This window comes from Schistocerca gregaria, chromosome 1, assembly GCF_023897955.1.
Source record: "Schistocerca gregaria isolate iqSchGreg1 chromosome 1, iqSchGreg1.2, whole genome shotgun sequence".
Classification (NCBI taxonomy): Eukaryota; Metazoa; Arthropoda; class Insecta; order Orthoptera; family Acrididae; genus Schistocerca; species Schistocerca gregaria.
This window is the reverse complement of record NC_064920.1, coordinates 262,292,554-262,580,911: the sequence shown is the minus strand read 5'-3', so window position 1 is coordinate 262,580,911 and position 288,358 is coordinate 262,292,554. Positions and strand designations below refer to the sequence as shown.

The window sequence follows — 288,358 nt, the reverse complement described above, 5'->3', positions numbered from 1 at the left end:
GTCCGGAGAACTGGAAGCAGCAAATTTTTTTCAGCTAGCGAACTATGCATTAGACGTCCTGAATGCATGAAGATTCAGCGACAAGAATATGTTATCCTGTGGTTATGGGATACACATGGATGTTCAGGAAAGAATATTAAGGGAACTGTACATGTTTGCTGAAAAAATGCACATAGGCAGTACAAATCTGTTGATAACTTTTATTATGTCTTGACCACATTTTTATTTTTCCAACAACCTTACACGTTTCGACTTTATGTCATTTTCAAAGGCTACAAAATACAACACAAAACTGGTATCAGAAGAAAATATTATACATTTCACCATTGATAAGAGACATAGAGACATATTACAATGACAAGAATATGGCCATTACCATTACCATTACCATTGCTTTGTCATTTATATAAAATTGTTCATTAGATACATTGTACACATCAACATTCTTGATTATGAGACAAGTGCAAACTGCTACCAAGGGAAAACTTTTGGAAGCCAAGTGGACTAACTGCTAAGTGGTGCTGGTTATGTGGTAAACATTGCAGTTTGTTTCTGTTTACAACCACAGTTTTCATCATTAAATTGTATAAAACAATTTTATCAGTAAACATGGAAACCACATTACAATGTTTTCCACAAAGAAGGAGGAAATTAGTGTTTAACGACCCGTCGACAACGAGGTCATTAGAGACGGAGCGCAAGCTCGGGTGAGGGAAGGATGGGGAAGGAAATCGGCCATGCCCTTTCAAAGGAACCATCCGGCAATTGCCTGAATCGATTTAGGGAAATCACGGAAAACCTAAATCAGGATGGCCGGAGAGGGGATTGAACCGTCGTCTTCCCGAATGCGAGTCCAGTGTGCTAACCACTGCGCCACTTCGCACGGTTTTCCACAAAGAGATTACTTTATTAAATAATGTGTAACAGATAATTTTTTAACTAATACATTGGACAAATGCACTGATTGGTGCTGGATCCTACTGTCTGTTAACTAACAAGTCTTCTGCCTTTTTTTTTTACAGCACATAAATTACTATCATCAGTAATAATCCATAAAAATTTAATAAAAGTCAAAATTATAGAGATTACTAGAGGGTTGGATTGGTATTGGGTAAGGCTGGCACACTTCAGATAATTTACATGATATCTTCTGTGGTTGTTTGACCATAAAACTGTTTCCTGTGAGTAACAAACATTATGCCATTTATCACCACTACACAGTATTCTTTTTGTGATGAATGACATACAATTCTGTATTTTACCCCCAAGACTGTACACCTTTGTGTGGCTTCATCCTGTGTTTTGTTTTGTGTGCAAGATGAGTAAAAGTTTAATTATTTACTACATATTTAGTGTCATATGTGCAGATTTCAATCTGTATATTGAGCAAGCAGTAAAGGAAACAAAAGAAAAATTCGGGGTAGGTATTAAAATCCATGGAGAAGAAATAAAAACTTTGAGGTTCGCCGATGACATCGTAATTCTGTCAGAGACAGCAAAGGACTTGGAAGACCAGTTGAATGGAATGGATAGTGTATTGAAAGGAGGATATAAGATGAACATCAACAAAAGCAAAACGAGGATAATGGAATGTAGTCGAATTAAGTCGGGGGCTGCTGAGGGAATTAGATTAGGATATGAGACACTTAAAGTAGTAAAGGAGTTTTGCTATTTTGGGAGCAAAATAACTGATGATGGTCGAAGTAGAGAGGATATAAAATGTAGACTGGCAATGGGAAAGAAAGCATTTATGAAGAAGAGAAATTTGTTAACATCGAGTATAGATTTAAGTGTCAGGAAGTCATTTCTGAAAGTATCTGTATGGAGTGTAGCCATGTATGGAAGTGAAACATGGACGATAAATAGTTTGGACAAGAAGAGAATAGAAGCTTTCGAAATGTGGTGCTACAGAAGAATGCTGAAGATTAAATGGGTAGATCACATAACTAACGAGGAAGTATTGAATAGGATTGGGGAGAAGAGAATTTTGTGGCACAACTTGACCAGAAGAAGGGATCAGTTGGTAGGACATGTTCTGAGGCATCAAGGGATCACCAATTTAGTATTGGAGGGCAGTGTGGAGGGTAAAAATCGTAGAGGGAGACCAACAGATGAATACACTAAGCAGATTCAGAAGGATGTGGGTTGCAGTAGGTACTGGGAGATGAAGAAACTTGCACAGGATAGAGTAGCATGGAGAGCTGCATCAAATCAATCTCAGGACTGAAGACCACAACAACAACATGTGCAGATTGATCATACGCCGAGAGTATTCACAAGTGGTCACTCAACACTTGACGCTGCATGACACAAACTAAAAACTTTTGACAACAGTGCTATTATAGCTCTTTCACAATGCTTTCACATTATTTTATTTGTTATTTTATAAATATTTGTAGTTACAGTATTACAAACAGCTTTACAGGATTTTTAATATGTCAAAATTAATGCTGTGTACCCATATCCTCCCCCCTTCTTTAACTGTGCCATGGTGATCCACAATGTTTGTTATTCACAGAAAACAGTTTCATGGTCATACAACTGCAGAAGATCTCATGTATGTTATTTTAAGTGTGTCAACTGTAACCAAATCCCTTCCAACCCTCTAGTAATCTCTATAATTTTAACTTTTATTAAATATTTATGAATTTTTACTGACGATAGTAATTTCTGTACCATAAGTTGTAAAAAATAAATAAATGAAAATACTAGTTAGTTAGAAGACATTTAGCCCCAGCACCAATCAGCTTCTGCTTCCAATGTATGAATTTAAAAAAAGAATCAGTTACACATTATTTTGTAAAGTGATACCTTTTTGTAAAATATTGTAAAATGGATTCCACATTTACTGATGAAATTGTTTTATATGATGTAATAATGGAAATTATGGTTGTAAACAAAAACAAATTACTGCCTGTACCACTTACCCAGTGCCCCTATTGTTTAGTCCACTTGGCTTCCAAAAATTTTCCCTTGGTTGTAGTTTGCAATTGTCTCATGATTGAGAATGTTGACGTGATACAATGTATCTAATGAACAATTTTACATGACTGACAGATCACTGCTAAGCTAGGAAGTCATATTGTTGTCATTGTAATATGTCTCTTATTAATAGTGAAATGTATCATATTTTCATATTTTATGATACCAGTTTCATGTTGTATTTTGTAGCCTTTGAAAATGACAAATTCGAAATGCGTTAAGGTTGTTGGAAAAATAAAAATTTGGTCAAGAAATAAGAAAAGTTATCAGAAGTGCATCCAAATGGCTGCATTGTCTCACAGCATTTTCATGCAAACTGCAGCAGTACAAATCATTTGCTCCCATTCCGGAAAGTCATCATGACGACAGTCCAGTCATTATTTGAACTGTATTCAGACCTTCAGCCAGTGCAGATGAGATGTATTCTAATTGTATGATTGAACCATGACACACTGGAAAATTGTTTCTTGCAGATAAGAGGATTTGGTCATTTCCACTTGAACCCTTCTCCAACAGAAGTGAAACATTGATTATGGCTGCTACTCTTATCTCTATCAAATGAAACTTCCATAGAGGCAGTTGGCGGTGATGGACTTTTGACGTCACATCTGTTCAGAAGAATTTTGCTCAGCATGAATGAACCACTGGAAACAGGAGATGGTGAAACAGAACTGAAAGATATTAACTTTCCTCTTCTACCTGCATGGGAAGATTCAGCTGTCAGCAAGGGACCTGACTCATTTTTTTCTTTTTCCCTCAACAGAATGATTTTGATACCTGGCTGCATACATTGCATATCATGAAAAGAAGTATGACGACACACTGGGAACGTCGTCTGGAGATATTTTAAGTACTTCTGCAACAGATGCGGAATATTTTGGCTGGATTGAAGTCCTATCTCACAGTGGGCTTACAGTTCCGACAAGTGACCAGCTACATAAAGTGTCACAATTTGAACTTCTTTTTAATGAATTTAAAGGTTTAGAAAGTATTTTGAAGGAAAAAAATATAGTAAAAACAACCTGTGCTACAGTGCAAGCTAAATATGCTGATTTTTCACAAGAAATCATCAAACTGTATGTTAGAATAAGACTTTTCATTCACATGTGCTTCCTCAATATGTAGCTGAAAGTGCAAAAGGCAGCAGCAGCACAAAATCGAAAATCCCGGCAGGCGCTCTTCATCCTCTACTAAAATATAAATGTAATTTTATGAGAACTTAATGCAGTTATAAATAGTTATTTGTGCTTAAGAGCTGCTGCTGCATCAGCCGGTGCTTTGCTTTGTACCTATTGTGGTGTCAATGTGCCAAATAATCGCAGTCCATTTTGCTTCAGGCCCAAACTTCTTTTTAATAACTTTGTCACAAATGAGTGCTTGGCTACTTTGTAAGTTGTATTATTGTTGTCCATTCAATGTGTTCACTGTTGTGCGCAATCTGTACTTCATCGTATCTTACATTGGCTCTATAAAGTACTATTTTCCATAAACTGTGTTTGCTATAGCTATAACAAACTGGTGAAGAGCAAGGGTTATGTTTTCTCCACACGTTAGTGACCGTGCTAAGTCACCTGACAAACTTCTTGATGGAAGAAATACTCGTCACCGGTGGTCCAGGGGTAGCAGCTTTAATTAGTAATTAATTAATCTCAGTCCCGGGTTCGAAACTTGCAAACCACTTAAATTTTGATTAATAACCAGCATTGGTGGGTGAAGACTTAAGGCATAAGAAGTCACCCTCATTCTTCCAATGGCCTTGTCAAAGAGGATGGAGGAGTGGACAGAGGTTCAGTGCACTCTCTTGTACTTGGGGTGGGAAACTGCCCCTAAGGGCAGAAGAGTCAGCAGTGATCAATGACATGAGCATGCAGAAGCCAATAGAAATCACTGCATTAAAGAGACATAACAGGTATCAACCAGACATGTGGCCTGTAAGTAAAAAAGTGTCATGGCGATCTCTCCATTGGCAAAAGATTCCGGAATAGTCCCCCATTTGGATATCCAGGAAAGGACTGCCAAAGGGGAGGTGACCATGAGAAAAAAACTGAATAACCTACGAAAGGATAACATTCTATGAGTCAGGGTGAAGCTTGAACATGGCAGGGAAACTAGAAAATCTGCAAAGGGAAAAGCAATGGCTCGGCCTAGATATAGACACATCAAAAAAAGTTCTGCATCATCTCGGTTCCCAGAACTCCTGAAGATAGACGTTGACCATGGATATTGTATTGCAGACGCAGTCCCTCTGAATGTTCAGAGGTATCACTAAACCTGCCCAAAGATGTAAACAACCATGCATGAGCAGTGCCTATTAGATGGAGGGAGTCCGATAGCCAATCAGTTCCAGTCATTCCACCAGGAAGGAGGTACACGGGTCACGTTGTCTGTAGAATGGACTGCTCAGGATTAGAATCATGTTCTCTTCACCGATGAGTGTTGCATATGCCTTCAACCAGACAATCGTCAGAGACGTGTTTGGAGTAAACCCGGTCAGGCCGAATGCCTCAGACACGCTGTCCAGCGAATGCAGCAAAGTGGAGGTTCCATGCTGTTTGGAGGTGGCATTACGTGGGGCCGAGGTATGCTGTTGGTGGTGATGGAAGGCGCTGTAATGGCTGCACGATAAGTGAATGACATCCTCTGACCGATGGTGCAACAATATAGCCAGTATATTGGTGAGGCATTCATCTTCATGGATGACAATGTGTGCCCCCATCATACACACATCCTTCAGGATAATGACATCACTTGACTAGAGTGGCCAGCATGTTTTCCAGACATGAACCCTATCGGACATGCCTGGGATGGATTGAAAAAGGCTGTTTATGGAAGATGTGATCCGCCAACCACTCTGAGGGATCTATACTGAATCACTGTTGAGGAGTGGGACAATCTGGACCAACAGTGCCTTAATGAACTTGTGGATAGTATGCCAGGACGAATATAGGCATGCATCAATGCAAGAGGATGTGCTACTGGGTATTAGAGGTACCAGTGTGTACAGAAATCTGGACCACCACCTCTGAAGGTGGTATAACATGCAATGTGTGGTTTTCATGAGCAATAAAAAGGGCGAAAATGATTTTTAAGTTGGTCTCTATTCCAATTTTCTGTACAGGTTCCGGAACTCTCTAAACTTAGGTGATGAAAAACTTTTTTTGATGTGTGTAGTAGGGGGTCAGTGAAGTGAAATGGAAAGAAGACAAGGATTTCTGGTCAGATGAGTATAGGGTAATATCAACAGCAGCAGAAAAAGGTATAATGGGCGTATGGTTCGATATGAATAGGGAGGTGGGGCAGAGAGTGTTTTACTGTGAACAGTTCAGTGATAGGGTTGCTCTTATCAGAATTTACAGGAAACCAACACCAGCAATGACGGTTCAGGTATACATGCCAACGCCGCATGCCAAAGATGAAGAGGTGGAGAAAGTATTTAAGGATAAACAGGTAATTCAATAAGTAAAGGGAGATGAAAATCTAATAGTCATGAGGGACTGGAATGTAGTTGTAGGGGAAGGAGTAGAAGAAAAGATTACAGGAGAACATGGGACTGGGACAAGGAATGAGAGAGGAGAAAGACTAATTGAGTTCTGTAATACATTTCAGCTAGTAATAGCAGGTGTTCTGGTCCCCAATTGCAAGAGGAGGAGGTCTACTTGGAAAAGGCCGGGAGATACGGGAAGATTTCAATTAGATTACATCATGGTCAGACAGAGATTCCGAAATCAGATACTGGATTGTAAGGCGTACCCAGGAGCAGACATAGACTCAGATCACAATATAGTAGTGATGAAGAGTAGGCTGAAGTTTAAGAGATTAGTCAGGAAGAAGCAATACGCAAACAAGTGTGATATGGAAGTACTAAGGAAAGACGAGATCTGTTTGAAGTTCTCTAAGGCTATAGATACAGCAATAAGGATTAGTTCAGTAGGAAGTACTGCTGAAGAGGAACGCACATCTCTAAAAAAAGGGCAGTCAGAGAAGTTGGAAAGGAAAGAATAGGCACAAAGACTCTAACTGCGAAGAAATCATGGGTAATGTAAGAAATACTTCAGTTGATCAATGAAGGAAGGAAGCACAAAAATGTTCAGGGAAATTCAGGAATAGAGAAATACAAGTCCATGAGGAATGAAATAAACAGGAAGTGCATGGAAGCTAAAATGAAATGGCTGCATGAAAAATGTGAAGAAAATGGAAAAAAAAGCTTGTTGGAAGGACTGACTCAGCATATAGGACAGTCAAAACAACCACTGGTGAAATTGAAAACAAGGGTGGAACCATTAAGAGTGTAACAGGAACTCCACTGTTAAATGCATATTAGAGAGTATATAGGCGGGAACAGTACACTAAATGTGACTGTCCAGCAGGGACACGACTTCCTCAAATCCTGCCCTGAAATGAGATCCTCCCCACTCCACCAAGAGTGTCTTTCTGCCGTCCACATAACCTTCATAACCTCTTGGTTCATCCCTATGAAATCCCCAAACCACCTTCCCTACCCTCTGGCTCCTACCCTTGTAACCGCCGCCCCCGGTGTAAAACCTGTCCTATGCACTCTCCCACCACCACCTACTCCAGTCCTGTAACCAGGAAGGTGTACACGAACAAAGGCAGAGCCATGTGTGAAAGCACCCATGTGATTTACCAACTGACATGCCTACACTGTGAAGCCTTCTTTGTGGAAATGAGCAGCAACAAACTGTCCATTCACATGAACTGACACAGGCAGACAGTGTTCGTTGGTAATGAGGATCGCCTTGTGGCTTAACATGCCTTGGTGCACGGCCAGCACATTTTGGCACAGTGTTACACTGTCCGGGTTATCTGGATACTTCCCACTGACACCAACCTATCTGAACTCCGGAGATGGGAACTTGCCCTTCAATATATTTTCTCTTCCCGTTACCCACCAGGCCTCAACCTCTGCTAATTTCAAGTTGCCGCCCCTCGTACCTCACCTGTCATTCAACAACATCTTTGCCTCTGGACTGACATCTCTGCCCAACCTCTTTGCATTTACACATGTCAGTCTGTGTCTGTATATGTGCGGGTGTGTGTGTGTGTGTGTGTGTGTGTGTGTGTGTGTGTGTGTGCCATCTTACTTTCTCTTTTTGTTTGTGCAATTAGTTTCACTCTGTGTTCACCTTCCCTTTCTACTGTAATCTACCATACAATTTTATCCTGCCTATATATACTCAATAATATGTATTTTATTTAGAACCCATAACCAAAAAAAATTTTTTTCCGCTTTCAACACTAATGCTGCTATAAAATCCACAGTTCCCAGTTTACAAACATTTCTCATGTAACCTTGTGAATACTATTTCACAGCTTCAGTTCCTTTCACCTATTAAACAACCATGTCGGCTAGTTCTAACAACTTTCGCTTTATTTCCATTCCCTTTTTTCCCACATCACCAATCATTTTTTAGCAGCGTCCAACAGGTTTTAACATTATTATTTCTGTGCCAAACAAATGTTAGCCTCATTTTCATAATCTGTCATCACATAACCAGTCCTTTTAATACATTTACACACAGTTGTTTCAAAATTTTCCCAAATTTCTCCACCCTTTAACGTGTTTTGGAGGCAACACAACCACCAAACCTTTGTGCACATTGTTGTTTACCAACCTAAGTTCACCACAGGATCAACATAGCTCAGCTTTTACCAACACTTTTTCACACCAGAAGTCCAGTTGCTTTCTAGTTCACCTTTATCTCTCCTCATAGATTTTTATTTTCTTTTTCATTTCAGCCTCATGTTACACTTTCCACATTCTAAATACCATGTCACCCTCACAACATCCCCACAACGACCCCATTAAGTTTTATTTACATTCCCTCCGCAAACATGCCTTTGCCCTAGCCAGATTACACTCCCATATTTTATTTACTCAGGCTTGTCTGACATTTGGCATTACTCCAAAGGCCTCACACTTAAAAGTTCCCATCTCTGGCGGTAACCCTTCTTTCCATAAGTTCCTATACCAGTTCCAAAATGAACAATCCATATCCCTCACCCGCCTAATCCTTCACCTACACATCAACTCAGCCAATGAACACACCCGTCATCTCCTATCCCTAATCAAAGTCCTCAATCTTTCCTCTCCCACATCCACACCGGCTGTTCAGAGCATACTCCTACAGGCCAACCGCAAATTAGAACAGCATGCCACCATCTACCTTAAAAAACTATCCAGTCTCCTGCTTTCCCACCTCCGGAATGGCAAGTCACTCACCCTCCACAAGCTTTCCAACAAACCTCAACCTCATCTCATTGCACACAGGCCTAGTCTCTCCCATCTACTCAATCTTCCACTTCCAGCTCCACTCCCCCCAAAACCTCAAAATTCTAATTAACACAATCTGGAACCACAACACCCCAATTCAGTAGTTAACCTTTCTTCCAAACATCTCTCCCAATCTGAAACCTCTGTCCTATCCAAAGCCCTCACCTTCAGGCCTACTCCCAGATTCAACCAAACAGCCCTCGTCAAAGATTTACTGTCCTACACTCGTAGTCTCTGCTGGAAATATCACTTTGCCATGAAGAAAAATAATCCTAATACTACTCCTAATGATCCAACTCCCCAAGACACTATCCAAATTGAACCCTGCCTGGAACAGTTCTGTTCTCCATCACAGCGGGACCCACCTCCTCTTCCTCAAAATCACACTCTCCAAACCTTGCAGCCCCTCTCAATCTTACTTGAAAAACCTCAATCCTACCCCCAAAATCACTACAGCTGAAGCCCAGGCTATCCGTGATCTGAAGACTGATTGATCCATCGTCATTCTTCCAGCTGACAAGGGTTCCATGACCGTGGTACTTGATGGTCAGTAGTATGTGGCTGAGGGACTGCGTCAGCTTTCAGACAACACTACATACAAAGTTTGCCAAGGTAATCCCATTACTCATGTCCAGGTGGAGCTTCAAGGAATCCTCAGAACCTTAGGCCCCCTACAAAACCTTTCACCTGACTCCATCAACATCCTTACCCACCGACACCCCACACCCCTACCTTCTACCTACTTCCTAAAATTCACAAACCTGAACATCCCAGCTGTTCCATTGTTGTTGGTTACCACGCCCCCACAGAACGTATCTCTGCCTATGTAGATCAACACGTTCAACCCATTACATGCAGTCTCCCATCCTTCATCAAAGACACCAACCACTTTCTCGAACGCCTGGAATCCTTACCCAATCTGTTACCCCCACAAACCATCCTTGTAGCCATTGATGCCACTTCCTTATACACAAATATCCTGCACATCCAGGGCCTCGCTGTGATGGAGCAATTCCTTTCATGCCGATCACCTGCTACCCTACCTAAAACCCCTTTCCTCATTACCATAGCCAGCCAGCTTCATCCTAACCCACAACTTCTTCACTTTTGAAGGCCAGACATACCAACAATTAAAGGGAGCAGCCATGGGTACCAGGATGGCCCCCTCGTACACCAACCTATTTATGGGTCACTTAGAGGAAGCCTTCTTGGTTACCAAAGCCTGCCAACCCAAAGTTCGGTACAGATTTATTGATGACATCTTCATGATCTGGACTCACAGTGAAGAAGAACTCCAGAATTTCCTCTCCAACCTCAACTCCTTTGGTTCCATCAGATTCACTTGGTCCTACTCCAAATGCCATGCCACTTTCCTCGATGTTGACCTCCATCTGTCCAATGGCCAGCTTCACACATCCGTCCACATCAAACCCACTAACAAGCAACAGTACCTCCATTATGACAGCTGCCACCCATTCCATATCAAATGATCCCTTCCCTACAGCTTAGGTCTTCATGGCAAATGAATCTGCTCCAGTCCTAAAGCACTGAACCATTATACCAATAACCTGAAAACAGCTTTTGCATCCCGCAACTACCCTCCTGACCTGGTATGGAAGCAAATAGCTAGAGCCATTTCCTCATCCCCTCAAACCCAGAACCTCCCACAGAATAACCCCAAAAGTGCCACACTTCTGACAGGATACTTTCTGGGACTGGATCAGACTCTAAATTGGCTCTCCAGCAGGGATACGACTTCCTCAAATCCTACCCTGAAATAAGATCCATCCTTTATGAAATCCTCCCCACTCCACCAAGAGTGTCTTTCCGCCATCCACCTAACCTTCGTAACCTCTTGGTTTATCCCTATGAAATCCCAAACCACCTTCCCTACCCTCTGGCTCCTACCCTTGTAACTGCCCCTGGTGTAAGACCTGTCCCATGCACTCTCCCACCACCACCTACTCCAGTCCTGTATCCCGGAGGGTGTACATGATCAAAGGCACAGACACGCGTGAAAGCATCCACGTGATTTACCAACTGACATGCCTACACTGTGAAGCCTTCTATGCGGGAATGACCAGCAACAAACTGTCCATTCACATGAATTGACACAGGCAGACAGTGTTTGTTGGTAATGAAGATCACCCCGTGGCTAAACATGCCTTGATGCATGGCCAGCACATCTTAGCACAGTGTTACACCATCTGGGTTATCTGGATACTTCCCACTGACACCAACCTATCAGAACTCCGGAGATGGGAACTTGCCCTTCAATATATTTTCTATTCCCGTTACCCACCAGGCCTCAACCTCTGCTAATTTCAAGTTGCCGCCCCTCGTACCTCACCTGTCATTCAACAACATCTTTGCCTCTGTACTTCTCCCTTGACTGACATCTCTGCCCAACCTCTTTGCATTTACATATGCCTGTGTCTGTATACAGGGTGTTTCAAAAATGACCGGTATATTTGAAACAGCAATAAAAACTAAACGAGCAGCGATAGAAATACACCGTTTGTTGCAATATGCTTGGGACAACAGTACATTTTCAGGCGGACAAACTTTCGAAATTACAGTAGTTACAATTTTCAACAACAGATGGCGCTGCGGTCTGGGAAACTCTATAGTACGATATTTTCCACATATCCACCATGCATAGCAATAATATGGCATAGTCTCTGAATGAAATTACCCGAAACCTTTGACAACGTGTCTGGCGGAATGGCTTCACATGCAGATGAGATGTACTGCTTCAACTGTTCAATTGTTTCTGGATTCTGGCGGTACACCTGGTCTTTCAAGTGTCCCCACAGAAAGAAGTCACAAGGGTTCATGTCTGGCGAATAGGGAGGCCAATCCACGCTGCCTCCTGTATGTTTCGGATAGCCCAAAGCAATCACACGATCATCGAAATATTCATTCAGGAAATTAAAGACGTCGGCCGTGCGATGTGGCCAGGCACCATCTTGCATAAACCACGAGGTGTTCGCAGTGTCGTCTAAGGCAGTTTGTACCGCCACAAATTCATGAAGAATGTCCAGATAGCGTGATGCAGTAATCGTTTCGGATCTGAAAAATGGGCCAATGATTCCTTTGGAAGAAATGGCGGCCCAGACCAGTACTTTTTGAGGATGCAGGGACGATGGGACTGCAACATGGGGCTTTTCGGTTCCCCATATGCGCCAGTTCTGTTTATTGACGAAGCCGTCCAGGTAAAAATAAGCTTCGTCAGTAAACCAAATGCTGCCCACATGCATATCGCCGTCATCAATCCTGTGCACTATATCGTTAGCGAATGTCTCTCGTGCAGCAGTGGTAGCGGTGCTGAGGGGTTGCCGCGTTTGAATTTTGTATGGATAGAGGTGTAAACTCTGGCGCATGAGACGATACGTGGACGTTGGCGTCATTTGGACCGCAGCTGCAACACGGCGAAAGGAAACCCGAGGCCGCTGTTGGATCACCTGCTGCACTAGCTGCGCGTTGCCCTCTGTGGTTGCCGTACGCGGTCGCCCTACCTTTCCAGCACGTTCATCCGTCACGTTCCCAGTCCGTTGAAATTTTTCAAACAGATCCTTTATTGTATCACTTTTCGGTCCTTTGGTTACATTAAACCTCCGTTGAAAACTTCGTCTTGTTGCAACAACACTGTGTTCTAGGCGGTGGAATTCCAACACCAGAAAAATCCTCTGTTCTAAGGAATAAACCATGTTGTCCACAGCACACTTGCACGTTGTGAACAGCACACACTTACAGCAGAAAGACGACGTACAGAATGGCGTACCCACAGACTGCGTTGTCTTCTATATCTTTCACATTACTTGCAGTGCCATCTGTTGTTGAAAATTGTAACTACTGTAATTTCGAAAGTTTGTCCGCCTGAAAATGTACTGTTGTCCCAAGCATATTGCAACAAACGGTGTATTTCTATCGCGCTCATTTAGTTTTTATTGCCGTTTCAAATATACCGGTCATTTTTGAAACACCCTGTATGTGCGGATGGATATGTGTGTGGGTGTGAGTGTATACCTGTCCTTATTTTCCCCCTAAGGTAAGTCTTTCCACTCCCGGGATTGGAATGACTCCTTACCCTCTCCCTTAAAACCCACATCCTTTCGTCTTTTCCTCTCCTTCCCTCTTTCATGATAAAGCAACCTTGGGTTGCGAAAGCTTGAAATTTGTATGTGTGTTTGTGTGTTTTTTATTGTGTCTATCAACAACCAATGCTTTCTTGTTTGGTAAGTTACAGCATCTTTGTTTATAACTTCTGCACAATTTTAGTGCAGTAATGTGTTCATTGTAAATGTGTGTGTGTGTGTGTGTGTGTGTGTGTGTGTGTGTGTGTGTGTGTGTGTGTGTGTAAGAACAATCTAACTTCTGCACCATTTCAGTGCAGAGTATTGTAAATAAGTATTATAATAGTTGTATGGCACGTTTATTACCTTACAAAAAAAATGAGGCACGTTACTTTTCCGTCAGTGCAGCCATCACCATTTCCAGCATATGATGAACTGGCTGAAGATTGAGGCTCCTCAGAGACACATTTCTGCCAACATTTCCAGCTTTTTCACGTGTGCGATGCAAACCTGTGTAGAGCTTTCTTTCTTTCCTCGCTTTTGCCACACATGTATCAATTATTGTGCTAACTTGCACCTTTGCAGGAACTGACCACCTTATCACTTGATGAAATGTGCATGCTTCTCTCAACCTATTACTGTGACAGAACACATGTCATTGCGATGTGAGTTGAATTTTACCACTGTCAGAAATGCCAGAAACCAATATTACAAAGCCTGGGCTGCAGAATTACATGGGTTTAACCAACACTGTAAATTTGTCACTAGTACCCATCACGAATCCTACACTGATTGCATGGTGTGTGATGGTGTTATTCATCTGGGCCCAGAGAGGGAAGCCTGCGAAAAAGCACTTCAGTGTGAGAATCTGATGTTAACAGATGGGGCTCGATATAGCACAGCCCTTTGAAGTGTCACAAGCTGCAGGCAATCAGATTGGGCAAGGTATTGGAAGCTACTATACCAAAACCTGTTACACACACTGCAAGTGTTCAGAACAAGGGGAAGGTGTTGCAGTAGTACAATCTTCGCTTTGCATGGTGCAGCATTGGTAATGGCCAGGCTGTGACACAACAGCGACCGTGTGCCACCCTTCCATCTTGCCTGTACTGCTTTGTCCAAAACAAGTGTGTTGCATGCCCTAAATGTTAGGCTGTTTTCAATAATTGTTGAGAGAAAGGCCACAATGCACCAGTGTATAACTCCTCTTCAAACATAGTAGACACAGTAGTACCGATGGACGTAAACTGTATCTCTACAGTGACTGTCCCCCTGAACAAAATTTTTATTGACTTGTGTGTGTTTAATAAGCCACTAAAAATGCACGTGGATACAAAGCTCCAATGATTTTAGTACATACATGAATGTAAATGGACTTGGGCTCCTCTCCGCTCATGCAGGTTTCACAGAAGTTGGTTAGCTGTAATGAACAGTAGATTCTGATTTTAGGTCAGTTCTCTGCCTCCTGTATCTTACAAAACTGTTGTGGATCATTTCCATACCAAAGGCCTTTCTGGGTTACATGCATTTGACGCATTCCATTTATCCACTGCCAATGAAGTAAATGTAGTGTCAGATCAAGTTGTGTGTCAGTAACCGGGGACTCTCTGCTCTGAGTTTTCGTTGCTGTTTTCCCTGGGCTCGGCTGTGCTACCAGTTTTCAGACCCACATTATCCTCATATTTTTTCAGGCGTGGCAGGTTCCTGTTGCATTGCACAACTCTGTCAACATTGAATTAGAGCATTTGACAATGTTTGATGTCATTTGGTCTATTCCTTTCAGTGAATGGGCTAAACCACTGGTCATTGTTAAGAAGCTGATGGGTATGCTTTGCCTCCCTGGTGATTTAAACAATTAATGCACAGTCCTTGATAGATACATACCCTTTGTCCCACCCAGGTGAGTTTCTTTAAAAATTATCAGGTGGTCACTAATTTTCAACACTGATTTGTTGGAAGTGTACCTCCAGCTCCTCTTTGAAGAACCCGCTAGGTGTCTTCTTGTTGTCAATAAACCTTTCAGCCTGTACGAATATCACTAGCATGTCTGCAGTTTTTCAGCATTATTTTTTAGAATAGCTGACAGACTCTGTGCCTGGCTGCATCAGATCCCTTGATGATATCACTGTTTTGGGTTTTTCCACCAGAAACCACCTTAACAATTTCCAACCATTGTTCTCTGTTCTGCAGTCTGTGAGTCTCAAGTACAATCTTGCCAATTCCAAATTTTTTCAGCCATCAATTGAATAGCTAGGTTTCTGGCACAGGAGGCTGTTGCATCACCATATTGACACATTTGCAGCTTTGCCACAGCCGACCTCCAGTAAGGAACTGCAGGTACTTATAGGTAAAGTAGCATACTACAAAATGTTTTTACTGGACACATCCATTGTTGCTCTGCCCCTGCACATGTTTTTGTGTAAAAATGTCCCCCCCCCCCTCCCCCAGCTTGTGGCTGAGGGTTCGCTTTGCTTAAATCAATGCTTCAATCTGCCCCATATCTGAGCCCTTCCTAAATCAGTATTGGCTCACTATAGTGAATGCCTATTTCAAGTTTCCCTATGTGGCACTACTATTTCAGCCCTGTCTAAGATTTCTGCAATTGAGGGACTTCCGTATATTGGGGTTACCGATAACAGCTCCCAGTTTGTTTCCCAAAAATTAGCATATTTTTGCAGTCTAGTAGTGTTTGCAGTCTCATAGCTCTCCCTTTTCATTCCTAATCTAGTGGTGAGGCTGAACCTAATTTGGACTTTTAAATCTCAGACACAGAAGTATGTATCTGTCATGTCCCCTGAAGTTGCTTTAGACCAGTGTTTGAATTCCTAAGGTTTCACTCCAGTGGGGGACAAGAGGCCAGCAGAGCTGTACATGGATGCAAACTATGGCCCCTGCTTCACCTGCTGCATCCAACACTGCGACGACCAGCATTGCTGGCTCCGCGACGGTTCTAGCCAGGTGGATCTGCCTGGCCTTGAGGTTTTTGCTGGAGGCTGAAATGGGTTCCTGCCATTACTGAGTGTCAACGGGGCCGTTGCCTGTGCACTGTTTGCACATATGACGGGCAGGTGTCCCATCACTTCAGCCAGCTATGGCTGCACATGGTAGGGTCTGCATCAGAGGGGCTACTGCTCCCCCCCCCCCCCCCCTCCCTCACAAAACTGCTGATGCCTGAACCTGTGTTGTAAATGGTCTAATTCACGCTGCAGTATGGGTTTCTGCCTGGTGGATCAGTGTCTGAGGTCCCTGCCTCTATCCCCACTCCTTGACTGCCATCACCAGTGCAGCCCCTGCTGCACCTGACGCTGCCACCATCACCTCCGTTGCTGGGCTCTGTGTGGATGTCGCCTCTGACACCCCCTGATGATGCCTCTGGCACCGATTACTGACCTGACAAGGATGTTGCTATCAAGACGCTGTCCCCGGTCCTGCTCTACAGTCCCTCACAAGAGGGGGATGGCACGCTAAACCAACCCCTCCTTACTTCCGCCTGTACTCGCTGGTCACTGCCTGCCACATGCTGCAGCAGCCACTGTCGTTGGGGCATGAAATGGATGTCAGTGCTGTCATTGGAATTTTCCGTAACTTGTAACCTCAGTGCCTTGTGATATCAGTGCTTTTTTTCAGGGTAACAGTACTTTTTCGGTCCAGTTCTTCTTTCTGTACTCTGTATTTTTCTGTATCAAGTATTTTTCTCTGCATAATGTTTTTATTTATGTATGTGGTCTTCCTACCTCCTAGAAGGGAGGAGTGCTGTAACTTCACTCACAATGTGCACAATTTCAGAGGTCATGTGTCCACACAGTTCATAGGCCCACTTATAGAGGCCGCCAGGGTAGGCCGCCTGGCATGCTCTGGTGAGCCACCAAGGAAACAGTATTATTTAAGTGACTGCAAATGAGTGCTCGGCATATTCTGTAACCTGTATTTCTGTTTCCATTCAATGTGTTAAATACCCTGTACAACCTGTACTTCATTGTATCATAATGTTGGCTCTATAAAGTACTATGTTGCATAAATTGAGTTTGTTCTATCTGTAATAAACCACACACACTGCAATAACTACTGCAGAATATCATTGCTGTCTAATCTGATAAATCTGATTACTTGAATTCTTGCAAATTATGCTACGCCTTTAGTGGAGGAATTACTACTGTACAGCCAGTGTGGCTTCAGGCCTTATAAAGGAACCACAAATGTGATAATCACAGCTGATCAGCTTTAGGAAAACGGCACGGAAAAAACAGACCTTTTTACATTGCCTTTCTTTACATTACCTTTATTGACCTTACCAAGGCATTTGACTACATAAACTGTGAAGCTGTATGGAAGATTTTAGCTCTGCAGGGTCTTCCACAGAAATTTATTTCTCTACACTGATATGAGCAGCTGTCACTGGTGACGACTCTATTGGTAAGCCCCTCCACAACAATACCAGAGTTCAGCAAGGATGTGTGCCTGCCCCCACGTTATTTCCCTTGTATGTTGCCACTACCATACAGCTAGTCAAAGATGATCTTCCTCCATGAATAATGTTAACTTACAGAATGGATGGGAAACTATTTAACCCTGTGGTGGGCATGTGTCAGTGTACAGTACCACCAACTTAGTTTTCTTTCAGTAATCAAGTTAGCACACTGAGCACACAACAATGGTGCTAGATATGCTTCTTTGGATTAGTGAAGCACCATTTTTCACTGCTGCAGCACTATCATACCCATCACAACAGCTGTGACTGATATGTGAGGTGGACAATTACAATGAGATGGCATCATGTGCCACACATGCCCAGTAATGTAAGTAAATGTAGTGTATCCACTATTGGTTGTTTCGAAGATCAGAAGCTACATTTTACAAAACCACTGCAGGTGAATGATTATTTAGTTATTCCCACTCTCTCTCTCTCTCTCTCTCTCTCTCTCTCTCTCTCTCTCTCTCTCTCTCTCTCTCTCTCTCACACACACACACACACACACACACAAATTGGGAATTTTTACTAGAAGAAACTGAGTGCATTATTCTATAATATCTATAAATCCATCTTTAGACTGGATGGTTGAGGGACTTTGGTGGTTCAATATACAATGTCAAATCAACAACATTTTCAGTTCTCTATATTTTAAATTTTATTTTACTTGTGCTACCAGTTTTGGCATTTCACTACAATCTCTTCTTTCATCAATTACAGACTGCCGATGAAGTAAGGGATCATGTTGTTAAAATTTTTTTCTAAGTATACCAGATACTGAATGCTGGTCCCTATTTCAACTGCACATGAAGTTACATGAAGTTGGATTCTTCCTACACATTGGTTAGAGGGCCTGAATATGGCACAGTGAAACACTGAAACTGCTCTCATAGATAAAATAAAATCTGAAATACAGATGACTATAGGTGTTCTTGATTTGATGTTCTTCTGTAATCATCTGACAAAGAGAATTATAGTGATTTCCTTGATGGTGATTCCAAAGGAGAAACAATTGAGGCTGCAGATCATTCCAGTGAATCTAAACAATTATGCAATGATGGGAATGAAGTACACAAAATACCAACTGATGACTGCAGTTTTTATGCTGGTAAGGACAAGGAAACTTTACAGATAAATAATCTGTTAGTGGTCCCACAGAAAACAAAATCTAATAATATAATTAAGATCTTATCTGGCCCAAAACACAATGCTAGGCAAACTAAAACTGAAAGTTTTCTCAATTGTTTTGATCCTGAGATAGCTAATTCTGTTGCAAACACCCAAAAGGTAAATAAATAACAAGATATCCTCTGTCAAACAATGGAAAATCCAGGGTGGAAAGTAATAATATTATGAAAAGGTTGGTTGCTACTCACTATGTAGTGGAGATGCTGATACACGGATAGGAATAACAAAAAGAGTGTCAAGGCAATCGGGTAGTGGCGGTAAGGCTATCCCCAGCCTCCTGCCCTTCATCTAAGCTCCCAACTGCACCTAGCTGCCCTCACCTCCCTCCACCTTGTCCCACTATGCTCCCACAAGCAGCACCTCTCCACCTCAGCCTCCTCCTTACCCACACCACCCAGTTGCATCATCTGCTGTCGTTCACAGTGTGACCTCAGCAGCCAGAGATTGTGGTCATGTGTATGTGATTTCTGTGTGTGTATTTTTTGCCTACTTCTGACTAAGGCCTTGTTGGTTGAAAGCTCACTTTCTGACAGTCTTTTTGTTATGCCTACCTGTGACTCAGCTTCTCTGCTATATGGTGAGTAGCAATTATCCTTTTCATAATACAAGGGACCATCTGTTAGTTATATGAGGAATAGTGATTGTAGAAATACTTATGCTTCCGAAATAATAGCTCTTTCAGGAGCAGTGTTTCTCACTGCTGTACAAACAGGAGAACACATAAATGTGGGCATCAAATGGAACAGGAATGATTTTATGAGGGCAGCATTTAGCTACAAGCACTTTCTATTTTTGCTTTGGTCAATAAGGTTTGATGATACTTCAACAAGAAATGAACAATTTGAAACTGACAAACTTTCAGCAATCTGTAGCCTCCTATCTGCAGTTTTGAACAACTGCAAAAATAACTACAGCCTTGGGGAATTCACGACAATGGACGAAATGCTTGTCCCATTACACGGGTGTTGTGCTTTTGTGCAGTACATGGCCAGTAAGTATGCTGAGTGGGACTTGAAGTTTTATGCACTGTGTGACAACATGACATTTTACACTTGTAATTTTGCAGTATACTATGGCAGACACAATCCTGGACCATATCTTGCTTCTCACCAGGCTATGGATGTTGTGAAGAGATTAGCTGAACCAATCAAGGGCACTCACAGGAGTAACTATAGACAACTATTATAGTAGTTATCCTTTAGCACAGCATGTTCTAGGAAATTTGCTAATCTTCACTGGGACACTCAAAATGTACAGGAAGGAAATTCCTCCAGAACTTATGCCAAACAGGTTGTGAGAAATTGGAAACTATCTTTTTGGATTCAATGCACAAAATCGATGAAACAGACATTACTACACACAAGTCTGCTGTAAATTTGGACAACAACACAACCAAAGATGGAGTAGGTATTATTGATTAGAGGTGTACATCCTACTCCACACAAAGGACAACAAGAAGACAGCCCCTGTCCTTTTTTTCAGTTTCCTGGATGTTGCTGGTATGAATTCCCAAAGTGTTATTCTTCACAAACAATCTAGAAAAAAGGTTCATAAAAAAGAATGTACCTTACAAACCTGATCTTGGTTCTAATGGAGAGTTATTTGAAAGAACTCTCTACCCTACCAAGGAATACCCAAAGATTTCTGTCAGCATATCATTCAATCCTCATAAGTAAGGAAGAGGTCATTAGAAGGTGAGGGAGGTGACATCATTGTCGTGGTAAGAGAAATAATGGAAGTACTGTGACTTGAAATAGTTACACAAGATTTGTTTGAAAGCACTGCCACAACACTTACATGTGATGATTTCAGACCTTCTCCAGAGGAAGAAAGTGTGTGATTCTTGAAATGTGTTTGAGATTTTTTTTCTTTTTAGAATTGGCTGTCTTGTTCTTCATTATGTATATAGTATTTCCATTTCTATTGATTATTTTTGTGATACTTGCTTCAGTAATGGCCTATAATAGCACTGTAATCTATGGTTACATTTATAGTACACTGGCTTTAGTAATGGCCTATAATAGCACTGTAATCTATGGTTACATTTATAGTACACTGAGGTGACAGAAGTAATGGAACGGCGATAAGCACATATACAGATGGTAGTAGTAGCACATATGCAAGGTAAGAAAGGGCAGTGCGCTGGTGGAGACGTCATTTGTACTTAGGTGATTAATGTGAAGAGGTTTCCAACGTGATTACAGGCACACAACATGAATTAACAGACTTTAAATGCAGAACAGTACTTGGAGCTAGATGATGGGAAATTCCATTTCAGAATCATTAGGGAATTCGATATTCTGAGATTCCCAGTGTCAACAGTCCTTGCTTTTAGAATGTTCAGGTTAATCCTGTAGCAGGCACGCTGAAGGTAGTTATGTCAGCAATATGTTCAGTGCTCTCTAACTTTAAATACCATTAAACAGACAGTTTCTATTTTTTTTTGTTGGCAGAATTAATGAATGGGATCATAAACAATAAATAAGATCACTCTTATTTCCAATAGATAAGAGGGTCTGTATACGATTAAATATGATTCAATAAATCAAAATCTGGATGTGCCAATTAAAATTATTACAGAATGTGACAGACAAGTTTCCAGGAAATTTCCTTAGCATTACTTTAATAACATACACTGAGGTGACAAAAGTCATTGGATACCTCCTAATATTGTGTTGGAGCCCCTTTTGCCTGGCATAGTGCAGGAACTCGATGTAGCATGGACTCAACAAGTTGTTGGAAGCCCCCTGCAGAAAAATGGTGCCATGCTGAATACTTCACTCCTTTTGTGCCATGGAATGGCTTAGTGATGGCGAGTGTAAGGCACTTCACTTTTGAGTGTTATATTTATGGGTGTTAATGTAGTTTTCAAACTTTGATTGACTGTTGACAATAAACTTCATAAGAGGATTAAAAGTATTGAGAGGCTGTATGAGATGGAACCATAAAGTTTTAACTAACACCTTGAAAAAAAAATAATAATAGCAATTAATTGTTTGTTCAAATTACAGTGGTTTACAAGAAAATGTCTTTTTCATGATGCATATGTTTTTTTTAATTTTCTGGTGCAATCCAGTGATAAAGTGGAATATTGTGCAGCAATGGAAATGTTGCAGCTGTATCAGGCCAGTTCAGTCAAGTGTTTAAGCCATCTGTTTTCCACTCCTGCCAAAAACAAATTACTGCACAATACTCCATTTTACACTCCTGGAAATGGAAAAAAGAACACATTGACACCGGTGTGTCAGACCCACCATACTTGCTCCAGACACTGGGCGAGGGCTGTACAAGCAATGATCAAACGCACGGCACAGCGGACACACCAGGAACCGCGGTGTTGGCCATCGAATGGCGCTAGCTGCGCAGCATTTGTGCACCGCCGCCGTCAGTGTCAGCCAGTTTGCCGTGGCATACGGAGCTCCATCGCAGTCTTTAACACTGGTAGCATGCCGCGACAGCGTGGACGTGAACAATATGTGCAGTTGACAGACTTTGAGCGAGGGCGTATAGTGGGCATGCGGGAGGCCGGGTGGACGTACCACCGAATTGCTCAACACGTGGGGCGTGAGGTCTCCACAGTACATCGATGTTGTCGCCAGTGGTCGGCGGAAGGTGCACGTGCCCGTCGACCTGGGACCGGACCGCAGCGACGCACGGATGCACGCCAAGACCGTAGGATCCTACGCAGAGCCGTAGGGGACCGCACCGCCACTTCCCAGCAAATTAGGGACACTGTTGCTCCTGGGGTATCGGCGAGGACCATTCGCAACCGTCTCCATGAAGCTGGGCTACGGTCCCGCACACCGTTAGGCCGTCTTCCGCTCATGCCCGAACATCGTGCAGCCCGCCTCCAGTGGTGTCGCGACAGGCGTGAATGGAGGGACGAATGGAGACGTGTCGTCTTCAGCGATGAGAGTCGCTTCTGCCTTGGTGCCAATGATGGTCGTATGCGTGTTTGGCGCCGTGCAGGTGAGCGCCACAATCAGGACTGCATACGACCGAGGCACACAGGGGCAACACCCGGCATCATGGTGTGGGGAGCGATCTCATACACTGGCTGTACACCTCTGGTGATCGTCGAGGGGACACTGAATAGTGCACGGTACATCCAAAGTGTCATCGAACCCATCGTTCTACCATTCCTAGACCGGCAAGGGAACTTGCTGTTCCAACAGGACAATGCACGTCCGCATGTATCCCGTGCCACCCAACGTGCTCTAGAAGGTGTAAGTCAACAACCCTGGCCAGCAAGATCTCCGGATCTGTCCCCCATTGAGCATGTTTGGGACTGGATGAAGCGTCGTCTCACGCGGTCTGCACGTCCAGCATGAACGCTGGTCCAACTGAGGCGCCAGGTGGAAATGACATGGCAAGCCGTTCCACAGGACTACATCCAGCATCTCTACGATCGTCTCCATGGGAGAATAGCAGCCTGCATTGCTGCGAAAGGTGGATATACACTGTACTAGTGCCGACATTGTGCATGCTCTGTTGCCTGTGTCTATGTGCCTGTGGTTCTGTCAGTGTGATCATGTGATGTATCGGACCCCAGGAATGTGTCAATAAAGTTTCCCCTTCCTGGGACAATGAATTCATGGTGTTCTTATTTCAATTTCCAGGAGTGTATTTTGGGTTCTCCACCAGTGTGCTACACAACTGTGGCACAGGGATTTCAAGCCCTCTTTGTTGAGAGCCGAGAGAATGTGATTGTACCTATTCCACTGCCAATGATAGAAGTTTGTGAGTTATGAAACAATGCATTCCCAAGAGGGGATGAATTTAAACTCAGGCAGAGCCTCAGAATATGCCAAGTATCAGCTGCCTTTGCTCACATGTTCAATACGTAACAATTCAAGGTGTTTAAAATCTGATATATGCTAACCCTTCTAGTCTACAAGTTTCAACCTACTAAATGACCTTATGATTCAGAATTATTATGTATTGGGAAGGTGATGATGCATGTAACTGACAGTGATAACCATTATGAAATCAGTTGGTCCAAATATTCCCCAATTTTGAAAATCTCTGTTGTGAAGTGAAAGTAACCAAAACATTGAACAGAGAAATCAGATTTTGGACTGAAGTGTTGGTAAACAATAAATATTATACAACTAATTTGTTATATTGTGAGTTTCTCAAGTGATTTATGGCTTATGGTTTAATTTTCAAATAAGAATTCGCTTAAGGCACCATGGAAAGTTACTCCTGAAATACCTGAAAAAACCTACAGAACTGAAAATACTGGGATATAAAAGTGAGTATCATACACAGATAGAAAACAATGGCTATGTGATAAAATGATATCTATTGCACTGATGATGAAAAAACAATGTATCTGTGAAAACTGAGTATCTAGACTGATGATCATACCTGCCTTAGAAGTAATCCTTCAGTAATAAAAAGTATTTTTGTTGCTTGGTTTTTACTTTTTTCAAAACGGATTTGGTAACCAACATCAGAATTGTTTTCACTGAGAGTTTCAAATGCAACTCGTTTACACAATGATATACAAGCTATTCTTCTTGGTTGCGTACAGGCTGAAATGATAAACAAGTGAATGTACATTTAGAACTCTGAACAATAATTATTTACAGAATGAGAATTTCACTCGGCAGCGGAGTGCCTTTCACGGGCAAAGGCAAAGGCGAAAGGCAAAGGTCCCGAGTTCGAGTCTTGGTCAGGCACACAGCTTTAATCTGCCAGGAAGTTTCAATAATTATTTAGTTTTAACAAAAAACACTATATATCTTTGTGAAAGAATAGGAAAGGTGATACTTTGCAAATGTGTTGAGAAAGAAAAATCTCTGGTACCAATTCAAACAAGGTGGTCAGAAACAGATTGTACCACAGAATAAAAAATAAATGTATGTAAACTGCAGTTACATTAATCCATAAAACCACTCTCTAAAACTAAAATCAAAACAAGTCAAAACAGATACAGATTTATAAGCCAATTCTGTAAACCGTAATTATTTTCCAAATCATATAGTTAATCACAGAACCACACATACAAAAAAAAGAAAAAAGTTTTCTCCCATTGAATGCCTACTGAACCAGAAGATCTAAAAAGTGGGCATACTTAAGAGTGTGGCTGCATCTTCAACTTACAGAATTTTTGAAATGCCTTTGCCAAGATGAACAGAAGAAAGAAAGGGCAGATGTACAAGTGCTGAAGGGTGCAAAACCCTTTACAAACTATGTATTAGGAGATACACAACACATAGTATATGATTTTGAGTGAGATGAAGTTTTAATCTTGGCTGATTGTTCAACGTTATCCCCAGGTTCATCACCTGGGGCAACTCTTTCTTTTTTCAGTATCCACCAGAAAAGAAAAAAAAACTGTAAAGAGAAGTAGCTAATCTTTTTAAGTAGAAGCGAAGGGAAGAAGGAATATGTGGGTCTACAGAATCATCCTGACAAACTTTGTTAACTGTGTTCATTATTTTCTCATTAAAGATATAGCACAAGCTCAGATTATGGATGCATTTGGCATTTGCCTCAAGTGATTTAAGGAAATTATTGAAAACCTAAATCTGCATGACCACAAAGAGATTTGAACCGCCAGCCTCCCAAATATGAAAACAGTGTCCTATTACTATGCCACTTTGCTTGGTAAGGGGAGGAAGGAGGGAGAAATGGAGAGGGGAGGGGGAGAGAAACAGAGGGGGGGGGGGGAGAGGGAGAGAGAGAGAGAGAGAGAGAGGAGAGAGAGAGAGAGAGAGAGAGAGAGAGAGAATATGTATGAGGAAGAAACACGTAACCCTATTGCTGTTGTGGGAATGACAGAGTTCCTCAGTTAGAATTCAGATACCTAATTTCATCTAAACGACAATGTTTTTATTAATATTACTTAATTAAATCACTGATAAAAATGTGTGTTGACAACACTGAAGACATCCTGGCTTGACAAAGTCTTACTTCCGATTTGTACTCTCCTAATCAAATTCAATCATTTAATGCTTTTGTTTTTGCAAATTTTTAGTCCTTCTATCCTTATGTAGATCTTGTTCAGTCAACATATTATAAAGATCCAAGGTTCAAATTTAGGTCTGGCACACAGTTTTAATCTTCCAGGAAGTTAAAATCAGTGAATCCTCTGCAGCTAAGTGAAAATTCATTCTGAAAATGTGCCCCAGGCTAAGGCTAAGCAATATCCTTTCTTTCAGGGATCCTAATCTTGCAAGTTTTGCAAGAGAACATCTGTGAAATTTGGAAGGTATGAGAAGAGGTACTGGCAGAAGTAATGCTACAAGGACAGGTTGTCAGTCATGCTTGGATAGCTCAGTCAGTGGAGTATTCCTTACAAAAGGCAAAGGTCTGAGGTTCGAGTCCAAGCATGGTACACGGCTATAATCTGCCACGATGTTTCATATTATAAACATGATCAACATGCAAACAGAATTGGTAATCTGTGAGAAACTCCAATTTTTATTTTTATGTACTGAATCTTACCAAAATTAGCTTTCAGCATAATCTAAATTTTTCTGTTGTGGTTGCTGAAACTATATTTTAGATGATCTGTAGCTCGCACACACACATGCAAGTATTGTTTCAAGAAATCTTCAGAGACAAATCCATGCACAAAACACAAGCTAACTGGGTTGACAAAATTCAAAAATGTTCAAATGTGTGTGAATTCCTAAGAGATCAGACTGCTGGGGTCATTGGTCCATAGACTTACACACTACTTAAACTAACTACACTAAGGACAACATACACACCCATGCCCGAGGGAGGACTCAAACCTCAGGCGGGATGAGTCGCGCAGTTCATGGCATGGCACCTCTAGTCTCGCAGCGACTCCATGTGGTCAGGATGCCAAAAGTAGGGAATCAAGGTGATTCACTATCAGAATCAACACGGAGAATACCAGGCAAGAAATCTGATGTCATCTGGTAGAATAACACTTTTTAAATCCAAGTCTTTAGGGAGGTGTAGGTTGATGTTATGTGGATTGCAGGCAATAACTGACATGCAAACAAGCTCTCGAAAACAAGTGATCTGGTGTTAGCAAAGGTACCTGATTGTTGTTATTGGTGAATACTTGGATGTACTGTTTCCTCCAGATTCTGGTGTCTGTCAGTGCCACCCCACTGAATTGTGCTCAACAATAATGTAGCTAGGCCACTTATCACTAGGTCCCTCTGATACAGTGTTCCTTCCCACCAAACTGGGCATGTTTGGACGAAAGCAGCCCAATATTTGTCTGCTGCTTTGCGTAGGAACTAGTAACAATGGCAGCTTTAGCACTATCTCAAGTGGGTTGACATCATCAAGGAAGTGCTGTCTGTGGATCAGGTTTTGGTGGAGACAATGGTGGAGTTAAGTCACTGTGGGGCTGCAGCTGGTTCTGGTGGTTATGCCAGACAACAGCATCAGAACTGACAGTGAACATGTGACAGCTGAACTAGGTGATGACAGCTTCCGTCCGGGCTCTGCAGTGACCAGATGTCTGGGCCAACACTGGAGCCCCTCTCTTGTACTTCCTGTTGTGCTGGGAGATCAGAAGTGTTGGCATCAGTCACATAAAGTGTAACAGGATCCTTAGCTGACATCCGTGGAGTACTTGTGCGGGGTTCTTGGCACCCAGAAGCATGGCCCTGTAAGTACTAAAAAAAGTTGATTAGTACTTCCCTCCATGGTGGCATACTTGACAGCTTGCTTCATATTCTACTGATAGAGGTAAATCATCAAGTAGAACAGAAGTGATACCTGGCACTCCACAGGGTAGTGTCATAGGACCTCTGCTGTTCCTGATTTACATAAATGATCAAGGTGATAATCTGAGCAGCCCCCTTAGATTGTTTGGAGATGACGCTGTAATTTAGTGTCTAGTAAAATCAACAGACGATCAATTCCAATTACAAAATGATCTAGAAAGAATTTCTGTATGGTGCAAAAAGTGGCAATTGGCACTAAACAAAGAAAAGTGTGAGGTCATCCACATGGATATATACGATAAATCGCATAAATCTAAGGGCTGTCAATTTGAAGGAATTACAATTAAGAGCAGCTTAAATTGGAAAGACCACATAGATAATATTGTGGGGAAGGCAAAACAAAGACTGCGCTTTGTTGGCAGGACACTTAGAAGATGCGACAAACCCACTACAGAGACAGCCTACATTACACTTGTCCATCCTCTGCTGGATTATTTCTGCATGGTGTGGGATCCTTACCAGGTAGGATTGACGGAGGACATCGAAGAAGTGCAAAGAAGGGCAGCTCGTTTTGTGTTATCACGTAATAGGGGTGAGAGTGTCACTGATATGATACGTGAGTTGGGGTGGCAGTCACTGAAACAAAGTTGGTTTTCTTTGCGGTGAGACCTATTTACGAAATTTAAATCACCAACTTTCTCTTCCGAATGCAAAAATATTTTGTTGACACCCACCTAAGTAGGGAGAAATGACCATCATAATAAAATAAGAGAAATCAGAGCTTGAACAGAAACATTTAGGTGTTCCTTTTCCTCATGCGCCATTCAAGAGTGCAATGGTAGACAAGTAGTATGAAAATGGTTCGATAAATCCTCTGCCAGTAACTTAAGTGTGAATTGCAGAGTAACCATGTAGATGTAGATGTAAAGATAGGTACCATGCACTTGGTTTCTTCATTTTATTGCAGATGGATTGCAGAAGTTAGAAGGTGCTTAATAACAATTTGGATATAGAAATACTGCAAGGCTTTTGCTGTAGACTGTGTGACGTTGTAAGAAACCATAGCTTGCAGAAGCTCCTCATTAAAAAAATCTTCGATAATCCCACTATCGTGGCTTCAGCTGTGGTCTTATGCATAAGTATCACAATGAGATTTTGAAGACTGTGATTATCCTGCTTAGCCACATGCAGTTTAAGATATGGCCTGAAAAATGGCAATGGAGTCATTGTCAAGGCTTCATCACTGATGGCCTGATAAAGGGGTGAGAACACTTAATGCAAGCTCAATACCTGGCCACAAGGCATGTCAATAGCTTCATGACTCTCCGATGGACTTGGTGGAGTATCTTCAACACTGGTTGATGTAGTTCAAATGGTTCAAATGGCTCTGAGCACTATGGGACTCAACTGCTGTGGTCATTAGTCCCCTAGAACTTAGAACTACTTAAACCTAACTAACCTAAGGACATCACACACATCCATGCCCGAGGCAGGATTTGAACCTGCGACCGTAGCAGTCGCACAGTTCCGGACTGCGCGGTGGTTGATGTAATGGGGGTAGTACCACCACTTGATGGTCATTGTCTTCTGAGCTCAACAATAAAATGCCCTGTGCTATCATGAGGTGATGGTGCACTGAAAAAATGTTCAAAGAACTGGGCCAGCATGTTAGGCATTTCTGTTGCCAACCATATCCAACCCACTTTTTCCAAGAATGAGACTCACATTGTCAGTAATGCTATCTGTAAAGCTGTAACAGGGAAAGTTTGCACAGTCAGAGCTAATCACCATTTAGCTGGCAACATGTGATCTCTCGGGTGCTGAACTCTAGTTACAGCCCCACTGGTAGCTGGGATAGTGTGTCGGCATTTGCATCTTTGCTTGTGAGTCTATACAAAATTTAATAGTTACATTTAATTAAAAAAGAGGTCCCCATTTATTTTAGGAAGCTGGAATTACAGCTCCAAAGACTTGTGATTCATAATAAACTTAAACTATGTAACAGTACAAATAGACGTGGAAATTCTGAAGTGCAAATATAACAGCAAGAGCTTCTTTCTCGATCTACAAATAGTTTTTCTGGGCTGTTAAAAGAATCATAGAAGAAAGGTGCTCAATTCCTTTACTATCCTTCTGTGAAAACATCACCTCCATGCCAAAGCAAGAGGTGTTCATTGCAACAATAAGCATTTTTCAAGGAACGTATGTGGCTACCAAGGGACAGATTTTAAGGCTGACTTCAGCTCCAGGAATACATTGTTTATTAGGGTGACCACAGAAATTTAGCTCCTTTCTTAAAATCTGATTAGAAGGGATTGACATGCCAGCAATTTATTTGGAATAAATCTCATGTAATGTTTGTCTTTGACTTGACTGTAGATCCTTCAACGGAGACATAGTGGCAACTTACGGATAGCTTTGACATGTTTTTGTGTATAAGCAATGCCTTCTTTGCTAAGAACAAAACCTAGTTACTGGAGGCCACGTTAGAAAAAATGACATTTGCACAAATCGCACTTCAAGCTTGCCTACTACAGAATACTAAATAATGCATGTAGATTCTGCTGGTGCTCTTGGTGTGTAGTTCTATTCATTATGATAACATCAAGATAAGCAGCACAAAAGGGTACTGGCTGAAGCAGTTTTCCTAGAAGCACTGGAATATTACTGGTTCAAAAGTTATGTCAAATGCTAAATGTTTGTATTTATATGGTCCAAACAGTATTTTGACTATTAACACTTTCAGTGATTCTTCATCAACCAGTACTCTGAGATACGCATATGAAAAATCAATAGTTAAAGGCATTATCCACCTTTTACTTTTGAGAATAGGTCTTCAGGCCACAGTAGGAATCCATGAGCTGTGGCAGTATCTTTGAAACTGTTACAAAGTTGAAGCATCCCACTGTTTTTTTTTTTTTTTTTTTTTTTTTTTTAATTGCTACCACAAACTGGTTGATACACACTCAATGCTCAATGACCTCCAACTCTCATGACCTACCCAATTCTTCACAAAGCATGTGACATATCTGGAGGGGGAACTGAGAAGAGAGAGAGAGAGAGAGAGAGAGAGAGAGAGAGGTAATGTCAACAGAAGAAAGGTTATATGTGCTTGGAATGTGCGGGCATTGCCTACCCCTTGGAATGCATCTTCAAGATTCCTGTGTACATGTTTTAAGTTCTAAAATGGGATGGCTTCTAATGTCAGACTTCTAATGTCTTGCAGTGTAAAACTAAAATCTGCAAAGGGATCAAAGGTGAAAATATTCTAAGTGCCTGACACAGGAGCTACAAGAAATATTAAACACTGGGTTATGTTTGCATAAAAGGCCTCTATTGAAAAACTGTCTTTTATGGACATTTGCTGGCTGCTATATTTTACCAACGTGCACAGTGCAGGTGAACACAGTCTGATACATGTGTCCCAATTTACCACATTTACTGAGTAGCCAGTAAATACTTGAAAAGTAATGGCTTTGGAACCTATTTTTAAGGCAATTATTAACTTCTGAGGTGTGCCTTCTGTCAGATTTTCAGTTACCTGAACTGAGTGCAGCTCGCTTGCACAGAGAGCACATATGTTATCTTTTCTGTCAATAATGGCATTCTAGTCTTTTGTAGGGGCTATTCTGCAATGAGTGCCACCTTGAGTGGGAGTGGAAGCATTTGGGCAAGAGAGCAACTTGCAGCAAGACTGAATGTAATGCTCAGGTTCTGAAGATGAGGTGGACATTGGTGAACAATTACAAATGTACTGCTGATCCTTGTATTTGGTGATGCAAGAACCTGCTTCACTAAGGGCTCCCACTGTTGTTGCAAGGTAAATGGTTTGTGTTAACTTGCACCAGCTGCGGTGGGTCGCAGCCCTGTCTCTTGCAGATGTTCCAGTGCAGCAACTTGTAAACTATCCAGTAGGTTTTACTCTGCAGCCAGAATTTTGTGTGACTGTGCCAAAGCAAATACACTGTCTAGTAATGAATTATGGATGGGTCTGCCTTTTTTTCCAAGTACACAAATTATTGTTTTATTTTAATACCCAAACATATTTCACTATTGTTTTGGCATTATCTGCGGGTTTTTCCTTTACTTTTCTTTTATTCTACATTGTTTATTTCCTGTGACTGTCAATGAAAAACAGCCACAGATTGAAATTGGTACACCACGTCATCATTGCAGTATTTGGCTGGTTTGTACTTTTGCACCAAACGCGTCTTTTTTTTTTTTTTGTCAGACTGGGCGGATGTTTTCTCCTGCTCATTTGCGAGGAAAACATCAGCCCAATTACACAATAACAATAAAAAATTATTTGGCACACAAATACAAACCAGTCACAGCTCTCAGAACTAGTCAAATACTGCAATGATGACATGGTGTACTAATTTTGATTTGTGACAGTTATCCATTGGCAACTATTGGATACAAATAATATAAAATAAAAGCACTGAGGATGCCACAACTGTGGTGAAACATGTTTGGGTGTTAAAGCAAACCACTAATGTCTGCACTTGCAAACAGATGGATCAATGTTTAATCCATTATTATTTACAGCAAATATGGGAACCAAGCTCAAATTTCCAATATGATGCATTGTGTAATGTTGGACACTTCAATGTCTGGGGCCCACCTAATGACAATGTCATGAATCAGTTAGTCAGCATAAGACTGTTTGCACTGCAGATTTGCATATTCAAACTGACATTGGTGACTTCAGTCTTGTAAGTCAGTGACCAAACACTGTATGATTGTGTGGTTTATACTGTTGCAGCAATTCTAGGTGAGCAACAACTACATGCATCTTCTTAACAAAATAATCTGAAGCTCACAGAGTTCCTACAATGGCAATTGCCTGGGTCTGAAATCAAACCCAGATATCATATGAAGCCATAGACTTGAAGTAGTGGATGAAAAAACACCAACTAAGGTAATTATATCCTGAGGAGGTGTGGATTTGGTGGCCTGATTAAATGCTACAGGCTTGGAATGAGCATTTATTTTTTTATTTTGTGTTTTTCCCCCTGCAGATCCAAAACAGTTTATAAGATGACTGAATTTCAGCTCTTTTACATAAAGTAAATACTGTTTTTGTCATTTGCAACTCATCTAGCTTTAAATGTAAATCTTGTTGCATTTTGAATAAGATTTGCAGCAGTCTCAGATAATGTGTAAGGTTGCTGAAAAGCAGTGGGAGAGGAATTCAGTGAAAAACTTGACAGAAAGAAAGGGAATGCAAGTTACAGATCAATGGGAAAAATAGATGAATATGCACTGGCTAGTTATTCTCCCACAGATGCATCACAACATATCACAGTCCTGATTTGCATCAGCTGGGAAGATATGGGGAAAGACCCATCTTATCACAGATTGTAAGCAACATTAACTATTTAATAAGGCAGTGAAGAACCTCCAGATTTGGACTAGTTATTCTCACACAGGTGCATCATATGACATACCAAGATTGTGTCAGCTGGGAAAAAAAAGAGAACTTCATGAGCAATTTTATAAGAACGTTCCTGTCGGTGAAAGATGTACATTCTTGTATCATGTGAAGATTGAGTTGTAAACAGGAAGAGTGGCTGATGATTCATCTGATATTGTGTTGCTTAGACAAACAAGGAACATGCCAGTATGCACTTCTTCTATGAACTTGTATGTAGGAGTAGAAAAATTTGTAAGACAATCATTTCAAAAAAAAATTCCCACGTCATTTCCCATAAACAAAAATATTTTTACTCACTGACAGACTCTTGATGGAATGTGGCGCATTTGTGGCTCTTCTAAGATTTAGTGGCCAGGGCAGAGGACATACTGTGTAGAGGATGGAGAGAATTTAGTGCAAACTGTAGCATAAAACCAAAAAAATAAGCATCAAGTCTCTAAAGACACTAGACTCCACTGGTTGAGTACTGAACAAAAACTATTTCCATTCCTTTTACATGCAGGTAGTGCAAGCATTGTTGTTAGATGACTACCAGAGAGGCTGGACTTAGCAACTTCATTGCAAGTCACCACATGCAAGATCAGCATTATTCAAGAATATTTCATATTTAATGCACCTTTGATGATGAGAACCTTAGAGATGGAACACAAAATAAGGTGGAAAAGGATGGGGTAATGAAACTGGCAGCACCCTTTCATAGGGGTCATCCCAGCATTCACCATAAATGACTTTGGAGAATCCCAAAAACCTAAATCAGGATGTCTGGATGGGCATTTGAACCACCATTTTCCTGAGTAAGGGTCCAACATCTTACCACTCTGGTAATATTGCTCAGTATGTTTCAACAGGGCAGTAGAAAACACACACACACACTATTACAAGTGTACAACCAAAAATTTAATGTCATTATCTGGTTTGGCATTACGTCATAGGGCTACCTGTGCTCTCACTAAGGCTGATAAGAATGTAATGTTGTGTGTGATTCATCAGGCTTTCCCAGTGATCTGTTGACATCTTCAGGTATTGAGGTATCAGGTATTCTGCTGGATATCAACATGACTTGTTATCTTCACAGATACCACCTGAGATTGCTCGTTGAGTGGAACAGTATTTATACAACAGCCGTCCCCCTCCATGGTTGGCTCTAAGCATTCAGAGCCAAAAACAAAATTGGAATGCCAGTGCTTGGCTTGGTGCACCAGACAGAAGACGGGATGCCTATGGGTATTTCTAGTGTGCGTGGACTGCAGATGGAATGCCTGAAGGAAGAAGGCTGTAGGCATAAATACTGGACTGGCTCCACTTGACGAGCAGTCTCACATAGCATGTGATGAAGATAATGAGTCATGTTTTCAAAATATCATTGCAAGAATGACGCTGATATCCAGCACAATGCCTGACACCTCAAGATGATATTGTGTGTTTCCTGGATGTTTCTTTGTTGGAATGATTAGAAGTTAATTTGGCCAATCATATGAAAAAGTAGTTCCTGCCTAATGGAGCTCTGTTGGGGATTCACAACCATATATTGTTGCAATTGGGAATAATGTATTCACTACAGTTTATTGTGCTTCTAATCACTGAAGAAATTTACTCTTTGCAAAACATATGAGTTGGAGAGTAATTATAGTATTCACAAATACAGTGGTAGAAGGAATGTTGATCTGCACTGCTCTCTAATGAATCTAACTTTGGCACAGAAAGGGGTGAAATACAAAGATGCAAAACTGTTTGACAATCTAATAATAGAAATAAAATGTTTGACAGAAAATAGTAACATTTTTTAATGCGGATTAACTCTCCATTTTTGATAATCTATTCTGCCAGTATATATAGGGGAATTCTTGAATACAAATAAATGCTTGGGTAGATGATAGTATGTTTTAGAATTTTTAGCTAAGATGACAGTTCCATTCTGCTCACACCTGTTTGATGTCTGATCTAGCCCTCTTGTTCAGCTACCCTGAGCAATGATCTCATGCGAGACTGCTGGTTGTGTCTAGCAGGAAGCACATATAAAACATGTGTTCAAAGCACCTGAAGAAACTAAATAGGACAGCTGCCAAAATATTGGACACTGAAGAGAATTTTTGACTTGACTAGAAAACGAAAAACATAAGTCACCTAATCATGCAGAGAAAACCTCACAAATGATAGATACAGCCATATAAATATATTTTTGGACAGTGGAAAATTTTTGGATGAATGACAACAATATGAAAAATATGGATTGCTGCTCAATGCACAGAGGAGGTGACGAGTGTCCAACAAACACTTCGCTAGATAATATTAGCTACTGGACTAACTCTTTCATCACATGTAGACACAAAAAATACATACCAATTCACACATGCATAACTCAAACACAATTGGCAAAAATAATTAATCTGAACCAATTTAGTTAGAAGATATAAAGAGAGAATTAGAAATTTAAAGAGAGAAATAGTGTGACAGCACAGGGGATGGAGATTGTAGAACTTGCAGGAGAGCTTCTGTGAAGTTTAGAAGGTAGGAGACGAGGTACTGGCAGAATTGAAACTGTGAGGATGGGTCGTGAGTCGTGCTTGGGTAGCTCAGTTGGTAGAGGTCCTGAGTTTGAGTCTTGGTCCAGCACACAGTTTTAATCTGCCAAGAAGTTTCATATCTGATAAATGGTCATTTGATCCACATAAATCAACAACATCTTCAAAAAGCACAGCTGCATTATAATTTGCGCGCAGTAGGCTATATTAAGATTTTACAGCTGCAGATGAGGTAGAACTGTCTTTTATTCGAACACTGTAATCAATTCAGCACTCCAATTTTCTATGAAACTTAACTATAAAGTCATCACATAAACATAATGAAAATGGTAAACTGTTAATAAAAGTTAGAGAGATTCAAACTCTGGTCTCACCTATTTTTGTGTAGCCAGCTTTCAACAGAAACTGTGGAACCTGTGTTGATTTTCCACATCCTGTGTCACCAGCAACAATAACAACTCTCTCATTCTGCACGGCAGAAACAATTTCTGATCTGTAAGGATTAGAAAATTACTAGCAAAAGTATGGATATAGAACTACAAACAAGTTAAGATGACATATGTAATAAAATAGGGTAGGGGTACGAGGATAATGCGATGTGTGAACACTGTTCTTTGGAATAACAAAATGGACCAAGTAGGTGATGGATTGTTCAGTTGTTGAAAACATCACTACATATGGAGCAGAAACATCGGTAGTGAACAAGGGTCAAAGAAACAAGTTGCTTGCACAAGAGGTGGACTATTGGTAGTGAAGTTTAAGCATCTCCAATCTGGACTGTGTACCAAATACTGATATAAGAGAGGCTAAGGGTGTCAATAAATCAATAACAGATACCATGGAGACAAAATGTCTAAAATGGTGTGGACGTTTAGAAAGGATGGATGATTGCTGATTGAAAAAAAAAAGTGAGACAGTGAACCCCAGTAGAAAAAAGAAACTGCAGGCAACCTGGGAGGAGCTGGGTTCAAGATGCCCAGGATGCAATGGATGCCAAAGGACTACAAGAAGGTGACTGAGACAATCAGAGGAAATGGAATATGGGAAGCGGGAGCCGCTGCCAGCCACAGAGTACTTGCAATACCAGGATAATGACATGTGAAACACATTAATACATGTTATTATAGGTTAGTCCCATGTATACTCAGGGACAGGGGCCACCAATGCTGTTCATGTGGAAACAAAATAATTATGGATGTTGTTCCAGTGTAACGACAAGCACCAGCATTGTCATGATGAACGGAAGATTAATTTATTTGCTTGCATTGAAATTGTATATCCTGAGAGACATTGATTATTTTCATGTCGCCATTTGCTTGTGACTCATCTTTGTGAAAATGAGAAGTTAAGTATTGCCAATTTAACTTACTGCAATAAACTCCATTAATATGATTTGCTTGAATTGTTGTCTAGCAATCTGAGAAACAGCTTCCTAGGCACCCTATAATAGACGAGTTGGCAGGATACTACAGACATTACTATAAAAGAAAGTTCCAAGTGGTTCATAAAATCAATATGATTACAGACAATGTCACTGAAGCTGCAATCAAATGAACTCAGTAGCATATATAACAACTTAATTGCACACCATATTTGTATATAGTTTTACAAAATTCCAAATATATTTTATTTTTTAATATGCTCAACATTTAATTTCTGATGACCAACATCAGCCTCAGGCCATAACAGCATTCAGTTATTTAATATCACACAGTACCTTACCAGTTAAAAAAATAGAGGTAACAAACATGCAAAAACAATCTTAGAAACCTTTATTTTAATGTGCAAGATAACATAGTCAATATTTTTCCAGATGTTTCTGGTCAGTGACTGCCATGAAATCTGAAGGAATGACTAGAATAGTTTATGGGTTATAAAGAGGGTTCTGGTATCTCAGTTTCTTAAACTACATTTATGCAGCAAGTAAATAAAACACCCATTTACATATGCCCTTACAAACGTTTCATCAATTTACAGAAAAAAAAAACAGAATGTTTTACTTACCAGGTGGCAGCAGATGTAGGCTACATGTAAATAAAATGTGTCACAAATGAAAGTTTTGTTACGAAGACGAAAAGCAGAATAGATTAGGGGGAAACAAGGTTATTCTGGGAATATGTAGGGATCAACAATTATACATAATCAACATATGATACACTGAAGCACCACAGGAACTGGTATAGGCATGCATATTCAAATACAGAGATATGTAAACAGGCACTATATGGCGGGGCAGTCAGCAATGCCTATATAAGACAACAAGTGTTTGGCACAGTTGTTAGATTGGTTACTGCTGCTACAGTGACAGGTTATCAAGATTTAAGTGAGTTTGAACATGGTGTTATAGTCGGTGCACGAGCAATGGGACACAGCATCTCCAAGGTAGCAATGAAGTGGGGATATTCCTGTATGACCATTTCACGAGTGTACTGTGAATATCAGGAATCTGGTAAAACATCAAATCTTCAACATTGCTGCGGCCGGAAAAAGATCCTGCAAGAACGGGACCAATGATGACTGAAGAGAATCGTTCAACATGGCAGAAGTGCAACCCTTGCACAAATTGCTGCAGATTTAAATGCTGGGCCATCAACAAGTGTAAGTGTGCAAACCATTCAATGAAACATCTTCGATATAGGTTTTCAGATCTGAAGGCCCATTCGTGTACCCTTGATGACTGCACAACACAAAGATGTACACCTCGCTTGGGCCTGTCAACACTGACATTGGACAGTTAGTGACTGCAAACATGTTGCCTGGTTGGGCAAGTCTCGTTTCAAATTGTATTGAGCAGATGGATGTGTATGGGTATGGAGACAACCTCATGAATTCATGGAACCTGAATGTCAGTAGGGGATTATTCAAGCTGATGGAGGCTCTGTAATGATGTGGGACGTGTGTAGATGGTTTGATATGGGACGCCTGATAGGCCTAGATACAACTGTGACAGGTGACAAGTATGTAAAATCCTGTCTGATCACCTGCATCCATTAATGTCCATTGTGCATTCTGAAAGACCTGGGCAATTCCAGCAGGACAATGCAACATACCACACATCCAGAATTGCTACAGAGCGGCTCCAGGAACACTCATCTGAGTTTTAAACACTTCTGCTGGTCACCAAACCCCCAGACATGAACATTATTGAGCATATCTGGGATGCCTTGCAATGTGCTGTTCAGAAGGGATCTCCGCTCCTTCGTACTCTTACAGATTTATGGACAGTCCTGCATGATTCATGGTGCCAATTCCCTCCAGCACTACTTCAGACATTAGTTGAGCCCATGGCATGTCATGCTGGGGCACTTCTCCATGTTTGCGGGGGACCTACTCGATATTAAGCAGGTGTATGTTTTTTGCTTTTCAGTGTATTTGAAATCTTTGTAAGTCAATACAGGGGAACAACACACACAGATGAGACAAAACTGGGCATGTTCATGGAAGGGAGGTGGGGGAAGGAGATGATTAGAGGTAAGGAAGCAGCCAAAGACAGAAAGAGCAATAAGAGAAGCAACATTACATGAAATTAACATGTGGATGGGAAGGGGAGGGAAACATTTAAATGCAACAATGTGATTGAAGCACTTGAGCTTTGACACTCAGGGTTTCACAAAGCACACTGCTCACAGTTAGTTCACACTTGCAAAATTGTGAATGAGAGGTCGCATGTGACCTGGAGTTCAAGCTTCTGTTGATATTTTGTTCATTTGAGATAGCGCAAAGTAATGAGGTACTGGAGCTGAAAGGAATGCCTACATGGTAAAATAGGCACTAAGTTCATGACTGCCATGCTGCTGTGTGTTCATTGTGAGAAATTATTCTATGTTACAAATAGAAACTACGTCCATTCATGCTCACTAACCATTTAGTGGTCACCAGTCATCATAAAACCTTAACAGTGGTTCCATGTATACTTGTAAACTGGTAACCACAAAAATTACTGTCCAGTTAACCGCATAAGTGTTACCAGTGGAAAGGAGTAAATAGTGACATCAGAGAGCAATGAACCAGTTTTGGGCAGGCTCAAGAAAAGGGTGATGAGGAGCATAAGATATGAGAAGAGCAATGTGCAGGTTGAGAGGGTAACAAAAACCTACTTTGGAAGAGAATAGCAGGATGGGTAAGAATCATCTTGCAGGGAGACTTCAGAAAGTGGGGATGCTTTGAAACAATGCAGTGCTGAAAAAGTAAAATGCCAGAAATTGGATCATGAACCAAGTATTTAAGAAAGTGAAGTAAATGTAGGACTACATGTACTTCTTCAAGAATTACAGAGAAGCATGAGAACTGGACAATGAATCAGAGGGAAGCAACCAGCACTATGTTTCTGTAACAAATAAATCATAACATTGAGGCATAAGGACTAATAAATCAAGTGACACCTAAGCACTTGAGAGTTGATGCCAACTTTTCTCTGACAAAACGACTTTGATTCTCTCTTGGAAAACCTTGTTTATTTTGAAGGTCGATATATTTTTAAAATGGGAAAAGTTTGTTTTATTCAGTGACTACTTCAATTTTAAATCATAACTAATAACACAGAAATCACATTTTCGCAGAGCACATATTCACTTCCTGCAGAATAACAGTGTTACATGGAATATAGTTTGGGAAACCTCACTCTACCTAGATTGGAAGCTCTTATCAGACCAGAAAGGATCAGTTAATATATATTGTCAATCAGATTGCTGGCAAATAAAGACATTCTGGTAAGGAAACTGACAACAGAAGCAAGATTGTATGTAGAAAGTCTTTGTAGTCGATTTCTGAACTCAAATAATTTCATGTACAAGCACAATAATTGACTACATATTCATAGAACAGGCCAAAATAAGTGATAAAAATAGTAGGCAAGTCCTGAATGATCTCTATGAGAATGATGGACAAAGAATGGAAAAAAATTGGGCCCCACCGCAAAGTACCTAAGACAATTAATGATGAAACTATCTGGACTTTTAAATCATGTGTCCAAGATGTAAACTGGAGGCCTTTGTATAACATACAGAATAGTAAATCCAAGTACAGTTCTTTCAGAAATGAAGTAGCACTAATACTTTAAAGTACCTTCCTAAAATGGATAGGTAAGGCTCAAACTATAAAATCCAACAAAAAGCAATAGATTACCACCAGTATGAAACCTTCATGGAAAGAAAAAAACCAAGATTGAATGTAATAATATAAGGAAAAGGATAGTTTCTACTCACCATATAGCAGAGATGCTGACTTGCAGAAAGGCACAACAAACAGACTATTGGGAAAGACAGCTTTCGGCCAACAAGGCCCCTGTCAAAAGTAGACAACATACACACACGCATACACTCATGCAAACACAGCTCACACACACGTGACGACTGTTTCTGGCACCTAGAGCATGACGTGCAGTTTGTAAGGCCTTGTTGTCCAAAAGATAGCTTTCTGACAGTGTTGCTGTTGTGCCTTTCTGCAACTCAGCATCTCCACCATATGGTGAGTAGCAACTATCCTTTTCATTATATTGTTACAATACCATCTTGGATTTTCCATTGTTTGATTTTGCCTGACGGATTTTCTTCCAGCCCAAGTCAGTACTGCTTTCCTTCGTTACTGTTTTCTAATGCATTACCATACCCGGCATCGACCCTTATTTCTCCATGGTAACTGAGCCCTGGGGCAGGCAATGGAGGAGCCCTATAACACACTGCACGGATTAAAATCTCCAACAATGATATGTGATTTAGGGTGGGAGGATTTTGGTGAGTGAATTCTCTGAAGGCGTGACTGTTAATAATTTCATTATGGAGCAAACAGACACACAGCCCAGTGTAACTGCATGTTGGTCATGCCCTTATGCAACAGCTACATGATATGATTAAAGGTAATTTTGAGAGACTGTCACAAGATTATCACTGGAGTTTGTAGTGGTGTACCAAGATTAATGGATGAGGAGCAACAATAGTCACCAACAACCATATCAACTCCATCATTTGCCCATTGACTGGTGACACTATATTTCGTATAGACTTTCTAACCTCTTGGCATAAGTAAGTCAGAGGACTTGAAGAGTGTCTCTTGCAGACACATACATTATGGTTTTGTCTTTGCTGAGACATGTAAATGTTTAGATTCACTACATACACATTTATGTGTCAAGGATGTATACTGCACGACAGTAACGTCCACTGGCTTAAGTTTTCAGGCAGATGGGTGAGTATGGAACATGGAACTGAGGTAAGGGATACAGCAGCATCTTCTTGGTCCACGAGTCATTGGTGGGCACTTTCGTGTGAGCAGCAGTGAAGGGTGGAACCATGTTTTACACTACAAGTGATCAGAAGCAGAAAAGGAGTCATCAGTGGGTGCCCTCGGTGTGTGGACAGTGAAGAAGGAAACTATGTTTTGTTGAGCACGTTACCTGAAATAATTGGTGTGTAACTTGAAGGATATTATACATTAGAGAATAATCAAATGAGGCAGTGGAGCTCTTAGGATGCTGCCATCATATTCAAGAGGATGGAGCTGCTCTTTCTGGCCAACCAGGTTTGGGTTTTCTGTGGTTCTCCTGGATCAGCAAGGCAAATGCCGGGCTGTTCATGGCCGAAAACCTGTCTGATCCCCATAAGCTACCAGTTCTATTCTATTTAAGCATGTTATGTATGGTGTGTGTCATATTTATATTTTGGACTACTGATTGGCTTCACATTACCGTGAAAAATCCTATATCACTGTTAGACGATCCTGGATGAATAAAGATAAACTGATGTATGGGAGTCAATATTTAGAGAGATTTGTCCTTCACCTCTTCTATTTGTAGATGTGGCAGCTAGATGTGGAGGAGCTGAGGAAGTAATTTCAGAAAACACTAATGTTCATTCTAAAGACAGCAGATACAGGTCTCTGAATTAGGAAAGATACATAAATCCTTAATATGAAATAGTAGATGAAAACTATAGCTGAGGAGTTTGAGACATAGAGCAGTGGCATTTTCAAAGTACACATTAGAGAGAGAGAGAGAGAGAGAGAGAGAGAGGTATCAATCTTGGAATTTTACCTTTTGTGAGGAATGCTCTTATTGATTGGGCTATGCAGGTCTCACTCGCCCTCAGCCCCCAAATTTATTTTCTTCCAGAAGTGTAGTCAGGCAAGATATGCAGAAAAGTATTTGTGAAGTGTGTATGGGCCAGTCAGTTGCACAGAGTCAGTGTCAAAAGATGGACCATGACAAAAAGGCAGAATGTTGGTACTGCGTTTTGACATGCCATTGACCATACTGTGGATGACATTGTCACAAACTTTTTGTGTCTAAAAGGAATAGTGTACTAATTGCAGCCATGTACCAAAGTGGAAGAACAGTGATCGTAAAAACTTCCTAATCAAGAGGGACAGGAGATTAGTGTCATGCCTTATCCATGACAACCAGTTACGAACCTGATAGGAATTACTGCTGCCAATAAATACAGATCCATCTCAACCAGTTTCCAAGCAACCATGGATGCAATGCACACCTGGAATCATGTACCTTGCAAAACACCATGGTTCACTTTGGCACATGAAGCTACACGTCTTAACAGCACCAAACAACACAGAAAGTGCACAGTGGCTGACTGGACATGTGTAGTCCTGTCCAACAAGTTTCAATTTTCCCTCTGTTCCCTCCCCCCCTCCCCTCCCATGAACAGTGCAAAGTGTACATGAACCAACAATACAATGAGGCATTCAACCCACAATGTGTGGATGTGTAGCTCAGGGCATGGGTGGTTTTGTGATGTATCGGGTGTGTTTTTGTACAATGAATTGGGCTCAATCATTTGCGTTACCTTGAATATCAATCAGAATGTTTAAATAAACAATATTTGTGATCAAATGTTTCCCTTTCGTCTACATTTTCATGATAAGATGCTGCAGACATCAAGGCTGCAATCATGGTTTCCTTGTTTGACGAACAATCAAGCACACTGTCCACCTTGACTGGCCTGCTAAATCACCCAGCCTTAACCCTGTAGAAAATGTTTCAGACTATTCAGAATAGGTGGTGAATTGTAGCAATCAACATCCAAATGATCTTGTAGCTCTATGGGATCTAGCGAACTTCAACCTCAAGAAACTTATGGACTCTTCTCTTCACTGAATTGAGGCCATCATCAAGGCTCAAGCCTGTGTTAACGCAGTATCAAGGTGATGACTCTAGGTATGATTAATTCTTTGTCCAGTATCATTATGATTTACGCAGATATTTTTATACCAGAACACGGTAGACTTTTAAATAAAGAAAGAATAGTGTTTTAAAGGTAACTGTCTACTACCTGTATTGTGCCACAGGCAAATTCTTCTGTGATTGTCGCAACTTGTAAAGTTTTGCAAACGTCTCCTTCTGTTTGAAGTCCAGATACAGCAACAGAATATTCTGAAACTGGACCATATTTTCTTGTGTAAGCTGTTTGTCATGTACCATTTCCATCTCCAGAACTTGCTTTCTCAGTTTCAGAGACAGTGAAAGACACACACAGTGGAACTTGTTGAAATCATTCCGATTGCCAGAACCTGTACATACAAACAATAAGTAAGTTCTCAGTGAGTGAAATAACTTTCCACTAAACACAACTAAAATTAAAAACACATTAGCATGTCAATAGAATGGTAACATACTGACAAGTGACACGAACAAGGTATACTGAACATTGAAATACTGGCACAACTGAAGACCATGATACCAGCCATCGGCTTTGACCCATGACATCATCAAGATGGTGGACTTCCCTATTTCAAGTCTACACAATATGGTGACCATGACATCACTAATTACAAGCTGGAACACACACAGATGATATGAGAAATATTTAACTGCAGAAATAAAACAAAACTAATGAGGCAATTGTAGAAACTAGGGGGTTTTGGGTGGGCACAAACTAAATATATGACAATTATAACAAGGAAGACATACAAGAACAAATGCTAACACACAGATCAAGCAAACAAAATACTCATAAGTCAATAAAACCACAATTAAGAAGCCTGAGATAAAAAGAACTGGTATGAGAAACAGTCCTTGGCTTATATAGCTCAAACAAATTTCATGACATACAAACCCACACATAGTTCCAGAACCTGGTACCAGAAATTTTATTTGACCTATAAAGCTCAAGCAAAATCCACGATATCATAAAACCACAAAGGATTTGACAAATCCAGTATCTAACACTTCACTTGAACCACAGAGCTAAAGTGGAGTCCATGGTACGGTACCAAAAAACTAAAGCTAGCTCAAATAACTAAAATCGAAAACCTAATTTCAACAGTGGACATAAAACAAACTCCACAATGCCTATCAATCACAATCCAACATAATTACCCACACCTAACAACACAATGCATTCATAAAAAAAACTGAATTAACAGTAATTTATATATACAGGAAACACACAATTATGCATGTAAACGTGTATACCACACTTAATACAGTTAAAAACAAATCGTAAAATCATAATTACCAACCAAAGTGAGTATACACATAAATCTAACAATTTAACAGTTAGCAATAATAATGTCATCAATACAATCTCAATACACTGTGCCACCATGAGATTACACAACATAAAACAGACACAGTACAGGTCAAAGCAGATGGGTGGTATTGCTAAATATGGTTGACCCACAAATGTTATCATTCCTGAGGAATAATCTTTAACTCAACCGAACCTACTAATGCCAGACACAGGCTTCAGCCTACAATGTAGAGATGGCATGTGGCATTATATGTGAACAAACAGAAAGAGATCAGAACAGTGACAATATTTGTTTTGTGTCAGTATTAATTGGTTGGATATAGGCTGTGGTGGCAGAACAATCTGTAGCACAGACCAAAGTCTTCATTAGGTCCGAAGGTGCCAGTTTGGCTGTGAGATGATGGAAACTTTAGATGCGATAACACACTGATCTGTAGCATAGTTCCATACCTAGCCTATGCTAAAAGTTGAGAGTTCGGATTTGAGTTGTTGAAATAGTATCAAATGCTTCAGATGGTCCCAGTCTTCTTAAGGCATTGTATTTCATCAAATAAAAAGAAAACACGGGTAACACACAAAATCTCCTGACAATGAAAGGCAACTAAAAACTTAGAAATAATTGTTAGTGATCAATGTGCAATAAACTACTACTGAAAATACATACAAGAAAAACATAAGTTGCAGCCTGCAGAGAAAAATTAAGATGTCATCTTAAACATAGGCAGTGATACCAATACACCGAGTAATAAACAAAAAATATTTTAAGGATGGATATTAAGTAGGCCTACCAGTTGAAGTGGAATGAGTACAGAAAGATTATGATAATAATAAACAGAATGTCATCAGCACCTTACACTATCAGAGTCCTGTTATCAGTGTGTAGCTACATGTCTCTTGTGCTAACATACACTGAAGTGAAAGAAATCAATGGATACCTCCCAATATTGCGTCAGACATCCTTTTGACCAGCACAGTGCAGCAACTCTATGCAGCATGGACTCAACAAGTTGTTGAAAGTCCACTGCAGAAATAATGAGTCGTGCTGCCTCTGCAACCATCCATAATTGTGAAAGTGTTGCTGGTGCAGGATTTTGTGCATGAACAGACTTCTTGGTGCAGGATTTTGTGCATGAACAGACTTCTTAATTATGTTCCATAAATGTTCCGTGGGATTCACGTTAGGAAACATGAGTGGCCAAATCATTCTCTTGAACAGTAAAGAATGTTCTTCAGCCCACCACAAATAACTGTGGCCCAGTGACGTGACACATTTTTGTTTGTGAACATGATGTCCATCAATGGCTGCAAATGGTCTCCAAGTAGCTGAACATGGCCATTTCTGGTTAATGACAGGTTCAGCTGGACCAGAGAACCCAGTCCATTCCATGTACACAGCCTACACCATTATGGAGTCACCACCAGCTTGCATAGTGCCTTGTTGACAACTTGGGTCCATGGCTCCATGGATCTGCACCACACACAAACTCAACTGAAATCAGGACTCATCTGGCCACACCGTGATTTTTCTGTCATCTAGACTCCAACCGACATCGTTATGAGCCTAGGAGAGATGCTGCAGGTTATGTTGCGCTGTTAGCAAAGGCACTCACATCGGTCTGCTGCTGCAGCCCATTAATGCCAAATTTTGTCGCACTGTCCAAACAGTTATGTTCAAATGCTACATGTCCCACATTGATTTCTGTGGTTATTTCATGCACTGTTGCTTGTCTGTTAGCATTGACAAATTTGAGCAAACACCACCGTATTGTCCATGGTGAGAAGTAACTCCTGACATTTGGTTTTCTCTTGACACTGTGGATCTTGGAATAATAAATTGCCTAACAATTTTCAATATGAAATGTCCCATGCATCTAGCTCCAGCTAGCACTCCACATTCAAAGTCTGTTAATTCTTGTTTTGTGCCCATAATCAAGTTGGAAACCTTTCCACATGAATCATATGGCCGCAAATGACAGCTCTGCCATTTTAACCTTGTGTATGCAATACTACCGCCATCAGTATGTGTCCAAATTGATATCCCATGACTTTTGTCATCTCAGTTTACTATTTCTACGTATACCCAGTTCTTGGCCACAGATTCGTTTTTTGGCTTCAAATTTCAAATGGACACAATTTTCAAACAATAAAAAAAGAGTATGCCTATTAGCTAAAAACAACACACAGACTCATAGTAAAAATATTTGTCGATGCTAATTCCACCACCTGAGTGTATTTACCATTTTTTTATGCAGATTTAAGGAAAATATTAATTCACTCATAGAACTATTCACTGTCATGGAACAAGAGTGAAATTATTAATAATGACTAAATGAAAAGTCTAAATAGTATTTTCTTCCAGAAACTAAAACAGTATAATTAATTGCTCAGTGAGATCAAAGAGGCATTTGAAACCAACATACTTCACAATACAGTTACAGTATATTTCAGAACTACCATGGGGTCAACTGAAAGTCGCGGTCCCACCCAATTGCTTTGAGCAGTACTTTATGTAACTTTGTTGTATTATGTGAAGTCATGGTGGTGTCGTGTTTCTGATTCTGGTCATGTTCGAAGATAGTGTATTGTAGGATTTGGTTGTGCTCTCTTGTATTGGATGTTTATATTCTGAAGTTGTTTGTCAGTGAGTCATTAGCTGTTGTGAGTTGGGTGTGTCAGGCTGTTACTGGAAGAGTTTATATGGATTTGCTAGTGAGTTATTTTGATTTTGTGTATTGTGGCTGATGGAGTAGTGTTTGTGTTTAGAACTGTTGGAGCCATATGGTTCTTTTTGTCACAGATATAACATTATTTTCCTTTTTCTGTCAGTCATTGATGTTGTTGTTGTTGTGGTCTTCAGTCCTGAGACTGGTTTGATGCAACTCTCCATGCTACTCTATCCTGTGCAAGCCTCCTTCATCTCCCAGAACCCACTGCAACCCACATCCTTCTGAATCTGCTTAGTGTAGTCATCTCTTGGTCTCCCTCTACGATTTTTACCCTCTACCCTGCCCTCAAATACTAAATTGGTAATCCCTTGATGCCTCAGAACATGTCCTACCAACCGATCCCTTCTTCTGGTCAATTTGTGCCACAAACTTCTCTTCTCCCCAATCCTATTCAATACTTCCTCATTAGTTATGTGATCTACCCATCAAATCTTCAGCATTCTTCTGTAGCACCACATTTCGAAAGATTCTATTTTCTTCTTGTCCAAACTATTTATCATCCATGTTTCACTTCCATACATGGCTACACTCCATACAAATACTTTCAGAAACGACTTCCTGACACTTAAATCCATACTCGATGTTAACAAATTTCTCTTCTTCAGAAACTCTTTCCTTGCCACTGCCAGTCTACATTTTGTATCTTCTCTACTTCGACCATCATCAGTTATTTTGCTCCCCAAATAGCAAAACTCCTTTACTACTTTAAGTGTCTCATTTCCTAATATAATTCCCTCAGCATCACCTGACCTAATTAGACTACATTCCATTACCTCCTTTCAAGACACTGTCCATTCCGTTCAACTGCTCTTCCAAGTCCTTTGCTGTCTCTGACAGAATTACGATGTCATCGGCGAACCTCAAAGTTTTTATTTCTTGTCCATGGCTTTTAATACCTACTTTGAATTTTTCTTTTGTTTCCTTTACCGCTTGCTCAATATACAGATTGACTAACATCGGGGAGAGGCTACAACCCTGTCTCACTCCCTTCCCAACTACTGCTTCCCTTTAACACCCCTCGACTCTTATAATTGCCATCTGGTTTCTGTACAAATTGTAAATAGCCTTTCGCTCCCTATATTTTTCCCCTGCACCTTCAGAATTTGAAAGAGAGTATTCCAGTCAACATTGTCAAAAGCTTTCTCTAAGTCTACAACGTCTAGAAACATAGGTTTGCCCTTCCTTAATCTAGCTTCTAAGATAAGTCGTAGGGTCAGTATTGCCTTACGTGTTCCAACATTTCTACGGAATCTAAACTGATCTTCCCCGAGGTCGGCCTCTACTAGTTTTTCCATTCATCTTTAAAGAATTCGCGTTAGTATTTTGCAGCTGTGACTTATTAAACTGATAGTTCGGTAATTTTCACATCTGTCAACACCTGCTTTCTTTGGGATTGGAATTATTATACTCTTCTTGAAGTCTGAGGGTATTTCGCCTGTCTCATACATCTTGCTTACCAGATGGTAGAGTTTTGTCAGGACTGTCTCTCCCAAGGCCGTCAGTAGTTCCAATGGAATGTTGTCTACTCCGGGGGCCTTGTTTCGACTCAGGTCTTTCAGTGCTCTGTCAAACTCTTCACGCAGTATCGTACCTCCCATTTCGTCTTCATCTACATGCTCTTCCATTTCCATAATATTGTCCTCAAGTACATCGCCCTTGTATAGACCCTCTATATACTCCTTCCACCTTTCTGCTTTCCCTTCTTTGCTTAGAACTGGGTTTCCATCTGAGCTCTTGATGTTCATACAAGTGGTTCTCTTATCTCCAAAGGTCTCTTTAATTTTCCTGTAGGCAGTATCTATCTTACCCCTAGTGAGATAAGCCTCTACATCCTTACATTTGTCCTCTAGCCGTCGCTGCTTAGCCATTTTGCACTTCCTGTCGATCTCATTTTTGAGACGTCTGTATTCCTTTTTGCCTGCTTCATTTACTGCATTTTTATATTTTCTCCTTTCATCAATTAAATTCAATATTTCTTCTGTTACCCAAGGATTTCTACTAGCCCTCGTCTTTTTACCTACTTGATCCTCTGCTGCCTTCACTACTTCATCCCTCAAAGTTACCCGTTCTTCTTCTACTGTATTTCTTTCCCCCATTCCTGTCAATTGCTCCCTTATGCTCTCCCTGAAACTCTGTACAACCTCTGGTTCTTTTAGTTTATCCATGTCCCATCTCCTTAAATTCCCACCTTTTTGCACTTTCTTCAGTTTTAATCTACAGGTCATAACCAATAGATTGTGGTCAGAGTCCACATCTGCCCCTGGAAATGTCTTACAATTTAAAACCTGGTTCCTAAATCTCTGTCTTACCATTACATAATCTATCTGATACCTTTTAGTATCTCCAGGATTCTTCCATGTATACAGCCTTCTTTTATGATTCTTGAACCAAGTGTTACCTATGATTAAGTTGTGCTCTGTGCAAAATTCTACCAGGCGGCTTCCTCTTTCATTTCTTTGCCCCAGTCCATAATACCTACTACATTTCCTGCTCTACCTTTTCCTACTACCGAATTCCAGTCACCCACGACTACTAAATTTTCATCTCCCTTCACTATCTGAATAATTTCTTTTATTTGATCATACATTTCTTCAATTTCTTCATCATCTGCAGAGCTAGTTGGCAAACAAACTTGTACTACTGTAGTAGGTGTGGGCTTCGTATCTATCTTGGCCACAATAATGCGTTCACTATGGTGTTTGTAGTAGCTTACCTGCATTCCTATTTTCCTATTCATTATTAAACCTACTCCTGAATTACCCCTATTTGTTTTTGTGTTTATAACCCTGCAGTCACCTAACCAGAAGCCTTGTTCCTCCTGCCACCGAACTTCACTAATTCCCACTATATCTAACTTTAACCTATCTATTTCCCGTTTTAAATTTTCTAACCTACCTGCTCGATTAAGGGATCTGACATTCCACACTCCGACTCGTAGAACGCCAGTTTTCTTTCTCCTGATAACGACATCCTCTTGAGTAGTCCCCGCCTGGAGATCCGAATAGGAGACTATTTTACCTCCGGAATATTTTACCCAAGAGGACGCCATCATCATGTAATCATACAGTAAAGCTGCATGCCCTCGGGAAAAATTACGGTCGTAGTTTCCCCTTGCTTTCAGACGTTCGCAGTACCAGCACAGCAAGGCTGTTTTGGTTATTGTTACAAGGCCAGATCAGTCAATCATCCAGACTGTTGCCCCTGCAACTACTGAAAAGGCTGCTGCCCCTCTTATGACACAGAAATTTACAAGTAAGTCATTGCTTGTTCCAATGGGCACAAATATGCGGTACCCTATTCATTATATATAACAATAGCACAGTATTATATAATAATAACATATATTAAGTTCCTACAGTAATATGGATGAACTACAGATTTTTTTTTTCTCTCTTTTGTTCGTGTGTGTGTGTGTGTTACACCAAATTATGCTACAGTGGCTTTATATGGTAGGTATTTTTTGTGGTTTTCTTTGTTTTTTATTATAATAAGTATCCCATGTGTGTATATGTTTGCAGTTCCTTGTGTATACTGATAGTCATGATGAAGCAAGTTTTCATTTCAGGGTTTTAATATTTAGCAATTGTGCTGGGCTGTGGTTGGTAGGTATTGAGGATATTGGTTCACCATTGTTGGTTAGGATATGGTTTTAATATTATGTGACGAGTTTTTGTTTACTGAACCTGGATTTCATTTTAGATAGATAGGGTAAATGAAGGTTTTGATAACAGATTTGATGATCTGTGTGTGTTATTTTTGGTTGTGTGGGGTACATTTTAGCTGCCACACGTGACAAGTAAAGTTTACAGTATGGGGTTTTCAAGTCGTTTATGATATGCCTACTAGGTTTTTGAGTTGTCAAATGGGTTAATGGTCTCGTCATCTTTGTTTTAGCTATATTGTTCAAGCAAATTTTACGATACAAATGAATCCATTCCATCATTCCTTGATATACTCCTACATTACATTGCATGCTACTGGATTTCAGAGTGCAGTGGATAATACTAGCTATATTCCAACATCTGTAGTATAAAGCAGTATTGATTAGTCTTTATTCAGACAGACATGTGTGCAATATAAGCAATGACCAGTGATTAAATGAGATATGAATGAACAGTACAGCACCTGTTTGACATCATCAGCTACATTGTTTGAAAGTATGCATATTTTAAAGTACACCTTTGACAATGCATAAGCCCTAGGGAAACTAAGGCTGTACATAATTATGTGAGTTGACTTGTAACTATATTTCATTGCTGTAGTTTTAACTGACATGTCGAATATCATTGTAACATGACATATTGGTGATTAAACGACTAACTCACCAACTGGAATGTCATACTATTTACAGCTCAGCAGTAAATTATTTACAGTCTTAGGCTATGGGGTTGTTCTTGGGGGATCAAATGCAAAAAATGGATAGTTATCAGACAACACAGCATTTGTTATTTTGTATTTAGGTTGTGATTATTACATTGAACTGTTTAATATTTTGTAGTGAACCCATACGTAAGTCAGTAAGAGTGACGAGGCGACAGACACAATTAACGTACACCTCTAAGCAATCAACCTGATATACAGATCAACAACGGAAAAACAATTTTCGTCAAAAACGTACCTACTTGCTCTGTATTCCCACTCATTTTCAGTTTACTTCTGCGTTCAACATTTTCATACTTCTTTAGGAAATTCCAGAAGTCTTCTTTATACGAGTACTCCGAGTCGCTAAAGAAAATTCTGTCCAACAAGGAACGATGGGAAACAAAACTGAAGCTGTCTGAAACATAGTTCGTGTTATCATTTTTCCTTTCATGATAATCACTACGTCTTCGATCATAACTACAGGACGGGCGTTCCTCTGATGGACTGCGTCGCCTTCGTTTCATTTATTTTCGATGTTAGTTTCAGAATTAATGCAAATCGAAGTTTCAAACACTGCTGTAAAGAGGATACATCATCCCTCAGTAAGCTATTTAGTTACAAACAAAATGCCACTGTGACGCATTAACATTTACTATTATCCTTTTCTCGTTTTATTTTCACATTACTGGCCTTTCGTTTTATTGTCAACTAGTACAATTTGTTAGTAAACAAACGTAACAGCTGTAGGGTATACAAAAACAAAGACCTTCGTTCCAAGAATACGTTTTATCTCGAGGAATAGCCTCCTTGACTTTCCTACACTTGGGTATTAGAAGAACAACAGGGGCTACATAGTTTCCAGTCATGCTTAGCAGATATCATACAAAGAGTAGACATAACAGTCACATCAAATAAGAATAAACTTTTAGCGAAAGACCTATCAGAACTAAAGTCAGGTTCACACACGCAACTAATTTGGCGCCCCGCCTTGTGGCTTTCGATAGTGGCACCGTGCGCTACAGTTCACACTGAACGTTACAAATTCTACGTAGCTGCGCAGTTTTCGACACCGTGTCAACTGACATAATATGTGCGGTTATTAATATTATTGCACAGCTTATGGCATTAGAGTTGTGATAAGAGATAAAGGCTCCCCATGAACCATAGACCTTTCCGTTGATAGGGCGACTTGCGTGCCTCATTGATACAGATAACCATACTGTAGGTGCAGCCACAATGGAGAGGAATCTATTGAGAGGTCAGACAAACGTGTGGTTCCTGAAGAGGGACAACAGCCTAGATGATTGACTGATCTGGCCTTCTAACATTAATCAAAATGGCCTTGCTGTGCTGGTACTGCAAATGGCTGAAAGCAAGAGGAAACTGCACCCGTAAGTTTTCCCAAGGGCATGTGGCTTTACTGTAAGGTAAAATGATGATGATGTCCTCTTGGGTAAAATATTCCCTCATTTAGATCTCTGGTTGGGGACTATTCAGGAGGATGTCATTATCTGGAGATAGAAAACTGGCGGTCTATGGATTGGAGTGTGGAATGTAAGATTCCTTAATCACACAGGTAGGTTAGAAAATTTAAAAAAGGGAAATGGATAGGTTAAGGTTAGATATAGTGAAAATTAGTAAAGTCCAATGGTAGAAGGAACAAAACTTCTGGTCAGGTGAATATGGGGTTATAAATACAGAATCAAATAGGGGTAAGGCAGGAGTAGGTTTAATAATGAATAAAAAAGAATAGGAGCATGGGCCAGCTACTACAAACAACATAGTGAACGCATTATTGTAGCCAAGACAAACACGAAGCCCACACCTACCATGGTACGGTAGTTCAAGTTTATATGCCTACTAACTTCGCAGATGATGAAGAGATTGAAGAAATGTATGATGAGATAAAAGAAATTATTCAGATAGTGAAGGGAGACGAAAATTTAATAATCATGGGGGACTGGAACTCTATAGTAGGATAAAGAAGAGAACGAAAAGTAGTAGGTGAATATGGAATGGGGTAAGGAATGAGAGAGGAAGCTGCCTGATAGAATTTTGAGCAGAGCTAACACTTATTTTAAGAATCATGAAAGGAGGTTGTATACGTGGCAAAGGCCTGGATACACTAGAAGGTTTCAGATAGATTATTAATGGTAATAAAGAGATTTAGAAACCAGGTTTTAAATTTTAAGTCATTTCCAGGGGCAGATGTGGACTCTGACCACAATTTATTGGTTTTGAACTGTAGATTAAAACTGAAAAAACAGCAAAAGGGTTGGAATTTAATTAGATGGGACCTGTATAAACTGAAAGAACCAGAGGTTGTAGAGAGTTTCAGAGAGAGCGTTAGGAAACGATTGAAAGGTACAGGGGAAAAAATTGCAGATGGAGAATGGGTAGCGTTGAGAGATGAAATAGTGAAGGCAGCAGAGGTTCAAGTATGTAAAAAGCTGAGGGCTAGTAAAAATCCTTGAATAACAGAAGAGATACTGAATTCAGTTGATGAAAGGAGAAAATATAAAAATGCATTAAATGAAGCAGGCAGAAAGGAATCCAAACGTCTCAAAAATGAGACCAACGGGAAGTGCAAAATGGCTAAGCAGGGATGATTACAAATGTAAGGATGTAGGTGCATATTTCACTAGGGGTAAGATAGACACTGCCTACAGGAAAATTAAAGAGACCTTTGGAGGAAAGAGAACCACTTGTAAGAATTTCAACAGCTCAGATAGAAAACCAGTTCTAAGCAAAGAATGGAAAGCAGAAAGATGGAAGAAATATACAGAAGGTCTATACAAGCGAGATGTACTTGATGGCAGTGTTATGGAAATGGAAGAGGATGTAGATGAAGATGAAATAGGAGGTGTGATATTGTATGAAGAATGTGACAGAGCACTAAAAGTCCAAATGTGGTCCCACGAGCAGACAACATTCCATTAGCTTTGCGAGAGCCAGCTATGACAAAACTCTACCATCTGGTGAGTAAGATGTATGAGATAGGCGAAATACCCTCAGATTTGAAGAGGAATATAATAATACCAATTCCAAGGAAACCAGGTGTTGACAGGTGTGAAAATTACCAAACTATCAGCTTATAAGTCATGGCTCCAAAAAGTACTTAACGAATTCTCTACATACGATCGGAAAAACTAGTAGAAGCCGATGATTAGTTCGGATTCTGTAAAAATGTTGGAACACATGAGGCAATACTGACCCTATGCCTTACCTCATAAGATAGGTTAAGGAAAGGCAAATCTACATTTTTAGCATGGGTAGATGTACAGAAAGCTTTTGATAATATTGACTGAAATACTCTCTTTCAAATTCTGAAGGTGGCAGGGGTCAAATACAGGGAGTGGAAGGCTATTTATAATTTGTACAGAAACCAGATGGTAGTTTTAAGAGTTGAGGGGCATGAAAGGGAAGCTGCAGTTGCGAAGGGAGTGAGACAGGGTTGTGGCCTATCCCCAATGTTATTCAATCTGTACATTGAGCTAGCAGCAAACGAAACAAAAGAAAAATTTGGAGCAAGAATTAAAATCCATGGAGAAGAAATAAAAACTGTGAGGTTTGCTGGTGACACAGTAATTCTGTCAGTGACAGTAAAGGATGTGGAAGAGCAGTTGACTGGAACGGACAGTGCCTTAAAAGGAGGATATAAAATGAACATCAAGAAAAGCAAAACGTGGAAAATGGAATGAAATCAGATGATACTGAGGGAATCAGATTAGGAAATGAGAAACTTAAAGTAGTAGATAAGGTCTGCTATTTGGGGAGCAAAATAATTAATGATTGTCGAATTAGAGGGGATATAAAATGTAGACTAGGAATGGCAAGAAAAGCGTTTCTGAAGAAGAGAAATTTATTAACATCGAGTATAGATTTAAATGCAGGAAGTCTTTTCTAAAAGTATGTGTATGGATGTGAAACATGGACGATAAATAGTTTCGACAAGAAGATTATAATAGCTTTCAAAATGTGGTGCTCCAGAAAAGTGCTGAAGATAAGACGAGTAGATCACATAACTAATGATGAGGTACTGAATAGAATTGGGGAGAAGAGGAATTTGTGGCACAACTTGACTAGAAGAAGGTATCAATTGGTAGGACACATTATGAGGCATCAAGGGACCACCAATTTAATGCTAAGTGTGGAGGGTAAAAATCGTAGAGGGAGACAAAGCGTTGAATACACTAAGCAGATTCAGAATGATATAGGGTTCAGTAGGTGCAGGGAGATGAAGAAACTTGCACAGTATAGAGTAGCATGGAGAACTGTATCGAACCAGTTGCTGGACTGAAGACCACAGGAACAACAACAAGAGTTAAAGACAAGGAACACTAAATACAACTGTAAAATCCGAAAATGGACTTCTTACAGGGATAAATCAGGGACCACAAACAATTACAAAATAAATAACACTCCAAGACGATAATGTTGTCCGCTGTGGCAAGCTAACAACAGCATGGTTGTAAATGTCATCTGCAGATGCACCACTCTTCGAAAATTTTAGAGTATTATTGTACTTGTTGATCTACCCATTTCGAATAACCAATTTTAAACACTCAGGGGCTATTTTTCCCGTGCTATTTGTAATTTATACATTACTCGGTCGTATTTTGGTTACATATTAAGTTTATTTACTCATCCAAAAATCTTGCAACATTATCGGATAAGGCCTACATCATTGGTTTGCAAATGTTGCACACACACACACACACACACACACACACACACACACATACACACACACACACACACACACACAGCTACAGAAAATTAAACGCAAGTTGATCTTCTTGTAGTTCCAGAAACTGTGGAAGTGTACCTGCTGACCACTGTTTTGATTTTTTTCAGGAATAAAATAAAAACACCCTGCAATCGAATGAATTACAGCTGCAATTACTGCACTATGACTACGACACAACACTTGTGTCTCGAAATGAAGCCATCAGAGAGCAGTGGAGGAGGGAAAGTGGAGTAACACAGTAAAGCCAAGTTCAGCTATTTGTGGCATGACAGAAGTTGCGTCTCTTAAGATACGCCACTGACAACTGGGAGTTCATAGATGCAACTGTTATATGTCATTAGCTGTGGTGATACTTTTATTGCATGTTGCAAACCCTGCTTAAAAGACATAGATATAGGAGTTGGTTAGGATATCACATTAGGTCTAATTATATTCTTGATATACATAAACAATTTTCCAAATAGTATTAAGCCGTGTTCCCACAGCCATGAATATTTTATACATGCATCCCTCACCATCTCTCGCAGATGTCAGTTTTCATGTGGTAGCACTCAACTTGCACACTATCATGCCAACTTATAAGTAAATTACGAAAGTTGAAAGTCGCTTCTACGATGTCAATTCCCCCATGAACTTCAACAATTACCATTAGGTGAATCTACTCTCAGTCTACTCCAAGACAGCACAGATCTAGAATCGTTTGTTTATATGTGTGAAAAGTTATTATCATGCTAAATAAGGGACTTAATGAAGCATTAATCAAGGAATGTCATTTCTTTTCATGTGTGAATTATTTGAAAGTATTTTATATTGGATATATGTGCGCCTTGTAATTGCACATATACGCACATCAAAAAAAGTTTTCCATCCCAGTTCCCAGAACTCTTGAAGATAGATGTTGACTGTGGATATTGTATCACAGAGACAGTCCCTTTGACTGTTCAGAGACCTCACTAAACCCGCCCAAAGCCGAAAACAACTTTGCGTGAGCAGCGCCTATTAGATGGAGGTGGTCCCAACACCGATCAGTTCCAGTCATTGCACCAGAAAGGAGGTACACAGCTCGTGTAGTTTGTAGTTCAACCATGCCTAGACGGTCAATACCGCGGTTCAATCGCTTCCGAACTGTTACTTTGTGCCAGGAAGAGCTCTCAACAAGGAGTGTTCAGGCATCTGGGAGTGATCCAAAATGACATTGTTCGGACATGGAGGAGATACAGAGAGACAGAAACTGTCGATGACAGGCCTCGCTCAGGCCGCCCAAGGGCCGCCAAGCTACTACTGCAGTGAATGACCGCTTCCTACGGATTATGGCTCGGAGGAAACCTGACATCAACGTCACCATGTTGAATAATACTTTTCTTGCACCCACAGGACATCTTGATCCCACTCAAACTGTGCACAATAGGCTGCATGGTGTGTAACTTCACTCCTGACATCCATGAGGAGGTCCATCTTTGCAACCACAACACCATACTGCGCGGTACATATGGGTCCAACACCATGCCGAATGGACTGCTCAGGATTGCCATCATGTTCTCTTCACCAATGAGCATTGCATGTGCCTTCAACCAGAAAATCCTACGAAACGTGTTTGGCGGCAACCCGGTCAGGCTGAACGCCTTAGACACACTGTCCAGGGAATGCAGCAAGGTGGAGGTTTCCTGCTATCTTGGGGTGGCATTATGTGGGGCCTGCGTAAGCCGCTGGTGGTTATGGAAGGCGCCGCGCCCTTTCAGATGAACCATCCCGGCATTTGCCTGGAGCTATTTAGGGAAATCATGGAAAACCTAAATCAGGATGGCCTGACATGGGGTTGAACCGTCGTCCTCCCGAATGCGAGTCCAGTGGGCTAACCACTGCGCCACCTCGCTCTGTCTAAATTGAGTACTTTACTGGTAAATAAGCGTATAATTACAGCACTTGTGATGTACAGAATCTTGATTAACTCCAAAAATAAAATCAAAGGTGAAGCGTTGAGACAAAAACCTTACTTATTGTATTGAAGGTACCCAGATGACTGCTAAGAGATGCCCATTTTCTTACCCATCAATTGTGGGTCTGTTTTTTTTGTCAATATCACTATAATCTCTTTGGCTAAAAGCTGGACAACTCCTATATGAAAATTTCAGTCGCTGCCGTCTTGTAAGTCGTGTAAGAAGCGTTTCCAAATTTGGCGTATGGAAACGCTAACCTGCATGTCAGGGTGGTAGGGGGGAATGCACATGTAAGAAATTCATGCCTGTGGCTTTAGTCATTTGGAAATTTTTCTCTGCTGTTCACAACAAGAGATAATGCAAGAGAATGCAAGAGAGCTCCTTGCAGAGAAAGCAAATGAAATCCTGTAGGAATTTAACAATTGGTCAAGATACAATAAAGTTACACTGGACACCAAGAAAACACCCACCATGAATTTCATCATCTTGAAGTTGAAGTTCTTCTGTCCATGTTTGCTTACAAATAAATTTGTTTTTGGAAGGAGTCTACCTTGAGCGAAACAGTTTTTTTCTTTTCTTATATTACCAAGACATGTTTCACTGTAGTCTCAGTAATATCAGTGGACTTTAATTTTCTTTCTTGTTAATTGTGCTGTAGTTTTCCTGTGTTTTTATGTTTTGCAGTGCAATTGTTTTCTTTTCACAATCTGTCATTCTTTCAGGAGTCCCCTTTATTTTTAGTATGAAAAACTGTAATATTTAACTTCCACAGCAACTGTTTTCCCTTTTATTTTTACTTTGAAAAACTGAACTATTTAACTTCAACTGTAGCTATTTCTCACAGTGGAGATAAAGGGGAAACCAGGACAAAATGGCAGCCTGTGAAAGGAACACAACTGTAATGCAGGACAGAAAAAACAGCCTGTTGTAACAAGAAAGAAAGTAGAAGTGCACTGATGACACTGAATTAGTCTGGAGAATAGAAGAAAGAAAAACATTGTTTTGCTCAAGGTAGACCTCTCCCAAGAACAAACCACGAATTTCAGTTTGAAGAGTAAAAATGACACAGTTCAATAACATAAAGATGGTATGTGCATAGACAGCATAAAAAAGCAATTTTACTAGCAGTGAATATCGATTCTTAGTTGAAGTCGTGTGAATACCTGAAGATACAAACTGCATGTTGTTAGCATGTTGTGCCTAAGCTTAACATATGCTTTTGCGTTCATTCCAGGAAAAGTGACCATATTTTTGGTGTCCAAGCCAGAACAAATTTTTGATATTACTGAAAAGTCTTAACAGTGTGCTGAAATACTAAACTTTATTTATTCAGCTCCGTGTTCCATTACACATAACCAAATTCATAAATAGTTTGTTTGTCTTAATTTCATAATAAAATTCGAAGCAAGAAATATCTCAAATAGTTTGAACATTTAGCAGATGTTAAATAGTAGAAAATAAAAGTCTGTCCCTTTCTGCAGACTAAATATTACTAATAATTGAAAACATTTTCTCTACTGTCCTAGTCAAAAAAATAGCAAACTCAACCATTTTAGAAATATTGTAATACGATATATAAGTTTTTTGACAACTTAAAAATTCCTTCATTAGCAGCACACTCCAGATCACTGTTACTCTTTTCTTTCGATTAAAAAAATTCTCTTACGTTTTGTGAAGCAGTAGCATCAACAATGCTGCTATGTTTAGCTATTGTATGTGGTCTTCGATATCACCTTTTTCTTTATGTGCAACAGTAAATTCTCCCTACATGATGTGCAATAAATATGTTTATTACTATTGTGATTACACAGTTTCAGAAATTTTTATTCCTGCTCCAGGTTTAGATTAAACATGCACTTTCTTTTGCTCATTGCTAAACTATGAGACTAGAAATTATCATAAACATGTAGGCGAGTTACTTCACACATGAAACAACATAAAAACATTGCTCCTGCTGTGTTGTCAAATGAGTAACAGTGGAAAGTTGTGGTGGAACCAGTAGTCATGCCTCCAATCGAAGTCAGCACTTGCTTCTAGGTTTGCTGAGAGACAGGAGCACAAAAGAATGCTTAAAAACATGAAATCGAACATAAAATTAAAAAGAAATTCCTAGCCAGTCCCAGACATTGCCTGAACAGCACTAAAAAAAACCAGGAATGTCTGGGATAATCCTGGGCTTATGGTAAGCCTAGTTATGTCATTAGAGTCATGTCATCAGTGTGTAATAGCCAGTGTCTTTTAGTTAGATATTATTCATATGTGCACCGAGTTCTTAGCTAAGGATTGTTTTCTATAGAACAAATACACAAAATATTAAAACCGTTATCAAACTATAGGAAAGGGCTATAAGAATAACATATTTCATCACTATTGTTGAACATGTTATTAAAGAAAGTTGTCAGGGAATGACAAAACTACTAGGAAGAAAAATCAAATGACTAGAGATTGGCTCTCTGGTATGATGATGATTATGCAATACTCAAAAATAATGCTAAATCAGACTGAGTTCCTGAAGGAGAAGGCTGAAAAAGTTAGACTACATGCCTCCTTCGAGAAAGCAGAAACCAAAAAGATAGGTGAAAAAATATTATGACAGAATATTGTGAGATCAAGTTCATCAAGTATCATGGGGACAGAGAAAGAAGCTTGTGATCAGTTCAGAAATCTCATACACATCAGAAAAATTGGTTATGTATCAGAAAGGTGCACTAGAAAACGTCAAGAAACTAGAGAGAAGAATCGCCTGAAAAACCTTAGGGCTCTCTAAGGCAGCAGAAGGCTGCAGACTGCGGAGTAGACAAGAGAGTTAACAGATGTTTTATATAGGAGATGACATGAAGAAACGTCAACTAAAATTTTCATGGGAATATAAAGAGTATTCTGAAAATATGACAAACAAACAAATTTTGGAATACAAGGAGAGCACAAGGTGGATCGCAAAAGTTAGAAAAGACTTGAAGGTGCTGATGTAACAGACTCAAGTGCACAAGACAGAAAGACATTCAGACACAAAGTACCTACGTGGAAAATGAGCCAAGAGATCAAGAAATTCAAGACAGGAACAGCTTGCTCAGAACAAGGAAGAAAATACACAGTGAGAAGATGAAAGAAATGTGGTGCCTGAGTAAGTCTCACATCAGGTAAATGTTTTGTGTGGTCCTCTTGTGGCGTAAATGTGCATAATCGTAAATAATAGAAATAAAACATTTGTTTTGTTTCAAACCACACAGCTGCACTACAATTTTTGTCCAAAAAACTTTACTCCAAACCTATGTATAATGGATCACATTAACATTTTCTCCTCGCTCTCTGCACACGTCACTCATTTATGTAGTGTTGCTGATTCAGTTTTTCAGGCAAGCAAATGGAAAGGTACTATACACAAAATGTATTACATTATGAATTAATACATGTATAAAGTTTGTACCGATCGGTATTTAGAAATGAATGAAGACGGTAGTACTAGTTTTTTATTTATTAAATAAACATTTTTCAACATGGCGCCAACAAGTCAGTGTGGTAGCACTTCAGTACTAACTAAAAACAGTTTCATAACTACTCTTCATGTAAAGAAAGCAAAAGTAAGAGTGATAAAGGCATCCTATGTGTGAAGTGCAACTTAGGCCAAGAAAGATGTGAAAATATGAACCTGTTGTTGTTGTTGTGCTCTTCAGCCTTGAGACTGGTTTGATGCAGCTCTCCATGCTACGCTATCCTTTTCATGCTTCTTCATCTCCCAGTACCTACTGCAACCTACATCCTTCTGAATCTGCTTAGTGTATTCATCTCTTGGTCTCCCTCTACTTTTTTTACCCTCCACGCTGCCCTCCAGTACTAAATTGGTGATCCTTTGATGCCTCAGAACATGTCCTACCAACCGATCACTTCTTCTAGTCAAGTTGTGCCACAAACTCCTCTTCTCCCCAATTCTATTCAATACCTTTTCATTAGTTATATGATCTACCCATCTAATCTTCAGCATTCTCCTGTAGCACCACATTTCGAAAGCTTCTATTCTCTTCTTGTCTAAACTATTTATCGTCCATGTTTCCCTCCCATACATGGCTACACTCCATACAAATACTTTCAGAAACGACTTCCTGACACTTAAATCTGTACTCGATGTTAACAAATTTCTCTTCTTCAGAAACGCTTTCCTTTCCATTGACAGTCTACATTTTACATCCTCTATACTTCGACCATCATCAGTTATTTTGCTCCCCAAATAGCAAAACTCCTTTACTACTTTAAGTGTCTCATTTCCTAATCTAATTCCCTCAACATCACCCGACTTAATTCGCCTGCATTCCATTGTCCTCGTTTTGCTTTTCTTGATGTTCATCGTATACCCTCCTTTCAAGACACTGTCCATTCCGTTCAACTGCACCTCCAAGTCCTTTTCGCGTATTTTCACAGTAATCACGTAAAGTTCTTTTTGTTTACATATCGCGGCCAGGCCGAACTTATGAGTTTTCAGATTATTTTCATACCGCAATCTTAAGTGCATTTACTGATAGTTTAGTGTGCTAAATACGTTTGCTGCCCCTTTATATCTGTAGAGTATCGTCATCTCTTAAGTAATTTCCAGTAAAAAACTTCTGAACCACTGTTTACATAGTCGCGAGTAGGCCTAATTTTTCGTACACGTATTTTCATTGTTTTCCGGTAACTTAATTGTCTTTCTGTCACTAAAATCGATTTCTACCATGAGTGTAAAGTGCCTGACGTGCCGTAGGATCGTTAGCTCCGGGGTCTGGTGTGATGGATGTAGTAACTTTTTTCATTGGGGCGACTGTAGTGGCGTGGGAATTGGGAAAATGAGCGAGACTCATCAGTGGTTCTGTAGGCTATGCAGTAGAGATAGGAAGATTGTGGAACAGGAGGGGAAAATTGCTGCCCTTCAGGCTGAGTTAGATGAGGCTAGGCGAGAACTGGGCAGGTTAAGGGGGGAGAAGGGTAAACAGGGGTGGGAAGTGGCAACAGGCATGAGGAACAGGCCAAGAAATTCTTCTGACAGCTTTGTTATTAATGTACAAAATAGGTTTGACCTGTTGCCTCAGTCAGAAACTGATGAGCCTCTCACAGAAGTAGATGTAGACAGGGCTCAACAAGCTTTCAGCAGCAAATTGATTAAGAATGTAGGGAAGTCTGCAAAGAGAAAGAAAGTCTTGTTGCTAGGTAGTTCGCATGCTAGGGGTGTGGGCCAACTTCTGCAGGATGAATTAGGGTTGGATTACCAGGTCACAAGTTTTTTCAAACCTAGTGCTGTACTTCGGCAGGTTACAGAGGATTTAGGTTCACTATGTAAAGGTTTTACTAAGGAAGACACCGTGGTTATTGTGGGTGGGCCGGGCAACAGTATTGACAGAGATCCGGGGTACAGCATAAAGTGTGACCTGGCAAAGATTGCATTGGCATCGAATCATACCAGTGTTGGGTTTGTGTCGGTTCTGGAGCGCCACCACCGACCTCATTTGACCTCTTCTGTCAGGAGAGTTAATTTGGAGTTGGAACAGCTACTTGGATCTGGTGCAGGGTCACACATTGGTGTGGTTCCTGTTGATTCACTCTGTAGGTGGGACTATACTAGACATGGCCTACACCTCAACAGGAAAGGGAAGGGTAAACTGGCTGGGCTGATAGCAGGAAATTTAAAGGAGGGAGGAACTACATCTCATGGTGGACACTCTTTTTTAGTGTAAGATCAGTGTCCAGTGGGAAACTCAGCCAGGCAAGTACTTAAGATGTTAAAAAAGTTCAAGATACTCACAAAAGTAAAGTGAAAAATAATGTTAGTATATTTCATCAAAATATTGGGGGACTGAAAAATAAAAGTACTAAAGATGTTAAAAAAGTTCAAGATACTCACAAAAGTAAAGTGAAAAATACTGTTAGTATATTTCATCAAAATATTGGGGGATTGAAGAATAAAACTGATGAGCTTCTGCTTTGTTTAGAAGATATAGAAACCAAGAATGTAATAGATATACTATGCCTGTCTGAGCATCACATTGTCACTGATATACAAAAGGTTAGCATCAATGGGTACAAACTAGCTGCACATGTAAGTAGAGATAATATGATGAGAGGAGGAGTTGCCATATATGTCAAAAGCTTCCACTGTGCAAAAAATTTAGAAACTAAAAAATTTTGTGTAGAGCAACATATGGAAGCATGTGCCACTGAACTTAAACTAAATGATGGCACTTTCATAATTGTAACAGTGTATAGGTCCCCCTCAGGGAATTTCCAGCTATTTCTAGAAAACTTGGATGCTTTGTTGTGCTATCTGTCAGACAGGGGGAAGCAAATTATCATTTGTGGGGATTTCAATGTTGATTCCCTGAAAGAGTGCAATAGGAAGAATGACCTTTTAGTATTACTCAGTTCTTTCAATTTGAGCTCCGTCATTGATTTTCCTACTCGGATAACAAAGAACAGCAGTACATTGATAGATAACTTTTTTATAGACCACGATAAGTTTAAGGACATAAATGCTTATCCTGTTGAGAATGGTCTTTCAGATCATAGTGCACAGCTTGTTACAGTACATGACATAGCTCCATGCAGTATAATAAATCAGACTTTCAAAGCAGTGCGTTCAATTAACAATATAAATATTGCAAACTTTAGGGAAAGCCTACAGCAGCTAGACTGGGATGAAGTGTATAAGGAACCCGATGCAAACTTGAAATATAACTTATTTCAGAATACATTTTCAAGGGTATTTGAAAATTGTTTTCCCAAGAAAATAGTTAAACATAATTCCAAGAAAACATATAAAAAACCTTGGCTAACTAAAGGAATAAGAATATCTTGCAACCATAAAAGAGAACTGTATCTAACAGCAAGAGGGAGTACTGACCCCGAAATTGTTCAATATTATAAAAACTATTGTGCGGTACTAAGAAAAGTTATTAAAAAGTCCCGAAGCATGTGTATCATGTCTGAGATCAGTAACTCTGATAATAAAATTAAAGCAATTTGGAATGTTATTGAAAGGGGAACAGGGCAACCAAGAGCACAGGAAGACTTTAGTGCAATAAAACTGAATGACAAGTGCACTAACAAACAATCAGAAATTGAAAATATTTTGAATAATCATTTTTTAAATGTTGTGGAGAAAATAGGATCTAGATCTTCACTAGAAGAGGCAAGGCTATTAATAGAAGAGGCCATACCTGCACAGTTTGAAACAACTGTAATTCCACCAACCTCTCCCTCTGAAATCAGTAAAATAATAAACTCACTGAAAAGTAAAAGCTCTTACGGAATTGATGGCATTTCCAGCAAAGTACTTAAAGCTTGTTCCCCACAGATAAGTAGGATTCTCAGCCACGTATGTAATAGCTCTTTGGAGCAGGGTGTTTTCCCTGATAGACTGAAATATGCCATTGTAAAACCATTGCATAAAAAGGGGGATACGTCGGATGTCAACAACTACCGCCCAATCTCTCTTCTGACAGCTCTATCAAAAATTTTTGAGGAAGTAATGTATTCAAGAGTAGCCTCCCATATTTGTAAAAATAAAGTACTAACAAAATGTCAGTTTGGTTTTCAGAAAGGCTTTCAACAGAAAATGCTATATATGCTTTCACTGATCAAATATTAAATGCTCTGAATAACCGGACATCACCCATTGATATTTTTTGTGATCTCTCAAAGGCCTTTGATTGTGTAAATCATGGAATTTTTTTAGATAAGCTAAATCATTATGGTTTGAGTGGGGCAGTGCACAAATGGTTTAATTCATACTTAACTGGAAGAATGCAGAAAGTTGAAATAAGTGGTTCGTGTAATGTTAAAACAACAGCTGATTCCTCAAACTGGGGTGCTATCAAGCACGGGGTCCCACAGGGTTCGGTCTTAGGTCCTTTACTGTTCTTGATATACATTAATGACTTACCATTCCACATTGATGAAGATGCAAAGTTAGTTCTTTTTGCTGATGATACAAGTATAGTAATAACATCCAAAAACCAAGAACTAAGTGATGTAATTGTAAATGATGTTTTTCACAAAATTATTAAGTGGTTATCAGCAAACGGACTCTCTTTAAATTTTGATAAAACACAGTATATACAGTTCCGTACAGTAAATGGCACAACTCCAGTAATAAATATAGAATTTGAACAGAAGTCTGTAGCTAAGGTAGAATTTTCAAAATTTTTAGGTGTGTCCATTGATGAGAGGTTAAACTGGAAGCAACACATTGATGGTCTGCTGAAACGTCTGAGTTCAGCTACGTATGCTATTAGGGTTATTGCAAATTTTGGTGATAAGAATCTCAGTAAATTAGCTTACTATGCCTACTTTCATTCACTGCTTTCGTATGGCATCATATTCTGGGGTAATTCATCGTTGAGTAGAAAAGTATTCATTGCACAAAAACGTGTAATCAGAATAATTGCTGGTGCCCACCCACGGTCATCCTGCAGACATCTATTTAAGGATCTAGGGATCCTCACAGTAACCTCACAGTATATATATTCCCTTATGAAATTTGTTGATAATAATCCAACCCAATTCAAAAGTAATAGCAGTGTGCATACCTATAACACCAGGAGAAATGATGATCTTCACTATGCAGGGTTAAATCTGAATTTGGCACAGAAAGGGGTAAATTATGCTGCCACAAAAGTCTTTGGGCACCTACCAAACAGCATCAAAAGCCTGACAGATGGCCAACTAACATTTAAAAATAAATTAAAAGAATTTCTAGATGACAACTCCTTCTACTCATTGGCTGAATTTTTTGATATAAACTAAGTAAAAAAAAAACAAAACAAAAAAAACTTAATCATTAGTGCATGCAATATTTTGTGTAATGTAATTTCTTGTACAGACATCTTTTATTAACCTGACACATTCCACATCATTACGAAGTGTCGTATTCATGATCTATGGAACAAGTATTAATCTAATCTGATCTAATCTAATCTCTGACAGAATTACAATGTCATCGTCGAACTTCAAAGTTTCGATTTCTTCTCCATGGATTTTAATAGCTACTCCGAACTTTTCTTTTGTTTCCTTTACTGCTTGCTCAATATACAGATTGAATAGCACCGGGGAGAGGCTACAACCCTATCTCACTCCCTTCCTAACCACTGCTTCCCTTTCATGTCTCTTGAACCTTATAACTCCCATCTGCTTTCTGTACAAATTGTAAATAGCCTTTCGCTCTCTGTATTTTATCCCTGCCACCTTCAGAATTTGAAAGAGAGTATTCCAGTCAACATTGTCAAAAACTTTCTCTAAGTCTACAAATGCTAGAAACGTAGATTTGCCTTTCCTTAATCTTTCTTCTGGGATAAGTCGTAGGGTCAGTATTGCCTCACAGTATCCAAACTGATCTTCCCCAGTTTTTCCATTCGTCTGTGAAGAATTCGTGTTAGTATTTTGCAGCTGCGACTTATTAAACTGTTAGTTCGGTAATTTTCATATCTGTTAACACCTGCTTTCTTGGGGATTGGAATTATTATATTCTTCTTGAAGTCTGAGGGAATTTCGCTTGTCTCATACATCTTGCTCACCAGATGGTAGAGTTTTGTCAGGACTGGCTTTCCCAAGGCTATCAGTAGTTCTAATGGAATGTTATCTACTCTGGGGGCCTTGTTTCGACTCAGGTCTTTCAGTGCTCTGTCGAACTCTTCACACAGTATCTTATCTCCCGTTTCATCTTCATCTACCTCCTCTTCCATTTCCATGATATTGTCCTCAATAACATCGCCCCTGTATAGACAATCCATACACTCCTTTCACCTTTCTGCTTTCCCTTCTTTGCTTAGAACTAGGTTTCCATCTGAGCTCTTGATATTCATGCAGGTGGTTCTCTTTTCTCCAAAGGCCTCTTTAATTTTCCTGTAGGCAGTATCTATCTTACCCCAAGTGAGATAGCCTCTACATCCTTACATTTGTCCTCTAGCCATCTCTGCTTAGGCATTTTGCACTTCCTGTCGATCTCATTTTTGAGACGTTTGTATTCCTTGTTCCCTGCTTCATTTACTGCATTTTTATATTTTCTCCTTTCATCAGTTAATTTCAGGATCTCTTCTGTTTCCCAAGGATTTCTACTAGTCCTTGTCTTTTTACGTTCTTGATCGTGTGCTGCCTTCACTATTTCACCCCTCAAAGCTACCCATTCTTCTTCTACTCTATTTCTTTCCCCCATTGCTGTCAATTGTTCCCTTATGCTCTCCCTGAAACTCTGCACAACTTCTGGTTCTCTTAGTTTATCCAGGTCCCATCTCCTTTATCTACAGGTCATAACCAATAGATTGTGGTCAGAGTCCACATCTGCCCCTGGAAATGTCTTACAATTTAAAACATGGTTCCTAAACCTCTGCCTTACCATTATATCATCTATCTGAAACCTTCTAGTATTTCCAGGGTTTTTCCAAGTATACAACCTTCTTTCCTGATTCTTGAACCAAGTGTTAGCTATGATTAAACTATGCTCTGTGCAAAATTCTACCAGGTGGCTTCCACTTTCATTTTTAAGTCCTAATCCATATTCACCTACTATGTTTCCTTCTCTTCCTTTTCCTACTATCGAATTCCAGTCTCTCATGACTACTAGATTTTCGTCTCCCTTCACTATCTGAATAATTTCTTTTATCTCATCATACATTTCATCAATTTATTCATCATCTGCAGAGCTAGTTGGCATATAAACTTGTACTACTGTTGTAGGTGTGGGCTTCGTGTCTATCTTGGCCACAATATTGCGTTCACTATGCTGTTTGCAGTAGCTTATCCGCACTCCTATTCTCCTATTCATTATTAACCCTCTCAGACCCGTATTTTTTATGAAGGAAAGAAAATTTTTTAAAATCCTGTAATGGACTTCGATGATTTTTTAATGATTTTAGAAGCAACATTTATAAAAAGATATGTTACCATTTGTGTACACTGGGTCTCAATCAACACTGAAATCATAGCAGACAAAACTAATTTATTTAAACATTACACATAAATTTGAAACAATTTACACACAAAATACATGCAAAATTCACCATAGTTTTAATTTAAAATGAAATGAGTCAGGAATTATGTTCAGTAAGTGTTTCTAATTTACATGAAATGAACGGAAACAGCTTCTTTCCTTTGACAAACCAAGATGTATGTTACATTTTTCATATTTTATTCGTGAACGTCCCTTGCATCCTAAAAATTTGCACCTGGTAGGCAGTGCACCACTTTCATGAAGATGCAAGTGTTTTATTCCATCATACTGAATCTCTTCTGGAGGCCTAGTTTCTCCCCTTCGTCTTTGAACAGGTGTATCTGGAGGTGTGGCATTTTTATAAGGAGATGTAGGAGATCCATTATTTTCTTCGTTGGTAGACCAACTGCATTGGTATTTTTCCTGTATTGGAGCCAGCGCTGTACCACAGCAAAATCGACAGCATGGAAAATAGCTCTGAGTGTCCATTTCTTTGACTTTATAAAAATTCCGTAGTGTGGCATCAATTGCTCAAAAAGATCAACTCCACCCATGCCATGGTTGTAGCATTTTACAATATCTGGTCGATCGATAGTAACATATTTACTTCCTTTTTGTCCCAGAGTTCAACTTTGTCAATTTCTCCATTTCCAATAAAACAATAGAACAACTGTTTTGTTGTCAACCCATTTTACCAGTGTTTGTCATCTGCACTACAAATTTCTTCTGAAAATCCTCTTTGCTTCTTCATTGCCTCCTTATCTGGTATTAGAGGAGGATTTGCAAAACGATTAACTCTGACAGTTCCAGCAGCAGAATTTTTTTTGTTTCGACACTTGGAAAAGCTTGTACGAAGAAAAGAAATATTCAAAATATATCTTATGCCCCATTTGGTTTCTTATTCTCTGGGCTAACTGTAAAACTACTATTGGACCTTGGCCAAATTCCTTCAATAAAGATGTCTGAAATTCAGTCGATGCTCCCTGATAAAGAATCAAATCATAGGCTTGTCCACCTTACCACATAACATGTACATTTTGATACCCCACAGAGAAGGCTTTCCCTTCACGTACTGTTTTACTGACAGCTTCCCTGCGAATGGGATCATTGCCTCATCAACAGCAAGCTCTTCCTCCACAGATAACTCCAGACATTTGTTACTAATGGCAGTACATATAGACCGACCTTTATAGAACTTGTCTTTATTGTCTGCTGGTATATCCATATTGTTAACAAGATGTAAATTTGTTCTGAGTTGGAAGAATCTATTTCTGGGCATACTGTCCAAGAATAATTGCATTTTCAATGTTGTGTCCCAATACATTTGGATTCTAGGAAGTTTTAGAGTTCCCATAATTATATGAAGCTCAAACAAGATTTGGAGTTCTGCTGGTGTAGTTTTTTTGAAAGTGCTAATTGTTCCACTCTGTAAGGCATATGGGTTTCTCATATCAGACATACTACTGAACAGATAATTGGCAATGTAGTTGCTGAAATAAGTTGAAGGAGAAAGTATTTCCTGTTCTTCAATACATTGTTCCCATTCGTAATATGAATCCAGGATAGAGAGAGGTCGATAGCTCCACTTGATGTCCTTTTTTTCTGATAAAATGTATTTTACATCACTGAGCTCATTGTTGGTAAGTGGATCACTGTCTTGAACATCACTATCGTTGTTATCATTGTCACTGCACACACCACTTTCATTATTTGCAGTCGACCTAACGACATTGTCATCATCTGGAGCTTCAATGCTATGTCTATTTTCCTAATTGTTGCTCATAACAATACCTAGTAATACCACATACTTGATATGTTTTGAATAAATCCCAGTCAAAATTCATACGGTCGTCAGAATAAAAAGAAATTTTTCCAACAAGCACTTCATGTGAAGGAAACACAAGATACTCAGTGTTATGTAAAACATTGTTCTCGAGACCTGAGACCTGATGGCTACAATTGTGCACACAGAAAAACCTCGCTTCTTTTTGTTGACTACAACAAATGATTTTGAAATATAGATTGTTGTAATAAATAAATCGAAGATTTTACAATTTTCATGCAAAACAGCAATACTGGTACTGAACTATACTGTGGGTTATACCTTACCAAAGACAACCATGTACTTTCAAGGTCACAAACTGCTCTGCACTGCTACATTAATCTGTTGATATGTTTATAGCGCTGCACAACAGATGTAAGCACTTGTGCATGGTGAAAAGAATGAAGATTCACAAATGTGTACCTCAGCTTGCAATTGAGGAAAAATATTTCTATTGCAGTTAAGACGTTGTGAAAATTAATGTACACATTTGTAACCACTGGGTCTGAAAGGGTTAAAGCTGAAGTTCGTAAATAACGATTTTAGTTGCTCATGTTGTGATAGTGATTGTGACGAACATGGAAATCTTCTGAGTGCAGTAAATTCAAAAGATGAAATTATCAGATTACTAAATAGTGACATCAAAACTCTCAGAAAAGAAGTAGAAATCTTTCTATGTAAGACACATATGTTGACTAATTGCTCAAAAATCATGCAGGTAACGAAATGGTAATGAAAACTATAAAGTTGTATTCGTCCATGTTGGGTCAAACTCGCTTCGAAACAACAGCGATGACGAGATTGTAAATGAAACACAGAGACTGATATGGATGTCGAAAAAGTGTACCCAGAATCAAAGTTAACTGTAAGTGGCATACTGCACAGAAGATTAGGAAGTGACAAATAAATAGACAAAATAAACAGCCAATACAGAGAGCAGTGCATGCAAATAAATTTATTAGTAATAAATATTTAGGACAAGATGGGCTACAACTAAACAGCTTAGACTCAACTACATTCATTAGTCTGTGCAGTAATATGTCTGACATCACACTTAATAAGGGAAACTAGCATACAAAGATGAGAAAATAAAAATTAGTAACAAAGCTGAAACGAAAAAAGCACAAACAACCTTTCAAAATAAATGCTCTTAAGAATATTCAAAGAAGTAAAATATGTTTCTAATGCACTTCAACATAAATGGGTTTTCACTTTCGAAATTGTAGAGAAACAAAATTTAATGACTTGAAAATTATCCTGCCAGAAGAGCGATTGGCAGTAGCTTTTGTAGGTCTAATGTAACTCTAGGACAACCTGGCACACTTTTGGAAAGGTGTACCAAATATAAAACAAGGCATGATCTGAACAAGTCTAATGAATAATACGTATTTGAAAGCTACTGCATAAAGTTAGGGCAAAATACTATAATTATATTAATTATGTTATCTATTTAATTTTAATATTATTTAACATTTTATAGTATGTATTGTAAATATATTATACATTATTAATTACATAATAATTATATTATCTATGCATAGAATTCCAATGCCTGTTACAGACAAGATAAAAAAGAACCAAGGAAAGAGTAATTATAGCTTATGATTTTGATATTGTTTTAGCTAATGAAACCAACAGCTGGAGAAAATCATTGATATGATTCAAAGATCGGGTTTAAATGCTAATTTCACTGATTTTACTCTTGTAAAAAAATGGCCTGCAACAAATATAGGTAATCAATTATAATGAGCCAAAAAACGTTTGTTCAGATTTAGGATTTTCTAAGCATTGAGCCCTGCTTATGGAGTAACCAAAAATTATAGAAATTAGCCACAAAAAGATTTCTGCCATAAACCATTAAGCACAGAAAAATGAGCTTATTTATTCATAGATTAGATGATATGGAATGGACTGCAGAACATAGAATTTCAAGTTCTGGGAAAAATTCCCAAACGTTTTTAATGAAAGTTTTCATCTTACAATATGCAATAGAAAAGTAGAAAATAAAGTAAACTGAATATTTGAAGGACTGAAAACGTGTAGTGCTAGAAAAAGGACCTTCAAAAAGAATGAAAACCCAACAAAAGTCCTTATTTTGTTACCTGTGTAAAAATTACACTATATTTTTAAGAAAGTTGTAGAGGCAGCAAAAGAATTGGCAAATAATATACATATTATGCATAGTGAATACAAATCAAAGGCGCAGTGGTCAGTGATCAGAGCTGGAACAGGTGGACCAGCTAGAGGCCTTGATAATTCAAAGACAATACAGAGGACAAAACTATTGAAATACTCTTCAGATTTCGGAACAGTGTAACGCATTCTATATAAATGTAAACAAATCATACTGTAATGTTGAAAATTGCTCATATAACGTCGATTTCCTTGGCAATGAGCAATGAGGAGGTGAAAATTTTATTAAATTCAACAAAATTACAGCAAAAGATATAAAAATGGAATATTATCAGTTACAAGTAAAACATCAGCATTCCAAGATGAAATACCAACAAAAATGTTAAAATCAGTCTCTAAAATAATTGTGTAATCACTGACCTCAATCATTAATTTGTCATTTTTATAACATTGTTGGAGATTAGCGTTCTTTATCAGCATAAATTTATTTAAAAAGTGCCATCGCCAACATTCCAGCTGATGTTGGCCCATAATTAAAAGGGCAAATCTGGTCAGAAGTAATCGAGACTGTTTTTTAAATAATTTTAAGTTAGTTAAGAAGGTTGTTTTCTGGTTACTCTGCAATATCAGTAATTAAATGACTGTTGACAAAAAGACAGAAAAGAACATATGAGAAACTATAGCCCAAGATATTTCTTTCACCACTCTCAGAAATATTTGTCACAATAAAATTCAAAATTTTGTAAGTAAATGTAATTTCAAGAAATCGGTTTGGGTTTGAAATATCAATTACATAGAATCTGGTGTCACCTTTATTGAAAACAAAATTACCTCCTCTCTGGATAGTTCCATTCATACCTAGGAACTTTTTGTGCCCTATCAATGGTCTCTGATAGTGAGAACCGCTGCCTGCTGCTCTATAGATTGGCATAATATAGAATCAGGGGGTCTTATAATGGTTTAAGTCTGTCTAGCTAGTTGGAGACAAAGAGTGGATATAACATCAGAGAGAGAGTATTATGCTTCAGATTGGAAAATTGTTACGAAAGGTGTGTTCCAAGGTTCAGTGTAAGGTCCCACTCTCTTTCTGCATGATATAAATGATCTACCACTCAATATTCAGTTCCACACAGTTTTATTTGATTGTGGAATATCTATAATCTTGGAAACTAACAGTATTGATCAAATTCCTCAAACTGACGTAAATACCTTACAGAAATGAAGAGCATCATTCAGAAAGTAAAGAATGTTCTGTTTTGACATGACTGTATCCCACTACCATCACTACCAACCAACCACTGACTTTGATACTCATCTGCTTAAGTTTTGTGGAAGCTTGGGTATCAAATTGTTTGTAAATTACAGTTTCATTTAATTATATCAAATAAAAATTTCTGCAGAAAAATCGTTCTTTACTTTCTGAATGTCTTTCGAAGATAATGGATTTAATTGAAATGGCTTAAAATTAAATATGGAGAAACTCAGATAATACAGTTTAAAACCAAAAAAAGCAAGATGAAATTGCGTAATGCTGGAAACATATGAGTGTCAACTTTACCTTTGATAAAGATGGAAGCAATGAATTAAAATTCGTGTCACTGTCAGACTTCTATTCTTATGGACAACAAGCAAGGTTAAATGATTTTCATATCCAAAACAGAAAACAGGATTTTCAAGAACCTAGCTACATGGATTTCCTCTTAATGCAGAGACATCACATGTATAGTACCTTATAAATAAATCTATTAGTCTGGCGTTTGAAATAATGATATACAATGCTAGCAGCATGAACATAATGAAAGTAGTATATCAGAGCTACTTTGAATCAGCTATAATGTACAGAATTATATTTTAGGACAGTTCAAACCATATGGCTTATATGTTAAAACTTAAAAAAAATGTTATTTGAAATATGCCCATTGTAAAGCAAAGAAAATCTTTTAAGTGGTTAAAAGAATGTTAGAATAGTAAGTGGTCCTCTTTTTGTAAGTTAATTTATCAACTATTTTAGTATATAGTAACTATGATTTAACTGTAGCATATCAATTGCAACCTGATTACAACACCAGGAATCAATAATTTTATGCTGCCAACTCATCATTTAAAACTTTATGCTTTAACTCCACAATTTACGGGTATGGAATTTTACAACAAAGTAAAAGGAAGTGAACTTCTCACTGTTAATTTAGAGTGACTGAAAAAATGTGTATTACAAACTGATGCAAAAAGTGTTACTGTTCAGTGTTGGAGAGTTGGTGAAGGACGATCTGAATATTCAAGTAGGAGAGAATACATACTTAGTATTAAAGTATGTTATTTAAATCTCATAAATTATATCTTCAGTACAGTATATTACAGTATATGTACGATACTTTAAGAAAAACTGAAAAGCATGTTTTGTGTTTTGATGAGTCTCCTAAACACTGAGACAATGACTGGACTCTGTATATTATGAAACAATAAACTTATGTTATATTCTAATAACATATTTGCAAACTAGTATTGTTCCGTACAGATAATACATTTGATATTGCATTCTCTTAAACTGACTAGTCATTTATTGGTAAGGATGGAGAATCAAATCGTGAGCTTGCCATTCAGATAAAGGTTTCCTGAGGCCTCCCGAAATTTCTTACAGACAAATGTCCAGATGGTTTATTTTTGACAATTTTTAAATTATTTATTAACCAGTAGAATTTACGTGCACCTGAATGAGGCTTCATCAACAGTCACATAGATATAAGATATTTTTTCCTATTGAAATACAAGCTGTTGTGGCCCATATGCACAGTTGAGCATCTGTACAGATGAAGACACTTTTCAATTAAGTATATGGTATATAGCCTAAATTTAGTTATGCTATTCATAATTGCTATACACATCCTCTTGAAAATAACAGGACACAAACTGTCCGTTTATGTTAAATTAATAGATTACATACATTAATATTTATAAATGAATGGTGTGGGAAGCTGTTTCTCTCTATTAACTTCGTGAAATTCTTATTTCTCAACTATTTTATCTCACTTGGTAATTTGTTCGTAAAAGATTTTCTTAGACAGAGAAAATTTTTGCCTGTTTGTTAGTCTAAACAATGGAACATTTAAAGAGTTCTTTTCCTAATCTTATAAGATAATATGTGAGATTTTGTACCATGTTCATCTCAACTAATCTTGAGATGTACAAGAGTGTGAAATATGCATAGGCTTGGGACAGTCAAGTTACCTGTGTGAGTATTCCAGTTAGGTTTTTTGCCAAGTTGCAAACCTAATAATCTGACAAAGTGTTTTTATGACAGTCATTATCAGCACTTCTTAGGAAGAATAGAATACTTTCAGTTTTGCTGTTGTTTAACGTTAATTCGTTTTTCTAAAACCAAGAATACACATTCTCTGTCATAATTTAATTAACTTGTTCCATAACATTTATGCCACCATAGGATGTGATAAATGGTGTATTGTCAGCACATATTACTTCTTTGAGAGGATGCAAACTGGGTGACTCATGACCATAAATAGTGAACAAAAATGATCCAAGCACTGATCACTAAGCTACTCCTCCTCTTACAACATTTAGAAGGCTTCATTTTTTGTTTGAGTCAGTTAGGACCATTTGTTTCCTATTGGAAAAGTAACTGTTATTCAACAGTATTTGAATTTGTTTATAAGAATATGACTTGATATTGTACTGGAGATCTTTGTCAGATCAACTTATGTTATGACATGTATTTTGCTTTTGTTCAAATTCCTTTAAGAGAGAAGAAACAACATGCTGCGGAACTTCTATTGGGGACTACTATTACGAAATCCACATCTGGCCATATCTAATAGGCGACTGTTCACAGAAAATTCGTTTAGTAGTTTCTCATTACCATCTCAAGGATTTTACATATTATTGGTACTATAGTTTTAGGGCTATAATTTTAATGTGATTCTCTATCACACTTTTATGTATTGGTATAACAATGGTTAGCTTTAACCAGCAAGGAAGGGCACTTTCCTGAAACACCTAGTTTATACAGTAGCTTAGGGGATGGCTCATTACACCTTTAATTTGTTTTAGAAGTAAACTGGAAATGTCTCTATAGTCTTTAGGTCTTGAAATGCTGAGTTTTGATTCTATATCTACTACATCCTTAGGGGAATCAGATTACTGATTAAATTTAAGTATGAAGGTGCTGGTTGATTTCAAATTTATCTCCCAATGAGTTGACTAAAATTACTTCTCTGTCATGACTGTCCACTGCCACAATGGGTTAGATGAAATCTTCAGCCCATGAATTCACAGTTAGGAGATTGTCATGGATGTGGGACATGCAAACTTTTTCAAAAAATTATGTAGTATTAACAAAAATAAAATCATAATAATTATAGTAATAACAGAATCATAAAGTACATCAGTTGGTCCTGTTTGGAAAATCGCCAATGGAGAAGAAGGAGCTAGCTACAAGTAAGTCTCTTACCTTCATGTTTAACTGATACAGTGCTATAGTTTGTGAATTGAACTATCTAGATCACTCATTACATTTTTATTTATTATGAGGTTTTGACTAATGCCATCGTAAGACATTAAACAGCTTAGAATTTATAAAGTAAGATTCTTTGTCAGTACTTAAACTTATGCCTAATTGGGGCATCAAATAGTCAAATGGGTAAGTTTCCTAACAACAAGTGTCATGTCCCCTCTCTCTCTCACAAAGTGTACACATACATAAATGTACATATTTGCATCAGTCAGCAGCTTGATTCTGTTAAAAACAGAGCAACAACATGTCCTAGGGTGCCTTACACATAATGTGTGTTTTCTAGATGTTAGTAATGTGAAGTGTGCCCCCAAATCTATAGGCCATCTGAAAACTGACCTTAAGAGCCCAAAATACATTACTCTAAGAAAGTCCTTACTAGTTGTTGTAATGGCATGTGACATGACCATAACATACAATCAAATATTTACAAAAAGGTAACAGAACAATCAGTTTATTTACACTAGGTACAATTAATAATTGAGGAATAAATAACTTTGAATGCTGTAGGTTTTCTGTGGTGTTGAGTTACATATAATTCGAATAATGTTCTTGATACAACCAAATAATCTCGAATACTGATATACTTAGTTTCTGGATATTAATAGCGTTCAGTAGCATCGACGACGTATTGTTTTCACTGCAGACTTCTTGAGAAGTTTATAAATGTACTGGACGTCTGGGGCAGCTCTAAATTGTGACTACTTAAAATGGTGCTGGCCAATCTGAGTCACAACTAGTATGGTGATGTTTACAGTTAAGTAGCGCATCGCGCGCTGGGTGTTGTCGATGAAGATGCAGTTGATACCGCATTAATTCCTCCCGTTGTCGTAAATTGTAGGTGCGAGTGACGATAAGGGGGCGATCTGTGTTGTGGTGCTGCTGATATCATTGACAGTGGCTCACTATATCATAACGAAAACGAAGTTGGTTTTGGTGCTGTGGCTGGATGACCGATGCGTCGTGAATGATAGAATGAGCGTGGCAAGACGTCTGAGTGATGCCGGCGGATTCCCAACGCTGAGGTTCAGTATAGACATGATAGATAACTTTGTCCTTTGTGCTGAACTACGATGGGAAATTAGCATTGATGGGCGTGAAAAAGATGCGGCAGAGAGAGGTGGTGATGACTCTCTAAGAGTTCCGAGGGTGAAGTCTCATGAGCATGCATAGTGCGGTAGGTGCTTGGAAACAAATGCTCAGAAACAACAGCAGAGCATTTTCCCTGGAATGCGAAACACTAACTTTGGATATCAGAGCCCTGAAAGTATGAATGACTCATTCAGCGTCACTATCCGATTGAGGGGAGGACAGAGTCGTCTATACAGGGTGGTCCGTTGACAGTGACCGGGCCAAATAGCTCACGAAATAAGCATCAAACGAAAAAACTACAAAGAACGAAACTCGACTAGCATGAAGGGGGAAACCAGATGGCGCTATAGCTAGCCCGCTAGATGGCGCTGCCATAGGTCAAACGGATATCAACTGCGTTTTAAAAAAATAGGAACCCACATTTTTTATTACATATTCGTGTAGTACGTAAAGAAATATGACTGTTTTAGTAGGACCACGTTTTTCGCTTTGTGATAGATGGCGCTGTAATAGTCAGGAACGGGTATGTACGTGGTATCACGTAACATTCCGCCAGTGCGGACGGTATTTGCTTCGTGATACATTACCCGTGTTAAAATGGACCGTTTACCAATTGCGGAAAACGTGGATATCGTGTTGATGTATGGCTATTGTGATCAAAATGCCTGACAGGCGTGTGATATGTATGCTGCTCGGTATCCTGGACGATATCATCCAAGGATTGTGTGTGTGAAATCTTACGGGACTGAACTGCTAAGCTCATCAGTCCCTAAGCTTACACACTACCTAACCTAAATTATCCTAAGGACAAACACACACACCCATGCCCGAAGGACGATTCGAACCTCCACCGGGACAAGCCGCACAGTCCATGACTGCAGCGCTTCAGACCGCTCGGCTATCATCCAAGTGTCCGGACCGGTCGCCGGTGTCCAGCCATATGTGAAACGTCAACCACGAGCTCCAACAAATGATGATGCCCAGGTAGGTGTTTCAGCTGCTGTCGCGGCTAATCCGCACATCAGTTGCAGACAAATTGCGCGAGAATCGGGAATCTCAAAAACGTCGGTGTTGAGAATGCTACATCAACATCGATTGACCCGTACCATATTTCTATGCTCCAGGAATTGCATGGCGACGACTTGTGACCGTCGCGTACGGTTCTGCCACTGGGCACAAGAGAAATTACGGGACGATCACATTTTTTGCACGCGTCCTATTTAGCGACGAAGCGTCATTAACAAACAGCGGTAACGTAAACCGGCATAATATGCACTACTGGGCAACGGAAAACCTACGATGGCTGCGACAAGTGGAACATCAGCGACCTTAGCGGGTTAATGTATGGTGCAGCATTATGGGAGGAAGGATAATTGGCCCCCATTTTATCGATGACAATCTAAATGGTGCAATGTATGCTGATTTCCTGCGCAATGTTCTACCGATGTTACTACAAGATGTTTCACTGCAAGACAGAATGCCGATGTACTTCCAACATATTGGATGTCCGACACATAGCTCGCGTGCTGTTGAAGCGGTATTGAATAGCATATTTCATGACAGGTGACTGGTCGTCGAAGCATGGCCCACATGTTCACCAGATCTGTCGTCCCCGGATTTCCTTCCTGGGGAAAGTTGAAGGATATCTGCTATCGTGATCCACTGACAACGCCTGACAACATGCGTCAGCACATTGTCAATGGATGTGCGAACATTACGGAAGGCGAACTACTCGCTTTTGAGAGGAATGTCGTTACACGTGTTGCCAAATGCATTGGGGTTGACGGACATCATTTTGAGCATTTATTGCATTAAGGTGGTATTTACAGGTAATCACGCTGTATCAGCATGCGTTCTCAGAAATGATAAGTTCACAAAGGTATATGTATCACATTGAAACAACCGAAAATAAAGTTCAAACGTACCTACGTTCTGTATTTTAATTTAAAGAACCTACCTGTTAACAACTGTTCGTCTAAAATCGTGAGCCATGTGTTTGTGACTATTAAGCGCCATGTATCACAAAGCGAAAAAAGTGGTCCAACTAAAACATTCATATTTCTTAACGTACTACACGAATATGTAATAAACAATTGGGGTCCTATTTAAAAAAAAAACGCAGTTGATATCTGTTTGACCTATGGCAGCGCCATCTGGTGGGCCAACCATAGCGCCATCTGAATTCCCCCTTCAAGCTAGACAAGTTTCGTTCTTTGTAGTTTTTTCGTTTGACGCTTATTTCGTGAGATATTTGGCCTGGTCACAATCAATGGACCACCCTGTATATGTTGAATTCCATTTTGTTGGAGTTGTTGAAATTTCGACGAAGGAAATACCGGACCAATACGTAAAACAATTGTTTATGGCAAACCTTCTAAGCAAAATACAGAAATCAGCGCTTGGATAGTGTTAGCGCTAGAAGTCAATGCAATGGAATATGAAATGATACAGGGTGTTTCAAAAATGACCGGTATATTTGAAACGGCAATACAAACTAAACGAGCAGCGATAGAAATACACCGTTTGTTGCAATATGCTTGGGGAAACAGTACATTTTCAAGCAGACAAACTTTCGAAATTACAGTAGTTACAATTGTCAACAATAGATGGCGCTGCGGTCTGGGAAACTCTATAGTACGATATTTTCCACATATCCACCATGCGTAGCAATAATATGGCGTAGTCTCTGAATGAAATTACCCGAAACCTTTGACAACGTGTCTGGCGGAATGGCTTCACATGCAGACGAGATGTACTGCTTCAGCTGTTCAATTGTTTTTGGATTCTGGCGGTACACCTGGTCTTTCAAGTGTCCCCACAGAAAGAAGTCACAGGGGTTCATGTCTGGCGAATAGGGAGGCCAATCCACGCTGCCTCCTGTATGTTTCGGATAGCCCAAAGCAATCACACGATCATCGAATTATGCATTCAGGAAATTAAAGACGTCGGTCGTGCGATGTGGCCGGGCACCACCTTGCATAAACCACGAGGTGTTCGCAGTGTCGTCTAAGGCAGTTTGTACCGCCACAATTCACGAAGAATGTCTAGATAGCGTGATGCAATAATCGTTTCGGATCTGAAAAATGGGCCAATGATTCCTTTGGAAGAAATGGCGGCCCAGACCAGTACTTTTTGAAGATTGCAGGGACGATGGGACTGCAACATGGGGCTTTTCGGTTCCCATATGCGCCAGTTCTGTTTATTGACGAAGCCGTCCAGGTAAAAATGAGCTTCGTCAGTAAACCAAATGCTGCCCACATGCATATCGCCGTCATCAATCCTGTGCACTATATCGTTAGCGAATGTCTCTCGTGCAGCAATGGTAGCGGCGATGAGGGGTTGCCGCGTTTGAATTTTGTATGGATAGAGGTGTAAACTCTGGCGCATGAGACGATACGTGGACGTTGGCGTCATTTGGACCGCAGCTGCAACACGGCGAACGGAAACCCGAGGCCGCTGTTGGATCACCTGCTGCACTAGCTGCGCATTGCCCTCTGTGGTTGCCATACGCAGTCGCCCTACCTTTCGAGCACGTTCATCTGTCACGTTCCCAGTCCGTTGAAATTTTTCAAACAGATCCTTTATTGTATCGCTTTTCGGTCGTTTGGTTGAATTAAACCTCCGTTGAAAACTTTGTCTTGTTGGAACAACACTGTGTTCTAGGCGGTGGAATTCTAACACCAGAAAAACCCTCTGTTCTAAGGAATAAACCATGTTGTCCACAGCACACTTGCACGTTGTGAACAGCACACGCTTACAGCAGAAAGACGACGTACAGAATGGCGCACCCACAGACTGCGTTGTCTTCTTTACCTTTCACATCACTTGCAGCGCCATCTGTTGTTGAAAATTGTAACTACTGTAATTTCGAAAGTTTGTCCGCCTGAAAATGTACTGTTGTCCCAAGCATATTGCAACAAACGGTGTATTTCTATCGCTGCTCGTTTGGTTCTTATTGCTGTTTCAAGTATACCGGTCATTTTTGAAACACCCTGTAGATGTATTTTTGAAACACCCCCTATTTGCTGTATGCGTCGATGGTATCGAGCCATCTTGTGTTCCAGATTGGATCACTCAAATCAATAAATATGCGTTGCGAAAGACCGTCAGGAAGAGACCAATCGAAATTTTTTTGGCGCAGTGCTGTATAGTTATCCGCATATGTGTGACGACGGGCGCGCTAATACTTATTAGTTTCAGCGATTTCCGAATGTCCTCTACGTAAAAGTTTCAACACGTGTTGTTGTGAAAGGAAAACGCAAGAGAAAGCCTGTTGTGTTGTGTATGGTATTTGCGAGCTACTGCATCTGAGATTTATTTTGGATTATGATATCAAACCATCTGAATATAGTACATTGGTGGTCATTGGGACTGATCTTCTTTAATAAAGTTTGTAATGTGGTGAGAGTCAACGGGACAAGCTTGCAGTGCCTGAATGATTAATTTGAAGACAAGAAACTTGTGATGCGTCGAGTTCTGGATCATTTCCCACAGATAAGAGAGACACAGTGTCTATATTTGCATGCTGTGCTGTGGGGAGGTAAGGAATTTAATATTGGTAACTGGAAAGAAGCGGCTTCTGTGCCGTACAATCAGGTACATCTTTCGCCGGATGAAAAACAGCATTCAGCGATTTATTATCAGTCACAAGCAAAAATTTTTTAACATACAAACATTGATGACATTTTGTGATAGCCTAAATCCTCGGTAAAGCGTCCTTCTCTGGCTGACTGCAATTGATTTGGGCTTTGTTCACCGTGCTAGCCGTGAAATCTAATGGGGCGTTCTGTGTCGCCAACTTTATAAGCTTAAACTGCCCCTTTTCCGTGTGATGATGCGTCAGCTGTAAGCGCTACTGGTTTTTACGGATCTAAACTATAAGACTTGGGCGACTAAGCAACGCATGTCCCTATTTCTGAAAAAATTGTCTGCATCCTCCTGTCTATTGAAACAGAAAGTTTTAACGCTGGGGGCGATGCGTGTGCTGCGTTCGGAATTAACTTGATGTAGTATGCCAGTTTGCCAATAGCGGCTTGGATTTTTTATACATTTGAAGGAGAAGGTAATCTCCGTATGGCCTCTAAATTCTTAGTTGTCGGACGACCACCGGGGGTCGTCGTAACGTGTCTCAAACATTCAATTTCTGTATTGAAAAATAAACATTTCTGTAAATTACACACGAGACCCGTGTCAGTTAAAACTTGAAAAAGATACACCAAATTTTTGAGATGTCGTTCTGATGTCACTGGGGAGACAAGGTTTGGAACACGACGGAACTTTCGATGTCACTTATCCTAGAAAACATTGAAATAACGCAGGTGGAGAGGGCTTTCTAAAGGGAAGGTGCTGGTATTGATACAAGCCGACATGCATGTTAGCCACCATAAATTTTATGTTGCCTCATCCAGGGGAAGTTAAAGATCAGCATTGGCCGAATCAATTTTTGAACAGAATCGTCAATCTGCTAGGCGATCCATGAGCTCGTTGATATGTGGAAGCGGGAAAGAATCAATCACTGTTTGATCATTAACTGTAGCTTTAAAATCGGCACAAAGCTGTTCCGGTTCGCATTTTGTGCGCTCGCAAGGGGAAATGCTCATTGACTTGCACAAATGGGTTTAAAAACTCCGATTTCTTCTAATCTGTTGGGTTGAGAAGCAATTTCATTGCGAATAGTGTGGGGCACTGGAAAGGTAAAACTTGGGTGCTGCATTGTCCTTGTGAGTGAAATGCGCCTGAAAAATTCTTTGTTTGTCCCGGTGGGCAGTAGAGATAATGTTTATATTTGGCGCACTACTGATGGATACTGGCTAGGAAAAAAAATTGTATCAATAGCGTGCACGTTGTCCTGAATGTCTACAACAAATAAATCAAAAACACAAATGGCAAAAATGTTGGAACTAGAACGTGACAGCACTACTGTGACTTGAACTGATGTAGTCGTATTTCTACATGTTATGTGCAATGCGCACGTTCCAAGAACAGAGATACTTCCGACGTTGTAGGCCACGAGGTTCAGATGTGATTTTTGTAATTGAGAGTGTTCCAATTGCTCATAAGTACTGGATTAAGCAGTGTAATTGAAGCACCAGCATCTAACTGAAAAGGTATAGATTGATCGTAGATATGCAGAGAAATGAACAGATTGTTGTTTGTCCACTGAATGTGACTTTCTGTTCTGACTTGTGTAAGATTGTCTTTGTCTGAACTGTGACTGACGACGCGTTAAGCTGTACATCTACTAGAGAAGAGCTAGTTAAAAGATTCTAGTTTTGCAGTAGGTCTTTTGCTGCGCAGTTACGTTGCTTCAGTCCATGATTCCTGCGTAGATTGCAGAAGGATACAGACCCAGAATGAGAGATAATATGTATTTCAATTTTCTCAGGACTAGGTTTATGTGGAACAGAATTAACTTTGTGTTGCTTTTGCATGAGCGCTTGTTGTGTGAATCCTAATTTATGGCAATCTAGCCACTCCACGTGGCGGCGAAGACAGTTTTTGTTGTCATGTCTTACATAACATTTTGCGCAAGATTTCGCAAGGCTTGTTTTATCGTTGGAAGTGGCTAAGGGCGTTGCGCCAATGTCGGCTATCGTCGTGCTACCCGCGGTCAGCGTTGCAATAAAACGAATATTGTAGTAAAGTTCTTAAGAGTCTTACATTTCCTGTGCTTTGAATACTTTAATCACGTTATTGAAACCAGGGACATAGTGCTTTAATATCTTAGCCAGTTCTAAATACTGGCATTGCGAAGTACTTCGTCTTTTTTTGTTTCAGTTTACTGGCTTTCGGACCGTGCCTATTCAGCCACGTCAAGAGTAATGTCTGTTACAACTACACGGAAGCGAGGACAACACAAGACGCAGTTCCTGAGAGGAGAAAATCTCCGACTCAGCCGGGAATCGAAGGCGAGCCCCTTTGTTTATTTATCCGCCGTGCTGACCGCGCAGCTACCGAGCCGGACGTATTTCGTCTTGAAATGAAACATGCTAGTCATCCCCTTGAATTCAGCGATCCCTTCTGTGTAAGCCTGATTGTTATGACGACGTGCACGAAAAAAGTTTCAAACGAGAGCTGCACGAATCAGTGCTACTAACAACTATTCTAATTTTCGAATATTGTCATCACAGGACAGGGTAGGGAGCTCTAATTGATAGGAAACTTGCGACAGAATCTGAAGATATGCGCACCTACCAACGTAAAGAAGAAATATCGTCGTGATTCATATACAGACAAATGTTGTTCTAGCTGCAGGCTGTACTCCGTCTGCCGGCCGGGGTGGCCGAGCGGTTCTAGGCGCTGCAGTGTGGAACCGCGCGACCGCTGCGGTCGCAGGTTCGAATCCTGCCTCGGGCATGGATGTGTGTGATGTCCTTAGGTTAGTTAGGTTTAAGTAGTTCTAAGTTCTAGGGAACTGATGATCTCAGCAGTTAAGTCCCATAGTGCTCAGAGCCATTTTTTTGTACTCCGTCTATTGTTGTGGATCAAAACAGTGGAAGGGTGGAAGAGGCGGCACCTGGCCCGTAGTGTTCTGTGCTTCACTCGGTGTAGTTTGCTGGGCTTTTTGTGCATCCATCAATCTGCCTCTCGCGGTGAGTGAGGAGGTAATTTACTGACTCTGAAACTGAATAAACTGCACACACAAATTAAAGACACTTGAAATAGAGATAAGTTCCACTGCAAAGTGTCAGCTGAGCATTTAGCATACACCCGAGAAGCTATGAGATCATGTGAAGTAGCGCAACGGATAATTGATCATCTGAATTAAATAGTACTGTCTCAATTCAACATTAATTAAGGGTACCACAACTCACATGGATACAGGGTGTCCCACAAATGGGTTTGCACTGTTTGAAATTTAATAACACGAACAAATAGAACCGAAACTATTAATTTTTAAGTCGTGTAAATGGTCACGACATTATTGACAATGTTTTACGGTTGAAGATTCTCAAAATGTAATCCATCGGCAGAAACGCAGCATTTGCAGCGTTGTGGAACAAATAAACGTACATGGGCTATGGTTGCCATTGGAACGGATTCACAAGTCACAGTAGCCTCTGTCATGTGATCCAGCGTATGTGGCTTTGTGGTATACACGGTGTCCTTCAGAGTTCTCCGCAGAAAGAGGTCTAATGTCATTAGATCGGGAGACTTGGTTGGAAACACAACGCTTTCTTGTCGACCTATCCACCTCTCAAGAAATATTTCATCCAGAAACGACACCATAGTAACGTGACGCTGCACCGTCTTGTTCAAAAGAATAACAATATTCATCCCGGTGCAGTTACTGAACAGTTGATACAATTCGCTCCTGCATCGTGATAAGGTTCTTCACAGCTGTCACTGTCACTTCAAGAAAGAGTGGCACTACACGTCCTCTGACAGACATAACCGAATCGTTCTCATTCGTCATTGAACCAGTCTTGGAACGCAGCGTTTTCGTTTCGCTTGCTTTAAAACGCAGTGAACACTTGATTTACTAACATCTGATTCAGGTGCAGCTTGTCGGGACGTCTTTGGAGATCTTTTTAAGCTTGAACCTCAGAGTCCAGGCCTCTTTCGTCCGCCACTGATTACTTCATATTTTCACGTTTCCAGTAACTCTCTGTAATGCACTTCCTTTGGTGCAAGCAGAAGTTTCCAGCCATCTTCTTATTTACGTGTCGTTACTGGCGACTGGAAATAAACAAAAGAAAAACAAATGAATGTCTTCATACAGTAGTCGTGAGAGCACCATATAATTACAAAGTTACAATTAACACCTCCTTACAAGGGAACCTCCCCATCGCACCCCCCTCAGCGTTAGTTATAAGTTGGTACAGTGGATAGGTCTTGAAAAACTGAACACAGATCAATCGAGAAAACAGGAAGAAATTGTGTGGAACTATGAAAAAAATAAGCAAAGTATACAAACTGAGTAGTCCATGCGCAAGATAGGCAACATTAAGGAGTGCCTCACCTCCGGAGCGCAGCCTGAAGTGGATCAGATTTTTTTCTTATAGGATGAAAAGTGGCGGCGGCACTTAGGTTTTTTTAGTTCTATTTTCCTAAGGGGCTTTTTAAGGGAAAAAACAAAAAACTAAAAAATGATGGATAGAGCATCTGCCACGAAAGATAAAAAAAATAAAAAGAGCGCCGTGGTCCCGTGGTTAGCGTGAGCAGCTACAGAATGAGAGGTCCTTGATTCAAGTCTTCCCTCGAGTGAAAAGTTTGATTTTTTTATATTCAGACAATTATTATCTGTCCATACGAGTTAGGTAGGTCGACAACATATCCCTGTCATGTGACGCACATGCCGTCACCAGTGTCGTATGGAATATATCAGACGTGTTTTCCTGTGGAGGAATCGGTTGACCTATGACCTTGCGATCAAATGTTTTCGGTTCCCATTGGAGAGGCACATCCTTTCCTCTACTAATCGCACTATTTTGAGGTGCGGTCGCAAAACATAGACGCTAAACTTATTACAGTGAACAGAGATGTCAATGAACGAACGGATACTTTGCGAAAATAAAGAAAGTCAACTTTTCACTGGAAGGAAAATTTGAACCAATGACCTGTCAGTCCGCAGCTGTTCACGCTAATCACGGGACAACGGCGCTGCTGAGTTCACACTATCCTTGATGTTGCCTATCTTGCGCATGGACTACTCAGTTTGTATATTTTGCTTATTTTTTTCATTGTTCCACACAACTTCTTCCTGTTTTCTCGATTGATCTGTGTTCAGTTTTTCAAGGCCTATCCACTGTGCCAGCTTATAACTAAATCTGAGGCGCGTGCGGTGGGGAGGTTCCGTTGTTAGTAACTAAAGTTCAGACTATGTAACCTCGTTTGAGGGGCACCGTGTATACTGATAAAGGTTTCAATCAAGCTTCTGAATGAATTTATTCCAAGGTGCATTAATGTGATTCCAGCCACTGAATTAACAATACAAATAAGTAGGAAAGGGTACAAGAATGCGAAAACATGGACGAAAGACTTTGGCACGGGTGGGTGAATTTGAGGCAGAAATAACACAAACACTGTGTACGTATAAAACGACAATGATTTTGAATAAGAAAAAAACCCAGAAAAGTACAGTATCTACAAGCACCACATTCTCTAGCCTAAGCACATATTTAGTGCGTCCGAGGGACTAATTCAGAAAAACGAATCGTTGACACGAAACACATAATTTTACAGTTCCTTGACTTGCAGTCACTGGTGTTAGATTTAATTGTGTGCATACTCTCACGCAGCGTTATTAATTTAAAAGGACTGGGTATCGTAATCGAATATTAGTTTATCAATAAGGTTACGGAGAAACTATCCTGTAGCACCACTGAGAAATTCTATGAAAACGTTACTGATAAGTCGCCAGTCTTTGCCACAAAAGCACCAGACTCTTCGACAGCTGATGTCTGTTGTACCGGTAGTTGAGGCAGCAGATAAATATTGTCAGACGTCTACAAAAAGATAACACATTAATAATTTTATTTACAGTAGGTAAGAGCAGTTGAAAGGAATGGACAGTGTCTTGAAAGGAGGATATAAGATGAACATCAACAAAAGCAAAACGAGGATAATGGAATGTAGTCGAATTAAGTCTGGTGATGCTGAGGGAATTAGATTAGAAAATGGGACACTTAAAGTAGTAAAGGAGTTTTGCTATTTGGGGAGCAAAATAACTGGTGATGGTCGAAGTAGAGAGGATATAAAATGTAGACTGGCAATGGCAAGAAAGCGTTTCCGAAGAAGAGAAATTTGTTAACATCGAGTATAGATTTAAGTGTCAGGAAGTCGTTTCTGAAAGTATTTGTATGGAGTGTAGCGATGTATGGAAGTGAAACATGGACGATATATAGTTCGGACAAGAAGAGAATAGAAGCTTTCGAAATGTGGTGCTACAGAAGAATGCTGAAGATAAGGTGGGTAGATCACATAACTAATGAGGAAGTATTGAATAGGATTGGGGAGAAGAGGAGTTTGTGGCACAACTTGACAGGAAGAAGGGATCAGTTGGTAGGACATGTTCTGAGACATTAGGGGATCACAAATTTAGCATTGGAGGGAAGCGTGGAGGGTAAAAATCGTAGAGGGAGACCAAGAGATGACTACACTAAGCAGATTCAGAAGGATTTAGGTTGGAGTAAGTACTGGGAGATGAAGAAGCTTGCACAGGATAGAGTAGCATGGAGAGATGCATCAAACCAGTCTCAGGACTGAAGACCTCAACAACAAAAACAACATATACACAAATATAAATGATGCGGGTTCTTGTATGGTGCTGAGTTATATACAGTTAGAGTAATGCACTAAAGACAGTGTCCAGCTATATTAATGTGACCACCTGTCAAAAGACTGAATAAGCATCTTTTCCAGCGCGGACCGTTGCGAGATGTGCAGGAAGAGAGTCACTGAGGTTCGGGAAGATACCGAGAGGGGTGTGGAGCCATGGCGACTCCCGTGCTGTGGCCAACTGTCATCTGCACTGGATTTTTCTGAAGAGGATCCATGGCGCGAGCAGCCCGATCGACGTGGTCTAACAGACTCTCGATTCGATTTAAATGCGAGGTGTCCGGTGGCCAGGAGAGCACGGCAAACTCTTCCTGGTGCTCTTCGAACCACGAGTGTACACTGGGAGCTGTTTGACGCATTCCATTGTCCCACTCGTAGACGCCATCGTACCGCGGGGAAGCAAGCTGCGTGTAGTGGTCGCCAGCGATAGATGAATACATGTTCTGATCCGCTGTGCCTCCCAGAACCCGCCAGGGTAGCCTAGAGCGCTAACGCACTGCTTCCTGTACTCGGGTTGGCCCGCCGGCCCCGGATCGAATCTGCCCGGCGGATTAACGACGAGGACGAGGGCCGGTGTGCCGGCCAGCCTGGATGTTGTTTATAGGCGGTTTTCCACATCCCGCTTGGTGAATACCTCGCTGGTCCCCACGTTCTGCCTCAGTTACAAACGTCGCAGACGTTTGAAACGATTTACTCTAGGTGCAGACAGCTGGGCTACACTGATTCTATCCCTGGGGGTACGGGGTGGCGGCAGGAAGGGGATCCAGCCACCCTAAAACTAACCTTGCCAAATCCGTTCAACCGACGCCGACCCTGCGATCGCCGCGGGACTGTGGCGTAAGCGAAAGAAGAAAGAATCCACTGTCCCTTCCAGAACGACGAGATCACCCAGGGAATGCCACGCAAACATTCCCCAAACCATAACTCTCCTTCCTCCGGCCTGGACCCTTCCGAGGATTGTTGCAGGAGTCTACTTCTAGACGTTACATGCAGCAAACGCCAACGGCAGTCTGTTCAGTGCAGCATAAAATGTGTCTCACTCAGTGGACGTCCATTTACGGTATTGGCTTGCAAATCCCAGCTTTCGTCGCCGATGAACTGCAGTGAGTGTGAGAGACGAATCAACCGCCAGCTGTAGAGACCGATATGCAGCAACGTTTGCTGAACGGAGACAGCCGGCCACTGTGGCAGAACGGTTCTAGGCACTTCAGTCTGGAACCGCGCTGCTGCTATGGTCGCAGGTTCGAGTCCTGCCTCGGGCATGGATGTGTGTGATGTCCTTAGGTTGATTAGGTGTAAGCAGTTCTAAGTCTAGGGAACTGATGACCTCAGATGTTAAGTCCCATAGTGCTTAGAGCCATTTGATCCATTTTTGAATGAAGACACTGTTGATAGCCCCTTGGATCATCTGGGCTGTCAGTTGTTTAACAGTTTCACGCCTATTCGCCCATACATATCTCCGGAGCCGTTGTTCATCCCTGTCATCTACGGCCTGTAGTGCAGCAACGTAGCCTCAGCACCAGTTTTAAGTAGCGCCATTTTTCCATGCACGGTGTGCTTTAACCACGGCGGTACGCAAACAGTTTACAGACATAGCCGTTTCGGAAATGCTTCCACTGTTGACCCCAAAGCCAATGATCATGCCATTTTGGACATCAAGTAAATCTCTCTACTTCCGCATTACGACAACTTCACCACTGTTTACGGCGTCCCGTGCCCCCCCCCCCCTCCCACCCATCTCTCGACGCGCTTTGTATCCTCTTCCCCCCTCTCATCACTACTAGTGCTGGCAACTGTCTTCTGTGAGTGGTTATTGCACGTTGCCGTCGAACATAGGCGGTGGTCGTTTTGATGTGACTGGACCTTGCATAAATAAATGGCCTCGGATGATGATACAATTACATAAGTCACTGAATATTAACAACGTTCAGTAGCGTCGTGCTAAGACTATGTATTATTCCTCACTGCAGTCTTCCACACTAACGAAGATAAGTCTATAGATGCACTGGACTTCGGGCGAGCCCTGCATCTGCCTGCTTAAAAGAATGCGCTGACCAATCAGAGTCGCAGCACTGAGGTCAGGCGATTTAACGTCTTCTGGCGGCATGCAGGGCGGGCGAGAAGTGCCCTTATCCTTGCAATTACACTACTGGCCATTAAAATTGCTACACCAAGAACAAATGCTTATCACAAACAGGTATTCATTGGACACATATATTATACAAGAACTGACATGTGATTACATTTTCACGCAATTTGGGTGCATAGATCCTGAGAAATCAGTACCCAGAACAACCACCTCTTGACGTAATAACGGCCTTGGTACGCCTGGGCACTGAGTCAAACAGAGCTTGGATGGCGTGTACAGGTACAGCTGCCCATGCAGCTTCAACACGATACCACAGTTCATCAAGAGTAGTGACTGGCGTATTGTGACGAGCCAATTGCTCGGCCACCATTGACCAGACGTATTCAATTGGTGAGAGATCTGGAGAATGTGCTGGCTAGGGCAGCAGTCGAACATTTTCTGTATCCAGAAAGGCCCATACACGACCTGCAACATGCGGTCGTGCATTACCCGGCTGAAATGCTGGGATCGAATGAAGGGTGGAGCTACGGGTCGCTGGGATCGAATGAAGGGTGGAGCTACGGGTCGTAACACATCTGAAATGTAACGTCCACTGTTCAAAGTACCGTCAATGCGAACAAAAGGTCACCGAGACGTATAACCAGTGGCACTCCATACTATCACGCCGGGTGATACGCCAGTATGGCGATGACGAATAAACGCTTTCAATGTGCGTTCATCGCGATGTCGCCAAACACGGGTGCGACCATCATGATGCTGTAAAAAGAACCTAGATTTATCCGAAAAAATGACGTTTTGATATTCGTGCATCCAGGTTCGTCGTTGAGTACACCATCGCAGACGCTCCTGTCTGTGGTGCAACGTCAAGGGTAGCCGCAGTCAAGGTCTCCGGGCTGATAGTCCATGCTGCTGCAAAAGTCGTCGAACTGTTCGTGCAGATGGCTGTTGTCTTGCAAACGTCCCTATCTGTTGACTCAGGGATCCAGACGTGGCTGCACGATCCGTTACAGCCATACGGATAAGATGCCTGTCATCTCGACTGATAATTATATGAGGCCGTTAGGATCCAGCACGGCGTTCCATAGTACCCTCCTGAAGCCACCGATTCCATATTTTGCTAACAGTCATTGGATCTCGACCAACGCGAGCAGCAATGTCGCGATACGACAAACCGCAATCGCGATAGGCTACAATCCGACCTTTATCAAAGTCGGAAACGTGATGGTAGGCACTTCTCCTGCTCACACGAGGCATCACAACAATGTTTCAACAGGCAACGCCGGTCAATGCTGCTTGTGTATGAGAAATCGGTTGGAAACTTTCCTCATGTCAGCACGTTGTAGATGTGGCCAACGGCGCTAACCTTGTGTGAATGCTCTGAAAAGCTAATCTTTTGCATATCACAGCATCTTCTTTCTGTCTGTTAAATTTTGATTCTGTAGCTCGTCATCTTCGTGGTGTAGCAATTTTAATGGCCAATAGTGTACCGTTTAGTATCAAATGTTATTATGCAGGTTAGTAGCTGCGTTACTTTTGATCAATTGTTGGAATCAATTGTTGGCATTCACGTTTACATATTTTCGCAATCGCAACCGCATTTTAATTCGTAGCCGTGGAAGACGGGAGCGGGCATATTTACACCACTGAGGATCGCTTAATGCCAAGTGTGTGGGTGCACGAACGGGGCAGACAATGAGACAGATTAATGAAGAATTCCACGTTAGATTTAATACGGTTCCACTACTAAAGGCAACACTTCTGGTCCGGAAAAGACATGCTTTTGCTTTTGGCAGCGTTAAAGACAGGCTGTGGAGTGGACAGAAGAAAACACGAGAAGAAATGTGCACCGGGGTCTTTTTTTCGATTGAACAATCAGCTATGAAGTCGACATCTAAACGTGCTTCGGAACTCGCTATATCGAGGACAACAACGTGTAATCACAAGAAAGAAGACCTTAAGGTCAGCCTTTCCAACAGATGTTTGTAAACGAGTTATCGCATACAGACCGGAATGAGCATCTTTTACCACGCTGTGCTCTGTTAATTCAATTTCCCAACCCTGTGAAGCGTGCCAAGGTTACGTTTTCTGATGAATGTGCACTGTTAGCAGCTCACGTGCTGGAAATATTTTCGTTTGAGCCAAAGACAATCGTCGTTACACAGTCGAGTTAGAAAGGAAAACCGTCTCACTTGATCATATGGGCAGCGATGACATCGCAACATCCGTTTGGATCGTACTTTCTTGAAGGGACTGTAAATGATGCAGATTATTTACATATGTTACGAACTTGGTTAACACCTCGACTTGAGGAAAGGGGCCTCACAGAAAGCATATGATTGGAGCAAGACGGGTCGCGAGTCCCTAAATGAACACTTTTCAGGACGGTGGATCGGTCGTGGTTCATCAGCAACACCAGCTCCCTTGAAATGACCACCAAGAAGTCCTGACCTCACCACACCTGACAACGCATTATGGGGAGTCATTAAGGCGGATGTATCTTGGCTTCGTTAACCCACAAATGAAGATTGCGCAATGCTGCTGAGGACGCATTTCACACTGTAACACCGGACACGCTCAAAAATATGTCAAGAAGAACATGTGTTTTCAGTATGATGGGGAACATACCTATATATTGGACACTTAATACATAGGTAAGTACCTGTGCTAAAACAGACAAATCAAGTAGCATTCGATACTAAGAGGTACGGCCACTCTTTGGAGATTGGTATGTCTTGCATAGCTTGACCAGCTTACGGCGGGTAGGATGTGGTCGATGAAGACGCCATTTATATCGAGCTAATCTCGTCTGTAAGTTTCCATAAGAGGTAGCAGAGCCTTGAAATCTTTTTGCAAACGTGTAGGTTAGAGTCATAGCTCACCTGCTCCAAAATAACGAAAATTGAGATGCCGACGTATTCTCATATAGCTTTATACAAAGAACATAATTCACGAAACAAATATTCACATTTGGAACAAGATCCTTGAGAAAACCGATGTTAAACTTCATGGTTAGTTCGAAAAGTCTCATGATCCGCGGGTTCTTGTGAGTTTTCGCCGGTACCTCATCTTGACCAATCATCGATTAGCTCACTCGGCGCCATTTTCTTGTGTAGTAGTAAATATTGATGTCAGTGGAGTGTGTTTTCTGTTCTGTTCAGTTATTTTGGGGAATATAAGTCAGTATAGTTGTTGGAATAAAACTGATTTGAGACACAGGTCATGGAAGCAAACGTTTCACCCGTTAGAGAAAGGCCAAGGAAACGTTCACAGCATCCAGAAATGTGGAAGCCAAACGAATGAAGTTAGAATAACCTGTTTTCTTCATTGTTTTCAAATTAAACTGATTCTTGTTATTGACTTGATTTGTTCCTCTACGTAAGAATGTAAAGGACTCTTTCTTTGGAACTTAACAGTGAGGAATCACAAATTCAATATTTTAAGTCCATTTATGAAAAACAAACAGAACCTCACAGTGTAGTTTGTTCTATAATTATAGGTACAAACCTTCAGTGCTGCGCCAGTATACGACATGTCAACACCGTGGAGGAGCATTTAATTGCTGTTCAGTTTCTATGAACGATATTAAAAACTTTCATGATCTGCATATCGAGTCGCAACATGATAGTTCCCGCGAAACGAACATCGTCCAAACAGCTCAGTACCAAAACTCACAAGATCCAAAATGGGAATTGTCAAAACTTACATGTTCCATAGCTCATTAGCAAAACTCACATGATCCATAATATAACCTTAAATAATTGTAATTTCTCAATAAGCAAACATAATCTAAAATATTCATAATGATTTATAGCCATTGTTCTTGCACATACTGATATCAATATATGGGACATGCGCACGACGCATGTGAAACACGTTTTTAGTCATTTGTGAAAATTTATGTTTTTGGAGCATGTGAGTTATGCTTCTAACCTACTCAAACATATCAGGCTTCTTCTTTGGTATCAGAATGTATCCCGAAGATGACAGATTATTTATGCTTTTGAGCATTCCTAAAAGAAACAGTTTTGTTTCCTTAGGATTAAATAGTAGTCTATTTGATGCGAACGACTGGAGCGCAGATTAAAGCGATTCCTGTGTGATATTACCCAGAGCTGAGGTGAGAGGTGTGAGGCAGGCAGAACCGTTTTTCTTTTTTTAGCATAGTGCGAGTATATGATAATTCATGTAATAAAGCATGCAGTTAACAGTAATGATGAAAAAGAAGTTCACGTAGGTAAAAAGAAGAAATCAGTGTCGTCTGATTGCACTTCAAAACCGTAATTTAAATTTCAGTGAGGCTTCACAGATAAAATTACAATAGACTTAGATTTTGTAAGACCCGTCCACTACTGGGTGATGGCAACGGCGATCGACAGCGGACAGCGGCCAATTGCACTGACGTTTTCAAAACACGTGACGTCACGCCGCGGCGCGGGAGCGCGCGGACACGGAATTTAGTGGCAGTCAGTAGCGAGCCATGGGTGTGTTGGATCTTCCATCGAGCTACGGACCCCCTTGAAGATGTCTTCCGCAGTCGGAGACGAAACGTTGGGAACTGACACAGAATTCATCAACCGACCACGGCATAACAGCCCGGATAATTATAATGGACATGATATTTCCGGCCGTGAAAGTCTACATTTTAGTATTTCACCAAATGTCTTAATGACCGAGTTGTTTGCTGCAGAAAACTAATGGAATGGGCTTCACACGAACAATTAATATCTTGTGCGGGTATAAGGAAGCATCCGACCCTGTGTCCATGAGGAACTTGCACGACGATAAGTTTGTCTGCCACAAAGAGAGTGTGCGAGAATGAATTGTTTTGTTGGCGCTGTAAATACACCAGAAACCGGTCTCGCCTATTGCCGGCAGCTCGAGAAGTTTGGGTAATTTCACGGTGATGAGCATCGTGTTGCACGTTCACGGAAACACTCGTGATACCAACAAAATTGACGTTGATGTGGGCTCGGGCTGTTGCTCCTAGCTGGTGATTGAGAAAACGTTTTCCATCGTCTCTGAATTTTTTTCTCTTTATCGTCAACTTCCGTTTGCTCATGCTGCACCGTCAACGTCTCTACTCGGCATTACAGTTGCTGTACTGCATTTGACAACTGTTGCAACTCGTCCTGTATATGTGTATGGTACTTCCGCTGTGTTGCTGCGGCCACCTCTGTTGACACTGCTGTATAATGTCGTGGAATCTCTGTGATTGGAGGTAGCGGAAGTGAAATTGTTTTCTGTACTCGGTCAGCCATCTCTGCCAGTTTATCTAACTTCAATTCTATGAGTGAATGTACGTTGGTTTGTGCTGATACAGGTAGGTGACTTGTCCACAGCACTTGCAACACTGAGTCTGGCATTTCCGTGTCCTCTGCGAGGCTTCTCAGGCGCCGAAAAAATTGCGAAGGCGTCTTGTCTCCCATCTCTTCATGATGCAATAAATGTAGAATTTGTTGCTCAACCGACTTGAAACCCTGTTGTATCAACGCTGACTTCAGGTATTGGTAACAGTTTTCAGATGGTTGGCTGACAATTATATCTTCCACCACAGAACTTGATTTTCTCGTTTGCTGTTCCACTGTACAGGAAATTTGCTTCTGCCTGTGCAAACCAATTTTAGGATTCTGTGCCCAAAATGACGGTAAAGGTAGAGCCACCAGCGAGGTTAAACCTGCATCTGATTCGCCGCTGTTACGAAACGGCACGGATGAATTTTCAATTGGAGTTGCTTGTACTCCGCTGCTTTCGTCTTCCTGCCGTCCAATTTCTGTACGTGATCGAGTCCCTTCCATTCTTGTGGTAACTTTTTCTTGTGAGCTAATTTCCGTGTTCGTAATATCGGTATCACCACTGAAGTTACTGCAATATATTGCTGAAGTAACGCCATAGATACAGCAATAAGGAATAGCGCAGTAGGCAGCACAGTTGAAGAGGAATGGACATCTCTAAAAAGGGCCATCACAGAAGTTGGGAAGGAAAACATAGGTACTAAGAAGGTAGCTGCGAAGAAACCATGGGTAACAGAAGAAATACTTCAGTTGATTGATGAAAGGAGGAAGTACAAACATATTCCGGGAAAATCAGGAATATAGAAATACAAGTCGCTGAGGAATGAAATAAATAGGAAGTGCAGGGAAGCTAAGACGAAATGGCTGCAGGAAAAAAGATATGATTGTCGGAAGGACAGACTCAGCATACAGGAAAGTCAAAACAACCTTTGGTGACATTAAAAGCAACGGTGGTAACATTAAGAGTGCAACGGGAAGTCTACTGTTAAATGCAGAGGAGAGAGCAGATAGGTGGAAAGAATACATTGAAAGCCTCTATGAGAGTGAAGATTTGTCTGATGTGATAGAAGAAGAAACAGGAGACGATTTAGAAGAGATTGGGGATCCAGTATTAGAATCGGAATTTAAAAGAGCTTTGGAGGACTTACGGTCAAATAAGGCAGAAGGGATAGATAACATTCCATCAGAACTTCTAAAATCATTAGGGGAAGTGGCAACAAAACGACTATTCACGTTGGTGTGTAGAATATATGAGTGTGGCGACATACCATCTGACTTTCGGAAAAGCATCATCCACATAATTCCGAAGACGGCAAGAGCTCACAAGTGCGAGAATTATCGCACCATCAGCTTAACAGCTCATGCTTCGAGGCTGCTTACAAGAATAATATACAGAAGAATGGAAAAGAAAATTGATAATGCGCTAGGTGACGATCAGTTTGGCTTTAGGAAAAGTAAAGGCACGAAAGAGGCAATTCTGACGTTACGGCTAATAATTGAAGCAAGGCTAAAGATAAATCAAGACACGTTCATAGGATTTGTCGACCTGGAAAAAGCGTTCGACAATATAAAATGGTGCAAGCTGTTCGAGATTCTGAAAAAAGTAGGGGTAAGCTGTAGGGAGAGACGTGTCATATACAATATGTACAACAACCAAGAGGGAATAATAAGAGTGGACCATCAACAACGAAGTGCTCGTATTAAGAAGGGTGTAAGACAAGGCTGTAGCCTTTCGCCCCTACTCTTCAGTCTGTACATCGAGGAAGCAATGATGGAAATAAAAGAAAGGTTCAGGAGTGGAATTAAAATACAAGGTGAAAGGATATCAATGATACGATTCGCTGATGACGTTGCTATCCTGAGTGAAAGTGAGGAAGAATTAAATGATCTGCTGAGCGGAATGGACAGTCTGATGAGTACACAGTATGGTTTGAGAGTAAATCGGAGAAAGACGAAGGTAATGAGAAGTGGTAGAAATGAGAACAGCGAGAAACTTAACTTCAGGATTGATGGTCACGAAGTCAATGAAGTTAAGGAATTCTGCTACCTAGGCAGTAAAATAACCAATGACGGACGGAGCAAGGAGGACATCAAAAGCAGACTCGCTATGGCAAAAAAGGCATTTGTGGCCAAGAGAAGTCTACTAATATCAAATACCGGCCTTAATTTGAGGAAGAAGGTTCTGAGGATGTACGTCTGGAGTACAGCATTGTATGGTAGTGAAACATGGACTGTGGAAAAACCGGAACAGAAGAGAATCGAAGCATTTGAGATGTGGTGCTATAGACGAATGTTGAAAATTAGGTGGACTGATAAGGTAAGGAATGAGGAGGTTCTACGCAGAATCGAAGAGGAAAGGAATATGTGGAAAACACTGATAAGGGGAAGGGACAGGATGATAGGGCATCTGCTAAGACATGAGGGAATGACTTCCATGGTACTAGAGGGAGCTGTAGAGGGCAAAAACTGTAGAGGAAGACAGAGATTGGAATACGTCAAGCAAATAATTGAGGACGTAGGTTGCAAGTGCTACTCTGAGATGAAGAGGTTAGCACAGGAAAGGAATTTGTGGCGGGCCGCATCAAACCAGTCAGTAGACTGATGAAAAAAAAAAAAAAAAAATGAAGTGAGTATTTCTCCTAATCTTTTTCCTAGTGTATCTATGTGGGGACGAGGAGATTCTTTCACTTTTTGTCTCAGCTTACTCAACTTCCTGCGATTTAATCGTCCCATTGTGATCTGTTGACCTGTATCAGATTTACATTCAGGTGACAAAAGTCATAGGATACCTTGTAATATCGTGGCAGACTCCCTTTTGCCCGGCGTAGTCCAGCAACCCGACGTGGCATGGACTCAGTAAGTCGTTGGAAGAGCCCTGCAGAAATATGGCGCAATGCTTGTTCGATAGCCGCCTATAATCGCTATAGTGTTGCCAGTGCAGAATCTCTTGATTGTACCCCGTAAACGATCGATGGGATTCATATTGGGTGATCTGGGTGCTCAGATCATTCACTCGAATGTCCAGAATGTTCTTCAAACCAATCGCGAACAATTGTGGTCCTTCAATATTTGAACATGGCTGCACTATAGCAACGGGTACAGAACAGCAGGAATAAAAGACTGTAGCGCCTAGAACCGCACGGCCACTCCGGCCGGCGTCTGTAAGTTCATATGTAAAAATTAACGCTGCTAGGCCGCGCTACCGCTATGGTCGCAGGTTCTAATCCTGCCTCGGGCATGGATATGTGTGATGTCCTTAAGTTAGTTAGGTGTAAGTAGTTCTAAATTATAGGGGACTGATGAACTCAGAAGTTAAGTCCCACAGTGCTCAGAGCCATTTGAACCATTTAACGCCGCTAGAATCAAGGACTTGTCACATCAGTAAAAATAATCAATCAGAATAACAGTCAGCATGTATCTACTAACATTGCCGATGAGTGTCATGTGAAGAGAGCTTTCACTGAGTGAATTGCTAATGTGGAGTTTGTCTGCCCTTCTGAAGAAGATGGCTTTAGTTCCTCTAAACAGTGGTCAAGGTTATTTGAAAAACCACCATTTTTTGCAACTAGGTGGCTGTCCTTTATTCGTGAAAGCTGTGGTCCTGTGACATGGCGTATTGTCATCCATAAAATTTCCATCGTTGTTTGGGAACATGAAGTCCATGAATGGGAAAATGGCCTTCAAGAAGCTGATCATAATGCTTTCTACTCGATGATTGGTTCAGTTGGACCAGGGGACCCACTCCATTCCATGTAAACACTGCACATACCATTATTGAGACACTACCAGCTTGCACAGTGCCTTGTTGACAACTTGGTCCATGGGTTCATGTGGTTTACACCACACACGAGCCCTACCGTCAGCCCTTACCATTTGAAATCGGGACTCATCTGATCAGGCTACGGTTTTCCATTGTTTAGGATCCAACCGATATGGTCCCGAGGCTAGGAGAGGCGGTGCAGGCGATGTAGTGTTGTTACCAATGGTACTCGCATCGGTCGCCATAGCCGTAGCCCATGTCCTAAGTGTTCCGTTCGTCGTACTCCCCGCATTGAATTATGTGGTTATTTCCCTAGGTGCTGCTTGTTTGTTAGCACCGACAAACTCTACTCAAACACCGCTGCTCTCGGTCGTTTAGTGTTGTCCGTGGTGACAGGTAATGCTTGAAATTTGTTATAATCGGCACGCTCTTGATACTGTGGATCTCGGAATATCGGTTTCCCTAACGATTTCCGGATTCGACTGTCCCATCAATCTATCCAACTACTATATTCGGTTGGAAGTTTGCTAATTCCCGTCGCACTTTCATTATTACGTCGGGAACCTTTTCACATGACACAGCTGGGAATAGATGACAGCTATGCCACTGCACTGCCCTTTCATACCTCGTGTACGGGCTACTACCGCCATTCGTATATCAAATTTAGAAATAACGTCATTTCCATGAATAAATTCATAAAACTAGTTATTTATAAACGAAAGTGAATGTATTCAGTATGCCATTATTCAGCATGTCTTTACAATCAAAATGTCCAAAAGTGTGTCTTTACTTTTTAAAGATGACATCGGAAAGATGTGCTCCCATTCGCGTTCACACTCTAACAGCCTGTTATGAAAACTCTGGAATGCTAGGTATAGCAAATCTTGGGGAATGGCAATGATTTCGCTTTCAATGTTCTCCTTCAGTTCATGGATTGATGCAGGACGTGTACGGTACACCTTGCCTTTAAGATATCCCCACAGGAAGAAGTCGCACACACTAAGATCAAGGGATCTCGCAGGCCATGCAATGTCACCGTAACGTGAAATAATGCGTCTTCCAAACAACTGACGAACTGCGTCGAGCAGTGTGTGACGTGGCTCCGTCCTGCTGAAACCACATGTTTTCGACGTTAAGATTAAGCTCGTACAGTCTCGGTGTAAAGAATGTTTGAAGCATTTCAACAAATCGAGCGGATGTTACTGTCACTGCACTACCATCCCCACGTTCAAAAAAATAAGGGCCGAAAACACCATGACATGATACAGCACACGATATTGCGACCTCGGCGCTATGTAGTGGTCGCTGGTGAAACTCACAAGGATTGTCCTGTGCCCAATAACGAAAATTCTCTTTGTTCACGAATCCGTTCAGGTGGAAATGGGCTTCGTCTGATATCCATGTTACCAAGGAAATTCGCGTCCTCGTTGATTTTAGCCAATATCTGGCTACTAAACTCCATACGTGACGCTGGGTCTCGTTCATGTAAGTGTTGCACAATCTGCAACTTATAGGGATGGAAGTCTAATTCGTGCAGTATTCTTTGTAAGCTTCGTCGCTTAATCCCTAGCGAAGATGCATGCTGTCGAACGGAGCGGCGAGGACTTCTCTAGATTGCAGCTCGAGAGCTGCAATGTTCTCTGGGGTACGTAACGTTGGAATGCCGCCTTTAGGTTTCTTTTTCAAGGCAGATCCTGTTTCTTCAAAATTACGCACCCACGTTGTAATCGCATGCGCAGATGGGACACGTCCGTGATGTCCAAGCTGGTAATGCTGTCGAAATGTTCTCTGCTTTGCAGCAGCACTATCACCATTTTTGTAAAACGCTCTCACAGCTACTGCACGTTCCGCATCAGTCCAATTCTCCATGACTACTAAATGGCAATGGGTTCACATAAATTGTGCAAAGTTTCGAACATCTGCCGGCGCTAGAGTGTTGCCAACTGTAACGTTCAAAATTTCCCGTTCCCCTGCGCCACTCTGTACATATTGCTGTCCCATGACTTTTGTTACCTCAGTGTATGTGAGTCGGCAGGCTTACTTGTTTTAGCCACGTTTGGCATTCGTGTTCCTTGATACAAAAAGATCTATAGGAAGGTGCTGATTGCCGCAAAAAAGTCATTTAATGACAAAATAATATATAATGCAGAGAATAAAAGCAAAGCAGTCTGGGATGTTATAAAAAAGGAAACGGGGAGAGGCAAACACATGCAGGATAACATACTGCTAAGGGAGGGGGTAAAGTAATAAATGATCCACAGCACTTAGCAAACTATGTAAATGAGAATTTTTCAAGTATTGCAGAGAAGTTACAGCAAAAACTCTCCAAAAGAAATGTAACACCTGTAAATAATGTTGCACTAAATACAATGATGTTACTTCCAACCACAGAGAATGAAGTTAGTAAAACAATTCAAAAACCGAAACATAAAAAGTCAGTAGGCTTAGATGAAATACCAATGTGAGTACTGAAACAATGCATAGGAATTATACAAGGCCTCTTAACAAATATAATAAATGAATCCTTCACATCAGGGACATTTCCAGAGCAGTTAAAACAGGCTAGACTTGTACGTTTGCTTAAGAAAGGTAATGCAGTAGACATAGAAAGTTACCGGCCCATTTCCCTGCTGTCAGAATTCTCAAAAATAATAGAAGCAATTATGAAAGAGAGCTTAATGAATTACCTGAATAAACACAATCTTTTAAGCGAATCACAGTTTGGTTTCCGAAGTGGCAAAAACACGGAGTTAGCCACAGTAGAATTTACAAAAGTTGTACTTGATGCTCTTGATAAAAATAAAGATGATATTTTTGGATCTTTCTAAGGCTTTTGATACAGTCGCCCACAAGATTCTATTAAATAAATTAGAAGTGTTAGGAATAAGAGGGGCAGCTAATGATTGGTTTCGATCATACACATAGGATAAAAAGAGTAGAGATAACACATACTTCAAATAGATCTAAATGTTGTGGTTGGCAGGAGAGCCAACCGAAGGGTTAAAGGAGGCCGATATGCACGCGTTTTAGCTCACGCAGGCTGGCGTGAGGTCTGGAACATAACAAGGGAATTAGAATTGAGAATAACGGACGTAGCTGGTGGAATACTTAACTTTAATCCATTAATGGAGAACGTCGCTCTTTATGGTACATGATTAACAATATCAATAGTACGGATACTGGCGCCTTGCTAGGTCGTAGCAAATAACATAGCTGAAGGCTATGCTAACCATCGTCTCGGCAAATGAGAGCGTAGAAGTCAGTGAACCATCGCTAGCAAAATCGGCTGTACAACTGGGATGAGTGCTAGGAAGTCTCTCTAGACCTGCCGTGTGGCGGCGCTCGGTCTGCAATCACTGATAGTGGCGACACGCGGGTCCGACGTATACTAACGGACCGCGGCCGATTTAAAGGCTACCACCTAGCAAGTGTGGTGTCTGGCGGTGACACCACACTAAACGTTTAGCAAAACACTTATCAGAAACAAAATACATTAATCTAGGGGTCCTGCAAGGTTACATAGTAGGACCAATACTATTCCTGATATACATCAATGACTTTCCCAGTAGTGTTACTCATGGTGAAAAAGTTTCCTTCGCTGATGAGGGCAATATTATATCCACTGAGAAAACAAGAGAACACCTTACCGAGAAAGCAAATCAGACTCTCAAGTATGTTTATGATTGGTCAATAAGCAATACAGTAACATTGAACAAAAATAAAACTAATGCTATGAATTTCAGTTTGAAGAGAAAAAAATGACAATGTTAAATTAAATGTGGATTGCACCTCTATAGGCTGTGTAAAAAATGCAAAAGTTCTTGGAATGAATATTGATTCTCATTTGAAGTGGTGTGAACACACAAAGGTACTTGCAAACAGTATGTCATCAGCTAGTTATGCCCTTAAAATCCAATCGTATCAACAGTGTGTAACATGCACTGTCTTTTAGTTGCATATTATTCATAAGTACACTCAGTTATTATCTATGGCATTCTTTTTTGGGGAACAAATGCACAAAATATGAACACAATTTTCAAACTCCAGAAAAGAGCCATAAGAATAATAACAAAAAATACTAGTCGAGCTCATTGTAAACATCTGTTCAAAATACTGGGGATTTTAACTGCTCCCTGTGAATACATTTACCAGTCAGTTGTACACATAAAAAATAACATTGGTAATTACTGCACAAACAGCTCTGTCCATGACCATGCAACAAGAGATAGTCTCAACTTACATTTACCAAGAAAAAATAAACATAAAATTCAAAACAGCATTTTCTACCAAGTAATAAAACTGTATAGTTAATTACAAAAAGAGATTAAAGAAATTGCAAAAATACACTTACTTAAAAAGGCAGCTAAAAAGTACCTGTTATGCAACATATTTTATACATTGAAGGCTTACTTAGAGTTCTATAAAAATGTTATACAAATAAATAATAACAATTATTATTATAAAACATCCAAAATTCCACATAACACATTCACTTTATGTTTTTTTCTTCTTTTTTCCTTTCTAGAAATACTTACCCCAAATCACAATACTAACACCTCTTCCTCTTTCTGAGTTCAACATCTCACTCAGTATGGAGGGGTGCTGACTCAGTTTTTCAGGATAGCAAATGGGAAGTTGCGGTACAGAAAATGGCCCCCAGAGATCACCAGTATATATATATATATATATATATATATATATGTGTGTGTGTGTGTGTGTGTGTGTGTAGTGAGTGAAGTGTTATGAAACAATGTGTGTATAGTGTGTGCAGTGATTGATGGTGAGATATGAGTGAACAGTGTGGCATTGCATTATTAAATAGGTTATTTGTAAAATGTATTGTATACCAGGAGTAAATCTAATGACTGTCTCCAACTAGAAGCCTGTAAATATATGTGTATACGAATTAGCTTATTTTAAATTGGTCTAAGCTTGTAAATACTTAAATAAATGTCCTATATCCTTGTAAAAAGGGATCTACTGATGAATAAAGGTACTCAAATCAAATGTGTGTGAATTCTAATGGGAATTAATTGCTAAGGTCATCAGTCCTTAAGCTTACACACTACTTAACCTAAATTATCCTAAGGACAAACGCACACACCCATGCTCGAGGGAGGACTCGAACCTCCGCCGGGACCAGCCGACAGTCCATGACTGTAGCGCCCGACCGCTCGGTTAATCCCGCGCGGCGAATAAAGTTACTACTACTACTACATAATATTGTGGATAGAGACTGCGATTCATTGGCAGACACTTAGAAGGAGCAACAGGTCTACTAAAGAGACTGCTTACACCACGCTTGTCCGCCCTATTCTGGAGAATTGCTGGGCGATGTGGGATCCACTGACGGATGAAATCGAAAAAGTACAAAGAACGGCAGCTCGTTTTGTATTATCGCGAAATAGGGGAGATAGTGCCACAGACATGATACTTGAATTGGAGTGGCAATGAAATTTCAATCACCAGTTTTCTCCACCGATTGCGAAAAAATTGTGTTGGCACTCACCTACATAGGGAGAAATGATCGTCGCGATAATATAAGAGAAAGCAGAGCTTGCACAAAAAAAGAAATTTAAGTGCTCGTTTTTTGCCGTGCGCCGTTCGAGAGTGGAACTGTAGAGAGACAACTTGAAGGCAGAGAATAGCAGAGTAGTCATGTAACGGGTGATCAAAAAGTCAGTTTACATTTGAAAACTGAATAACTCACGGAAGAATGTAGAAATGGAGGTACATATTGACACACATGCTTGGAATGACATGAGGTTTTATTAGAACCAAAAAAATAGAAAAGTTCAAAAAATGTCCGGCAGATGGCCCTTCATCTGATCAGAATAGCAATAGTAAGCATAACAAAGTAAGACAAAGCAAAGATGATGTTATTTACAGGAAATGCTCAATCTGTCCACCATCATTCCTCAACAATAGCTGTAGTCGAGGAAAAAAGTTGTCAACAGCACTGTAAAGCACGTCCGGAGTTATGGTGAGACATTGGCGTCGGAAGTTATCTTTCAGCATCCCTAGAGATGTCGGCCGATCACGATACGCTTGCGACTTCAGGTAACCCCAAAGCCAATAATCGCACGGACTGAGGTCTGGGGACCTGGGAGGCCAAGCATGACGATAGTGGCGGCTGAGCACACGATCGTCACCAAAGGACGCGCGCAAGAGATCTTTCACCCCCCATCTGTCGGACATTTTGTGAACTTTGTTTTTTTTGGTTCCAATAAAACCCCATGTCATTCCAAGCATGTGTGCCAATTTTTACCTCTCTATCTACATTATTCCGTGGTTTATTAAGTTTTAAAATTTATACTGACTTTTTGATCACCCTGTAGATGAATTACAGGATTTTAAAAAAAGTGCACCTTTGAATTTGTTGCTCAGCGTGGTAGTAGTGCAGTTTGTGAGCCAATGACAGTAGTTCAGGCTCTGTCGGCAGCTCCATCGAAACAACATACCTGCGGGCTGGGTTACGCACGGGCCAGCCCGGCGCGGCACCGTCATTTCGCCTCCCACCCGCCGCCGAGCGGCGATCAAGGTGCACCAGAGACACGCGAAGGGCAGCGCAGTGCCGCCGCAGCCGGCCACAGCAAGTGCTGCCCGTAATTACTGAAGGACGCCTCCCATTCGATAAGCCGCCTGCGCCAGCCAGCATCCGCCAGCTGGCCAGCGAGGTGGACGGCCGCACGCCAGTCTACGTCGCGACGTCGTAACAGGTACGTTCTCGTGTTCTTCCGCACTGCCTACTGCTGGCGCGCCGTAACAGAAATCTCCTTGGAGGAAACACGTCGAGACGTATCACCGTAATCAGTTTCCTTTAATTTACGTCAATGGTCACAGACTGTTCGATAACAGATTACCGGTTTCGGTCTTTAATGACCATCATCAGATCGGTTTCATAAAAACGAAGTCCTAATGTACTGCAGCCATAGTGGCACCGTCAAATGTTAAATGCAAAATCGGTACCAGCATTGACATTTGACGATGCCACTATGGCTGCAATACATTAGGACTTTGTTTTTATGAAACAGATCTGATGACGGTCATTAAAGACCGAAACCGGTAATCTGTTATCGAACAGTCTGTGACCACTGACGTAACTTAAAGGTTCAAATGGTTCAAATGGCTCTGAGCACTATGGGACTTAACTTCTTTGGTCATCAGTCCCCTAGAACTTAGAACTACTTAAACCTAATTAACCTAAGGACATCACACACATCCATGCCCGAGGCAAGATTCGAACCTGCGACCGTAGCAGTCGCGCGGTTCCGGACTGCGCGCCTAGAACCGCTAGACCACCGCGGTCGGCGTAACTTAAAGGAAACTGATTACATATACGGGTCACTGTTTTTTCGCGACGATGTCGCAGCTTGTGAAACATATCATGGTGACGAATCTGTTACTCATCTGTGGCTGTGGATCATTTTGCCAGTGAAATTCTCCCCTGAAGGGCGGGGAGGAGGGAGGGGAGGGAGGAACGAAAGTAAATCAATCTAGATCACAGAGTAGGAATATCTAAGGGGTAAGCATACTCAGCTGTGCATGCCACCAACAGCAAACTGCGACAGTAACGTGGATTTCATATAACGCACTTTTGTTTTTTTTTTTACACATTTACTTATTGGTAACAGCAACGGTGAACAATTTTTGCTGCTACAAATGCAAATCCAAACTCATCAGAGGAGCAAAAAGTTTTCGTGGATGAGTAGTATCACAGAGGTTTAAGTAAGGTTATCATACCAGTAAGAGGCGCTCGTGTGTAGAAATATCGAGGCACACTGTAATAAAGTGGCAATATAGTAGGACTAATTTATGGGACTCTGTGGACATATACTTAAGAGCCAAATGTGAAATAAATTCGGTAGTGTGGGAGTCTGCTCCCAGCCACGCGGAACAAACACTGGTAGCAGTTACGTCTGTAAAATATCTGTGAGTATACGTACGGAACGATTTGAAGTAGAATGATCATATAAAATTAATTGCTGGTAAGGCGGGTGCCAGGTTGAGATTCATTGAGAGAGTCCTTAGAAAACAAAGGAGGTGGCTTACAAAACACTCGTTCGGCCTATACTTGAGTATTGCTCATCAGTGTGTGATCCGAACCAGGTCGGGTTGACAGAGGAGATAGAGAAGATCCAAAGAAGAGCGGCGCGTTTCGTCACAGGGTTATTTGGTAAGCGTGATAGCGTTACGGAGATGTTTAGCAAACTCAAGTGGCAGACTCTTCAAGAGAGGCGCTCTACATCGCGGTGTAGCTTGCTGTCCAGGTTTCGAGAGGGTGCATTTCTGGATGAGGTATCGAATATATTGTTTCCCCCTACTTATACCTTCCGAGGAGATCACGAATGTAAAATTAGAGAGATTCGAGCGTGCACGGAGGCTTTCCGGCAGTCGTTCTTCCCGCGAACCATACGCGAGTGGAACAGGAAAGGGAGGTGATGACAGTGGCTCGTAAAGTGCCCTTCGCCACACACCGTTGGGTGGCTTACAGAGTATAAATGTAGATGTAGATGTGTACACATTTCGTACAATGCTCACCCTCCGATAAGATACATAGTAATTGACGAAAGATCATCGAGTGAAACAGAAGTAATATCTGGCGTTCTCCAAAGAAGTGTTCTAGGCCCTCTGCAGTTCTTGATCTATATAAACGATTTAGGAGAGAACCTGAGTAACCTTCTTAGATTGTTTCCAGATCACGCTGTCATTTACCGTTTCGTAAAGTCATTAGAGGATCAAATACAATTGCAAAATTATTTGAACAAGAAATCTGTATGATGCGAAAAATGGCAGTTGACTAAATAATGAAAAGCGTAAAATCATCTACGTGAGTACCAAAAGGAATGCGCTGAATTTCGGTTACACGATAAAACACACAAATTTAAGGGTTATACATTCAATTAAATACTTATGGATTACAATTACGAAAACTTAAATTGGAACGATCACATAGATGACGTTGTGGGGAAAGCTAACCATTGCGATTTATTGGCAAAACACTTAGAAAATGCAACGCGTCTACTAAAGAGACTGCCTACGCTACACTTGTCCGTCCTCCTCTGGAGTATTGTTGTGCGGTGTGTGATACGCATCAAGTATGGCTGACAGAGGACATCGAAAAAGTTCAAAGAAGAACAGCTCGTTTTGTATTATCACGAAATAGGGGGAGAGTGCCACGAATATGATACCCGAATTGGGGTGACAGTCATTAAAACAAAAGCGTTCTTCGCTGCGGAAAGACCTTCTCATGAAATTTCTGACACCAGCTTTCTCCTCAGTGTTTTAAAACAATTAGTTGGCGCCCATCTGCATCGAGAGAAATGATCGACTTAAGAAAACAAAAGAAATCAGAGCTCGCAGATTTAAGAGTTCGTTTCTCCCAAGTGATTCGATAAACCTTCTGCCAGGCACTTAATTGTGAGTTGCACAGTAATCATGTAGATGTAGAACTATGTGCCAGAGAACTATGTGCCAGTTTGAGTCATTTCCTTCGGATTATACAGATCTCACGGTCATTTTACTTATTTTAAAGTAACCTTAGTACAAAATTATACTACTATAAGAGACTATATGTCGATTTTTTGCGATTAATATATTGTTTCCCTAAGGATGGACGAAGTCAAAAAGATTATAGCAGGAAGCAAAAACAAAAGAACTTCGTCCTTAAAAATATTTAAAAGTGTGATATTTGCTGCATGTTTCCTTTCAATATTCGAAGTTTTTCGGGACGCTATAACTAAGAAGCCATTTCGTAATGTTGTCGCAGGGTATTTTTTTTAAAACGATGGCTCGGCATTACGATAAAGTCCAGTACAAAATCTAAAACCTGGCCGTGGCTACACTCCATTACTCTGCAGCAAAAATTTGCGACATCTGGGCTATGAAAGCTGGCACCAACAAGTGGAACGACCTTGCATTTATCTCCTCAAAGCTCTCTGCCAAATTCACTCTAGATATCGACGGGAAAATGTTAAGATGCCTATTAATCGTGTGTACAAATTCTGTGATACTTCTGAATGGGATCTGTCTGTTCTAGCGGTGTAATGACATTCAAAATCCGCAGGGTCCTTAGGGTAAAACTAAGGCAATGTGTAGTCACGTGACTTTGGCAGCACTTTATGTTGGCAACAGAAATTCTCTTCTGCGCATCTGAATATTCACTCCATAGACATTCTTACTCTACGGTCTAGATCAGAGGAGGTCACTGGTCAGAAAGTCTATATCCACATGTGTTCTCTGCAATTCACAATTCGTGCCTGGCAGTTCGTTCATCGAACTACCGACAAGCTGTTACTTTACCCTTCCTCACTCGAACAGCGTGCAGAAAGAAGGGACACTTAAATCTTTGCATGCGATCTCTGATATCTATTATTTTATTACAAAGATAATTTCTCCCTGTGTAGGCGGGCGCCAACAAAATATTTTCGCATTCAGAGGACGAAGTTGGTGATAGAAATTTCGTGTAAAGATCGTGTCGTAACGAAGAACGCCAGCTCATGTACCATATTCGTGACACTTTCTCCCCTATTTTACGATAATACAAAACGAGCTGTCCTTCTTGGATTTTATTTGATATTCTACGTCAATCCTATATGCTTGGGATCTCACACCGCGCGCCAGTACTGCAGAAGAGGACGGACAAACGTAGTGTAAGCAGTCTCTTTAGTAGACCTGTTGCATTTTCTATTTTGCCAATAAAATGTAGTCTTTTTTTTGGCTTTCCCCACGACATCATCTATGTCATCGTTCGCCGGCCGCGGTGGCTACGCGGTTCTAGGCGCTGCTGTCCGGAACTGCGCTGCTGCTACGGTCGCAGGTTCGAATCCTGCCTCGGGCATGGATGTGGGTGATGTCCTTAGGTTTAAGTAGTTATAAGTCTAGGGGACTGATGACCTAAGATGTTGAGTGCTACAGTGCTCAGAGCCATTTTTTTCTCATCGTTCCAGTTTAAGTTATTCGTAGCCGTAATCCCTAAGTACACTCCTGGAAATTGAAATAAGAATTCATTGTCCCAGGAAGGGGAAACTTTATTGACACATTCCTGAGGTCAGATACATCACATGATCACACTGACAGAACCACAGGCACATAGACACAGGCAACAGAGCATGCACAATGTCGGCACTAGTACAGTGTATATAAACCTTTCGCAGCAATGCAGGCTGCTATTCTCCCATGGAGACGATCGTAGAGATGCTGGATGTAGTCCTGTGGAACGGCTTGCCATGCCATTTCCACCTGGCGCCTCAGTTGGACCAGCGTTCGTGCTGGACGTGCAGACCGCGTGAGACGACGCTTCATCCAGTCCCAAACATGCTCAATGGGGGACAGATCCGGAGATCTTGCTGGCCAGGGTAGTTGACTTACACCTTCTAGAGCACGTTGGGTGGCACGGGATACATGCGGACGTGCATTGTCCTGTTGGAACAGCAAGTTCCCTTGCCGGTCTAGGAATGGTAGAACGATGGGTTCGATGACGGTTTGGATGTACCGTGCACTATTCAGTGTCCCCTCGACAATCACCAGAGGTGTACGGCCAGTGTAGGAGATCGCTCCCCACACCATGATGCCGGGTGTTGGCCCTGTGTGCCTCGGTCGTATGCAGTCCTGATTGTGGCGCTCACCTGCACGGCGCCAAACACGCATACGACCATCATTGGCACCAAGGCAGAAGCGACTCTCATCGCTGAAGACGACACGTCTCCATTCGTCCCTCCATTCACGCCTGTTGCGACACCACTGGAGGCGGGCTGCACGATGTTGGGGCGTGAGCGGAAGACGGCCTAACGGTGTGCGGGACCGTAGCCCAGCTTCATGGAGACGGTTGCGAATGGTCCTCGCCGATACCCCAGGAGCAACAGTGTCCCTAATTTGCTGGGAAGTGGCGGTGCGGTCCCCTACGGCACTGCGTAGGATCCTACGGTGTTGGCGTGCATCCGTGCGTCGCTGCGGTCCGTTCCCAGGTCGACGGGCACGTGCACCTTCCGCCGACCACTGGCGACAACATCGATGTACTGTGGAGACCTCACGCCCCACGTGTTGAGCAATTCGGCGGTACGTCCACCCGGCCTCCCGCATGCCCACTATACGCCGTCGCTCAAAGTCCGTCAACTGCACATACGGTTCACGTCCACGCTGTCGCGGCATGCTACCAGTGTTAAAGACAGCGATGGAGCTCCGTAAGCCACGGCAAACTGGCTGACACTGACGGCGGCGGTGCACAAATGCTGCGCAGCTAGCGCCATTCGACGGCCAACACCGCGGTTCCTGGTGTGTCCGCTGTGCCGTGCGTGTGATCATTGCTTGTACAGCCCTCTCGCAGTGTCCGGAGCAAGTATGGGTCTGACACACCGGTGTCAGTGTGTTCTTTTTTACATTTCCAGGAGTGTATTTAGTTGAATTTATATCCTTCAGATTTATGTGAATTATCGTGCAACCGAAATTTAGCGGTTTTCTTTTAGGACTCACGTAGATGATTTCACACTTTTCATTATATACAGTTACCACCTTTAGAACCATACAGATATCTCGTCTGAATCATTTTTCAATTAGTTTTGATGCTCCGATGTCTTTACGAAACGGTGAACGACACATCGGCTGCAAATAGTCTCAGAGGGACGCTCATATTTTCTCCTAAATCGTGTGTGTACATTAAAATGCTGGGGGCCTTCCTTTGGTAATGCCAAATATGGCATCTTGTTTTAATCGACGACTTTCCGTCAATTACTACGAACTGTGATCTCCCAAACAGGAAGTCGCAAATTCTGTCGTATAACTGAGAAGATACTCCATAGGCTCGCAGTCAGATTACAAGGCGCTTGAGAGGAACGGTGTCAAAAACCTAGACGTATGGAATTAGTCTGAGATCCCCTGTCGACAGCACTCATTACTTAGTGTGAATAGAGAGCTAGTTGTGTTTCACAAGAACGATACTTTCTGAATCCGTGATGACTATTTGTCAATAGTTTTCTTCTAGGTAATCTGTAATGTTCGAGCAAATTATACGTCCCAAAACCCTACTGCAAATCTACGTCAGTGATGTGGGTATTGAGTGCTGGAGTGACCTATGCAGCTTTCCAGTCTTTAGGTACAGATCTTAGGTCGAGCGAGCGGTTGTGTATAAATAGTAAATACGGAGGTATTGTATCAGCATACTCTGAAAGGAACCTAACAGGTAGACAGTGTGGACAGGAGGACTTGCCTATATTAAATGATTTAAGCTGGTTCGCTACACCGTGGACATGTAGTTCTAAGTTGCTCATTTTAGCAGCTGTTTTTGATTCGAATTCTGAAACATTTGCTTCGTCTTCTTTGGTGATGGAACTGAGGGAACTATATTTGGTAATTCCACTTGAATGCACTGTCACCAGTAACATAAACGTTGCTGTCGCGTAGTGTAGGTATTGATAACGTCCCTATGCTTTTCTGATTTTTTTGTTCATATCGGTCGATTAGCCAGGTCTGTTGAGTTACCTCTATGAAGCCTGCTCCTGTCAAATATTATGAAATATTTCTGACCGGGAAAATCTGGAGAAATAAGAAACGATTTACTTCTGTTCAGACAGTGAAATGCAGGCAGGTAAAAACTAAACAATGGACCATGTCATAGAAAACGAACAATTTCTGTAAGTGATTCAGGTATTACTGAGTCCAAGGCGGAAACACAGATTATCTTTGTGAGTTATATTACTGACGCGGCTGTAGTTATTTAAATGCCAATAAGTTATTACCGGTACCTAAAGTGTAGAGGTCTTCCACTTGCCGCTGATTTTTCAGAAAGCGATTAACATCCAGCCACTCGCAAGAATAGCTAACATGCTTTGAGTGACGGTTTGAATGTTAAAATATATTTTATTTGGGGTGACAGTCATGAAAACTAATTTTCTTGTACCCTTCTCTCATGGACGTCTACAAAAACGTCTTTATATCGTCGTAAGTGTCCGCCTCCGTAGCGCAGCGGTAGCGTTACTGCCTACCGCGCAAGGGGGCCCGGAATCGAATCCCGACAGGGGACTGGGTGTTGTGTGTCTTTCATCATCACTGAAGTGGCGTCAACTAAAAAGACTTGCAGTAAAGCGGCCCAAAACCAGGTAGGTAAGCAGGTAACAGGACCGAATCCTCCCAAACTGACACATTTTATATTGTATTATAGGCAATAACATAATTATCTCTGCCATGTTCCTTATCTTCTTCCGCTGCCCCTCCCACGTTTTAAACAAAAAAATATTGATTCACTTCCGCACGCTTTGCGCGTGACCTTGACCGGGACTTAATCGCTGGCGCTGTGCCGGCTGCACTTTATCTCAATAAGATAAAAGATAAAACTTTTTAACATACAATACACACGAACAATTTTTACATCTTCTACTGTAACTTCATACGCTTTCCTTTGCCTGCTTGGAGTATTCATAACGCTTAGAACTGCTACCTGCTTCAAACGGGAGGATTCAGTACCATAGTTTTTCAGACCCTTGTGGGCTCGAGAGGATTCGGTACCATTTTTCTGACCGCGGGAGGGTTCGGGGCTGCGCAACGGCCGAACCTCGGAGAGCATATCCTGGCCATTAAATGCCATACGATCATTTTATTTTTCATCTTCGCAAGTGCGTCTTGTTCTTACGATCCGTAAGTGAGTGATTCCTCGAATCCAATAGTTTTGTTTACAAGCTTCTAGATTATTTGTCCACTAGTCTTGTTCAGCAGCATATGTCGGAAAGTACATCGTATTATTTGCTCAAATTTCCGCCTAAATTCTGTGAGCATCACAGTGTCACTTTGGTATTAAATAGACCGAGTCATTCGCTCCACGAATTGGACTCGACATTGTCACGGTTGGCTGTTTACAGTGTTTAGATGGATCGCCCGGTGTACAGTGCTTTCGGAGCTATTGTTTCATTACGCTGTATGTGAACTTAATGTGTCTCCAGTTATTACAAGAGACTTCTCTTGGATTTGTCTGCAGTTATGTTCTCTATTTTAAATTTACACGGCGTGAGTAGGGAAATAGTTTAAACGATTGTCTAGAGCCTGGATCTCTCCCTAAGTTATGAGGCAGCAGTTTGAGACCATTTTCCGCTTTCCGACGGTTTGGTTCATCCAGTTCTCTTGCCCGCTTCCCCCTCCCCCCTCTTCCCACAAATTTTGTTGTAAGTGATGGGCAAGGCAACTAATCTTATTTAAAGTCTTAAAATTTTTACATGTGTTTTTCTAACATGAGTTTTACTTTTTAATAGAACTTTTCGCTCTTCCTGTAATGCTCAAGCATGCTCTTGTCTGTGAAACCACTGTGAAGTGGATGGCAGATGATATGTCCCATCGCTTAAACGCCCCATTGATCGTTGTAATTGACATAATCAATATCGTCTACGGGAGATTCCTCACTTAAGCAGGATTTCATGGGATAGTTTGGGTGTTTCTTCAAGCACATGCCATTTCAGTTTTTTAATCAGCTTCCTGATGTTCGCTCTTGGGTCAAACACTCCTTTGAATATTCATGTTCCAGTTCTTTGTACCACGTAAATCTAAAACGTTACTGCGACTGGGTTAGTATAATATAGAGAAACGTTACGATAGTGATTTATTTGCTTCAGGAGTTCTACATAGTCTAATGTTAATATCATTTTCTATAATCAATCACTTAATCTGTAATTCCTTATTCCAAGGCATGTTGCATCGAAGTTAATGGGAATTTCTCTAGAGTGAAGCGCTGTCACCCTGACTACGTATTAGTGCTTGTATAGAGGATGGTCCATTGATCGTGACCGGTCCAAATATCTCACGAAATAAGCGTCCATGCAACGAGCCTCAGACCATAAAAAATACGAGGGTAATCCCAAAAGTAAGATCTCCTTTTTTTTGTAAGTACATACATCTGTTTATTTCTACAATGGTTTACATCAGTTTACAGCTTGAACATTTAGCTATTTTCCGACATAACCATCATTTCTGTCGATGCATTTTTGCATTCGCTGTGGCAGTTGTTGTATGCCCATGTCATACCAGCTCGCCGCCGGCATGCTGATCGTCATGAATTTCGGTCCGACCAGCTGCAAACTGTCTATACCACTTACGAACATTTTTGACATCCATGTACGACTCACCATACACTTCCGTCAATTGCCGATGGATTTTAATCGGCGCAGTGCCCTTTGCGTTCAAAAACCGAATAACTGCGCGCAATTTGCACTTGGCGGTAGCATCCAACGAGATCTCCATTCTCAACGGCTGACAAGGCAAGACTGAGCGCCTCAGCGCGGCATGCGCATGTTTACACACATTGCGTGGAGCACTCTTCATAACAGTGTGACCAACTGCCACAAAACAGAGTTCTGTACTTATAAAAAATAGGAGACCTTACTTTTGGGATTACCCTCGTAACAATTATCTTTGACATGCATTTAAACTGAACTTAAGTAAACGACCTAAGCAAAATTAACATATTTAATATATGATGATGTAAAAAAATCTCCTTCTATATTGTTTTTTCTGGAGCTATATTATAAAATCGTAGACGAGCTTGCAGACGTATGTGTCTTCTGTTTCTAAATAAACCACTGGCCATTAAAATTGCTTCACCACGAATATGAGGTGCTACAGACGCGAAAATTCAACCGACAGGAAGAAGATGCTGTGATATGCAAATGATTAGCTTTTCAGAGCATTCAAACAAGGTTGGTGCCGGCGGCGACACCTACAACGTGCTGACATGAGGAAAGTTTCCAACCGATTTCTCATACACAAACAGCAGTTGACCGGCGTTGCCTGGTGAAACGTTGTTGTGATGCCTCATGTAAGGAGGAGAAATGCGTACCATCACGTTTCCGATTTTGATAAAGGTCGGATTGTAGCCTATAGCGATTGCGGTTTACCGTATCGCGACATTGCAGCTTGCGTTGGTCGAGATCCAATGACTGTTAGCAGAATATGGAATCGGTGGGTTCGGGAGGGTAATACGGAACGCCGTGCTCGATCCCAACGGCCTCGTATCACTAGCAGTCGAGATGACAGGCATCTTATCCACACGGCTGTAACGGATCGTGCAGCCACGTCTCGATCCCTGAGTCAACAGATCGGGACGTTTGCAAGACAACAACCATCTGCACGAACAGTTCGACGACGTTGCAGCAGCGTGGACTATCAGCTCGTAAACCATGGCTGCGGTTACCCTTGACGCTGCATCACAGACAAGAGCGCCTGCGGTGGTGTACTCAACGACGAACCTGGGTGCACGAATGGCAAAAAGTCATTTTCTCGGAAGAATCCAGGTTCTGTCTACAGCATCATGATGGTCGCATCCGTGTTTGCGACATCGCGGTGAACGCACATTGGAAGCGTGTATTCGTCATCGCCATAATGGCGCGTCACCCGGCGTGATGGTATGGGGTGCCATTGGCTACATGTCTCGGTCACCTCTTGTTCGCATTGACGGCACTTTGAAAAGTGGACGTTGTGTTATGACCCGTGGCTCTACCCTTCATTCGATCCCTGCGAAACCCTACATTTCAGTAGGATAATGCACGACCGAATGTTGCAGGTCCCGTAAGGGCCTTTCTGGATATACGTAGAAAATGTTCGACTGCTGCCCTGGCCAGCACATTCTCCAGATCTCTCACCAATTGAAAACGTCTGGTCAATGGTGGCCGAGCAACTGGCTCCTCACAATACTTCAGTCACTACTCTTGATGAACTATGGTATCGTGCTGAAGCTGCATGGGCAGCTGTACCTGAACACGCCATCCAAGCTCTGTTTGACTCAATGCCCAGGTGTATCAAGGCCGTTATTACGGCCAGAGGTGGTTGTTCTGGGTACTGATTTCTCAGGATCTATGCACCCAAATTGCGTGAAAATGTAATCATATGTCAGTTCTAGTATAATATATTTGTCCAATGAATACCCTTTTATCATCTGCATTTCTTATTGGTGCAGCAGTTTTAATGGCCAGTAGTGTAGGTTTTACAGGTTATAGGCAACGCATTTCCAGAGGTCGTCAGACGCTGTAATAGTTTCATTCTTTCTTTAAACCTTCTGTGGTATCCGTAGAAAGTCTGATTAACATATTCCTCTCTGCCAGATTGACATGAATAAGATGCGATTATGTTGAATCGGGAAAGATGTTGCCGGAATCTCCCATGGCTGGAGTGAAGTCGTGCCACTGTCACTGTAGAGTTTCTATTGGTCTGCAGTTTTGGTACCAAGGACGTAACGAGGAGTTAAGCATCACTGTAGCATAGTGTCACCCTGTGACATTGCTCGAGATCTTCATTCCATTATTCCCTGATTACAACCCTTATGTAATGAAGAATATCGTCGAGTGGCACTTTATCATTCTTCACTGAAACAATGTATACAACTTCCTTGGCCAGAGTATCTACTTTTCCATTTTCTTTTATTCCGATTTCCGCTTTCGCCCATAACATGATGATTGCCTTATTTACTCGAGAAAGCTGCTGCACTGCTTCTATAATCCGATATACCAGATAATTGTTGGTATCGTTTACGTCGCAACCTGTTTTAGAGCTGAGCATTTCTTCTTGTACTTTTTTCGTAATTAAGTCACTCTAAAATAGCTACGAGTTCTGCAGTGAGTATGGACGTAACTTCCAGGAATTTGCCTCCTCGATTGGCCCTGCCATCTGCGAACCCACTTCCTCCCGTCGTTTTGTTTAGACCCATGTGTGTAATAGATCTGTCTTGGCGATAGTCAAGTTGCTAGGTTGTCAGCTAAAATTTTCTCATTTAAGCGAACTTCATGGATTCACTTCCTAACGGAATCCAGATGGTTATCAAGACCAGTGGCGGAATTACACGACATTAAGTGATGCGTGTAATGATTTCCCTAGGTGTGACCAATTCTTAGGTTGGTGAACTTACGATGCCCAGTGACGTACAGCATTCTAGCACTCGTGGCGAGGAAGCGCAAATAGCACTGTTCATAAATTAACTTTAAAGCTCAATGTGGGTTTAGTAAACACAACTAAGAATCAAACTAAACAAGCAGCTGTTCCATAGGAATAAATTGAAGTAATAACACTCAGTAAACGCGATTCCGGCAAAAGCGATTTGCCACGAGTACGCAGCGGTACTACAGTGACACCCTAGAAATCTATTGCTGATTCGTGGTTGTCTGTAACAGCACGATTGTGGTGAAAGTCCCATGGAACACGAATGACGCTTGACGATTCCGTACCGGGAAAAAGATTCGAACAGTCGACATAGATAATTAAGAAGTCGTTTACGCCGTGAACAGATACATCCGTTATCTAAAATCGTCGCAGCTCGTCGCTTGTTTTGTGCTTCGTCGTGAAGGAGGGATGTCCGTTGCTCTCGGAAAATTTCACGTGAGGCGGATGTTATTATTAGGGCTCAACATCCCGTCGACGGTGAGGTGATTAGGGACGACTGCGTCTCTGCTATCGAGATACAGTGCTCGAGAACATATTAGACAAGGGTTCCAGTCTTGATAGTGACGGAACCAGGAGAGCAAACTAACTGGAGAGAAATTCCGCCTTGTACAAGACACCGTTTTATAGTTTTGTTATTACCCAACCAAGCCTCAGCACTTTATGTACTATCCTCAGTAGGATTTTTCGTTTATTTACTATCTCACATGACAGTATTAGTTCTGTATTCAAGTAGTTCTATGCCTATCATACATTCTTCAGCTTTATATATTTTTTTTTTTACATGTTGTGTTCTTGATTATGGCGTGTTCAAGCACTTAGCTCTTACGCTATTGTCATTTCTTGCTGTTACACATGCATTTGATATAATTTCTCAATAAGAACAGGCTTTCTGTTACCATTTCACGTGCTGTTATAGCTAGTGCTTTAACTCGTCACAAACAGGGAAATTAAGACCAGAACATAAAAACCCATAACAAGCTGTAGAATGTGTTGTAGATATAAAACTACCAGGATGAGAAAGAAAATAAACAGGAAATATCACTGAAGGTAACACATAAAGTGCTGAAACATGTTTGGGTAATAGATAAACTGTAAAACAGTGTCTTGAATAAGGCGGAATCTCTCTCCGGTTTCCCTTATCAAGAACAGGAAATAAGAAGAGCTACAGCATCCGAAAGAGTATTAGCGCAGACAAAATTTTCGGTGAAACATTGTGCTGTAAAAAAAATTTGCTGCAGAATGGGAGTGTTTACAGCTAGTTATGTGACAACAGTATTGTGGTATGGGCATTCATATGGTTCAAATGGCTCTGAGCACTATGGGATTTAACTGCTGTGGTCATCAGTCCCCTAGAACTTAGAACTACTTAAACCTAACTAACCTAAGGACATCACACACATCCGTGCCCGAGGCAGAATTCGAACCTGCGACCGTAGCGGTCGCGCGGTTCCGGACTGTAGCGCCTAGAACCACTCGGCTACTCCGGCCGGCGGCATTCATACATTGCCTGTCTAAAGAGGGTTGTCGAAGAATGCTGGTTTATTATACTCCTAGCTGGCATATAGTTGGCGTTTTGTCTTCTCTTATGAACATTAATGTACGCGCAAATTTTGGTCTGTATGGTAATAAAGCATAGTGTGTAGCTTTTATAAAATTAATGGGAAAAAGAACCAGATCACAGGTCTGTTTGATCCATGAGCGAGTGCCATGGAGATGCTGAAGGATCTGAACTGGCAGACGCTTGAAAGTAGACGCTAACTGTCTCTTGATATCCTGCTTAGGAAACTTCTAGAAACAACTTTAAGTGAGGAAGCTAGAAACGCACTACAACTCTATTACATATCGCACCCATAAGAATCGTGAAGACAAGATTAGATCAATTACAGTGCCAATAGAGGCGTTTAAGCAATCATTATTCCTGCGCTTCATACGTCTACTTAATGAGAAAAAGGCCTAACAACTGGTATAGTGCGTAGTTCCCTCTACTACGCTTTTCCCAGTAATTTGCAGGGTGTTGCTGGAGAAGTGCAGAAGTGCAAAAAGTAAAACTTGCCGAAAAAGAATGTTTAATGCGCCTTAGATAGGCAATTTAACTTGAATCATCCTTAACTGGGGCAAATGATGTAAGTACAGTTGCCTACCCTTAGGCACATGGAATATTTTCCGGGTCCGTTTCATTTTTCCCACCCTGCAGATTTTTACACCAGAATACTTGCATCAAAATTTCATTATTATTATTGAATGTCTCCGTTATCATAGAATGCATCGAATGTCTATCTTATTATCGAATGTGTATCATATATGTGGCTTTGCTTCTCTACCTATTTTGCAGTACAGATGACAATAGTTGGGAAATAGTACACAGGGATTCCAAATGGTGCATGCCTGCCTGTAAAAGCCAAGAGTTGCTCAATGCTTTTAATTTTTTTCATGTACGGATGTTCCTACATTAAATGTGGGTACGAGATCTGTTCATAATTTCTGCACATGTAAAAAAAAAGGTTCGAATGACTCTGAGCAGTATGGCACTTAACTTCTGAGGTCATCAGTCCCCTACAACTTAGAACTACTTAAACCCAACTAACCTAAGGACATCACACACATTCATGCTCGAGGCAGGATTCGAACCTGCGACCGTAGCGTGCACATGTCAGGGTCAGTCCAATTTTATGATTACTGTTTAGGTGTTATGTTACAGATTTCTTAATAGTAGGGCCAACTTGCTTGTCTTTGTGCCAACTGAATAGTTGGATCGTGTCTTTCTTGCACGATTTGTCAAAGCACGACCTACAGCATTTTATAAACATTTCCTTACATAACCAAATGGTCATCACCTCAGATCCTCTTCTGAGCACATATCGTCGTTCGAGTTTAAAGCGAAGAAAAAGTTTAACTCATATTCATTCCGTGGTCAAGCCGACGCAGCTGTCTGTAAATGTCGCGCCTGGTATTTCTTGTGGCCTGCTTAAGGCGCACTACCTTGTGTTCATGGTTGCTCTCTGTCGAACTGCACGGGCATGTCGTCACTACTTCTCTGTTATTCTGAGGAATTACAGTGTTTACTTCTTATATTCGTCTAGTGCATCAGAAACGAACAATAGCTTGGCTGCAGGAAATGTGAAGAAGAAAGCGGAAGTGTTATGTTTAAAGTAATTATCCTAGCATTCACCTTAAATAACACAGGCATTTTTAATTTTTTTTATCTCCGCTAGTAGTTCATCATTTAGGTAACTAATGTAGACCGTACGTTTACGAAAAAAATTATGATACTGATTGCACATTTTTTTTAAATCAGAGGTGGAGCCCCTCCTAGCCCACACCGGCGTGATGGCCAACTCAATAGGTCTACTGCCATCTCTGCATAAGGGTTAGTTTTCACTAAAGTGAGGTGTCGCAGGATGTGGGTACTGTGATGTTTGCGTACGTCTGGTTAAGGTTAACCATTAATATGCAATCATCTGGAGATAGATTGGCTCGAAGTCAAACGAAGGGTAGCGGTTTGAAGGGGGAAAAAAAGTGCCAAGGAAAGAGTCAAGGGAAAAAAAACGTCTGCGATAGTTAGGTCGGGTGGTAAGAGCAGGAGCGGATGTCTTGCTACCTGCGATAGGTCGTGCAAGGGTAGGCTTTGTTAGTAGTGGGTATCATGCATGTTGATACCTTAGACGTTTTGCGGTGGTGTTGCTCGGAGGCTGACGCTGGGTGCCGGTGTAGAGCTCTCGTTCAGCGTCAGGAACCTCTAACAGGTTTATTATAGTTTTTGTGTCCGATAGGTCATATATCGGATGCACAGTGTAGGGTGTTGTTGGCGAATTGTTTGTGCGTCAGTGGGCGAGCTCGTCGGTGTCCCTGCTGTGGCCTGTTGGTCGGCTCTAATGGCAGCTGGTAATTACCAGTCAATGTTGCTGATATGCACGGGCTTGCGGACGTTTGCCGCTTGTTTGTGTATGTTAGTTTACCATAGGTGGCTATGCCCTAGCTGATTGCACAGAAGTCTTACATATACTTATTATGATTTGCTAAACTTCCCATTACACTGCCATGACCTTGTTTCCTGCCGGCGGACGACCATAATACATATACATCTTCGTCTACATCTACATACATACTCCACCAACTCCCGTACGGGACATGGCGGAGAGTACCTTGTACGATTACTAATCATTCCCTTTCCTGTTACACCGTTAATAGGGCGAGGGAAAAATGACTATTTATAGGCCTTCATGTCAGCCTTAAATTTCTCGTATCTTATCTTCATGCTCCTTACGCTAAATGTACTGAGTAAAATCATTCTGCAGTCAGCTTCAGATGCCGGTTCTCTAAATTTTCAAAATAATGTTCCTAGAAAAGAACGTCGCCTTCCTATCAGGCAACCCCGTTTGAGTTCCCGAAGCATCTCTCTAATACTTGAGTGTCTTTCAACCCCACAGGTAACAAATCTATCACCCTGCTTCTCAATTGCTTTGATGTCTACCTTTAATCCGACCTGGTGCGGATCCTAAACACTCGACGAGTACTCAAGAATAGGTCGCACTAGCGTCCCATATACGATCTCCTTCGCAGATGAGCTACACTTACCTAAAATTCTCCCTATAAACCGATGTCGATCGTTCTCCTTCCCTACCAAGATCCTTACTTGCTTGTTTTATTTCATATCGCTTTGTTATGTTAAGCTCAGATACTTCAACGACGCGAATGTGCCAAGCAGGTCACCACTAATACTCTATCCGAACATTAAGGGTTTGTTTTTCCTACTCATCCACATTAACTTACATTTCTCTACATTTCTAGCTAGCTGTGTGTTCCTACTCTTATTACTTGTAAGACTTTTCTGGAAAAATGCAACTATTACTAATTTGCCCCTTAAAACTACGCTTTTCCTAATATTACAAGCGAGCAAAGCCTAATACTAATAATTAAAAGGGAACAAATGATAATTAAAAGTAAGACACATCGGGGCAATGGAAAAAGTTAGTAGGAAGAAATACAAGAAAGAGATCTGCCACAATTACCGAACAGTGATAAGGAGGTGACAATTACTAAGTCAGTTCAAACAATGTTCAAATGTGTGTGAATTCCTAAGGGACCAGACTACTGAGGTCATCGGTCCCTAGACTTAAACTAACCTAAACTAACGTATGCTAAGAATAACACACACCCAGACGAAGGGAGGACTGGAACCTCAGGCGGGAGCGGCCGCGCAACTATGTCAGTTTTTAAGCAATCAGCACTCTACGTCCAGTTCCCCTTACGTACTAGCTTCAGGAATGTCATGACTCGCAAACCAAGTCACAGTGTTTTGGAGTATTTCTCATTTGTACCACATGCGTGATAGCTTAAGTAAGCCCTGGAGATTCAGTCCACCTTCCATAAAGCTTCTTAGAAGACGATACGGCTTTGGATCCGAAGTCAAGTTGACGGTTTACTATACCTACGCTATTTTGTTTAATTCGCAGTTTTTTTTATTTTTTATTTTTTTTGCTGGTATCAAGTTTTCCTTCCCTGTGCACCATTTCCTTCTGCCCTGGAAACAATGGAATCATAAATGAGGATGACAGGAGGAGATTTTGTGCCTCTCTTCTTTCTAATACCTTGCTAATTCGCTCAGCCGAAGTAAACTGTAATAGAACGTTCAAGGTCGAGGAACTTTTAACGACAGGTCCTACCAAGTAGTGTGAACGAGCTTTTTCAAGAGTGACACTCAAATCTTATTGTATGCAAACTACGTCTGTAGGCTGCTGTGGCTTCCGGATAGCCAGTTGACAGTAAGCACATATACAGAGTCATACGTTATCAAGCAACGCTGGGAAAGTAACTGAAGGCCAGGTCTCCTGGACAATGCAAAGACTCACCTACGCTGCGGAAGCAAGCTACGTCATGCTTCAGAGCTTTCGGTGAGGCAAATGGAAACATTCGACACACAGTTCCAAACTATTCCACAATCCTGCTTTGAATAAAAATATAAAAAAAATATAACAAAATATAACAATAATAACAAAATAAATAAAATATTTCACGGTATTATTGTTATCAGTATTTAGTGCCAGACTAAATGTGTCTCTTTAGATATTTGAAGTTGTAGTTCGGAGTTTGCACCTTGATTACAGGATTTCAATAGCACCCACTACACCAACATGCTGTCTATGAACGCCGCCAGAGCCGACGCAAATTTTCAGTGTCGTGTAGGGTGATAAATCGAGTGACATAGCGAATTCCGGGCTGTTCAGAGGCCTCGAACGCACTCGTTTTCACGTGACAGGTGAAATGTACAGTTCTCGTGTGACAAAATCTATTCATGGCACTTGTCTCCGTGCATCAAATTACATACAAGACCAAACATTACAATCTCACTTGATAAACAATAGGAAGGTACGGCGGGTAAAATCACTGTAGAGTGGTAGTGTGATTCTACCGTACGCTCCCCTCTAGGCCTGCGTGTTGCAAAGGATCCATACAAATATAACTCTAAAAAACAAAAGAGCTCTCTTCAGACAAATTTACTGTCAGAGTCGCGATTGAACTAAATACGCGTTCCTCAGAAATAATATTACTCCTTGAAAATAAATTACAGAAGGGAAGCGATTTCTACCAAACAATAAAACACCTGATTTGGAATAAGTAAGTTTCAGAAAAAGCAAAACTCCTTATGTATAAGAGTTATTATTTCCCTATTGTGTCCTATGGAGGAGAAAAATGGACAATGACAGAAAGAGACTGGAGCAGACTGCAAGCAGGGGAAGTGAAATTTCTCAGAGCAGAGTAAGGAATGTAGATATTAGAAAGGACCTTAAACAAGAAAGTATGAGAGAATAAATTGAAAAAAAAAAGAGATTAAGATGGTACGGGCATGTTAAGAGGATGCGTGGGTAGAGACTCTCCAAAATTATGGAAGAACTAAAGACGGGTGGAAAAAGACCTAGAGGGCGCCCAAGAACACGGTGGAAAACGGGGGTAAGAATATCTGTGGAAAGGAGAGGTGTGATCGGTCGGCATAACAGTGTGTAATGGGCACCTGAAAATCGGCACGTTGATGTGGCTAAAGCGGTCAATCTACCAAGGGGTTCATGTGTGGTGTGGACTTAGTACGACCCTTTTTCTTTCATGCTACTGTCACTGGAGAAGTGTACCTGGAAATGTTACACACATCAATTTTGCAAGGTAAAAATGTGCTTTATGGAGCTGATGAAGGTCCTATACCAACAGGACGGGGCGCCACCACATTACCACCTAGCTGTACGAGCTTTCCTGGGTGACAATTTTCCGGGGCATTGGATTGGACGATGAGGGCCCATTGAGTTCGCTCCATGGTCGCCAGATCTAACACCTATAGACTTATACTTGTGGATAACTATGAAAGATAACGTCTACTGACGTAAGCCACGCACGCTGAAGGAACTTCGCCGGGAGATTACAGATACACGAGCAGTGATCTCCACTCTAACATTGACTGACGTAACTGCGGCGACCGCTTGTCGTTCTGTTATGTGCATAACCGCCAACGGTGAAAATTTTGAGCAATTAAAGTAACTATGTACTAAAGGGAAGGCTGTACAACATGTGCGATCAATTATTAAATGTAAAATAAACACATAAGTAATAATTCTCGTTCCTTAGAATGTGTACATATTTTTCTGGCGAACTCTTTTTTTTAAAAAATGTCCACCTCCCTAAAGACGTACATATTTGACAACAGATGAACACCACATTTTATTCTTACTGCTTACTTTTGCGCAGCAGTTACTTCCTTTGTACGTGATTCTGTGACACTCTTTGCCAAGCATCTTGGACATCTTTTAGTCTGTATATTTCAATCGATTTCCCGGGTTGTGTCATACATTAAATGTCCGTATTTATTTGTTGTAGACCATAAAGCTAACATGGAGAGAGAACGTGCAAAGGATCGACGTTTGGTGCAAGGACTGACAGTTCACAGTCTGCAAATGTAATTTATTTATTTATTTATTTACTAGCTGAATACCCGGCTTTGCCCAGTTTTTATTCCAATTTTTTTAGTCTATCGCCGGCCGGAGTGGCCATGCGGTTCTAGGCGCTACAGTCTGAAACCGAGCGATCGCTACGGTCGCAGGTTCGAATCCTGCCTCGGGTATGGATGTGTGTGATGTCCTTAGGTTAGTTTGGTTTAATTAGTTCTAAGTTCTATGTGACTGATAACCTCAGAAGATAAGTCGCACAGTGCTCAGAGCCATTTTTTAGCCTATCTTCTCCTACACCCTCCATCTCCTCCACCTCCGTCTCCATCTGTCTCCTTCTTCTCCTCTCTCTGTTCACCTACCCTCCCCCCGCCCACTGCCACCCCCCCCTTCCACTGTCTGCCCCCCTGTCCCTCCCTATGTCCATCTGCTATACCCCCTCTCCCCGTTCATCTGCTCTTCTTCACTCTCTCAGTCCATCTCCTCCTGCCCCTGACTCTCTCCATCCTCTTTCCTTTCTGTGTCCATTTACTCCTCCCCTCACTATATCCATCTTCTCCTCAATCACTCCTGTGTCCATGTCCTTCTTACCCCTCTCTCTCTGCATGTAACGTTCTGCCCCTCTCTGTCTGTCCTTCTCTTCCTCTCCCCATCTCTCTTCTCATTATGACCACCACCACAATAGAAGGTTGCTCGTTCTTACCCCCTGAGTATTTCTTTCCACACAGTAATACGTCTGCCACGTTTGCCTGAAATCAGTTCAGGGGTTTAGCAGGAGATTTTTACCCACACATATGTAACATATATTTCACATGAATGTAACATATTTCACACACGTTTGTGCACATATTTCATCTATATCTGTAGCGAATGTCGTCCTGAAGCTCTGATTTCACGCTACTCAATCGTTATGACGTTATGTGTCCTGAATACTGTAACCTACAATGATATTCTTGCAGGTATACGTTTCATATTGTCTGCGAAATTTGTTGTCAACAGAGTTAGCAGTAAAGAAGTAAACTTAAACGCCATGCATGATGCGGCAGTATTTCACGCATCTCAATGTTTATGAAGTCATATCTCCTGAACTACACGTTATACAGTGACATATTTTTTCTGGTACATTCAGTGGTATTTGGGAATACTGTCTATATAACGTGTCGTGAAGAAAATTAGTAGTAAATAAGTAATAAATTAAAACGTCATGACTGATGCGGCAGTTTTATTGTATGAACAGCAAAAATGTAGTAAGCGATAAACTTTTTTCCTTTCATCACTTTGTGGGGGGTTGACACAAAGAAAAGCATGTGTAAAGTTTGCAAGTCTCTAAATGCTCTCATTCTAAAATAGTGGATGTATACAGTCTGCGAATTCCCGCGTCGTGAGCTGTGAGCTACACTACTTCCTCATTCCCACCCACGATTCTTTAATAGGTACCTTCCTCCCTCCCCCCCCCCCCTCCAGCGCCCCGCAAGGCCCCACAGCAATGAATTCCAGAGGGTAAGTGATATGTGTCCTGTGGTTTAGGAGCAACTCGACGTAGTTTGGACTCAACAAGACGCAGGAAGTTCCCTGCAGAAACATTGAGTCATGCTGCCTCTATAGCTGTCCATTATCGTGAAAGGATTGCCGATGCAGGATTGTGTGTATGAACTGTCCGCCCAATTATGCACCTTGAATGTTCGAGGTAACACATGTCGGGCAATCTGGGTGGACAAACCACTCGCTCGAATTGTTCAGAATGTTCTTCAAACCAGTAGCGAACAGTTGTGGCCCAGTGAAATGGTGCATTGTCATCCATAAAAGCTCCGTCGCAAATGGCTACAAAGGATCTCCAAGTAGTCGAACATAACTGTTTACAGTCAACAATCGGTCCAGTTGGACCAGATGACACACTCCATTCAATGTAAACACAAACCACACCATTATGGATCAACAACCAGCGTGCACAGCGCCTTGTTTACAACCTGAATCAATGGCTTCGTTGGGTGCGCGCCACACGAATCCTACCACCAGTTCTTACCAACTGGAATCGTTACTCATATGACCAGGCCGCAGTTTTCCAGTCGCCTAGGGTCAACGAACCCATGTGAGGCGACGTCGTGCTGTTAGCAAGGGCACTCGCGTCGGTCGTCTGCTGCCATAGCTCATGAACGTGAAAATTCAAAATATTCAAAGATCTGTGAATTACTAAGGGACCAAACTGTTAAGGTCGTCGGTCCCTAGACTTACTCTATTTAAACTAACTTATGCTAAGAACCACCACCCGTGCCCGAGGGAGGACTCGAACCTCCGGTGGGAGGAACCGCGCAATCCGTGCGTGACGTCCAAGACCGCGCGACCACTCCGCGCGGCGCCCGAAATTTCGCTGCACTGTCCTAACGGATACGTTCGTCGCACGTCACACATTGATTCCTACGGTTATTTCACGCAGTGAAGGCCGCCGTCCATTGGCGTTGTCCGTGGTGAGAGCTAATGCAAAAATTTGGTATTTTCGGCACACTCCCAATACTGTGGATCTTGAAATACTGAATTCCCTAACGATTTGCAAAATGGAATGTCCCATGATTGTACCTCCAACTACCATTTTGTCGTTCAAAGTCTGTTAATTCCCGTCGGCCATAATCACGTTGGAAACCTTTTCGTATGAATCATCTGAGTACAAATGACAGCTCCGCCGCAGCACTGCCCTTTTATACCTTGTGTAAGCGATACTACCGCCATCTATATATGTGCATACCGCTATCTCATGACCTACGTCACCTCTGTGTATATATGTACATCCATTTTTATAATGTACGGTATATGAATTTATTGAGTTCTTTTACCTCTTATACTTTTAGATCGATTCCACGTGCTTTCCCATTCTTCAAGGAATCGCTTTCTCCGTGATACTGTTAATTTCAATTTTTCGTAATTAGAAATAATGTGTTAGTTGGACGTTCATTGTCTCTTTTGCTTGTCTATCCACATTTTCATTAAATATTATGCCTATATGGTTACTGGCCCTGTTGGCCAGTTGCTATGCTTCTTTCAGTTTTTATCACTCCTTGCTCGATATCCAGAAAACAATCATAATAACTGAAATACACTCTTGCTATCTGATATAATTATAAGGTTCTCACGTTGCGCTATTACACCATAAACGATACAATGCTCCAACTTTTAAGGTGTGCATGTTAATGAAAATATTGAACCGGAAGAACCATATTACTGACTTGTCAAACAAGCTGGCTACTTTTACTCTTCGTATAATTGCTTATCTTGGAAACAACCTCTTGGTATATTTTGCATATTTGCACTCAGTAGTGTCGTACGGAATAATTTTCTGGCCTAACTCATGAATTAGAAAGAAAGTATTGATTGCGCAAAAGCGATCAGTAAGAAATATAAGATATGGTGTTCACCCGCGGTCTTCATCTAGGTACCTCTTCAAGGAGCTGGGCGGTCTAACTGCACCATCACAATACATAAATTCGCTAATAAAATTCATCTTAAATAATTCATCACAATTTGAGAAGAATAGTGATTTCCTTACCCACAACACTAGAGGAGAAAAGGAACTTTATTATCCATGATTAAAACTGTCTTTGACACAGAAGTTCAATATTCAGCAATAAATATGTTTGACCTTTTGCCCAATTACTTAGAATGTATGACAAGAAGCAAAGCAAGTTTTAATCATTTTCCCTAGACAACTTCTCCTACGAATTTTTATTTAAAAACTGGCAGGCTATAAATAAAACCACATACGTCCTGTAAACTGACTTGTTTCACACCATTTCGATAGAGGAATCGTTCCAGTGATCTATGGAACACATAACTTACTAAGTAACTATATCGCTGCTTGATTGTAAATGATTTGACAGACCAAATGTAATTACTCATTCGTGACCAATAAATAGAATCAATCTAAATTGGCTTGTGGTCTGTAAGTACCGATCTAAGATGGAAGGAGTGCATCAAACGAATTGTGGTAAAATACTGTGCAGGACTGAAATTCATTAGAAGAAATCTGAGTAAATGCAATGCACCCACAAAGGAAATATATTACGAAAGCTTCACTCGAATAAGTATTGTCAGTTTGCGACACTTACCAACTGAGATTGTTAGAGGAGATATAGAAGACCCGAAGAAAAGCTATGAGTTTCATTATGGACTCGTTTAGTTGGCGCTAGCGCATTACAGAAGTGCTCAATAACCCTTAGAGACAGACGCCACTATTAAAATTGTGAGCGCCAAGGATAACTTCACTATATGATAATAATGTCAAATACAGAAAAATGGTCTTCTTGGAAGTCGTTCCTCTCATGCAATCACCGTGAACAGACGTAGTAGTGGGGAAGAAGGGAGAAGCGTGAGGGGAGGCGAGTGGGTGGATAATAGTTGTGTGTACGCCCCACTGTCACAGAATCGCCAAATTCTTAGCTTAAAGTCTTGCACGCAACTGAAAACCAGGATTAAGGAGCAATGCTGCAGCCTGTAAGTTTGTCGAAACCGCGAGGAAATGTGGCCTTCTCAATGTTTCCTGCCAGATGCAGGAAGGATATAGGGACTGGGTGCACCTCAAAGCGCAGGCTGCATCTGTTGCTTATTCCAGCGTGGGCCCTTAGGTTGCAGCTACTACTTCTCCAACTTGTTGAGTGAGCCCACAAGGTGTACACACTGAGTGTACAGTATCACTTTTCTCGTCCTTTGGCACCATTATCCCTTCGAGTCTCGGTGCACCATTGTGAATGTCACAAATTTTACTTTTTCATTCATCTTGTTGGCTTATCCTTTATTCGTAATTTTAATAGCGGTATACTGAGATCCATATTCCTGACTCGACTGAGTAGCGAATCACTAAACACGACATCTGTTACACTCTGTGAGAGATTACTGTTCTCTTCTTGAAACAAATTCGCTTCGGAAAACTTACGAGAGGGTAAATGAGTTTCTAACTCACTTCTGTGCGATATGCCCAGTTCTTAAAGCAACAAATAGCCACAGAGACTCGCGCACAACCAGATGAACTTCATATACGATCTGAATATTGCTGAGTGAACTTTGAATAGTCGTCAGTTTTATCTGGTAAGTCCAAAGTCGAAGATTCCCACCTCAGCAGAATGTTTATTAGAAGATACACGAAAGACAACACCGCGATTTCTTTATCGGGCTGGAATGTGCTTTTTGACCTATGTACGACATCTGCTAAGCTGCAGATCTACATTTTCACAACCAGCAATCACTGTTCCAGTTACCTCTGAAATTCACGTCACATGCAACAGCTTAATCTAGAGTAACTTCTTTAAACTATGGGGATCAAATTACGGTGCTGTGTGGCACGTATTCATAGCCCTGAGACACAGTTATCCACGTTTTGGTAGGTGGCTTATCAGTCAACTTTTTAAATTATCCACAATGAAAGGCGCACTAGTAGTTAACTGCTGCTTACAATTGTTCTTAGGTCAACTCGTTATGTGATTTTCGTATAGTTTCTGTACCAGACGTAATGAACCGACTGTAAGATTGCATACACTTCTGTTTCCTTGCACTTTTAGGTAAAACAATGTCTTGTGAGATGGCTTGCAACGGGAGGCCACTTTAGTACATTGAATACATTTAGTTCACTTAACGCAATCGTTTCTTTACAGATTACCTTTAAAGTCATAAAGCAAACGGTTCGTGCAGGTTTGGAAGCCAGCGAAGGCGAGTAACAGCCAAATCGAGCACCGGTAAGTTCAGAATTTAATATCGTTTCGACATAGAGGTTATGTGAAATGAAACACTAGCTTGTATTGCACAGTGGTTTTGTGGAAGAAATGTGATTCAGACTCATTTACGAGGAGGGGAAGGTGGGGAAGAGGGGATTGATGGTAGGAATGGGGGAGGAGGGAGACAGGAGGGCGCACTTGCCCCCTTCTGGAGTCTGAAAAACATACTTTTTATTCATTACAGAATTTTCACACGTTTCTAGCAATGATTATCTGTGATACTGCTAAGCAGAAGATTTAGTGTATTCTATCATCCATGTTCTTCGCAGTTGCTATAAAATTTAGCTTGTTTGCTTGTCACGGTATTTGCGGTAAATTATGCCGTTTGGCTCTCTGGTGATTTCGGCGTCGTTCTACAATCTCTGCAGAACACTGTCAGAATAGTGTCGCTCAATTTTTCTCTGTCGCTTCCTCGTACTACACTCATGCTCATAAATTAAGGATAATGTTGATACATAGTGAAACAACGCTCTAGTGGGCGGTTTGCGGGTTTAAATCACCTCGGGGTATGACCATGTGGTGCATTTGACCTGCGGTCGTCGCACGATGGTGATGGCAGCGGTCCACATACGCAAAGGTGTGTTGGTGCATGTCAGAGTACGGTGCAGCGAGTATGCGTGTAGACGTTTTCAGACGTGTTAATGGTGACTGTGTGTTGAAAATGGCTCAAAGAACGTATATTGATGACGTTATGAGGGGTAGAATACTAGCGCGCCTCTAGGTTGGTCAAACACAGCAGGTCGTAGCACGGGCCCTCCGTGTGCCACAAAGTTTGATCTCAGGATTATGGCAACGATTCCAACAGACAGGAAACGTGTCCAGGTGCTACAGTGTGGGACGTCCACAGTGTAAAACACCACAAGAAGACCGATATCTCACTGTCAGTGCCCACAGTCGGCCACGGAGTACTGCAGGTAGCCTTGCTCAGGACTTTACCGCAGCCACTGGAACAGTTGTCACCAGACAAACAATCTACAGACAATTGAAAAGACATGGTTTATTCGCCCGGAGACCTGCAAGGTGCATTACACTTTTCCCTGGTCACAGGAGAGACCATAAAGCCTGGTGTCAAGAACAAAGTACATGGTAGTTGGAACAGTGGTCCCAGGTTATGTTCAAGGACGAGTTCAGGTATAATCTGAACAGTGATTCTCGCAGGGTTTTAATGTGGTTTGATCCAGGAACCAGATACCAACCCCTTAATGTCCTTGAAAGGGAGCTGCATGGAGGTTCAAATGGCTGTGAGCACTATGCGACTTAACTTCTAAGGGCATCAGTCCCCTAGAACTTAACACTCTTTAAACCTAACTAACCAAAGACGTCTCACATATCCATGCCCGAGGCAGGATTCGAACCTGCGACCGTAGCGGTCTTGTGGTTCCAGACTGTAGCACCTAGAACCGCTCGGCCACCCCGGCCGGCCACCTGCATGGATGTCGTGGTTTGATGATGTGAGGTGGGATTATGATTGGTGCACCTACAGCCCTGCAAGTCTTTTACAGAGGAACAGTAACAGGTCAGGTTTATCGGGACGTAATTTTGCACCCATTTCAAGGGTACAGTGGTTCCCACCTTCCTCCTGATGGATGATAACGCACTGCCCCACTGAGCTGCCATCGTGGAGGAGTACCTTGAAACAGAAGATATCAGGCGAATGGAGTGGCCTGCCTGTTCTCCAGACCTAAACCCCATCGAGCACGTCTGGGATGCTCTCGGTCGACGTATCGCTGCAAGTCTTCAAACCCCTAGGACACTTCAGGACCTCCGATAGGCACTGGTGCAAGAATGGGAGGCTATATCCCACCAGCTGCTCGACCACCTGATCCAAAGTATGTCAACCCATTGTGCGGCCTGTGTACGTGTGCAAGGTGATCATATCCCATACTGATGTCGGGTTATGAGCTTGAGTGTAGACCGGTCTCGTTGTAGAATCTAGACGAGGCCGGTCCCAACACTCGGCAGGGGGAGTTAGCCACCAGGGTCATGGATCTCTTCTCGTTCTTCGTCACGGCACCATAAACATGGTTGTTGTGTACTTGGTCGGCTCCTAGAATACATTCACCTTCCACTTCCCCTGTCTAACTTAAGCAGCACAGTACTATACTTTTTCCGCCTACAGACTAGATCGGTGTCAGCATTGTTAGAGCGCATACGGCCGACTGCATCAACGTCGATTAAATGTTAACCACACTGAAGTGAGCATTTAACCCTGGACATACAAAATTCGCTGCATCAAATCAATTTACAGTTAAACGAGCGAACTGATTACGGTTAAAGTTGAGCGAGGTCGGAGACTCGTTTATCTTGAACTGATCGCGGTGAGAATAAAATAGCCGGCCAGGGTGGCGGAGCGGTTCTAGATGCTCCAGTCTGGAACCGCGTGACCGCTATAGTCGCAGGTTCGAATCCACCTCGGGCATGGATGTGTGTGATGGCCTTGGGTTGGTTAGGTTTAACTAGTTCTAAGTTCTAGGGGACTGGTGACCTCAGATGTTAAGTCCCATAGCGCTCAGAACCATCTGAGAATAAAATAAAAATACGTAAGTGTTAAGATGGCGGCGGGCTTTGATGTTTTAGATGAAACAGAAGATGAAAAATGTATCGTGACCATGTAAATCGTCGCCGCGACCGTAGAGGTGTAATTGTGGAAAGGGGAAATGCTTTCTAATATTACGGGAACAGGACATTTGAAGAGAGATTTCGCCGTTCAAAAGAAACAGTGTGGTGGATATGAGGTCAAATCAACCAGAGGTTGGAATTCCCTACTTATGAATAACCACGTATCGACCATGAACAGACGTGTATCGACATAAGGACATATGCAACTGCTGCATTAGTTACTGGTGACAGTGCTAAAATACATAGTACAACAGCACGAAGAACTGTCAGTGATGTATCGGGGATCATACCATCAGCGTCTCCCCAATACATAGATTTTCCTTCTGGAACAGAATTACACTCCGTGATGGATGGTTTCAGCGTACTGGATGGATTTCCTGAGTCTTTGGTACACTGCATTTCAATGCTATCGAAAGGGCGTCGTTCTGATACAATTTGTCGTAGGTAAATATCGAATGTTGACATTTTCAGATAAGGTCCTTACACAGCGTATACCGATACGGAGAGGGGGCTGTTCTGTTGAAGCCGTAGGTTTATTGATCGCTTTTACAGCTGCAAAGGTGAAGGTAGCAAGTTCGCGTCCATTTCCTCCCAATTATTTATTTTCACCTTCTGTTTTCTAATAGATTATGTATCTCTCTTCTTAATGCAATAGAAGCATAACCCGCAGTTATCTATATTGTTTATTGTAAATAATGTATCTGCTGCAATTGTTGATGCAAAGACCAACGTCTGGAATATTATCCTAGTGGCCAGAAATCTTAACGTGACTGTCAGTCTGTGTCAGAAACAAAACACAAATTACACACTGGAACTTTTTGTTATTATGAAACTTCGTGTAAAATATACACAGCTGTCTCTTGGTTTTATGGACAGATTCATGTTTGTATCTTGTCGGCATATATCTTTTTCGGTGATGAAGAGGAACTACGAAAAAAATCTTATCTTCCGTTCAAAAGAAATTACGAAACGAATCTCTTGTTATAAAATGTACATGATGGAGACTTTACTGATAGTAGTTAATGCAACCTCGGGAATGTTGTTCTTATGTATGTGCAAACTGACATTAGACACTGCATTTTAACTCCATTTCATTTAGAACCGAAAATGGGATGAAGATGTAATTGAGTGACCGAATAACATCTTCTGGCATGAATGACAGATCGTTGTGCAGCATTATTGACTGCTCCAGCCATCGATGAATCCAAAATCTTAACGCTACCCTCGTCCGTTTTTTCTTTCTTATGCGTTCTAAAATTTCAGCATTACAGCTGGTCAGCTCTAAAAGATGTCAGTTTCAAATTTTGAGAAATTAAGACTCCTTTTCTTGCTCTCCATAGCGCAGTAACAATACGCTCGTTACGACAACAAACTGAATAGCGCATGTATGTTCCACAGAGAGCGATTGAATGTGTAATGGACTCTTCCCTTTGTAACACACGAACTTCACTGTGGTCAAATTCACGGTTAGCTGAACGTGACTTGCTAATCGGTGTTTAGAGCCGATGCAGCGGAAAGACAACTTAATTGTGGTGAAGCTTTAACAGTGACCATGAGACCTTCGGTCATCTTGCTTTTTAATCGACGATGGTGCACTTAACCATATAGTTGTCACGGGTCCGCAGCTCGTGGTCGTGCGGTAGCGTTCTCGCTTCCCCCAACCGGCTTCCAGGCTTCGATTCCCGGCGGGGTCAGGGATTTTCTCTGCCTCGTGATGACTGGATGTTGTGTGATGTCCTTAGATTAGTTAGGTTTAAGTAGTTCTAAGTTCTAGAGGACTGATGACCATAGATGTTAAGTCCCATAGTGCTCAGAGCCATTTGAACCAAGGTGTCACGGCAAAGACCCAAAGGCATCACTAGGAAATAAAACATGTCAGCCGCGCGGTCTGAGGTACCTTCTCACGGTCCGTCGGCGGTTCGAGTCCTCCCTCGGGCATGGGTGCGTGTGTTGTCCATAGCGTCAGTTAGTCGAAGACAGATTAAGTAGTGTGTAGGCTTAGGGACCGATGACCTGCGTAGTATGTTCCCGTAAGACCTTACCACCAAAATATGTTCTTTCCTGCGCTAGATCTACTTAGTCAAACTCACTTTCAATTTTAGAGCCGTGTCTCCCTAGAAGACTCCAATTACGAATTCAGTAAGCATTTAAATGACAGATGTCGCTGACAGATTTTTTTATGAATCGTCCAAAGGATTCTACTCGGTAATTTGAAACATTGCATTAGCATATAATGAGTCCTTCGTTTTAGTTTTGCCTCCTTAGTAAAAGCCAGCCAATGGCCTTAAGATAATTGCGGAAAGTTCACAAGGAATCAGAATATACACCATATGTGGAAATCATTCTTGTTACAGAAAATAACTTTAAATTGTTTATTCAAGACATGAAATTCTCACCTACATTGATGACCCTGGAAATGCACCGAAACCTACAGGATATAATACAATACCGGAAACACAAACGCGTTGAAAATTTTGGTTTACTCTTTGCAGATTGGCAGTCGCTAAATTAGAATAAAACAGTAACTTGATTCATTCCTCTAAATCATGATATACAGGGTGTTACAAAAAGGTACGGCCAAACTTTCAGGAAACATTCCTCACACACAAAGAAAGAAAATATGTTATGTGGACATGTGTCCGGAAACGCTTACTTTCCATGTTAGAGCTCATTTTATTACTTCTCTTCAAATCACATTAATCATGGAATGGAAACACACAGCAACAGAACGTACCAGCGTGACTTCAAACACTTTGTTACAGGAAATGTTCAAAATGTCCTCCGTTAGCGAGGATACATGCATCCACCCTCCGTCGCATGGAATCCCTGATGCGCTAATGCAGCCCTAGAAAATGGTTCAAATGGCTCTGAGCACTATGGGACTTAACATCTGTGATCATCAGTCCCCTAGAACTTAGAACTACTTAAACCTAACTAACCTTAGGACATCACACACATCCAATCCCGAGGCAGGATTCGAACCTGCGACCATTGCGGTCACGCGGTTCCAGACTGAAGCGCCTAGAACCGCACGGCCACACAGGCCGGCGATGCAGCCCTAGAGTATGGCGTATTGTATCACAGCAGTCCACAATACGAGCACGATGAGTCTCTACATTTGGTACCGGGGTTGCGTAGACAAGAGCTTTCAAATGACCCCATAAATAAAAGTCAAGAGGGTTGAGGTCAGGAGAGCGTGGAGGCCATGGAATTGGTCCGCCTGTACCAATCCATCGGTCACCGAATCTGTTGTTGAGAAGCGTACAAACACTTCGACTGAAATGTGCAGGAGCTCCATCATGCATGAACCACGTGTCGTGTCGTACTTGTAAAGGCACATGTTCTAGCAGGTAGAGTATCCCGTATGAAATCATGGCGGTGAATCGAGGAAGTACAGTACATACTGACGAAACTAAAATGAGCTCTAACATGGAAATTAAGCGTTTCCGGAGACATGTCCACATAACATCCTTTCTTTATTTGTGTGTGAGGAATGTTTCCTGAAAGTTTAGCCGTACCTTTTTGTAAAACCCTGTATAATTTTAAAGTCTGCGACAACTCCTTTCTATGGACGAAAATGCTCATTATGGGTAATAAAGTGTCATTGCCTCACACTACACTTAATTCCTTATGAAATATCTGGTCAACAGTCAATCACAGTTAAAAAACTAGTGTAATTTTAGTAAACGTAATATGGTATGGGAGGTCAGTCTACACTACTGTTCCACAGCATTAACATGGTTCAGGAAGGGGTGAATTGGCGCAACCATTATAATATACCATTGTACATTCAGCGTTCATGAGTTGTGTAATAATCAAAATACTTTTAGAAATAAATTAATCTCAAAAATGCTTCAAGTGGCTCTGAGCACTATGGGACTCAACTGCTGTGATCATTAGTCCCCTAGAACTTAAAACTACTTAAACCTAACTAACCTAAGGACATCACACACATCCATGCCCGAGGCAGGATTCGAACTGATAACGTAAAATACACCGGCCTCCTCACCGTGAGATATCATTGTATTGTCAGGCGATAAGAGCCAGGTTTTATGAAAGTAGAAAAATTCGGCCAGGCTCGATTAATAAGTCACGATTACTTTCTTCTGTCACATAATGAGGTTTCGACTTTGCCCTTACGAGATAACGCCCACGTTTCACTGCATTTGTGTGCTTATGATTTGGCCGTTGAAAGTCGTTGCTGAATATCGGCTGTTTGACCACTTGACGCATTATTTTCTGTTCCTTTAACCATTCGAATAATCGCACTAAATTTACTAACATCTATATCTACATTTATATTTCGCAAGTCACATTACGGTGTGTGGCAGAGGATACTTTATGTACCATCACATTATCCCTTTCCTGGTCCAGTGCTGAATGCTCCGCGGGAAATAGGTAAGCCTGTTGGGAAGTCTCTGTATGAGCTCCAATCTCTTTGTGGTCTTTTCATGAGGTGTGTGTAGAAGAAGGCAAATGCTAGTTGGCTCTCCTAGGAACGTACGTCCCCGTAATTTGTGTCTCTAAGCTGGTCGTAGGTTGTGTTCCATAAATGAACAGCATAGAGACAGAAGTGATGACACTTTCTGAAGGACCTGACCATCATTTTGCAGGACAATGCTCAAGCACGTACAGTGCAAACTGTTACTGGTTTGTTTGATTGATGGGGTTGTTAAGTTCTGTACCACCTGCTGCACTCCCTCTGACTTAAGCCCTCGTGAGTTCAATTCGATTTCAAAACTGAAGGAAACACTTCACGGTATTAGCTTCAGAACTGTTACAAATTCGTCGGACAATAGACCGCGCCGCTCGAACTCTCAACAAAACTGGCACTGATAAGAGTATCCTACGACTTCCACATCGCTGGCAACGGGTTATACACAATGCTGGTGACTGCTTTGAAGTTCAGTAAAGCTTTGAAACACGTATCTATTTTGTACGAGCTGTAAATAAATAGTTGCCATTATTAAAGTTCCAACCCTCGTATATACTTAACCTCCAGTTAATAAGTGGTTAAAAACGTAGACTGCAATGCTTGTTGTTGCTCCAATTTTCCGTATTTACAATTGTGACACTAACACGTTTTCATTACATACTGCATACTACATGCTGTTGACTGAGATGTTTATTTGCATCAGAAATGTACAACATGCAAAGCAACAGTGTCTGTGCTACGCTTACAAATGCGAAAAACTGGAGCAACAAGAAGCAGAACAGAAAGGCAGCTGCAGGAGCCAAACTGCAGCTGACGTGTTCAGCGATGTGTTAACTGGAGATTAAATATTTGTTACACTAACTGGAGGTGGGCGAAAGCCCAAAACGGTTATTCGCAGAAATGAAAGTACATAAAGTGCGCCTGGTTACTGTATTTCTTGTAATAATACTCCGTTGTCTTGGGGTGTACGTAGAGAACTTCTTCCCTAAGGGGCTACATGAAGTTTATGAAGCCCCAATAGAAACTGAAGGCGAACTGATTGGTAGGCTCCTACCTGCCTGCACAACAGACAACAGGCGTGTGTTCAAAAATGGATCTGAGCACTATCGGACTTAAGATCTGTGGTCATCAGTCCCCTCGAACTTAGAACTACTTAAACCTAACTAACCTAAGGACATCACACACATCCATGCCCGAGGCAGGATTCGAACCTGCGACCGTAGCAGTCGCACGGTTCCGGACTGCGCGCCTAGAACCGCGAGACCACCGCGGCCGGCAAATTAATCTCACATTTGTTCAACAAGATCTTGTACTGTACTGTAGAATTTACTTTTAAAGTTAATATTTGACAACGACTAAATAAATACGCTTAAGTGGTACTGTGTAATTACTCAGGATGTAGGAATGAAATGAGAAATTTGTATGATTTGTTGATTTTGCAACGTTCCTATTTATTCCACATTGTGCATCTTATGTGAGGAACGAGCAACAAACAAACTACTCAAAACACGCTCGTCTTCCGTCAGCCTTGGGCGTCTAAACACGTGCTTTCACGACTGCATTGTACATAGGCAGCATATGTCCGAGGGCTTCTTGCCTACGGGACTGATTTGGGTACATCCACTGCAGAAGCGAGAGCGCCACATTTTCATGTATTTATCTGCGCAGCACACAAGGTCGTATCGTCCCTGAAGTGCTTTCCTTTCTCCAATCGTTGACCTACATAAAAAATCTGATAACGTAAAATACACTGGCCTCCTCACCGTGAGATATCATTGTATTGTCAGGCGATATGAGCCAGGTTTTATGAAAGTAGAAAAATTCGGCCAGGCTCGATTAATAAGTCACGATTACTTTCTTCTGTCACATAATGAGGTTTCGACTTTGCCCTTACGAGATAACGCCCACGTTTCACTGCAGTTGTGTGCTTATGATTTGGCCGTTGAAAGTCGTTGCTGAATATCGGCTGTTTGACCACTTGACGCATTATTTTCTGTTCCTTTAACAATTAGAATAATCGCACAAAGTTTACAAACATCTATATCTACATTTATATTTCGCAAGTCACCTTACGGTGTGTGGCAGAGGATACTTTGTGTACCATTACATTATCCCTTTCCTGGTCCAGTCCTGAATGCTCCGCAGGAAATTGGTAAGCCTGTTGGGAAGTCTCCGTATGAGTTCCAATCTCTTTGTGGTCTTTTCATGAGGTGTGTGTAGAAGAAGGCAAATGCTAGTTGGCTCTCCTAGGAACGTACGTCCCCGTAATTTGTGTCTCTAAGCTGGTCGTAGGTTGTGTTCCATAAATGAACAACATAGAGACAGAAGTGATGACACTTTCTGAAGGACCTGACCATCATTTTGCAGGACAATGCTCAAGCACGTACAGTGCAAACTGTTACTGGTTTGTTTGATTGATGGGGTTGTTAAGTTCTGTACCACCTGCTGCACTCCCTCTGACTTAAGCCCTCGTGAATTCAATTCGATTTCAAAACTGAAGGAAACACTTCACGGTATTAGCTTCAGAACTGTTACAAATTCATCGGACAATAGACCGCGCCGCTCGAACTCTCAACAAAACTGGCACTGATAAGAGTATCCTACGACTTCCACATCGCTGGCAACGGGTTATACACAATGCTGGTGACTGCTTTGAAGTTCAGTAAAGCTTTGAAACACGTATCTATTTTGTACGAGCTATAAATAAATAGTTGCCATTATTAAAGTTCCAACCCTCGTATATACTTAACCTCCAGTTAATAAGTGGTTAAAAACGTAGACTGCAATGCTTGTTGTTGCTCCAATTTTCCGTATTTACAATTGTGACACTAACACGTTTTCTTTACATACTGCATACTACATGCTGTTGACTGAGATGTTTATTTGCATCAGAAATGTACAACATGCAAAGCAACAGTGTCTGTGCTACGCTTACAAATGCGAAAAACTGGAGCAACAAGAAGCAGAACAGAAAGGCAGCTGCAGGAGCCAAACTGCAGCTGACGTGTTCAGCGATGTGTTAACTGGAGATTAAATATTTGTTACACTAACTGGAGGTGGGCGAAAGCCCAAAACGGTTATTCGCATAAATGAAAGTACATAAAGTGCGCCTGGTTACTGTATTTCTTGTAATAATACTCCGTTGTCTTGGGGTGTACGTAGAGAACTTCTTCCCTAAGGGGCTACATGAAGTTTATGAAGCCCCAATAGAAACTGAAGGCGAACTGATTGGTAGGCTCCTACCTGCCTGCACAACAGACAACAGGCGTGTGTTCAAAAATGGATCTGAGCACTATCGGACTTAAGATCTGTGGTCATCAGTCCCCTCGAACTTAGAACTACTTAAACCTAACTAACCTAAGGACATCACACACATCCATGCCCGAGGCAGGATTCGAACCTGCGTCCGTAGCAGTCTCGCGGATCCGGAATGAGCGCCTAGAACCGCTAGACCACCGCACAGGCGTGTGTGACGGGAGAGTGCGTCAAAAATTTATGCAGTTGTTATGATTCATATGTTGAGAAAGATGGCCGTCACAATGAAAAGCTGCTGGTAACTTGTTGTTACTGAGGAGCAAGTTATATATTTCAGTCAAAAACGTAATATTAATACCAGAGCATTAGTTCCTTATCTTAACGTACTCCCCTATCGTGTGTATAATTTTGACACAATTACTTGTACCTCCGGATCCCATAGTTCTTGTCTTTATGCATTAAGTGTTTAGTGGAGTGCGCAGAGAACTGAGCACACAGTGAACCTCTGTTTTTGTTTGTTTGTTTTAAACGTTAGTTTACCCTTCTTCTTATGTTAGTCACTCGAGAGTGAACATGGCTGCGACATGAAGTCAGCCGGGCGGTGTGGCCGAGCGGTTGTAGGCGCTACAGTCGGGAACCGCGTGACCGCTACGGTCGCACGGTCGAATCCTGCCTCGGGCATGGATGGGTGTGATGTCCTTAGGTTAGTTAGGTTTAAGTAGTTCAAGTTCTAGAGGACTGATGTCCGCAGATGTTAAGTCTCATAGTGCTCTGAGCTATGTGAACCATTTTGACATGAAGTCACCAGGGAGGTATGCAGCCACGATGAAAAATATGTGTAATCTGGAAATTGCTGAAGGGAAAGACATTGACTGCATGCAAATGACTTAATTTCTCCAATATTACGCGTATCGTACTTTGCCGTATCAGACAGCCTGGAACATCAACTTCCACATACATTAAGAAATCACGACACTAACAAGGGAACCTCCCCATCGCACACCCCCCTCAGATTTATTTATCAGTTGGCACAGTGGATAGGCCTTGAAATACTGAACACAGATCAATCGAGAAAACAGGAAGAAGTTATGTGGAACTATGAAAAAAATAAGCAAAATATACAAACTGAGTAGTCCATGCGCAAGATAGGCAACATCAAGGACAATGCCAGGTCAGGAGCGCCGTGGTCCTGTGGTTAACATGAGAGCTGCGGAACGAGAGGTCCTTGGTTCGAGTCTTCCCACAAGTGAAAAGTTTACGTTCTTTATTTTCGCAAAGTTATGATGTGTACGTTCGTTCATTGACGTCTCTGTTCACTATAATAAGTTTAGTATCTGTGTTTTACGACCGCATCGCAAAACCGTGCGATTAGTAGACGAAAGGACGTGCCTCTCCAATGGGAACCGAAAACATTTGATCGCAAGGTCATAGGTCAACCGATTCCTCCACAGGAAAACACGTCTGATATTCTATACGACACTGGTGACGGCATGTGCGTCACATGACAGGAATATGTTGTCGACCCACCTAACTTGTACACTTGGCGAATGGGTAAAAAGATTCTTCTACCTTGCCCGATTTAGGTTTTCTTGTGGATGTGATAATGACTCCCAAAAAAGTGATGAAAACATAAGAGTTTGTCACATAAACTGCAACAAATGAAAGCAACAGTTTCACAGTCGCACGGTTTTCCCTGTGCTCTGTCAAAACATATGTTTTTAACGTTTTCAAAATTTTCTGTGTGTAGACCGTCAAATCCTGCATATGTCCAAGCAAATCTGAACATGTCCTGGAATTTTGGAGGGCGAAGTTGATTATACAAAAAATTAAATTTTTCACTCATGGGAAGATTCAAGGACCTCTCGTTCCGCAGCTGCTCACGCTAACCACGTGACCACGGCGCTCCTGACCTCTTAGTATCGTTGATGTTGCCTATCTTCCACACAACTTCTTCCTGTTTCCTCGATTTCATCTGTGTTTAGTTTTTCAAGGCCTATCCACTGTGCCAACTTATAACTAAATCCGAGGGGGGTGCGATGGGAAGGTCCCCTTGTAAGAAAGGATTGTGCGACATAAACTAAAGTTTTTAGGCGTATTTTTACATTCGAAATATGATGTCTATTCAAATTTCACGCCAGTCGTATATGATTGGCGCTAGTAGTTCCACTAAGAGGATGGAAATCAGGTGTGCTTTAAATACACACAACCGTCGTGAGCATTAGTTAGCTTTGAGATTGGACTTGGTGAGTTGATGTCATCCCAGACTACTTTTACGGCGGCAAAGACGCCATTATCAACACCTCACTGATTTGAACTAGGTAACGTCAGAGACAGCAAAGGACTTGGAAGAGTAGCCGAGCGGAATGGACAGTGTCTTGAAAGGAGGATATAAGATGAATATCAACAAAAGCAAAACTAGGATAATAGAATGTAGTCAAATTAAGTCGGGTGATGCTGAGGGAATTAGATTAGGAAATGAGACGCTTAAAGTAATAAAGGAGTTTTGCTATTTGGGAAGCAAAATAACTGATGATGGTCGAAGTAGAGAGGATATAAAATGTAGACTGGCAATGGCAAGGAAAGCGTTTCTGAAGAAGAGAAATTTGTTAACATCGAGTATAGATTTAAGTGTCATGAAGTCGTTTCTGAAAGTATTTGTATGGAGTGTAGCGATGTATGGAAGTGAAACATGGACGATATATAGTTCGGACAAGAAGAGAATAGAAGCTTTCGAAATGTGGTGCTACAGAAGAATGCTGAAGATTAGGTGGGTAGATCACATAACTAATGAGGAAGTATTGAATAGGATTGGGGAGAAGAGGAGTTTGTGGCACAACTTGACAAGAAGAAGGGACCGGTTGGTAGGACATGTTGTGAGGCATCAAGAGATCACCAATTTAGTACTGGAGGGCAGCGTAGAGAGTAAAAATCGTAGAGGGAATCCAAGAGATGAATACACCAAGCAGATTCAGAAGGATGTAGGTTGCAGTAAGTACTGGGAGCTGAAGAAGTTTGCACAGGATAAAGTAGCATGGAGAGCTGCATCAAACCAGTCTCAGGACTGAAGACAACAACAAACAATGTAATAGGGTTACGAGATGCTCGACGTTCTTTCCGCGTTACTGTAGAAAGACTTGGCAGGAATGCAGCCACTGTCACATGTCTGCTGGCAGCGGTGGCCACGGGAAAGAACGAACGAAAGAATGGGCTGCGGACGGTCACGTGGCACTGCCGAGAGAGATGACGATCGTGTTCGGCGTACGGCCATGGCGTATCGCACTGCAACTGTAGCAGCAATCTGAGCAGCAGTTGGCACCACAGTGACACAACGAACTATTACAAATCGGTTACTTCAGGTACAGTTACGAGCCAGATGCCACGTAGCGTGCATTCCCCTAAACCAAAGAAATCGACATTTGCGACTTCAGTGGTGCCAAAGGAGAGTTCATTAGATAGCAGGGTGGAGGTCTGTTGTGTTTTCTGATGAAAGCAGGCTCCGCCTCGGTGCCAGTGCTGGCCGAGGGTTCGACAGAAGGTGACCAGTTGAAAGCTTACAACCAACTTGTCTGCGTGCTTGACGCACTGGACCTACACCAGGAGCTATGATCTAGATTGAAATTTCGTGTGACTACAGGAGTACTCTCATGGTTATCCCACGCACCCGGTGTTGTGGTTGGCAGGAGAGCCAACACCGTGTCACTAAAGGAGGCCGAAATGCACGCGCCTCAGCTCACGCAGGCTGGCGTGAGGTCTGGAACATGACAAGGGAATTAGAATTGAGAAAAACGGACGTAGCTGGTAGAATACTTAACTTTAATCCATTAATGATGAACGTCGCTCTTGACGATACAGGGTTTACAATATCAATAGTACTGATAATGGCGTCTTGCTAGGTCGTAGCAAATAACGTAGCTGAAGGCTATGCTAACTATCGTCTCGGCAAATGAGAGCGTAGAAGTCAGTGAACCATCGCTAGCAAAGTCGGCTGTACAACTGGGGCGAGTGCTAGGAAGTCTCTCTAGACCTGCCGTGTGGCGGCGCTCGGTCTGCAATCACTGATAGTGGCGACACGCGGGTCCGACGTATACTACCGGACCGCGGCCGATTTAAAGGCTACCACCTAGCAAGTGGCGGTGACACCACACCCGGACTACAAATTCGAACGTCAGTCTGGTGATCCGACAGGCTGTGCTGCCATTCACGAACAGCATTCCAAGGAGTGTTTTTCAGCACGATAACTCTCGGCCACTTACCGCTGATGTAACCCAACACGCTATACAGTGTGTAGACATGTTGCCTTGGCGTGCTCGATCTCCAGGCTTGTCTCCAATTGGGCACATATGGGACATCATCGGATGACAACTCCAGCATCATCCACAAACTGCATTAACCCTACACCGTCTAACAACCCTTCCAAAACAAAGGTCAAAATTTTAATAACGATTGTGGTGTTGCTCACACTGCTAAATACTGCATTTTCGGGCAACAACAGTCGTATTATGTGGCAGATGTCATTAGAGTACAGTTAATAGTCATTTCATGTAATAATCAAAAACCTAGGCACTCATCTTTTTGTGTTTCCTACGCTGGTCTCGTAGTAAAATCATGGCTCAATCGTTGAAAATCTAGGTGGTTATGGTTCCAAGCTCGGATGCAAAGAGGCCTAGGTTTTATTCTGCTATATTCAAAAGTTTTGTAGATGCCCTTCACAAACCATTCTTGAAGATTACACTTTTTCTGGACAATGGTGATGTAAAAAAATAATCAGCACTCCGAAATTAAGTTACACTTCCTTTTAATTGCAATATCACGTAAACGCAAAACATCACTTCACAATACAAAACATACTTGAAAACATCTTTCTCACGGTCACTGTTAAAGTTCACATTTTATAAGCAGACCGCGTTACGCGTCTTTCCAATATGACGTCCAAGACTTGACTTTCTCAAGGTCCGACTCTCTAACAACTCAACAGCTAACTTGTCTCAGAAATATGTCAACTACTTTACAGAAACACAATAGAATATTACTGGTATCGAGAGGTTCAGGTGAGCTGCCGTAATGGTTACGTAATTCAGGTACCATTACAACCGGTTATTACTGCACCAGAATTGCACATTTGCAATGACTATCTCGCGCTTACATTCATCCGTGATCTTGCAGTGTTAATCGCTGAAATATGTTACCTAGACACATGTATTTCATTACGCTACATTAATTATTTTTTGTGTTGCGATTTTTTTCCGTCAGTGTAGATCCAAAGGTTACATGTTGTAACAGTAACCGTCATAAGCCGTCTGTCTCAACTATCGATTGTCCGCAACAGACTTGTAGGGGTGGACAAAACCACAACAAAAATGGTTCAACTGGCTCTAAGCACTATGCGACTTAACATCTGAGATTATCAGTGCCCTAGACTTAGAACTACTTAAACCTGAATAACCTAAGGACATCACACACACATCCATTCCCGAAGCAGGATTCGAACCTGCGACCGTAGCAGCAGCGCGGTTCCGGACTGAAGCGCGGCAAAAGCGGCCGGCAAAAACACAACAGATTACCATGCCTGACACGGCATAGGAGACGCATTGGCATTCAAAACAGCTTTCAGCTGCCTCAAAATGAAAAATGCAGGTCCTGTATGGTTTCTTCCTGCAAAATAAATAGTGATCACGCATTCTTATCTCCAAAATTGACCACAGAGGCTTATTATAATGAAATCTGGAGACTGAGGTCAACAGGGAAGATGCAACAATTCATGCTCGTGCTCACAAAACCAGACCTGGACGATGCGAGCAGCGTCAACAGGTGCCCTGTCACCTTGGAACACAGCTTCACCAGGAAGGACAAACACTGTACAATGGGATGCACCCCAGCAATCCAAGTTCGTAACATAATCCTTGGTAGTAATTCGAGCTTGCAGAGTAACCAAGATTAGCACACAATACCACGATACGGCTGTACAAATGATCACCGAATGCCCACCATATTTCACTCTTGGGACGTAAACTCAGCTAGAATTTGGAAACAGTGTATATCAAAATTCATCCGACCGAATGACATCTTCGATTTCTCCATATTCCAGGTTGTATGGCTTCTGCGTCACGTTTTTATGTTACGAGACTTTGCATCACTGACGTGTGGTTTTGGAATTCCACCTCAACCTGCAACTTCCAGCGGATGGAACTCATTTCTTGTTATTTTGGTACTGGGTCGTTCTCGAATGCGACAGTCAGTTCTGCAGTGACTTTGGAGTGCTATCGTCCTATTATTTTTCACCTTCAATGCCCGTCTGCTCGATCACTTAACACAGACTTTCGTCTTCGTTGTGCGATGATGTTTCTCCGCCTTGTCTATATGGGCTATAAATCTTCGATACGGTGCCGCTTGAGACAGCAAACAATCGCAGTGGATTCACAGCTACTGTTCTGACACTTGCAACGTATTGTGAACACTGCACAGGTGCCGTTCGTTGTCAAATACAGCAGCGCCACCGGCAGGTTCGCCTGACATCTGCACTTACGGTGAAGCAGGCATTTCTCGCGGTATTTCTGTATTCTTGTCCAGCACCTCTACTTACAGGAATCACGTACCTGTACAGTATATGTTGGAGCTATGACTTTTTCCGCAATTGTGACAGGACGGAAAACCACTCAATTGGCGCCTACATGTAAGAGTATTTCATAATTTTATTTATTTGTTTATTTATTTACACGCCAAGTTCCGTAGGACCAAATTGAGGAGCAAATCTCAAAGCTCATGGAAGGCGTCAGTTCACGAAACTGCAACATAAAAATAATAACAGATAAAAATAAAATGTTTATGAACCCGAAAAATGTCAGTCCGTAAGTTTAAGTAAACGCAATCAGCAATACAACAAGAATCAGCTTAAGTTTTCAAAAATGACTGTAAGCACTATGGGACTTAACATCTGAGGTCATCAGTCCCTTAGAACTACTTAAACCTAACTAACCTAAGGACATCACACACATCCGTGCCCGAGGCAGCATTCAAACCTGCGACCGTAGCAGGCGCGCGGTTCCGGACTGAAGCGCCTTGAACCGCTCGGCCACGGCAGCCGTCGCTTAAGTTTTCAAGGAACTCCTTGACATAATAGAAGGAGTGACGCATGAGGAAACTCTTCAGTTTCGATTTGAAAGCGAGTGGATTACTGCTAAGATTTTTTAATTCTAGTACTAGCTTACTGAAAATGGGTGCAGCTGTATACTGCACACCTTTCTGCACAAGAGTTAAGGAAGTCCGATCCAAATGCACCTTTGATTTCTGCCGAGTATTAACTGAGTGAAAGCTGCTTATTCTTGGGAATAATCTAATATTGTTAAGAAGAAATGACAGGAGAGAGAGAGAGAGACAGAGAGGCCAATGTCAAAATACCCAGACTCGTGAACAGGGGTCGACAAGAGGTTTTGTTAACTTATTGCCCGAACAGCCATTTTCTGAGCCAAAAATATCTTTTTCGAATGGGAAGGGTTACCCCAAAATATAATACCGTACGACATAAGCGAATGAAAATAAGCAAAGTAGACTAATTTTCGTGTCGAACGATCACTCACTTCAGAAACCGTTCGAATCGTAAAAATGGCAGCATTAAGTCTTTGTACAAGATCCTGAACGTGGGCTTTCCACGTCAGTTTACTATCTACGTGAACATCTAGAAATTTGAAATGTTCAGTTCCACTAATGATATGTCCATTCTGTGAAATTAACTATGACATACAGATCTCGCATGACACTGTTGTCCACCACGGTCGCGTCGTGACACGGTATGTGATTTCTTTTGTCGGGTTTATGAAAGACTTTCTCGAAGTGCCTCCCCTTACAACAAATTTGGGCTAACTCCGACGCCACATAGAAGTGTAGTGAATACGGTAGCTACGGAAACCACGCTCGCAAAAGTATGGAACGAGTTAGACTAACGTCCCGAGATTTGTCGTGCATCTGGTGGAGGGCACATTGAACATCTGAGGAAAAGAAAATGTAATTGCAAAAAATTAACTCAAGGTTGTACACTGCTGGCCATTAAAGGCAGCATATAATAAATGTAAGATAGAAGATTTGTGATTTCCTGTCAGAGAGGTCACAGTTCGTAGTAATTGACGGAAAGTCATCGAGTAAAAGAGAAGCTATATCTGGCGTTCCCCAAGGTAATGTTATAGGCCCTTTGCTGTTCCTTATCTATATAAACGATTTTGGAGACATTCTGAGTAGCCGTCTTCGGTAGCTTGCAGATGACGCTGTCGTTTATCGACTAATAAAGTCATCAGAAGATCAAAACAAATTGCAAAACGATTTAGAAAAGATATCTGAATGGTGCGAAAAGTGACAGTTGACCCTAAATAACGAAAAGTGTGAGGTCATCCACATAAGTGCTAAAAGGATTTCATTAAACTTCGGTTACAAGATAAATCAGTCAAATCAAAAGGCCGTAAATTCAACTAAATACCTAGGTATTACAATTACGAGCAACTTAAATTGGACGGAACACATAGAAAATGTTATGGAGAAGGCTAACCAAAGACTGCGTTTTATTGGCAGGACACTTAGAAAATGTAACAGACCTACTAAGGAGACTGCATGCACTACGCTTGTTCGTCCTCTTTTAGACTACAACTGCGTGGTGTGGGATCCTTACCAGATACGACTGACGGAGTACATCGAAGAAGTTCAAAGAAAGGCAGCACGTTTTGTATTATCGCGAAATATGGGAGAGAGTGTCACAGAAATGATACAGGATTTGGGCTGGACATCATTAAAAGAAAGGCGTTTTTCGTTGCTTCGGAATCTTCTCACGAAATTCCAATCACCAACTTTCTCCTCCGAATGCGAAAATATTTTGTTGACACCGACATACATAGGGAGGAATGATCACCACGATAAAATAAGGGAAATCAGAGCTCGTACGGGAAGATCTAGGTGTTCATTCTTTCCGAGCGCTATACGAGATTGGAATAATAGAGAATTGTGAAGGTGTTTCGATGAACCCTCTGCCAGGCACTTAAATGTGATTTGCAGAGTATCCATGTAGATGTAGATGTAGACATGCTTGGATTGGTTCAAATGGCTCTGAGCACTATGGGACTTAACATCTATGGTCATCAGTCCCCTAGAACTTAGAACTACTTAAACTTAACTAACCTAAGGACATCACACAACACTCAGCCATCACGAGGCAGAGAAAATCCCTGACCCCGCCGGGAATCGAACCCGTTAACCCGGGCGTGGGAAGCGAGAACGCTACCGCACGACCACGAGATGCGGGCAGACATGCTTGGAAATGGAAATGATTAACACTCAGGAGCAACTTCACAAAGCGGATGGGAGTAACGCTACCTGCTGTCGATGTATAACGAAAGCCAAATCAGCAGGTGTCTCATTCAGAAATAGCGCTCGAATCCCGATTTTTATGGAGAAGGTGCATGAAGAGGTCCGACGAACTTGGTGGCCGAGGCAGGGTTTGGCAAGTAGTAAAAACTCTAGCCGTGTGCTGGTGGGCATTATCTTGCTCAAACGTAAGCTGAAGATGGCTTGCTATGGAGGATAACAAAAGGGGGTGTAGGACATCGTCGACGTACCGCTGTGGTGCAGCGGCGCCGCGGGTAAGAACCAAAGGGATCCGGTTGTGAAGAGAAATGGCACGCCAGACTATCACTCCTAGTTGTCAGACCGAATGGTGGGCAACGGTCAGAATGGTATCTTCCCACTATCTGGGACGTCCCCAGACACGTCATCGACTTGGAATCTCATTAACTTGCGTAGATTTATCTTCAGTAATGACTCCTGCTTCGAACTAAGCCCCGGTGACCAGCTTTGGTTGTCATCCATGGCAAACTTACAGCAGAGTGGTACGTCGACAATATTGTATGCTCCGGTTTGTTACCCTTCTTGGCAAGCCATCCTGAGCTTACATTTCAGCAAGATAATGCCCGTCCGCACAAGGTTATGCTTTCTACTGCTTGTCTTCGTGCTTGCCAAACCCCACCAAAGCCAGCAAGGTCACCGACTCTCTCCCTAATTGATAACGTATGGAGCATTACGGGCAATGTCCTTCAACCAGTCCGGGATTTAGACAGTGCGCCAGTTGGACAGAATCTGTCACGATATCCCTCAGGAGGACGTCCAAAAACACTGCCAATCGATGCCCAGCCGAATAACTGCTTACATAAGGGCCAGAGGTAGACCAACGCATTACTGACTTGCTCAATTTGTGAAGCTCTTTCTCTTCTATATTGTATTTTTGTTTTGATCTAGCACAAAAATTAAATGAATTAATTTTGTTTCCTTCTCGAAAACAAGCTGTGTGTCAAGTTAAGTTAAAAATTAAAAAAGATTACATATCAAATCAAAATACTTCTACGTGAGACCCCGTGGTGACGCCAATAACTTAATTTCCATCCAGATCCGCTGGAACATGTATGGAGGAATCGTGCCTCTGACTTCCGTTGTCCGAGTGCGAGCTCTTGAAGGTCCCGCACTTCAGCACTTCAGTGGCAATTATTTTGTCCTTCACGTAGCCACAGACAAAAAAATAATCTAATGATGCGACGTGAGGAGGACGGGAATCAAATTCACAGGTCCATCAAGTCCAATACAACAGCCAAAAAACGATCGATTTAAAGTTTTCCGAACATCCATCGACCAGCGAAGTGGAGCACCATCTTGTTGAAACCAAAGACTGTTTGCATGTCTTCAGCCTAGGGAAAAGCAAACGCCTCCAACATGTCTAGGTAGGTTGGTTTGTGGGATTGAAGGGACCAAGTCTAGGTAGGTCGTCTCTGTGACAATCTTCTCGGCAAATAAGAACGGTCCAACTACCTTGTCGCACATGAGGCCACGCCAAACGTTCACTTTCGGGCCATCTCGCACGTTTTCCCTGATACTGTTTGAATTCTGTGACCCCCAAATGAGAACGTTATACTTATTCACAGATCGAGAGATCTGGAATGTGACTCATCTAAATACATTAGACTTGACGAAAAAACACGATTCCTGTCGATTCGGTTAAGCATTTTAGTGCAAATCCGTATCACCGTTGCTTGTCATCGAGCCTGCAGAATCTGCACTTTGTATGAATAAAGACGCAGCCGTTTTTTGAGGACTTCACGAATAGTTGCAAGTAACATTTGAAGTTGCCGTGAAGCCTGACGAATTGATTTGGGTAGACTTCGTTGGAACTTCCTGGCGGGCATCCCCAGCTTGAACTTCAGAGACACACACCGTCGCCCCTAGTGCTGCTTCAGAATGCTACCAGTGTTCAGAAACTGCCTATGCAATGCATTTAGCCTCTTGACTTATGGTGCTACCGTCTTGTAAACAGAACGAAACTGGTTTTGCAGCTTAACAGTCGATTTAAATTCTGCATACCAGTGCACAGTTTGTGCCTTCTCCTGAAATGACGCTTGGATGGGCAACAAAGAAACAATGAAAATGCGCCGAACGACTTCAGTTTCGTCCTCACGCAACCTACAAGTACGACTTGAAACAAAGAAATATTCAATACTTTTAAACCGTCTCAAAAAATAGGGCATCTCGCTGTAGACATCCCATATTGTTCGTTCAGTTGCACCGGTTGGTTATAATTAAAGAGGTCAGGCTGTAATTATCGTACAGCAGCGTAGATATTCTAAAGCGTTAATGCGGAACCGATTAATGCTGGAAAACAACTTAGTTCCAATTTTGGCCACTAGGTGCAAACCTAGCGCTGTGAATGCAAGAAAGAGGTACAGTAAACTTTCTCATATGGATTAGGAACGGGTCGTGGGCAGAAAAGGTCAGACCAGTGTGAAAGGCATAATGTTGATGATGTCGTTAACTGCCGCTTACACAAATAGTTCTATATGAGCACTGGTGACATCGACGAGATGTTGTACACCGCACCTGGTGGCCAAAATTGAAACTAAGGAAATGGGCTTGTTTCCAGCAAGACAAGTATATGATTAGAGCCAACGGTGTTGTCGCAGTGGTGACATCGTTTCCCGTCAGATCACCGTAGTTAATCGCTATCGGGCTTGGATAACACTTGGATGGACGACCGTCCGGTCTGCCGAGCATTAATAGCAAGCGGGGTGCATTCAGTCGTTGCGAGGGCAGTTGACGAGCTGTCTGACTGAGAAATAGCGGCACAGTCGGGAGAGCCCTGTGCTGACCACTTGTCCCTCCATATTCGCATCCAGTGATATCGGCTGAGGATGACACGGTGATGGGTCAGTACCGTTGGGACTTTCGAGGCCTGTTTCAACGGGAAGAGAGAGAGAAAGGAGAGAGAGAGAGAGTACACGGACAGCGCGACGATGCCTGCAGTAGAACCCACACCCTTGACATGTAGCGGTCAGAGAGAGCTGCGGCGACAGCGGCGCGCCCAGTGACAATGCTGGCCGTATGAGTGGCACCACGTCATCTTTTCATACGAGTTCCGGCTCTGTGTGGAGCATCACTTCGGATGCACACGTTTGTGGAGGCTCTGGGGAGAACGAACGTTATTAGACTGCAATCGTCATCGTCATACAGGCTCAGCAGCTCGGATAAAAGTATAAGAGTTCCATTGTTTGTGCAACATGGTGAACAGAAACGGCACAAAACACATTCAGTTCCGGTGAGTCTCTTTTATTTTCGACGACGATGCCAGAATTTGGTGACCTCCTTACATTATGGCGGTTTACTTTGCCTGACTGATGAAACGTCGATTCGTCCTGAAAGATGAGTCGTTCGGTAAAAGTGTCCTCTGTCACATCCCGAAGAAATAAAATGCAAAAATTGTGTCCTCTGTTACGGTCGCCGGGACGCAATTACTGCAATAACTGCATCTTGTGAGGCTTCATATACAGGCGTCGTTTCAGAAGAGGCCACACCTTTCTTTGGGGAACTTGAAGTTCCTGGTGGATACGTCTGACATTTTCATCAGACGTGCGTGGCCGACGTGTGCTGCTCCCATTTCACATGCAGCCTACTTCCAAGCATTCTGTATGACAGTCATAAATCTGCTTCCGCAAAAGCGGCTTCTTGCTGAATCGACGGTGGTATGCACGTTGCACTTGAACAATTTCAAATTTCAACAAACAAAATTATTTCTCTTGTAGTGTAGGCGCCTTGTTGTTACACACAACAGCGCAGCTGCGTCAAAAGTTTGAACCTTCATCTATTCAGTGACATGTAAAATGTATTTCTATCTTTTATAGATTGTCTGCAATAAACAACTGAATGCTGTTCTTACTTTTCGAATCATTCTGTGTAACTTTTACGTGAATTAAGACATAAATTTGGGACGAACTTCAATTTATGCATAAGACTGCACTGTTTGTTTTCAAAAGACCCATCCATGCACATACACTGCTGGCTATTAAAACAGCAACACCAGAAAAAATAACAAATTATGAACTTTTGTTTATCAGTATAATAACAAGAACACATGATTAAATTGTAGGTTTTTTGTAGGTGAACAGGGCGCGAAATGTAGTACAGACAGCCACAGTGGCTTAATCGGGTTGGACGTCGAGTCGATCTCAACTTGGACGACATATGGGTACGACTTCCCACACTGGTTCAGCTACAGTTGATCAATCATAGTGGCTGGGGACAAGTGGCGTGCCCGTCTCTCGATGACGTATTGTGAACTGACGAGAGATTTAAAGAATGTGTTGGTCAGGGTAACAGTCGAACCACCTCTGTATCGAGGTGAGTCATGGCAGCACGGGCAACTTACCGTCTTGCGTTATCTTGTCGAAAGTTAACGTCACGGAGACCTCAGAGTTTAAGATGGCCAAAAACGTAACGGAGCTGCTGTCAAAATTAATGGCTATGACCATGACCAATGTATCAGCACTCCAGCTGAGTTGGCAAGTGATGGTTGGAGTGCTGACACATTATCTGCGTATCCAGTAATGCTGGCAACTGGTGGGTTATGCATGGGGATCATATCAACGTGTACGCATCAAAATAGCCTGAAGATGACGCAATGAAGCGTTGAAACTGGTAGCGACAAAATAAAATCATAAGGTGTTTTTATTTTTTTTATCACAATGTGTATCTATCTTTCGCAGTTCGTCTGTAATAAACAACTGAAATCCTTTCTTTTCGAATCACCCTGTAGTTTTGTGAAATCGCATCTTTTTGAAACATCGTGTATTATCATATTAAACTCAGCCGCAGTCCACCGTCGTCGACAGAGGCCGGCGAGTATCTGTTGATGCTATAGCGGTGACCTCGGATGCGGTTAGCGGACGATGACTCGGGTTTTATGACTAGCGACTCTCTCCGGTTTCTCCGATACTCTGCTGGTGGGGATGCTCAAGCCGAAGGCAGCTGAGAGAAACTGAGGACGCTGTGTGCGGCCAGGTATGTTATTAAGCCGAGCGGATGCGGAACGTGTCTCTGTCGGAAGAGCATGCAGTTAGTGATCAGGTTCGTACTTAGATATTAATATTTTGTTGCCACAAGCAGTTAAGTGTAACTAGTTGTAGTGTGTTTTCGCAACGTATTTGATTAATGTTGTGCTTTTGAGTGTTCGGCCGAGATGTTGATTGTGTTTATGCACAATATTTTGACATCGGACCCAGAGGCTGTGACTTGCCGCCGAGGACCCAAATCAGATTATGAAGTATCGTCAGTGTCGCATCGCTATTTATACCAGAGTTCACAGGGCAACCTTTGCTGAACCATGAGCCCGAAGCATACGCTTACTTAAGCTCGAGGGCCACCTCGTCGAGAGACGGGACAGCAGTGCTCCGAGTGCTTAAAGTCGAAACTACAGCGTCCGTGACATTCTTTATGGCGTAACGCACCGATATGAATGGCACCCGTTCCTTGACAAGTCAAGCCAACAAATTGTGCCTCAAAACGAACATTTTTGAGAGTACATTCATTTTATGTACTCCCCATCTTCAGATGTTTGAATTTATTTACGCGTCGTGAACATTGTATCTCAGCTTACGGCGTTTTGCAATGGCTGTGTTAAAACCTTTCGTCGCAAAACTCTGAAACGTCGTTAGTAAAGAAAATGCTCAAGACAAGTAAAAAATGCAAATATCTGAAGATAGGTTACCAGGCACCTTTAAACGTCACTACGAAAAAAAACGCCTATAAAAGCTGCTGGTTACAGGTAATTCATTAAAATTACGTTAATTTTCAGCAGTTGTAGTGTTCTAATACGCCCATAACGGATGTTGTTGTTGTTGTGGTCTTCAGTCCTGAGACTGGTTTGATGCAGCTCTCCATGCTACTCTATCCTGTGCAAGCTTCTTCATCTCCCAGTACCTACTGCAACCTACATCCTTCTGAATCTGCTTGGTGTATTCATCTCTTGGTTTCCCTCTACGATTTTTACCCCCTACGCTGCCCTCCAGTACTAAATTGGTGATTCCTTGATGCCTCAGAACGTGTCCTACCAACCGATCCCTTCTTCTAGTCAAGTTGTGCCACAAACTTCTCTTCTCCCCAATCCTATTCAACACCTCCTCATTAGTTATGTGATCTACCCATCTAATCTTCAGCATTCTTCTGTGGCACCACATTTCGAAAGCTTCTATTCTCTTCTTGTCCAAACTATTTATCGTCCATGTTTCACTTCCATACATGGCTACACTCCATACAAATACTTTCAGGAATGACTTCATGACACTTAAATCTATACTCGATGTTAACAAATTTCTCTTCTATAACGGATAAGAATTATTTAATAATGTTAATGCAAGAAAGAATAGAAAAACAAAAAAACGGCAATGGGATAGGCAATCACAGTTGACGAACAATCAGGAGTAACTTGGCGAATTTCTTCCGCGTGTCGTATTGCCTGCCTATTACTGTCACGTCACTCGTTGCTGTAAATATTTTTACTGTCTGACAGCTGTAACGACAGTAGCGTCCCTAGCGCTAAGAAAGGCAGCCGTAAGATTAATGTTTATTTTTAATAATTTTTCTTCTTAATTAAAGAAATTGTTATTAAATTTTTGTGTTTCAAGTATTAGTAAATTATCAAGCAATATGAATGATCGTGAACTAAATGTAAAAACAGCCGAATCTCACTGATACATAACTTACAAATTATTCATGAAGAAATACTTTCTAACATGTGGTTAACTGCACCTTACTCGGCTGAACGAAAATGAATATAAAAACACATTTCATGCGTGTTGTTATTATGATAGTCACTTTGTTGTCAAGTAACAGTTTTGTATGGCTTCTAATGAAATGCACCTTCTTATACTTCACTCGACTTTCTAATAGAGGAGTATTTTTGTAAATGTAATTACTTTTGCTTTAAAAGCGAATATGTCGAAGATTCTTGCCATTCGTGGCTCAGATGTTGCAACAGTTGTGGAACTTGTTTGTTCTGTGTTCAGAAACAGTTTCATCGCTCTTGACGTTTTATGATCACGTCTGTGTGGTTTTCCCTTCAGCTAAGGTTGTGGTAGCTTATTTTCTGTCTAAATCTAGGTATTACGTTCCACACGAGTTTCCTACGTTCCACATTCACTGATTTGGCTGGAAGCGTAGTGAGTAAAACTTCAGGTTCATACGACGTCTTCCTGCAAAGGTCGGATCTTCTGCTGTTTACTAGCCATTGTTTGTTCTCAGAAGAGAACTATAGCCCTCAGTAGATATCTCTAGGTTAGCAGAGAATCGTAAATAAACTGCCCTGTAATGTACCATTTCACATCTCTGTCCTTAGGGAGGTAAAGAAAGACAAATGTAGTGTAATTTTTGCAGTTACTGCCAATTTGTATGGCCTATAAGCGCTTCTCATAGTAAAATTCAGTCCAATCAAACCTCTAAAGGCCCTACGGTGCTGACCGATCCCCGTGTCCCCGTGTCATCAATAGCCGTTAAGATGTGGAAGGGCATGAGGTCAGCACACCGCTCTCCCGGACGACGGCAGTTTTCATGACCGACACCTCTACTTCTCAAAGTAGCTTATCAGTTGACCTCACAAGGGCTGAGTGCACCCCGCTTGCCAATAGCGCTTGGCAGCTCCGGACGGTAACCCATCCAAGTGCTAGCGATGCCCGATAGCGCTTAACTTCGATGGTCTGACGGCAAGGCCGTTGACCTGTTGTAAAAAATTCAATATAAACGACACTATTCTTACTCATTCGACATCGTATACAGAAGTATATACATTACTGCAGCACTGCTTTTGCGCTGTATAACAGAAACGAGCAGGAGTTTCGTGACAGTGTGTTAGACTATAACCGCTTCTCTCGGTGCTGTTGGCCGAATTCGACTCCTGGCACCTGCTATGCCCTTCGTTGCACATTTCTTTTACAGAGGCCGCACTGCAACTCCGTGAAACGCACATTCTGCCAGCGTTTTCTCGTGCTGATCGGTGATATGACTGAAGATGTCTTAATAAACTGAATATCCGTCCACAGACCGGGTTTAAATTGAAACCTATGTCAAAATTTATTAGGTTTGCCGAGACATTGGTCTCGATAGACTCTGTAACAGCCGCGTGGTTTGAGGCGCCATGTCACGGACTGCGTGGCCCCTCCCGACGGAGGTCGAGTCCTCCCTAGGGTATGGGTGTGCGTGTGTTGTTCTTAACATAAGTTAGTTTAAGTAGTATGTAAGTCTAGGGACCGATAACCTCAGCAGTTTGGTCCCTTAAGAAATCGCACACATTTAAATATATTTTGACTCATTAACTGTACTGTCCTACAACTGAAACGTTTGCTCCACAATACAGATCTTGTCCTGTTTCATTTCATGAAGATGAAGTCGGTATTAGACGACATACTTATCGTGTGCAAGTCAACTCCAAGTGTACAAGACTTTTTCGCTAGCCCTATTACACAAGGCAACTAACCTGCAAGTCTATACCAGCGCCCCAACAGTACACATTCAGCACCACAAACTTGTTTACGTCGATTACGTCGATTACGTCGATGTGCGTGAAAGTTGTTATTTTTGTAAAGCTTCTATTTTCTCATATTAAAAATTCTAGCTTTATATTTATTAAGCAGTGGTTGTTATCTTGTGCAGCTTTAATGAAATTATGTTATGATTATACAGAATTATGGACAAAAGTGTTGTGACCGAGCGGTTCTAGGCGCTTGAGTCCGGAACCGCTCCGCTGCTACGGTCGCAGGTTCGAATCCTGCCTCGGGCATGGATGTGTGTGATGTCCTTAGGTTAGTTAGGTTTAAGTAGTTCTATGTCTAGTGTTGGTTCAAATGGCTCTGAGCACTATGGGACCCTAGAACTTAGAACTACTTAAACCTAACTAACTTAAGGACAACACACAACACCCAGCCATCACGAGCCAGAGAAAATCCCTGACCCCGCTGGGAATCGAACCCGGGAACCCGGGCGTGGGAAGCGAGAACGCTACCGCACGACCACGAGATGCGGGCTATGTCTAGGGGACTGATGACCTCAGATGTAAAGTGCCATAGTGCTCAGAGCCATTTTTTTGGACAAAGGTGTTCGTTTTATGTCATGCTGGTAAAAACAAGTGATTACCGCATCTATGTTTACGTTTCACAACATTTTAGACATGGAGAAAGCAATTATGCAACATTTGCCGTGACAATGTGTGCCGTAGTCGTTAGGAGAAGGAAAGAAGTCAGGAGTAGGAATTGGGTTCGCCCTGGCTGGGAAGAACGGGTGAACGCAGGGACATATGCTCCCTGTTAATGAAGGAGTTGGGGTACAAAGATCTACAGGAATTTAGGAACTTCGTCACAATAGATGTGCCTTGTCGATGCGTACATGACGGGATTCTCGCAAGTGACACAGTAATGACAGAAACTATTTCACAACAGTGCGATCGCAAAGATATAAAAAGCTTTTACACTCAGCACTGGACGCGGCCGGCACGTGTGCTCTTATTATTGTGCTTATTCTTTCTTCCCTGTCCTTACTATCATGCTGAAACAATGCAAAAGATGCTTGTAGATCAAACACATGCGATACTTTCACTAAGTAATGTACACATATAAAAAGTGAAATTTTATGCACATTTAAGTAAAACACGTAACTCGGGATTAAACCTATGTAGACGTACCTTACTATGGAACAGCTACCATTAGATATACAACTTTACTCAACGGCAACACAAAAAAGAGAATTTTCGTTTGTTTTATTACCGTATTTATAAAAAATTACTGACTAAAAAATGTGTACAGTATCTCCCACAATAGCAAAAGAGTGCCCAAGCTCTCACGTACTACTCTCGGACTGACAGCACGTGGAAACAATAACAAGCAGAAAGCTAGCTCAAAATCCTGCGTTTTGCGGATGAGCGCGCATGTTTACTGGGCATGTGCGGATCCACTGCGGAATAGCGCGGTTCCTATTTCTCCACGGCGGATAAACCGTCTGCTGAAATCGCAGCTTCATCTCTTCTGCCTCTTGGTGGCAGGCTGTCCACACATAACTTGAGCACGTTGGGTGTGTCGTGCAATGAGGCTTTATGTTCGGGGCGATGCTCACTCACAGCGGACTTGGTTGGCTGTTTTATTCGGGTGTACCGCGGCACAATTGATCGGAAAAGAAAACGGTAATTATTCCATTTTACCAGTATGACACAAAACGAATACTTTAGTCCATAATTCTGTATCGTTGCACCAACACCAAGTTTCTAGGACTGTATAAGTGAAATTAAAATGTTGGGAGGCGGCCGCTGTGGTCGAGCGGTTCTAGGCGCTTCAGTCCGGAACCACGCAGCTGCTACGGTCGCAGGTTCGAAACCTGCCTCGGGCATGGATGGGTGTGATGTCCTTAGGTTAGTTAGGTTTAAGTAGTTCTAAGTCTAGGGGACTGATGAACTCGGATGTTAAGTCCCATAGTGCTTAGAGCCATTTTAAAATGTTGGAAAACCTGATAAACTGCGGCGGATATTGTTTAAATCTTCAAATTTGTGTGAATTCCTAAGAGACCAAACTGCTTAGGTCATCAGTCCCTAGACTTACACACTACTTAAACTAACTTATGCTAAGAACAACACACATACTTGAGTCTCCGGCGAGAGGGGCCACGCAGTCCCTGACATGACGCCTCAAACAGTTTGGTGTCCGCCACTCAGTTTATTGAGATTTTGCCGACCCTCTCAACCATCAAAGCTGGGAAACGCTAAAGAGAGCGTCCGTTCCAGGGAATATTATTACGGACTGTGAAAAACAAAGGGCATCAAAGACCTTAGAGGGCATCTGGAATCGAACAGCGGTGCAAGACGGAACAAAAGTTGACAGTAAGGTTGTAGTCCACACGGCGAGTATACAATCAGCACAACTCACACCGCGTAAAAAGGACGACAGGGGCGGTCCTTGAAATATTGCAAATAAAATGTAAACTACAGCTCGTCTGTGTACCCGGAAGCGCGCCATTAGTTATAGTGTGTGATGAGTTAAAATTTCTTCTCTTGATTGCTGGTGAAAATGATCCGTATTTATGTAGATATGTCGCTACTGACTGTTGCTAAACAAAGAAAAATTCTCAGTCATTCTTCTACTTTTCTCTTTCCAGTCACTCCTGGCGATAGATTTTCTTTAATGTGTTTATATTTTTTAGAAATACATCAACAGTGGGAGGAAAGAGTTTCTCTTTCAATCTCTCAGTCATTAGTTTCCTTATATCAGATACCGCTTACGTTTTGAAGATGCCACATGTCTGAAGCGCTCAAATGCAACTACAGTCCGCAATTATAGTTAGATGATACCGTGTTGCTGTTTCTCCTCGCTGCCATATAATCAGGTACTTCCGTGTGGACTTAACGAGCTGCTAATGGATCACGTAATTAGGATTGTTGTTGTCATTCCGAAGACTGGCTTTAGACACCTGTGGACGGTTGTCTGTCTGTGGAAGTGTCAGTGTTTCTGCGTAATTACTGCCGCTTATATATATATGGACGTGTTTACCGTAATCAGTCCTTGTTCTCCCCCTAAGTTTTTACCCCCATTCCCCCCTCAACAATCCTTTCATTGCCAAATTAACTATCTCTTGATTCCTCATGCTCTGTCTTGTCAGTGTATGCCACATTTACATGGGTTGGATAAAAAGAAGTGGCAGCACTGTTATAATTCATACCAGGCTTTGTTGACAGATGTTCACTGTACTACATGCCCTCAATATAATCGCCCCACATCTCGATCACCTTCTCCCCACACATGGAAGGCGTCATGCGCTGTCAGTGTGGCCATCTCTGTCGACGTCTCTCAAGGACTGGCCTTTGCGACGGAAGATACCTTCTCTTGTATTGAAGCACGTGACATTAGAAGGTTCTTTCGTTTTGGCGAACACGTGGTAATCGCATGGACTTATATCGGATGTATACGATGATGTTTCAGTATCTCCCACTCCCATGTAAGCAGGAGCTCCTTTGTGGGGTCCACCATGTGGAATCTTGCATTCTTATGAAGTATAATGGAATGCAGTGCTTTTTCAGTGTGGGACGAAAGCGATGACTCAAGAAGTATCAGTATCAGGGGGCAGTAACCTTCTACCCTTGAGGTACTTTACATTCCCTTTTCTTATCCCGAGCTCTTAGAGTAATCATGTAAGTTTTATTCGCGCATGGTGCCATATTGTAATTTTTATTGTGCCATCATTCATAATTTGAATACTAATTCAGTATATGTAATTTTATTTTCTTATTCGTGGTTATTTACTCCTTTCACCATCTGCTTATATTTAAAATGTGATTTGCAGTTCACTGTCTTAATAACGACACTTTTGTTAATTTCTCTGATGAGGCTGCGATCGAGCGATAGTCGCTCTCTCCCGAACCCATTTTTGTATTAGAAACGAGCCTGTGTCTTTTGGTGAGGCTGTCCGCCTTTCATATCAATGCAAACTATACATGTGATATGGACAGTTAATTTTCAAATTTTTTAGTGGTCATCAGAAAGGTAATCTAAACGAGATCGCGATCTGGAATAATGCTTCCACTTCCTCATTGCAACGCACATAACTTCAAAAATATTAGTTCTGGTTTTAACACAGGATTTAAATGCTAATATCAGACAGCAACTAGTTTTTTTTTTAATTTTCCACTGAAATGGCTATCTCTCGCAGATAAAATAAATGCATAAATAAATAAATAAATAAATAATCCTCTGATATACAAAACACGAGGCAGTATTAAATAAATGATACAACTTTAAAAAGAGTAGTAATGTCTGGCGACCTTGATAGGACATTTTTATTTTCTTGATTAGTGTACGTGAAAAATCTGTTTTACCAAAACGTAATACCATGTAAGGTAGATGCCAGACATAGTTTTAAAGGAAGAATTTTCAGAGGTGTTGTCTACTCCCGATGGAGGTAACCAACAGAAACCTCGTTCGACTAATACAATAATATTTCTCGTCTGTCTGGGCTCTGTAGGCCTACCATGTAATATTGATTCAGGAAATAGGAGCCAAAGAAGAGAAGCGCTTTGTGACACAACTTCATTTAGAAATCGCGAAAGCGTCACGGAGATGCTCATCCGATTCCAGTGTCAAAAGCTACAAGAGAATCGTCGTTCATCACTGTGTGGTTTACTATTAAAATTCATAGAGTGTGCGTTCCTAGAAGAGTCAGTTAATATAATGCTTCCTCCTACGTATCTATCGCGAAGAGACAATGACGGTAAAATTAGAAACAATCGATCCTCTTCCATTCTGGTTTTCCCACAGTCCATGTTTCACTACCATACAATGCTGTGTTCCACATGTACATTCTCAGAAATTTCTTCCTCAAATTAAGGCCTAAGTCTGATACTAGCTGGCATCTCTTGGCCAGGAATGCTCTCTTTCCCGGTGCTAATCTGCATTTTATGTCCTCCCTGCTCCGTCATGGGTTATTTTGCTGTATAGGTAACAGATTTCCTTAACTTTATCTATTTCGTGATCAGTAGTTTTGATGTTAAGTTTCTCGCGGTTCTCATTTCTGCTGCTTCTCATTACTTTTGTCATCCTTTGATGTACCCTCAGTCTATATTCTATACTCATTAGACTGTTCATTCCATTCAACAGATCCTGTAATTCATCTTCACTTTCACTGAGGTCAGCACGTCATTAGTCCCTCTCATCTATATCTGTACTCTGCAAGCCACCGTTCACGGCAGAGGGTACGTCCCTTTGCACCAGTTGTTAGGGTTTCTTCCTGTTCCTCTCAAGAATGGAGCGAGGGAAGAATGATTGAATGTCTCTGTGCGTGCAACAATTACTCTAATTTTATCATCACGGCCCCTGTGTGACAGGTACGTAAGGGGCTCTAATGAATTCCTAGAGTCATCATTTAAAGCCGGTTCTTGACACTATGTTAATAGACTTTCTCAGAAGAGTTTAAATCTTCAAGAGTCTTCAATTTCTCTGTGACAGTGTGCCACGTGTCAAACAAACCCGTGACCATTCGTGCTGCCATTCTCTGTATACGTTCAATATCCCCTGTTGGTCCCATTTGGTACGGGTCCCACACACCTGAGCAGTGTTCTTGATCCAGTCGCACGGATGATTTGTAAGCTATCTCCTTTACAGACTGATTGCACTCCCCCCCCCCCCCCCACCCTATTCTATCTGTTGTGGTTGGCAGGAGAGCCAACCCGTATAACTAAAGGAGGCCGAAATGCACGCGTTTTAGCTCACGCAGGCTGGCGTGAGGTCTGGAACATGGCAAGGGAATTAGACTTGAGAAAAACGGACGTAGCTGGTTGAATACTTAACTTTAATCCATTAATGACGAACGTCGCTCTTGACGGTACATGATTTTCGCAACATCAATAGTAACGGATAATGGCGCCTTGCTAGGTCGTAGCAAATAACGTAGCTGAAAGCTATGCTAACTATCGTTTCGGCAGATGAGAGCGCAGAAGTCAGTGAACCATCGCTAGCAAAGTCGGCTGTACAACTGGGGCGAGTGCTAGGAAGTCTCTCTAGACCTGCCTAGTGGCGGCGCTCGGTCTGCAATCACTGATAGTGGCGACACGCGGGTCCGACGTACACTAACGGACCGCGGCCGATTTAAAGGCTACCACCTAGCAAGTGTGGTGTCTGGCGGTGACACCACACCATCAATAAAAAGAAGTCTACCACCTTCTTTACTCACTGAACCGTGATTTATTTTCAAATAATATTCTTAAGAATTTATTTATTTACTAGCTATTCATTAAGAACATTACACTATTAAGCATGGAAGTAGTTGCCAGGGAGTAACTGACGAAATCAGAAGCAAATTCCTTTTAACATTTGGGAATTTTATTCACTTTAATAGTGCCTAAAAGCTTCCTCTAAATATCGAGCTACAGTTTATTCAGAGGCAGAAATAAACAAGTTTTGACTGTATGAGTTTTTTTGCCGCTCCCTTTTGACACGGCCGTAGTTACGACCCCTCACAACATTCTCTGAAAGACTACACTGGTACAATTCTGCAACACACCAGATTACTTTGAACTAAAGGTTTTAACAATTTACACAAGCACACAAACTATGCACCCCCGCAGGAGGGATGGAAATGGTACAAAACACTAAAAATTAAAATATTAACTTTGCCAGTGAAGGTGCAGCTTGATTTTAACTTCTAAGAAAGGTCTTACTGTGAAAGGATGCAACATTATATACCAAAATGATCATTTAAATAAAAGCCCATGAAATGCAGTCTTATATAAAATTCTACAAGGTTGGCCAAACAAGTTAAGATGCTCTACAGTACACAGATACCGCCTCTCAAGATGATAGGCAAGATCAAAACATATTTCAGGAATTAGGCCATTACACCCCAAGCAATAAATTCGTTAACACAACAAACATGACAGAGGCAGCTACTAACGTTCGGTCGATTGATAGGGAGATTACTGAACAACCCGAACCGCAGGTTGCTCTAACCCGCCCCTACTCCACAAGTGAAAATCGGACCACCCAATTTATAAACAACCACCTTCCCGCAGGTGGGCAAACGGAGAAGAATGGTGGGACGACCCTAAAGCAAAACGGCTGGTGGCCTCACCAAGAAAACAAGTAGAATTTAACAAGAGTAAATGCAACAACATACTATCAACAAAGAAAACAACGGACCCAAACAAAACACTGTGGGAACCTCCCTCCCCCCCCCCCCCCCCCAACTTTACGTGACCCTAATCAGATTCAAACCTCTTCTCTTTTTGTTGAAACTGGAGGACAACCATTTGATTCCTGGTCTCTGGATATGAAGTCAACCATTGTAGATCTTTCCCCCTAATCCCAAAATATTCCATCTTATGCAAGAGTATTACATGGTTGCCTATATAGCCCTTGCAAACCCTGAGATAGTTTATTTGGGTTAGGTTGTTTGAGGGAAGAGACCAAACAGCGAGGTCATCGGTCTCATCGGATTAGGGAAGGACGGGGAAGGAAGTCGGCCGTGCCCTTTCAAAGGAATCATCCCAGCATTTGCCTGGAGTGATTTAGGGAAATCACGGAAAACCTAAATCATGATGGCCGGACGCGGGATTGAACCGTCGTCCTCCCGAATGCGAATCCAGTCTGCTAAACATTGCTCCATCTCTCTCGGTCGGTCGTTTATTATCGAACACGCACGCCAACGTTATCAATAGAACATATTTATTATAAATGCTTTTATTGTGGAGTAAATCTTCATTTGAATATTGGGCCCCATAAGGTTCCCTTACTGTGCAGCGACCGCGGAATAAAAAATAATAAAGAATGTAGCAACCAGTCGCGTAACATAATTTATTTATCTTGTTGCAAGGCGATTTCGACTGATATCAGTCATCACCGGTGCCCTTTTCTAACCGATACATGCCATAAGTAGAAGTACTGTCCTTGGCAGATTTCTATCATTTAAAAAGTCGAAATCTATTTGCAACAAGATAAATAAATTATGTTTCCGCGACTGGTTGCTACATTCTTTATAATTTTGTAAATCTTCATGTTTGCTGAATTTCACTAATTGTTTCACTTCATGTCCTTTATGCAAAGGAATAAATGAGACGTAACTAATTTAAGTTAATTTAAACAGAAAATCTTCTAGGTGTTAGTCATGTAATTGTGTCAGTCACGTTTAAATGAATTGTAGCTGAGATTTCAGTCTTAAATTTGCAAAGAAACATGTCATTTTAACTTCGCCGCGTAAAGGTAATGTAGGCAGAGCCATTGATGGAGCGTGATGTTATCATGTTACCGCAACAGTCCTTTAAATTTTCTAAGTCCGTCGTCTTTCTCTTGGAAACATGGGAGTTTAACCAGGCTGCATCCCTCTTATGTAATAGTAATTGCTCTTACGTTGGGGCCGGCCGGAGTGGCAGTGCGGTTCTAGGCGCTACAGTCTGGAACGCGTGACCTCTGCGCTCGCAGGTTCGAATCCTGCGTCGGGCATGGATGTGTGTGATGTCCTTAGGTTAGTTAGGTAAGTAGTTCTAAGTTCTAGGGGACTGATGACCACAGCAGCTAAGTCCCATAGTGCTCAGAGACATTGAACCATCCTTACGTTGGGGATCCAATATCGCGAATCTAAACGAGGTAGTCTCTAGAGCATACGTGTTTACGTGACGAATTTCCTCTCCATCAATAGAGACATATCTTTCATTTCAAAATAGTAGACTGAGGCAACTATCGCAGTGGTATTCACTACGTGTGTTTTGATCTATAAAGACAATTAAATTACCAAATAGCCCACTCTTTCATTTTAAAGCTAACTTCATTTTGTATGCATCGGAATAAACGCCATTTTAAAAATCACTGCCACGTTGTATCCATATTTTACCCGTCTCGTCACTAATAGAATTTGTAACTCTTTTATTAAGGCAGTGACATGGACTCGTTTCAATATTTCTGTACTACGAGGATGGTTTGAAAAGTCCTCGGATTCACCACGAGAGGTCAGCGCTAGCGCAACAAGCTGTTCTCGTGATATTCTTTGGACTGTTGCATGTAAACACGTGCCACTTCTGTGCTCTTCGAAGAGAGCTGTGGCGGTGACATGGCTCTGTTGTTGTCCCCACGTAGTGATCTGCGAAGATGGAAAAAATCGAGATTCGAGCATTGATTTAGTACTTCATAAAGAAAGGTATGAGAACAAAGGACATCCATGCCGATTTCCGGAATACACAGGGAGACTGCTCCTTCATATTCAACTGTTGCCAAGTGGAAAAATGAGTTTGTTTGGTCGGGAGAGCTTAGATGATGATCCACTCAGTAGTCGGCCAAGATGTGTCACTAATCCAGAAATAATTGCAAAAGTGCAAAAAAAAGTAGTCATGGAGGATCGCCGATTGAAAGTGAGTAAAACTGCTCACGCTTGTCAAATGTCATCTGAATGGGTATACCACGTTTTAACTGAAGAATTAGAAATGAAAAAATTATCTGAAAGATGGGTGCCGCGACTCTTGACGTCGGATCAAAAACGCTTGAGAATGGACATATCGGACCAATGTTTGGCCCGTTTCAGGAGAAACGAACAAGATTTTTTTTTGCGCCGCTTTTGTGACCACAGATGAAACTTGCGTGCACTACTATACCCCAGAGACAAAACAACAGTCAGAGCAGTGGAAGTATGCTGATTCTCCGCCAAAGAAAGCAAAGACAATTCCTTTTGCGGGAAAGGTCATGGCATCAGTGTTCCGGGATGCGAAGCAGATTCTGTTTGTAGATTATCTCCCCACTGGGCAAACAATTACTGAAGAATGGCCACTATGCTAACCTCCTGGGCAAATTGCAACAAAAGATCCGCTCAAAAAGGCCAGGTTTAGCAAGGAAGAAAATCATCTTCCATCAAGACGATGCGCGCCCGTACACATGTACCGTCGCCATGGCAAAATTACACGCACTAAGGTAGTAATTGTTGACACACCCACCTTATTCACCCGATATGGCTCCGTCACACATCCATCTCTTCCCAAAACTGAAAATTGTTCTTGGTGGACGAAGATTCACTTCAAAGTAAGAATTGACAGCCGGAGTTAACTATTTTGCAGGCGTGAGGGAAACTAATTTTCGAGATGGGATCAAGGCACTGGAACATCGTTGGACCAAATGCATTAATCTACAAGGGCACTAAATTGACAAAAAAGTTTAAGTGATGTAAATATTTATTTTCTAGTCAGTTCCGAGAAGTTTTCAAACCATTATTGGATTTCGATTCCCCCCGAAGGGAGCAGGCTGGCAGTTTCATTACAAAGTTTCATGCTATGTGTGTTTTACTTAAATGTGCCACTTACAGCTAGCTTAAGCTCATCAACAGGCAGAGATTAACAATATAGTGACATTGACTTATATCATATGCATACCTACTCTACATTTCAGTATCTATATAAAATTATTATGAGACAAATGAAGAGTGGAAACAAAAAATGTTGTAAGTGGATTTTCAACATTTGAAAGACGTGATGTTTTTGTTGCCACTACCAGTGATGTTTTGACACTTTTTTCCACAATGCACGTGATCTTGGGAAAATAGTTTCAGATACATTAATTGGCGTGGATAAGATTTGGAATTTTTTTTCTATAGAATACTATCTTCCTCCAGCTCCTCCTCCTTCTTGTGAAGAATTCATTGACATACGTAAGACCACATTGCAGTTTCATTATTACGACTACTGCGCACGTTCAGACTGTTACTCTTCAGCATGTAAACTAAATCGGTCTCCTCGCCAATCGTGTAAAGCGACTGACGCTGGAAAGGCAACATTCGATTGTACAGGTGGGACTTTTTTTCCATTATTGGATTTCGATTCCCCCCGAAGGGAGCAGGCTGGCAGCAGGTTAGTACGCCGCTCTTCAGCCTACAGAACTTTTAAAACGTAAGAAGAGAAGAAACAATAAAAACAGGCGATAAAATGCTGGCATAAAATGTAAAACGGCGGAAAATTGTGGAAAGTTAAAACATAAATTTAATGGTGGGCGATGATAATAAAATACACAGGAAGGAGACAGGGAAAAAGTAGACAGACAATTAAAAACACGCGCACACACACACACACACACACACACACACACACACACACACACACACACACAAATATATATATATATATATATATATATATATATATATCACACCCTGCGACAGCATGATGTCCATTCGCAACACTTCGGAAAAGACGTACAACACTTAACAATCACTAGGAACACTGCACTAAAAGGTCGGCATGAAGATGACACTGCACAAGCAAAGGCAGATGGGAGGAGGGATCTGGACAGAGGAGGGCAAGAAAAATGAGGGAGAGGAAAAAACGAAAGGTGAGGGACAGGGGGGCGGGACGATGAAGGGAGAGGACTCAGAAGGGGGGAGCAGGGTAGACACGAGAGGAAATGGGGTAAGGCAGAGGGAGGAAAACGCAAAAGGACTTGGGGGAGAGAAAGGAGGCAGAGAGAGGGTAGGTGGGGAAAAAACAGGATGGAGGGGGGGGGGGAGGGGAGGGGAAGATGGAGCCCAGGAAAAGGACAAAGGAAAGGAGGGGGCTGAGGATCAGAGTTGATAGGAGGGATAAATGGAGGGAGAGAGGGCATCATCCGGCAGGGGGACAGGCGAGACCGATTCAGTTCAAACATGTAAACACTACAGCAAGAAACTATTAAGAGAATTTTGGTTTGGTGTTTGAAAGTTTATACGAAAGCGAGGACTAATCCGCAGAACCTTCGCACAAACAATAGTGCCTACACGAGCCGCTCACTTAAACGGCCAACAGAGAAGGCACTCGCCTGATCTGCTTCCTTTCTGCAGGAAACTAGGCGCCAGGATGCTGCGAACCGCGGCGTTGCGCTGCCTCTTCTGGGCGGTGCTGGGCGTTCAATGGGCGGCGCGCGCCGTCGTCTGGGCATGGTCGCACGCGCTGGCGCTCATGACTCCGCGTCGACGCCTCCCGCCCCCACAGGACTCGCTGCTGCTGCTGCCCGCGACCACGCTCGCCGCTCGCATACGCTCCGGGCAGGTAACCACCGACGTTTATTGCCACTCTCACTTTCAATGTTAACCGAACTTTCGAGGTTACGTTAACTAAGAGTTACTGGTCTCAGCGAGTCAAGCTTCATCTACTGTGATCTGACCCACAACCTCATCTTCACCTGCAGATTTATCCGCAAACCATTTTGCTACAAATAAGATAGACTTTTAGCAACACTCTCTTTAAGCCCAAATTTATACAGGGTGTTACGAAAAGGTACGGCCAAACTTTGAGGAAACATTCCTCACAAAAAATAAATAAAGAAAAAATGTTATGTGGACATGTATCCGGAAACGCTTAATTTCCATGTTAGAGTTCATTTCAGCTTCGTCAGTATGTACTGAACTTCCTCGATTCACCGCCAGTTGGCCCAATCGAAGGAAGGTAATGTTGACTTCGGTGCTTGTGTTGACATGCGACTCATTGCTCTACAGTACTGTCATCAAGCACATCAGTACGTAGCATCAACAGGTTAGTGTTCATCACGAACTTGGTTTTGCAGTCAGTGCAATGTTTACAAATGCAGAGTTGTCAGATGCCCATTTGATGTATGGATTAGCACGGGGCAATAGCCGTGGCGCGGTACGTTTGTATCGAGACGGATTTCCAGAACGAAGGTGTCCCGACAGGAAGACGTTCGAAGCAATTGATCGGCGTCTTAGGGAGCACGGAACATTCCAGCCTATGACTCGCGACTGGCGAAGACCTAGAACGACGAGGACACCAGCAATGGACGAGGCAATTCTTCGTGCAGTTGACAAAAATCCTAATGTCAGCGTCAGAGAAGTTGCTGTTGTACAAGGTAACGTTGATCACGTCATTGTATAGAGAGTGCTACGGGAGTACCAGTTGTTTCCGTACCATGTACAGCGTGTGCAGGCACTATCAGCAGCTGATTGGCCTCCACGGGTACACGTCTGCGAATGGCTCATCCAACAATGTGTCAATTCTCATTTCAGTGCAAATGTTCTGTTTACAGATGAGGCTACATTCCAACGTGATCAAATTGTAAATTTTCACAATCAACATGTGTGGGCTCACGAGAATCTGCACGCAATTGTGCAATCACGTCATCAACATAGATTTTCTGTGAACTTTTGGGCAGGTATTGTTGTTGGTGATGTCTTGATTGGGCCTCATGTTCTTCCACCTACGCTCAGTCGAGCACGTTATCATGATTTCATACGGTATACTGTACCTGTGCTGCTAGAACATGTGCCTTTACAAGTACGACACAACATGTGGTTCATGCACGATGGAGCTCCTGCACATTTCAGTCGAAGTGTTCGTACGCTTCTCAACAACAGATTCGGTGACGATGGATTGGAAGAGGCTGACCAATTCCATGGTTTCCACGCTCTCCTGACCTCAACCCTATTGACTTTCATTTATGGGAGCATTTGAAAGCTCTTCTCTACGCAACCCCGGTACCAAATGTAGATACTGTTCGTGCTCGTATTGTGGACGGCTGTGATACAATACGCCATTCACCAGGGCTGCATCAGCTCATCAGGGATTCCATGCGACGGAGGTTGGATGCATGTATCCTCGCTAACGAAGGACATTTTGAAAATTTCCTGTGACAAAGTGTTTGAAGTCACGCTGGTACGTTCTGTTGCTGTGTGTTTCCATTCCATGATTAATGTGATTTGAAGAGAAGTAATAAAATGAGCTCTAACATGGAAAGTAAGTGTTTCCGGACACATGTCCACATAACATATTTTCTTTCTTTGTGTGTGATGAATGTTTCCTGAAAGTTTGCACGTACCTTTTTGTAACACCCTGTGTAACTTACAGTATAATGGAAAGTGAAACGTTCCCGTCTCCTCTATATATCTTTTGCTTCGCAACCTTCTCTTCTACAATAACCTATGAAACCTTCCCTTGGGATTTCTATCACTTGCTTAATAATAACAAATCAAATCTTCCCATTTGGAATTAATTCTCTTTCTCAATAATAATAAGTGCAATCTTTTCATGCAAATTTAAATTCTGCTTATTAAAAGTGATCTGCTGATTATTTCGACGAAACATAGAATGTGTCGTCGTCGTGGGCCTCAGTCGTTACCTGCAATAACCCAAAACTGTTCCTTACCTTTTTTCCTGTTACTGGATCGCCATCTGACTGCTACACCGAACTACTACATGAATATACTTACTCTGTTTTACTGTACTCTATTAGCTGCTGGTGGGCTGTCATAATAAGTAGCTGTATTTATTACCAAAGCTGACGTTATTCTTTAATAGCAAAGCTGACGTTATTCTTTAATTAATTTGACGGAAGTTACGTAATTCATAGTTAAACTTTTTCTTTTGCAAAGTTTTACGTTGATGGTTTTTGGAATGGATTATAATCAGTAACGCAATATTGGTGACAAAAATTAATTATATTCTGGAAACGATTCTTCAAATATTTACTGTTGGTAATGAAATGATTTTACAAACGTTCAAATGGGACTTACTTTTTACAATAATCTTACAATTAGCATTGCGCAAACATACCTTCAGTAGTCTTGAGTCCCTCTCTATACATCCGCTTATAATCTCTTGTAAATCAGAGCTCGTGGCTGGCAGGCACACCGCTCCTCTCAACCTCTCACTTCAGACCTGCCACCGACTCGCTTCACATCTCGCTTACTACTGACTTCCTACGAACGTTAAAAGTGCAGTCTCTCCCACCAGCAATGCTTTCTGGTGTAGACAATCCCTGCAAGCATTACAAAATGTATCAATGCGCGGCCTTTCCGCTCTTTTCTTAAAAGGTATCCATACGCGGTCTCTCTCGCTCTTTTTAAAATTATATCAATGTGCGGTCTCTCCCGCCAACAATACTTTGGTGCAGACATTCCCTGCTATCACAATTATTTCCAAAATGACAAATATTAATTCTTCCTACTTAATCCTATTAATAAAATATAAACATCTTTCATAAATTGTGGACAATAGACAATAGAAATATACACGTCTTACAAAAGTAACACATCGTGGAAAATTTGTGGTGAGTTCCTATGGGACTAAACTGCTGAGGTCATCAGTCCCTAGGCTTACGCACTACTTAAACTAAGTTACGCTGAGGACAACAAACACACCCATGCCCGAGGGAGGACTCGAACCTCCGACGGGGGTTAGCCCCGCGAACCGTGACAAGGCGCCATAGACCGCACGGCTATCACGCGTGGCCTACACATCTTAGAAGATAAGTTTAATGTGCTCTGGTTATACTCAAAAGTGATATGAAGGTGCGTGCAGATGTAGAAAATATCGGCCAGGAATGCTGGTCATGAATCTCAAGAGCGGCTATCTCTTTATGAGTGGAGTGGAAAAAGCTTCTGTCCACAAGTCGGCAATGTTTTATAAAGCACCGCTCGTGCGAAATTCATCTTGCGCCTTTTTTCACATGAGGTCCTGCGAACCTTGGACGAGGGGCAAAAGACCGATTCCATATTACTAGATTTCCATAAAGCATCTGTCGCGGTATCACACTGCCGATTGTCAACGAAGGTACAAGCGTACGGAATGGGTCCCCATGTACGTGAGTTCTTAAGTAACAGAACCCAGTTATGTTGTACTCGACGGCGAGTGTACGTCAGAGGTACAATGTCGTCAGGAGTGCGCAGGGGACCGCTGTTATATTCTAAGGACAGGGTAAATAGCAGTCTGCGGCTGTTTGCTGATGATACTGTGGTGTGTGGGAAGGTGTCGTCGTTGAGTAACAAGATGACTTGGACCAAATTTCTAGTTGGTGTGTTGAATAGCAACTAGCTCTAAATGTAGGAAAGTGTAAGTTAATGCAGATGAGTAGGAAGAACAAACCTATAATGTTCGGATACAGTATTGCTAGTGTCCTGCTTGACACAATCAAGTTGTTTAAATATCTGGGCTTAATGTTGCAGAGCGATATGAAATGGAACGAGCATTACCGAAGGTAATGGGTCAGTGTGACTTGAGCAGACGTGCAGGATGCCTCGCAGACGCATGAACGAACCATGCCATCAAATCAGAGAGGTTGAAAGAGGGCACGTTATTGGCGTGCGATGCATCCACCCGGGAAATGGCTGCTCATGTGGGATGAGATGGTTCGGCAGTGCAACGGGTGTGTGCACCCGTAGAGAAAACGACGAATTGGATCAGGTCGCTTTACCGAGACCAACTTCCGAACAGGTCGACACTCCATCGAATGGCATTGCAGGACAGGTCTGCATACCCCCTCGTCTCTGGAGCAACAGTGGAACAGTGTAACGTATGGTATATTATTAGGAGTGACAGTCCGTTACCGTTTATTAAGGCTCGGGTTACGCGCGCATCTGCCTCTTCTCCGCCTATCTTTGACCAATGTGCAGAAACATGCTACGTGGGAATGGGCGTACGGAACGATGTCATCTGAGACAGGAATGGAATCAGATATTGTTTTCAGAAGCATCCACGCTCTTGTTTTTTGAAAATGATTGCTGCATTTTGCTTCGCCGCAGACATGGGTAGCGGCATCACAGTGACTACATTTGCACAAGACATACAGCGCCAACTCAAGGCCTTATGGTGTGGTGTGCTATTGTGTACAACCACAAATCACAGCCGGTGCGTGACCAGTGTGCTGTGATCAGTGTGACCTATGTGAATGACATCCTGCGACCTGTAGCCATACCTTTTATGCACAACAACGCAGACACCAATTTTCAGTAAGACAATGCACGACCACATGTTGCTGCAACACTTGCCTCTCCCGCCAGATCACAAGATTTGTCGCCAGTCGAAAATGTATGGGATATGGTGAAACGACAGGTGCAGCGCTATGACCCAATGCCGACCACCACAGACGAACTTTGGAACCAGGTGAATGCAGTATGTATGTCATCACGCATGGAACAAGTTATCAGGATCCATAGTGGACCCTGTACCTCCTAGGCAAGATGACACATGCTGATCGCAGGTGACTAAATACTAACAATTTCTGCAGAGCATACCAATGTACATGTCCTGTGAATATGAATGTCCTGTCTCTAGCCGTTAAAGGTGTTCTGTTTTTTCTGAACATGAGTGTAATTTAGTTGACACCTGGATCAAAACTGAACTCTCACAAACACAGTAGTTTCGTAGTCAGAACGCCAGACGATTACAACGATGTCATTGTTTATTTTATGCTGTTAAAATTCACAAGACTTACGTAAAATTTACGTAAACGTCAGTTTTAAAATTTCTAAGTGCTCGACTAAGCCGGTGACGTAACAAGACCGGTCAATGAAGACCAAAAAATGTTCGAACGTGGGGGAATAATTCCTGCAGTCGCAAATTTTTGTACAGTGTTTGGAGAGGGTGCCACGAAACAACATACTAGACACCATGACCGGCGGGCGCGGGAATGCGCGCACGTTTGGCCAGTACTGAACTTTTTTCTTGAATAACTCTAAAACTACGGCGTCTAGAGAAAACGCATCTCCGTCCAAAATTTAACTATATTAGATATTTTACAAAACGCTTCTGTTAATTTTCTAATAGTTTGCTCGTAGCAAGCGAGAGAATATGAAAATCTTGCTCATGGTTTTTGAAGAGCAGATAAAATATTGCAGGCTGCATAAAACGACATCGGTAGGGGTATCTGAATCGTCTTGTAGTCACCCTGCGTACAGAATGTAGATGGCGTTAGTTTTACCTACCCCGTGTGGATGTGCTGAAATGTTAATCATTGGCACATTTAAACACGAGATACACACCACGAAAATTTGATGTCTGTTGCTTGCCGTCATGGTGTTACGATTTTAAAAGGCTAGCTGTGTAAAATGTTTCATCAAAATCAACTTTATGAGTAAGCCAGTCAGTGATGTATATCGTCTGTCCTTTAACGTCCTCCACTGCAATGTGTTCAGTATTTCCGTTACATTCTCATGGTAACTAAACAAACCTGTGACGAATCGTATAGCTATTCTTTGAATCTGTTCTAATTGTTCCGTTATCATCACTTGTTAGTGGTCTCAGGCTGACGTGCAATACTGAAGAATCTGTCGAATGACTGTCTTGTAGGAAACTTGTTTCGTGGATAAATTACACTCCTCAGGATTCTGTCACTGAATGTTTGGCTAGAATCTGATCCCCTTGCGGTTACCTTTACCTGGTCTTTCTATCTTAAATCACAGCGAATAGAAACCCATCTTTCTCAACAATTCGTAAACTCGTATTTTCTGGCTATTGTAGTTCTTGCATTCCAAATTACCAGAACGGATTCCAGTTTTACATTATTTTCCGCACGAATACGCTACACTACTGGCCATTAAAATTGCTTCACCAAGAACAAATGCATATGATAAACAGGTATTCATCGGACAAATATATTGTACTAGAACTGACATGTGATTATATTTTCATGCAATTTGAGTGCATAGATCCTGAGAAATCAGTACCCAGGACAACCACCTCTGGCCGTAATAACGGCCTTCATACGCCTGGGCATCGAGTCAAACAGAGCTTGGATAACGTGTACAGGTACAACTGCCCATGCAGCTTCAACACGATACCACAGTTCATCAAGAGTAGTGACTGGCGTATTGTGACGAACCAGTTGCTCGGTCACCATTGCCCAGACGTTTTCAATTGTTGATAGATCTGGAGAATGTGCTGGCAAGGGCAGCAGTCGAACATTTTCTGTATCCCGAAAGGCCCGTACAGGACCTGCAAAATGCGGTCGTGCATTATCCTGCTGATATGTGGGGTATCGCAGGTATCGAATGCGACCATCATGATGCTGTAAACAGAACCTGGATTCATTCGAAAAAATGACGTTTTGTCATTCGTGCATCCAGGGTCGTACACCATCGCAGGCGCTCCTGTTTGTGATGCAGCGTCAAAGGTAACCGCAGCCGTGATCTCCGATCTGATAGTCCATGCTGCTCCAAACGTCGTCGAACTATTCGTGCTGATGGTTGTTGTCTTGCAAACGTCCCCATCTGTTGACTCAGGGATCGAGACGTGGCTGCACGAACCGTTACAACCAAGGGGAAAGATGCGAGCACGGCGTTCCGTATTAACCTCCTGAGCCCACTCATTCTATATTCTGCTAACAGTCATTGGATCTCGACCAACGCGAGCAGCAATGTCGCGATACGACAAACCGCAATCGCGATAGGCTACAATCCGACCTTTATCAAAATCGGAAACGTGATGGTACGCATTTCTCCTCCTTACACGAGGCATCACAACAACGTTTCATCAGGCAACGCCGCTCAACTGCTGTTTGTGCATGAGAAATGGGTTGGAAACTTTTCTCATGTCAGCACGTTGTAGGTGTCGCCACCGGCGGCAACCTTGTGTGAATGCTTTGAAAAGCTAATCATTTGTATATCACAGCATCTTCTTTCTGTCGGTCAAATTTCGCGTCTGTAGCACGTCATCTTCGTGGTATAGTAATTTTAATATACAATAAACTGTTGATACGTCAATGTAACTCTCTGAAGAATGGACATAGGTGCCTGTAACACCGAAATGGCAGGAGGAGACAAAATGAAACTTCACGGGTCCAGAGGGTAAGTGATGTTATTGAAGTGATTAGAAAATCAAGACAAATTTACAAAGACCTTAGCAGTGTGAGCCCACTTATTAATATGACTATGCATACACTTTGGCCAAGTTGCGTTTCCTGATTCCACTTGGAAGGGAGTGTCACCATCTGAGGTAGACTGACGCACAACTGTTGTAATTGGTCCTCGATATCCTGAATGTTGACGCTGGGACGGAGATGGCGTCAGTCTTCTGGCTGGCTTTGATGCTGCCCGACACACATCCCTCTCCTGTGCCTACCATTTCATCTCAGAGTAGCACTCGCAGCCTACATCCTTCCTCGATTATTTGCTGGATGTTTTCTGATCTCTGTCTTCCTCTACAGTTTTTACACTCTACAGCTCCCTCTGGTAGCATGGAAGTTATTCCGTAATGTTTTAACATATGTCCTACCATTCTGTCCCTTTCTCTCGTCGGTGTTATGTTTTCCATACATTCCTCTCCTGTCCGACTTCTGGGGAGAACCTCCTCATTCCTTACCTTATCAGTCCACCTAATTTTTGACATAATTCTGTAACACCACATCTCAAATGCTTAGATTCTCTTCTGTACCTGTTTTCACACAGTTCATGTCCCACTACCATAAAACGCTTCGCTCTAAACGTACATTATCAGACATTTCTTCCTCAGATTAAGGCCTATGTTTGATACTAGTAGACTTCTCTTCGCCAAGACTGTCCTTTTCGACAGCGCTTGTCTGTCTTTTATCTTCTCCTTGCTCTGACCGTCGTGGTTTATTTTGGTGCCTAGGTCGCAGAACTTCTCCATCACCAATCCTGATATTTTCTCGCTGATCACATTTCTGCTACTTTTCATTACTTTCGTCTTTCTTCGACTTACTCTCGGTCCATATTCTGTACTCATTAGACCGTCATTCCAGTCAATAGATCACTTTCACTGATGATAGCAATGTTCTATCGTGGACAAATCTGGGGATCTTGCTGTGCACGGGTGTACCCCAGCCTCACGCAGGCTGTTCATAGGTACACGTGCCAAGTGGGACCCAACATTGTTCTGTTGAAAAATGTCAGAATGGTACTGTATCATGAGAGGTAACATATGAGGACACAGAGTGTCCGTGATGCACCGTTGTGGCATTCCCTGAATAACTATTAGCCGTGATTCACGGCTGAAAACAATGTGACGCCATTCATAAACAGTCCATGCTTCCCGGTTACTGCACCACTCAAAACGTAGGCTATTGTGTTGTGGTGCTAATTTTGGAAATTTGTGGTAAGGTCTTATGGGACCAAACTGCTGAACTCATCGGTCCCTAAGCTTACAGACTACTTAATCTAGCTTACATTAACTTACGATAAGGACAACACACGCACCCATGACCGACTCGAACCTCCGATGGGGGGAGCCGCGCGAACCGTGACAAGGCGCCCATAGACCGCTCGGCTACCCTGCGCGGCTGTGGTGTTAATACCAGCCTACACGCGAGACGGAAATTCCCTAGTCCGCTTGCTGCTAGTCTCCAACCAACAATGGCGAGATGACACAGAAGGTTGCAGCAGAGAGTCTGTTACCTGTTATCAGATCGCAGTCTCAGATGTGAAGGGGTTACCATGTGCTTGGTGAAAAATAAGACGATCCTCCCATGTGGTGCACAGACGTTGTCGACTGGAATCTTGACGTCTAGTATGCCTGCACTCACACTACCATACAGTGTAACATCGGAGAACTGACACATCTCAATGACCCAAAATCTGAATATTACGTGATGCGAAGAGACGGCCAAATGGAAACGCAAATTGAAACACCTGTCAAACTTTGTCGGGTGGTGATAATGCTGTCTCAATGGGTACGTAGCATCTCTGTGTCCTTCACACTGATCACTCTACATCTGACAATGTTCACGCCCCTTACGTAGCCTAGCAGGCCTGGACAACACTAATCACCAACAATACTAATCCACAAAAGTGGAGAATTGCAGCTCCAACTATTTACGACCACGCCGGTGGTGTGTGCGTGTAAGAAGTTACATTGACATCTGACCATGTCATCTGGGTGCTTCACTCTTTTGGCAGACAGTGTACTATACGCCCCAGAGTGATTCCATGAGTAGTCTGGGTTAGGAACTGCGTAATACCTACGCACGTTAGCCACGCATGTCTGTCATCTCACAGTCCATGTTCCGCATGGAGCAGGCTGCTAATGGTCACCCAATTATTTCCGTCTTCTCCTCAGTGGACTATAATGGGTTGTCAGATTCTCGTAAAGTGTGTGATGTTGTTCCTTGCTGAAGTGACCAATGGGATTCCACTAACCTCTCTGCCAGTGATCTGACTATGTTTTCCTCTGTGTTTATACGTTTTTCTGAATTTTTATCTGGAAAATGTTAATGTTCTATCTTTAAAGTGGATGCCTGGTATGCTGCTGTTGCTTCCAGAGTCATTTTACCCTCGAGTTATTGGGTCTGCGCCTTTCAATGATGGTGTGGTCTAACAGTTATGTGACGTTGGCTATTGCCCCATGGACAGCAGTAGCTAGAGCGATTAGGGCTTGATAGACTTGGTGAGTGTTAGTAATCGCGTTGGTATCAGGGACATGAATACCAAGCAACTCCATGAACAGCTCAGTTAGTGCGCTTGTCGAGGCTGTGGTGAATATCTTGCTTGATTATCTTCATATTTATACGATCTGAAGATGGGTGGCTAGACATAAATCAACTAAAGCAAGGCGACGCATAAAAATCACCTTTGAAGATTACAATATTTCCCAGTTGCTAATAACTACAGCACATTTCTAGCTTGTCAACAAATTCGTCGTATGTTTCAACGCCGACTGTGCCCAGTCTCCTTCATACAAGGTAACTTCGCCAAAGAGCAGAAAATGCATTGAAAGCAGACAACTTTTCGAAAAAGTAATATGGTGTGTATAACACACTGCCGGAAAAAATTGCAGTAGCAAAAAATAATTAATATAGAGTAAAGAAATTTCAGGAATACATTTGCTAGATAGCATATTTAAGTGAGTGACATTGCAAGATCACAGGTTAAAGTAACCGCGAGATAACTCATTACAAATGTGAAATGCTGGTACATTAATAACCGGTTAACCACCGGAATGTTGAATGCAAGCATGAAAACGAGCGTACATTGTGTTATACAGGCGCCAAATGTCAGTTTCTTGGACAGTTCCATGGCTGTTACAGTTGATCGGTCAATACAATACAGAGACGGTTAATGGTAGATCTGTCGTCCGAGGGCGTAACATATGTTCTCGATTGGAGACAGATCTGGTGATCGACCATACCAACACAACATGCTGACACTCTGTAGAGCATGTTTGGCTATAACAGCGGTATGTGGGTGAGCGTTGTCCCATTGGAAAACACCGCCTGGAAAGTTGTTCATGAGCGGCAGCACAACACGTCGAATCATCAGATTGACGTACAAATGAGCTGTAAGGTTACCTCGGATAACCACGAGAGTGGTCCTGCTGTCATACGAAATCGAGCCCCAGACGATAACTATATATGTAGGTCCAGTGTGTTTATCACGCAGACAGGTGAGCTCTCCACGTCCAATCTCAAAGGTAACGAACGCTCACGACCGTTACAGCCGGCGTTTAAAGCCAACCTATTTTGCAGCCTCATAGTGGCGCTATTATTGGCATTCTAATGCGACTGGCATGAAATATTATGTTCTTGTATAATGACTTTTCTGGATACTATATATCTACTCTGTAGGAAACAGCATGGGTTTCGAAAAAGACGGTCGTGTGGAACCCAGCTCGCGCAATTCGTCCACGAGACTCATAGGGCCACAGACACGGGTTCACAGGTAGATGCCGTGTTTCTTGACTTCCGCAAGGCGTTCGATACAGTTCCCCACAGTCGTTTAATGAACATATAAGTAAGAGCATATGGACTATCAGACCAATTGTGTGATTGAAGAGTTCCTAGATAACAGAACTCAGAATCTCATTCTCAATGGAGAGAAGTCTTCCGAAGTAAGAGTGATTTCAGGTGTGCCGCAGGGGAGTGTCGTAGGACCGTTGCTGTTCACAATATACATATATGAACTTGTGGATGACATCGGAAGTTCACTGAGGCTTTCTGCGGATGATGCTGTGGTGTATCGAGAGGTTGTAACAATGGAGAATTGTACTGAAATGCAGGAGGATCTGCAAGCGAATTGACGCATGGTGCAGGGAATGGCAATTGAATCTCAATGTAGACAAGTGTAATGTGCTGCGAATACATAGAAGGAAAGATCCCTTATCATTTAGCTACAATATAGCACGTCAGCAAATAGAAGCAGTTAATTACATAAATTATATGGGATTACGCATTAGGAGTGATTTTAAATGGAATGATCATATAAAGCTGGTCGTCGGCAAGGCAGATGCCAGACCGAGATTCATTGGAAGAGTCCTAAGGAAATGCAATCCGAAAACAAAGGAAGTAGGTTACAGTACGCTTGTTCGCCCACTGCTTGAATACTGCTCAGCAGTGGGGGATCCGTACCAGATAGGGTTGATAGAACAGAGAGAGAAGATCCAACGGAGAGCAGCGCGCCTCGTTACAGGAACATTTAGTAATCTCGAAAGCGTTACGGAGATGATAGATAAACTCCAGTGGAAGACTCTGCAGGAGAGACGCTCAGTAGTTCGGTACGGGCTTTTGTTAAAGTTTTGAGAACATACCTTCACCTAAGAGTCAAGCAGTATATTGCTCCCTCCTACGTATATCTCGCAAAGAGACCATGAGGATAAAATCAGAGAGATTAGAGCTCACACAGAAGCTTACCGACAATTCTTTTTTCCACGAACGAGACTGGAATAGAAGGGAGAACCGATAGAGGTACTCAAGGTACCCTCCGCCACACACCGATAGGTTGCTTGCGGAGTATGGATGTAAATGTAGATGTAGATGTAGAAATATGAACACTGCTACCAACTTTCTTTTATGTCGCACAACTGCTTCTTTGTGTTGCGATTTCTTCCGTCAGTATACTTCGCACAAGCCTTTAACACGATCAACAATCTGACTTCCATTACGTGTAAAGCTGCAGGTAAGTCGATGTCATGACAGTGGACTAAAGTCGACGGCTAAAGAAAAAAAAGAATGATAGTTCTTCCCGATGTAGTCACGATGTTGTTTTTACAATATCCGAACAAAAATAGTTTTTCGAAAAACACCCACAAGGGCACTAAATTGCCTCTATAACGGAAGCAATTACTCACATGTAAAGTGGTAGTTGATGCGTCATTCTGGTGCTAGAAAAACTGCCGAACGTCTGAGCGACCTCGACCCGAATGTGGGCTCGCGTGCGCGGTGAGGTGCCGCCTTTTCCGCCGCTGTGGGCGGCAGCGTTGGAGTGACAGCCATTATGAGAGAGCTACCGGCTCCATCAGCACTACTGCGCGCAAAGCATGTCCTTCGTTAATGAGATTTTCACTCTGCAGCGGAGTGTGCGCTGATATGAAACTTCCTGGCAGATTAAAACTGTGTGCCGGACCGAGACTCGAACTCGGGACCTCTGCCTTTCGCGCGCAAGTGTTCTACCAACTGAGATACCCAAGCACGACTCACGCCTCGTCCAAACAGCAAAGGTCCGGCACACAGTTTTGATCTGCAAGGAAGTTTCATGTCAGCGCACACTCCACTGCAGAGTGAAAATCTCATTCTGGAAACGTCCCCCAGATTGTGGCTAAGCCATGTCTCCGCAACCTCCTTTCTTTCAGGAGTGCTAGTTCTGCAGGGTTCACAGGAGAGCTTGTGTAAAGTTTGGAAGGTAGGAGACGAGATACTGGCAGAAGTAAAGCTGTGTGGAGGGGGCGTGAGTCGTGCTTGGGTAGCTCAGTTGGTAGAGCACTTGCCCGCGAAAGGCAAAGGTCCCGAGTTCGAGTCTCGGTACGGCACACAGTTTTAATCTGCCAGGAAGTTTCACTTCCTTCGTTGTTATACTATTATAACATGAAAAAAGAAACGTGGTGCTACACGCTTACTCTGTGAAAGTCATCTCTTCCTTCTCTGCCAGCGTGTTCAGTGAGCTGAAGTCTGATTAAAATTACTTGATAGTTGTCACTTCACGCGATGGAGCTGTCTTTCTCAATCATAGTGTTCAACGTCATGCGTGAATTGTCCGCCACTGCGAAACTGCTACAACAAATTGTCAGTTCACTTCCAATCCTTGTGTGGCTTTTTTTTTCGATGCGTTGAGTGCCGAATCATCAGTCTGGCCCTTTTGTTTTGCATTTCATCAGACACGGTAACTGTGCAGTTCTAAAGCATCGACTGCACACAGAGCAGCGCAGCGCCACGAAACAGCATCAAGAAGGCGCTGACCCGTGAGCCAATGGAAAGAGCGGATCTCCAGTAAGACAGTGTTTAGCGCCCCCTGTCAAAGCTGACTTAACTAGCCGCCCATCGCCAGTCGGGCCAGTTCGGTCGCAGACTTCAAGAGTATCAGTACTGAGTGATAGGTAGACGGTATTCAGCCTGCGTTCTGCGAGTAGAAGTATGTGTAAAGGTAATTGCATGTAGTAGGCACAGGAAGCACATACGCCATCTCATAACGAGAAGTTAAGTTTCTGTCCTTTTTAGAAATAAAGCGTTCTGTCAATCTGCAAGTGTTACTTCTCTTCTTGGTTGTTAGTGTCCCACACTAAACGACACAACAATAACCATTGAAAAGCAACACGCACAATACGATGGTAACGAAATACGCACGTTTCATACACAAAACTGGATGATTGACTGATCTGGCCTTGTAACAATAACCAAAACGGCCTTGCTGTGCTGGTACTGCGAACGGCTGAAAGCAAGGAGACACTACGGCCGTAATTTTTCCCGAGGGCATGCAGCTTTACTGTAAGATTAAATCATGATGGCGTCCTCTTGGGTAAAATATTCCGGAGGTAAAATAGTCCCCCATTAGGATATCCGGGCGGGGACTACTCAAGGAAATGCTTTTATCAGGAGAAAGAAAACTGCCGTTCTACGGATCGGAGCGTGGAATGTCAAATCCCTTAATCGGGCAGGTAGGTTAGAAAATTTAAAAAGGCAAATGGATAGGTTAAAGTTAGATATAGTGGGAATTAGTGAAGTTCAGTGGCGGGAGGAACAAGACTTCTGGTCAGGTGACTACAGGGTTATAAACACAAAATCAAAGACGGGTAATGCAGGAGTAGGTTTGATAATGAATAGGAAAATAGTAATGCGGGTAAGCTACTACAAACAGCATAGTGAACGCATTATTGTGGCCAAGATAGATACGAAGCCCACACCTACTACAGTAGTACAAGTTTATATGCCAACTAGCTCTGCAAATGGCGAAGGAATTGAAGAAATGTGTGATGAAATAAAAGAAATTATTCAGGTAGTGAAGGGAGACGAAAATTTAATAGTCATGGGTGACTGGAATTCGAGTGTAGGTAAAGGGAGAGAAGGAAACGTAGTAGGTGAATATGGATTGGGGCTAAGAAATGAAAGAGGAAGCCGCCTGGTAGAATTTTGAACAGAGCACCACTTAATCATAGCTAACACTTGGTTTCAGAATCATGAAAGGAGGTTGTATACATGGAAGAACTCTGGAGATACTAAAAGGTATCAGATAGATTATATAATGGTAAGACAGAGATTTAGGAACCAGGTTTTAAATTGTAAAACATTTCCAGGGGCAGATGTGGACTCTGACCACAATCTATTGGTTATGAACTGTAGATTAAAACTGAAGAAACTGCAAAAAGGTGGGAATTTAAGGAGATGGGACATGGATAAACTGAAAGAACCAGAGGTTGTACAGAGTTTCAGGGAGAGCATAAGGGAACAATTGACAGAAATGGGGGAAAGAAATACAGTAGAAGAATGGGTAGCTTTGAGGGATGAAGTAGTGAAGGCAGCAGAGGATCAAGTAGGTAAAAAGACGAGGGCTAGTAGAAATCCTTGGGTAACAGAAGAAATATTGAATTTAATTGATGAAAGGAGAAAATATAAAAATGCAGTAAATGAAGCAGGCAAAAAGGATTACAAACGTCTCAAAAATGAGATCGACAGGAAGTGCAAAATGGCTAAGCAGGCATGGCTAGAGGACAAATGTAAGGATGTAGAGGCTTATCTCACTAGGGGTAAGATAGATACTGTCTACAGGAAAATTAAAGAGACCTTTGGAGAAAAGAGAACCACTTGTATGAATATCAAGAGCTCAGATCGAAACCCAGTTCTAAGCAAAGAAGGGAAAGTAGAAAGGTGGAAGGAGTATATAGAGGGTCTATACAAGGGCGATGTACTTGAGGACAATATTATGGAAATGGAAGAGGATGTAGATGAAGATGAAATGGGAGATACGATACTGCGTGAAGAGTTTGACAGAGCACTGAAAGACTTGAGTCGAAACATGGCCCCCGGAGTAGACAACATTCCATTGGAACTACTGACGGCCTTGGGAGAGCCAGTCCTGACAAAACTCTACCATCTGGTGAGCAAAATGTATGAGACAGGTGATACCCTCAGACTTCAAGAAGAATATAATAATTCCAATCCGAAAGAAAGCAGGTGTTGACAGATGTGAAATTACCGAACTATTAGTTTAATAAGTCACGGCTGCAAAATACTATCGCGATTTCTTTACAGACGAATGGAAAAACTAGTAGAAGCCGACCTCGGGGAAGATCAGTTTGGATTCCGTAGAAATACTGGAACACGTGAGGCAATACTGACCTTACGACTTATCTTAGAAGAAAGATTAAGGAAAGGCAAACCTACGTTTCTAGCATTTGTAGACTTAGAGAAAGCTTTTGACAATGTTGACTGGAATACTCTCTTTCAAATTCTAAAGGTGGCAGGGGTAAAATACAGGGAGTGAAAGGCTATTTACAATTTGTACAGAAACCAGATGGCAGTTATAAGAGTCGAGGGACATGAAAGGGAAGCAGTCGTTGGGAAGGGAGTAAGACAGGGTTGCAGCCTCTCCCCGATGTTATTCAATCTGTATATTGAGCAAGCAGTAAAGGAAACAAAAGAAAAATTCGGAGGCATATTAAAATCCATGGAGAAGAAATAAAAACTTTGAGGTTCGCCGATGACATTGTAGCTCTCTCGGAGACAGCAAAGGACTTGGAAGAGCAGTTGAATGTAATGGACAGTGTCTTGAAAGGAGGATATAAGATGAACATCAACAAAAGCAAAACGAGAATAATGGAATGTAGTCGAATTAAGTCGGGTGATGCTGAGGGAATTAGATTAGGAAATGAGACACTTAAAGTAGTAAAGGAGTTTTGCTATTTGGGGAGGATATAAAATGTAGACTGGCAATGGCAAGGAAAGCGTTTCTGAAGAAGAGAAATTTGTTAACATCGAGTATAGATTTAAGTGTCAGGAAGTCATTTCTGTAAGTATTTGTATGGAGTGTAGCCATGTATGGAAGCGAAACATGGACGATAAATAGTTTGGACAAGAAGAGAATAGAAGCTTTCGAAATGTGGTGCTACAGAAGAATGCTGAAGATTAAATGGGTAGATCACATAACTAACGAGGAAGTATTGAATAGGATTGGGGAGAAGAGAATTTTGTGGCACAACTTGACCAGAAGAAGGAATCGTTTGGTAGGACATGTTCTTAGGTATCAAGGGATCACCAATTTAGTATTGGCGGGGCAGCGTGGAGGGTAAAAATCGTAGAGGGAGACCAAGAGATGAATAAACTAAGCAGATTCAGAAGGATGTAGGTTGCAGTAGGTACTGGGAGATGAAGAAGCTTGCACAGGATAGAGTAGCATGGAGAGCTGCATCAAACCAGTCTCAGGACTGAAGACAACAACAACAATACACAAAACTAGCCAAATTCTGTTTGATCCTTTCGCAAAGGACGCCATTCGGCGTCACATATTCAGTTACTATCCTCTCCTCCTCTTATTTTCTCTCCTTAACTTTCTTTTCTTGTTTGGAATCTGGCTGTATCGCCCAAAACCTGTAAGCGAGTGCCAACCAGAACTGCTCATCAGTTGGTATCGCGTCAGCTTCTAGAGCCAGTAGGAAGTTGCAGCAAACCGATGGAAGCGAAATTTTACAGTTTACTGTTAGTGCTGAAACTGAATTCTTTCTGTCTTTTGTTTGCACGTAGAGGTCTGCTTTAAACAACTGCCAAGAACAAAGAGAGCGTGATTGATAACTCTGCTGCAGGTTGGTGGCCGCCGGTTTTTCAGATACATTGTACATGACTAGGTTGTCGTTAGGATACGACACGAGTGTAAATTTGTTGCCCGAGGCAGGATTCGAACCTGTGACCATAGCAGCAGCGCGGTTCCAGACTGAAGCACCTAGAACCGCTCGGCCACATCAGCCGGCGAACATTGTTCAATATGTGTGTACCATCAACGGATTGAAGAATGGCAGCACACACCATCTCTGTCGTCTGTACTTCCCTTCGTAAGTATATATGCTTGCAGTCACATAAATTAGCCTTGCAATATCAGCTCTTTGTTATTTTGGGTCTCGATTCTTTCAGTATATAAAACGCCTCTTTTTTTTCTTTTTTTTGAAGCGGCCCGCCACGAATTACTTTCCTGTGCTAACCTCTTCATCTCAGAGTAGCACTTGCAACCTACGTCCTCTATTATTTGCTTGACGTATTCCAGTCTCTGTCTTCCTCTACAGTTTTTGCCCCCTACAGCTCCCTCTAGTACCATGGACGCCTCTTATTGGTACGATAACAATAATTCGACCATAAAGCTACTTATCTGTGAAAAGTAACTTTCCCTCCTTCGACGTATTTAAATGTTCATCTGTAGCAGCAACATTTAGTAACTGTTGCTACCACTAATAAACAAATGTCTAAAAACGTAGAAAATATGTTTGATGTTAGAGTTTTGTTTTTGTACAAAGAATAAAGAAACTGCGTTAGAAACCAACCAGACGAAAAGTGAGTCATACCAACGCGCACGCATAGACGACTCGTTAAGCTTTTAGAGGTCGCGCACCGATCGGGTCACGTGCTCAACTGGTCACGCACTGCCTCTACTACGTAAGGAATTTATGTTTCGTCATTGTATGCAAAACATGAGTAAATATAAGTATGTGACCGAGTAACAAAATGGGGCAACCGTGTTTGGCCCTGCCCATGTCCATATGTTGTGAGAAGTTGCTGGAATTGTTGATGTTTCGCGGCGGACTGTTCAGCGTGTGTAAAAGCAGTGGCGTAACACACGTAGTCACGAAAGACGACGTCGGAGAAAGATTCTGACTGAGAGTCATCGGAGACGCGTTTCACGGCTTGTGGAGCAGCATTGCCTCCAAACCCGAGTGGAATTGCTGGAGGCAGTGAATGAATTGCCATCCCCAACTATTTACGAGAAAACACTTCTACAGAAACTGCATGCAATGAATGTTTGGAGTCTGTCAGCGCGTAAGAGGACCTTGCTCACACAGCACATAAAGACGACAGCAGTGAATTTCGTCGGACTGGAAGAACTGTGACTGTTTTTTTTTTTAACATTCCCCACTCTATCTCGATTGTCCTGCAGAATCACCTGCCTTAAACCGCATAGAAAATCTGTGGGACATCCTCGAACAGCGGGTAAAACATCGACATCACCATTCCCACAATTTGGTGCAATTGCACGATCAAATCCTTAGCGATTGGCTTAACCTGGATACGATGTACCTGTGAAATCTCGTGGACTCACTTCCTAACCGAATCTAGGCGATTATCAAGTCCAGAGACGGAATTATACACTATTAAACTATGTTTATAATTGCTTCTCTAGGGGTGACTAAGTTTTGTCCGATGATCTTACCTACGCGAGATAACAATCAGATTTTAACAAACGGTCTATCATATCGTGACAAGAGGGTAAAGCCACGTTAAGAGCAGATCTGGTCTCAATTTTCAGTCACGATGTCGTCCTTCTATCTAAAATGAAAGGCCAGTATTAATTTACTGAATGCAGAGTATCGTTGTCTCTTACAGTTATTATATACACTACTGGCCATTAAAATTGCTACACCACGAAGATGACATGCTACAGACGCGAAATTTAACCGACGGAAAGAAGATGCTGTGATATGCAAAGATTAGCTTTTCAGAGCATTCACACAAGGTTGGCGCCGGTGGCGACACCTACAACGTGCTGACATGAGGAAAGTTACCAACCGATTTCTCATACACAAACAACAGTTGACTGGCGTTGCCTGGTGAAATGTTGTTGTGATACCTCGTGTAAGGAGGAGAAATGCGTACCATCACGTTTCCGACTTTGATAAAGATCGGACTGTAGCCTATCGCGATTGCGGTTTATCGTATCGCGACATTGCTGCTCGCGTTGGTCGAGATCCAATGACTGTTAGCAGAATATGGAATCGGTGGGTTCAAGAGGGTAATACGGAACGCCGTGCTGGATCCCAACGGCCTCGTATCATTAGCAGTGAAGATGACAGATCGGCATGGCTGTAACGGATCGTGCAATCACGTCTCGATCCCTGAGTCAACAGATGTTGACGTTTGCAAGACAACAACCATCTGCACGAACAGTTCGACGACGTTTGCAGCAGCTCGGAGACCATAGCTGCGGTTACCCTTGACGCTACATCTCAGACAGCAGCGCCTGCGATGGTGTACTCAACGACGGACCTGAGTGCACGAATGGCAAAACGTCATTCTTTCGGATGAATCCAGGTTCTGTTTACAGCATCATGATGGTCGTATCCGTGTTTGGCGACATCGCTGTGAACGCACATTGGAAGCGTGTATTCGTCATCGCCATACTGGCGTGTTACCTGGCGTGATGGATTGGGGTGCCACTGGTTACACGTCTCGGTCACCTCTTGTTCGAATTGACGGCACTTTGAACAGTTGACGTTACATTTCAGTTGTGTTACAACCCGTGGCTCTACCCTTCATTCGATCCCTGCGAAACCCTACATTTCAGCAGGATAATGCACGACCGCATGTTGCAGGTCCTGTACGGTCCTTTCTGGATACAGAAAATGTTCGACTGCTGCACATTCTCCAGATCTCTCACCAATTGAAAAGGTCTGGTCAATGGTGGCCGAGCAACTGGTTCGTCACAATATGCCAGCTACTACTCTTGATGAACTGTGGTATCGTGTTGAAGCTGCATGGGCAGGTGTACCTGTACTCGTCATCCAAGCTCTGTTTGACTCAATGCCCAGGCGTATCAAGGCCGTTATTATGGCCAGAGGTGGTTGTCCTGGGTATGATTTCTCAAGATCTATGCACCCAAATTCCGTGAAAATGTAATCACCTGTCAGTTCTAGTATAATATATTTGTCCAATTAATACCCCTTTATCATCTGCATTTCTTCTTGGTGTAGCAATTTTAATGGCCAGTAGTGTAACTGATATGCCTACCACCATTTATAAACTCGCTGTTTCGCCGCTGTTCTGATGTGTGTGTGGTAGTCATATTTTAATATTGTATCTTAAGATACACTGTGTTAACAGTTTTTAATTTTTGTACAACTGCGGACGAGCAGAGCAAATGTGATCTTATCTATCTTTCCACGTGTCTGCATTTTAACCATGTTCATCTCAAAGGTGTAAGGTTGTAAACAACTTCCAACTGTTTCTGATTTTCATTGGTTTCTGAATAAACATAGTCGGTAGTGAGTTTTCAGAGTGACTCGATGTTATTCGGTAATGGTTACTCGTAGTGTAATGCAAACTCCTTATGATAAATCGTCCTTATGTTTGAGAAATTTGGATAATCTGTAACAGCTCTGAACATTACTCAAGGACACAGAAACTAATCTCTGAATACCAAACAGACTTTTATATGAGTATCTGGTGAGAATTCATTTGTAGAGAGTGCTTGCGCTCTGCTGTATTTGCAATCCTGTGCGATTATGCTGAAAATCATGAAAAAGGATGTACATCAAATTTATTTTATACAGGGTGTTACAAAAAGGCACGTGCAAACTTTCAGGAAACATTCGTTACACACAAAGAAAGAAAATATGTTGTGTGGACATGTGTCCGGAAACGCTTACTTTCCATGTTAGAGCTCATTTTATTACTTCTCTTCACATCACATCAATCACGGAAAGGAAGCACACAGCGTGACTTCAAACACTTTGTCACAGGAAATTTTCAAAATGTCCTTCGTTAGCGAGGATACATGCATCCACCCTCCGTTGCATGGAATCCCTGATGCGCTGATGCAGCCCTGGTGAATGGAGTATTGTATCAGAGCCGTTCACAATACGAGCACGAACAGTATCTACATTTGGTACCGAGGTTGCGTAGAGAAGAGCTTTCAAATGCTCCCATAAATGAAAGTCAATAGGGTTGAGGTCAGGAGAGCGTGGAGACCATGGAATTGGTCCGCCTCTTCCAATCCGTCGTCACCGAATCTGTTGTTGAGAAGCGTACGAACACTTCGACTGAAATGTGCAGGAGCTCCATCGTGCATGAACCACATGTTGTGTCGTACTTGTAAAGGCACATGTTCTTGCAGCACAGGTAGAGTATACCGTATGAAATCATGATAACGTGCTCCATTGAGCGTAGGTGGAAGAACATGGGGCCCAATCAAGACATCACCAACAATGCCTGCCCAAACGTTCGCAGAAAATCTGTGTTGATGACGTGATTGCACAATTGCGTGCGGATTCCCGTCAGCCCACACATGTTGATTGTGAAAATTTACAGTTTGATCTCGTTAGAATGAAGCCTCATCCGTAAAGAGAACATTTGCACTGAAATGAGGACTGACACACTGTTGATGAACCACTCGCAGAAGTGTACCCGTGGATGCCAATCAGCTGCTGACAGTGCCTGCACACGCTTCCTTCATTGGGCCAACTGGCGGTGAATCGAGGAATTACAGTACATACTGACGAAACTAAAATGAGCTCTAACATGGAAATTAAGCGTTTCCGGACACATGTCCATATAACATCTTTTCTTTATTTGTATGTGAGGAATGTTTGCTGAAAGTTTGGCCGTACCTTTTTGTAACACCCTGTATGCACCCTGCAATGTTACCTTTGAGCTTCGACGTGGTGAGATGATGTCAGTTAAGAATGTCGTTAAGGCGACAAAGACGCTATTATCACCACTTCACTGAATTCGAACGAGGTCATGTAACGGGACTACAGGAGCTTGATGTTTTTTCTGTGATACTGCAGGAAGAATTGACAGAAATGTAGCCACTGGGAGCGGTGGTCACGAAACTGTACGGTCGCCAGGAGATGAGGCTCCGGACGGCCTCGTGGGATTACCGGGAGGGAAGACCGTCGAGTATGGCGCATCATTCTGTATCTGCAGCAGCAATTTGAGCAGCAGTTGCCACTGTAGTTACACACAAACTGTTACAAAGCGGTTACTTCAAGGACAAGTCCGAACCAGACTTGCGTTTCACACCACTTCATACATCACTGGTGTCAGGCGAGAGCAGGGTGAATTTTGTGTTAGCAGAAGAGCCAACACCGTGTTACGAGTGGAGGCCGAAATGCGCGCGCTTTAGCTCACGCCGGCTGGCGTGAGGAGGGTAGAACTATACTGACGTGAGGTCTGGAACATGACAAGGAATGAAAATTCAGAAAGCGTACTATAATCCATTACTGATGAACGTTGCTCTTGACGGTACATGATTCACAATTTTATCTGTTCAAAATACATTTTTGGAGATACTAATTATAGTAACTGAATATGGCACCTTGCTAGGTAGTAGCAAATGACGTAGCTGAAGGCTATGCTAAACTGTCGTCTCTGCAAATGAGAGCATATGTAGACAGTGAACCATCGCTAGCAAAGTCGGCTGTACAACTGGGGCGAGTGCTAGGGAGTCTCTCTGGACTAGACCTGCCGTGTGGCGGCGCTCGATCTGCTATCACTGATAGTGGCGACACGCGGGTCCGACGTCTACTAACGGACCGCGACTCATTAAAAGGCTACCACCCAGGAAGTGTGGTGTCTGGCGGTGACACCACAGTGAAAGTCTGTTGAGTTTTCTGGTGAAAGCAGATTGTGCCTAGGTGTCTATGACGGCCATGGGTTGGTTAGGAGGATGCGAGTTGAGGGCTTACACCCAACCTGTCTGGGTGCTAGCAACACTGGATATACACCTGTAGTTATGGTCTGGGATGCGATTTAGTAAGATAGCAGGAGCACTCTTATGGTTATCCGACGCACCCTGACTGCAAAACTGAACGTTAGTCTGGTGATTCGACCTGTTGTGCTGCCATTCGCGAACAGCATTCTAGGGGGTGTATTCCAGTAGGATAACGCTCGCCCACATGCTCTACACTGTGTCGACATGTTGCCTTGGCCTGAACGATCACCAGATCTGTCTTCAGTCGAGCTCATATTGGAATCATCAGACGAAAACTTCTACGTCATCCACAAGCAGCATTTCGTACTTGCAGCGATTTATCAAGCACTTAGATTAACGTCTGATCTTGCGATGGTTATCACTAAAGGATGATATCTACATCTACATCCATACTCCGCAAGCCACCTGACGGTGTGAGGTGGAGGGTAGCTTGAGTACCTCTATCGGTTCTCCCTTCTATTCCAGTCTCGTATTGTTCGTGCAAAGAAGCATTGTCGGTATGCTTCTGTTTGGGCTTTAATCTCTCTGATTTTATCGTCATGGTCTCTTTGCGAGATATACGTATGAGGGAGCAATATACTGCTTGACTCTTCGGTGAAGGTATGTTCTCGAGACTTTAACAAAAGCCCGTACCTAGCTACTGAGGGTCTCTCCTGCAGAGTCTTTCGCTCGAGTTTATCTATCATCTCTCGTCTCCGTAACGCTTTCGCGACTACTAAATGATCCCGTAACGAAGCACGCTGCTCTCCGTTGGATCTTCTCTATCTCTTCTGTCAACCCTACCTGGTACGGATCCCATACAGCTGAGCAGTATTCAAGCAATGGGCGAACAAGCGTACTGTAACCTACTTCCTTTGTTTTCGAGTTGCATTTCCTTAGGATTCTTCCAATGAATCTCAGTCTGGCATCTGCTGTACCGACGATCAACTTTATATGATCATTCCATTTTAAATCACTCCTAATGCGTACTCCCATATAATTTATGTAATTAACTGCTTCTATTTGCTGACGTGCTATATTGTAGCTAAATGATAAGGGATCTTTCCTTCTATGTATTCGCAGCACATTACACTTGTCTACATTGAGATTCAATTGCCATTCCCTGCACCATGCGTCAATTCGCTTGCAGATCCTCCTGCATTTCAGTACAATTCTCCATTGTTACAACCTCTCGATAAACCACAGGATAATCCGCAAAAAGCCTCAGTGAACTTCCGATGTCATCCACAAGTTCATATATGTATATTGTGAACAGCAACGGTCCTACGACACTCCCCTGCGGCACACCTGAAATCACTCTTACTTCGGAAGACTTCTCTCCATTGAGAATGACATTCTGATTTCTGTTATCTAGGAACTCTTCAATCACACAATTGGTCTGATAGTCCATAGGCTCTTACTTATATGTTCATTAAACGACTGTGGGGAACTGTATCGAACGCCTTGCGGAAGTCAAGAAACACGGCATCTACCTGTGAACCCGTGTCTATGGCCCTCTGAGTCTAGTGGACGAATTGCGCGAGCTGGGTTTCACACGATCGACTTTTTCGAAAGCCATGCCGATTCCCACAGAGTAGATTTCTAGTCTCCAGAAAAGTCATTATACTCGAACATAATACGTGTTCCAAAATTCTACAAGTGATCGACGTTAGAGATATAGGGCTATAGTTCTGCACATCTGTTCGACGTCCCTTCTTGAAAACGGGGATGGCCTGTGCCCTTTTCCAATCCTTTGGTATGCTACGCTCTTCTAGAGACCTACGGTACACCGCTGCAAGAAGGGGGGGGGGGGGGGGGGGGCAAGTTCCTTAGCATACTCTGTGTAAAATCTAACTGGTATCCCATATACACTCCTGGAAATGGAAAAAAGAACACATTGACACCGGTGTGTCAGACCCACCATACTTGCTCCGGACACTGCGAGAGGGCTGTACAAGCAATGATCACACGCACAGCACAGCGGACACACCAGGAACCAAAGGCGTTGGCCGTCGAATGGCGCTAGCTGCGCAGCATTTGTGCACCGCCGCCGTCATTGTCAGCCAGTTTGCCGTGGTATACGGAGCTCCATCGCAGTCTTTAACACTGGTAGCATGCCGAGACAGCGTGGACGTGAACCGTATGTGCAGTTGACGGACTTTGAACGAGGGCGTATAGTGGGCATGCGGGAGGCCGGGTGGACGTACCGCCGAATTGCTCAACACGTGGGGCGTGAGGTCTCCACAGTACATCGATGTTGTCGCCAGTGGTTGGCGGAAGGTGCACGTGCCCGTCGACCTGGGACCGGAGCGCAGCGACGCACGGATGCACGCCAAGACCGTAGGATCCTACGCAGTGCCGTAGGGGACCGCACCGCCACTCCCCAGCAAATTAGGGACACTGTTGCTCCTGGGGTATCGGCGAGGACCATTCGCAACCGTCTCCATGAAGCTGGGCTACGGTCCCGCACACCGTTAGGCCGTCTTCCGCTCACGCCCCAACATAGTGCAGCCCGCCTCCAGTGGTGTCGCGACAGGCGTGAATGGAGGGACGAATGGAGACGTGTCGTCTTCAGCGATGAGAGTCGCTTCTGCCTTGGTGCCAATGATGGTCGTATGCGTGTTTGGCGCCGTGCAGGTGAGCGCCACAATCAGGACTGCATACGACCGAGGCACACAGGGCCAACACCCGGCATCATGGCGTGGGGAGCGATCTCCTACACTGGCCGTACACCTCTGGTGATCGTCGAGAGGACACTGAATAGTGCACGGTACATCCAAACCGTCATCGAACCCATCGTTCTACCATTCCTAGACCGGCAAGGGAACTTGCTGTTCCAACAGGACAATGCACGTCCGCATGTATCCCGTGCCGCCCAACGTGCTCTAGAAGGTGTAAGTCAACTACCCTGGCCAGCAAGATCTCCGGATCTGTCCCCCATTGAGCATGTTTGGGACTGGATGAAGCGTCGTCTCACGCGGTCTGCATGTCCAGCACGAACGCTGGTCCAACTGAGGCGCCAGGTGGAAATGGCATGACAAGCCGTTCCACAGGACTACATCCAGCATCTCTACGATCGTTCCATGGGAGAATAGCAGCCTGCATTGCTGCGAAAGGTGGATATACACTGTACTAGTGCCGACATTGTGCATGCTCTGTTGCCTGTGTCTATGTGCCTGTGGTTCTGTCAGTGTGATCATGTGATGTATCTGACCCCAGGAATGTGTCAATAAAGTTTCCCCTTCCTGGGACAATGAATTCACGGTGTTCTTATTTCAATTTCCATGAGTGTATATAACTTTAACGTCGTGTTTGTAGGTGACGATGTTGCTTATCATAGGCTGGCGTAACAGCAAGGAGTGTCTCTTGTTACGAATGACTTTTACGTTAGCCACCTTGTGCACAGAAAGTGTTTTCGGTGCGCAGGTGTCGAGTGAGAGCGTGGTGCGGGCGTACGGCGAGCGCGTCAGCGTAGTGCAGCCCGTGCTGAACGCCGTGGTGGAGCAGAGGCTGGAGGAGGCGCTGGAGGAGGCGCGCCACGTGGACCAGCTGGTGGCCCGCGGCGACGCCCCGCCGGCACACGAGCAGCCGCTGCTCGGCGTGCCCTTCACCGTCAAGGGCAGCCTCGCCGTCAAGGGTAAGGCCACGGACCGCACTCACACCCAGCCAGATTCGTCGTAAGGGCGACTGCCGGCAAACAAGATTATCGAATGGCGGAAGTGGGGACGCCTGCTGTTCTTGGCAAACTGTGTGAGGTCTGCGGCAAGTTATCCGGCCGGGGTGGCCGAGCGGTTCTAGGCGCCACAGTCTGGAACTGCGCGACCGCTACGCTTGCAGGTTAGAATCCTGCCTCGGGCAGGGATGTGTGTGATGTCCTTAGGATAGTTAGGTTTAAGTAGTTCTAAGTTGTAGGGGACTGATGACCTCAGATGTTAAGTTCCATAGTGTCAGAGACGTTTGAACCATAGCTAACCTCTTATTTGAGAGTTAACACCTGCAACCTACGTCCTCAAGTATTTGCTGAATGTATTCCAGTCTCTGTCTTCCTCAACAGTTTTTTCCCTCTACACCTCCCTGTAGTACCATGGGAGTCATTCCTTCATGTCTTAACACATATCCTATCATACTGTCCCTTGTCATTTCCACTCCGATTCTGTGCAAAACCTCGTCATTCCTTATCAGTTCGCCTAATTTTCTGCATTCGTCTGTAGCAACACATCTCAAACGCTTCGATTCTCTTATGTTCCGGTTTCCGCACAGTTCATGGTTCACTACCACACAATGCTGTACTCCCGACGTACCTTCGCAGAAATTTCTCTCTCAAATTAATGCCTATGTTTGAGGCTAGTAGACTTCTCTTGGCCAGGAAAAAAAGGACCAAATGGCTCTGAGGACTGTGGGACTTAACATCTTAGGTCATCTGTCCCCTAGACTTGGAACTACCTAAACCTAAGGACATCACACTGTCGGCCTAAGTGGCCAAGCGGTTCTAGGCGCTACAGTCTGGAATCGCGTGACCTCTACGGTCGCAGGTTCGAATCCTGCCTCGGGCATGGATGTGTGTGATGTCCTTAGGTTAGTTAGGTTTAAGTAGTTCTAGGGGACTGATGACCTCAGAAGTTAAGTCCCATAGTGATCAGAGCCTTTTGAGCCTTTTGACATCACACACATCCATGACCGAGGCAGGATTCGAACCTGCGACCGTAGCAGTCGCGCGGTTCCAGACTGAAGCGCTTAGAACTGCTCGGCCACAGCGGCTGGCTCTTGGCCAGGAATGTCCTTTATGCCATTGCTAGTGTGCTTTTGATATTCTCCTTGCTCCATCCGTCACTGGTTATTTTGCTAGCTAAGTAGCAGAATCCCTAAACTTCATCTACTCCGAGACAATGAATCCTGACGTAAAATTTCTCGCTGTTCTCATTTGTGCTACTTCTCATTACTTTTATCTTTCTTCGATTTACTCTCAGACCCATATTCTGTACTTATTAGACTGTTCGTTCGATTCTGCACATCATGTAATTCTCTTCTCTTTCACTCAGAATAGCCATGTCATCAGCAAATCGTATCATTGATATCCTTTCACCCTGAATTTTAATTACGCTCTTGAACCTTTCTTTTATTTCCTTCACTGCTTCCCTGATGTACAGATTGAACAGTAGTGGCTTAAGGCGACATCATTGTCTTACACCCCGAAGACTAAATTCTTGGTCATCCACTCTTATTATTCCCTCTTGGCTCTTGTACATGTTGTGTATGACCCGTCCCTCCCTATAGCTTACCCCTACTGTTTTCAGAATTTCGAACATCTTGCACCATTTTACAGTGTCGAACGCTTTTTCCAGTTCAACAAATCCCATGAACATGTCTTAATTTTTCTTAGTCTTGCTTTTGTTATCAACTGCAACGTCAGACTTGACTCTCTCATACATTTTCCTTTCCTAAAGCCAAACTGATCGTGATCTAGCACATCCTCAATTTTCTTTTCCATTCTTCTGTTTATTATTGTTTTAAGCAACTTGCATGCAAGAACTTTTAAGCTGATTGTGCGATAGTTCTCCCACATGTCAGCTCTTGCCGCCTTCTGAATTGTTTGGATGATGCTTTTCCCAAAGTCAGATGGTATGTTACCAGACTCATACATTCTAAACACCAACGTGAATAATCGTTTTGTTGCCACTTCCCCCAGTGATTTTAGAAATTCTAATGAAATGTTATATATCCCTTCTGCCTTATTTGACTTTACGTCCTCCAAAGCTCTTTTAAATTCTGATTCTAATACTGGATCCTCCATCTCTTCTAAATCGATTCCTGTTTCTTCTACTGTCACATCAGACAAATCATCCCCCCTCATAGCGGCTTTCAATTATTCTTTCCACCTATCCGCTCTCTCTTCTGCATTTAAGAGTGGAATTCGCGTTGCACTCTTCATATTATCACCCTTGCTTTTAATATCACTGAAGATTGTTTTGACTTTCCTCTACGCTGAGTCTGTCCTTCCGACGATCATTTCTTTTTCGATGTCTTCACATTTTTCCTGCAGCCATTTTGTCTTAGCTTCCCTGCACTTCCTATTTTTTTCAGTCCTCAGGAATTTGTATTTTTGTATTCCTGAGTTCCCCGGGACATTTTTATACTTCCTTCTTTCATCGATCAATTGAAGTATTTCTTCTGTTACCCATGGTTTCTTCGCAGTTACCTTCTTTTTACCTATGTTTTCCTTCCCAATTTCTGTGATGGCCTTTTTTAGACATGTCCATTCCTCTTCAACTGTAATGCCTACTGAGCCATTGCTTATTGCTGTATATACAGCCTTAGAGAACTTCAACCGGATCTCGTTATTTCTTAGTACTTCCGTATCCCACGTCTTTTCGTATTGATTCTTCCTGACTAATGTCTTAACCTTCAGCCTACTCTTCATCACCACTATATTGTGATGTGAGTGTATATCTGCTGCGTACGCCTTACAATACAGTATCTGATTTCGGAATCTCTGTCTGACCATGATGTAATCTAACTGTAACCATCCCGTATCACCCGACATTTTCCAAGTATAGCTCCTCCTCTTGGATTCTTGAACAGAAAAAATGGTTCAAATGGCTCTGAGCACTACGGGACTTAACATCTGAGGTCATGATTACCCTAGAACTTAGAAGTACTTAAAACTAACTAACCTAAGAACATCACAAATATCCATGCCTGAGGCAGGATTTGAACCTGCGACTGTAGCGGTCGAACGGTTCCAGACTGAAGCGCCTAGAACCGCTTGGCCACACCGGCCGGCTCTTGAATAGAGTATTCGCCATTACTAGCTGAAACTTGTTACAGATCTCAATTAGTCTTTCTCCACTCTCATTCCTTGTCCCAAGCCCATATTCTCCTGTAACCTTTTCTTCTTATCCTACAACTGCACACCAGTCTCCCATGACTATTAGATTTTCATATTCCTTTACATACTGCATTACCCTTTCAATAGCCTCATATACTTTCTCTGTTTCTTCATCTTCAGCTTGCGACGTCGGTATGTGTATGTGAACTATTGTTGCTGGTGCAAGTTTGTTGTGGATTCTGATAGGAACAAACCGATCGTTGAACTGTTCACTGTAATACACTCTCTGCCCTACCTTCCTGCACATAACGAATCCTACTCCAGTTATACCGTTTCCCACTGCTGTTGATATTACCCTATACTCATCTGACTAAAAAACCTTGTCTTCTTTCCACTTCTCATCACTGACCCGTACTATATCCCTTTTCAGACTTTCTAGTTTCTCTACCACGTTCAAGCCTCTGACATTCCACGCCCCGATTCGTAGAACGTTATCCTTTCGTTAATTATTCAATCTTTTTCTCATGGTAACCTCCCCCTTGGCAGTCCCCTCCCGGATATCCGAACTGGGAACTATTCCGGAATCTTCTGCCAATGGAGGATCATCATGACACTTCCTCAATTACAGGCCACATGTCCTGTAGATACACGTTACGTGTCTTTAATACAGTGGTTCCATTGCCTTCTGCATCCTCATGCAGTTGATCATTGCTGATTCTTCCACCTTTAGGGGCAGTTTCCCACCCCTAGGACAAGAGAGTGCCCTGAACCTCTGTCCGCTCCTCCGCCGTCTTTGACCAGGCCGTTGGCAGAATGAGGGGTGACTGATTATGCCGGATGTCTTCGGCCGCCAATGCTGATCATTAATCAAAATTTAGGCAGTGATGCGATTCGAACCTTGGACGTTTTGATTATTTATTTTTCATTTTGTTCGTTAGTGTTCGTTATATTTGTTCGGGGCAGACGTACCATGACGCTTGTTCAAGTTCTTCCGTGATCCATCAACTCAGTTTTTTTTATTACAGGGGCAGCTAACCCTCTGACCGAACATGCTGAGCTACCGCCGGCCACCCCAGGACCACGGGTACCGTATTGTTTGATGTCGCAATTACTAATTCTCTCAAAATACAACCATGAATTTTTCGCACGTTGTTTCAGTTTCCTGCCCGGTGACAGTCCGAAGGCTGGCATGCTGTCATACTGTGGGGCAACGAGCTGCAAGTTAAGACGTGTGCTGGAGAGACATAGACTGAGACCAGCGCTCTTGTCTGGTCCCAAGATACGAGATATCTGAGCCTTATTAAAGATGACACAGCTCTTCTCGTTCCCAGTGTGTGTGTGTGTTATACTGAGCACAAGCGACCTATTAACAAAGGGAGCTCGACAAGTAGGCCATAGCCGAGCGTTACCTTCAAAACGGGCTCGTGCATCGATATACTGGGATTCAGTTATACACTGAGGTGAAAAAGTCATGGGATACACTTTTATAGACGGCGCCTGTATGGCGTACAGAAGGTATAAAACACCAATGCACTGGCGGAGCTATCATTTGTAAACAGGTGATTCACGTGAAAAGAAGTCCGATGCCTTTACAGCCGCACGACTTTGAACGCATAATGGTAGTTCGACTTAGACGCATGGTTAACTTCCATTTTACCGCAAGTAAATGTTTCTTCCTCCAAAACATCATTTCTACCCTGCTAAGCGCCACAGTTTTCATTTCATTTGGTAGTCCAACGAAGCAGGGCTTCTGTAGAGCCTGTCCATGTAAATGCAATGTGATTTACCAAAATAACCTTGACAAACGTCCCAATTACAGACGAGGCAGAGTTATTTACTCATTTTTCTTTAACTGTGTAAATTTCACAATTCAGAGCATAACCTGTTGTTAAGTCGCGCAGTAAATGAAGTTTGATTCTGTATTTATTGAGCCGGCCGCGGTGGTCTCGCGGTTCTAGGCGCGCAGTCCGGAACCGTGCGACTGCTACGGTCGCAGGTTCGAATCCTGCCTCGGGCATGGATGTGTGTGATGTCCTTAGGTTAGTTAGGTTTAAGTAGTTCTAAGTTCTAGGGGACTGATGACCACAGCAGTTGAGTCCCATAGTGCTCAGAGCCATTTGAACCATTTGTATTTATTTGGTTTGTTCTTCATATCAACTGTAAATGCTATTCTGCCTATGAAAGAGCATATTTCTTCATCGATGGTAAGAGTGGTGTGTTGTTTGAAGTTATTCTTATACTTTGTGAGAAAAGAACCGAAGAAAGGCATAATTTCGTGCAGTGTATCTTTTTTCCGCTGACCAGCTTTACGATTTTCGTGTTGTCATTCAAATAAAACGTTGAAAAATAGAAGGGAATCTGTCTGGACTCATTAGCCTGCTTGCCATGGAGTATTTAGAAATGCATCCTTTCACCAATGTCAGTTTTCTTGGCAATTTCACTAGTCATATGCGAAACAATAGAGAAAAGCAGATATATTTCATGTATCTTTACTGTTGACCATCAATGCCACATGGAATTTGTCTTCATAGTCTTATTCTTATTACATCCATGAATTTCCAGTCTTGCATACCATTTTGTATCTGTTTGTGAGTTTTTGTTGTCTCATTATTCCAAAATGCTCAGAAACATTGAGATTCAGCACAATTTTCATCCAGCTGTAAGATTACATTACTAGCACTATTACCGGCCACGGACGACGAGCGGTTCTAGGCGCTTCAGTCCGGAACCGCGTTGCTGCTACGGTCGCAGGTTCGAATCTTGCCTCGGGCATGGATGTGTGTGATGTCCGTAGGTTAGTTAGGTTTAAACAGTGATGAGTTCTAGGGGACTGATGACTTCAGATGTTAAGTCCCATAGTGCTCTGAACCATTTGAAATATCACTATTGAACACCATTAAATCAGGCTGGTTGTCAACTCTGGCCCAGTTGCGCACTTCAGTAAACACATTTCGTGATGTATCAGGAGAAGCAGCAGTATTAGGACTCTCATCTCCATCTGTCCATGAATAAATAAATACACATATAAGGCAATGTTTGCTTTTATAGTAATATGTATACTATTCGTAAAAACGTTTTTCAATAATATTAATCTGTTTTAGCTGCCTGTACTGTTGGTATATTTGCAAAATACGTCTGAAGGTTCGTAATCAATATCCACATCAGAGCTTTTCTCCTTCGATCTGGAAGAACCGTCAAAGACACGCATGATCTTGACTCAGCACAAACACGCAAAGTGGTCTCCCCTCAGCGATTTCATTCGTATTAACAGGGTATGGAGGGCACGACTAGGACTTCCACATGTGTGAACAGGACGACGCAACTCTGAAACATTTATGAGAAAATCGGGTCTGAAAATTTTAGTCGTGCTTACAAACTTTGTGTGGTAGCTAATACGCAACGCTGGCAGGAGTGGCCGTGCGGTTCTAGGCATTGCAGTCTGGAGCCGAGCGACCGCTACGGTCGCAGGCTCGAATCCTTCCTCGGGCATGGATGTGTGTGATGTCCTTAGGTTAGTTAGGTTTAATTAGTTCTAAGTTCTAGGCGACTGATGACCTCAGAAGTTAAGTCGCATAGTGCTCAGAGCCATTTGAGCCATAATACGCAACGTGTCTGTAGCGGAGCGAGTAAGCGCTTAATGTCCGAAGCGTGAAGGAAGGAAGAAGTAAGCATGGTTGGGTTTAACTTCTCGTCGACATCTATGTCATTGGAGACGGAGCACAAGCTCGAAACGTGGCAAGGTTGGAGAAGGAAATCGGTCGTGCGCTTTCAAACGAACCATCCCGCCATTTAGATACAGCGACTTGGGGAAATCACGGAAAACCTAAATCTGGATGGCCGGAAGCGGGTTTGAACCATCGTCCGCCCGAATGCGAGTCGAGTGTGCTAACTTACGGGCGAGGGCTATAGATCGAATTTTTCTGCCGATAGTATTTTCTTTGTAAGTTATTATCATCTGCAGTAATATTCGGTGCTATGCTTCGATATGCGCGATACGCCGCGAAAGTGCGTGACAGCCGAGAACCGTTTATGAATGCAAACCAAGTTTTTTTTACAAGACACAATTGAAAAAAAAAACCGATTGACATTCAAAAATACTGCGTTTCTTACATCTGCCGTACGTCCCAATAGTTATTGTTCTTTACATTCCGACGACCAGTATCATCATTCTTTCCACAAATATAGATACAGTAATGTGAATATAATGAGTACACTGATTTGACTGAAAGTTCTCGTTATCATTTTTTCATTTCAAATCTCTTTAGAAAACATTTTCTCCTTTTTTTTCAAAGATTAGGACAATAGTAAATGAATGATTATTGATACTTTCTACCCTTGTAATAAATATGTTGGTAGTATTAATTGGGAATGAAAAACACACGCAGCGAGATTCCATCGAGAGATCTTGTGCATATGATACGAAGAGCTTACTATCCCTTTTATATCCCAAATGGTTCAAATGGCTCTGAGCACTATGCGACTTAACTTCTGAGGTCATCAGTCGCCTAGAACTTAGAATTAACTAACTAACCTAAGGACATCACACACATCCATGCCCGAGGCAGGATTCGAACCTGCGACCGTGGCGGTCGCTCGGCTCCAGACTGTAGCGCCTAGAACCGCACGGCCATTCCGGCCGGCTTTTTGTATCCCGCCTGGATAGGTGGCTCGTGGGTCTTCTCCTGTGAACAGATTCTGTAAGACAGACCGAAAGTGAAGGAAGCGATTAGGAGCAAGAGAGGTGAACCACTTCGGTACTGCATGTAACTTTAACACCTTTTACTAGAGTCAAAAAACACAAGTAAATATCAAAGGCATACATAACTTTGGTTAGAATGAGCATGTAGGTGTCGAGACGTAGTCCATGTCTAATCTAATACAAAGTCTCAATAACAAGCTAGCCTACTCTGTAGAAGAAGCGATCTTTTCAGGCCGTCCGCTCTTAATGAAAATCTAAATCAAGACTGCACTCGCTGAGCTCCACAGCGTCGGCCAGAGGGCGCTGTGGTCGGCGTAGTTTGTCTTCTCTCTTAGTGCCAACTTACGAGAGCGTGCCCCTTCGTTGTGGCATCGTAATATCGACGACACAAGACCGGCTGCGGATTCCGTGAACACTGGTGGTGCCCTTACAGAGCTTACAGCATAAGCACGCCTATGATTTTAAAACTCTTCTTACAAGATCCATTCGCTTCTAAACTGATACTGTTACTACTCGGCTTAGCCGCGAGCCCTTAGAGGGTGGTATATGTGACATACAGTATAACTGGTTAGCATTTCCACCCGGAATTTGCGAGTGTAAGTCGGATGTTCCTTGATCCGCCTTGGTGGGTCGTGTCGTCGGATTTCCTCCAACCTGTGCGCGGTGCAGCTCTCGTAAATGTCGACTCATGCAGATTCTTCATTGGCGCATTGGATGTCTCTGTCGGTGGAAGCTAATTATCTGAAATTGCTGTCGATCAACTTTGGGGTATCTATTTACTCGATATTAACATTCAGAATGCCATAATATCGCTTTTATTCCTATTAGTTCAATAATGGAACACTCGTGTCACTTGGCCAGAAGAAGGAATCGGTTGGTAGGACATGTTCTGAGGCATCAAGGGATCACCAGTTTAGTATTGGAGGGCAGTGTGGAGGGTAAAAATCGTAGAGGGAGACCAAGAGATGAGTACACTAAGCAGATTCAGAAGGATGTAGGTTGCACTAGGTACTGGGAGATGAAGAAACTTGCACAGGATAGAGTAGTATGGAGAGCTGCATCAAACCAGTCTCAGGACTGAAGACCACAACGACACAACAACAACAACGTGTCACAAACTACTCGTAAACCAGAGGATGGCTACTATCGAACAAGATAGGAAGAGCTCTTAACGCCGACTGCCGACTTTGGCGCGCAGTCCGTATCTCTTACTAGTTTCGTCACAGTTCGTGGATTTCCGATCAAGTTCGTACTTACTAAGATATGCATTTGTTAATGAAAGGGTGTGAATTTTAACGAGGCAAAATTATGATAAATAGTTTTAAACATCCAGAGGCTCATCCTAGTAATCATGATGTCATAAATGACTTTAATTATTAAATATAAATAAACAAATCGGTGACTTTGGCGGCAAGATGGCGGTACTTCCCGTCATGTATATTTCCCAGGCTGACGCTTGTTGCTACGGTCCAGCGCCGAGCCGCGCCCCACTACGAGCGACATATGGTCGCTTCGTCACCTAGCCAGCCAGCCAGCCAGCGTGGGAAATGTTCTCCGGCTCATGGCCAGCTACGGACTACAGCACTTCCTAACTATCGTGAATACATCAATAAGAGACAATAGTTTATTAAAACTGGTAAAAATGTAATCTTCACGTAAGAGGCACCTTACAGTCTTTCTCAGAAACAGGTGAAACGTGCATTTTCCTATTTATGTATGTAAGGCCCTAGTCGTGGTCTACGCACTCTATCAGTATGAATCCAATCGGTAAAGGGGGAGTTCGTACGACCTTCTCGTAAGCACAAACGAGAGGTTAGGCGACCATGATCACACTCTTAGTGGCCTCTGCCGGAAAGTACATGACTACGCTTGCTGTACAGCGTACGTTTCTGCTGTGTTCTCCAGCAGTTTATTGAACTAACTTCTTCAATACAATATCTGGCTGTACAATAGATGTAGACTTCGTCGATCTAGCCGGAGATGTGGTTCCTCTCGGTCGGCTGGTACTTCGATCGGCGGTGCAGTACACCGGCTTCGGTGACATCCTCTTGGAGACTCTGCTATAGCGGTTGCCATCAGCAGCGGACGGAGACTGGTCTGCCTTCGACCGGCCGGGCCTATATAGTGAACTGGAGCCAACAGAAACCCGGCGTAGGAATCCGTGGCCGGATATGTCGCGGCCACATCTGCAAGGAAAGATTTCTATAAACCGACTGGAATCTTCGGCGTGTTTACCTGATGTCTTCGCCTGTTTGGCTGTTGGTTTGTTTCCCTCGTAGCGTGGCTGTTATGCGGTACTGCCTGCCATTTAGGGGAACCCGATGGCAGACAGTACAGTTTCGTCCTATTGGAAAGCGCGGCAAACAAAGCAACATACGGCGGCATACGGGCTCCGTTTGCGAGAATGCATTGCGTACGGGCTTAGGGCGGAAAGTGCTGACCGACAGCAGTGGCTTTTGCGTATTTCGTCAGTGCTAATAGAGAAGCAACACTGCGTGAAATAACTGCAGAAATCGAAGTGGAACGTACGGCGAAAGTATTCGCTGAAGGTGAAGTGTGGCACGAAAAGCGGCGTGTTGAAGCGCTTCCAGCTAGAAGTAACAATAGAAAAACAAACGTGGGCTTCGGCAGTGTGGTATGGTTTTGTGCAGGTCTGTGCCACGCGTGCGCCAACATGTCGCGGGCGGGCGTGCGCGCCGATCAGGATGCGCTGGTGGTGCGCCAGCTGCGCGCCGCGGGTGCCATCCCGCTGCTAGTGTCCACCACGCCCGAGTACTGCCTCTTCTTCGAGACCTACTCGCAGCTGCACGGCGTCACCCGGAACCCCTACGACACGCGTCGCACGCCCGGCGGCTCATCTGGCGGAGAGGTAAGTGTTCCTCACAGATCTACGCCTACATACAGGGTGTCCAGAAAAGGGCTCCCTGAATTCAAAATGAAATATCTCGAAAACAGAGATCGATAGAGGAATGCAGTAACCGGTATGTTTATTGTGAAAGCTGTAAGGAGTTTATACAGCAGTTTGAAATAATAGTTACAAAAGCTGCTAACAGATGGCGCTGTACGCTGTACAACTCATATCAGCATACATAAGTGAAATAATCGTATGAAAACAATCTTTGCAAACAATCACATCACAATGTTTTCAAAATGTTCACCATTGGCACTACAGAGGTGGCGTAAACGAAGAATGAAATTCGCCATCACATTTCGTAGTGTCTCAACCGAAATGGATTCACATGCACAGAGATCGCCGATTCAAGCTCGTCCAGAGTGGCTGGATCCTTCGGGTAGACCATGTCTTTCACTGTGCCCCACAAAAAAAAGTCACAGTGAGACAAATCCGGCGAATATGGAGGCCAATCTATGCCTGCACCAGTAAATTTGGGATATTCCAAAGCAATGACTCGATTCCCGAAGTATTCCTCAAGAAAGCGAAACACTTGTTCGGTCCGATATGGTCGGGCTCCATCTTGCATAAACCATTCAGTACCTGGTCGATCGTCTAACGTTCGCTGCGTGGCGACAAATTGTTCCAAAATTGCAACGTAACGTGCACCAGTGACCGTTTATCGAATGAAAAAAGGGCCAATAATGACTCTGCTGCATACTGCAGCCCACAAAGTAACTTTAGGAGAATACAGGGGTTTCGCTTCACACCAATATGGCTTTTCGGAACCACAAAATCGCCAGTTCTGCTTATTCATGTATCCATTCAGGTGGAAGCGTGCTTCATCCGTAAACCAGATGCAGCCAACATCAAATCCTTGACTATCAATCATTCTGAGCATTTTATTAGCAAAGGCAACCCTTTGTTGCACAGCTCGTTCCGTTATGGCCTGGTGCGTTTGAATTTTGAATGGAAACATGTTTAGGCGCTTCCTCAGTATTTTCTGCGTGCTGGAACGTTTCAAACCAGTCTCAGATGAAATTCTACGGACGGATCACATTGGATTTCGCTGAATAATTCCAGAAACTGTGGCGATATTTTCAGGCGTAACTGTGGTTTGCTTGCGGCCAACATGCCCTACTAGATCATCAGTTACGCTGCCTGTTCGTTGAAACTTTGCGAAGAGTGTACGAATGTTTTTCGCATCGGGTCCTTTTGGAACATTAAATCGTGCTTGAAAACTTCGCCTTGTTGCCGTAGTACACTCTTCTAACCTGTGGTACTCTAGCACCAGAAAAACGCGGTGTTCAGTAGAGTACATTGTTTTAATCTCTTCCTTCGTACGCTAACCTCCTTTCACGTATCAATAGTGGAACTGATCGCTCTGGGCTTCGGATCACTATTTATACTAGGCATTACGTATGGCGATTACTGCGCCATCTGTTAGCAGGTTTTGTAACTACTATTTCAAACTGCTGTATAAACTTCTTACAGCTTTCACAATAAACATACCGTTTACTGCATTCCTCTCTCGATCTTTGCTTTCGAGATATTTAATTTTGAAATCAGAGAGTCCTTTTCTGGACGCCCTGTAAATACTCCGCATGTCACTGTACAGTACGTGGCCGTGTATGATAAATTCCTTCCTTCGAAAATTTCCTCCTCTCATAACTGTTCTGTGTTGCCACAGATGGCACGTCACTGAGGTGCACGCGAGGTGCCTATCTGCTTCCACCGGCGTGAGTTGAATGCGTAAGTTCCGAAAAATGTTATCCAACCTGCAGTCTTCTACAGTTGTTGTCCCCTGAGCAGAAAACAGCAAGTAGGTTGTGAGTCCGCTATCTTCGAGGCTGTAATAAACTGTTTGCGAGGAACTGGTTTTGTAAAGATAATTAAATTTAGAATTGGCTCGTTTGAATGGTATGTCACTCGCTTTTTAACATCAGAATACGAGAATCTGCACAGTTATTGCCCACTTTACGAATCACAAGGAATTTCCATTTTTCACATTTTCACAGAGAATAAACAAAATAAATGAACTGCCGGTTTGCGTAATTACTATCAAACTAGTTCTCAATTACATGTGCAAAACCCAGAGATTGCTACTTAACCGCGGCAGACAACACGTTTGTTCTCCTAAACTGCAGATAGAATTCTGATCTGACACCTGAATCACCTCGTCCGCTATCCATATTAAGCGCGACCCGAAGATCTCCGAAGTGCTTCGTCTGCCTTTTCGTTTAGCTATTGATTATTATTCTGCTGATAATTAACAATTTTAAAATAATGGAATGGTAAGCTGATATTGACAAATGCTCTTACATGAAATGCAAGTAAATTCACTGTTTAGTATTTCTAATATTAATAACAGAAGTTTATCATTTTGGCGCGCTACTTCCGAACACAGCAGCCAATAGCGGTGAGGGACCACAATTAAGGTGGTCTTTCTCACGACACTCGTACCGAATAAGCCTTCTTTCACCGGTACCTCACACCACGTTACATCTTCCCACTGCTGCATTCTCAAGTGCTTAGGAAGAGCTTCTAGTAGCTAAATATGATGACTGCCAAGCTAGAAAGGTTAGAAGTGTATCTTGTACCACTAACAGTCACGTCCATTCCTGTTCCACTCGCAAACAGAGTGTCGGAAAAGCAAGTCTCTATATGCCTCCATAAAAGCCGTAATGTCTTTTATCTTCGTGGTACTTAAGGGAAATGTACACTGACTGCTGTAGAATCATTCTGCAGCCAAATGCCGTTCTCTGAAGTTTCTCAATAGTATTTTAATATTTTTAAGAATCAGTCTCACTTGTACAAATTTTCTGGTCTTTAGCAGGTTTCGGCTAAATTAACCTAGCCTTTTTCAGAAGCAAAAAATTGCTATAACATGCCAGAGTAAGGCACAGCCAACATTAAAATTAAAACCTATAGTACCGTGGTACCACGTCGAATTAAAACTACTTAGCTGAAGTCCAGCCTCGGCATCTCTTTAACACTCAGTCGGTTGGCAGCGGCAAATACGTTGAGTGCCAACGTAGTCCCAGACCGGAGGAGGATCTTGTTTTCCGGTTGCGTTCTTCAATGAAAAGCGACCACCCTTTGTGGCTTAAAGGTAGGTATCGGAAGGTCTGCTACGGCCGAGTCTACAAGCCGGCGATCACAGCATTATCCGTAGTTTACATACTGTCTGTGGTAAGCCCCGAGCAGTCATCAGGCTGTATTTTGCTCTGCGTGCAGTTCACTGCCTTGTTAGTAGATCAGATAATGTAGCAGGAGAACACTTCAATTCGGACGACTCGATGAGCTTAGCGGGCATGCGAAGTGAGGTGTAACTGTTTGTCAACAGAAGTTTGTTTTCAAGTTTGAAAGGCTGTTCCAGAAGCAAGTGGTGTGAAATGGTGAGCACCACAGTAAACAGCGAGAATTCTATAACAGAGTGGTGACGTTAGGAGGACTGGTTCAGAGCTCTGTCTTTCCTCAGGATAACATTGAAAACTTGGAACTGTTGATTTATTTACAGCACTGTCATTGGGCAGAGTCTTGTAAAATCATCTTACTGGCGCATCGATAGGCACGCACGTACGCACGCACGCACACACACACACACACACACACACACACACACACACACACACACACACACACACACACACACATACATATACACACACACTGGAAAGAGAGCTGGTCTGGAGCACGAATGGAACACGACTTCACCGCTGTGAGCCGAGCAGAACACTTCTCCGCAGAGAACAGACATGGGATGGCTTCATTTTCGCCAGCAACACTTTGCAGCAGATTATGACTTCTCCTCCACTTCTGACAACGTTCGGTAAAATTACGCGAGGCTGGACAAACGAGTGACGAGACTCAGAAATTGTTGGTATGGGCGATGTTATTTCGGACGTTCTTATTTCATGGAGAGTTAGAAGGCACATTCAGCTTATACACTGAAGCACCAAAGAAACTGGTATAGAATGAGTATTTAAATACAGAGATATGTAAACAGGGAGAATACGGCGCTGCGGTCGGCAACGCCTCTATAAGACACCAAGTGTCGGCCCCATTGTTAGATCAGTTACTGCTGCTACAATGGCAGGTTACCAAGATTCAAGTGAGTTTGAACGTGGTGTTATAGTCGACGCACGAACGATAGGACACAGCATCTCCGAAGTAGCGATGAAGTTGGGATTTTCCATTTCACGAGTGTACCGTGAATGTCAGGAATCTGGTAAAGCATCAAATCTCCGACATCGTTGCGTCAACGTCGACTGCAGAGAATCGTTCAACGTGACAGAAGTGCAACCCCTCCGCAAATTGCTGCAGATCTCTATGTTTGGACCATCAACAAGTGCCGGTATACGAACCATTCAACGAAACATCACCGATATGGGCTTTCGGAGCCGAAAGCCTACTCGTATACCCTCGATCACTGCACGACACAAAGCTTTACGCTTCGCCTGGGCCCGCCAACACCAACATTTGACTGTTGATGGCTGGAAACATGTTGCCTGGTCAGACGAGTCTCGTTTCAAATTGTGTCGAGCGGATGGATATGGAGACAACCTGATGAAACCATGGACCCTGCATGTCAGCAGGGGACTGTTCAAGCTGGTGGAAGCTCTGTAATGGTGTGGGGCGTGTGCAGTTATATGGGACCCCTGATACGTCTAGATACGACTCTGATAGGTTACCCATACGTAAGCATCCTGTCTAATCACCTGCATCCATTCATGACCATTGTGAATTCCGACGGACTTCAGCAATTCCAGCAGGACAATGCGACACTCCACACGTACAGAATTGCTACAGAGTGGGTCCAGGAACATGTCTGAGTTTAAACGCTTCCTCTGGCGACCAAACCCCCCAGACAGGAACATTATTGAGTACATCTGAAATGCCTTGAAACGTGCTCTTCAGAAGAGATCTCCCCACCCTCGTACTATTACGGATTTGTGAACACCCCTTCTGGATTCATGGTGTCAGTTCCCTCCAGCACTACTTCAGACATTAGTCGAGTCAATGCCACTTCTACGTGCTCGCGAGGGCCCTACACGATATTAGGCAGATGTACCAGTATCTTTGGCTGTTCAGCGTATTTCTTGATGTAGCGTGCATGCATTAGATAACCAACACGATCTACTAGAAGATGTGCTACTGCGAACAAGAAAAAATATGTGGCTTATGCTTGATGAAGCTGCAGCACATTTCAGTCTCTGCGTTCGAGATGCAGTGGCTGGTATCTACTGTGACAAATGGGTAGGTACAGTGCTTCGGATTATCGTGTCTGGGGGCGCCTTACACAATTGGTCCATCCAGCGGACCACCGGGATGCAGAAACTCTTTGTTGGCGTTTCATGGAAGCTTGTAGAACCATTCGAAATTGTCAGGGAGCATTTCAAATGGTGTGACAGTCCATGATTCAAGGAGTGCATGCGTGTTTAGAAGCAAGAGGAGAACATTTCGGGACTTTACTACGCGCTCCAGTCACCTAAACTGTAAACTTTCATTATTAATTCGAAGACTATGGATTTTCGAACATATGTTTATGTGAATTTTTTCTTGTTCTGGTGTGTGGAATCCATCCCCAATGCATGTAAAAGTATTTTTGAAACAGACTGTTTATCAGTGACGTTGCAGACCTGATGATGTGAGCGACTGTTTGCAGGCGGCCCTGCTGGGCGCCGGAGCGTCACTGGTGAGTCTGGCCTCCGACGTGGGAGGCTCCGCGCGGCTGCCGGCGCTCTTCTGCGGAGTCTTCGGCCACAAACCGACGGCTGGTGAGTAGCTGCCTGCTCCTATCTCCTGTTCTGACCTCTGTAGTGTCTCAACCCACTGACGTTTGTGAAAATTGCAATACCCAGAAGACATTTATGTGACTATGTGACTACTTGTCAAAGCCTGAATAAAAACCTTCTGCAGCTCGGACTTCTGCTACACTTGCGGGAAGGTATCTAAAGGCTTTTGGAGCCACGTCAACTCCAGTGCGGTGGCCTGCTGTGCTAGGTTTCTTGCTTGAAGATCCGTGGCCCGATCATGGTGGTCCCACAGATTCTGGATTGCGTTTAAACCCAGAGTGGTTGGTGGCCAGGCAAGTACGGTAAACTCACCCTGCTGCTGTTAGAACCACGCAAGTACACTGCGAGCTGCGTGACATGATGCATTGTCCTGCTGGTAATGTCATCGTGTCGAGGAAAAACAAATGGCATCCAAGGGTGGACATGATCCCCAAGGACATAAATACTTGTGTTGACTCACTGTGCCTCCCAGAATGACGAGATCACTCAGGGAACGCCACGAAAACACTCCCCAGATGATAGCGCTCCCTCCTCTGGCATGGGCCCTCGCGATGACTGTTACAGAGTGTTTCCTTCAGATTTTCCACGCCGTACACGCTAACTGCCATCTATCCAATGATGCATAAAACGTGGTTCATCTGAAAATGTCACCTGTGGATCTTTATTTGCCTTAATATTTTGCAAATTCCAACTTTCTTCGCCACGAACAGCAAGCAGCATGGGTGCATGAACCAGGCGCCTGTTGTGGAGCCCCATACTCAGCAACGTTCGCTGCACGGTCGTTTAGGAGACACTGTTGGTAGCTCCTTGGTTCATCCGGGTGGTCATTTGCTCAGCAGTTGCACGTCTATTCGCCCGTGTACAAGGTGAAACAATAAAGAGACTGATTTTCTTTGGAAGATTTGGCAACCCTGCATGCTTGAATAGGCGCAATATCTTTGACCTTGGTCTATAAGCTGCTTCTGGTCCAAGCGGCACATCGATGTAACTGCTCAGTCGTGAGTTATGCTGTAATAAGTTAACACGTGTTTGTGTCTCTCGTCACGGAAATGGAACCGCATAATATTGCGCAATGGTATGCCATTTCTATTTGCATTAAATTGGGCGAAAACGTGACGACAACTTACGGTAAGTTTCAGAAGGCTTTTGGAGAGGACATTATGTCAAGAGCTCTAGTTTTTCGTTGGCATAAAATGTTCAGTGAAAGCAGAACGAATGTTGAAGATGAAGACCGTAGTGGACGACCATCAACCTCAAGGATGGATGTCAACTTGGCCAGGGTGCTTGACCTCGTACGATCTCATCGAAGATTATCCGTGAAAATGATTGCAGAAGAAGTGAACATGAATCGAGAAATGGTCCGTCTAGTAATAACTGAAGATCTTGGTATGAGAATGATTTGTGGAAAAATGTTCCCCAAAATTCTCACACCACAACAGCCACGGAAAAATGTGGCAGCCGATCTGTTAGAGGAAACAGAAATCAATCCAGAATTGTTGAGCTGCGTTATCACTGGTGATGAAAGTTTTTTTTTTTTTCAGTATGATCCAGAGACAAAACACCAAAGATCGCAATGGTGCTGAAAGGGACCACCCAGACCAAAAAAAGTTCGCATGTCAAAGTCAAAAGTGAAATGCATGCTTGTGTGCTTCTTTATTCTAAGGGAATTGTGGGTGCCTCGTGGACAAACAGTTAACCAATATTACTATAAAGAAATTTTAGAAAGACTTCGTAAAAGAGTTCTTCGTGTCCGTGCCAACGTTGCTGGTAATTCGATTCTGCATCACTATAATGCGCCATGCCATACTGCTCTGTCAGTTAAGCAATTTTTAACCTCAAAACAAATTTCAGTACTACCACAGCCACCTTATTCACCAGATATCGCTCCTTGCGACATTTTTCTATTTCCAAGAGTCAAAACGGCGGTCAAGGGACACCATTTTCAAACAATGCAAGATGTTCAAAACACTGTGACGAGGGTCTTGGAGTATATTACAGAAGACGAGATCCAGAAATGTTACCATTAATGGCAGAAGCGCTGGAAAAAGTGCGTGCAATCAGAAGGGAACTACTTTGAAGGAGACAACACTAAACTTGACTAAAACGGTAAGCAACATATTTTTTCACATCAGTCTCATTACTTTATTGTCGCATCTCGTACGTCTCCGCAGCTGTCTTCAACCCTTTCGCCTACGGCCCTCGGTGCTCCATAGTTGCGTCGGTGCCGGTTCTGGTCTTTATCCACGACTGCACACGAACAATTTACAAACTTAGCCGTTTCGGATAAGCTCTGCCCCCAAGATTACTGACTTCCAGGAAGCGGACTCGAGTAATGGTAAGTCTGGGCTCATGTACAGGATGGAACCATTGGAAACAAAATGGTATTAAGCAACAACGAGCGAGTAATAGATCATGCAACGTCACTACAATACGGGATTACTGTCATATTGCCTGGACACCCGTGAGCCACCATAAAGCTTCGCCTACAATGTTGCTTGACATTAGAGCTCTGTCCTACAGGTCTACGCTGATATTTTGACACTTTTTTGTCTGGAAACCACGCAAACCCCATATTGGCCCGAGCTCGTAAATGCCATCGGTGGCATGATAGTTTGCGAAAAGTGGTTATTTTGTCTTACTCCCACTTAAAATGACATAAAGTGATAGGAACTTAAGTTATAGATTCTATCTTGTAGCTTATATTGTTGAGTGGCATGGAGGACGAACGCTAGATGTGTTTGAGGCGCCACTGGATAAACTCCCATGTACTGAAGAAAACTTGGACAGTAGGAAGGTTATAAAGTCGAAGCTACTGCATATCCTTAAAGTAGGTCACATTTCAGTAAGGCAATGCACAGCTATATACGTCAAGAAAAAGTGAAAGGAAGCTTACACCTGTTTTCTTGGTCTGCACGTTCGCCTGACTTACACCTCATCAAATATATTTGAAATGTGTTTTGTTGCTTCTGGGTCCCCAGCCAATATATGGTTTTCAAAGGACAACATTATTCTACAGACTGACTGATTTTGTAATAATATTTTATTTGTTCCTACATGAATGACTTCAGTTATACGAATCAGTGCTATTTCTTACTACCATGAGTGTTTGCTGTACCATGTAATCTGCTATGTTTTACACATAGTAGTTGTACAGTTTATTACTCATGAATCTTAACAATACGATCAGACGGGCTTTACATAAGGCACTGAGTATTTTTCACAAAGCTTTGTCATGATGATACCTGTTTACTCGTAGGTCGTTCGTTGGATATCAACCTAAAGGCCGAAACTGCCAGTATCAACAAATAAATGTTGTGAAATCAGCCAGATGTGGAACACCGTATGTTGTGTAATGAGGCAGCTGTGGAACAATGTTATGTTTCGGGTATCTGGAATTCTTGTTCGTCATGGTCTGTCAATGATTATTGCAGACTCTAGGCAGGAAAAGGAGCGCTTTAGAGGGAGATTTTAGGGAAAATTCCACTGTCCAGCTCCTCTTTGATTCCGTGCCGCATCGTTCATGGAACATGATTGGAGCGTATGTTGTCTTTTTACTTCACTGAATTCCAAAAGTCGGTATAAAGTAAAGTTCCGCAGTCCTAATCATTTCAGCCACATGCATCCCACGTATCCCATTTGGAAGTGCAGTGAAAAGGGTGCGCACATAATACGAGGATGTGATACCGACATTTGAATATTGCGCTCAGGAACGTCACTATTCATCCTTCTAGGGGCAACGTGGCAAGTGCCTGCGAGCTGGGAGGTTTGGTTAGTTATTGATGAGAATGGTTCCATTATCGTGTATCGGTGTGTTTGCTGCTTGCGATGGCTGAAATGAAAGAACAACGTGTTGCGTTGAGTTTCCTTATACGTCTTCTGCTTCACCAAAAAAAGTGAAGCATCGAGAATGGGACGAGGACATGAAATGAAGCTTTGCAGGTTAAGAGGATCTGTGCTGTTGTTTCAGTGATTATAAAATAGAACTGAAGGAACTTCAAAAATGTGGGAATTTAAGGAGATGGGACCTGGATAAACTGACGAAACCAGAAGTTGTAGAAAGTTTCAGGGAGAGCATAAGGGAACGATTGACAAGAATGGGGGAAAGAAATACAGTAGAAGAAGAATGGGTAGCTTTGAGGGATGAAGTAGTGAAGGCAGCAGAGGATCTAGTAGATAAAAAGACGAGGGCTATTAGGAATCCTTGAGTGACGAAGAAATATTAAATTTAATTGATGAAAGGAGAAAATATAAAAATGCAGTAAATAAAGCACGCAAGAGGAATACAAACGTCTCAAAAATGAGATTGACAGGAAGTGCAAAATGGTTAAGCAAGCATGGCTAGATGACAAATGTAAGGATGTAGAGGTTTATGTCACTAGGGGTAAGATAGATACTGCCTACAGGAAAATTAAAGAGACCTTTGGAGAAGAGAGAACCACTTGTATGAATATCAATAGCTCAGATGGAAACCCAGTTCTAAGCAAAGAAGGGAAAGCAGAAAGGTGGAAGGAGTATATAGAGGGTCTATACATGGGCGAGGTACTTGAGGACAATATTATGGAAATGGAAGAAGATGTAGATGAAGATGAAATGGGAGATATGATACTGCGTGAAGAGTTTGACAGAGCAGTGAAAGACCTGGGTCGATACAATGCCCCCAGAGTAGACAACATTCCATTAGAACTACTGATAGCCTTGGGAGAGCCAGTCCTGACAAAACTCTACCATCTGGTGAGCAAAATGTATGAGACAGGTGATACCCTCAGACTTCAAGAAGAATATAACAATTCCAATCCGAAAGAAAGCAGGTGTTGACAGATGTGAAATTACTGAACTATCAGTTTAGTAAGTCACGGCTGCAAAATACTAACGCGAATTCTTTACAGACGAATGGAAAAACTGCTAAAAGCCGACCTAAGTCACGGCTGCAAAATACTAACGCGAATTCTTTACAGACGAATGGAAAAACTGCTAAAAGCCGACCTCGGGGAAGATCAGTTTGGCTTCCGTAGAAATATTGGAACATGTGAGGCAATACTGGCCCTACGACTTATCTTAGAAGCTAGATTAAGAAAAGGCAAACCTACGCTTCTAGCATTTGTAGACTTGACAATGTTGACTGGAATACTCTCTTTCAAATTCTAAAGGTGGCAGGAGTAAAATACAGGGAGCGAAAGGCTATTTACAATTTGTACAGGAACCAGATGGCAGTTATAAGAGTCGAGGGGCATGAAAGGGAAGCCTAGGTTGGGAAGGAAGTGGGACAGGGTTGTAGCCTATCCCGAATGTTAGTCAATCTGTATATTGAGCATTCAGTAAAGAAAGCAAAAGAAAAATTGGGAGTAGGCATTAAAATCCATGGAGAAGAAATAAAAACTTTGAGGTTCGCCAATGACATTGTAATTCTGTTAGAGACAGCAAAGGACTTGGAAGAGCAGTTGAACGGAATGGACAGTTTCTTGAAAGGAGGATACAAGATGAACATCAACAAAAGCAAAACGAGGATAATGGAATGTAGTCTAATTAAAACGGGTGATGCTGAGGGAATTAGATTAGGAAATGAGACACTTGAAGTAGTAAAGGACATATGCTATTTGGGGAGCAAAATAACTGATGATGGTCGAAGTAGAGAGGATAGAAAATGTAGACTGGCAATGGCAAGGAAAGCGTTTCTGAAGAAGAGAAATTTGTTAACATCGAGTCTAGATTTAAGTGCCAGGATGTCGTTTCAGAGAGTATTTTTATGGAGTGTAGCCACGTATGGAAGTGAAATAGGGACGATAAATATTTCGGACAAGAAGAGAATAGAAGCTTTCGAAATGTGGTGCTACAGAAGATGCTGAAGATTAGATGGGTAGCTCACATAACTAATGATGAGGTATTGAATAGAATTGGTGAGAAGAGGAGTCTGTGGCACAACTTGACTAGAAGAAGGGATCGGTTGGTAGGACATGTTCTGAGGCATCAAAGGATCACCAATTTAGTACTGGATGGCAGCGTGGAGGGTAAAAATCGTAGAGGGAGACCAAGAGATGAATACACTAAGCAGATTCAGAAGTATGTAGGCTGCATTAGGTACTGGGAGATGAAGAAGCTTGAACAGGATAGCGTAGCATGGAGAGCTGCATCAAACCAGTCTCAAGACTGAAGAGCACAACAACAACAACAGGTTCATATTTTCACATCTTTCTTGGCCTAAGTTGCACTTCACACATAGGATGCCTTTATCACTCTTACTTTTGCTTTCTTTACATGAAGAGTAGTTATGAAACTGTTTTTAGTTAGTACTGAAGTGCTACCACACTGACTTGTTGGCGCCATGTTGAAAAATATTTATTTAATAAATAAAAAACTAGTACTACTGTCTTCATTCATTTCTAAATACCGATCAGTACAAACTTTATACATGTATTAATTCATAATGTAATACATTTTGTGTAGAGTACCTTTCCATTTGCTTGCCTGAAAAACTGAATCAGCAACACTACATAAATGAGTGACGTGTGCTAAAAGCAAGAAGAAAATGTTAATGTGATCCATTATACATAGGTTTGGAGTAAAGTTTTTTTGGACAAAAATTGTAGTGCAGCTGTGTGGTTTGAAACAAAACAAATGTTTTATTTATATTATTTATGATTATGCACATTTATGCGACAAGAGGACCACACAAAACATTTACCTGATGTGAGACTTACTCAGACACCACATTTCTTTCATCTTCTCACTGTGTATTTTCTTCCTTGTTCTGAGCAAGCTGTTCCTGTCTTGAATTTCTTGATCTCTTGGCTCATTTTCCACGTAGGTACTTTGTGTCTGAATGTCTTTCTGTCTTGTGCACTGGAGTCTGTTACATCAGCATCTTCAAGTCTTTTCTAACTTTAGCGATCCACCTCATGCTCTCCTTGTATTCCAAAATTTGTTTGTTTGTCATATTTCCAGAATACTCTTTATATTCCCATGAAAATTTTAGTTGACGTTTCTTCATGTCATGTCCTATATAAAATATCTGTTAACTCTCCTGTCTACTCCGCAGTCTGCAGCCTTCTGCTGCCTTAGAGAGCCCTAAGGTTTTTCAGGTGATTCTTCTATCTAGTTTCTTGACGTTTTCTAGTGCACCTTTCTGATACATAACCAATTTTTCTGATGTGTATGAGATTTCTGAACTGATCACAAGCTTCTTTCTCTGTCCTATTTACCTTTTTCATCTCCCCATGATACTTGATAAACTTGATCTCACAATATTCTGTCATAATATTTTTTCACCTATCATTTTGGTTTCTGCTTTCTCGAAGGAGGCATGTAGTGTAACTTTTTCAGCCTTCTCCTTCAGGAACTCAGTCTGATTTAGCATTATTTTTGAGTATTGCATAATCATCATCATACCAGACAGCCAATCTCTAGTCATTTGATTTTTCTTCCTAGTAGTTCTGTCATTCCCTGACAACTTTCTTTAATAACATGTTCAACAATAGTGATGAAATATGTTATTCTTATAACCCTTTCCTATAGTTTGATAACGGTTTTAATATTTTATGTATTTGTTCTATAGAAAACAATCCTTAGCTAAGAACTCAGTGCACATATGAATAATATCTAACTAAAAGACACTGGCTATTACACACTGATGACATGACTCTAATGACATAACTAGGCTTACCATACGCCCAGGATTATCCCAGACATTCCTGGTTTTTTAGTGCTGTTCAGGCAATGTCTGGGACTGGCTAGGAATTTCTTTTTAATTTTATGTTCGATTTCATGTTTTTAAGCATTCTTTTGTGCTCCTGTCTCTCAGCAAACCTAGAAGCAAGTGCTGACTTCGATTGGAGGCATGACTACTGGTTCCACCACAACTTTCCACTGTTACTCATTTGACAACACAGCAGGAGCAATGTTTTTATGTTGTTTCATGTGTGAAGTAACTCGCCTAAATGTTTATGATAATTTCTAGTCTCATAGTTTAGCAATGAGCAAAAGAAAGTGCATGTTTAATCTAAACCTGGAGCAGCAATAAAAATTTCTGAAACTGTGTAATCACAATAGTAATAAACATATAATCCCAGAAGATTGGAAGTGTGCCTTAATACATCCATTACACAAAAAAGGGGATAAACATGATGTAAATAATTACAGAGGAATTTCTCTACTTCCTGTCACATATAAGATTTTATCGGCTTGTATTCTTGAAAGAGCACAAGAAATGCTAGAACCCAAAATCTCAGATTTCCAAGCTGGGTTCAGGCCAAACAGATCATGCCCAGAGCAAATTTTAAACCTAAAATTAATCACAAGGATAAGGAAGATGCGAGGCAAGCCTACAGTGTATGTCTTTGTCGACTTCAAGAAGGCATATGACTCAATCCACAGACCCACACTATTTAGGATTCTTGAGGAAAAAGGATTGGATCGGAAAATACAGAAAATCATTCAACAGACGTTAACAAATACAAAATCCAAAGTGAAATTTATGGGAAAACTTTCAAGACCATTTGAAATAAAAACTGGGGTTAGACAGGGTGATGGGTTGTCGCCTTTGTTGTTCAATGTAGTTCTGGATAGAGTCATGGAAGGATGGGAGAAGAAACTTGAAGAAGAAAAGTGCTGGAAACCAATTTCATTAGGAACCAAGAAACATAACCTAAGAATCCCCTACTTAGCCTTTGCAGACGATCTCGCAATAATGGCAGATTCTAGTGAGATGGCTATAAAACAGGTAGAAATTCTAAAAGAATGTGCAGAAAAAGTCGGCCTACAGATATCATTGGAAAAGACAGTGTTTACAACAACAAATTTAGAAATTTCCAAATTACAAACAAAATACGGAGAAATCAACAGAGTACCATACTTCAAATATCTTGGAGAAATTATCTCGGAAAAATTTGCACAACAAGAAAGAATACAAAAAGCTCGTAAAGGTTTAGGATTAGTGCAAAACCTCTAGAATAAAAAATGTTTATCTTTAAATGCAAAAATTAGGCATTACAATACAGTCATTAAACCATCAATGTTATATGCCAGCGAAACCTTGGCACTAAACAGGAAAACAGATCTAGAAAATCTAAAGAAAGAAGAAAGAAAAATAATTAGAAAAATTTTGGGACCAAGATGGACCGAGAATGGATATAGATTACAGAAAACATCAAAAATTGAAGAATATTCTAACATAGAGATAGACATGAGGAAAAGACGCCTTAAATTCTATGGCCACATAATGAGACTTCCTGAACACAGATTAACAAAAAGAATTGTAAAATACGTAGATTCTCTTGTTAATGGAGGAGAATGGATCCAAAAAGTTAAAAAAGACTTGGAATTAGCAAAAATTACTAAAGAAGAAATAGCTGCAAGGAACAATTTTAGAATAAAAGTTGAAAAGTGGGAGGTTAAACCAGAGACAAAAGCACCGAGAACCGGAACAAAATGGAGCGAAGAAAGAAGAACTAAATTTTCGCAAACAATGAAAAACTGGTGGGCAAATAAAAAGAACCAGAAGACCAAGAAGAACGGAAAGTGAACCAGCTGTACTTAGCGTCTTCCACTTGGGAGCTTTTCGACTAATAATAATAATAATAATAAACATATTTATTGCACATCATGTAGGGAGAATTTACTGTTGCACATAAAGAAAAAGGTGATATCGAAGACCACATACAATAGCTAAACATAGCAGCGTTATTGATGCTACTGCTTCACGAAACGTAAGAGAATTTTTTTAATCGAAAGAAAAGAGTAACAGTGATCTGGAGTGTGCTGCTAATGAAGGAATTTTTAAGTTGTCAAAAAACTTATATATCGTATTACAATATTTCTAAAATGGTTGAGTTTGCTATTTTTTTGACTAGGACAGTAGAGAAAATGTTTTCAATTATTAGTAATATTTAGCCTGCAGAAAGGGACAGACTTTTATTTTCTACTATTTAACATCTGCTAAATGTTCAGATTATTTGAGATATTTCTTGCTTCGAATTTTATTATGAAATTAAGACAAACAAACTATTTATGAATTAGGTTATGTGTAATGGAACACGGAGCTGAATAAATAAAGTTTAGTATTTAAGCACATTGTTAAGACTTTTCAGTAATATCAAAAATTTGTTTTGGCTTGGACACCAAAAATATGGTAACTTTTCCTGGAATGAACGCAAAAGCATATGGTAAGCTTAGGCACAACATGCTAACAACACGCAGTTTGTATCTTCAGGTACTCACACGACTTCAACTAAGAATCGATATTCACCGCTAGTAAAATTGCTTTTTTATGCTGTCTATGCAAATACCATCTATATGTTATTGAACTGTGTCATTTTTACTCTTCAAACTGAAATTCGTGGTTTGTTCTTGGGAGAGGTCTACCTTGAGCAAACAATGTTTTTCTTTCTTCTATTCTCCAGACAAATTCAGTGTCATCAGTGCACTTCTATTTTCTTTCTTGTTACAACAGCCTGTTTTTTCTGAGGCATCAAAGGATCACCAATTTAGTATTTGAGGGCAGCGTGGAGGGTAAAAATCGTAGAGAGAGACCAAGAGATGAATACACTGAGCAGGTTCAGAAGGATGTAGGCTGCAGTACGTACTGGGAGATTAAGCAACTTGCACAGGATAGAGTAGCATGGAGAGCTGCATCAAACCATTCTCAGGACTGAAGACCACAACAACAACAACAAAGTAGAATCAAATTTACAAAGAACTTGATACAATGAGCCATTCTTGTTAAAATATGGTGTCATAATGCCGTTTGTAATCTCCAGAAGCAACCTGGCCCACAACTGTTGAAGCTAGTTCTTGATTTCCTGGAACTGGAACTGGAATTCTGACAGAGTAGACTCCCAAACTTGTCCCGTAGAAATCTGTGCAGCTTGACGGCCTTGACAGTACCTGAACATCATGGCGATAGTTCATATAGACACGTGCCACGTGTGGAGGAACATTGTCATGTTGAAAAGTATTACCACGATGCTTCGCACGATGAGTAACACATGAGGATGCAGGTGTCCTTTAAGTACAATTATCCCATTAGAGTTCCTTCAGTCACTACCAGCTAAGATTTGAAGTAATACGCGATAGCATCCTCATGTTAGGAGTAGCATCACTATCCCTCTCCAAGATGGGATCTCTTCCTAGGTGCCGGCCGGAGTGGCCGTGCAGTTCTAGGCACTACAATCTGGAGCCGAGCGACCGCTACGGTCGCAGGTTCCAAACCTGCCTCGGGCATGGATGTGTGTGATGTCCTTAGGTTAGTTAGGTTTAATTAGTTCTAAGTTCTAGGCGACCTCACAAGTTAAGTCGCATAGTGCTCAGAGCCATTTGAACCATTTTGAACCTCTTCCTAAGTTGACGCCAGATCATTCGCCGACGATGAAATTTACTTCTGAAATTCAACTTAACTCTAATAGTATAGACGTACTACCTAGTGTGACATATGAAAATCTGTGCCGCACCAGTATCTGAACCCGGATGTCTCACTTGTCGCAAGCGGTCACCTTACCACTAAGTCTGTCCGAGTGCGCTCTCTGGACCGATCCAACTTTTCATATGTCACACACATATCTATTTCTTCTCATATATTATTAATTCATTCAACCACCCTCGAACATCTCGTGATTTCCGATGTAAAACTGTAGTTCGTCATGTGTCACTTTAGGTAGTACGACCACAATGACAATAGTCATGGGATGCATTCTAATACCGTCTCGGGCCTGCTTTTGCCCCACGTGATGCAGAATCTCGACACTGCACGGACAAGCCAAGTCATTGGAGTCATGCTTCCTCTATAGCTGTCCATAATTGCAAAAGTGTTGCAGATGCATTATGTTGTGCGTGAACTAACTTCTCAATTAAGTCCCATAAATGTTCGATGGCATTCATGTAGGGCCATTTGGGTGGCCAAATTATTCGCTAGAGCTGTCCAGAATCTTCTTCAAACCAATTGCGAACACTTGTGGCTCGATGACATGGCGCACTGATGTACATCCAAAGTCCATCGTTGTTTGGGATCATTGAGTCCATGAATGGCTGTAAAGGGTCTCCAAGTAGCTGAACATAACCATTTCCAGTCAATGATCGGCTCAGTGGGACCAGAGAGCCCAGTCCGTTCCATGTAAACACAGCCCACACCGTTACGGAGCCATTACCACAATGCCTGGTTGACAACTTGGGTCCATTGTTTCGTTGGGTTTGCGCCACACTCGGCCCCTATTACCAGCTCTTAACAGTTGAAATCGGTGCTCATCTGACGAGGTCACGGTTTTACAGTTGTCTAGGGCCCAACCGATATGTCACGAGCTCAGGGAGGCGCTGCAGGCGGTGTCGTGCTGTTAGCAAAGACACTAGCGTCGGTCGTCTGCTGCCATTAATCCTAAATTTCACCACTGCGTCCTAACGGATACGTTCGTCTTACGTCCAACGATGATTTACAGTAATACACTACCAAAAGCAGTTGTTTAGGTTTTATTTTTAGGCTACCAGTTTCGGGGCTGCTTAAATTGAGGTGATGTAATGTATTGTCGAAACTAGTAGTCTAAAAATAAAACCTAAATAACAGCGATTGGTATTGTATTGTTGGATATTGACCAGCCGTAGTCCCACGCTTCAGACAGAGGATCGAGTTACATTCACGTTGATTTATGCGGTTACTTCAAGCAATGTTGCTTGTCTGTTAGCACTGACAACTCTACGCAAACGCCACTGGTCTTGGTCGTTAAGTGAAGGCTGTCGGCCACTTCTTTGCCGGTGGTGAGAGGGAACGCTTGAAATTTGGTATTCTCGTCACAACCTTAACAACTGTGGATTTCGGAATACTCAATCCTCTAACGATTTCCGAAATGGAATGACCTTTGTGTCTACCTCCATCTAACATTCCGCGTTCAGTGCCTGTCAGTCCCCATCGTGCAGCCATAATCACTTCGGAAACCTTTTCAGATGAATGACCTGAGTGCAAATAACAGATCCGCCAATGAACTGCCCTTTTATACCTTGTGTACATCCTACCCCAATCTGTATACGTGTATATCTCATGACTTTTGTCACCTCCTCAGTATACACCTATCACACTTAAGTTGAATTTCGGGAATAAATTTCAATATTTTGATGCAGAGAAAATTTATGTGAAATGTATTCCAAATTTTCTCTCAGTTGTTCTGCCACTAATGCTGCTGAGTCAGGAGGTCGGTAAAAGGAGCCCATTATTAACCTAGCTCGGTTGTTGAGTGTAACCTCCACCCATAATAATTCACAGGAACCATCCACTTCTACTTCACTACAGGATAAACTCCTACTAACAGGGCCAAACACACCACCACCGGTTGTATGCAATCTATCCTTTCTAAACACCGTCTGTGCCTTTGTAAAAACTTCGGCAGAATTTATCTCTGGCGTTAGCCAGCTTTCTGTACCTATAACGATTTCAACTTCGGTGCTTTCTATCAGCGCTTGAAGTTCCGGTACTTTTCCAATGCAGCTTCTACAGTTTACAATTACAATACCGATTGCTGCTTGGTCCCCGCATGTCCTGACTTTGCCCCGCACCCTTTGAGGCTGTTGCCCTTCCTGTACTTGCCAGAGGCCATCTAACCTAAAAAAAAAAAAAAAAAAACCGCCCAGTCCACGCCACACAACCCCTGCTACCCGTGTAGCCGCTTGCTTCGTGTAGTTGACTCCTGACCTATCCAGCGGAACCCGAAACCCCACCACCCTGTAGCGCAAGTCGAGGAATCTGCAGTCCACACGGTCGCAGAACCGTCTCAGCCTCTGATTCAGACCCTCCACTCGGCTCTGTACCAAAGGTCCGCAGTCAGTCCTGTCGACGATGCTGCAGATGGTGAGCTCTGCTTTCATCCCGCTAGCAGCCTTTACCAAATCAGATACCCGCCGGAAGCCAGAGAGGATTTCCTCCGATCCATAGCAACACACATCATTGATGCAGTCATGAGCGACCACCTGCAGATGGGTGCACCCTGTACCCTTCATGGCGTCTGGAAGGACCCTTTCCACATCTAGAATGACTCCCCCCGGTATGCACACGGAGTGCACATTGCTTTTCTTCCCCTCTCTTGCTGCCATATCCCTAAGGGGCTCCATTACGCGCCTGACGTTGGAGCTCCCAACTACCAGTAAGCCCACCCTCAGTGACGGAGAATCAAGCGGAATCGCGAAGGATACCGAACACGTAACGAAGAGAGACTTCCAGGGCGTATTTCAGATAAGACAGAAACGTTAACATCGCCCTACTCCCTCCCAGGAGACTAGTTTGGAAGTGATGATGCAGCATGTGATCTAGGCAACACGTAATAATTTTAATAAATATATTTTGGGAACTGTTGCGTATCACTTATGTATACAGGAACTAGGAGGGGGGGCGGGGGGTGAACACCAGCAGAAGTGTAGGTACGAACTAATATTTCTAGAATGAGATTTTCAGTCTACAGCGGAGTGGGCGCTGATATGGAACTTCCTGGCAGATTAAAACTGTGTACCGGACGGAGACTCGAAATCGGGACCTTTGCCCTCCGCGGGCAAACGCTCTACCATCTGAGCTACCCAAGCACGACTTCCGACCCGTCCTCACAGCTTCATTTCTGCCGGTACCTAGTTTTTTCATGAGCTACACTACTGGCCATTAAAATTGCTACACCACGAAGGTGACGTGCTACAGACGCAAAATTATTCCGACATGAAGAAGATGCTGTGACATGCTAATGATGAGCTATTCAGAGCATTCAAACAAGGTTGGCGCCGTTGGTGACATCTACAACGTGCTGACATGAGGAAAGTTTCCAACCGATTTCTCATACAAAAACAGCAGTTGACCGGCATTGCCTGGTTAAACGTTGTTGTGATGCCTCATGTAAAGAAGGAGAAATGCGTACCATCACGTTTCTGATTTTGATAAAGAATGGATTGTAGCCAGTCGCGATTGCGATTTATCGTATCGCGACATTGCTGCTCGCGTTGGTCGAGATCCAATGACTGTTAGGAGAATATAGAATCGGTGGATTCAAGAGGGTAATACGGAACGCCGTGCTGGATTCCAATGGCCTCGTATCACTAGCAGTTGAGATGACAGGCATCTTATCTGCATGGCTATAACGGATCGTGCAGCCCGTTTCGATCCCTGAGTCAACAGATGGGGACGTTTGAAAGACAACAACCATCTGCACGAACAGTTCGACGACGTTTGCAGCAGCGTAGACTATCAGCTCGGAGACCATGGCTGCGGTTACCCTTGACGCTGCAACACAGACAGGAGCGCCTGCGATGATGTACTCAACGACGAACCTAGGTACAAGAATGACAAAACGTCATTTTTTCGGGTGAATCCAGGTTCTGTTTACAGGATCATGATGGTCGCGTCCGTGTTTGGCGACATCGCGGTGAACGCACATTGGTGGCGTGTATTCGTCATCGCCATACTGCCGTATCACCCGGTGTGATATTATGGGGTGCCATTGGTTACACCTCTCTGTCATCTCTTGTTCGCATTGGCACCACTTTGAACAGCGGACGTTACATTTCAGAAGTGTTACGACCCGTGGCTCTACCCTTTATTCGATCGCTGCGAAACCTTCCATTTCAGCAGGATAATGCACGACCGCATGTTGCAGTTCCTGTACTGCAGTTTCAGGATACAGAAAATGTTCGTCTGCTGCCCTGGCCAGCACATTCTCCAGATCTATCACCAATTGAAAACGTCTGGTCAATGGTGGCCGAGCAACTGGCTCGTCACAATACGCCAGTCACTACTCTAATTGAACTATGGTATTGTGTTGAAGCTGCATGGGCAGCTGTACCTGTACACGCAATCCAAGCTCTGTTTGACTCAATGCCCAGGCGTATCAAGGTCGTTATTACTGCCAGAGGTGGTTGTTCTGGGTACTGATTTCTCAGGATCTTTGCACCCAAACTGCGTGAAAACGTAATCGCATGTCAGTTCTAGTATAATATATTTGTCTAATGAATACCCGTGCATCCTCTGCATTTCCTCTTGGTGTAGGAAATTTTAATGGCTAGTATTGTAATATTGCTTTGGAGAGTTTTAGCGAGTGCGTCTTTGGTCTGTGGCAGGGGTGGTGTCGGACGAGGGCCACCTGCCGGTGGCGACGGACCCGCGCTGGCCGGACTTCTTCAGCGTGTCGCCCATGTGCCGCTACGCCGCCGACCTTCCGGCCGTGCTGCACGCCATGGCGGCCAAACACGCTCCGAGGCTGCGTCTACTGGAACCGGTGAGCCTCTCGTTGTGTAACTTGTTGTTGTCCGCGCTCTGTCCTCTATTGGTCGTCTAGTAACTAAGCCGCACCGACATGTTTTGCTTTCTCGCGTCGCCGCATCCTCGCACCCCCAGTTGTAGCTGATTTATTCATTTCGTATTTTTGCTCCGTTATCTTCTTTCCAACCAGCTGTAGACATCGAATAGACTTCCCAATTTTACACAGACTGGGCATACAGCCTTACAAAGAATACCACATGGCTATCGATTTTCTTTAATGTTCGGTGCGTGAAGGTCAGAACTCTAATATCAATCAGCCAAAGCAGTTCCATGTAACCATCAAAAAGTCTCAAGAAAATCGACTTTGCCGTTTTTGGAGAATCGTTATTGTTCTACACCACGGTCGTCTTTCCAAAGGTACGTGTGGCTGTTTACTAGGTGAGTGGTCCTGCTTCGATTACCATCCATGGCAAAATTTTAAAGGAAGGTGCATATTCCATGAGCATTCCATCAAGCATAAAAACCTCATGATTAAAAAAATAATTTTTAATTTTTTATCTTCAAACCATCTTTTATAAAAATGGTAATTAAACATTTTTATTTGCAATGAAAACAGGATTTTTGTACAGTATATGTAATTAGAAACAAGAATATGTGCATTTTTCATAAAAATGACAATTTGATATCTTAAATAGCATATATTTGATGAATTTTATATTTAAATGACGTAGGTATACGAACAGAATGGAAAAAACGAAAAAAAATAGTGACCAGAACAAGAGATTACTTGTCCAGTGCTACTGACAGAAGAAACACCTGATGGTAGAAACAATCACGATCTAGCCAGAAATATAGCAAACTGAGAGTCATACGCAACTAGTCAGGTCGTGGAACAAATGTACCCATTCACATGCGAATATGACTGATGATGTCTGACGAAAGTCGTTCTTAAATCTCGAAACAATACGTATTTTAGGACCGCACCAGGAGAGGGACACATCCATTGTTCAGTCGTTAGAGGGGCAACTCCCAAGAAAAAAGACACGAAGTAAGTCACTGCTAAACTGAACATACGTGCAATATAAAACGAATGAAAAAAAAAAACATTATAAAGAGGACCAAGATACAGAATCCGCAATACGTGTTCTCTGCACAGATATATTAATACCGTGCAAAAAACGTACAATTCATGAAACCATAGCTATCAACATACGTTTCCCGCAACTATACGCTCCTGGAAATGGAAAAAAGAACACATTGACACCGGTGTGTCAGACCCACCATACTTGCTCCGGACACTGCGAGAGTGCTGTACAAGCAATGATCACACGCACGGCACAGCGGACACACCAGGAACCAAAGGTGTTGGCCGTCGAATGGCGCTAGCTGCGCAGCATTTGTGCACCGCCGCCGTCAGTGTCAGCCAGTTTGCCGTGGCATACGGAGCTCCATCGCAATCTTTAACACTGGTAGCATGCCGCGACAGCGTGGTCGTGAACCGTATGTGCAGTTGACGGACTTTGAATGAGGGCGTATAGTGGGCATGCGGGAGGCCGGGTGGACTTACCGCCGAATTGCTCAACACGTGGGCGTGAGCTCTTCACAGTACATTGATGTTGTCGCCAGTGGTCGGCGGAAGGTGCACGTGCCCGTCGACCTGGGACCGGACCGCAGCGACGCACGGATGCACGCCAAGACCGTAGGATCCTACGCAGTGCCGTAGGGGACCGCACCGCCACTTCCCAGCAAATTAGGGACACTGTTGCTCCTGGGGTATCGGCGAGGACCATTCGCAACCGTCTCCATGAAGCTGGGCTACGGTCCCGCACACCGTTAGGCCATCTTCCGCTCACGCCCCAACATCGTGCAGCCTGCCTCCAGTGGTGTCGCGACAGGCGTGAATGGAGGGATGAATGGAGACGTGTCGTCTTCAGCGATGAGAGTCGCTTCTGCCTTGGTGCCAATGATGGTCGTATGCGTGTTTGGCGCCGTGCAGGTGAGCGCCACAATCAGGACTGCATACGACCGAGGCACACAGGGCCAACACCCGGCATCATGGTGTGGGGAGCGATCTCCTACACTGGCCGTACACCTCTGGTGATCGTCGAGGGGACACTGAATAGTGCACGGTACATCCAATCTGTCATCGAACCCATCGTTCTACCATTCCTAGACCGGCAAGGGAACTTGCTGTTCCAACAGGACAATGCACGTCCGCATGTATCCCGTGCCACCCAACGTGCTCTAGAAGGTGTAAGTCAACTACCCTGGCCAGCAAGATCTCCGGATCTGTCCCCCATTGAGCATGTTTGGGACTGGATGAAGCGTCGTCTCACGCGGTCTGCACGTCCAGCACGAACGCTGGTCCAACTGAGGCGCCAGGTGGAAATGGCATGGCAAGCCGTTCCACAGGACTACATCCAGCATCTCTACGATCGTCTCCATGGGAGAATAGCAGCCTGCATTGCTGCGAAAGGTGGATATACACTGTACTAGTGCCGACATTGTGCATGCTCTGTTGCCTGTGTCTATGTGCCTGTGGTTCTGTCAGTGTGATCATGTGATGTATCTGACCCCAGGAATGTGTCAATAAAGTTTCCCCATCCTGGGTCAATGAATTCACGGTGTTCTTATTTCAATTTCCATGAGTGTATATCGTGTCTAAATACTGTAAGGTTGTTGTTGTTGTTGTCTTCAGTCCTGAGACTGGTTTGATGCAGCTCTCCATGCTACTCTATCCTGCGCAAGCTTCTTCATCTCCCAGTACCTACTGCAAACTACATCCTTCTGAATCTACTTGGTGTATTCAACTCTTGGTCTCCCTCTACGATTTTTACCCTCCACGCTGCCCTCCAATACTAAATTGGTGATCCCTGATATCGTACCAAATATTTATAACTAAGGCAAATGGATATTTTATAGGATATAGTTTATGTTTCATCGCTAATTATTATTAGGAGAACTATAATATAAATGAATACATTGTTAGCGCAAAAGGTCAACAAATAAGAAGTATTGATTATTCATAAACATAGAAATAAACGACTAACTATGGGTTATTTCTTCAGTATAATTCATTCACAATTTATCCACTTAGAAACAGCATTAAGTCATGTACAAAATTCTCACGTAAAGTTATCATCGTCCTCATCACATCCAGCGCACAGTTCATCAGCCTAGTTTACAGCTCCGATGTCTTATCCATCCTTCATTCTCTTTATATCTAGAAAACGCTTCCTTGCAGTAAAATCAATCTGTGTCACTGTCATTATGAGTGGATTTTTCTTCATACATTTCTTCTTGAAAAAATATCTTTTTAGCAATGACTCTCTTAGCGTTTAGTTCCACTTTTAGCTTCTAACCTTTACTTTGTGTTGCCTTGCATTGTAGAATAATGGCTTTACTTGAATGTTTTTCTTCAAACTTCCTTTTTTTTTATTAAAATCTCTTCATCTTTCTTAATTTAAACTTCACCCAAAACATTTTTATAAGAGCCTGAAGTGATTATTGCAGTCCTTCCTTTCTTACTCATTTCTTACCAAGTTTGTCTTTGGTTCACACTTCGTTTTTAAGCAAAAGATTTTACATCGTTTGGGTTTATGTGGAAGCCACCTGTTGGGTACTCAGAGGGACGTTCTTCAGTGTTCGGACGCTGAGGGAAATCTCGTTCTGTAGTAGACTTATCATAGAATCTGAAGGCAGCCCGCCTTGAAGACAGCTCGTAAACTGGTTCAGGAAATGAACCATTAGGCCTGCTTGGAGGAGTACAGCAGTTTGGTTTCCAGAGGAACCAGCACTCGCAGAAGACTTAGCAGTTTCACAATGAACAAGAACCAATACTTGACCAAGCCATAATAGTAGTGTCGCTATCCAAAGGAAGTAAGCTCAACCGCAGTATAGTCGTCATCGGTAAACACGTTAGGGGCTAGAAAAAAAATTCCACATTGCAGTCATTGGAACGGCTGCACGAAGCAGCTCTTCACCCAAGAGTGCACTTATTTGAAACTGTGTAATAATTCTTTCTGGATTATTGCGAAGAAATTTTCCTCAAGCTTGTGTGTAGAAGGTTTTAAAAGGAGACATAAATACCACATGCAAAGATTGCAGCTTGTGGTTATATTGTGGGGGCAAGCACACAACAATTGTAAGATTTTGTGTGGCCTTATCAATGAAACCTTTGTTCTTAATATGGGTAGAGTGACCATCTAAGATTAGAGGAACTGGATACTGAGTAGTTGGTCCTACGTATTTTAGAAATGTTCAAACCGATCTGTATCCACACTCAAGGGTGGCACGCAAATTCAATTCCTGGCGCAACCCCGTTTTTAAGTTTAACCTTCATTCTTCACCTAGGGTAGATCACAAAAGGGGAAATGAAATTTCCTCCTGCAAGCATGTACACTACAAAAGTCGTCAGAAAACCTTTATCAGCTGAAATAGCGGGTCCGACTTATCTTCCTTTGTGTGGAAACACATTGCTATTGTAGGACTGAACTGTCAGAAGATCGGTTTCTTCTGCGTTATAAATACTACTAAATACGACGAGCAGGATGCATTCGTTTATCTTGCAAGTTTTAGGGATATGATATGTCTATTTCACCTCGTTCAACGCTTGTGCTCTGTCCACAGAGGTAGATTCTTGCTTCCTAATGGTGTTCTCTAAGGCACGTCACCAAGACTTTATCAACCATTTCAGACTCTTTACTGAAACAATGTGGTATTTTGTTACGTTCTGCCAACAGGAATGCTAACCGCTAAGGTCGTTCACTGTTATTCCATGAAATCGCTTTTCCATTTCGAAAATGTGATTAAGGATTTCTTATTCTTGTTCTCCACTGAACACTGCCCTTTAGCTGCCAATAGCCTATTTACTGTCAGCTGCGTCTGTATCTTTCCGTACAATTCTTGGTTTTAGCTTATTACGTGGAATACTGCTTTGTTTTGCTGCTGCTGAAAACGGCATGTTGTCATTGTTTACTGCTTCAATTTCCTTTTGCATCGCAACAGGGTTTAATATTTGTTACTCTGTTTTCCGGATGTGTTTTCTTGCCACCTTGAAGCTCTTTTCAGAGCCTTGAAGAAGAGCAGAAAAACGGCTATTCGTTTTGTGTATAGCTTCTGTTTTTATACAGTGCGTAAAATGTGAAATTAGCTAAATCTCTTTGGTATAAACAAACTGAAAATGAACTGTCGGTAATAATGGCCATCCGTCGGGAAAAGTGGCCACCTTGGCCACCATGGGCACTTTTTCCGACGTGTGGCGTGAGCAATTTTCCCGATCGGAACCCATGTCTGCATCAATGGTTCACACGTGGTACAACACAACTGAAAGAAACGAGAGTGACTTATATTTGTTAGCCACAAGACATTGCGTGAATCGTGATATCGCAAAAATCTATTGCCCCACATAAAAGTGGAAGCAATTAAAGCAATATAAAAACGACCGCTAAGCCTAAGCGTTTTCACAGAAAGATAACGTAGCAAGCTTCCTTTGTCAAAGTCACTGACAACACTAAAAGAGTCGATTACACTCAGTCTGGCCACTGCTCTGTAGGAAGTAGCGTTGCTGAAGACGTCAGATAAGCAGCGGCCACTATTCCGAGCCTGGCCACTTTGCCCTTCTTTCCCCTGCCAGCCACGAATTGCAGACAGGGGAAATAACAGAAATACCGTAAATTTCCTCCGCCATACACCTTAAAGTAGTTTGGGGAAAACGTGTGTAGGTGCAGAGTTAGCTGATCTTGCTGGTTGCATATACGTCTTCGGTGTCAACTGATGTTGTTGTGGTCTTCAGTCCAGGGACTGGTTTGATACAGCTCTCCAAGCTACTCTATACTGTGCAAGCTTCTTCGTCTCCCAGTACCTACTGCAACCTACATACTTCTGAATCTGCTTAGTGTTTTCATCTCTCGGTCTCCCTCTACGATTTTTACCCTCCACGCTGCTCTCCAATACTAAATTGGTGATCCCTTGATGCCTCAGAACATGTCCTACCAACAGATCCCTTCTACTAGTCAAGTTGTGCCCCAAATTTCTCTTCTCCCCAATTCTGTTCAATACCTCCTCATTAGTTATGTGGTCTACCTATCTATTCTTCAGCATTCTTCTGTAGCACCACCTTTCAAAAGCTTCTATTCTCGTCTAAACTATTTATCGTCCACGTTTCACTTCCATATGTGGCTAAACTGCATACAAATACTTTCAGAAACGACTTCCTGTCAACTGATAACACAAACAAACTTTGCACCTATTCTTATTTTATTGCGTCAACTGATAACACAATAAAATCGGAATAGGTCCAGATTTTTTAGCCAACTTATTTATACGAGGGCTATTCATTTATTTAGGCCCCATCGGTCGCGAAATGGAAACCACAGCGAAAATAAAAAATGTTCTATTTACAATAGTTAACTATACCTCCCAGCTGCTTCTCTATGCAGCCGCCGTTCCGATTTAGACATTAGTCATAGCGTTGTATGAACTTTCCAATACATTCGTTATACACTACTGTCCATTAAAATTGCCACACCATGAAGATGGCGTGCTACAGGCGCGAAAATTAACCGAAAGAAAAAGGATGCTGTGATATGCAAATGATTAGCTTTTCAGAGCATTCACACAAGGTTGGCGCTGGTGGCGACACCTACAATGTGCTGACATGAGGAAAGTTTCCAACCGATTTCTCATACACAAACAGTAGCTGACCGGCGTTGCCTGGTGATGGTTGGTTGTTTTGGGGAAGGAGACCAGACAGCGAGGTCATCGGTGTCATCAGATTAGGCAAGGACGGGGAAGGAAGTCGGTCGTGCTCTTTGAAAGGAACCATCCCGGCATTTGCCTCGAGCGATTTAGGGAAATCACGGAAAACCTAAATCAGGATGGCCGGACGCGGGATTGAACCGTCGTCCTCCCGAATGCGAGTCCAGTGTCTAACCACTGCGACACCTCGCTCGGTTGTTGCCTGGTGAAAGATTGTTGTGATGCCTCGTGTAAGGAGGAGAAATGCGTACCATCACGTTTCCGGATTGTTGGCTATCGCGATTGCTGTTTATCATATCACGACATTGCTGCTCGCGTTGGTCGAGATCCAATGACTGTTAGCACTATGTGGAGTCGGTGGGTTCAGGAGGGTAATACGGAACGCCGTGCTGGATCCCAACAGCCTCGTAGTACTAGCAGTCGAGATGACAGGCATCTTATCTGCATAGGTGTAACGGATCGTGCAGCCACGTCTCGATCCCTGAGTTAACAGATGGGCACGTTCGCAAGACAACAACCATCTGCACGAACAGTTCGACGACGTTTGCAGCAGCACGGACTATCAGCTCGGAGACAATGGTTGCGGTTACCACTGACGCTGCATCACAAACACGAGCACGTGCGATGGTGTACTTAACGACGAACCTGCGTGCACGAATTTCAAAATGTCATTTTATCGGATGAATCCAGGTTCTGTTTACAGCATCATGATGGTCGCATCCGTGTTTGGTGCGTATTTTTGTCATCGCCATACTGGAGTATCGCCCGACGTGATGGTATAGGGCGCCATTGGTTACACGTCTCGGTCAGCTCTTGTTCGCACTGATGGACTTTGAACAGTGGACGTTACATTTCAGATGTGTTACGACCCGTGGTTCTACCCATCATTCGATCCCTGCGAAACCCTACATTTCAGCAGGATAGTGCACAAACGCATGTTACAGGTCCTCTTCGGGCCTTTCTGGATACAGAAAATGTTCGATTGCTGCCCTAGCCAGCACATTCTGCAGATCTCTCAACAACTGAAAACGGTTGGTCAATGGTGGCCGAGCAACTGCCTCGTCACAATATGTCAGTCACTACTCTTGATGAACTGTAGTATCGTGTTGAAGCTGCATGGGCACCTTTGCACACCATCCAAGCCCTGTTTGTCTCAATGCCCAGGCGTATCAAGGGCGTTATTGCGGCCAGAGGTGGTTTTTCTGGGTACTCATTTCTCAGGATCTATGCACCTAAATTGCGTGAAAATGTAATCACATGTCAGTTCTAGTATACTATATTTGTCCAATGAATACCCGTTTATCATCTGCATTTCTTCTTGGTGTAGCAATTTTAATAGCCAGCAGTGTAGATGGCTGCCACCTGTGCTTGATTTGCAGCTCGTTGTTTGTGCCAAATTGTTATCTTCATAGCCAGCGTTTTATGTGAGCAGAAATGAAATTCAGAGAGAGCCAAGTTCGTGCTGTATGGTGGGTGATCAAATACTGCCCGTCGAAAATGCTGCAGGAGCGTCTTTATTGCTCTTGCAATTTACGGCCAAGAATTGTCACGAAGAAGGAAGTGTATGATAGTTACGTTACGTAGCCTACATGAAATATGGCAAAATATCTCAGCAACCGCTCATGCTTGGCGGAAAACATTGTTCTGGCATCTTCGCTGTTCACTGTGCGCTCAGAACTGAAAGGAGCGGCGTGACGCGTTCGTAGGATATACTAAAGAGACCCCCAAGACATCTGTGCAAAGCTTCATCGGGTTTTCGCTGCTGTTTCCATTTCGTGACCAATAGGAGCTTAGTAAACAAACACCCCTGTAGCGTACCAATAAAAAAGCTTTCTTAGGCAACGAGCTTTGAGGTAACAGCAAAGAATGGAACACTGAAAGTCTGTATCTGTGTGCAGGGCGGAGGCAAGACGCAGGAAGTTTCCGTTGGAACAGCTGTCTGACATCTTTGTGAAATTAGGATCTCCTACTTCAGAAACGATATTGCGAAAAAACATACGTGGCGTTTCGCAACTACGATAACATGTCTTATTTATTTAATTACAATTAATTTGGATGTCAGAACTATGTAAGTTATAAGCTGGCGAAATGTTAGTGGAGAAAGCCAACTACATCATCTACAAACTAGAAATTTCAGTGATAAATCAGTAGTAATATGCTCTGCAAATCGTTGTAAGCTAAGTGCCACTAGGCTGTTTTATTAAGCAAAATGTAAAGATACTCTCCTCTTCCTGCTCACAGATCGGTCATAGGAAAGTTTAATGTCTGCGTGCAAGCAGTAATTATCCTAATGTTATCCAGGGATCTTAAGGAAATGCACGAACTCCTCACAACAGTTTCCTTAGTGTTCCTAAATATATTTTCTTGCGATAACGGGCAGTCTTCTTCGAATAGCTACCGTTCTGTCTTTACAGCATAAAGCCAATTCTCTTAACTGAGTCAAACAGAACCTAAAATAACACGCAGTGCTCAGTGTTGATACGCCCTATCCATACCATCAACAGTGGCGGTAAAGTCACCAGTAATAACGTCATTGTGAGGAGCTCACCTGTTGCGACTATCACAAAAAAGGCAAAAACTTTGAGTAGATGGCCTGAAATGATGCTTGTAATTACGTCCAGGCGTTGTATGACATAAGGGCAATTGTTAGGTAGCCAAAGACAGCAAAGTCAATCGGAAAGCGGAGGAAATGTCACACAACTTTAACTTCAAATTGCATTGAAAAGAATAAAAAGAATGTAGCCAAACTTGTTTCGTTATAATTATTTTTATACACGAACATGTAAATCAACCAGCAAGAGAATAGCACGCTTCGCTTCTCTCGTTCCCGAAGGACGCCTGAAAAATTCTTGCTGAGACGACCTTGTTGCTGAAAGTCGCCAAGGTTTTGCACAAGTAACGGACTGCTAATCGAAACCCACTCATTCACTTGTGTTGGACTGATTACATTCCTTAAAACCAAATACGTTTGATAGTGGTACCATCGTAACTATGCAGTAGACATGATGGTTAACGACACAGCACTCGCATATAATCCTGCCTAAGAAATCAGAAACCTGCAAAGCTTCTGCCGTTGCTTGTGTGAGGTAGACCTCAGTGCATGTGTCTCAACAAAAGACAGCACTAGAGTAAAGGGAACGTTGTTTCTGGTAATCAGCACTCACACGTCGTTGACGCAACCTCAAAGCCCAATTTCCTCAAATCGTTACTGCCCTTATGTGCATGTTGTTATAAAACGATTCACGGAAGTTATCTAGCGAAATTTGAACTGAGAACCTTGCACAGAATCCAGAATGCAAGAACAAAAAATAATATATCATAAAATACGTAACGTCATTGTTGGCGACGAGCAAAACTTCCTGATACGAAAGTGTGAACTGTTTTTTGTGACTGATTGAATAAATCTTACGTGTATCTTTGCATAATCTGAATAACTATTATCTAGGTGGACGTTAAAAGACTGCGCGTGCTCTACATGGAGGAAAATGGTAGTATGACAAGCTCAAGGGTCCAACCTGAACTGAGGGAGGCTATGCATAAGGTCATCCAGATCCTGAATGAGAGGCATAATATCCGAGCTGAGAAGGTAATTGTTGCTTATTCCTTACAGAAAGCCCTTAAAATTGAGCAGTATTATAGTTCCATCTACATTTTATAATGCTATATTGTATTAGGTGTAGCAAGTAAGAGTGTATGGTATTGTATTACACGTCAGACCATTAAACGAACTGGTTATCAGTTTTGGATTACTCGTATTTAAATATTTCAGTTCCTGTATCCAGAGCAAAAGATAGTTTGCTGTACTTGAATACCAGTATTGATATGTTACCTTGACAACAATATGATGGATCTTTATCGCGAGTAATTATCCTTAAAGAGTGGAGTGCTATAAATTTGTTTTCTGTAGATATTGCCATCAGATCTTCTTCTAGACTTATTTGCCTGGTATCATTTTTTATTGCACTCCCGCAGGAGGTTCGAATCCTCCCTCGGGCATGGGTGTGTGTGTGTGTGTGTGTGTGTGTGTGTGTGTGTGTGTGTTGTTCTTAGCGTAGGTTAGTTTAAGTAGTGCGTAAGTCTAGGGACCGATGACCTAAGCAGTTTGGTCCTTTAGGAATTCACACACATTTGGACTTTTTTTCATTTTATATTGCCTGTACAGTAAGTTTCGCAGGTTTGAACGGGACTGACATTGATTGCACCTCATTATACTTCAAGACGCTGTTTTCATTAATAGAACGACTGAGTAGATATCCAAAGGAGAATTTTACTTTAATATCCCTCTTGAGTACGGCAAAGAGTACAAGAAGTACCTGCTGACATTATATTTTTATTTCTGACTTTCTATCTCACTCGAACGTGTTGTGATTATTTGTAGAATATATCGGTAGGGACCTGAAAAATCGATGACATTAATTCACGTAAGTCAGTTCTAAAATACTTAAATTTTATTAGAATTTTGCTGCAACATTCTGTCTTTTTTTAGGTACAAATCAAGGGCTTCGCACATTCCCTTGAGCTAACAGGACCGACGATTGTGAGTGTTAAGGGTCTTCAGCATCCAATGGCGCTAAAGGTAACATTTTCTTTTTCAGGAAATGACGCATTTAGCTGTTGCCCTTGAAACAAAGTATGGGGGAGAGTAAAGATGAGTGGTATGTTGTACTTGCCCAACCGATAATTAGAACATAAGAAGTGTGTGTGTCTCGAAGAGCTCTGAAAAGTGCTACAGCCTGTCGGGCCTGCTTAAGATGGGTTTCCACTCTTCCTAATTTCGCAAACAAGTTTCGTATTTATGTACCTTAACACTTAACACACAGTCATTACTAGCAGAGCGGACCATACTTGTCGACTTAAAACATGACTAACATTTATCGTCTCAATGAAACCTCTTCATGTCTTCAGATAATGACCGCACTGTCTTTTCTATTATGAGCCTATCTTCTGCAGAACAACATGACAATATCCAGCTTTTTTTTGCTCTTTCGTCAACATTCGTGACTTTTCTAATTACCGAGTGTCTCTTTAAGACAGGCTTAAACACATTTGAACCAAATGGGAGGCTGTAATATAGAGTGATAACACTTTTCCGGTGAAAGACTTCGGGGAAAAAATGAAATCAATGTATTTCGACAGCTCCAGCTTCATCTGTTGCACCATGTAAATATCACATTATTGGGCAGATCCCGTGTTATGTAACAATTTTGCCTCCACAGCTGGCGTATACCCACATCTTTTATGATAAATTTCACTACAAATTATAAACAAGCATCGTAAGCGTAGGATATTTTCAAGGGCTCTGGAAGATTATTAAGAAAGACCAGATTATCACTTTAAATGTTCATAATTTCTTTTGTTTCCAGGAGTATAAAAAGGTTACGAGGAATGATCGCACAGAAAAATATGTATGAATTTCGTAGTAAAATCGTGTAACAGTAGACTGAATATTTTATAAAATACGCAATGCTTAAGGATGATTAGTAAATGTAGACTACTTCGAAATTCGGACTAATTCGAATAAAACATTTCATATACATTCAATTTTTTTTGCTCACAGAGATATAAAAGTTAGAATGCAACCCAAACAAATAGAAGGTTTTGAGTGGAGGCAAATGATTCAGTTGAAAGTTTATTTTTATAAGTTCCACTTCCGACTTCAAGGCGCTTTCGATTTGTGCAGTCGCTATAATAAACACAACAGATGATCCGTCACAGTATGAATAATCTGCCCCCATAAAAGACTGTTGCTATGACAGTCACAAACTGTGACGGATCATCTCTTGTGTTCATTTTTTCTTTGAAGACTTTACCTTTCAACCATTGCCAAAAGCAAAAATCTTGTTGGCCAAGAGAAGTGAGCGTTTGCTGCCAATCCATCTTTCAGTGAATGTTGGCATTAGATGACCAGTTAAATAACGACTAGAATGTGCAGGAGCCCCGCGATATTGCAAGAAAATACCCATCCTTGTAGCCAAAGGAGCTATTTCCAGTAATGTTGGAAGCTCGTTTTCAAGAGTTCGCTACGCCAAGAATATCTACGTCTACGTTACTCATGCTAGCAGTTGTTCTTCATCCTAATTCTGGAATATTAACTTAATCCTCTTTCGTGACCGAATTTCGGAAAACTTGTCTCAGCAACTCTGCTTTTGTGGCACTCTCGTCAGCAACATTACCATTGCTGTCGCACAGTGGAGGTAAGGAAGGGAAGGAAGATTGGGTTTAACGGTGAAGATATTGATTGACTCTTGCCACCAGTGTGCTTTATGTACGACCAGAATCTTTTTGGATTTTTTGCCCGATTTCGAGACAGAATTTCGTTCTGGAATGTCACATTGAAAATCACGCTAGCAGTCGAGCTTCTGTAAAACTTTGCCAGTCGGTGATTTTATATTCTTTTAAACCTGGCATGCGTTTTTCATTGATTCTGCAACAGTATTCTGACCTGTTTTGTGTACCATAGGGGATCATTACCGTCTCGTATTAATTTATTTGATGTATATCTCTCAGTTGCCGTCGATGCTTTTTCTTAGTATTTAAACCACATCTGATATAGGAAGAGGAGTGGAGACTGTCTCTTAGGGATGTTTAAGCGAAATTTTACCTGCTTTTTTAAATAAATTTATTTTGTGTTTATTTTTGGTAGATGTGGACATTACAATATTCAGTCTTGTGGTCACTAACCCACGAATCTGCCCCCTATCTGACAAGGTTTATTTGAACCTGCTGTAAATGGTTAGGGGCGGTGCCTATGTAATGGACGCCATATTCTTGTATGTGGAACTCCGACTGTGTACCTCTTGAATGACCACGTTCTAATAAGCGAGTAATGTCTTCTATTTCATTCGCACTCTGTTCATTCGCATGTTTAGATGGCCGCTGAGCACTGCATGAGTTTCACACAGTTTGCTTTAAACACGAGTAAACATTCTTGAATCTCGTACTCCGCGCTTAGGAAATTATCTGTCGTATTTTCTACAGGCACACAGCAGCAACAACAGCAGTGTTTCAATTACAAAATCCGTACATAAACACAAATCGACATTTGTAAATACGTGTGACATGCTCAAACGAAACCATGCAGTTGGTCAATAAATCATGATCACAATAACTGTTGAAAAGTTCAGTTATGTAAAATCAAGGAGAACTTCGCAACTTTAAATTCAAAACTAAAATTACAATCGACAAATAAATCTGCAGGAACTGGAATACCAACATACGAAGCGGAAACATATCTCTGTAAACACCAATCAAACGTGTACGCATGTTATAGGTATGTGTTACTTAAACTACTCTGTACTATCACCTCCTTAATATTTGCTATTCCTCCTCAAACACTCTGTTTTAATGGTGTAGAGAGAACATGAGGCACTCACTAATCAGCATGATCGTCATCATGGTGACGATGATCATCGTCAACATAATCATGATCACCACTATCATAATTACAGTGATGATGATGGTCACCACCATAATCATGATTACCACCACCACCACCACCACCACTGCCACCATTATCATCATCATCATCAAAACAACAACAACAACAACAACATTAGTACTGTCGTCAATCAGTTCACTTCAACGTTTTGAGAGTTCTCCATGCACAATGGTCCTGAGTTATACGCATCCATCTTTCTCCTAGATGTTTTACATCTGACATCAACCTTCTGTCAGGTCTGTTCTTGTATTTTGGAAGTACCTGGTACAATGGGCAACCTTTCGCACTTGTATGCTCATATGTGCTGCCCATCTTCATTTCATTGTCATTACTGTCGCATTTACAGCCTCCTTGTTCCATCAATTTGTATTCCTGGCTCTCTTAGTACCATCCAACATGTACCCGTTCGTTGCTCGCTGAGGAACCCTCAGTTTTTGGCATGGAAATTTCAGGTCCCAAGTCCAAAAGTCGAAACTGGCGATATTCACTGATTGTACACTTTCCTTTTCAAGCAGACTAATCGGATGCTTAGTTTTAAAAACCATGATCAGTTATTCAGATGCTCTACAGTGTGTCTGTTACCGAATTTTTTCTGAAATTACCTTAAATAAAAAAATCTTTAACTGGTTTAATGGCTTTTTTGTTTATTTCTACAGTGGAACCTCGTTTGTCGGAATTTTTGGACGGACAGTGTGCGAAACTCACTGTGTTTTTATCTCCAGTCAGAATATGTAAAAAATGGTACAATTTGAGTCTTTTTGAGGACTTGGGTACAGCGTGTGTAGCTAAGCCATTTAAGTAATCATTTTTAGAGATTTTCGCCGGAGCCGGATTTTCGCTAATGCGGATGATTTACGCTCCCACAGTCCGGATAAACGAGATTCCACTGTTCTATTCTATTTTCGAATATAACGGATGATATATTCTTCATGGTGATAGAGTCTGTAGCTGTGATGAATTGTTTGAATGATTTCGTGATACCTTCAGCTGCCATTCTCTTTATTTTATGTTCTTCTAAAATAGTGAAAACTATTTCTAATTTATTTTGCAACTACTACATGCAGTCATAGGAGCGAGACGTACATTGCCTAATATGCCATATCGTTCACAGAATACTTGAAAACGACCTAAGGCTGAAATTCTACAATAGTATTTTAAGTAAAGAGAATGGCTGCTGAAGGTATCACGAAACTATTAAAAGTAAATCATAATGTTTAAATAAGCCATTTATTATTATGACATTCAAGTGTTACTTTCTTTTCACGTAGTACCACTGTTTTGTTTAACTAGACATTCTGAGAAGATTACACTGTGTGACAAAAAAGTGGGTGACGTGGCTTATACAAAACGGCTTGTTGCTTTACTGTTTTTGTATTTCACTAGCTGTGATGCCAACGTTTAGTGAACCAGGTGTATGCAATTCATCAGCTGTCTTATTAATTTTAATCTGTAAAGAAAAATATAGAATTAGAAAAGTATATTTTATATGGTGCAACATTTTAATTTAAACAGGATATTTGTTGATGTGAATTTCACATCAAGCATCTGGTTCATTTAGACTGCGGTCTGACAGATCGTTTATCTTAAAACACTGAGCGTCTAGCTTAAGTCGTGGTGGCCATTTTGGGCTTGCCGAGCTGAAACGGCCATGTTTATATGGTTTTCTTTCAGGCAGTTTTCAGCAGTTGATATGTGTTTAAAAAAATACAGAGATGCCTTAAGTGGATTTTGTTAGTACAATCTGTTTCAGCCGTAAGCCATCATCTGGCAGCTAACAACACAACATTCCAAATTTATCGAAAAACAATAAGACAACACAAATTGGCGCCTAGCAATCACATAATAATATACTTACGAAAATCATTTAAATTTCAGAGTATGAATAAAACCGGTCTGACATATGGTAAGTTACGCTTTTTACGTGAAAGTATCTGTTGTCAGTATTTAATATAAGTAGAGTTTTACTCTTGGAATTTCTGTATTTGAGTGCAGATTGTTTGATAAATAATCTATTGATGTGACTCAAATGCATAGTCATCAAAACAGATTTTTACTATTTCAACTTGCTTTGAAGATAAGTATGATTTGTTGATCTAATTAGCATGCGTTCAGCAATTCCAGCGCCCCACTTCTTCACTCTCTGTACTTTTACTCTAAGTTACCAGAATAATGAATCTTGTATATATCTTCTGCATCATCAGCAAGTTATATAGAGCTGGAAAGGCCTATGGACTGGGATACGCAATTACTCGGATGAGTCACACAATTACAATATCTCACCTTATCCTTTCAGTACCTTTTAGTACGTGATAGTTATTGGATCATTTTTGTATTAGGTCTCGTTTTAGTTATAGCCTACTCTATAATTTGTAAAATACTGCAACACTGCAATTTACATAGGGACCACATCAACTCAGACATTGTATCTTTTTCTGTGTGTTAGGACGGCATGACTGCACAAAAAAATTACTGTGCTACATAACGATAGTAGAGGTAAGATTTAGCTTTCTGTACGTTATTTGTAACTGAATAGTGAACGCATCGATATATCTTCGTTGATGTATCTTCAGCATAACAAGATCTTTGGGTGCGAGACCAAGTCACTTTGTATTTGTTGTTGTCACCTGACATGAACAGGAGGATTGCTGCAATTGTAAATGCAATGAATGAGTTTTTTTATTGCGTGTTTCATGTGGATTAAAATATTCAGTGCTTTCTGTTTAAATATTCATGACATGAAATGTTTTAAGTGATTTCAGTAAGTAAATTATGTGATTGCTAGGTGCCTATTTGCATTGTCTTAATGTTGTTCTACAAATTTGGACTGTTGTGTTGTTAGGTACCAGATGATGGCTTATGGCCGAAACCAATAGTACTTATAAAATCCAGTTAACGCAGTTCATTGTCATGAGGATTTTCAAAGATGTTTATATGGCTGGAATCAGAATTTTCTACGTTTGTTGACAGTATAGGGACAGTCTCGGAACGACGCTACTTCATTTCCTGACGGGGCAGTTGCCACACAACGCCTACGTGTTGGCATATGAGCTGGGCTACAGGCTGCAGAAGCTGACTCCAGACGACGTGAAGGCGACGCTGGACAAGGCCACCGCAAGTTTCAAGCTCTACATGCGTGTATGTACAGATTGATTTCAGCTGTTGGTGGCTGCCAAAAGTCTCCGTAAAATTACACATGCTCTAAAGTTGTGCAGCATCACCCGACTTAATTCGACTACATTCCATTATCCTCGTTTTGCTTTTGTTGGTGTTCATCTTATACCCTCCTTTCAAGACAGTATCCATTCCATTCAACTGCTCTTCCAAGGCCTTTGCTGTCTCTCACAGAATTACAATGTCACCGGCGAACCTCAAAGTTTTTATTTCTTCTCCATGGATTTCAATACCTACTCCGAACTTTTCTTTTGTTTCCTTTATTGCTTGCTCAATATACAGATTGAATAACGTCGGGGATAGGCTACAACCCTGTCTCACTCCCTTCCCGACCACTGATACCCTTTCATACCCCTCGACTCTTATAACTGCCATCTGCTGTAAAGTTAGTAACTAACTGTTCCTGCTAGTTACTTTTCTTACTAATTCTTTTGAACGTAGACTAACATGAACATTCATTGTTTTAGATTTAAGCATGGGACGTTTTTACTTAAGACCTGCTTTGTTTAACCTTTAAATCTAAAGGGAGTGGGAGGGCTGACCCAGTAAAGTGAACATTTCAGTTCCAACGTGTTTATTAACTACCAAAACCAATCTCACATAAAAATTGACAGACGCCTCACAGGAAAGATTATTTACGAAACACTCATTACATAAAATTATAAGCAAGTTAATAAATCATTAGGCAACGATCACCCATAAACATTGGGAAACGCCACTTTAACAAAACAACAGTAGTTAAGACCCTTTCAATTCCAATACTTTAACATTACATGTAAAATTACATGTAAAATAATAGTGAACACACAGCCTCAAATTTAGCACGAATACTTAGAACATTTATAAAAACGTAACTTGGGAAATCTTGCAAATTACTAGACTAGAGAACCTTGCAGAGCGAACCACGAAATTATTCAAATGCCCATTGGCTTGTACGATGGGCTTTTTTGGGCATAGAAAGTTACAACTTTGTACAATCATAAACGTGTAGCAACAGAAGTAAGGGCCAAGTTTGTAAGGCCGAAGTTTGACCTCGAACGGTGGAACCGACTGAGGGAAGTGATACTTAACTTCGAACTAAGACGTGGCTCCGTTTGCAGCCCCACATGGAGTAGGCCACCGAAATGTGAACCCATCAAACGCTACCGAAGAGAAACACACGAGCTCAGGCGAAGGCCACCTCCCGTAAGCCAAACTTGTAATCCAAAGGGAAGCTCTGCGTTTCGGTTGCCCGCTGCCTCAGCTCACTGAAACACAGACCACACCCGACAATAGGAGACTAAAAAACTTTTCTTTATTTTAACATTCAAGATTGACCAGTAAATTAACAATATTAAGTCAAGGCTAAACAACAACTAATTTCACTTCCAAATCGTTTCTTTAAGTGAAACAATACCTGATACACAAACGCCAAGAGTGGGATATGAATTGGATCACGAGAACCGACACTCGCTAGAACTTAATGACACACATATTGGCCACCTTAAGTGGTCCTGCAAAGCTCAACACGGTAACCTTTAGAAAACTCAGATTGCCCGCAGAGAACTTATTGACATGGATGAACCGATATTGTAAGCAAATTAAACACTCGCTAATAATAGCTAATGAACTAACATTCTGCAAATACATCAATATTATGCGCAAGCAGAGCACACGCTTAGTAAGAGGCATCAAATGCAATCGAACACACGTAACATCATGCGTCCGGCAATGTCTTACTACACCAAGAGGGATCACAATCACAGTTAAGTATGCGCTCTTAGTAATTAGGGTACTTAACTGGGTGTCTTGATGCTGGGGCGATTTTGCGAAGATGTCAGACCATCACTTCGCAAGACGTTAACAATGTGTCCTTCCAAGGAAGAGGGCACCTCCACAGCTCACGAGGTTGCCGGAGAATGCACAGCGTCGGCCAACTCGAACCGCATCCAGTACAGCCACGTGATAACCGCCTCAGGCACGCCGTCTTCACTTCTGCCCGCCAGCCAATAGCCGACTCGCGCACCGCCGCCTTCCGTTCTCAAAGCGTTGTTCTCCTTACTCGTGGTCGGCACTCGCTTAGATCCCGAGCCGGCCGAAGCCCCAAGGCAAACCTCGGTAGTAGGAAATCGATCGTACTCATGTCAGAGATACTACTGACGCCGGTCCCGCTACGGCTCAAAGCAGACCTGTCAATAGTTTATTTTTTATTTATGCATGTACATTGTCTGACGAAAGAAAAAAAGATGGAGCATCCAGAAGACACGGTCGGAAGTCAGTTTAACTTCGAGCACGCACATACCACTGGCGAGTCTGTGGTTGATTAAACTGCAATTATTTGTGACGGGTAGAATGGCCGTCGGACTGCAATACTATTATTCTTGTTTACTGTTAATACCAGTTCGGGTGGGATGCACAGTCTCAAGTGTTGAGTGATCAATGAGAAGGACAAAGATAAGCCGCTTACTCGTGTGACACAGCGTTACCAGTACCTAACACAGTTTGAAAGCCGCGTCGGTGTAGATCTCCATTTGGCCGGCTGATCGAATAGTGCAGTATCCAGATGTTTGGGGTATTGGGATGTGACAATGGCCCAAAATTGGACTACATGGCGACTGGTGGGACGGGCGCTCTCGTCGTCAAGATACGATCGACCACGTCTTATCACCACAAGGCGGAGTGTAGTATTGTGCACCAATCACATTGTAACCTATGCACATCAGTCGCTGCCATCCGAGAATAAGTAAGGGACTCCCTGCAAAATTCCGTGTAATCCTCCATCATTGGTCGGTGACCAGAAGCAATTACCGTTCCGCGGGCTGGCTGCCGTTTCCACTACAAGAGACACCGAATCGTTGGGAGTGATGCCATGTCTGGAAAGCATGGGCGGCTGATGATGGCAGAAAAAGGAAGATTGGGCTTAATGTCGTACCGACATCGAGGTCATTAGAGACGGAGCACAAACTCGTATTGTGTCAAGGAGAGGAACGAAATTGGCTGCTCACTTTCAAAGGAACCATACCGGCATTTGCCTGTAGCGACTTAGCGAAATCATGGGAAACCTAAACCTGGATGGCTAGACGCGAGTTTGAAACGTCGTCCTCACGTGAGAAATTTTCGCTGGCTCTTTTTATTTTGCTTTGTTTTACTATTACTCGCGTAACAACTAATATATGAGATAAAATATGTTGTTACGAAAAGAGCCCCGAAATACCTTTTAGTGATGCTGTGCTGTGACTTTCTTTGGATCATTAATTTTCAACAAAACAAAATAGATTATGTTTTTATTGTTCTGGATCTGGCTTTCTATTAAAGGAACATTTTTTCGTTACTGTAACTCGCCATAAAGTCCAACATATCTTCCTGACTTTGCAGTTATTGAGCAGGTTACTGAAAATTATTTCGTTATCAGTACTGATGTTACAGTACGCAATGGTCGTTCAACATCAAAATTTTGCAGTGGATTTTTGTTAACAGTAAAGCACCAATAAGTACCACGACTAACACGAAAACACGAGAGTATTGTCATAGAAAAAGATGTTTTTCCTGTAAGGTTTGCCAGACCAGAACTACGCACAGCAAGATTTCTTTAATGTTATGAAGGTAAATTATCTTTTCTCACTGTTAATAATATATTATCAGCTGCCTGCGTCAACCTGTAAAACACATTATAAAATCTGCTGCTCTGCTCTGCAATTCCGAAAGCTGAAAGAAATAATTTTAGTTCACTATTACCTGCCCGCTTCTTTGCGGTATGATTGGTTTCATTTAATGCAGTTTGAATGCGCCGTGGCAGCGGTTCGCTCGTTCGTAGCGCAGCTATGCACCACGAATAATATTTAAGTAACTGAAAATGTCTGAAAGGGATGGGATAAAATACCAGGCAAGCTTATTACAAATCATAATGCAAGTTTTCACTAAGTAACTCTATTCAAAACATTTAAACAGATTACGTTATTAAACACCTTTCCAAATCTCCCCTCTCACAATCTTGACAAAAGAACGCTACGCAAGCGTACAATATAACGTCACAAGCTCTTCCCACTCACGTAACTCCAAGAAGACAACAGAGAAATTAATGTTCGGTGATTACTATTTATAGTGGTCACATATTCTCATCTTTGATATTTAATAAGTATCGTCTGCCGTTTCAGTACTCGCCAACACAGATATTATTAAAAAAAATCAGTACATAATTCTATACGAGAACAAAACATGACACATAATGCTTTCTCTTTATCACATAAAGTTCACACAATCGCTGTCCACGCAATTACAATCATCCAGTTCAATTACTCCCCCTTTTTAACCACATGTAATATGTATTTTGCTAAGAGACGTTACAAAGTCCAGTGTGTCAACCACTGCGCCACCTCCCTCGGTCTGATGATAGCGACGTATTGTTTTCAGCTATGAATTGTGGCTCTGCACTATCCCGGATGACAATCTTCGGCGAATATGACGGCTACTTGCGAAGAGATCCCGTTGTTCCAATGTTTTGGAGTGGCTCAGCGGTGTTATTCCTGGCATCGTGGTGAGGGGAGCTGTCGGGTACGACTCCAGGTCACGGCTGACAGTGATTGAGGGGACTTTGTCGCCATAACGAACACGAACATCCCACGGCCTCGTGTGTCGCCTCTCGTGGAACAGTATCGTGGTTCTATTTTTGAACAATGCTCGTCCACTTATGGCACGCGCCTCTATTAAGTGTCAGCGTGATGTTTAGGTAGTATCGTAGCCAACAAGACCACAGATCGTCCACGACAGAACGTATCTGGGATAAGCTCAGGCGTCAACGCCGTCCAAGTTTCAGTTTCAGCATAACAGGGACGAGTTACAACAGCTGTGAGACAGCTTGCCTCAGGAGAGATTACATATGACGCCATTCCCAGACGAATCAATGCATACACGCAGGCCAGAGAGAGTGCAACTTCACACTGATAATTGGGCTCCTACTGCCAGGTTCTCCATAAAAATGACTCGGCATTGTAATCAATAAAATAACATTACTTACCCTCTCAAACCGCGAATTTCCATTTCTTTCCTCCTACCTTTCGGGGTGCTTCACTATTTCTTTTTGTCAGGCAGTACACTTCACATTTTAAGATACGATCAGCAGATTATACGATTGACAAGACATCCACAAAGTGTCTGTTTTCAGTTAACATTGCAATGTCCGTGGTACAAGAGCAGTACATAGTAATAGTGATAATATAATTCATCTGGTGTAGGGTCAGCAGTTTCAGGTGGTGAAAGACTCTCCCTCCATACTACAGATATAATCTTAGAAACGGCAAAATTTCCGCATTGAATGTAGTTAAATGTAGACGTTACTGTGTTATCATTGCAGCCCTCCACGTTAGTCTGTCCTGTGCAGGCTTCTTCATTTCAGCATAACTAACACAAACTATATCTACACTCATGCTCACAAATAAAGGATAATTGAAGAATTTGGTGCCACTCAACGTGGCACTACACAAGACTAGCGCTAATAGATAGGCACATAGGGAACACACACGACACGGATCAGTATTGGTGATAAGTTGAGAAAACCGTCCCGAAACACATGTGCTACTAAACGCCACTGTTCCCTGCGCATGTACCCTGACGTCAATATGGGATATGATCACCATGCACTCGTACACAGGCCGCGCAACGGGTTGGCATTGAATCAGGTGGTCGAGCAACTGCTGGAGTATACCTCCCATTCTTGTACCACCGCCTGTCGGAGCTCCTGAAGTGTCGTGGGGGTTTGCAGACGTGCAGCGATACGTCGACCGAGAGTATCCCAGACGTGTTCGATGGTGTTTAGGTGTGGAGAACAGGCAGGCCACTACATTCGACTGATATCTTCTGTTTCAAGGTACCCCTCCACAATGGCAGCTCGGTGGGGCCGTGCGTTATCATCCATCAGGAGGAAGGTGGGACCCACTGCACCCCTGAAAAGGCGGAAATACTGATGCAAAATGACGTCCCGATACACCTGACCTGTTACAATTCGTATGTCAAAGATATGCAGGGTTGTACGTGCACCATTCATAATCCCACCCCACACCATCAAACCACGACCTCCATACTGGTCCCTTTCAAGGACATAAAGTGGTTGGTATCTGGTTCGTGGTTCACGCCAGATGAAAACCCGACGAGAATCACTGTTCAGACTATACCTGGACTCGTCCGTGAACATAACCTGGGACCACTGTTCCAATGACAATGTACTGTGCTCTTGAAACCAGACTTTACGGGCTCTCCTGTGACCAGAGGTCAGTGGAATGCACCTTGCAGGTCTCCAGGAGAATGAACCATGTCTGTTAAGTCGTCTGTAGACTGTGTGTCTGGAGACAACTGTGCCAGCGGCTGCGGTAAGGTTCCTGAGCAAGGCTACCTGCATTAATCCGTGGCCGTCTGCGGACACTGATGGTGAGATATCGGTTTTCTTGTGCTGTTGTTCAATGTGCACGTCCCGTACTGTAGCGGTTGGACACGTTTCCTGTCTGCTGGAACCGTTGCCATAATCTTGAGATCACAGTTAGTGGCCACGGAGGGCCCATGCTACTACCTGCTGTGTTTGACCAGCCTCTAGTCGCCCTAGTATTCTACCCCTCATAACGTCATCAATATGTGTTCTTTGAGCCATTCTCAACACAAAGTCACCATTAACACGTCTGAAAACGTCTGCACACTTACTCGGTGCACCGTACTCTGACATGCACCAACACACCTCTGCGTATGTGGACTGTTGCCAGCTTCACCGTGCAACGACCGCAGGTCAAATGTACCGCATGGTCGTACCTCGCGGTGAGTTGAATCCGCAAACCCCCCACCAGAACGTTGTTTCACCGTGTATCAGCATCATCCTTAACTTATGAGCATGAATGTGTTTGAACCTGTTTGCTGTGCTCAATCCTCGGTGTCCCATTACTCTATTTACTTCCCATACTTCCTTCCATTACAGATAGGCGATCCTTTGATGACTTAGTAAGTGTCTTAACAAATCCAATTTCTTCTTCAAAAAGTGTTATAAATTTCTTTTTTCACCAATTGGATTCACTACCTGCTTATTAGTTATGCGATCTACCCGTTTAGTCTTCAGCATTCTTCTGCAGCACCAAATGTTAAGACAATCTATTCTCTTCCTGTCTGAACTGCTTATCGTTCACTTTTCTCTCAGACAAATACCTTATAACACTTAAATTTAATGTTAGCAAATTGCTCTTTTTCAGAAACGCTTTTCTGGGCATTGCCAGTCCACATTATATATCATCTCTACTTCGGCCATCGTCAGTTATTTTACTGCCTCAGTTGCAACACTCACCTACTACTTTTACCGCGTCATTTCATAACTTAATTCTATCAGCATCACCTGATGTGCTTCAAATACACTACATTAACCTTGTTTTAATTTCGCTGATATTCGTCTCATAACCTCTTTTCAATACCCTAACTTTCGTTTCAGCTGCTCTTCTGAGTCCTTTGCGGTCTCTGACAGAATTACAGTGTCATCGCCAAAACGTAAAATTTTTGTTTCTTCTCTCTGTCCCTTAATTCGTTTTTCAAATTTCTCCTTTGTTTCCTTTACTGGTTGCTTAACCTACAGACTGAATTACATCGAGGTAAGTCTACAATCTTGCCTCACTCCCCTCTCAACCACTCCTTCCCTTTTATGCCCCTCGACTCTTGTAACTCAGGCTAGTTTCTGTACAATTCGTAAATAAATTTACGCTCACCGTATTTTATCCTAGCTAACTTCAAATTTCAAAGACTGTATTCCAGTCAACATTGTCAAAAGCCTTCTCTAAGCCTACAAACGCTATAAACGTGTTTCCCTTTCTTCAGTCTAAGACAAATCGTAGTGTCAGAATGGTCTCGCGTATTCTTACAATTCACCAAAATCCAAAATGATCAACGCCGAGAGCGGCTTCTACCAATTTCTCCATTCTTCTGTAAATATATCGTGTCAGTGGTTTGTAACAGTGCTTTGTAAAACTGGTGGTTCAGAAGTAGTCACACCTGTCAGCTCTACGTTCTTTTTGACGTGTGAGTATTTTGGCTGTCTCAGATATCTTTCACAAGGAGGTGTTTTGTCATGGTTGGCTCTCCCAAGGATCTCAGAATTTTTGAGGGACTTATATCTTTCAGTGCTCTGTCAGATTTTTCTCGTGATTTTATTTCTTTCATCTTCGTTCACCTTGTCTTCTCCTTCAGTGATACTGTCATCGTTTGCCTTAAGCAGACCTTATATGTATTTATTCCATCTTTCAGTCTACGTATATTTATTTAGGATCATTCTGAAGTAATAGCTCTCTATGAAGTGTGTCAACGGAAATTCATTTCTCGTGTCAACTATACTTATTTCATGTCGTAAGTATGAGAACAAGCAAGATATATCGTTACGTAACCAAAGGACGTAACACTTCAAGTGATAACTTCTGACGTCTTCATGTCAATACTGTACCCTTGCTTATCACTGTGCTTTCATTATGCATATGACACGAAATGTGTGAGTATTTGTTGGCACGAGGACTGGGTGCTCTTAATTTGACTGAATGTGTATATACGCTCTGCATAGAGAGCTATTGCTTGAGAATGTCGCAACAACCGCATCACGATCGTAAATAAATACGGGGTTATTCTAAATGATGGAGCCATTTTCAAAAAATCATCTGCATTCAAATCCAAATCCAAAATGAACAATCTTTATACCAATGAAAAGAGGAAGTTTCAAAGTTTTTGGGCTGGCTGCGGCGGCGGCCGTAGAGTCCGCGCGCCAATAGGGCCGTCATTCCGTTTCACTGTCTGTTGTAAGTGAGTTTGTGACTGAGGAGCACAAGGTTTTCTGCGTGCTTGAGTTCGCGAAAAATGAGTCGCAAATAGCAGGGCAGCAGGCATTTCGTACCAGATTCGGTATTCAACCACCAATTCCCAAAAGCATTAGCCGTTGGTTTAAGCAATTTAAACAGACTGGGAGAGTGTGCAAAGGAAAAAGCACATTCCGACCGCGTGTGTCAGAGGATGATGTCCGACGGGTTCAAGAGTTTTATGCTCAGTCCTAGCAAGTCTGAGAGCTTGGAATACCGCAACGAACTGTATGGAAAGTTCTGAGATGGCGTATGCTGTACAAGCCCTACCGTTTACAACTTGTATAGACTCTCAACCCCAATGACAAAAAAGAAGCGTCTCACATTTTGTGGTTATGTGCTAGCAATGATGGAGGAAGGCGCATTTCTACAGCGTGTAATTTTTAGCGATGAAACGACGTTCCGTCTTATCGGAAAAGTCAACAGACACAATCTTCGCATATGGGGTTTGGAAAATTGACGTTCACCATTGCAACACGAAAGAGACTTGCCGAAGATCAACGTGTTCTGTGCTGTATCCTGTACAAAGGTTTATGTGCCATTTTTCTTTACGGAAACAACTGTGACAGGAATCACGTACTTGGACATGTTGTAACAATGGCTGTACCCTCAAGTTATGGAAGATTCCCAGGACTTCATTTTCTAACAGGATGATGCTCCGCCCCATTGGCACCGTAATGTACGAGGTTTTTTGAGTTACTCCCTTCCTCAGCAATGGATCGGTCGCAGAGGACTGGAGGACCCCACTCTGCACTTCTGGCCACCGAGATATCCTGATCTCAGAACCTGCAAGTATTTCTTAAGGGCTTATGTGAAGGAAGCTGTTTACGTCCCGCCTCTACCAACCACTCTGAACGATCTCCGGAACCGGATCACTGCTGCCGTGCACTCAGTAACAGCAGATACGCTTTTGGGCGTTTGGGACGAGTTTGGCTACCGCATCAATATTTGCCGTGCAGCCAACGGTGGCCACATTAAACGTTTATAACTTTAATCAAATTTATAATTATGAAGTAATTAATTAAAAATTATTACAAATTCTTAAATTTATCAAATTGATATCAAACATCATGAAAAAAATTTGGAACTTCATCATTTCATTGGTATAAAGCTTGTTCATCTTGGATTTGTACTTGAACAAATACGAAGTTCTGAAAATGGATCCATCATTTAGAATAACCTTGTACATTCAGTAACATTCCAGTGGAAAACGTAATCGTTTCTAAGATACTCCAGATAGGTGGACACAAGTAAACAAAAAATAGTAAAATATTTCCCTTAGTATGAAAAAATGCAAAATTTATTAGGGGTACAGGATAATGGCAAGATAATTTAATGAAGTTGATCTGATAAAACAATAATTATCATAGATGAACGAGTCATCTTTCTCATAGACATCGCTGTACAAAACGCAAATAATTTTCAAAGCACCGACTTAGAGTAGATACCCAAGTGCTGGGGTAGGGCACATGAAATAAAATCCTTGTGGAAACAGAAGTCTGTGCATATCGTTTCATAAGTAACATCGCACAAAGAAGTTATCTCAAATAAAACTCTGATGAGCGTTGACGGCCTGAGGCTGCGTCCTTGGCTTTGTTGAGAACTTCCGAAGGCAGCTGTGCGAATTGCCTGTAGAATAGTTCGTCGGATTCTCAAAGAATATGGTTACATATTGCTAACTTGTTATTTTAACCAGCAATATTATCAGTGCCAACGGCCTTGCCGCAGTGGTAATACAGGTTCCCTTGTGAGGCAAACTGAGGAGCTACTTGATTGAGAAGTAGCAGCTCCGGTGTCGGAAACTGACCTATGGCCAGGAGGGCGGTGTGCTGATCACATGCCCCTCCATATCCGCATCCAGTGAAGCCTGTGGGCCGAGGATTACATGGCGGCAGGCCTGTGCCATTGGCCCTTCGTGGTCGGTTCCGACAGAGGTTACTTTAGTTTAGTAATATTATCAGTATCATGTCAAAATGATTGAGCTAGTAAATAATAATATTTCAGTAGTGAAAATTAGTGTTACAGTCATGTCGTTATGTTTATTACACAGTTTTACTCTACAAGCCATCCTTGGGTGTGCGATAGAGTGCACTTCCGCTATCATCATGCTATAGGTATTTAAATATTTCCATTCTTTTGCGCACACACCTTTACCATCTTTCGATTCACAAATGGTTCGCGGAAAGAACGACAGTCGGTAAGGCTGCGTATGAACTACAAATGGTCTGCTTTTCACAATCCATGCCATTTCACCAGATGTACATGGGACGAACTAAAGTGTTGCCTAAGTGTTCTTGAACGTACGATCTGGAAATTTTAATAGTAAAATTCTTAGTGATGCACAGGGTCTCTCTTGTAGTGTCCGTTACGGAAGCTTTATAAGCATCTCCCTGACTCTGTCATGTTCACCAAACGAATCTGTGATGAGGGGGTTCTGTGGCGTTTTCAATATTTCTTCCTACAATGACATGGGGTCACTAATTAATTTTAGCGTGAACATAAACAAGGACATTTATTTCTGCATTATCCGTGACCAACTGTTGCCCTACCTTCTACATTTGCTTGATGAGTATTATGTACACAGTCACCTCTTTAAGAAAAAAACAGTCACGTTGCCAGGGCTGCATGTAAACGTTCCTGGGCTGATGAACACTCAGGCACCTTTCGCACCTCGATGAGCCCGCTAAATCACCCTATCGTTAGTCCATAAGATTTGTCTGGGACTAGTGGAAACTTTTTCCTTATAATCAGCCTACTTCCTGATTTAATGCGGCCTTGTGCCAACCTCTTCATCTCAGAATAGCCCTTGATCGTATCCTCCTCAATTATTTGTTGAATATATTCCAATAGCTGTCGTTCCCTGCCGTTTTTACCCTCTAAAACTCCGTTGAGCACCATAGTAGTTATTCCTTGGTATCTTGACACGTGTCGTAGCGTCCTACATCTTCTCAATGATTTCACAATGTTCCTCTCATCTCCCACTCTTCGGAAAGCCTCCTCATTTCTTTTCAGACCACCTAATTTTTAAGGTACTTCTATAGCACCATATTCAAATGCTTCGATTTTGTTCTTATCTGTTTCCCTCACAATCCACGATTCACTTCCGCAAAGTACTGTGTTCCTAACATACTTAGTGAGAAATTTCGTTTTCAAGTTAAGCCCAAAGTTTGATACTTGTAGACTTCTTTTGGCCAGGAATGATCCGATTGTCTATGGTAGTCTCTTTTTCGTCCTTGATTCGTGCGTCATGAGATTTTGTGCCCAAGAATGCAGAATTGTTTCACTTTGGCTACTTCGTAGTCCCCAATTTTAGTGGTAAGTTTATCGCCAATGTCATTTCTATTGCATTTCACTACTTTAGTCTTTCTTTGGTCTATTTTCAGTCCAGATTAATTTGCGATGTGAATTTAAAATGACTTCCGCGTCATTATGGTTTATCGTGCAAAATGATACCTGGAACATAAAACTATCCATAGTGTGCACTCACTAGACAGCTGATTCCATTTAACAGCCCGAGCAAATCTTCCTTGCTTTCAGTGAGGTGAACAATGTCATCAGCAGGTCTTATCACTCATATTCTTGAACCTTGAGTTTTAAGCCCCTCAAGGAACTTTCTTTTATTTCCGTCACTGCTTGTCGATGTATACACTGGTGTAGAAAACTTAAGGGTAAAAGTAAATTTCGCGCGACACATCAGTTCCAATAAACATAGATGGACGAAACTTAGAATATACATGGAACGAACTGCTACAGTATCACACAGAAGGTAACTAAAATAACATGGACTAGGACGAACAGAAATGACACTTTTATTCTAAGACAGTGAACACATTGAAGTCACTGCGATTTATGATGGTCCCCTGGACATTATGTACGGTGGGAGACGGTTCTTAAGAGGATGTGTGACCACGTCGGACGACAATGCGTACTCTGCAATGTGCGCACATGCTGACCACAAGGTTGGTAAGGAGTTCTTGTGGTAGGGCCTTCCAGTCGTGCACCAGCACGGTCACGAGATGACTGGCTGTTTGTGTTATCATTTCATCATCATTCATGAAAGGGGCGAGATTGTACTGAGCAAAGGTTGGGAATTTGTAGGGCGCTGATAACGGCGCAGTTGAGCGCCCCACAAATCAAACATCATCATCATCATCCTCCAGCACGCTCGACAACTACTAGATGGTCGATGGTGCGTGCGGATGTGCTGCAATACGTCTGCCTAACGCACCCCACACGTGTTCTATGGGATTTAAGTCGGTGGAACCTTTATTGCCCATTATTAAAGCTTTCATTGGTTCAGAAACCGGTTAATGTGCAGAAACAAAAAGTTTTGATCATTTGCCCAAGAATACAAAATGTCTGACAGATAGCAAAGCAAGTTTTAAATCTAACTTAAAATCATTTCTCCTGGACTATTTCTTCTATTCGATTGCAGAATTTCTAGCTAAAAACGTAGCCAGAGGTAAAAAAAATCTTGTCTTTATCCGTAGTTGTATGAGTGAGATTAAAGCAATAACGGGTTCAATAATGTTAAGAGTAGTCATTTGTTCACATCGTGTAAATTGACATCACTTTGATGAAAGAATCGTTCAAATCATACGTGGAACAGGCAACTAACTAACAAGGAAGCGAACACTACACTAGTGACATTGCTGCTGGCGTCTGGCCTGTCTTTCATACATTCAAATTACACTACTGGCCATTAAAATTGCTACACCACGAAAAAGACGTGCTACAGACGAGAAATTTGACCAAGAAGAAGAAGATGCTGTGATATGCAAATGATTAGTTTTTCACAGCATTCACACAAGGCTGGCGCCGGTGACGACACCTACAACGTGCTGACATGAGGAAAGTTTCCAACCGATTTCTCATACAAAAACAGCAGTTGACCGGCATTGCCTGGTTAAACGTTGCTGTGATGCCTCATGTAAAGAAGGAGAAATGCGTACCATCACGTTTCTGATTTTGATAAAGAATGGATTGTAGCCAGTCGCGATTGCGATTTATCGTATCGCGACATTGCTGCTCGCGTTGGTCGAGATCCAATGACTGTTAGCAGAATATGGAATCGGTGGGTTCAGGAGGGTAATACGGAACGCCGTGCTGGATCCCAACGGCCCCATATTACTAGCAGTCGAGATGACAGGAATCTTATCCGCATGGCTGTAGCGTATCGTGCAGCCACGTCTCGAGCCCTGAGTCAACAGATGGGTACGTTTGCAAGACAACAAGCATCTGCATGAACAGTTCGACGACGTTTGCAGTAGCATGGACTATCAGCTCGGAGACCATCGCTGCGGTTACCCTTGACGCTGCATCACAGACAGGAGCGCCTGCGATGGTGTACTCAACGACGAAACTGGGTGCACGAATGGGAAAAAGTCATTTTTTCGGACGAATCCAGGTTCTGTTTACAGCATCATGATGGTCGCGTCCGTGTTTGGCGACATCGCGGTGAACGCACATTGGAAGCGTGTATTCGTCATCGCCATACTGGCATATCACCCGGCGTGATGGTATGGGGTGCCATTGGTTACGCGTCTCGGTCACCGCTTGTTAGCATTGACGGCGCTTCGAACAGTGGACGTTATAATTCAAATGTGTTACGACCCGTGGCTCTACCCCTCATTCGATCCCTGCAAAACGCTACATTTCAGCAGGTTAATGCACAACCGCATGTTGCAGGTTCTGTACTGGCCTTTCTGGATACACAAAACGTTCGACTGCTGCCCTGGCCAGCACATTCACCAGATCTCTCACCAACTGAAAACTTCTGGTTAATGGTGGCCGAGCAACTGGCTCGTCACAGTACGCCAGTCACTACTCTTGATGAACTGTGGTATCGTGTTGAAGCTGCACCGGCAGCTGTACCTGTACACGCCATCCAAGCTCTGTTTGACTCAATGCCCAGGCGTATCAAGGCCGTTATTACGGTCAGGGTTGGTTGTTCTCGGCACGAATTTCTCAGGATCTATGCACCCAAATTTCGCGAAAATGTAATCACATATCAGTTCTAGTGTAATATATTTGTGGAATGAATACCTGTTTATCATCTGCATTTCTTCTTGGTGTAGTAATTTTTATGGCCAGTAGTGTATAAGGAGTTCTCCTGCGTATGCGCCGGCCGGAGTGGCCATGCGGTTCTAGGCGCTCCAGTCGGGAACCGGGCGACCGCTTCGTCGCATGTTCGAATCCTGTCTCGGGCATTGATGTGTGTGATGTCCTTAGGTTAGTTAGGTTTAGTTAATTCTAAGCTTTAGGCGTATGATGACCTATGATGACCTCAGAAGTTAAGTCGCATAGTGCTTAGAGTCAGTTGAATCATTTCCTGCGTATGCATGTATGCGTGCGTGCGTGCGTGTGTGTGTGTGTGTGTTTATTTCGTTCTTTACGTTTTGGTCGTTACTGTATATACAATCATTCAGTAAATATTTTCTATTGACGGTACAGGAGCTGCTGCGCGATGACGGTGTTCTGCTGTACCCCACATACGTGGCGCCAGCCGGCTACCTGTACAACATGTACGGCAACATCGTAAACGGCGTCTACACGGCCATCTTCAACCTGCTGGGGCTGCCGGCCACGCACTGTCCCACAGGCCTCAGCCGAGAGGGGCTGCCTCTAGGAATACAGGTTTGTTTTCACGTGGGTTCTAAAAGAAATCCGACAAAGTTTGGGTATACGCTAAATCGCACAAACCTAAGAGCTGTCAATTCGACTATATACCTAGGAATTACAATTACGAGCAGCTTAAACTGGAAATACCCAATACATAATATTGTGGGGAAGGTGAAACAAAGATTGCGCTTCGTTGGCAGGACACTTAGAAGATGTGACAAACCACTAAGGAGACAGCCTACAATACACTTGTCCGTCCCCTGCTGGAATATTGCTGCGCGGTGTGGGATCCTTACCAGGTACGATTGACAGAGGACAACGAAAAAGTGCAGAGAAGAGCAGCTGGTTTCGTGTTATCGCGCAATAGGTGTGAGAGTGTCGCTGATATGATACGCGAGTTGGGGTGGTAGTCACTGGAACAAAGGCGGTTTTCTTTGCTGCGAGATCTATTTATGAAATTTCAATCACCAACTTTCTCTTCCGAATGTGAAAATATTTTGTTGACACAGACCTACGTAGGGAGAAATGATCATCATAATAAAATAAGAGAAGTCAGAGCTCGAACGGAAAGATTTAGGTGTTCCTTTACCACACGCCATTCGAGAGTGGAATGTTAGAGAAGTAGTATGAAAATGGTTCGATGAACCCTCTCCCAGGCACATAAGTGTGAATTGCACAGTAACCACGTAGATGTAGATGTAGATGTAGATGTAAGGAAGCAAAATACAGGGTCATTATAATTAAACTTTCCTTACTTGATCCAGTGTAGACGGTAGACTATTTGGCGTATCGGTACCCAACTTCATAGAGGAATCATGTTCAGACTTTGCGCTGCAAGATTTGCGTTGTTAGTAGAGTTATTGCCATGAGTTGACGTTAGGCGCCCGTACTGGTACGCCGACGTACGCGTGAAATACAAACAATAGTGTGCATTACAGTTGGAGACAGTCAACCTGAGTCTGGACAAGGTAAACTGGGCTTTACTCGTAAAGCTGCTTTATCAAAATAATCGCATTACTGCTGAAACTTCCTGGCAGGTTAAAAGTGTGTGCCGGACCGAGACTCGAACTCGGAACCTTTGCCTTTCGCGGGCAAATGACCACTAAAGGCAAAGGTCCCGAGTTCGAGTCTCGGTCCGGCACACAGTTTTAATCTGCCAGGAAGTTTCATATCAGCTGCAGTGTGAAAGTTTCATTGTGGAAGCAATAGTGCCGCTGCTCTTCTCCTGTATCTACGCTTTAAAGAAATAGTGAGAGGATCACTTTCAGCAAAAGGTTTGAAGAATATTATTCGGAAGTTCTAATTAACTGGCGATTTAGGAACCGCTCCTAGGAGTGACCGACGACCAATTGCGCCACAAATTTTTAAAGAAGTTACTGTTGGCATGGCTGTGGGTGTTGGACGAAGTGTGCAATATTCAAGCAGTACACGAGCAGTGTCTTAAACTACTCCTTCCTCTGTAAGTTTATTACTGAGCAGGGAAGCTTTTCATAACCTCTTTAAGGTAGTTGATGTTTTTGGATTCAGCTGTTAGTTGTTAGATGGTAGATGCAGGGCAAGAATCACTTGACAGAAACTATTCAGGATCCGTACCTTACAGAACCATATCCGTGTCATGGGGCACGGACACCACTGCTCCATCCACATAATTCTGCCTCATCTCATGTCACAGGACACAGATGTAAGCTTATGTAACTAGTCACTTCGCTCTGGCTCAAATAAAACATTAACCTGAGAGCATTTTTATTCAGTAAGAGTTTACTTTTTATGATTTAAACGAAAGTTCATGTGAGAATGAAAAATACCGCTGTTGTTGTATACGCTGATCAGCCAGGACACTATGACCACCGATCTAGTATTGGTATATGTGTATAATGGGCGCCGGCCGCTGTGACAGAGCGGTTCTAGGCGCTTCAGTTCGGAACCGCGCTGCTGCTACGACCACAGGTTCGAATCCTGCCTTTGGCGTGAATGTGTGTGTTGCCCTTAGGTTAATTAGGTTTATGTAGTTCTAAGTCTAGGGGACTGATGACCTCCAATAGGGCTTAGAGCCATTTGAACCGTATCTAGAATGGGCAAGGCGCGCGACGTATCTGAGTTTGACCGAGAGCAGGTTGTGATGGCCCGGAGGCTCGGCAAGCACATTTCGGAATCTTCACGACTTGTCGAGTGTTCAAGGAGTGCTGTGGCGAGTGTCTTCAACACATGGCGAAATCAAGGTGAAACCATATCCAGACGTTGCGGGGTCCTGCTGTTTACAGACGCCGGACGTCGTAGGCTGGGGAGACAGGTAAAACGGGACAGGCGGCGAACTGTGGCGGAGCTAACATCAGACTTCACTGCCGGACACAATACAATTGTGTCTGAACACGTAGTGCGCCGAACACTCCAAAAGGTTGGCCTCTGCAACCGACGACCCATGCATGTGCCAATGTTAACACCACGATATCGAAAACTACGACAGAAAAGGGCACTTGACGTTGACGCAGTGTCAGACCGTTGCATCGTCTGATGGATCCTGATACCTTCTTCGTCATGCCGACGGGAGGGCGCGAGTCCATCGTCTTCCAGGCGAACAGCTCCTGGACACCTGTACTGCAGGATTGAGACAAGCTGGCGGTGGCTCCATTAAGCTCTGGGGAACATCCACGTTGACACCCATAGATCCAGTGGAGCTTGTGCACCATGACGGCCAAGGACCGCGTATACCCATGTTTCCCGACGGCAGTGGCATTTTTCAACAAGATAATTCGCCATGTCACAAGGCCAGGAGTGATGGAGTGGTTCGAGTTCCAATTGATAAGCTGCCCTCCCCCCTCCGCAACTCATCAGATCTGAACTTGATCGAAAGCATCTGGCATGTGATTGCAATTGGCGTCAGAGCTCATCGCCTCTCTCCCCGGAGCTTATGGGGTTAAGTTACTTGTATGTACAGTTATTGTGCCAACTGCCTCCAGCGACCTACCAAGGCCTCATTGCTTCCATGTCACGACGCGTCGCCGCTGTTATCCGTGCCAAAGATGAACTTATCGGCTATTAGGTGGATGGTCACGACGTCCTGACTGATCAATGTATTCCGCAATTTATTCTTTTGCTCAGGTTTGTTTCTGAAAACAAATACTTGATTTGGCTACCATTTAGGGTTCCGTGCCGCTTTGTTATCCGTCTGTCTGCCTGACTGTTAATAACCCTTTTTCTAAGGAACGAATAGACGTATCAAGTTCAAATTTATGTCACATATCAAGGTCAATGGTCATTGGCGTGTAAAAATTTTAAGGTCTTCAATCAGTTTAGTAGAATGATACGGTCATTTACGTCACATATGTCGATACAAACTCAGTCATCAAAGCCTATAAGGTACTTCTCGTTGAACAAATAAAGTAAAAAAAATTGTAATTATGTCACATAAAAATAAATTTTGCCATTAGAACATACATTTCATTCATCGTCCGTCAAAAGCATAATATACGACCGCTACTGCATGTAAGCATAAAATGTAAGTTGTATTCATACTTTAGTAAGTAAATAAAATATTTTATTAAGTCTTCTGTATCTACATATGTAAACTAACGTCTCCTGCTCGCTTTCTTTTGTGTGTCCAGGATAGTCTGAGGATCTTATTTAGAGATTTAATGCAATCTTAGAACTCCCAGGGGCGAAATATTGCAGTATTTACATTGAAAACAGCAAAAATCGTTGAGGTTCTCGATTGCCAAGAAGGATGAATTACGTATACATGATTAAGCTTTCACGGAACCCTAAGTCCTACTCGCACTTGGCCATTTTTTGCGTTAATTCTGAAACGTTTTCTTATTTCATTACCCGAAAATTTTCTTGTTCACAAACTGCAGTCTATTACGTACATAGTGGCTGGGTGTTACCAACCGATCTGACCAGCTATTCCTACTGACTAACGTCTGCTCATTATGCAACGTTATTGTACTGACTCTTACAACAGGGTATAGACATTGTACTTGTATACTATTTACTGTACCATTTTTATTTTATTCAAATTGTTTCTTAATTTATTTTCATATACAGTTATTTTGATTATATCTGACAATCTGGATGTACAGTTACAAACAACTTAAAATTTTTTACTTGAATACATCGAAGTTTATAGATTTATCTGACACAGTATAACAGAGTTGCAATCAATTTAGAAATACTAAAAATAGCACTATGTCTTCCTACCACACATAATTAACATACTTTTGTGTGAATTATATTGTAACAGACGCAGTCAGTCTTTAACGGTGAAATTATCAATTAACACACTAGAGCTGATTTCCACAAAACGTATTTGTACACAAAAAATGAGTTCGTCTTTTAATTTCATAAGAAATGTTACTAAAGCTAACATACTTTTCTCTTGTGAACCTCTACTTTTTACAGTATCGAACTAAATGGATATACATTTTTACAATAATGAATGTTTAACAGAATTTACAGGGTTGTACAAAAATATGAAAACACCAAGCCTGAAACGGTGTAGGAAAACCATTGGCATTAAAAGTAATGGATAAATACGGTTCGTGTATGGTTTTCATAAGAATTTATACCCCTCTTCCTGCAAAGCAGTGGCGATTTCAGATAACTACGATAGAAATGGATACCGATCACGCACTGTTCTCTCGAAATTAGATTACAAAGGTTCGATAATATTAAGATCTGGTGACTGTAGTGTCCAGCAGAGAAGCGACAATTCATTCTTGTGTTTACGAAACCAATCCTGGAAGATGCGAGCTGTGTGGACTGGGGCCGTGTCATCTTGGAACACAGATTCACCACAGGGGAACAAAAATTGTGCCATGCTATGGGCCTGATCAGCCAAATTGTCACATAATATGATACTTGGCAGTAATGCGACCTAGTAGAGTGAGCACGTCGACTCATGGAATACCACGACATGGCTGCCCAAATTATCACCAAATCCCCGTCATGTTTAACTCGTGGCACATAAACCTGGTCAGAAGTTGCAAACAATGTGTAACAATTCTTACCCCGCCACATAATTTACTTTCATTGCTTCGTAAGTACGCTCTCGGTAGCTGAATGGTCAGCGTGACGGATTGTCAATTTTCTGGGCCCAGGTTCGATTCCCGGCTGGGTGTTGTGCTGTCCTCATCATCATCCTATTATCCTAATCGACTGCAGGTCGCCGAAGTGGAGTCAAATTGATAGACCGGCACTGGGTAAACGGCCTGCCCGACGGGGGGCCTCTAGCCATACAATCAAATTTAAAAAAAATGCTTCGTAGTCCAGTTTTCATGGGTTACCTGTTACAGGCATCTGCATCGTTGATGAGTGGTTTTGGAATTCCAAATCGCCCTGCAGTTCCCTGCTAATGGAGCTCCCTTTGTGTTGGATTCGTGCTGACAGGATTTGCGAGTGCGACATTCAGTTCTGCAGTGACATTGCAACTGTCATCCTCTTATTTTTCGTCATATTCGTTTTCAGTGACTTTCTAGCAGGATCGCTCAACACACACATACATCGATGTTGCGATTTAGCAGATGATATTTTTACGCTTTTCCTGTATCCGATACAAATCTTCGACACGGTGCCTCTTGTAACGCCTGACACTTTAGGTACCCTGGCTATGGAAGCACTCACCAGACGACCACTAACCGTTCGCCCACGTTTTATTTCACTTAACTCAGATGTAACGCACTACATAGAACACTGGTCTAATCACGACAGACACTTCCAACGTATTGAGGACAGTGCACAGGTGTAGTTCTTGGTCAGTTACAATAGCGCAGGCTACAGGCTTGGTTAACACCCGCACTTACTTTCAAGCCTCCATTTCTCGCGGTATTTTCACATTTTTGTCCAAGCCGTATAAGTTCATCAAGTCAGTGGGACAATTAAATCACACTTGACTTTATAAAAAAAAGTCGCTATATGAATGATTCCATTAAAATTATGGAGGCCTAATCTTTTTTGCTCTTGAGAATCACTGGTTAACTATAGTAGTAAAGCAATTTCCAACCCAGAGACGTGTCAAGGGTTCCTTCTTACTCCAAATAGAGAGAGCCGTCCGAGAGCGCTATCGCCCAATGTCAATATGGGGTGCCAGATGCGCTCTGACCTTCTGTGTGCTGGGAGAGGCCACGTTCCAGCGGAATAGTAGCGACACGGAGATAACGAGTCACAGCCACGTGTGTGATAGCACTGAATCAGTATATCAGTGCGTCGACGCAGAGGAAAACATTGTGTTGTCAAATGGCCAAAAACACGCCGCAGGATCATGAGCTTTGGGCAATATATGGACAGGTTCGGTTTCATGGCTAATAAAACAATTACATCGTTTCTATCAAACAGTTGTATCGTTTCTCCCTTCGGTGTTGATGGCATTTTATGCTTATAAGTCTAGTCAAATTTTACTGGTAATTATTAATTACCTTTGTGTCATGCGTGGTATTTCAAATTTGATCACCTCTGGCGGTGCAACGGTCAACACGATGTCTACTTCATGTTTACACACTTTATCGCACTACACACGCTCATGTTTACAAACAGTTTTTTTTTTTCAGACTATGCCGCGCGGAGTGGCCGAGCGGTTTGGGGCGTCATATCACGGATTGCGCGGCCCCTCCCGCTGGAGATTTGAATCCTCCCTGTATGTGTTCTTCTTAAGTTAGTTTAAGTAGTAAGTCTAGAGACGGACGACCTAGGCGGTTTGGTCCCTTAGGAATTCACACTCATTTGAACATTTTTCAGACGAATTAAGACAACACGATTCGAACAAGCGAGAGCCAGTTCAACTTTGTGGCTGCTTGCTGCGCTTCTAACGTAGTGTGTAACAAATATGATCAGGAGCAGCTGTATGCCATTGACTGTGAACAGAGATGCTTTTAATCGCGGGCTGTCTCGGTCAAAACCTAGAATCCAGCACCACAAAAATTTGAAATAAAAAAATATCTTTATTTTAATACCATGATGCGGGTCTTCTCATAATCTTAAAAGATGGGGATGCGGTTATTTTTATAGGATTATTCGGCTGAATTTTTCAGTGGTCAGCCTGAATCACTTAATTTGTCGTTCACCTCTCAAACTCTGCGCTTTCTTACTTCACGTTCACAGTGACACCCTGTCGAACACGTGGCACTTCGATTGGCCAAACGATGAGACTCAGAAGTGAGTTCGATTTCACAGCTCAGTGCATCCAAACGATCATAAAATGTGTTACTTCCCGTCACCATGCATAATCTGTTGAAGCTCTGGACAACCATTTTCATAAAATTTTATTTGCTAATGAGATGTTGCAGGTGTACGATCAAAATGTCTCAACATCTGTATCATGTGACAACCAGTTAACTGACTCGTGGCGTAATAGCAACGTCGCAAGACAATAGCGAACGTTTTACTGCGATATTCAAAAGTAAAATGAACTATTGCTACCAATTGGAAACAACTCCAAAAAACTGTCAACGTCCCAGTAACAGTACCTGTATTGTAATGGCTGTTCCCTTCAATGTAGACAGATAATAAACACATAACAGAAAAGTATAATTACGTGTGTAGTAAGACGTTGTTTGCCATTTCCCGTGAAAATTGTTGTTGTGGATTATCACAAAATGCAAATTAATAGCCATAAAAATGAAAGATTAAAAAAAGAAGTTCCTTCTTACGATTCTCATAAATTCATAAATTCATAAACTGTGTACCCTAACAAAATTTTATATAATTAAAAAATAGCCCTTAAATACTGAGTTAGAGGCTTTTAATGTAATAATTGCTCAATGCCGGACTTCAACTATATTGTGGAGTCCTGTTGTCGGTTTGACGCCGTTAGTTAATAGTGTATGTGTGTTTAGTTACAAAAGCGTACGTTACCCGGATTCAAACAGGCATCCTGCCTTTCACCGACAGTGATTTACAGTTTATATCAGTCGAGACTGCGACATGGATCAGCACCTTTACGATTTTAACTAGGAAAAATCTATTCCTGACTCCAGCCCTAAGGAGCATTTTCTTACTCTTACAACACAACGGTAATAAAATGAAGATTGGATCCAAAGCTTCAATCAAAGGCCTCCATCCTTGCTTCCCAATGATCTGATTTTGACATACTTTTTATTTACACTGTCCCAGATGGTTGGAGAAACCACAACGATGGCGGTCTTTTCTTTTCTCATTGCATGCCTACATCCTTCTAATCTATCTAACCCTCATATCTGCTATGATTCAGTACATCGTAGGATTATTACATTCTGTCAGGCGTGGATCGTGGTTCCCACATTGGCGAAGGCTGCGACATTTATTACTCCGGACTACAGTACCATGGATCTCTAAAACGTTTGCAGACCCTGTCTTCATTTCTTTTCGGAGTTAATTACTACATAACAGCAAACAATAACGCCAACATAAGATCTGCAGGTAGCATATTTAGCCGCCAACGTCACGTTTCCTGATACCTTAGCACAATGAATAATACAAAGATGGCGCGTTTTGAAGAGATATTTAATGCTGTGTATGTTAGCTTCGCTGCATGCTTAACGTTTTTCCCGCTTTCTGTCTCGAATTTGACACGATTCATGTTTTTCGCATGAGTTAAGTTCCCTTCCTTAGTCGAATAAGATGTGCAAAACTTCACTATATTAATGGCAACCAATTGATTTCTGATACACGGAACCCTTTCAAACTCTTTACCGCATATTGCCGTGGTAGCCTAACTTTTCTTTCATCATGCTATAAACTGTTCAGTCCTTGGCATGAACACACAATCACGGAATACGGAACTTTCAAGCAATAAAACGTATAGCTGAATGGAAGCTCGTCAATCCCCTATATATTGAGAGAGTGGTCCAAAAATGGTTTAGATGGCTCTAAGCACTATGGGACTTATGAAGTCATCAGTCCCCTAGAACTTAGAACTACTTAAACCTCACTAACCTAAGGACATCACACACATCCATGCCCGAGGCAGGGTGTTAGCAAAGAGATTTGAGATGCACGACGACCGGCCTATGGACAAGTCCTGCTTCAGTTGCTCAATGCGCCTGTACCGGGTGCCACAATGGGTGATGGTCTGTGAACGGTGCGGAATGAGGCGCATGGGACGTAATTATTTGTGCGTCTTTTGCAGGTGATCGCGGGACCGGATCAGGACCGGCTGTGTCTGGCTGTGGCCCAGGAGATCGAGGCAGCCCTAGGCGGCTGGGTGCCGCCCCCATAGCGTGCTGGTGTCTGCAGCCTTCTCCAGTCCTGTGCAAATCTGAAATATACACATATGTCTGTGATGTAATTTCTACTGTCTCCTCCCTGGCCAGTAACTACATTTCTTTTTTTTAAAAAAAACTGCTGGGTTTTGTATTATTTAAACCCCTCTCACCATTCCCATCCTTTAGGAAATGGCCAACTTGTTCCATAACCTAGTTACCCTTACCTGCTGTTGTTACACAACTATCTGAAAGTACTACTATACAAATTATTGAAGGTTTTCTGAAATTAATGTATACATAAATCAAACGTATAACACACAGACTGTTTGAAAAATATTCTTGCAAATTTATTTATTTTATTTTTCACGTCTACTTTCATAGAACCAAAATGGAGAAGCAAATTTCCGTAGTCATGAAACGAATCTGTATATCAGATTAACATTAGAAAAAAATTATGAAAATACTTTGCGGACGACGGTCTCCTAATATATATTAGCGTAATCATTATCATACAGGAATTAGCTTAATTTTTTCCAGGAAATCCCCGACAGAATAGGAGTGAGCCACGAGGAAACTTTCAAGCTGAGACGTGAATGGGCGTTCATTACTGCTGAGGTTTTTAATACCTGTCGTAGCTTATTGAAAATGGATACAGCAGAATACTGCACACCTTTCTGCACAAGACTCTAGGAGGTGCGACTTAAATGCAGATTTGATTTCTGCCTAGTATTAACTGAGTTAAAACTGTTAGTTCTTGGGCATAAGCTCATATTGTTGACAACAAAAGTCATTAAGGAAAATATCTATTTTGAGGCTAATGTCAGTACTCCCACAATCTTGAGGAGGGGTCAACGAGATGTTCGCGAAGTAACATCACATACTGATCTAATCGCCCGTTTCTGTGCCAAAAATACCCTTTTTGAATCAGAAGAGTTACCCCAAAAAATAATACCATTTGTCATAAGCGAATGAAAATCAGCAATGTAGACTAATGGTAAATATAGTCACATTAAGTTTTTGAACAAGATCCTGAACATAAACTTTCCACGACAGCTTACTATCTATCTGAACACCTAGGAATTTAAACTGTTCGGTCTCACTAATCATACTTCCATTCTGTATAACTGAAATGTCTGCTGTAGTTGAATTGTGTTTTAGAAAGTGTAAAAAACTTAATCTTACTATGATTTAGCACGAGTTTATTTTCTACACGACAGGAAGTTATGCCCTAAACTGCACTATATGGCACACTGCCTACGTTGCATACAACGTCCTGCACTACCAAGGTAGTGTCGTCAGCAAAGAAATATTTTAGTATGACCTTTCATATTAGAAGTCATGTACAGCAACAGTAGCAGCACTCACCCATGGAGGACCCCACTCTTAACGCGACGTGTCCCAGTCGGGACCTTCGCCTTTGCCATTCCAAGCACCGTGGAGAACGATCTTTTCTTGTCTGTTCTTAACGTAAGAGAGGGACCCCTTATTCCATAATCGCCCAACTTCTGCAGTAATATTTTGTGAGCAACACAATAAAAGGGCTTAGTCAAATGAAAGCCTAGTGGTCGCAAATTGTTACTGAATCCGTCCGGTATCTCACAGAGAAAAGAGAATATAGTATTTTCATTTGTATACCCACTTCTTAAACAAAAATGTACGTTTGACAGAAAACTATGTGAACACCGATGGCATAGTAATAAACCTAAAATTATCTACATAAACTCTCTCTCTCTTTTTATATAATGGCTTCACAACCAAGTACTTTAATCGTCCAGAAAACTGACAGTTCCTAGAGATCTGGGAGTTTTTTACTCAGTGGCCGAAGTGCAGATTGTACAGCCCACCCCAAAGCCATCCTGTAGAGGGGCGCCGGTGAAAGTTGAACGGTGGCTGTAAGTATAGCAATCTAATAAGAATAACTTGTAGTTTTTTCAGCCACTGTCAGCCTCCTATCGCCACACAGGCGCCCATGAGTCAAAGGTTAACAATTCCTTCTACACCGAACGTGTAACACTTTCCTGCCATGGTATATAGGAGGCCTTGTCGTTGGCTAAGCCCTTCGGCTGGACGTTGATTTTAATTCTACATCTACATTTACATTTATACTTCGCCACCCAAGGGAGTGTGGCGGAGGGCACTTTACGTACAACTGTCATTGCCTCCCTTCCTGATCCAGTCGCGTATGGTTCGCGGGAAGAATGACTACCGGAAAGCCACCGTGCGCGCTCGAATCTCTCTAATTTTACATTCGTGATCTCTTCGGGAGCTATAAAAAGAGGGAAGCAATATATTCGACACCTCATCCAGAAACGCATCCCCTCGAAACCGGGACAGGAAGCTACACCGCGATGCAGAGTGCCTCTCTTGCAGAGTCTGCCACTTGAGTTTGCTAAACATTTCCGTAAGGCTATCACGCTTACCAAATAACCCTGTGACGAAACACGCCGCTCTTCTTTGGATCTTCTCTATCTCCTCTGTCAACCCGACCTGGTTCGGATCCCACACTGATGAGCAATACTCAAGTATAGGTCGAACGAGTGTTTTCTAAGCCACCTCCTGTGTTGATGGACTAAGTTTTCTAAGTACTCTCCAAATTGTTCAAGAAGCTTCCAAAATTTTGTGTGAACTGCTCGGGGCTGGCTCGTGGTCTCGTGTCTAGAAATAGTCAGAGGAAATCGGGTTGCAACAGAGACCGTCATTGGATGAGTCGGGCGTCCACATTAGTGAACCGAGGTTTGCTAATATCAAGGCAGAACGTGTCAGGGGAACCTCTGATGGGTGTGCAACCAACGCACATCGCTGGAGAGTAAACAGTTTGTTTGAGACATTTTTCTCAAAGTGTCCAACAATCACGTTCAGACTCAGTTAGAGAAAGTGCCAATTGTTGCATCTGAAGCAGAATTATTTTGTTTCTACGCAAGCAGAGGAACAAATTCGTGCTTTTCCATGGAGATTTAGGTATTCCAAAGTGCTCACTTACGTCAGCACGCTCGAGTCAAGTGTTTACTCCTGAAAAGTGTGTAAGAAGATTCTCTTGACCTGTGGAAAGACTCTGTAATCTAGGCGCCACAGTGTGTAACCGTGCGACCGCTACGGTCACAGGTTCGAATCCTGCCTCGGGCAAGGATATGTGTGATGTCCTTAGGTTAGTTGGGTTTAAGTTCTAGGGGACTGATTACCTCAGAAGTTAAGTTCCATAGTGCTCAGAGCCATTTGACCCACTTGACTCTGTAACTTGAATAACTTCAAACGCAGAAGTATGCAGATGCAACAACACGTCCTCTGTGTAGTTAAACTCACAACTGCAAAACACACTTCACCTCCATGACGACTGTAACGTTCTGCAGATCGACGTGAAAAACATGCTCTCCACTCGAATATTTATAGCGATATATGCGCTACAGAGAGTGCTAATTGCTAAATACTAGTCTAACATATGCAGCACAGTACTTTAGTATTCTGCTAGATACTCCATAGTATCCGTGAGAGCCTTTATTCTTCAGTGAGTTAATTTTTAACCTAATCTCCCCTTATCAGTATCGCAGAGGAGTATTTCAGGTAGCAGTCTCGGAAAGCTATTTTCTAAGAGCACCACGTGATTTCCTTTAGAAACTAAGTTTGCGTTTAATTCACCTGTTTTATTCAGAAAGTAATTATTAAATAACACACATATATCCGACTTATCAGTAACAGAAACATTTTTGCAACGTACTAACTATATCAACGATTTTGTACTACTGACCAGACTCTTCTTTCTCAGCTGACGACGTGTTTTTAATTTTATCGTGAGAATTAGATATTCTATATGCATACCACTTTATTTTTGTTTTCGTAATAACATTTTATAAGAACCTTCAAGTACTACACACATCAAAAAAAGTTTTGCATCATCCCAGTTTCCAGAACTCCTGAAGGTTGACGTTGAATGTGTATATTGTATCACAGACACAGTCCCTTTGACTGTTCTGAGACGTCACTAAGTCCGCCCAAAGAGGTAAATAGCCATGCATGAGCAGCGCCTATTAGACGGAGGTGGTTCGACAGCTCATCAGTTCCAGTCATTCCTCTAGGAAGGAGGTACATGGCTAGTGTTGTGTGTAGTTCAACCATGCCTAGACGGTCAATACCGCGCTTCGATCGCGTCCGCATTGTTACTTTGTGACAAGAAAGGGCTCTCAACAAAGGGAGTGTCCGGGCGTCTCGGAATGAGCCAAAGCGGCGTTGTTCGGACACGGAGGAGATAGAGAGACAGGAACTGGTAATGCCATGCATCTCTCAGGCCGCACAAGGGCTACTACTGCAGTGGATGACCGCTACCTATAGATTATGGCTCGCAAGAATCCTTACAGCAACGCCACCATGAATAATGCTTTTCGTGCAGCTATGAGTGTCGCATATGTCTTCAACCAGACAATCGTCGAAGACGTGTTTGGAGGCAACCCGGTCGGGCTAAAGGCCTTTGACACACTGTACAACGAGTGCAGCAAGGTGGAGGTTCCATGCTGTTTTGGGATGGCATTACGTGGGTGTGACGTACGCCACTGGTGTTCATGAATGGCGGTGTAGCGGCTGTACGATATGTGAATGCCATCCTCCGACCGATAGTGTAACCATATCGCAGCATATTCGTCTTCATGGTCGACAATTCGCGCCCTCATCGCGCACATTTGGGAACTTTCAGGATAACATCACTCGATTGGAGTGGCCAGCGTGTTCTCCAGACACGAACCCTATCGGACATGCCTGGGATAGATTGAAAAGGGCCGTTTATGGACGACGTGACCCACTAACCACTCTGAGGGATCTACGTCGAATAGCCGCTGAGGAGTGGGACAATCTGGACCAACAGTGCCTTGATGAACTTGTGGATAGTATGCCACGACGAATACAGGCATGCATCAATGCAAAAGGACGTGCTACTGAGTATTTGAGGTATCGGTATGTATAGCAAAATCTGGACCACGACCTATGAAGGTCTCGCTGTATGATGCTACAACGTGCAATGTGTGGTTTTCATGAGGAATAAAAAGGGCCGAAATGATGTTTATGTTGATCTGTATTCCAATTTCCTGTACAGGTTCCGGAACTCTCGGAACCGAGGCGATGCAAAACTTTTTTTGATGTATGTAAAAACGAAAATCATGGCGCTAACATCGGGAATTTAAGAGAAACTAAGTGAACTGTAGTACTACATATGTAATACTAATACGAGTCGTTCTATTGTTAAAATTAATGCTTGAAGTCAGATGTAAAGGAGAAAAATTGTGAATCTCGGCTCTACTTCACATTCGAAATGTCTCCTTTTTACCGTCACGTGACTTAGATGAACATGGCAGAGAGAGAGAGAGAGAGAGAGAGAGAGAGAGAGAAAGGGCGGGGGAGGGGGGGGGGGGGGCAGCTGCACGGTTTGTATTTTTCTGTAGTCTAAGCTTGTAACTTTAAGCAGTAGAAACACTGACTGCGTTGTAACGTCTACGTAGTGCGTAAGGAGCTTCTGAAACCACAGCGTGCAAAAAACACATTGGGGAGTCTTTCCGAACGTACAGAGTAATATCTAACATATCAGATATCCTGACCATGTGTTGGTAAGTACACAAGTGAGATGGAAGAACGCCACCTACATCACACGACGCCCTGTCTCTTCAGTGAACGTCGGGAATTTAAGAGAAACTAAGTGAACTGTACTACTACATATGTAATACTAATACGAGTCGTTCTATTGTTAAAATTAATGCTTGAAGTCAGATGTAAAGGAGAAAAATTGTGAATCTCGGCTCTACTTCACATTCGAAATGTCTCCTTTTTACCGTCACGTGACTTAGATGAACATGGCAGAGAGAAAGAGAGAGAGAGAGAGAGAGAGAGAGAGAGAGAGAGAGAGAGAGAGAGAGAGAGAGAAAGGGCGGGGGAGGGGGGGGGCAGCTGCGCGGTTTGTATTTTTCTGTAGTCTAAGCTTGTAACTTTAAGCAGTAGAAACACTGACTGCATTGTAACGTCTACGTAGTGCGTAAGGAGCTTCTGAAACCACAGCGTGCAAAAAACACATTGGGGAGTCTTTCTGAACGTACAAAGTAATATCTAACATATCAGATATCCTGAACGTGTGTTGGTAAGTACACCAGTGAGATGGAAGAACGCCACCTACGTCACACGACGCCCTCTCTCTTCAGTGAAGAGTCGTGAGGCCCTATATGGCTTTCACCTGAAGCCCACATACATATATATGCCGCTTGTAAGCACCAGAAAATTGAGGATCTCTTGGACACCTGTCTTTGATTACACGATTTGCTGTAATAAAATGACAGGAAACGTTGTATTAGTGCTTAAAGAATTATTGTACTTCCGCATTGTAAAAGTATGCAGTTTGAAAGCAACGGGAATTCAGAAGCCATCAAAAACATCTTTTCTGACGGGTTACTGCAGCTCGATTGTGACTATATCTAATATTCTGATACAACTGCCACTTTGTGCTACATGGTATCCTTATCCCATTGAAAAGTCCCCTTAGAAAAATTTATACAAGACTGTGCTTAAACTGACACACAATATTTTTTGCGCAACGCAATCTGACTTTCAAAAATCCCTACAAAATAATGGCCCTGACTAACAGTAACCTATACGTTTCACATATCACTTACCTCACAAAAATCTTGGTTACTCGAACTACTGCAATACTGCGAGCGCCACTACTGCCAGCTAACTAAAAGATTCAAACTATGGAAGTCACTAACTACTGATGGGCACAGTTAGCAAATGAAAGATTTTAATAGATAACAAACAATGTATTTACCTTTATAGTCATAATATATATACATCAGTTCATGACACCAATTCTTACAAATTTCAAAACTCCGCCATCTCTCTCCCCACGTCCACCACCGCTGGCGGCTCACCTCCAACTGCCCCACGCTACGCGCTGTTAGCATCCAGCTGCCGCTGCCCAACACTACAATGGCAGACAACAATGCAAACCAGCCACAGACTGCACAGGGCACAGCCAGTGATTTTCATACAGAGCGCTACATGGCGGCGGCATTACCAATAAAAAAAACCTAAACAGCCTACTTACATAGCCCCCATGCTCCCCACAAAAAATTTACAAATTGTTTTGGGGAGTGGCCAATACAGATTTGAAAAATTTTTTCATAATTACAATAACAAAGAAATGAAATGCACACACTTATCGATACAATGTTGGTCAAAAGCTAAAATTTTCTCACAGTCCATAAAGACAGTCCTGATCATTCATCAAAGTAAAATAGCAGTGTTTTTCTCAAAGTCTGAGCAGTAAAAGAGAATGCACATGGAAGTAGTGGATTTCCATGCAGTCTTGAAGTAGTGTTGTCCTTCCAACAGAAAGACAGTGCTGACTCTTGACATGCAGACAGGTAATGGGCCACAACAGAGCAAACCCACAGCAGAGTCAGTCGAAGTTTTAAAGAGTATTGGTAGGTTGGTCATCACAGAGTAGATCCATTGTAGTCCTGGTAGAGATTACGGTGGGCCATCAGAGGTGCAGACGCACTGCAGTCCTTGTAGAAATAATGGTATTGGGGAGTCATCAAAGGTGTAGACCCACTTCAGTCCTTGTAGAGATAGCCAGCAGCAATCTGTTTGACTGTGCAGGCGCACAATCACCATTGAAGAGTCTTGCGGATAATATAGCAAGTCCATAACCCACCACTCGTCCACTTACAAAGTTTTTGGAATTGTCCTTAGAACCAGCAATGCTGTTAACCAGTTCCTTGCTGAATTATCAACACACTTCGAAACACTATCAGTCCCTACTTCTCACATATTGTGCATATACTATGACCAACAGAAACGTGTGCAGTGAAATGTAATTTACAAGTTACTTAATTTGATGAACTGGTGTCAATTACAATTTTATAACATAAGAATACAATAACAAAGGTACAAAATATATCATTAAAGAACAAAACAATACAGATAACATTTGTAGTAGTACAGCCTTTACAAAAGAATCGAAATAACAAATACATCAGTGTTGCAAAAATTATGACATAAGTACATACATAAAAGATCAGAATAACTTTTGAAACATCAACTTCACACATGAGCAATAAAACAGAACAGATAAATAATGTCTAAACATCTTTACAAAGTAAATAACACATTATCATAAAAATTCTACTATGTAACTCTCATCAGATAAACACATAAACACAGGAAGAACACAAATACCCAAGGGTACACAAACACATAGTGGGTTAACAGAAGAGGAAACGGCAGGATTTGTATTCAGTGTAATATTTGGTACTGCAGTCCAACCCAAAACTTCATTCCTTAGATCTTTCGTCTTATTTCAACATTTGTTTCCACCAAAAAAATCCTATCCGATCATGCTTTCTGTATTTATATGTTCACATATTTCTTACTTCACCATTTATTTTCCAGTATCTTACCTCATCATTTATTTACAAGAAAATCCTACCTATACTTGCTTTCTGTACTTTTCTCATATAACCTCTCAGTGCATTTCTTCAAATCCATCGCAACTCATTCTCTTATATAGGCTACCCCCTCTTAAGCTAACTTAAATCTACTGAGCTTAGATGCTTAACTAAGGGACGAGGCAATGCAGCAGCACAAAACAATTTACACAAACAGCAATGATAAAAAAAATGGAAATTGGCAAAAAAAGGCAGCAATATTACAACTAATATAAGGCAATGCGCACCAAACAAGAAAAATAAATCAGTAATAAAATTGGCTTAACCTAGTAATACAAAGTGACATTCAGTAGCACTATGAATGGCAAACAGCCGCAGCAAATGCTATAACTTATACCTAAACATGACAAAGCTCAAGCAGAAAAAAATGTACACTAAAGACAACAATGCAGATATGGACAATGTCCATTCACATCTTAAAGTGTATGTAATTAAAGTGGTGCACCACAAAAACTTATTGTAAAAAAATATTACCGTGTACTTGAAAAGAAAATTTTGTATTCAGTTACTGTGATTAATTCCTTCTTATTGTTCTTTCTATTCAAAGTGTTCCTTTTTCGAGGAATATGGATCATAAAATTATTTAATAGATCTGTTGGCAGAAAGTGTTCACATTAGCAAATGCATTTAATTTTATTTTATAAAATCAATGATGCAACACAGCTGGAAAACAGATATCAAATGAAATAAGCAACTATGGACAAAGCATAAAAATATCATTCAATAGTCATGTGACATTTCATAAGCTAGTAGAATTCTCTCAACTCTCGTAGAAAGACGTTTGTTATAATCAGGTGTCAGATGTAAGTATCTTTCTCAGTAATGAGCGTGTCGTATTTGCGGTGCTTTCTACAAAGGAATGTCAATAGCGAGGATAATGGCCTCCCTTTTTTTTTTTACCTGTGACTCTGAATGGCACACACTAATGGCTTTCTTTTGTCAGGTGGTTGTCGCGCAGCTGGGTGCCCACGACGTATTACGTGCAGGTGGTCACTTAACTGTCTTATCGAAATATTTACGACACCAGTTTCCGCTACAGTGGCAGTCTCATATAAAAAATTTCACAGGTCAAGAATTTGCATTACACATCTGTAGAAACAAAATTCTATTAATGTAACAGTGTCCAAAAAGTTTTCGTTGGCATTGTAATACATTCAAGCATTTGCATACATTTCATAACTCTTAAAGTACGATTCTTGGTTTTCAACAACCTTTTTCACAAACCAGAGTCCCTAACCTCTACTCATTATTTCTTACCTTATTCGTCGACACTTCTTCAATATTCCATCATAACAGATAAGTAGCATAATCAAATAACTCATTTAGCATCAGCTTAATGAACATAAACATACCGCAACAGCGTAATACACATCGTCATCATAACAGCATAAAACCTCAGCCAAATCTCAAAATCGTCGTAGCTTCTTCCAATAATTTCAAAACCTAAAAAAAATTCTCTGCTCATGTCAAAAGTGTCATCTACCTCAACAGTACTTTAAAAATCATGATCTCATACCCAATTATGTCATTCAAACCTCTCATAGTATCACAATGGTTCCGAAAATGTATGAACAGTTCACAAAGTACAGACAAAATACAATTTCGTAAGTGTGAAGTAATCCAACTGTGTAATTACATAAACATCTGTCACTGATGTAGTAAAATAAATATTTGTCTCTCTCAGTTAAATGATCAGATGGCTGCGTAATTCTGTGTTAGAGAAATATGGTACCGACGTGTAAAGTTGTATAAGTAAAAACCATATTAGCTAGGGCTCCTTGTGCTTGCCAAACACATGGTACACAAAGTAAGCGTGTACCTCCTGAGGATTAATGTAATTATATCCTCAGTTGTTACAGATTACAGCAATGGAATGAAATGTATCAAGGAAAACTTTCTTTGTAATTCAAAAATCTTGAAAATAAATGGCGTAAGTACAAAATTAATCTCTCAAATGCGTGTCCTGTAGCGCTAAATGTGCGTCTTGCTGTAAGATAATTTTCTGTGGAAGTGTCGTAGTTATCGTCCTCTGTAAGCAAAGTTCTGCTGAAGTCAATGTACTCACCTCATGATAAACAAAAGTGAAATGCTTTGCATATAGCTATCGTAGTTATTACGTATCTTACCGTGATCAAGAAAGTACTATAATGTAACGTATTGTTGTGCTACAGAAAAGGCTGTCTCATTGTAGCTATACCACAAAGTTACTACTAAAACATGTTTTCCTTTCCAGAAGAATTCAGAAAAACTGTGCAGATATAAAACAGACACACCGCAAAAGCACAATGTAAATTGTGTCACACATTAGTAGCGTCGTGATATAATCGTGTAGCTATCAAAGAAACCAAATGCTAAGTCATCTTTAATCTCACAGAAAGTACTTCAAATAAAGAATGTCTTTTCAACTAAACCAAAATGTTACATTAAAATCTCATTAACAGTATATGTTCTAAGTATGTAAGCCTTATAGTCGTTACATAATCGTGAAACTAACAAGCAAGAATGTACAAATAACAACACTGTGTCGTCTGTTCACTATAACAATGCATTCCTAATTTCTGTTTAATAATGTTCCCTAGCTTCTAGACTGGATAGTTAACTTCAAAACATTGTTGCATGTTAACAGTTTCTCAGTGTGACAAAGCATACTATAAATGTGAAGTGAAAAGTTTTATGGCAAAGACAAAGTTAAAAAGCAGATTATATTTCAATAAACGGTTTTACATGTGAAATGTGGTGTAAACCTTTACTCTTCCTAGTACGCAGAGTTTCAACTTCAACGCAATTATCATGTGGTATACGTCTGATTCTGTTTGAATTTTCTAATTTGTTCATACTCTTCAGTGTCAGTGAAGGCTACAGGTTTTGTGTCATTCAGATCATCATCTACCTTTGTAGATAAGTTAGTGAACTGATTTGAAAGTTCGGCTACTTTATCCGATAGCGAAATTATTTCCTCTATGTGTTTTTCTGAACCAAGTTTCAGAGTGTCCATTTGTGTTGAAATCGTATCTACTGTGTCCTTTAAGTTTTCCTGAGTTTTTGCAAGTTACGTAACCGAATTGGTAGATGCAACTGAGTCAATTTTAGCTTGCAAGGTCTCATGATTTTCATGAACAATAGTTTGCAGTTCTTTCATGGCTGCTTCGTGATTCTGTAATGCATTTTCATGCCGCGAAAAAATAGGTTGAAAATTCTCACAAATTTGTGTTTTTACGTCATTACAGATTTTTTGACATTTCGATTCAATGTTATGTAACTCATTAGTTAAATCTTCACATGTTTGTTCAAGCATGGTGTGTAACTTTTGAAGCTTTTGTCCCATTTGTTGCATTAAT

At 42.1% G+C, this 288,358-nt stretch overlaps 2 protein-coding genes across 7 annotated transcripts in view; one reads left to right on the top strand and one right to left on the bottom strand.

The window, feature by feature from the left end:
- The window catches only part of LOC126339866 (probable ATP-dependent RNA helicase DHX34), a 179,130-nt gene extending 125,969 nt beyond the window's left edge, over positions 1–53,161 (bottom strand). The window contains exons 1-4 of one of the 4 annotated variants that reach the window (XM_050001668.1): positions 52,452–53,161; positions 43,908–44,145; positions 36,003–36,121; positions 24,377–24,543 (exon numbers count right to left, since the gene is read on the bottom strand). In XM_050001668.1, the coding sequence (XP_049857625.1) occupies positions 24,377–24,543; positions 36,003–36,121; positions 43,908–44,145; positions 52,452–52,719 (792 nt within the window). In that variant the 5' untranslated portion in view covers positions 52,720–53,161. The remainder of the gene's footprint in view (positions 1–24,376; positions 24,544–36,002; positions 36,122–43,907; positions 44,146–52,451) is intronic. The other 3 variants (XM_050001669.1, XM_050001670.1, XM_050001671.1) reach the window with 3 other exon arrangements.
- Positions 53,162–108,392: 55,231 nt separating this feature from the next.
- On the top strand, positions 108,393–276,668 carry LOC126339830 (fatty-acid amide hydrolase 2-A-like). 3 transcript variants are annotated; one of them, XM_050001667.1, is made up of 12 exons: positions 108,393–108,538; positions 134,290–134,370; positions 174,368–174,575; positions 201,563–201,773; positions 212,313–212,530; positions 218,220–218,331; positions 234,409–234,566; positions 244,755–244,895; positions 245,796–245,885; positions 251,715–251,882; positions 267,209–267,391; positions 276,471–276,668. In XM_050001667.1, exons 3-12 carry the CDS (start codon positions 174,384–174,386, stop codon positions 276,558–276,560), a joined length of 1,563 nt encoding a protein of 520 aa, XP_049857624.1. In that variant the 5' UTR covers positions 108,393–108,538; positions 134,290–134,370; positions 174,368–174,383; the 3' UTR covers positions 276,561–276,668. The 3 variants fall into 3 exon arrangements, with proteins under 3 accessions (XP_049857624.1, XP_049857622.1, XP_049857621.1); XM_050001665.1 differs by lacking the exon at positions 134,290–134,370; XM_050001664.1 differs by lacking the exons at positions 108,393–108,538; positions 134,290–134,370 and adding an exon at positions 159,012–159,133.
- Positions 276,669–288,358: the final 11,690 nt, after the last annotated feature.

What these genes read in the sequence shown, in the direction of transcription:
- LOC126339830 (XM_050001664.1), top strand. An exon ending in ATAATATCCGAGCTGAGAAG is followed by an intron (nt 244,896 to 245,795) that starts GTAATTGTTGCT and finishes GTCTTTTTTTAG; the next exon opens with GTACAAATCAAGGGCTTCGC. An exon ending in GTTTCAAGCTCTACATGCGT is followed by an intron (nt 251,883 to 267,208) that starts GTATGTACAGAT and finishes TTGACGGTACAG; the next exon opens with GAGCTGCTGCGCGATGACGG.